Raw genomic sequence first — 247,317 nt, 5'->3', positions numbered from 1 at the left:
TGTTTATTAGTTAAAATTTGTTAAAAAAAATGTCAACTCGATTATGAAATTAATGTCACCACATGAATTTGCCAAAGCGTTTGAGGTGGATATGAAGTAGAACACTTGCTTGACACACGGCAGTTTTTATCGATTCTTTAGGTTGAGCGAGCCAATTTAAAATGTACTATTTTATTAAAATTTTAATGAATTGTAGGCAGTTTTGGTTATTTTGGTAATTTACTCTTTTTTATTCAACAAGCATGTCACTCGCTGTGTGTTCCATCATAAACAGAAAACTGAGATGTTCTAAGTTCGTTTCAAGTTGTGTGTTGGTACTTTTTATGCTCTAATTAGGGTTTACTAATTTTTAGGTTGCCTAGTTATTTCCTTTTCATGCTACTCTTTCTTTATCACCTGAAGAATAAAGTGCATGCTATCACCCCGCTTCAGGTTAGTAAAAATTTCTATTTTTATTGAGAAAATGATTTTTAAAAAATTATTGCCATGATTGATACAAAATTAAGTTTTAACAAGTGTTGAATTACCTTTGAGATCAGGACCGTTATCATGGGTTTTTGAGATTGTAAAAGTCCTCCCAGCCACAGCTCTTGTTTGTCAGAAATTAGGTACATTTAAACTTTTGCGGGTTGAAATATCAATACTTTTATGATAAAATGCTGAATCAAAGATTTTTTAAGTGAAACTTTTTATGCAAGGGCTTTGAAGTTATGATCCAACCTTTTTGTGTGACGAAAAGTGGTGGGGATAAGCAATGTCGGTTAGAAGGAAAGCAGTGGCTTGCTTGCCTTCAGGTATTGGAGAAAAGTGAGACATTACACTCTTCTTGCTTCCTTTCTCATTTTGTATGGTTGCATGTACTGCGTTCAGGCAGCGCGGAGATCAATATGTACATTTGTAATTACTTACTTTAGTTATCGTAAACAGATCCAATCTCTTCTTAAGAAGGAAGAAGATGACCATTATCAATGGACACATGTACTTAATATCATTTTATGTAAAAATATGAATAAGAAACACAATCTGTTCAAAAGTGTTTGATGAATAGTTAAAATGTTTCATGTCTATCGTGTGTCATTATTACGCAACCTGTTTCTTGGAATCAAACTTTAGAAGAATTCTACTCTTCTAGATCAGCAGAAAAATAAAGTACATGAAGCTCTCACCTATACCTCAAAACTCAAATTTTGAATTGGTAGCCAATGGCTACCAGATCCTCACAAAATGGTAGCCAAATCTCAAAAAATGATAGCCAAACTTTATTTTAATTTAAATTATTTAATTTATTTTATTCCGTTTATTTATTTAGTATGAGTGTATATGTCATTGTCGTAGCAAAGAACGTTTCTTATAAAATAATAATTAAAAATAAATAAGTAAATAAAAAATATTAAAAAAAATAAATAAAATAAAAAGCGAGCTAAAAATAAAAAAGAAAAAGAGGGTTGAGGAAAAGTTTTGGAGGAAGGGGGGAATTGAACTTGGGGAGAACGGGCACCCCTACCCAGATATTATTTAACACATCTTTTACAAACTATAATCTGCATTAATTTATCTTTAAGCAAAACACATCACGATAAAAAAATAAATAAATAAAAAAGATTATTATTATTATTAATTTTTTTCAGCTTTCAAAACTTCTAGAAACATCACAGCTTTCAACCAAAACACGAGTTAGTTCCTTGATAAAGAAAACAACAAAATACCAAAAACTTGAACAGAATGTAAAACCTAAGCCATTTGCGATTCTACAAAAATATTTTTTTTTTTTTGTTTTTGCAAATGCATGCAGAATTTTATAAAAATGGAAGCCTGGGTGTCAAAAAAATGAATAAATAAAAGGTAAACAATATAAAACAAAACGAAAAAAACAAAACAAAAAATGAAATAAAAGATCCAGCAGAAGAAAAAAAGGGTTTCAGCCGTCTTCTTTCCACCTTCTCTAGACGCAAGGGTGCCATTTTTTTATTATTATTTATGTGTTTAATAAATACGATTGTACTTCTCTTTATTTATTTTTGAACACACATTTTCCTCTTCTAACTGGTGAAAATGGACAATCTACAACGCCGCGCCATTTTGAAAACGCGGGACGCGCCATTTTGAAAACGCGGGACGCCATTTTGAAAATTTACCGCGAAACTTAAAAATAACAACTTTTTTAAGGAGAAATAAAGTAAATAAACGGATATATCCTCTCCTCCAGTAGGTTTTATATTTTAAAAAGAAAAAAAAAAGGAAAAACAAACAATATGATTAAAACAAAAAATCAAAAATCTTCGAAAAGAAAATTTTTTTTAGCGATATCGTTTTTACCTTGTCTCGGTGCATTTTGACTCAAAGGTGCCATTTTTGTTTAATCATATGTAAACCAAATGTACAAGATTAATTCTTTTCAATTCTTTTTATTTCGGAAAGGACATTTTCGTCTTAACTGGTAAAAATGAACAATAACAACGCGACGCCATTTTGAAAACGCGTAGTTTAAAAATACTTCAAAACGAAGAAATAGCCATTTCTTAAGGAGAAATAAAGTTGAAAAATGAATTTAAGATCAAAAAAGCATAATTTACTAAATTGGTGTATGAAATTTGTCTATTTTTACGATCGCGTGTAAAGAAAGCCGAGTTTTCGAAATAGAAGTTTTGTAACGAATTTGTCGTGATTGCGATTTTTGTTTTCTATTCAGAACAAGAACACATAGCACAATTAGCCACACTTGGACAATACTCCCACCCCCCCCTTCCCTCCTTCACCCCGGCGATACGATAGCCGAACTTTTAGTGGACAAAAGAATTTGGGAAAGGTCATATGTCAAGACTATAGGTCAGGGAAGGTTGCATTGGCGAATGGTAGCCACATTGGCGACTGAAGTGAAAATAATGGTCGCCAAAATTTGAAAATTGGTCGCATTTGGCGACTGGCGACCGCGAGTTTTGAGCTTTACTCTCACCCCACATCAAGTTTGTAAAAATTTCGATATTTGGTGGGAAAATGATTTTTAAATAATCCTATCTCGATTAATGTGGAGTTAAATTTTAACTAGTGTGGAATTGCATTTTAAAATAAAGGCTGTCATCGTGGGGTTTTGAGATTATCTGTAAAGATCAGGGTTTGAAAATATCCGATATTTTGATATACAGTCGAGTCCCGACTTACGCAAGGGATGCGTTCTAAGACCCTTCGCGTAAGTCGAAATTTCGTCTTGTGGAAAAAGGTATGTGTAAAAACTTTTATAAACATAACCAATCATTTTAGACATGTGTAAACACAACCTTAAACAGTTAAAAATCTTTTCTTAACCATACCTTACTGTTTCTTACATAAAGAACTGAATTTTCATTTGTATTTAAAAAAAAGGCATTTTATTCAGCATAAAATACTGCTATGATGCACAAAAACAATGATCAATGGGAAAGAAAGACATAAACCAGTACTGTACGTACGGCATGTAGTAAGGAGAACAAATGCCCTATAGTTGTACTATACAGTTGATTCAGTAATGATATTTGTAACTTAAAAAAAGTGAAAATAATGATTTATGCTGCAGTTATTCTAATATATTTTTAAATACAGTTGCTTCATTGGTTCTTTTATAAAGTTTCCATCTATGGCATTATCCCTCTTCCTGGTTTCTTTAATTTACAATAAAAAACAGCTTCCATTTTCATAATTTTTGCATTTTGCGTGGATACTATTACTGGGTGAACTTTTATGGGTTTCCGTTTCTTGACTTTTAATTGTACGTATGGAAGATTCACTCATACCGTCATACCTAATTGTTGTGCTACCCTTCGAAGCATTTTTTGGTTCAGCTTAAGCTTTTAAAGAAGCTTTACCTTTTCTTTAATTGTCAGAAACGTTCTCTTTTTCTTTCTATCTTCACCAACTTTAGATAAAGCAGCGCTCATAGGTGTCGTTATATTTTGTTAACGTTCGCATTTAGAATGAAAAAAAATAATGGAAAATGAGAAGTAGTTATTTATATAAGCGATAAAAGACTAGTACAGTGTGGGTACTTCTGCTCTCAGTGATTCTAAAGGGATGATGGTCCGTTCATGAAAACAACTTGCTCGCCGTGGTTCCTTTCTGAAAATTTTCATGTTGCGGGCGAGGAATTCTTGCTAGCTCAAAATTTCTTTACTGTTGAAAAAATCGCGTTATAGCCATTGCTCGTAAGTCGGATCGCTTTGTAGCGGGAGTCGACTGTATATTGGATATTTTGATATTTATCCGATGTTTTCAACCAATGCAAAATAAAGTGTTTAGTAACTGCTTCCTTAAATCAGAGTTATTTATTTTCTTATATTATTATTATTATAATGCATCAACTTTAAAAGTAATTTTTCTTTCATTATTTATATTCATTTATTACATGTTCGTGATTTTGCCTCACCCACTCAAAAAGTAATTCAATTGCATCCGAGTTCATTTCAACCACTCATAAAAATAAATACATAAATAAATAAATATTCAATTTATCAGAGCTTATCTTAATTTGTTGAAGTCTTTAGAAAATCAATACTTTTGTCAAGAAATAGAACATTGAAATAAAGGGGAATTCAAATGCTCTAAAACAGTGGTGCCCAACATACGGCTTTCAAAACTGATTCATGTGGCCAGCTGAAATGTCAGGTATAGATAAATGAATTTACTAAAAAATGTGGCTTTATTTTAAAGAATTTAAATTCAAGCATCAGTATATTGCATTCTCTATATTTTTACTTCACTTAAATTTATATATTAAAAACAAACAAAAACAGTTTATAATTAATTTCTTTAGTATGCACTCACATTTTTTCAATCACAATCACAAGTAAGCGCTTTGATGAGGTAGTGGCATTCACGTAAAAGTTTAAGACAGGAGTTAAATTTTTTCCCCACAATCTTGACTAAAACCATTAAAAAAATTAATTCATAGTTTTCTGAAAAGTACTCAGGACTGCTGAAATAACACTTTCTGGAATAAAATTTGTTCAATATAACTGTACCATGTGATTTCATTATAGGATTTGTAGGACCATAGGAGCTATTTGTTGATCAAAAAATAAAATAAAAAATATTAATATTATTCAAATAATTGGAACCCGTACAACATCCCCCACTGTACAACGTGCTCCACCTCCCCCTACAATTTTGTTGCGGATATTCCTACAGGGTGGCGACAGATCAGGGAGATCAGAGAAAAATCAGGGAACTTTATCACTCAGGGAAATATCAGGGAATTTTGAAAAAATAACAAAAATTCAGGGAAAATTGATCAAATGAAGAAAAAAAATTTTTTTTTTCTTTGCAAAATGAAGTACTATAATTCTCTGCGAGTTTTTTGCCAATTATTTGTTATAAAAAAGTAAAATTAAAGGTGCAATTATACAGTGCCGCATATTTGTGCATCTTATTTCCTCAAGGTCAAAGTATTCAATCTTAGGATGAGCTTCCGAAGATTGCTTCTGTGTCTGTAAAGTTGTTTATTTTAGCTAGTTTGCATTTTCCTTCCATGCATTCCATGCTACATAAAATAAGCAACCCTGCAAACAAAGAGGAAGTCGTCATTAATCTCATTTACTTTGCACTCATTGTCTTGAAGTAATTGGCATACTGTTATCACTATTTCAAGAAAAAATCTTGTTTTTTAAATTAATGCTGATAAAATCTTAAAATTTATCACTTGGCATTTTTAATTTAATTGCTAAAATTGAATTTTGACTGAAAATCAAATTTGGTTTTTGTCCTGGTATTATTCGCTGTCAGTTCAGATTACACGAAAGGTTTTTTTTTTTCTTTTTTTCAGACTTTAAAACTTTTATTTTAAAACCATATACATATATATTTTGAAATTAATAATTGTTTTTGCAATTCAATGTTGTTTGTTACTAAAGTAATCTAAGATATCTTTCGACAACTAATGAAATTATTTGAAATTGAGTTGTGTACATAAGTAAATATTTTTATTATTTATTAATAGTTAAAATGCTGTATTTATTCATTAAAACCTAAGTTCTTGATTAGAGAATAGCTCAATATGACTGGTTGTTGAAAGATTTCAAATTGTTTTACATAAATATGTCTATTCTGCTGTGTGCAAGTAAAGGGCAGTAACTGCAAGATTTTTTTTTTTTTTTTTTTTTTTTTGCATTTTTGTCAGTTGTTGTACGTTATCTTTATTGTACATACTCGCTTATTTGGTTCCCGCTGAAAAAGAGGTGCAACAAAGACGTCAAATTCCAACATTTTCCTATTGTTAATACTGAGTCCACCACACATTTCTTCAAATATATCGAAAACTAATTTCTGCAGATACTGCCGTTTACCTACATACAGTAGCATTATTTACGTAAGTAAAACTACATTACTTCTTTACTTTAACTATCACTTGTTATTCTTACAGCAACAATTATACTGCTTAAAAATTCAGTTCAAAATTATTTCCATTTAAATTTTTTAATTTTATCATGATTAGATATGTCTTTAAGAATGGTTTTAATAATTTCTTAGAATTCTTATGTTAACTGGTTCCTGAAAGTAAAGTATTTGTTTCAAATTTCTTATAATATTTCTGTCAATAATTTAATATACAATTTTTTCCAAAAAAAAAAAAAAGGATCATCTTTTCAAATTATATTTTTAATTAACAGCTGATACCGTTATAAACGCTGCATTTTTTTTAATACGCAATGCTTTTCAGGTAGGGCAAATAAAGAAAACCATTGGTAACATAAATCAGGGAAATTTGGTGAATTAATCAGGGAAAAATCAGGGAACTTTTTTTTCCAGTTCCTGTCGCCACTCTGTCCTAAGTGAGGTGCAGAAATAACAAGCAAGTTTTCTCACGGTTCCTAAAACATTTAGAATCACGAACGTTCATTACTTATTTTAGTCATCATAAACTGATGATTTCTCTTCTTAAGAGCAAAGATGATGCACAGTAACAAATATGTACATAATTAAATAAAAAACAATCTATGCTAGTCAAAAGAGATTGATAAATTAGGTAAAATATTCCCCTGTAATATGTGTTTTACTTTTTCAAGTGTTTTTAAAACACACCCTGTTATTTGAAATTAAATTTTACAACACACTTAATGCAAAGTAGTTGAAATACAGCTCTATTTCGATTAAAGTGTGTTTATATATTTTCCATTTATAATTTTATGAACTAGTTTAAAAAAACATTCCTGCCAATTGTGTTCAGCCGTATTGATGATTTAGCACATTTGAAGAGTTTTACTTCTGCTTTTAAATTTATTTGCCCTTAATGTTTTTTAAGTTTCTTCCAGATATTCTGCAACTTGAAGAGAGCTCAACTACTAGCTGAATTTATAGCCCTGATGCAGATGTTCTAGAAAACTCATGATAATATTGTACTGTTCGCTTAAAGAATTGTATAATAGAATGATCTCCAATATTTAGTTTACAAGGATGTCCAGAAATCATTTTCCAAGTTTTCTTAGCTTGACAGCTTTATCAAAACTAATGAAGTTGTTTAAAAAAATAATAAACTTCCATACATAAAATGCCATTCATGTTTCTTATGCTTCTTATTATGCTGATGACTTCAGGAAATTTGTTGCCGAAATGGTCTTTGGACTTTCAACAATGACATACAAACCAACAAAAATTCTGTGTTTAAATGCTAAATAGTGTAATTAAATGAAATTTTGATCTTCTTCATACAAACAGTGCTGTATTTCTGATTTGTCACGCTTAGTATCATATTTATTATCATTCATTTGTATAATAATATTGAAATGTAAAGAGGTAAAACAAAATAATTTTGCAACAGAAATTGAGAAATAGCTGGAATTCTGTTTTGATTCTCTAAATTTAGAGTTTTGAATTTGTTTTGTAAATCAAATGCTTGTAAGGTTTATGCTTGTTTGTCATGTAAAAATATTGTTTTCAATTTAGATTTTTAATAAATATTTCGGTATTCAATGCAAGGCTAAAAAATTTAGGTATACATAAAATTATGAAAGATATATTTAGGTTTGTTTATTTCAGCATTAAATGAACAGTTCATTGATGCTTATTCTCTTTATGTAGTTATCCAGAAATCCCCCCCCCTTTCAAGAAGAGATTTTTCTCCCCACTTAAACTACAGGACAGGATTTGAATAACTGCAAATAACTCCAATTTTGGAAGGAATAGGTAGCAACTGTTATCTTAGTATACTTCCGACTGTCAATGCACCTTCTCTGTTTCTGACTAAATTCTGGAAGCATTTTTCAGGATGTTGGAATATAGGTCATGTTCATCCATCCATGGTACAGGGTAATGAATGGAATTGCAATCTATATGAAAAAATCTGAACAAAAAATTCAATTTATTTCAATCAAGGGTTTTTTTTGTTTTTTTTTCACAAACATTCACTTTACAAATAGTGTAAAAGAAAATAAATTACAAGCATCAGTATATTTTGCCCTGTCTAATCGAAACTCCCTAATTGAGTAGATGGGAGTAAAGCCTATAACAAAATTTATTTTCTTTATGCTTATAAGTGACTGAAATTTTTGATTAAACTTGTGTTTTGTCCATAGTTATTATTTTTAGGAAATGATACTTTGGAGTAAAGAATTTTTAAAAATTTGATAGTAATAACCACATTTTGAACATGTGAATATTTTAAAGTTACGTTGCATTTCAGAAAACACAAAGATTAATCTTTGCTTATTTTGTTACTTAAGCAGTTATTGACAATAATAGTTTACCCCAAAATCTATAAAAACTACAAATTCTGTTTTGGTACCCTGAATTTGATTTTAATTGTCTCATTGAGAAAAATGTCTTTGTTTTCTCTCTCTCTCTCTTTTTTTTTTTTGTGTGTGTGTAAAAATGTTAGAAATTCCATGTTTGAAATAAAGTTTACAGATGTAACAACACCAAAAAATAAATTGAACATTAGAGACTTTTGTTGTAATCTTTATGTGGTAATGACCTGAACTGTTAGTATGGAATGAATGAGTTTTCTTCATGCTAAGTTGTATTTAAAATCTCTGTCAAAATTAAATGTAAACATTGTTTTTCCACGAACATTGAAAATAAGTAACAAGTCCACTACTGGTGCTGGGAATGATTTTTTTCTTTGTTTCATTAAGAAAGTGTCTACTTTCTTTTCTTTATAATATTGTTTTGATTTGAAAATATTGTTCAAAATGTAAGTAATAGATGCATGATGTGATGCAGAGAAATAAATAAATAACAATAGATACATTTGTTTCTTATTCATATGAGTTAAGTAATGTTTCAAATTACACCCCCTCAACTCCTCAATTTATTCCTGTGTATTTCTATCTACATCAAATTAAGGTATAATATTCAACTTTATTCAAATTAATATTTTAACCAAGACTGCCTACTGAACCACTAAGATGTTTAGAGGGTCTTGGTATTCTTTCTTTTTTTTTTGGGGGGGGGGGGGGTTACTTCGTTTTGACCATCTACCTATTTCTAGTATTTAACTTTCAAATTTTCCTTTGCATATTTATCTTTCAAATTTTTAATTTAATCTTTAACTTAATCACATTTGAATCAGAAAATTGTACAGGGTAAACTTAAACATGCAATTTTAATTAGCATTTTTTTTTAAATAGAAAACCATTTTAATTAGTGATATTGCTTTTTAGATGGTTACAGGAAATATTTTTAGATTTAAAACTCTTTACAATGTTTGTCTTTCCGTTCATTTATTTATTTTCTTACCTTTTTTTTATCTCTTTCTTTATTTTGAATCAATTAAATTCTAACACATGGAGATGAGAATTCACATGCTGCGAACCAAAAAAAAAAAAGAGAGAAATTTATTACAAAAAAAAAAAAAAAAAACTGTCGGCAGATTTAAATGGATATCTTTTTGCTGAAATTAAAAAATAATAAATTATTCCTTAGTTTTAACTGTAAAAGGCATGTGACAGCAAAGTTGCACTTTTTGAAGATTAGCCCATTAGTGACTGAAGTTTTTAATTAAACTGATGTTTTCTTTTTCGTATAAAAATGCTTAAAATTTTGTGTTTTAAATAAAGTTTATAGATACAATAACACCAAAACGTAAATTGAACAACAGAGATATATGTTGTTTACAACAACAACAAGATTACAACAATAAGATCATGCTATTGATCTGAAAACTTAGCATGAAATAAATGAGTTTTCCTCATGCTAAATTGTTTTCAATTTTTAGTTTTTGCTTTGTCATAAAAATTCAAAATAAGTACAAGTCCTTTTTTGGTGCTCTGAATTGTTTTAATTTCGTTTCATTAAAAAAATGTCTACCATCTAACTACCTTTCATTGCATTGTTTTGGTATAAAAATGTTGAAAATTTTAAATAATAGATAGTGTACTTTCAAGAAATAAATATAAAATAATAGAGACATCTGTTTCTTATGCATATAAGAATGTTGAAAAAATATAATGTGTCAAAATACACCCCCCCCCCCTCCTTAACTTCCCAATTTATTTCTGAATATTTCTATCTGCATCTAGTTTCAAATAAAAATGACCTCTGATTAATATAATTTCAGTTTTCAACTTTATACAAATTAATCTATTAACTAGGTGTACCCGCTAAACCATTAAAATATTCAGAGGTTCTTAATCTCTTTTTTTTTTTGGAGTGGGTTGGGGCGAGATAGGATACCCGCAGTGCAGGGTGCCCCACGTCTTAAGGGGTTCAACGGCCTCTGAAATTAAAAAAAAAAAATGAAAAAACCTAGCACTAAGACTTATTTAACGTTACAAATATACACTGATGGCCTCTGGGGAGGAGCTATACAGATTTTGTTGCTGGAGGCCTAAAATGTATAGATCCTGGCCTGGATAGGATACCTTGTTTTAAGCTTTTACATTTCTAGTATTACTCTTTCAAACTTTCCTTTGCATATACGTGGGTGCCACACCCCTAACAGCACCCCCCCCCCCGTATTTTAAGCTTCTACATATTTCTAGTATTACGCTTTCAAACGTTCCTTTGCATATACATGGGTGCCACACCCCTAACAGCACCCCCCCCCCTTCGTATGTGGGCATCCCAGGCATATATTTCCTTTGGGAATTTTTAAGCTAATGCTAAACTTTGTTCCATTTAAATCAGAAAATTGTATATTTTTCCTTTTATAGAAAAAAAATAAGTAATGCTTTTGATATCAATCTAAGAAATATTTCTATGTTCAAAAATCTTTATAAAGCTTAATTTAATGTAGCAAAAACAAGCAATTTTTTATGTTCGTTATTTGTTGCTTATTTATTTATTTTAATTTTCTTAATCAGTTTTTATTCTTTCATTCATTTTGAATCAATTAAAATTATTATATAATTTTCGTTGTCTCGGAATCTTTTGATTACTTTAAAATTGATCGTATTAAAGGGAATAAGATTTAAGAAAAAAAAAATCTGCTCTTAATTCTGCTAACACAGGGCCATTTTGTCTTTTTTTAATGTTTGAATCAAAATCGAGCGTTTCACTTATTGAACAGCATGCATTTTCGAATCCGCGTGTTTACATCCTTCAGAACCCGTTTCAGCCACTCTTTCCGCTCCCGTTTGCGACTATTTTTTTAAATTAAACTCGAAAGCGAACAAGGAGCCAATCTTGCAGCTCGGCGGCAACCCTATTTTCCCCCTGTAACCGGTAGCGCTTTCCGAGCGTAGCTGTTGTCGCAACTCTGAAAACTACGTTTTCATATAGGGACTCTAGAGCGCTTATCACACGATGCAACTTTTCACCCGATTCCCTCCAATACCGGACTAGTCCAATATACCTCAGATGCTTCGGCCAAGAGCGACATCATCATTTCTATTGTCCGCCTTTAGTCCAAGATTATAGCTTCCGAGCAATAAAGTTTTGGGTAGAGTTGGTCTTTCGACCAATAGGAAAGCATCTGAGTGCACATGGCAAATCCAACATGGCTGACTGCTTGAATCCGAAGTAGAAGACTAAAGAAATTTATTAAATAATGGACTTTATTAGCGAGAAAAAATGTCTATGGGATGTTAAAAGTCCCTTGTACTGCATGAAGATTTATAGGATATGGTTAATGAGGGAGTATTTTCAAGGAATTGATTAATCAGCGATTGCCGAAAGCATGCATACTCCTTACATACGGTAAAGATATCCTTTTCGATGTTTATTTATTTGCTTGATATAGTGCGTGAAAGAAAAATCTTAAATGCTGTGATACCTTTAGTTTTATTGTTGTTCGTGCTGAAATTTCGCCTGTAAATTTGGCTAATTCTTACATTAATTCGTAGTTTTGGTTAAAGGTACATTGGCGACAGTACCGGTACATATCGACGCCAAATGATTGTTTACATTTTACTGAATCCTTGTCAAATTACTGGAAAAAATAACAATCTTAATTTGATTATTTGCCGTATTATTTCTCATAGTGCGTATGTGCGAAATGTAAAACTGTTTACATAAAACAGTATCATATAAAAAGTAGGCTGATGCTTGATACATAATTTTTATATTAAATGTTTGTAAAATAGTTTTTGAGATGTTCTAGAATAGTGAGAAATTCTTAATTTCATAAGATTCAAAAACAACTTTTCATTTTGCAGTGCTAATAAATCAGTATTAATCCTGCTTGCAAATAATTATCATTTTGTCTTGCTTTTAGTGTTAAAAAAAATTTAAATTAATCTATGTTATTGCTTTATCATGATTTAAAAGTGAGTTTCTGAATCATTTTGTAAGAGAGCTGTACATAATTTTTGCTTCTCATTTACAAGTATCCCTTTCAGCCATTCATCTGTGCAAATGAATGAAGAAGGATATGAGAAAGACCTTTTAGTGAAATCTTACCATTGAACGCTAGCTGGTTTGTCGATATTGACAGGTTAAATAAATTAAATTATCTGTCATATTGGTTAACTTGCTGGTTAATCTTTTCATCCTTTGAGTTCCGGTGCCAAAGTAATTGAAGAAAACCACAAGTTACTGAGGCATTTACAATTGTAATAGTTCAGTTGGTGATGGCTATGTTTTAATTCAAGAAAAAAAAACCAAGTTTTTCCCATTTGAAGAGAATTCATTGCATTTAGCCAAGAAGAAATGAAGATTTGAACCCAAGCATCATTACTTTGAAAAACCGAGAAATGTATTCCCTCTACCAATTTTTATTACGATTTCATAGTATTTTTTTTATTCTGTTCTTTTATTATAGTTTATGCTATTTTTTAACGAATAGTTCTTTGCCTGAGTAAAGCATGATTGAAACATTTGCTATAGTTTTTATATTTAAAATAAACATTGTTATTCAATTTGGTGTACTTGCTGTTCATGTCATTACTTTGCGAATATGTTAACAATGTTGCACCAATTATTTGAGAACTATTCGGTTTCCGGCTATTTCTTTTTAACAATCCGGTATCTGATCCAGCCAGCCCACACTGTACGGGATATCTGACAGATTTTTGCAGGATATCCAGTAGTTAATCTGATATTGATATGGGGGTTATCGTTATCCGGTATATATGTGGGGATTATCCGGTATGAAGTGGGGTTTGATGGAAAGTTTTTCAATTAAATGGGATGATATAATAACTTTTCATGTTTCCTTCATCAAGTTTTGCCTTTAGTAGTTAAGATAATAATTTGCATTTTTTAAGACTCTACCTGAATTTTTTGAACACAGTAAGATTTCTTAAAGTTGATTTTTTAGTTATGAGTTTATTAATTTCTTTTTTAAAAAATAAACATTTTTAGCACAACTCTTTATGATGTATTTTAGATATTAATTTGCATTTTTTATGACTATGTAGGGGAAAAAGGGGCACATTTGAACATGGGTCACATGTGTACATGGCATGTTTTACTAAGATAACCTCAAGCAAAAAATATTTAAAATTCTCAAAATATGACAGTACCAGTCCTACCTCTTGGTGACATAATCTTTGTTTTAGTGGGTGTTGTATATAATTTTACCAATATGTCCTTTCCTTGTAAAAACATATTTTAAACTTATTATGGAGCTAAACTTAGCTGTTGCAAACCATAATATGAACATGCAAGTGAATTTATGACATAACTTTTTAAATTGAATCAACTTCCAGGGCCTGATTAACGCACGGTCCGGCGGGTCCGCGGACCTGGGCACCACAAATTTAGGGGCACCAAAATAGCCTAGCCTAAATTCACTTACTTCCTTTTTTTTTTTTTAAGCTCATTTTACTTTTTTTCAACTTTAAGGGAGAAGAAGCTCAAATTTTTTTAAAAATCAGCTTAAAACCTCATAAAGTTAAAAACATTTTGCACAAAGAAGTCGTTGTCCCTTAGCTCTGGAATTTCAAAATAATTACTCGGATGACATAGATGAACATTTTCCAGAAGAATTAACACACTTTAAAATTTTTGCAAAAAGTAATCTTTCTCCTGGAGAATGTTTAAAAAGGATAAGATCTCTAAACATTACACATACATTTCCGAATGTGGATTCAGCCCTGCAGCTTCTTCTTACATGCCTATCAACAGCTGTTCCAGTGAACGTTCCTTTTCATTTTTGAAAAGAATAAAAAATCATTTGAAAAGCTGCGTTTCTCAGGATAATTTACAGGCGTTTTCCTTATTGACCATTGAAAATTCTGTGACATCAAACATAGATTACAATTATTTGATCGACACATTTGCCTCTGTTAAAGCCAGAAAGAAGCTTTTTTAAAGCTTGATGTCAGAATTAGTAAGATTTTTTTTTGCAGTTTTAAATTGTTTTTTGACTCTTTTTCGCCTTCAGAAGCAATTTTAACTGCGATTAGTTAGGTGACTATCAAGTGTTTGGTATTCAAATCCCAGATTTCCTTTCAAATGTAGTAATGTTCCTTTAAAATGTAGTTTCTAGTAATTAGGTTTCTAGTATGAAACATTGACTTGAAAATTGCGCGGATTTTCTCATGTGGGGGGGGGGGGGGCACCAACATCTACTCAGGACCTGGGCACCAGTTTGGCTTGATCGGGCCCTGTCAACTTCTTTTGAAAGTCAGCTGTAAGGTAGATAAGATGGGGTACTTGTGAATATAACATCTTCCTGCATATGTGAACACTTTCCATACCTCTTCCATAATACCTGTACCTCAGAGCCAGACTGATGTAAGTCCAAAAATTGTGATTTTCAATTCGTTCATTATTATATTGTACGTAGAATCCTATTCATTCCGCATCGAGCCATGTGAATGCAATTCTAAAAAAAAAATTATATTAATTTGAATTTTTGGCATCTTGAATTCAAATTATGTTTTTCGCAATCACGAGCGTGTGTGTGTACGAATGCGCGTGTGTGTTTGTGTAGGCGCATGTATATGGGTGCGTGTATATGTGTATGTATGCTTGTGTGTGCGTGTTGTGTATGCAGTGCTGTGTGTGTAGGAGTTCGTGTGTGTGTGTGTATGCAGGCATTTGTGTCTGTGTTGAGCGCATGTTCAATCTTTTGCATGCGGCAGACAAAAGTTTTTCCTCTCGCCTCTAAAGTTACAATTATATGACTTACGTTGTTCTGACCTGAGGTACAGATATTAATATTAGGGTAGTATTAGGGTTGAAAACACTAAGTACTGGTGTCGGAGTACAATTAGTTTTGGGATACAGGAGACAGAGGACCTAAAATGTTTTTCAAAAAATTCTGTGTACAAGCATGGAGAAAGAAAATCATTGAATTAGTAATTTAAACTTTTTCATTTTGTAAAATTTTTGACCTGAATAGGGAAAAAAAAAATCTTTTACTAATAATAAAGATGAAAGTCTGTGTCTGTCTCTGGATCTCTGTACGTCTGTTACGCGCATAGCGCCTAGACCGCTCGGGTGATTTTTATGAAAATTTGGCGCAGAATTAGTTTGTAGCATAGGGGTGAGCACCTCGAAGAAATTTTTCGAAAATTCCATTTTGTTCTTTTACTATTCCAATGTTAAGAATATTTTACCAAGGAAATTATCATAACCTGGACAAATGTATTTCCAATTTATCATAACATGGAACCGTAACATTTGAGAGCAAATGAACACAGCAAATTGGCGAGAAATTCATCATCCATTATTTGTAAATATACAGGCAAACCAAACCACCTTTTATTTTTCTACTACTGGCAAAGCCGTGCCAGTACTGGTACTCAATAAAGTAAGACAAAAGGGATGAAAATAAGGAATTTCTGCCGAAGCTGCAGAGTGGGAGTACGACTAATTTTGGGGGTGCAGGAGTCGGAGTTGGAGGCCCTAAAATTTTCTCTAGCATTTCTTTGTACATGCATAGAGAAAGAAAATCATAGAACTAAATTATTCAAACAATTTTTCATAATGTACATTTTTAATCTGAATAGGGAAAATATAATAAATTAACTTATGAAGTAAAACAACAAAAAAAAAAAAAAAAAAAAAGATGAAAGTAATGAATTTCTGCCACAGCTGGGGAGTCGGAATACGACTAATTGTATGGTACAGGAGTCAGAATTGGTAGCTAGGCATTTCCCTTCAATTCCGCAGCATTAGTAAAACCGTTTGCATTTCATATTCCTTTCATATTGGTTCAGTCATGTTTATCTCTTGTGTCAATATTCAGGTCTACGAGATATGGCATTTCAATTTTAGTGATAGCTTTTTTATCTATTCCTTGATACCAAAAATTGAGAATGTATTCAAAATCTGCACATATCACCCCCCCCCTTAATTTTTTTTAGGTGATAAAAAATAATGTTTTCTGTCATTCTGAATGTTAAAAAATTTTCAGTTGTTCAAAAAATACTTTTAAAATAGTTAAATTGACAAATACCTTTTCTATATACATGTTCATCACCAAGAACTTTTTCCAACTGTTTGTTTGAAGCAAATTCACCTTTAAGTTAGGGATTTATCTTTGCCTTAAATTTTCCCTTAGAGGCTAATGTTACATTCCTTTGATGCGTAAAAAATGGAACAAAATATATTTCAAATCAAAAAGTAAAATCTGGAAATGAGGTGTGCTCGCTGAAATTTTTCAAACAGAAAGTTTGTTCAAATCTGACTATTCACTCAAAAGTTATGTGTGTGTGGGGGGGGGAGGGGGGCAGCAGATTTCTAAATGTATTCTGTGGGAAAAAAAGCCTTTTTGTTATTATAAAATTGATATAAAATTAATTTACTTCAGCTGTTAGTCTTTAGTTAATTAAACCTACATTAATAGCACATTTTTAGGAAAATTTTAAATTCAATAAATTTCTTCTGCATTTCTGCGCACAAACGAGGTGAAAAAAAAATCATGGAACTAAATTATAAAAGCCATTTTTCATAAGGCATTATTTTGAATCTGCATAGGAAAAATATTAATAACCAAACAAATGAAGACAAAAAGGACAATTTTTATGCAGTTAAAATTTAGCACCTTTTTTTACTTGAAAGTGAACAATGACAAGATTTTTATTGAAAAAAAGGAAGGAAGTAAAAAAATAGCATACGGAACAAAAAAAAAATGTATCAAAATAAAGTCTTTTTTTTCAAACATTATTTACTAAACCTATCGGCGATGAAACAAGTAAAAAAAAAGCCCGCATGAAGAGATAAAAACTTATTTTAGCAAACCTAGTATTTGTTTTGAGAGCAGACGATCCGAACTTTTACGGCAACCCACAATAGTAACGATGACGTCATGGTTTAGAAACAAGTCTGAGCTCTGCCAGTGTTGGCTGGTATAGAGGATAGCTCGAACTTCAGCGTTGCTTGGACTTGTCTCATGTTGGATCGTGTGATAAGCGCTTAGGAGAAACGGACTCAGAAACCGAAATGGGAAGATTGGGCGCCCGGAACATTGGGCGCCGAGCACTTTGGGCGCCGAGCACTTTGGGCGCCGAGCGTTTTGGGCGCCGAGCATTTTGGGCGCCGGGAACTTTGGGCGCCGAGCACTTTGGGCGCCGGGAACATGATCATAGAACGCTTGGGTTAGTAACCGGTCGACCGGTGAACGCAAGGAATGCTTGCGTTCGCCGAGCTCAACTGGTAGCTACCGGTTAATGGGTAGCAGCGATTAGCAATCGGTTACTCAGTGGTCGACCGGTTAGGATCGCCGAACAAAACCAATTACAGAACATTGGCGAAATGAGAAATAAAGACGAGCGCGTTCTATTAAACAGCATGGTAACCTGGATACATTAAAGCAACCCCGAGTAAAATGTAAACAGAGCCACCCGTTTCAATTGTGAGGTAGAAATTGCAAAGCGAAATATTGCTGTTTAAAGTTTTAGTTCGTTTAAATTTCACGATTTACTGTTTTTTGTGTTGTGAAATATTTCCGTTTTTGTAGGGTTTCTTCTGAATCTTAATTTACGTCTGTATTGTTGTTATGTTTGGAAAATTCTGCTTGCTGTAAACATTCGCAATAAATTCACATTGAAAGAGACGCAGAACAGATTTTAACATGGTAGATAATACATGCTGTTTCAAAATGAGTTTCTTTGACTGTTGATTTTTTTTTTTTTTTTGTATTCTTGAGAATAGTAACTGAAATGCAATCTGAGTGCGCTTCTCTTATGTTGTTGATGTTTTAAATTATTCGTTTTCTCTGAACAATATGTTGAAGATTTTGGTTATTTCATAAAGTTTTTTAACAATAAAAATGTCGTGAGAAAATCTGTAAAAAATACTACCATTTAATGATCTAAGAAATACATTTTATCTCAGGAAAGAATATAATCCTTTTCATTTAATTTAATTTCACCTTCATCTGTCTCAGTTTTTAGTTTTATAAAAAATAAAAAATAAAAAGGGGAAAGGATGGGTGGGAAGATGTTGAGTCATTGCTCCTATGCTCTGTGGGGCTCGTGAGTATTTGAGCGACCAGTGTCAGCCCCTTTGCACACTCCCCCCCCCCCATTTCCTAGAAAAAGTTAAAATGACACGTTTTGCTACCACCAACTACTCGCAATCAGTAGTCATTGACCCCAGGAACTGTAAGCTTTTCCATTTCGATTGTTTTATGCTCCGATAGCTTGTGTCACTCCTTAACTGTACTAAATCATTATAGTCTAATAGGTGTGAGTTCATTTGTATGCTAGTGATAATAATATATTCAGAGCTCTAAAAAAATTTTTTTTTTTTGGTCTTATTAATTTTGAATGAATGAACTGATAACTGATAACAATTTGCAGATTGCACCAAAATCTTAATTATATTAAAATGTTCCCTATCAAAGAAGTTTACAGCAAATATTGTATAATTGACTTTTGAATTCGTAGCATCTGTGATAGTTAAGTTAGAAGGAGGAGGGGAGCCAAAGTGAGTGCCCTTGGCTAGTGCGTTCTTGCACCCTTTGAACTTGTTCGTTTCCGTTTTTTTCCCTCACATTCATGGCATGCGAAAAATCCGGAAAACTTGCAGAAGGGGTTGCTATCCATATTATATTGTAATTAACTCTGAATTTGGAGCACTTCAGAAGTGATTGGTAGTTGGGGGAAAGGGTTCCAAACATAACAACAATACAGACGTAAATTAAGATTCAGAAGAAACCCTACGAAAACGGAAATAATTCACAACACAAAAAACAGTAAATCGTGAAATTAAAACGAACTAAAACTTTAAACAGCAATATTTCGCATTGCAATTTCTACCTCACAATTTAAAGGGGCGGCTCTGTTTACATTTTACTCGGGGTTGCTTTAATGTATCCAGGTCATCATGCTATTTAATAGAACGCGCTCGTTTTTATTTCTCATTTCGCCAATGTACTGTAATTGGTTTTGTTCGGCGATCCTAACCGGTCGACCACTGAGTAACCGGTTGCAAATCGCTGCCTGATCATTAGGTGTCACGTGATCGATTAACCGTAGCTACCAGTTGAGCTCGGCGAACGCATGCATTCCTTGCGTTCGACGAACCTCACCGGTCCACCGGTTACTAACCGCAGCGTTCTATGATCAACCGGTTACCGTTCTAAGCAGTTGATCGTAAGCATTGAGAGCGTTTCAAAATTCGCTGCCGGGAATATTGGGCGCCGAGCATTTTAAGCCCCAGGAATACTGGGCACAATATGCTCGGCGCCCAAAATTCCCAGCGCTCAAAGTTCCCGGCGCCCAAAATGCTCGGCGCCCAAAGTTCCCGGCGCCCAAAATGCTCGGCGCCCAAAGTTCCCGGCGCTCAAGATGCTCGCGGCGCCCAAAGTTCCCGGCGCCCAATATGCGGCGCCCAATTGTCGGCGCCCAATCTTCGGCGTTCAATCTTCCCATTTCGTCCAGAGGCGGTATGAAACAGGGGGCAAGAGGGGCAACTGCTCCCCTGTCGGAGACCTCTTGCCCCCCTCCCCCCCATCAGGAAAATTTCTCGCCCCGTCGGGGAATTTCAAAAAATTTCAATGTAAAAAATTGATTTGCTAAAGATTTTCTCTTTCAATCACATGTTCGCTCAATATATTGCTAAAATTCGTTACTTGTTACTTGTTACTTCCAAAAAAAAAAAAGGTTTCTGCAGCAATTTTCCGGGCAATTGTCTTCTAATAACATCCTTTTGTCTGAAGCCCTGGGGTGTATTGCTGCGTCGTGAAGAAATGGAGAGATAGAGAGACACTGGACCTATCTATGCAGTAAAAGAGATGGGATACAAAAACAGATAAAGGAGGGTGTAAAAAAGTCATAGGCGGCAGGCTATCGGAAATTTTCAAAATAGAACGAGGGATGCATAATCCATTCGAAATGGGAAGATTGGGCGCCGGGAACTTTGGGTGCTGGAAAGCGAATTTTGAAATCCTCAGTTACAGTGCCTTGGCGAAATTCGAAAGCTACCAAAATGGTTGGCGAGAATTTCGAAGTGCTACTCTTTGCGGAGCGCAATGCTGCTTATGCTCTGCGCAAGCGCACGCTGCTTGCAACCTGTGTTTGAAAACAAAGTTCATCATAATACAGTGAAACCTTTGTAAGTTGACCACTGGCGGTGCAGTACTTTGGCGGTCAACTTAGACAGGTGGTCAACTTATAAAGGGCGGTAATATTTTCTTTTTTTTACATTTTTTGTCATTTCTTGCACCATGTATTCCTTTTTTGAGGAATTCACCCTTACTTTTTCTGTTCAACTTACTTTCATTGTTTAACATTATTGAAAGTGAAACAATAATTAAAAATACTATTCAAATAATTTTGTTACTTTTTCCTTGTTTTTAACTATATTAGACACTTTAGTTTTAGAAATTCCATATATGCCAGTTAATATTCTCTGACTTTTTCCCATTTTCAGTTAATTTTAATATTTTATACTTTTTATTAATCTCAAGTTCAGCTAACTTTCTTTTTGAAGCTTTTTTATGTAAAACTTATAGCACAAAGAGCAACAAGCTCCACTCTCCTAGTTCATAAAAGCAAAATCAAAATGTCCTATCTCTTAATCCCTTGCACCAGAAACATGTAACTTTACTCATTAGCAAGCCCAGATCTGCGTACCCGCAATGCGAGAGGCCCGCGTCCTTAAAGGGGCTAACGGCCCTAGAAATTGAAGGAAAAAAAAACTAGCACTAAGACTTATTCACTTTACTAATAGACACTGCTGGCCACTAGGGAGGGGCCCTACATATTTTGTTGCAGGGGAATCAAAATGTATAGATCCGGGCTTGCTCTTTTTAGCACAATTCCTGTGTTGTCACAACATATTGCAACTGAAAAGAAAGACTTTGAACTTTTTTACTGACACCTATTTTCATTGAACAGAGTACAAAAAGCTATCTTAAATAGAACAACAAATGAAAAACAAGTTTGGAGAATAAAGAGCAGCATTAAGCTTTATGCTGCTGGTTTAGTTAGTAAAATGCTGTTCTGTCATCAAAGCATTAAAAACATTCTTGGAAAGCTATGAAAATAATAATAATAATTAATAAATAAATAATAAAATAAAATAAGTTGCTGGAGAAAGTTTTAAAAAAACAACCAAGTGGTCAACTTACAAAGGGTTTTTTACAATACTCCGAACCAAATTGGCGAACATTAGTGGTCAAGATAGACGCAGGTGGTCAAGATAGAGAGGTGGTCAAGTTACAGAGGTTTTCCTTCATTATATGAGATAGGACTAATTCCGTTCCTGACAAAAGCGGTCAACATAGACAGGTGGTCAACTTACAAGGGTGGTCAACTTTACAGGTTTTACTGTAGTCGCTAGTGTCATTGTCATAAAGTTCTGTATTTTTTAATCTCTGAACGCTATTCTTGGTCTAATTAAACAATTATTTGAACACAAGAGGAATGAAATGTTTAAATGTTGCAAGTCGTGGTTACGCTAGTTAAATTTTGTATTGAGACTTATAAATTTTGTTTACAAATGCTCCGTGTGCAGTCGTGAAAACTTGGTTTCATCTTCATACGTTATGGCTTTCGTATTTTAAAGCGTATTATATTTAGTATTTTGCATAATTAATTTGAGAAAAATCCTTGAAACTTATGTTTTGTCACATACAATCTTATTTTGTGAAACAACCACGAATTTTGTTAGCATTACTAAAAAGTTGTTATATTGTTGACTAATATAATGTAAAAAATATATGGAATATTTGGGATAGGTTTGACATTTCTTTTAATTCAGTATTGATTCAATGTATTTTAATTCGTAAATATACTTCAGTTTGATTCTTCTGTGTGTTGAAGTTATGCACAATTCAAATTGCAGACGATATTCCTTTTATATTTTCCGAAAAATATGAAAATGCATTTTACTTATGAGTTAAAAACTAGTTAAGTTGTGGAATAGTCAAAAAATGTTAAGAATTTTTCCTACCTTTCCATCAATCCTACTGGTTATTAGAAAGTTAAAGTTGAAAATAAAGAATGATAACGGAATATCCTATCAATTTATTTTAAATACTAATAAAATCTCGGTTGTGTTTCTTTAAAAAAAAAACCCTATATTGTCCCCTCAAAGCAACAGTAAAATATCTTAGTGTTATATCTGGGATTAGATATCTTACTGTTGTTCTGAAGCTAAGATGTATTTCGGTTTTGCATTTAAAAAAGCCGAATGTAGACCAGAATATCTAGGACAGCATCAAGACGAATAAAAAAAAAAAATTTGAAAGATGCAGTAGCAGATCTACCATGTTTCAAAATTGTAAGGGGCTCCCAGGACCATAAGGCTATAAAGATGATTCAAAATTGCAGCCTTTTTTTTTTTAATTTTACTTTTTAACTTAGTTCTATGATAGACAAAGACTTAATAAACTTTTTAGAGATATCAATATTTGAAATTTACCAAACTAAAGAATGAGATGGGCTGGTCATCTCTTGAGAATGGAAAATGATAGGGCTTCGTTGACGGTCTTCAATGCAGTCCCTTTTGGACAGCGACCAAGGGGTAGACCACAAGCGAGATGGGTCGACTGTGTGGACACTGATTTTGATTTTATTAAAATCAAAAACTGGAGGTCAACGACAAAGAGGAGAGCAGCCTGGCGGGATCTCCTGAAGAAGGCCAAGGTTCACAATGGGCTATCCAGCCAATTATGATGATAATTACAGACAAAGTGGTCCCCAAAAATATATTTCAACTGTCCCCTTAAGCCCATAAATCAGCCACTGAAAACTGATCTTCTGGTAACTCTAAAGTAATTTGAAGTGAATATTTACCAAGTACTTGAACTACCTATAATGTGAAAAGGTAATTGTTTAGTATTCACAGTAATTATTACAATTGGCTAAAATCACATTGGTTCGTTCAAGACATGAAGAAGTACAGAAATTCTTAATTTCTTAGAATTCCTGAACTGCTAACACTTCGTATAAGCAAGCTTGTCATTTCGAATTTTTCCAGGCTTTGAGGGGTGGGGGAGGGTGTCTACTCAATGCAAATTTTATTGTAAAAACTACAACCCCTTATATGTAACATTACTTTCTCAAAGATAGGGGTGAGGCAATTGACCCTCCTGAATGACAGGCCTGCTTAAAGGAAGTTTAAATTTCGACAGGGTCAACAAGAGGTCATGTCTGCCTGGGGTAAACCTAAGCTGGCAGCTCTGTAATACTGTGATTAGGATTTGCGTAGCCTTCACAATATTCCCAGGTTAGGTTTGCCCTAACTATAGTGGGCCAAGCTTGCAATCTAAGTGATATGTTTATGGAGGGCTGGCAATCTCTAGCTGACAAAGGGTTTACAGTGACTCCCAAAGGTCCCTGAATTTAAATAGTAAAAATTAATGCCATTTAAATTAAAATATGTTTCTTATTTCAAAATTTAAAAAATTTTATATCATTGGCAACCTAATTATAATTAAATCAAAGTTGTTAATTTTGAAAAGGGGCATAATGAGTTGTCAAAATTTTCAACTTAAAATGTACATTTTTTGTATAAGAGATAGAAAAAAAAGACTATTTTTGTACAAAAAAGATTCTTGGGCTCACAAAAAGGCCTGTTGAGTCAATGAAATTTCAATGCCATCAGAATATAAATACGCAAGACCTATATAAATTTAACAAATAAAATAGGATTGGTTTTCTACAAACTAAAGCTTTTGTAATCAAGGATTGTAGTGAGGTGATAGTGTTTCTAATGTTATCCTTATGCATAAAATTTAGGCCTCTTTTCAGAATTTTGCTACATAATACTAAATATCGTGCATAAAGACTTGGACACATCCAAATGGTATCGAGAATATTAGATGTATCCCCTTTCAAAAATAAACATAAAAAAACAAGGTATTTCTAAAAATTAATTGATTGATGGTTGTTTCAATTTCAAGTTTTTACTGATGAGTTTAGCACTAGTAAAATTCAGTGCACCTTCAAACTTTTATACTGCAGTGGGCAGGTAAATGGCAGTATCTGCAGAAAGTAGTTTTCGAGATATTTGAAGCAACTTGTTTTGTATTCAATACTAAAAATCGGGAAATGTTGGAATAAGACTTTTTGTGCCCTTTTTCTCAGTATAAAACAAATAAGCAAGCTTGTAAATTAAAGCTAACCTACAATAGGTGACAAAAATACAAAAACATTAAAAATCTTCAGATGCTACCCGTAACTTGCCCACGGCAGTATACTTCTCCTTTGGGAGTTCATTGAAAAGGGAAAGTTAATGGTCTTTTGTTAAGTTGAAACCGCCATGGAAGTAACACAGGGTAATACAGCATCAAGAACACTTCCCTTTTGCAAACTCTCCATAAAAAAGTCATTTCTTTTGCAAAAGTGTGTTGTAACGAGACTTTTGTTTTGGGAAAAGTTTTACCAAACGTATATCTAGTGAAATCTAAATAATGAATAAAATTCTATATCATTCATATATTCTAATGATAGTTAGTTTAATTGAGAAAGTTGCGCTTTAAGCGCTCCTCCTCATGAGCAAATGTAAAAAATGACATTTATTAAATAAAAAAAAAACAATTGGTACTATACCCCAGCAAAATCAAAAGAATAGATGCGTGTACTCATGCATGCACATTCAAATATACGCACCTATTAAATTAATATTTTTTGACACCTTTAAAATGTTTTACAAAAGTCTGGTACTTTCAAATTCAAAATTTTTGTATGTGATAGGTATTTAACATCTGTAGGGAACTCTGTATTGTTTTGAAACAAATGATGTTTGCAATAACTACAATAAAAATAAATACTGCAGTTAAAGCACTGATGTGGTACAATTCTTCAAAAATAATACAGCATTTACATATAAATACAGTAAACTTCTGATTGTCAGCGGGTCGGTTGTCACAAGAGTCGCTGATAATAAAAATCGCGGATAAACCCCAAGAAGGCTAAAATGAGGGACAATAAGGTAAAAATTATCCTCCCACAAAAATATAGTTTCATTGATCCGTCAATACTTTCTTCCGATTCCGAGTCACAACTGACTACAACTGTATTTATGTCGAGGGCTGCATACTAAGTGCCTTGCCTCCATTATTTTTACACCGATAGATGGCTGCACCATCACCGGATAATACTTTCTTCAAACTGAAAATTTATACAGTAAAGTAAAAAAGTTTAGTATTTTTGCACAACGGAACTTGCATAAATAAAGAACAAGTGTCTGTCTTTCACGAGAAAAGCTCCCACCGTCAAGTCTGAGCCCGTCTACTGCCATAGAATCAGACTTGGTTCATTTTCTGTAAGGGTTAGCAGGAAGGCTTTCTGGGGCCATTTCGCCCCTCGTCTGCTCACCTTTATGCAGTCATACGGGTTTTCCCTACATTAAGCTTATCTTGGGAAAATGAGACGTGCCTCGTTACTAGGACAGTAGACAGGCGCAGACTGTTCGGCAGAGGCTTTTTTCGTGATGGTCGGAGAGTACAATAAATAAATGAAACAAAAATAAATGAGTTTATTTGCAATTTTTAGACAAAAAACAGTCGTTGTTTCTGCTTCTTACTGCAAAAACACTTTCCTGCTTGTTGAATGACTCGAGGATGATAGAGAGTTTATTGCAGTTTAATTTTTCTGCAAAAAAATAGAAAAAATGTAATAAAGCAAGTTTTGGAATAGTATTAGAAAACTTTCTGAGTGGGTTTAAAACACTAAAAACTCACTCATTAGATATGACCCTGAACTAAACCCACAGTGAGAATTTAGAAAGGAAAGGTTCCTCCTGAAGGGATGGTACATACCATTGCATTTTATAGAGAAAAATTCAAAATCGGTATTTCCCAAAGCTGGAGGGGAGCAATGACAAGCCCCCTGATTACACCCTTAAATAAACAAAATTAGTTAATCATAATGCAGGGTCTTCCAAAAAGAATGATCCGTGAAAAATATTGAACATCAACACTTCATATTAATTTTAAACTATGTAGATAATGAACCACTTTTTTAAAACCAAATTAAAGTGGTTAAAGTGTCCACGTTTTCGTTTTAAAAAACTAATGAAGCAAATAAGATAATTTGATTTTTGCCATACTTTTTAATAAGTTTTTGAAAAGTTTTTAATGCACAGATATGTATTCAAAAAGTACTTTATTTCAGTGACTTTAATTACAGCACAACTTTTAAAGACAATTACATTATTGTAGAAAAACATGTATGGAACAATTCAGCAGTAAGTTATCCAGGGCTAAGGTAGATATGCAATGTACCGACAGCATGGTTATGACATCCAGAGACTACAGTTTCGTCATTGTTATGGACTCATCAGTCTGGAACAATCAATAACTAAGCTGGAGGCAGATGTCATCTCATTGATGCTTAGAGTGCCAACAGACTGGTAGCTAAATTAAAATTAACACACCAGCGAGAGTCCCCAGCAATGGTGCAGCTCAACTCGCCAATTGAAAGGAAAGCATGGGTATAAAGCAGTTTATCATCTTTTAGCCAGCGCTAAGGTAGAACTACAGGCAACATACGGAAATTATCTCATTCAAGCTGAATGAGTCCCGTATCTGCCTCTCAAGCTCGGTTCTTGAATATTTCAGACTGATGAGCCCATAACAAGGATGAAACTGCAGTCTCTGGATATCATGACTGGGATGTCAGTATATTGCATGTAGTTCTGCCCTAGCCCAGTCTTAAGGGCGGGTACTTTCTGCTTTATACCCATGCATTGCCTTCGATTGTTTAGTTGAAGCACACCACTGCTGTGAACCCTTGTGATTTGCTCAATTAAATTCAGTTACCGGTTTGTTGGCACTCTTAGCTTCAATGAGATGACATCTGCCTTCTGCTTGGTGATTGACCATTCCAGACTGATGAGTCCATAACAAGGATGAAATTGCAGTCTGTGGATGTCATACATGCAGAATTGACAAATGTGTAAAAAAAATGTTTTTCTTCAAATCTTACTCATAATCATCATTAACTTTCAAATTGGAAGCAGAAATCAAACAAAATGTTAAGTTCCTGTCTTGAATCTTGAAAGATATGCGGGCCTTTCTTGTAGTTTTCTCTTTTTTTTTTTTTTTTTTTTTTTTTTTTTTTGATGCCATATCACTTTGATCTGTTTGATTCTTACTTCACTGTTAATTAGCAATTGCAAAAAGTTTTATTTCGCAGTAACTATCATTAAATGAAATACACTTACTAGCTGCAAGTTTAGCAATAAGACAGGTAATTTAATTGATTTAATCAGCCATTACTAATAAGCCAGCTAGTGTCGAGAAAGCAGGTGGTAACCAAGGCTGAGGAATTGGAGGAAAAATGACTCCGACTGTTTGACTTTGAAAAGAATAAGGTTTTGTCAAAATGTCTTCTGTTGAAAGGTTCTTCATTCATAAGGGCGTAAGGATTGGTAGGCGCACCGTGGGCTCTCACAGCCCTTTGCACTGAATCTTATTCAGCTCCCTATTCTGCACAAAGTATGAAGTTGAGAAGACGATTGAATGTCATGGAGAAGCGTGCCATATCTTGCGCTTCAGATCTGGCCCTTCCCCCAATTTTCCTTCCACTTCCACAGTGCCATGAATTTAAAATTAATTATAATGCAAGAATAATTAACTGCAAGCTCCTTCTGCAAACTTATATGGATTGCTTTGAACCTAAAAAAGAAAACATGGGTGGCTCACATGTTGTAGGGTGCTTACTTTGACTCAAGAGCCTCCCCCCCCTTTCCCCCGACTACCAATCACTTCTGAAGTGTTCCAAATTCAGAGTTAATTACAATACAACAGGTTTGGCAAGGTTTTGGACACTACGGTAAAAACCATGGTATAAACCCTGGTTTTTACCGTCCTGTCCAAAACCCTAGTGTCCAAAACTGTCCGAAAGTGTCCAAAACTATATTTTTAGAAAAATAGTATTGGGTGAGAAAACATTAAAAAACAGAATAAAATGTATCAAAGTAATGTTTTATATTAATCATTTATTCAATGAGAACATTCAACTTACTTATGCAGCTGATTTTAATCTAGTTGCATAGAAGTTGAATTCTTGATAAAAATTTCAATTTGCATGCATAAGTTTATTTATTTTTGATTAGTAACAAAATTTCTCTATGTTTATGCATGTGTGCAAATGAAAGCAGGGTTGGCAATGTTTTTACCATCCTGTTCAAAATCCTTGTGTCTGTCCAAAACTATTTTTTGAGAAACTATATTTTGTGAGAAAATATCAAAAACAGAACAAAAAGTGTCAAAATTATTTCGTTCACTATTTAATATATTTACTCAATGTGAACATTCAGGTATAAATATATATGCAACTTATTTATGCAGCTGATTTTAATCTAGTTAAGTAGAAATTAAATTCTTCATTAAAAATTTCAATTTGTATGCAGGAGTTTTTTTTTTTTTAGCATAAACCAAATTTTTCGACATTTATGCATGTGTGCAAAAGAAAGTGTTCAAAATATAGTGCAATAATTGATTTAAATGCAATAAATTACAATTTTTTGTAGTTACAGACTGTATTATATTAAAAATATGAACTAAAAAAAGAATAGCACAAGTTTTATCCTATAAGTGTTTAATCATCAATTTCTTGTTCTTTAATCTAAGATTTAAAAAATGATTTTTGTTAAAATATCATGTAAAACTTATTTGCAAAAACCATTTAAAAAATTTCTTTTTTTTCGCACCTAAATATTGTACATTTAATAACATTCCTTTGCGTTATGAATGGAACTGAAATTAGTTGTCTTGGTAGTGTTGTGAATTTCCTTTCATAACTCTACCAACTGGTAAATAAAGAAGTTTTTATGTAATAGTTATTGGCATTTTTTTAAAGTAAAATGTTTTTAAATGAACGATTTGAAGAAAAATATTATTAAATACTCATTAATTAAACCTCATTAATATCATTATGCATCAAGAATATTGCAGTGCATACCAATTGATTAGATTACCCCCCTTTAAACTTTAACATAATTTTGGACAGTTTAAGACAGTTTTGGACACTTTTGGACAGTTTTAGACAGTTTTGGACGGTAAAAACCACCTGTCCTGTACTAAATCAGTTTTGGACAGTCCAAAACCCAACCCTGCAATACAATATGAATAGCAACCCCTTCTACAAGTTTTCAGGATTGCTTCAAACGCCATGAATGTAAGGGGAAAAAACGGAAACGAACAAGTTCAAAGGGTACAAGAATGCACTAGCCGAAGGCACTCACTTTGGCTCCCCTCCCCCCTCTAAATTAACTATCACAGGTGCTATGAATTCAAAGTCAATTATACAATATTTGCTGTAAACTCCTTTGATAGGGAACATTTTAATATAATTAAGATTTTGGTGCAATCTGCAAATTGTTATCAATTATCAGTTCATTCAGGCAAAATTAACAAGGCCAAAAAAAAAAAATTTTTTTTTTAGAGCTCTGAATATATTATTATCATTAGCATACAAATGAACTCACACCTATTGGACTAGAACAGTTAAGGAGTGACACAAGCTTGGAGCATAAAACAATCGAAATGGAACAGCTTACAGTTCCCAGGGCCAATGACTATACTGATTGCGAGTAGTTGGTGGTAGCCAAACGTGTCATTTCAATTTTTTCTACGAAATGGGGGGGGGGGGTGCAAAGGAAGACACTGGTCGCTCAAATTCTCACGAGCCCCCCAGAGCATAGGAGCAGTGACTCAACATCTTCCCACACATCCTTTCCCCTTTTTATTTTTTTTTTTTATAAAACTAAAAACTGAGACAGATGAAGGTGAAATTACAAATTAAATGAAAAGGATTATATTCTTTCATGAGATAAAATGTATTTCTTAGATCATTAAATGGTAGTATTTTTTACAGATTTTGTCACGACATTTTTATTGTTAAAAAACTTTATGAACTAACCAAAATCTTCACTCATTTTGAAACAGCATGTATTATCTACCATGTTAAAATCTGTTCTGCGTCTCTTTCAATGTGAGTTTATTGCGAATGTTTACAGCAAGCAGAATTTTCCAAACATAACAACAATACAGACGTAAATTAAAATTCAGAAGAAACCTTATGAAAACGGAAATATTTCACAACACAAAAAACAGTAAATCGTGAAATTAAAACGAACTAATACTTCGATTCAGAGTCACAACTGACTTCAACTGTATTTATGTCGGGGACTGCATACTAAGTGCCTTGCCTCCATTATTTTATATACCGATAGATGGCAGCACCATCACCGGATAACTAATACTTTAAACAGCAATATTTCGCATTGCAATTTCTACCTCACAATTTAAAGGGGCGGTTCTGTTTACATTTTACTCGGGGTTGCTTTAATGTATCCAGGTTAAAATGCTGTTTAATAGAACGCGCTCGTTTTTATTTCTCATTTCGCCAATGTACTGTAATTGGTTTTGTTCGACGATCCTAACCGGTCGACCACTGAGTAACCGGTGGCTAACCGCTGCGTTCTATCATCAACCGGAACCGTATTAATCTGTTGATTAGTTGATTGAAGCACGTGATCATTAGATGTCGCGTGATCGATTAACCGATAGCTAACAGTTGAGCTCGTTGAACGCAAGCATTCCTTTCGTTCGACGAACCTCACCGGTCGGCCGGTTACTAGCCGCAGCGTTCTATGGGGCCGGATTCAAGTGAAGCACTACCCAATCGCAAAAAAGACAATCGCAATCGACGACATTTGCAATCGCTGTTGGCAGTCGAATTCAAGTGAAACAATTTGGACAATCGCAAGTGAGAAGTCGGGATAGGAGCTACTGGTCGATGATAATCGCAAGTACTTGGAGCGACTAACTGATGTCATTCAGATGGTTAAAATCGTGATGCAATATTTGTTTTGATGTTGAATTCATGTTCGCTCGCGTAATGGATATATTCCGTGCTATTTTTTTTTTTTTTTCAACTTTCAGTTCTACAGTTGGAAAAGAAAGCAAACTGGATAAAAAATGTTGCCGTTTAAGAAATGCTCTATATGTTCCACATGCACATTGTATTTGTTTTGAATAACACGCATGATGTTTAAAGGAAAATTACGATTTGATAATCATCCGAAGAGAATGAATCTAATGAGGATCAAAGATTTTCAAATAATTTTCTCACAACGACAAATGAATAATACTTAGAGAATTTTGAATTTAAACTGCCTATTGTAATATCTGTTTGATTTGAACATGTTTTTTTTCCCTACGTTGAATACATTTGCACAAGTAATAAGTAAAAATATGTTTACTTATGAAGAAAAATGAGAGTTTTTGTTAATAGTTTGGGTTATGTACAAGTTTAAATTCAAAAGTTGGAGCCAATTTCTAGAATAGTTACAAATAATCACATTGATAAGATACATCTAGTTTTGAAATGCTGATACACATTGTGCAGAGATAAGTTCTTTTTACTTCAACTAAACACATTTTTACTGTATTTTACTTATTTTAGTTCATCTAGGTCATAATAGGTCTCTTTGATTTCGTTTAAACAGGTGTGATTGCAGTATATCTTCTTTGTTATTAAGGGAAGTCAGTTGTTTTTTCATCAGTAAAATGTAAACTAATTTCTTGTTACCCTGAAATAAGTGTAGCTTCAAAAAAGAAATTTTATTCAAATACAAAATTATAAAACTAATTACACCTACATTTACTGTAATACGAACAATGAAAGAACACAGTATGACCAGGGCCGGGCCCGAATCTATCAATTTTGAGGCCCCCTGTCAAAAATCAGCACGGCGGCTAACTGCCTACTAAATTTCTATGTAACTAAGGGCCGGGGGGCACTTTCAGTGGCATGCCCCCTCCCCACACACACAGCAGGGTCTGCGAGTATGTAAATCCGGGCCTGACCAAGGCCGCACAGAGGGTAGGAAAGCAGGGGCAGGGCCGTCCAAAGAGACTGACCATGTTATCTTTCCTTTTATTAAAAAAGACAGGAATGTGTTAGTATTTTAAATTAAATCTGTACTAATAATAAAGCTGAAAGTCTCTCTGTCTGGATCTCTGTGACTCGCATAGCACCTAGACCATTTGGCCAATTTTCATGAAATTTAGCAAAGTTTGTAGCATGAGGGTGTGCACCTCGAAGCGATTTTTAAAAAATTCAATTTTGTTCTTTTTCTATTCCAATTTTCAGAAAATTTCTCCGAACAAATTATCACAACGTGGAATAGTAAATTACGAAATCATCATAACGCGGAACTGTAACATGGGCAAGCGAATTGGCGAGAAATTCACCATACATTATTTAAATATAAAGGCGAACCAAATGACCTTTTAATTTTCTACTATGGGCAAAGCCGTGTGGGTACCACTAGTACTGAATAAAAGTAAAAAGAATATATTTTAATGCAGCTAAAGCTCAGTTTAGAGCTCGCTGTCATGTCTTCACTCTCGCCCGGCGGGGGATGCCCTGCTCATCCTTCTCTTTGGACAGCCATGTGCCAGGCAAAAACTTTGAAGCTGGCTCACAAGGGGCCTGCTAGCCCTGGAAATGGACACAAAGGGGTGTTTTTGGGCATTGTAGCATAACGAAAATTTTTTTACATGGAGGTGAAGGTTTACTTATAACCGGGGTTGCAGTGTCAGGCCAATTTTAGGTTAGGAGATACAAGTTAGAAGCTTTGAAATTCTAGGAATTTGGAATCTTTTTCCCTCTAGACTATAGCTGTTTCAGGGATACGGAATAATAGTGGAAATTGGTTTGCTTTTGGGGTAAAAGCAGGGCAGTTGAGAGCCAAGGCGAACCTGTTGTTAGTTTGGTCCCCAGCCCCCACTCTCCTCATAAAACTCTGCGCTGTGACCCCTAGTTTTCGACTAGGCTGCAATGGTCTCTCGTTGACCCTGCGTAAAGAAGTCTGAGATTTAAAAATTCAAATGCATTGCTGTAATACAATTTTCCCATCACTGCCGCACGTAAAGGCATACATTGGCCTTAAACCAGCCATGTACTTCATGTAGTATTACAGAGCTACATGCTGTATAACCCGCCACAAGTCGAACCGCACCATGCTGCGGACTCTCACTGGTGAGATAAATTTACTTTGTCTACCAGTTTGTTGGCATTCTCAGCTCCAATGAGTTGATATCTGCCTCCAGCTCGGTTGTTCACACTATTCCAGACTGATGAGTTCTAATAAGAACCAAACTGCAGTTTTTGGATGTGATAAACAGACTGTCTGGTACAATTGCAGGTTATTCTCTCGTACATCAAGTGCCGGATCCAGGGCGAAGGAAGCATGTTGTAATATAACTAGATGCAAAACTCAGCTGCAGCCACCGACTGTGCAAATTTTGAAGTAAATGGGCAAAAACATAGCCATCGAGGATACAATGCTGTTTCCATCCTATCAGAGGCTACGGCAGAAGTTGTTTCTGCACATCTTGTCAGGGGCGGATCCAGACTATGGATTTGGGAGGGGAACTTTTCTAGCAAGTATGTTTATGGGGGTGGGGGAGTTATATGAAATTACTCATTAAAAAATAACCATAAATATTGAGTTTTACAACGAATCTACTGCTTCTTAATGCCTCTTATGAAAAAAATGTATTCATTACAAATTCTAAAAGTACAATTCTTAAATAATTAGTTTAAAAAGTTTGTTCATTTTTCTATTTGTATGTGCTTGAAGGAAATAATATTTGCACCAGTGGTTCAACCACAAAAGTTTTATAGAGGGAGCACTTTTAAAACTTTCACCATCTGATAGGGCGTTTGTTGAAAAAAAATGTTGAAATTTTAGTCTTAAGGACGCAGTTTTAGACGGCCTCTGGTGATGTTACGAAAAAGAAAGGTTTGGGGGCCGCCTGCGGAAATTAAAGTTTTAAAAACGCAATTATAGGCGATATTTATTGACGGTAAGGTCAGAGATGGGATTTTTTTGGGGGGCTGCCTCCGTTTTTTTGTAAAATAGATTTAAATCGAAAATCCCTCCGCTAAATTTTCTGAAATTGAATTTCCAAAAACGCAGTTACAGACTAACTTTGACAATACTTCGAGCAATACGGTTCTGAGGCTTTTCCCAAAAATTTTTTCGAAATTGAAGTCCTAGAAAACGAAGTTTTTGAGCGATATTCGGTGATAAAGGATTTAAACGCTTTCCCCATTAAATTTTTCAAAACCTTAATTTTTTAATGTTTAGATTTTCTACAGGAGCATTCAGACCCTTGTCCGGAAATTTTTCGTTATCGACATCTTAAAAAAATGACTGTAGACCGTATTTGGTAACGTCAGGGGTTTGGCAATTTTTCAAAATTGAAGCTCCAAAAAAGCAATTTTAAACGATTCCCGATGTTATTAGAATGTGAGGTGTTAGGTAGTTCTCCCCTTTAAAATTTTCAAAATTGAAGTCCTGAAAACAAGATTTGAGACGCGCTTTAAAGGTATTGGCAGAGGAAGCGGACTTCCGACATTATGAAGACTTTCTTATTTTTAGACCGACTAAAAAAGGCGACTGTTTCCAAGGTACGTTCTATTGTTCTCTTTAATTATAGGAAATGTTTTACAAAAACATTCTACTCGGCCTTCTGGGGGATCATGGATCCTGTCGCCCTGTGTCCCCCCCCCTCCAGCCTCCACCTCTAATAGCGCCACTGAATTGCAGTAGCTTTAAATATAATGATCAATCCTTCACCAAATAAATGCAAAAAACAGTTTAAACAGGTTTGTCTTTATTTATTTATTTATTTTTATGCAGGGAAGAGGGGAACATTCCCCAGTTCTCCTCTTTAGATCCGCTTTTGCAATTCTCTCCTATCTTTTTCTTGCACCTTTCTGCAAGCTAAAGTTCTATATAACTGGAGAACTTCGCTGTAATACGTTGTGAAAATTTTTAAGTACACATGAGAATTTAGAGGAAGGGGAACGTTCCCCCAGTTCCCTTCCAGGGATTCGCCTCTGATTCGAATTCCTGAATTCGCCTCTGATTCGCCAGGGATTCGTTTGATCGAATTTTCTGGAGCTTTTCCTCGAGTTTAAGTTCTATAAAACAGAAGATTTTTTCTACACTCTATTGTGAAAATTTTTAGGTATATATGGGAGTTTTGAGGGGAGGAGAAGGTTCCCCCAGTTCCCTCCATGGATCCGTTTCTGTTGTTGCCTAATTGCTTTTCCTGGGGCCTTAGTTCAGGTTCTAAAGTGTGTGTGGGGGGGGGAGACATTCCAGCAGTTCCTCTTTTTAGATCCGCTTTTGAAATTCTCTCCTTACTTTTTCTGGCGCCTTTCTTATACTTCAAGTTTTGAAAAACGGAATTATTTTCCCGTACTCTCTTTTGAAAATTTTTAGGTACACTTGGGATTTTGGAGTTGGAACGTTCCCCCAGTTCCCCTCCCTTGGATCCGCGCCTGCATCTTGTTCGAGCACTTGTCTATTTACTAAAAGGTCTAAATTACCTACAGAACCATTTCTTGTAGTGTATCTGGTTAATACAGTCGAATTTGCTTATAACGAGTCCTGTTTTAACGAGAACTTGGATTTAGCGAGGGAATCAAAAAGCTTTGGCTGGTACAATGTTAAGCCTATAAGAGCGTAACTCAACTTATCGAGCAAACCCCGCTTCAAGCGAGCAATATTTTTGTCAGTCATAAAATTTCTGTCAATTTCCACTGCAGAAAACATTATTCTATTTCTCGAAAAATTTCATTCACATTTTAAATTAAAAAAAAAAGACATAAATCCTGAGAAAAAGTGACACAGCCTTTTAAAAAAAAAATTTGTGGAGTTTAGGAGGATTTAGAAATTTGTTGAAGCGAATGTTAAATCATTTCCGAGATATACTTCCAAGGATATTGTAGCTCTAAGCCTTAAGCCTTGGACATACTGTCAGACTGGCTTAATCGAATATCTTCGGTTCCAAGAAATATTATTTGATTAAGCGGGGAAATTTTATTTATCTTTTTAAATTTACAACTTGTCTTAAAACATAATAATAAAAAACAAGTTTTTAAGGGAAATAATTAGTGTTATTTCTTAAGTTTTAGAAATAAGCTAAATAAACAACAAAATAATTTCTTATATAAACAAGTATATTACAAGCACGTATGAAAATTATGAAAAGTAGCTTACAACTTCAGTAATGAAATCTTTATTTTTGGCACTTTTTTTTTCAGATCAACACTGTTTTTTGAAAAATTCCATAATAGGCGATTTCTCGCTCAAGATCTTTTGGGAACACTTTCTGACACCCTTTTCCCCCTCCTTGTCTACCGTATCTTACATTAAATATTTGTCAATTTATCATCGTCTAAATTGTGTACAATATTTATTTGTGTTATTTAATCAGGTTATCGACTGCGCTATTTTTCTTAATGTAAAGATAGTTGGCAAGAAATATTACTTTATAGTTTAACTCGATGCTTGCTTGCAACCGGCTCAACCAGTTAACCGATCACGTGCTTTAATCAACCAATCAACAGCTTAAAATGGTAACCGAAAGATGATAGAACGTTACGGTTAGTAACCCGTTACTCACCGGTCGACCGGTGAGGTTCGTCGAATGCAAACAATAAGTGTTCTTACTTAATTTTTTTCTAATGAATTCAAAATGTTTCTCATCAAAATTGTTTGTGAAAGCTGATTAATATTTTTCGATTATCCGGGGAAATTATTTGATTAAGCGGGGATCTTTAGTATTGCATCTATGGGGAAATATTCGGTTCCAGGAGGTTTTATTCGTATAAACGGGTTATTCGTTTATCCGTTACCCGATTAAGCGGGGCTTACAGTATTCAATAGTTTCTAAAGTGCAGAAAAAATTCAAACTATTTTAAGCCGCAGATGCCATTGCCGATGTTCTTCATATCACGAAATCCTTGAAAAAATAACAAGAAAGAGAGAAATAAGACAGTTCAAAGAAAATAGCTAACTTTGGTGTTATATTGAAATATAAAAATAACTCAGTATGTATAAATTTTCATGATTTTTTCCACAAACCCTTTTTTTTACGAGCACTCGGGTATATATAACAAGCAAATGCTGCAGTCTCTTTGCGCTTGTTTTTAGTGAGTTGGACTGTACTTCATATATGGGAGCAAGCCCTTGCTACAGGCGGCAACTTCTGAAAGGCGGCAAAATTCACCATAATTATTTTCTTCAAATTTGTTCAAACTTGATATAAAACCTTGAAGGTAGACGGGTAAGGACTAGTGATGGGCATAATCGAATCACTCGAGAACTCTTATTGTCACGAATTCTTGGTTATTGATTGACTCAGCTGGAGTTCTCGATTTCAAAAGATCTGGATTATCAATCGCTCAAGTTCTCGATTTGGAAAGATATTGATTATTAAAAGGTCTCGATAATGCCCATCACTAGTGAGGGCATCAGTTTCAACATTTGCCACAGACATATAAAAATAACAGAAAAATTAAACATCTGGCACTGCTCGCTTTTCACTATCACCCCCTCCCAAACCAGTATTAAACAACTGAATTCGAAATTTGCCCCCCTTGTCTGACTACGTTTTGCATATGCACCTTTGTGAAGTACTGCCATTATTTTTTTCCTCATTGGAAAAAAAACAACGGGATTTGGATCGTAATTTATTTTTTCATTTATTTACAGCGAAATGTTTCTGCCAATTACTTTTTTTTAAATCATGGATATGCAGTACATATATGTTACTGCAAAACACCAAAATTAAAGAATGTCGACTTTTACTGACGATTCACCAGAAATATTAAGTATATCACCGATGCCTTTGGTATGTGTACGTTGATATGCACTGACTAGTGCCGACATTTACCAGATTTCAGACTTTCACAATTTACCTTTTAATGGGAGTACAATGCATATCATAGTAGGAACTTATGCCGGGGCCATGTAGCTAATTTTGTTGTTATTGTACCATAATGCGCAAGTAAATGCAATTTTAGCAAATAATTGAAAAATACTAGCCTAGAATTGAGATTTTATATTAGTAAGATAGTGAACGTTAAACAAATTTACTCACTTTCAACAATCCCTTTTCTTTTTCTTTATCAACTAGTATAGTACTAACTAGTAAAATTACAACAATGAAGAGAATTTAATTATAATTTCTCATCACAGTCGTAATTCAACTTGTATTGTTGTTCAGTCGGAAAAAAATTCAGTTGATTTCTTCAAAACGACGAAGTAGTATAATGACTATGCAGAATATTATGCCATCAAGTATTAAGTCATAATTAAAATAAGTACTGCATTTGTGGATGAAAACAATGTTAAATTGAAGAAGTATCGCATATTTTAAGTAAATAAAACCAATTTTACTTCCTATGTAAAATGAAGGCTACTGCAAAAATGCTACGGTAAACAAAAAACGAGTCTTGCATTGAGTTGCCAATTTAGAATTGAAAATTTTCAACAATAACATTCCATTAATTCTAAAATCAACTTTGCATTCAAAACAGACGCCATTGATGTTTTTCTGCACTTGCGAGAGATTTTCCAGACTTACAAGAGCTCGAGAGCAATTGCAAATTTTGCGAGGGAATCGGGACTGAAGACAATCGCAATGTTACACTTGACTTCAAATTGGGGAAATAGCGATCGCATCGGTGCATTGCGATCGGCCGTGTTTCACTTGAATCCCTGTCATGATCAACCGGTTCGAAATGGGATGATTGGGCGCCGACTATTGGGCGCCGGGAACTTTGGGCGCCGAGCATTTTGGGCGCCGGGAACTTTGGGCGTCGGGAACTTTGGGCGCCGAGCATTTTGGGCGCCGGGAAATTTGGACGCCGAGCACTTTGGGCGCCGAGCATATTGTGCCCAGTATTCCCGGGGCCTAAATTGCTCGGCGCCCAATGTTTCCGGCGTCCAAAATGCTCGGCGCCCAATGTTTCCGGCGGCGAATTTTGAAACGCTCTCAATGCTTACGTTACGGTAGCTACCTCACAATTTAAAGGGGCGGATCTGTTTACATTTTACTCGGGGTTGCTTTAATGTATCCAGGTTACCATGCTGTTTAATAGAACGCGCTCGTTTTTATTTCTCATTTCGCCAATGTACTGTAATTGGTTTTGTTCGGCGATCCTAACCGGTCGACCACTGAGTAACCGGTTGCTAACCGCTGCGTTCTATCATCAACCGGTTACCGTATTAATATGAAGCACGTGATCATTAGATGTCACGTGATCGATTAACCGGTAGCTACCAGTTGAGCTCGGCGAACGCAAGCATTCCTTGCGTTCGACGAACCTCACCGGTCGACCGGTTACTAACCCCAGCGTTCTATGATCAACCGGTTACCATTCTAAGCAGTTGATTAGAGCACGTGATCATTAGCTGTCAGGTGGTTAACTTACCGGTAGCTACCGTAACGTAAGCATTGAGAGCGTTTCAAAATTCGCCGCCGGGAACATTCGGCGCCGAGCATTTTAGGCCCCGGGAATACTGGGCACAATATGCTCGGCGCCCAAAGTGCTCTGCGCCCAAAGATCCCGGCGCCCAAAATGCTCGGCGCCCAAAGTTCCCAGAGCCCAAAATGCTCGGCGCCCAAAGTTCCCGGCGCCCAAAATGCTCGGCGCCTAAAGTTCCCGGCTCCCAAAATGCTCGGCGCCCAAAGTTCCCGGAGCCCAAAATGCTCGGCGCCCAAAGTTCCCGGCGCCCAAAATGCTCGGCGCCTAAAGTTCCCGGCTCCCAAAATGCTCGGCGCCCAAAGTTCCCGGAGCCCAAAATGCTCGGCGCCCAAAGTTCCCGGCTCCCAAAATGCTCGGCGCCCAAAGTTCCCAGAGCCCAAAATGCTCGGCGCCCAAAGTTCCCGGCGCCCAAAATGCTCGGCGCCTAAAGTTCCCGGCTCCCAAAATGCTCGGCGCCCAAAGTTCCCGGAGCCCAAAATGCTCGGCGCCCAAAGTTCCCGGAGCCCAAAATGCTCGGCGCCCAAAGTTCCCGGCGCCCAAAATGCTCAGCGCCCAAAGTTCCTGGCGCCCAAAATGCTCGGCGCCCAAAATTCCCGGCTCCCAAAATGCTCGGCGCCCAAAGTTCCCGGAGCCCAAAATGCTCGGCGCCCAAAGTTCCCGGAGCCCAAAATGCTCGGCGCCTAAAGTTCCCGGCTCCCAAAATGCTCGGCGCCCAAAGTTCCCAGAGCCCAAAATGCTCGGCGCCCAAAGTTCCCGGCGCCCAAAATGCTCGGCGCCTAAAGTTCCCGGCTCCCAAAATGCTCGGCGCCCAAAGTTCCCGGAGCCCAAAATGCTCGGCGCCCAAAGTTCCCGGAGCCCAAAATGCTCGGCGCCCAAAGTTCCCGGCGCCCAAAATGCTCAGCGCCCAAAGTTCCTGGCGCCCAAAATGCTCGGCGCCCAAAATTCCCGGCGCCCAATATGCGGCACCCAACTTACGGCGCCCAATCTTCCTAGACCGGCTAAGTTTGATGCATTTTGTCATGTACCATAATACGCAAGTAAATGCAATTTTAGGAAATAATTAAAAAATACTAGCCCAGAATTGAGATTTTATATTAGTAAGATAGTGAACATTAAATAAATTTACTCACTTTCAACAGTCCCTTTTCTTTTTCTTTCTCAACTAGTATAGTACTAACTAGTAAAATTACAACAATGAAAAGAATTTAATTATAATTTCTCATCACAGTCGTAATTCTACTTGTACTGTTGTTCAGCCGGAAGAAAATTTCCGTTGATTTCTTCAAAACGACGAAGTAATATAATGACTATGCAGAATATTATTCGGAACTCTAGCGCTCGAATACGCTACCTTGCGGTGATTTACAAAACTGCAAATGAAACTAAAACATAGCCACGTTGCGTTCCACGTGTGTCTGTTGACGTAAACACAGGCAGTTTGTTCTGAGTATTTATTAACGCAATCGATGTGTTTTAGTTTGCTTTCAGCTACAGAAATTAATTCGTCCCTTAGTAGTATTCTCGAGTTTCTTAAAATAATGTTAGTTTTGATTATTTCCTTAATAATTGGTGAAAGCGAAAATTCTGGATTAACAAACTTGGATAACGTTATACAAGCTAAAAATTTTTATTGTTTTGTATGAATTTGTAAGAATATGGGTTTTTTTTAATCTTAAATTAATTAAACTTACCATATTTTACAGCAGCATTTAGTTGGAATGGACAGTATGCAAAATATTTTCTTGAATATATTATCGTAGAACAAAATGAATAACCGAGAAAGAATTTACTTTATTCCTTTTATTCTCAGCTGAAAGGTTTCGCCAAATTTGTTTAGGGTTATAGTTTTAGTATAGTGCGAGCAAAGTAGCCTTGGCGAGATTTCGCGTTTTTAGTTAAACCATTTTTAATTTTTATCATGAGTGGAATAAAATGGTAGTAAGATTACAGAATTCGATAAGTGAAAAGAAATAATGGTCAATCAACTGAAAAGAAAACTACCACCATATATCCGTGAGAATTTTGTTGATGATTTGCATAACATGACACAATTAAATCGTAACTCAGAAATTAAAAAAATCGAAACAGAGAATTTTTAAATTAACCGATTCGGGAATTCGAGAGAAATAACTCAGCTACAATGGAAAACAATAAGCCTAGCCAAGCAAGGCAAAAAATTATCATCTTCTTTCGATAATAATTTGTAATGTCATATTGAATTTTCAAGCATTAATTGTTGTTCTTGTCAGGTCACAATTATTATTTAGTTTTATCAAGAAGTGATAAATATCGAATTCAACATCGTGGAAATAGCTGCTTAGAACTACGAACTACGTAGTTTGCATTAATCTTTGACGTTTAGTAATGCTTCTTGAATTCACATTTCTTTCTACGTCGTCCAGAATGTCCACAAGACTTTGAAAATTAATTTAAAAATAATAAAGCGAAAAATATCATACATGCGATCAAAAATCTCAACACTTTTAGCATTTTCTTCGTTACCACATGCGTTTGCTTTAGTTTTTTTTTAAGTCGGCCATTAGACAGTGACTGCAGTGCCCCCTATAGTTCGTTGGAGTTGCGAATGCCATCAAGTATTAAGTCATAATTAAAATAAGTACTGCATTAGTGGATGAAAACAATGTTATAAATTGAAGAAGTATCGCATATTTTAAGTAAATTAACCCAGTTATACTTTCAATTTAAAATGAAGGCTACTGCAAAAATGCTACGGTAAACAAAAAACGAGAATTGCATTGAATTGCCGCTTTTGAATTGAAAATTTTCAACAATAACATTCCATTAATTCTAAAATCGACTTTGCATTCAAAACAGACGCCATTGATGTTTTTCTGCACTTGCGAGGTATTTTCCAGACTTATGACAGCTCGAGAGCAATTGCAAATTTTGCGAGGGAAACGGGACTGAAGACAATCGCAATGTTACACTTGAATTCAAATTGGGGAAATAGCGATCGCAGCGGTGCATTACGATCGGCCGTGCTTCACTTGAATCCCTGTGACGGTTTCAGTTTTATCCTAATTATAGCGCCACCTGTAGTTACTTTCCTTCCCAATTACTGAAGCCACCGATGAGAAGCATAGGTTGCGTTCGACAAACCTCACCGGTCGACCAGTAAGTAACCGGTTATAACCGCAGCGTTCTATCATCTATTGGTTACCTCACCGGCTACCATTTCAAGCTGTTGATTGGTGGATTGGAGCACGTGATCATTAGCTGTGACGCGATTAACTGACCGAACGCTACCGGTCGAGCTCGTCGATGTTAAGCATAGCGTGCTCCGTGAGCGCAGCGCCATCTGGCTTTTCCTCACATTACACCTCACCTTTTATCCTTCGATCGGCACATTACGCTTAGACACTATAATGCCTGCTATATACGTTTTTTTTGTTCTGCTTGCGCAGCGCATGAGATTCCACTTTTTTTTTTGTATTTACTTTCAGTTCGATCAGTTGTCATTCTGTAATTAGTAAAGTGAGGTGATGTAATACATTCTTTGAAAGAATGCAACACCAATTCAAGTTAGTAGATAAATGATTTTTGATCTTATAAGCGGCATAAGAATGAAATGTGAGTCACTATTCAAATTTTTATTCCGGGGACAAATTAAGAAATAGCTCACCATTGTTTATATAAATACTTTTATTGTGTTTCGCAAAGCCTCAGGTACATTAATCATCAGATTTAATTTTTTTGTTTTCGCGAAATTGTCGGTTATTTCATTTAAATCCAAGTTGCGAGCAGAACTTACGATAAGCATTGATAAATTATTCAAGATTTCTTATTTCATGAAATCTTGGCTTTTTTTCTTGTTAACTTCATAAGAAAAATTTACACCGGATATTTAGATTTCAAAGCCATGCACGAGAGAATAAGGGTTAAATCCCTCCTATTAGCCGAAAACACTTTCTTTCAAGGCCCGGATCTGTGTGCCTGCAAACCCCCGCTATTTTAATTAAAGAATTCAGAAACTTCCTTTGAGAATTTCAAAGCAGATACTGATTTGTTCTAACGCCATGAATGTAGCTGAGGTGACATTTTGATACTACATGCCGTTTTCATTAATAGCAAAGAAACTAATGTGATTTCTTTCATTTAGTATTTTTTTATAAGCTGCAAAGCAAAACTATTTTTTCTCAAATAGCTTCCTAAATTAAATTGACTCATTTACAGTGGCGCAGCAACGGGAGGGTTTTTGGGGTTAAAACCACTCCCAGAACACGAGCACATTCATTTTCTGTGTTAAAATCAAGGGAAAAAAGCAGAGCATTTGAGCTTTTCCAAGCGGAATAGGTTTCAACAAAATATCTTACTGCTTTTGATGATCGGGAAGCAGTCAAAAATTACTTCTCAATTCTTAAATATAAAAGTTGTATTTCATGATGAATACCCCACGTCCCCACTGGTATAAGATAGCTAAAATTGGGTCAATAAAACTCTACAGGGTATCATGGTCCCTCAGCACTTCTATCACTGCACAAATCCTTTTTAGGGACATCTAGGGAGAGGAAGCCTACCACACTGGATTTTCTGAGGCACTTAACCAATTCTCATCGGAAGATCGAAACCGTTATTAGCTAGCATTTGACATTCATAAAGACATGAATGTATTTGAGAAGGAGGTTTTAAATGATGTCGAGAAAAACACACAAAAAGTAATATAAGATTAAATTAAAACTAATAATAAATATTTTGTGCTTTTTCCCACTTTTTTGTTTCATAGTGATATTAATACGAATTATTAACTGTTTTTAAGCAGTTACTTTGAATGAATAAATTACTGTAGAAATTCTTTGATATTGAATAATTACGCATTGTAAATGAATGGGAAAGAAACTAACAATTTTCGATTTTGAAAACCCCTCCCAGAAAAATTTTCTGGCTGTGCCACTGCTCATTTAGACACGTCTACACTTTATTTTAAACTTAATTATTCATTCCATCAAAGAAGAATATGGAAGAATTGCGATATATATATATATATATATATCTGCGAGTTAAATGTACTCTGACCTTAGTATTACTTCTTAAAAAAAGTTTTAGCAAAGGCAATTAAAAAAAATAAATGAAATAATTAAATTATTTATCCTTTCCACCCTCCCCCCTTTAAATCCTTTACTGGTGGTGTCGATGAGATCATGGCCTCCTTTTGGCTTTTGGAAATATGCTTTGGAACCACACTAGAATTTACTACCTGTTTACTTTCCATGCTCCCCCGATATGAAACCGCGCCGTTAAAGAAATTTGCAAAAAAGGATAAATATATATATATATATATATATATATATATATATATATATATATATATTAAAATTGTTATTCATATGTACTTGACCCTTAGGAAAGGGGTAATCGTCCATTAATTTCTAATATTCGTTAGGATAGCAGGGATTGGGGACCCAAAATTTTTCCAAAATTAATGGTCTAAAAAGGCTATTTTAGACTCTCTTTGGTCTTGTCTAGGCAGGGGCGGATCTAGAGGGGGGCCATGGCCCCACCCAAAGCCTTGTGTTTGTAGGAATGTTTTTAAGGCAAAAAAATATAATGAGAAGATAACAAAATTTAACACATGTATTTTACTGAAAAAGAAGTATAGGCCTTAATTGGGAGATAAATTATATCCCTATCCTCAAAAGAAAACTTTTATTACCAACATTTTTCTCCAGCTTTTACATTATTTCTTGATTCCAACTGCAGAAACTTGGACGATCTCTAAATGCTGCGGTTCTCAGAGTATACCTATTGTTCACAAGAACAAAGAAAGCCTAAATTTTCGTTTTATGGCTTAGTTTCGAAAATAGAAGGAGAACCCCCCTTTCCCATGCCCTTTCACAAATGCCTTGATGCGTAGCAAAAAATCGCATCTTAAATCTTTTATTTGGAAAAAATGTCAACGGAGACTAGCTTATCCAGCCCTTATCACTTAACTTGTTTAAAAGCAACTTCGATGAATTTTTTTGGAACTTCAATTACAAACGAGTTTTGATAGGACCCCCTCCCTCCCTATTTTATATCGTGATGAAAACTTTAAAAGGAGGTTTTTTAGAGGAGCTCACGAATCTTCCATCCCTTTCTAAAATATGTATAAATATAGTTAAAAATCGAATTTTTTAGAGCCTCAAAGGAAAAATATTTCCAGGAAGGAAGGATTCTAAGCACCTTCTCATTTCCTTTAATGTAAGCAAACATTACCTAAAGGTGCATTTTTAGACTGGACAGCTGAAGAGCTAGAAGAGCACCCCTCCTCTTCTAACTTCTCAATGTATAATGACAGAATATTTTGGTTTCTAAGCTTTATTTTCAAAAAGTATTTTGCGGCCAGCGTCCAAAAACGTACATCATCAAAAATAGACAAAATGCGTTTTAAGTTTCCTAATTTTCAAAAATTACTCGGAAATTTAAATTTTGAAACATTTTCGAGGGAGATTCCTAAATCCACCCTCTCACCTAATGTCTCGATACCCTGCAAATTGAGTTTTTAAAACTTCATTTTAATAAAATATCTGGGGAGGTATCAGGACCCAATTTCCCAATAGGCAGAGTAGGCAGCTGCCTAGGGCGGCAAACTTTTCAGGGGTGGCAAATTTTCTATTATAAAACACATTTTTTGAATTAAATTGTTATTCTTGAAAGTAAAATGTTAGCATTCTTTCATTTTCCACAGAGGCAATTTTTCTTGTAATTTAATAATGATTACTTTCACACATCTTATGAAAGTTAAATGTTTTTCAATCATGGTATTTGCCGAATCATCAGCAAAATTTGCCGAATAAAATATTTTTGGGGAGATCACTGTGATCATTTCGTCGGGGCGCCTCAGAATGTGAAACGCCATCATTTCTTCATAAGTTTGACAGTTTGAATCTGGGGAACAGTTTTTTACGTTTTTTTTAAGTCAAGGATATTTTGCTTCTTTTATGGGGGGGGGGGGGGAGGGGGCGGAAGATTTCAAATTTTGCCTAGGGGCATCATGGAGCTAAATTTGGCCCTGGGGAGTTTGTTCAAAAATTTCGGATGGCCCCTCCCAAAACAATCGGCTGGATCCGCCACTGTGTCTAGGGGCTAAAACCGTCCTTTGGATCAGCAGTTAGTGCAACAAGTAAACTTGACTGCGCTTAGTTGGAAGTTGCTGCCCGTAGCATGATCTGTTTCTCAAGACCATTGCGAGCTCAAAAAAAGTAGAGATGTATGAAATTGGCAGCCTCCTTTTTTATATCACACATGACTTAAATACAGGGACTTTGCCTTCATTACGAATTAAGGATTTGTAGTCTTAAAATTGCATTTTTGATAACTATTATACTATCCAGAAAGGAGGAGTTGGGGGCTCTTCCCCCAATATTTTTGAAATTGTAGTTGCAAAAGCGCAGTAGTGAAAGGTTGTAGGTGATGTTAGAGGAAGGAGAGATTCAGGGACCAATCTGTGGAAATTTTTCAAATAGAAATCTTAATAACATGGTTATAGGTCATCTTAGGGGCTTCAAGAGGGGCAATTGCCCCTCCATATATTTGTGCCCGATTGTCTGCTCTGTCCCAAATTTTGCAAGAGTAGACATTAATGGACACTAGATCAATGCACTGTGCACTAACATTCTATTTCTCTTAAACTATACTTTGCTATTGGAAGATCTGGATTTATTTTGATTTTTTAACTTTTTAATAAAGATTTAAACTTCTCAATGTTTTTATCCGGCTTAATATGAGTTTTACTGTGAGAAATTCTCGAGAAACTTTACTTGATTAATAAATATGCGGCCCTCCCTTCTCTGGCTGGCCGGCCCGCGTGCCGTGCATGCACTATAATCCTGCTAAGATCAGCCCTGGTAAGGAGACTATAAGATTTAGATTATGATACCAGACTTAAAAGGCTTCATAGGTATAGCCTGGAGCAAAGGAGTCAGAGGAGACATGATTCAGTTGTTTAAATTTATCAAAATGAAAGATTTTAATAGGATAAATTTTTACACGGAAAGAAGGACAAGGGGTCATTGTTTTAAGCTATTCAAATCTTAGGCTAACCTGGAAATTAAGAAAAAATACTACTTTAGTAGTGTTGTGGGCCCTTAAAACAGCTTTCCTGAATAGATTGTAATGAGCAAGGGACTAGATAGTTTTAAGAGGTCTATTGATCTTCATTGAGGGCTAATAAATTGACTAGGACCAGCCTAGCTGTGCCCAGAGTCTATTGCTGATTGTCACATTTGTAATTAATAAAATCTAAACTGATATTTTCTAATTTAATTGAACTTATTAAAATAACATTAACGGCTTGAGAGAGATTTAAAAATAGCTTTTTTTTTTTAATGCTCTAAATAAATTTTTTTTAAAAGAAACATATGTGTGTGTATGCATTTTCTAAATTCATGAAGCATTTAGTCCAATAAACTTTGAACAATTTTCATAATTCTTTTATAGTGCTTCTTACTACTGGTGAAAGAAAGTTGGGATGAATTAGTTACATTCAAAGCAGTGTGCCAGCAAGCATCTCTTCATTCAAGCTATTGCTTTGTAAATTTCCTTATATGAGCCTTTCCTGAGTAGCAGAGCTGAATATCAATGGGTTTTAATGCTTGGTTTAAAATTGCTGTTCTTCTAAAATTCACTAAAAAAGAAACGTTCAAGATAGAACGGTTAGTGGTAACATAGCTTTTTCCTGTGTTTTTCAATATTGAGCAATCACGATTGCTTATTGTTCTCATTTGACTGTTTTTGACGTTCCTATCATTTTATTTTCCCCACCGCCACCCTCCGCACCATCACCGTCGACCGGCTCCTCACGATGCTGCTCCTATAGCGAAAGCCGTCTCCAGGTTGCATCCATGTCCTACACACACACGCGCATACAGACACACATACAAACACATACACACACGAATACATACAGACACCCACACATACAAACACATACACACATGAATACATACAGACACCCACACATACACACACGTACACACAATTACCCACACATTCATGCCTGCACACAGACAAACACATATGCCTACACACACATACACATAACCCGTACATGCAAACACATACCCCCACACACAAACACACACGCCTACATACACACATTCGTGATTGCGAAAAACATAATTTGAATTCAAGATGTTAAAATTCAATTTATTTTTACAGTAATTAAATTTCATGCTTTATTATTAGTGTTTTATAAATTAATTTTTTTTATTTTATTCCAGCAGATCCTTGTTTTATCTAATGGGCAGTTGATTTGGACCATCTTCTCTAAGAAATAATGTTGTTTTTCACTTTTTCTCTGCTAAAAAACAGGTAGTAATGTTTTAAATTTTGATAAAAGTATTAAGAACTTAAAACAAAATAAAGATTTTTTCAAATTAAAAACAAAATTGCAAATAGGCTTTTGAGATGGAAAAAAACTTTGGGAAAATGTTGTCCTTCTCCCCCCCCCCCCTCCCCAATAACCTTCTGAGATTATTGGTAAAGGACCTTTCTTCTTTTAAATAATGACAGACTTTTATGTAAGGACCAGATATTAAGCAAAACCAACATATTTTATGCAGCTACCGTCACTCTTTTAAGAATAATGGGAAATGATTACAATGTTTTATCCCGCCTGTTTTATCCATTTGACTATCCATCTGTTGACTATCTATTTTGTGTGTTGGTCTGCTCTTTAAGTCAAACATTCCCAGACAACCACCTATCTTCAAAAGTCATCTATAAGACATCCACTAGCTATAGAACCAGAGATGAGCCAAATACAAAAGACGACTATAACATGTCCGAATGTCTAAATGAATATCTATCAGTGGTCGAAAGGTTGCAACTTTTTAACTTCCAGCAATGTCCGAATGTCTAGACATTCCGCGGCGATGTCAGAGATATCCAGTGGATATTCTGGATAGCTCATAGACATCCAGAAGATATTTCTTGCATACTCATAAGATGTAATGTCCAGATAGTTATGGATGTCTTATAACTGGTTATAGATATGGATTTTTGATCCTGTAGATGTATAGGAGATATAAGAAATGATGTTTTATGGATTTAATGTTTTTAAATATAATTTAAATCTGTAAACAAATAATTTATTAATATGAATATTATTAAACAACTTATTTATTAATATACAACTTATTGTATATTAATAAATAAGTTATTTGTAAATATCTTAATTTTACATTCTCAATGCAATCCTTTTTATTGATAATTATGAATAAAAGTGTTGATATTTGTAAATAATTTATGTATTGATATATGTACAAAAAGTTGTGATTTTTGAAACCTGTAAATTTGTTTACACCTTTGAAATATATTCCAAAAAAAAAAAATACGTTTTAAAGTCGGCATTCATTAAAGTTATTTATACTTTTCTTCTTTTTTCAAAAATCTTCAACAGATGGGTTTCATTCTATGTGTACCTATGAAGTGGTTTTTTTTTTTTTTTTTGCATACTGTTCCAGATTTTCCCCAATTAACTCCCCCCTCCTCCTTTCTAAAAAACAAAGAAGCAAGATGCTTTTTTTTCCCTTTGTTTTAAATTAACGTGTTCGCACCCAGCGTCACGCGGACGCTACGCAACAATTCCTCTCTTATTAGCCCAGCGGCACGTAACCGCTACACGCTCTGATCGACGCTGACGTCCCAGCGTCACATATACGCTTTCTCGAAATGGAACGAATTAAATGAATATTTAAACGATAATAGATGGCGCTAAATGGCTATAACTTTGATCTTATTCGAGTCACATGGTATTTGACCTTCATGTATAGGCTTTAGTTTTTTATTTGGGCCTCTCAATGGGATAGATTTTTTTTTATGTAAACATCAGTGAATCACTGCTCTGCGCGAATGATTTATGAGGTCTCAATTGCTCTTGTTTATATCTTTGCTTCTCTTTTTTTGTTACGAGTAATTGAAAGAGATATACATTCAGCTGAATAAATTATGGGGGAGGGGAGGATGGTTAAAATATTTTTGCGTATGTGTTCCAGACTTTTGGGATTCCCCGTTCGATGAGAGTACAGGAATGATTTCAAGCGGCACTGAAGTTTATGATTATTTTTGAATCCTTTCTGATATTGTTCTTCTTTATTTATTCTTTTTCTTTCGGAGACTGGAATATTGCAATAAAAATGGTTAGCGAAGTGAGTGAAAGGGAATGTTTTCGAGAGAATTATGAAGCAATTTTGATACTTGTTGCGTGGGAATTGAACTAGTTTAAATTCGTTGACCTAAGTTGTTTTAATTAAATTTACATATTTTTTGCTACATTTCATTTTCTTTGATTGCACACTCACGATGTCTAACTCTAACTTTGTTTTTGTGCACATATTATTTAACATTGTGCACATAGTTACAGTTTTAGTATTCTACTTATTTCACTCCCTTCTAATAATGTAATTGTCTTCATATTAATAATTAGTAATCAGTAGTACATTGTTACAGCAAATTTAAAATTTCAAGTCATTATTTTGATATGCTGATTTTATATGAATATTTTTGTTCAGTTAGGCTTAACTGCTGTAAATGCTCGGGCCGATGGCAGCGTTCCATTTCGGAACGTTCGGTCCCGTAGCTGCGCTTCGTTTTCCATGTGCTGGTCCTCAAGGGGTTAATAATAATTTTTTTTTATGATTTATGTTTTAAACAAATTTACAACTTAAAAAGTAGTAACTCTTTGGTGTCAATGAATAAATCATCTAAAAACAACATGTTTGCAAATAATAATTTGAATAAATGTTAATAACTGCAATTAAGTGCAAAAACTTTAAGTGAGTTTTTTTACTTAAAAGCTTTAAGTAGCTTATTTGACACCATGAGTACCATTTTTTAAACCCATAAAGTTGCTTATATTTTTAAAAGAATACATTTTAGTACAATTTAGTTTATTAGCAGTTTTAAATATTAAACTTCCTTTGTCAAACCTCTGTAAGATATTTTTTTCTATATTCCTTTACTGCAAACAAATATTATACACACAAGAAACCAAGTTTTATTTTTTGTAAACTAACAGATTTTGATTTTTTGCATATCGAAGAACTCTGGTGAAATTATGTAGCTCAAGCTAATCCAAGTAATTATTGTTTGAAATAGTTAGCTTTCCTTCAACTTTTTAAAATATCAGTTCTGATTAGTATGCATCTAACTAAATTACTTTAATGAAGTAATTTATGGCTTTTTATTTCTGAATCTTATAATCTAGAAATGATATATCAAGCAAATGTGAAAAAATGTATTCATTTTTATCTCGAATGAAATACAATATAATTTCAAATTAATAATTGTCAAGGGACTGGAAAAAGTTATCGTTAAATCGAGGAGCATAGACATTCAATGCAGTCTGATCCGGATCAGTGAAATGTAGGTATAATTAAAATTAGGAAATCTTTAAATCGAAGTCATACTGTATAGTTTCAATGTTGAATTTCGTGTGTGGAAACTAAACTTGAATTAAATGACATTCCGATGCAGACCTACCTTTATATGTTCCTTCACATAGTACACAGCAGCTTTTACATTTAAAATAACATTCTTGTAATGAAAAAAGATGTAATGTCAACAAAATTACACTATAAAATATTTTTATTGACAAATATTTTTAAAATATGCACCATAAACAAAATATCAAAATTCTTCTGAAAGTGATGAGGACAAAACATCTCCATTCCTTTTTTTTTCTTATTTCAAGCTTCGATATGCCGTAACTAATTTTCAACTGCAACTTCCATAGCAGAATCTGTTGCGAGGAGCCTAGTACTTGATTATTCCTATTTTGAGCAAAAACTAAGAAAAATATAAGTAATTAAAAAAAAATACACATTAAAAATAAATACAACACTTGGAACTTACCTATTTTCACATCTATTTTCTCTGAGCACACCCATTTTCTCTGATTATTATTATTAAGAACAGTCAAGTAAACTTTTCAATTCAGAAAATGAGATTAAATTGCATAATGATGGATGATGAGGTACAAAGCATGTGTTTTGCTATTTATAATGATTAAATTATGAGATTTACGTACCTTACCAGGGGTCTGGCCAGAGGATATTTGGGTCCGTTAACGGACCCTTCACAAAAATCCGATCAACCAAAACGGACCTTTCACAAAATCCCGATCAAACAAAACGGACCTTTCACAAAATCCCGATCAAACAAAACGGACCCTTCACAAAATTCTGATAAACAAGATCGGATCTTTCACAAATTGTTAATTGAAAGAGCAAATCTGAAAGCAAAATGCATATTTCTGTGTATAAACCGATAATTTTTCGAACCTTTTTTGAAGTCAAATTAGAGGGATCAGCTTATACAAAATCGGCTAATTTTGAAAGAAAAAAATCGGCACTCTTCCGATGCTCCTGCAAGCGATAAATAATTGCTACTGCCAAATAAATATAATGGTTGTTTGTTTGTTTTATCACAGCTAATTAGCAGCGGTGTTGTTGTAAACTTTTCTGAAAAGGCATTGGTAAGCACTTTTCTCCCCGCTCATGATTTAATAAACAATAATAATATATATCTGCGAAATGAACTTAGAACTGTAAAAGGATAGTAAGGGTGGGGAAAAAATATGATCGCTTCAGATCGTTCAGATAGGGTTACCAACTTCAAAATTATCACCACTTAGCATTTGGCGTCGAACCTTTATAATGACTTGATTAGAAAATATTCTCATTTTACTAGCTTGTCAATATTTGCGTTTTTACAGTGCGGTACGATGTTTAATTGTTATTTTGGGAGAAAATTATATGGGTTTTGATTTTTCGATGCTAACAAGGATGATTAACTTTAAATAAACTCTTTTAATTACCGTTTTTTTTCTTTAGATGTCTACATTTTGAAAAATGCAATCCTTTAAATCTGATATGAGAGTCATATTTTGTTCTTTTTTCAAGCTAACTTCGCTTTATTAGGATGCAAATAAATGAAAAGTCTCTTTATTTCTGTTAGAACTCTCATTTCAAGTTTTTAAAGCAAAATTCCATTTTCTGTTATGAGTCAAAAATTAAAATGCTGAATAGATGGTTTATTTTATTTCATTTATTTATTTTATTTATTTATTATTATTTTTCTTTTTTTTGCTTCAACTGTGTCCAGAGATGTTAATGAAATGTTTATCATAGGACTCTAAAATGCAATTTTAAAATAATTTTATTAAAAATATTTCTTTTACAAGTCATTTTTATACTTTTGATGCCTTCACTTTGAGAATTGCGATCTCTTTGCATCCGCTATCGGAATCCGATTTTTCGAATTTTTGATGTTTATTACGCTTTATTAAGAGGTAAACAATTAAAATAACTTTTTATTTTTGTTAAAATCATGGAATTTATATGTTTTAAACAAAATTCTGTGCTTTTTAAGAGTGTCTTGGGTCACAAAGTTAAATGCTGAACCCTATTCTGAATTTTATTTATTTATTTATTTTTTGTTACAATTATTTTAAATACTGGACAGAAATATTTGTAGTATAATTTAACAAAATGGAGAATGGTAGATAAATATTGATACTTGAGAGAGCGATGCCCCCCCCCCCCCCCGCCAAATATCAGAAAAACACCCCAGAATGATATTCTCGACATAGAAGAGGAAAACACTCAACTTTAAGTTTAATTGATGCAGTTTGTGCCATCTCTAAATTATAAAATTTCGTTTTAACAATTTTTTTTTTTTTTGCGAAATTTTTTTTCACAAAATTTATTCATTTTTCACAAAATTATTTAATTTTTCACAAAAAACGGACCCTGTGAAAAATCCTGGACACACCCCTGCTTACATGCTTGGAGCCGGATACAGCATGGAAAATTTAGACTTCAGAGAGATGAAACATAAGAGATACTACATCGATTAAATAAGTGCCTCTTACACATACGACACATCTTCTCTGGTGTTTTGCCATGGCCATCCTTTCTTTCCTAAACTAAAACAGACAAATATTTTCATATGAATCAATTGCATATCATAAGTAATAGCTTCAAAAATAGGGGACTTTCCTCTTTGCTCTATAGTGCATGGTTAATATGAAGCACTTTTCTGACATCTGTTAGAAAAGGCAAGTTTGATACTGAGATTTCCTCACCTTCTGAAATTCTTTCACTTCTTGGTGCTTCTTTATCGAAATTTTACGTATGATGTCTAAAAGTTTGATTTTATAAAACGGCGATAGTGATTTTATTAAAGATGGTTTTAGCATGTTTTGATATTGCAATGATTCTGTTCTTCCAGTTTTGATTTTAAAAAGTGGCTGATTTTATAATCCAGTGATTTTATTAGTGGCGGGTGCTGTATATTATAATGTTTTGATAATGATGGTGATTTTGTTTTATATTTTGCTTAAGGATAAGGTTTCCATCATCATTGTATGTCTTTAGTGTAAAACAATATGTCAAACTATTACTTTTCTGAACTGTATTAGTCATGGTGTATAATAAAAGTACTGATTTTTGTTTTACTTTGAACTAATTTTGGAGTAAAAGCAATATTGCAAAAATCGGGAAAATCTGTTACACACACTCAAAAGGGGATCTATATAGTTTCGCCAGTTGAAGTGAAGATTGTATAATGCAGTATAGTTAAATTTACAGCAGCACATTTTAAAAATGCAAAATTAATATATAAAAATAAAATTGGCTGATTTTAATCAATGATTTTTTTAAAAAAAATCGCTTGATTCTAATCAATTGATTTAAATCAATGATTTTTTTAATCACTTGATTTAATTGAGGATTTTAATCATGATATAAATCAAGCTGATTTAAATCAACAAACCCAGATTTATAGTCCGTTTTTCTGTTCATTTTCATGTTGTTAAAAATTTTTTTTGCATTGCATTTTAGCATGTAGTAAGGCACTATTTTACACTTAATTCATTGCATTCAGTGCTTTTTTCCATGATTGTAAATTAATAAACCTTCTCTATCACTTCAGTTAGCTAGTAATGGAAATTTCCTAGCCCTAACTAGAAAATATCCTAAATCTTTTTTGTATGCTTTCAAGCGACTTTTTATTCTCTGTGCAATAAAAAAGAAGTGATATGTTAGTTAAACACAGCTGAAATAAATTTTACTGAATTGCTCATCTAGCATTTTAAAATTTTGATGCGTTTTGCGTTCTTACGTGCAATTCATGAGTGTTAACCCAGGGAAGTTAAAGTTTTTATGTCCTAAATATTTCTTTTTTGTACTTAGCAAAATTATTATGGAAGCTTTATTCTTTATTCATTCTTTCATTTCTTTATTCTTTATGTGTTGCATATTGGAATGTAAAATTCAATGTGAAGAGTATTTTAATCATTTCTCATGAGTGTTATCTATTTATTTTGAGGTATTTTTTTAAGTATAGAAACATATAATTAGGCAGTAATGTACTTTTGTTAAGGTGCTGCTGGAGAGAGCCTCGGAAGTTAATGTTAAGTCTATGGGGAAGTTTCCTCCTGATTGCTAATTCGCATTTAAATTTTTTGAGATAATTTTTTCTGCTTAAGATTCTTCACAGCAGTACAAACCACATGGCTTTTTAAGTTTTTAATTTTCCGTTAAAATTTAATATTAAATGGTGGTAAAATTAATGAGTTGACAAAGTGAGAGGTGCTTTCTGTTTAAATACTTCATAAATGCTCAAGATTAAACATTTGCCCAAATTGAAAAACAATGCATTGTTCTTGAAAGTTTGGGCTTTCCAGGGATACCTTTTTTAAAATTAGGATAAAAGTAATTGGGAGGGAAAAACTGGGAAATTTTGAAAAAAATGACAAATTCCCGTGTAAACCACGCCTCCCGCCGGTGACAATGAGAGAAGAGGGGACAGCTTCTCTATCCCCTGCTCTGGGGTGGGGCATGAAGATCGTCTTCAGGCAGTATTCAGGGTAATAAAAAACATGTGTTTAGGGGGAAGGGATGACAGCAATTAAGGGTTGAATGAGCAAGAGCATTTATCCTTCGGGTCTAAACTTGTAGTAGACTTATTTTTTGAGCTTTTCAACGTAAATTTTTCCTTGCTTGGCTTATACATACAGATTTGGAGATACATGACCTAGCAGGGGCAACCCCCCAAGTAATTCAAATAAATCTGAAACTTTTTTTTAACGAAAATATTGCACTATGTAACAGGTTTGCATTTTAACTTTGTGTAATTGCCATATTATTAACTATATTTTAATACAAAACAAAAACTTTTTTTCAGAAAAAATATATCAGAAGTGTAATATGGAAATAAAATAAAACATATATCATAATTATGTGCCCATTCAAAGTGATTACAATGAACTTTGAAGAAAAGTATAAACAATCTTTTGTGCAAATAAACATTTGCACTAACTAGGATGAAATACTGTGAAAGCACTTATTCTTACAAGCCCAAATTTTCCTGAAATAGAAAAAATCTACAAATTTGTGAGCTGAAAATTATGGGAATTTCATACGAATAGAATTATTCCATATAAAATTATTTCGTGAGGTTTAAATTTTTGTGATTACGACAAGCTCTGGAAAATCGTGAAAATAAGTGCTTTTAGAGTACTCAAAGTGATCACATAAATACATTATTCTGAATCACTATTGATCTAATGAACTAATTTTCTCATGCTGAAAATCTTACTTTATGGTTTGAAAAATGTCTTATATGCTTGCTATTTGAAAAGTTCTATTCGGGAATTAATTTACCACTAAGTGTTTATCGTCATACTTTTTTCCCCCTAGTTTGGGTCTCTCACTACCGAAATATGGTTGGGGGGGGGAGGAGGGGCAGACTGCAATTAGGAAACTGAGGTGCCCCGTGTGGGAGCATAGAGTGATTAGGAAGGGGTACTATGAGACACTGAGAAAGGCTCATAATCAGTTATATTATGACTTTATATTATAAATATTGAATGTAGGTTAATATATATTACATGTTACATAAAACATTACAAGAACTTATCGATAAATTATTTATAGAATAACATTTGCTGCATCAAAAATTGAAAAAACAAAACAAAAAACAAACATCCTATAAAACATTGGAGGATAAGAAAATGGGAATAATAGAATGTAAGAGTCGGTCAAATCTTAATTGTCCAGATATTATTCCTTTGTTGGCCATCACAATTGGCCATACCTTTTCAGTGTTGTTACCAGCAACCAGCTTGAACACGAAATAAGACTTATTGAAAGTGAGCCAAAAAAATGTTTGTGCATGAGAAACTTATTTATTTATTTATTTATTTATTTTGTTTAAATTAATTGTAAATAATTTGCTTTTAAAGTATTTTTTTACTTTTTACATAAATGATTGGATTTAAAAACATAATAGAGTTGTTTCCTTCAGTCAAAAGTATTACTTTTAGTCACTGAAATTGATAGAATAAGCAAAAATAATAATAATAATAATAATGACTTGGAGTGAGAAAACTTTCATTTTCCCAATGCTTAATTTTTTGAATTTTCGAAATCGAAATCTAAAATACGGATTTGTAAAACAACTTTAGTTAAGTTGAGAGAACCGGCAATTTTTTGTAATCACTTTCAATGATGGGAGCGGGAGGAGTTTTTGAGAGATTTCCATTGGAAATTTTTCGAAATTGAAGCCCATAAAACGAAAATTTAAGACGATCTTTTACGATGTTGGCAAGCAGGGTGGCGACGCTTGAGCGGAAAATTCTCGATTGTAGATGATCGATTAAATTGTATTTTCACTAATGTAATCTCTGCCCAGATTTTTTTTGGAATTGAAGTCCAAGAAAAAAGTTTCAGACCATCTTTTGGATTATTGGGGAAAGGGAGGTTCGGGCACCCCTAGATTTTTTTTGAATGGAAACCTTAAAAATGGAAATTTAGATGACTTTTAATGATGAGATAGGGGCGTTTTTTCCAGTATTTAGGAGGGGGCACTCTCCTGGAAGTTTTTAATATTGAAGTCTAAAATACGAATAGGCCGTTTCTGATGACGGTAGTCGATGAGGAACGGGATTCTGCTTTGGAAGCTAACTCTTCTTCGGAAAGCTTTCAAAATATAAGTTTTAAAACAGCTTCTAGGCTACATTAATGGTGTAAAATAAAAGGAAATTTTCAAGGACTTTTCTCCCTGGCTAAATCCCGATGTTTTATTTGATTGAATTATTAATAAAAATGTTTGGAGAAATCCTGCTCTAGTTTTCTTTTCCAAGACCATTTGAGTTGTTTGGCTTTTCCGGAGTAAAACTTTCAATTTCCAGCCTGATGTTTACATTTGCTTGAAGTTAAAGCATTTGGGATTCATTAAAAAATCTTTCAACATTTTGGACTGATGTGGTACTTTTCAATGACATCGTACACTTTACCCCCCCTCCTTTCATTTTAAATATCTTGCCTCCAGAATCCCTTGATAAAGTTTTGATTTATTTTCGTCTCCTCTTTGTTACATTCAAACACTTAGAAGTACTGCCATGACTATTCATTACTGTACAGTAGAGCACTCAGGTCTTAAGGCGGTCACAAAGGCGGTCTCCTCTTTGTTACATTCAAACACTTAGAAGTACTGGCATGACTATTCATTACTGTACAGTAGAGCACCGTTTATACGTTTTTGAAGGGACTGTATGAAAAAAGCGTACAAACGAAAAAACTTATAATAGGTATAAGTTAATGTGTATGAGACTTTGCAGGGACCAATTTTTAAAACGTATAATTGATAAAAACATATAAAAGAGAAACGTATAAACGGTGCTTCAATATATTTTACATCTCCCTTTTTGCATTTAACTTTTTTCTACGTAAAACATGCTTCGGTGGCCTATATTTTTTCTCCCCTCAGCTAACCCCTGTATTTTTCTCCTTTTCACTGTAATTTTCATGCTGATACATATTTGAAAATAAACTAAAAGTGTAAGTATGTGGCGGCGCCTATGAAGCTCTTATGTTTATCTATTTCATTTTTTTAAATACTGAGAACGTTTCCTTTCTATTTTTCATCACTAAATTGAAATTGGCTGCATCAGTCTTGAGAAACTCGGGGAGAGGTTTGACTCTCGAGAGCCCCCCCCCCCCCCCCCCCACGGTGATGGCCCTGTCTTGACGTGCTCATTGGTCCCTGTGAACTAGGGGCTCTATTACAAACTAGTGGTAGTTACACAACGGCGGATGGATTTACCAACACTCAGAAAATATCTTATTACTCACAGAATGAGTTAGTAAAGTTCTTTTGTTTTTTTAATTTTTTAACAATTATTTTTCCTGCAGTGAGTTTTGCAAGTCATTTAGGACTTTACTCGAGCATTACAAATTTGCCATAGATACTTAAATAATATTAAAAGAAAAGAAATCATGGATATATTTTTATACTATTCAATTGTAAAATTCATTGCGGCCCACTAAACAAATGACGGGCTCCTCGCCGGCCTCATCTGCCCCTGGCAGCGACTCATCAGGTGGAAGTTAACTTTGTGACACATGCTTCAGTAGTGTGATACTAACATAAAATCGAAAAGTATTCAAAAGCTTTCGAACAATAACACTTCAAAACTAATATTCTGATGCAAAAGCTAGAATAGATGTGTTTACTTTTAGAATCACAAAATTTTACTATGAATTATCCGTGTATTACTATTATAATGTTTTTTTTTTTTTTTTTGCTACAATTATTTGGTATGTTTCTTATGCGATACTAAAAAATATTTCCTGTAAATACCTTAAAGTTTTAGGTATTTACAGGAAACTTAAAGTTTAATGAAAAGGAGTGTATTTCTCCAAAAATAACATTTCTAATGTCGATGATAGATTTATGCTCTTTATGTTTGATGTACATATTCTACATTTTTTTTCTAATGTAATATATGTCTAATGTAATATATTTAAATTTTTAATACAGTTGAAGACCATTATAACACACACCTTGGGACCAGAGCTTTTGCGTTATACAGGTTTTTGCGTTATATAAAGATCATTTCACAAATTTTGAAACTAATATTCAAAATATATCTATATATTAGCACTTCTGAATGAGAATTAAAGCACAATATTACAATTAAAGCAAATAAATATGTATCACAATCAAAAGAAAGTGCATTATCCTGCACTTCTGCTAGCTTCATGGTTTGCATAACAGCTGCATTTTCAAGAGCCATCTGGTATTTTCTATTTACTGTAAGTACTAATTTTCCTTTAGAAGCTTTGAATTAAGATGGAAAGATGAAAAACTGTTTCAAAATTTAATTTGCCTTACAATTTTTATGCTTGCAAAGCAAAACAGAGGGAGATTTTTTAAACTTCAAAACATATTGTTTACTTCTGGAAAGTTGTGCGTTTTATAGAGAATTACGTTATATAGGTCGGCGTTATAACGGTCTTCTACGGTAACTGTTTTGTTTTATGTTGGTTTTGTCTGATTTATTCCTGTTTCTAGTTTTTTTTCCACTGTCCCAGAAGAATTCCAACTGTTTGTCATTTATTATTTTTCTGTAAAAGATTTAAATTAAGATAGCAGTGTATTATTTCGTTTCTTAATTGTTTACATTCTTACTCTGATTTTAAAAATATTGTTGAATTTCTTAGAAAAATTCTCTGAATTATAAACAAGTTCTCTGTAAATCTGCAAAGCATTTGGTTCCAAGCACTGCCGATTAAAGGGCATTATTTTCAGTGTTGAGGTCCTACATTCCCACTCTTGACTTTTAGCCCCTGTTTAGTCCTTTGTTTTGATGTATAAAGATCAGAGCAGTATTTTTATGCTATGTTTACAATTTCTGTTTTAGGGAAAGTAAACATTTCTTGTGATAGCTCAAGAATATAAAATGACTGCTCCCACTGCTTTTCATGAATATCATGGAAGAAATATTGGTCTGTTTGAAAACAATACTGTAGCATATAGGAAATTGGGATATGCAGATGGAATAGTGTTTTCAAGAGATCCTCTTCTCCCTGGAGAGATTTTTCTTCTTGAAATATCTCATTTTGAACATGGATGGATGGGAAATTTAAAGATAGGTTTGACACAAGAAGACCCATGCTCAAAATTTGCTCTTCCTCAGTTTGCTTTGCCTGGATTAGTTAATGGAGGCAAAAGTTGGATAGTACCTGTTAGTGCAGCTGAAGTTAGCATCTATGAACATGCTAGCATAGACCAACTAGCACCTGCAATATATGGCAAGTTTTTAATCATGCTTTTATTGAAAATAATAAGATTTCTGACGTAGTGTTTTTTTAATATTTTTATTTACATTAGTTGAATGTTTCTATAATTCTTACTGTTTACTTTCTTGGTGTAATATTTGTTGAAAATTTTTATGACACATTTTGTTAAAATGATTATTTCTTTTTTTTTTACAAAAGTTCAATGTGAAGTACAATGAAATGATACTCCTCATTTTTTTTTTTTACAAAATAGTTCGCCATTATGAACTGTGACTTTTAAGAGCAATAAAATGCATAGACTGATATGAACTTACTGTGCAGTACTAACTAGAGAGAAATAGAAAAACTAGTCTAACTGTATTGAAGTTAAGAAGGTTGTTAATATGTGTGTGTGTGACACATACAAAAAAAAAAAAATATTCAAGACCTATTAAATAACGCTGAAATTTGTACTGTAAGTCTTTATTGGGTATTTATGAATACTTATGTAAAATGCATCATAAAATCAAAATTAGAATTATTTAATTTTAAGTTATTAGTATAACCGAAAAAAATAATCTGAATATGAAGTCAGAGGGTTGCAAAACTACTTATAACACTGCTGGAAATTTTCCATGAGCAACCAGCTAAGTTAACAACAAATATTTCAACACACTGGAATTTTCCCTATCTGCTTAATGCTAAAAGGTTTCTAGTAAATAGTGTTCACTTTAGAGGAAAAAAGGGCAGGGTGCTGGTCTTTGAAAGGGGCATTGTTATCATAAAAAGGCACTATTTCAATGGGGTGCATAGTGCCCCCCCCCCCCAAAGAGCAATGATGCACCCACTTAAAATGTACTTAGCCCCTCTCCCAAAGAAAAAGAGGAGAAATAACAATTTAAAACACCTTGCAAAAATTCAAACATTGTACTAGTCTGCCCCATAACCGCCCCCCCCCCTCCTCTCTACGATGGCCGCCACTGACTTTAGAATAGGGAAGTTGCAACCTATTAAATGTTCATATTTTGGCTATTGGATATTGTTAACTGACCCTCAAAACTAAAAAATTCACCATCGTCAAATTTTAAAACACCGTGCTTGATTTTTAAAATTTTTAAAAATTCACGCGCAAAAGTGCGCTCTTCTGAAACAGGAGCTTACGTCACAGGGCACTAATGGGCAGCCTTCCGCCGAAGATCCCTTGTTTTCACTAGGGACATTTTGAGTGCACTAAAATTTTTATTTTTTAGAAATCCAATAATCTTTTTGAACACACTATGGAGGACGGATTCGTTAAAGCACAATCTAAATAATCTTCCTCAAGTAACATCAATGATGATATTCGAATATTTCTGATGAGAGGTTTAATGTTCCAGAAACGCAAGGAGTTAAATGCGAGGAGATGAGCTTTTTACGTTTCGTCTTTGAAGTTGAATGCACGTCCTTCGGCTTCTCCCCTATCGGAAGAGCGCATGACGTCACTTCCTATACCATTTGACATCACAAGCGCTTGAACTTTAAAAATTAATTTGAAAAAAACTACTTATCGTATCGCAAAATTTTTTTCACCTATGATGTTCATACATGTTACTCCATCATATAAAAATAAAATTGAAAAATCGAAAACTTCCCTATTAAACATCGTGATTTTATCCTGAGTCATTTGTCTTTAGAAATGGGTTTGCTTGCCCCAAATGCCATCTAAGCATATTTTCCCTACTCATAAGTAGCATTTAGCTAATGCTGAAATTTGGCTTTTGGGTTTTTTCAACATATTTTGGGTTATAAATTTTACTACTTATTTCGTAAGAGTAAAAACTCTAGGCCTTTCAAAATCCTCTGAATTGTAATGAAAGAACAGTATTTAATTACTGATCCCTCTTCCTAGATTAAAAAAAAAAACTTCGTAGTAATCTGCATTATGTCATGAAATAGTCTAGACATCAAGTTCATGATGAATGTAAATTAAACTTTTTTAACAATATTGTATTTATACAAATACAAATACAAATACAAAAGTGACGACCAGCAACAGGCTCTGGGCCCAGCTAGACTGGTCCTAGTCAATTTACAATCCCCAGTGAAGATCAATGGCCCTCTTAAAACTGTCTACTCCTTTTCTCATTACCACCTCTTCCAGTAAGCTGTTCCAAGGTTCCACCACCCTGCTAAAATAATAATTTTTCCTAATATCCATGTTAGCCTGAGATTTAAATAGCTTAAAACAATGACCCCTTGTCCTGTTTTCAGTGCTAAATTTTAGCCCCGTAACATCTTTCGTTTTAATAAATTTAAACAGCTGAATCATGTCCCCTCGGTCTCTTCTTTGCTCAAGACTACATTTTTAGCCTTCTAAGCCTGGAATCATAATCTAAGTGGGAAAGTCCACTTATTAGCCTTGTAGCCCGCCTTTGAACCCTTTCCAATACATTGATGTATTATATATTTCAAGCCAAACATTAAATATTAAAATACTTTTAGCTCTTTTGTTTGAATTTGATATTTTTTCAAAAAATCGGTGATAACCAATGAGGAAATGAGTCATTTTCAAAATATGCATACATATACTGTCCCACAATAATAATTAAAAAATATATATTCATACTATGTTTACAACTAAACATAAATATTGTATTTCATTATTACACTACAAACTATATTTCTAATATGAAAAACATGATCACTTTGTATTTTTGACTTAAAGATGCAGATTTTTGCATCTAGTAAAAGATAAAAAATAGCCGTCCCTCTTCTGAATGTTATAATTTCATAACAATTTTTCAGTCTATTTTTCACTACAAAAAGAAAATAGTTGGGAGATTTCATGAGGAAAATAATCATTATTTTAAATTTCTGTCATTATTTCATAAAAAAATTTTTTTTTAAAGAAAATCTTCAAAACATTTGGTCCTTCATGTTATGTCAAGTCTGTTACCAAGCTTTAATCTCATGAAAAATAAGTTGACAAATTCACCAAGAGATAGCAGCACATATGGAATAAAAACACTAAAGATAGTTAAATATTTGCCTGTAGCCATTTTCTTTTGCAGTTGAAAAGCAACAGTGTAGAGGTGGAAACAACAGATTATAAAGGTGAGTATTTTTATTTTATGTCAAGTCTGTTACCTATTTTTTTTGTTAAAAATATAAGTTTAGTATTTTCTTTTGCTTGAATATTATTTGCTAGTTAATGTATTAAAGAGTTTGCTTTGTTTTTTAGTGTTATTAATTAGCATGTAGGTTCTGGAATAAATTTTGCTGCTAATGTCAAATCTGTTACCAGTCAAGTCTGTTACCGTGTTACTGGTAACGGATTTTACTCTATGGTAACAGACTTGACTTTGTTAAAATTCCTTCGTATTTCATGCTTGGTTATACTGATTGTAAATATTTATTTTATATTCTAGAATGCCTATAACACCTGCTGAAAAGCAAAGACGTTATAGAGAAAAGTTAAAAAAGGAACCAGGAAAGTATGAGCAGGTTAAAATCAAAGATAAAGAAAGGTAAGTTGTTCAAACAAATACAAACAATTCATGTTCATACATTAGTTGCCATGTTCTTATATTAACACATTCCTAAAGAATATCTCGAATTATAGTTTAATTTATAATGTAATTTTTTTTATTATTAACAGTTAACTTTTACAAAAAGAAACTGGTAAAAATCTCAATAATTTAAACTAATTTCATTTTATTTATAATGGACTTTTTCTTAAATGATAATAATAATAGTATTTTTTAATTACCGTTTTCGTTTTACAGAAAGAATTTGATAAATTATGCTCTCCAGTTTATACTTTTTATTTATAATTTATTTATTTATTTATTTTTTTGTAATTGCAGAAAGAAACTTACTAGAAAAAAAATTTCAGATCTGTCCGAAAGGGGGGAAAAGGAGTATTAGGAAATACTGGCGTGAGAAACAAGCTCAATCACGCATGAGGAAAGTCAATTTGCTAGCTAGTACTCCACCATCTACACCAGAACCAGTATTAGTTGAACAAGCAGTACCAGTTCCCTCCTATGATCATATATTTTCAGTAAATAGAAAGAATGGACGTAAGAAAGTCCTCAGAGATAGAAGTAAACTTGTAAGAGAAAATTTGAAATTGCATGAAAAGAATAAAAAACTCAAGAAGCAGGCAGAAAAGTATAAGAAAAGATGGCAGAGACAAGTTTCTACTGTAAAAGAAAAGGAAAGTAAAACAGAGTCAGAATTGTTAACACCAAATTCCAAAACAAAAGTAACCCTTAAAAAATATTTTAAAGATAAAATAACTAATAAGCACCCAGTTGCACGCGAGCTGTTTATACATAATGTTATGCAGAAATCCTGGCAGGATAAGTATACGACCTCAAGCAACAAGAAAAAGATAATTATGAAGGAAATAATAACCAGCAAATTAATGAAGAAATATCGTCTGGTGCGCCAGGGTCTGCACTCATACTTAAATCTATCAAATCGTGTTCGACCAATGTCTCAGGGGAAATGCTTGGCACAAAAACGAAGAGTTCTTTCCAGATTTTTTGAACGCGATGATGTGAGTACAGCAACGGCTGGGAAGAAAGAAACCATAACCAGAAACCAGGAAAAAAGACAGAAACGATATTTAACAGATACAATGAAAAATTTATATAAAAAATATTTAAAAGAATCTCCAGTCACTAAGATGTCATACACCACATTTACAAGATTACGACCATATCATGTAATAGCACCGAGGGCTGAAGATAGAAATACATGTGCGTGTATTATTCATTCTAACTTGAAGCTAAAGGTGCAAAAACTAAGGCATCTGAATTCAATTAAAACAGATGACCACAAATCTTTAGTTGCTGCTACTGTATGCGACATGAAATCAATTGATTGCATGTATGGGAAATGTAATAATTGCCTTGATATGGATGTTCCAACAAATGTGCCAAATATGTCTGATATTACAACGGGTGGATGTGGCAGAAGAAAAGAGAAAAGAAAAAAAAATAGTTAAGGGAGAAAGTAAAGAAATCTATGTGCAGACAACATCAAAGGAGAAAATTGAAGGTCCAATTTCATTGCTAATACAAGATTTTCAGAAAGATGTTAAACGCTACAAAAAGCATCTTTTCAATATCTCTCAATAATTTGCAGCTTACAATGCTTGTAAAAACAACTTGCTGCCCAATGAAGCCTTAATACACATTGATTTCTCCGAAAATTATTCTTGCAAATTAGGAGAAGAAATACAAATGTATCATTTTGGCGCATCAAGAGCCCAAGCAACATTGCACACTGGAGTAATGTATATTGGGGGCAAAGAAAAGCCAATTTCCTTCTGCAGTATTTCACCAAGTAATAATCATAGCCCGGCTGCTATTTGGACACATCTAAAACATGTCCTTGAACATCTTAAAGATGTTTCACCGAAAATTTCGGTATTGCATTTTTTTTCGGATGGCCCTACAACACAGTATCGGCAAAAAAAAAACTTCTATCTTTTCAGCTATCTGCTGTATGAATTTGGATTTGAAAGAGGCACCTGGTCTTTTTTTGAAGCCTCGCATGGGAAGGGAGTAGCCGATGGCATTGGAGCTACAATTAAACGAACTGCAGACAGATTGGTTTCACACGGAAGAGACATCAGCAATGCAACTGAACTTTATGAAAAACTTCATGGAGAAACAACTATTAAACTATTTTTTATTAACGAAACAGAAATTGCGAAAATTGAGAAGATATTGCCTAAGAATATTGCTACACTTCATGGAACATTTGAAGTACATCAAATAATTACTGTTGAAAAAGGAACATTTCTTTTCAGAAATGTCAGTTGCTTTTGCAAAAGAAGTAGTATTTGTGACTGTTTCCAACTAAAGGAATTTTCATTTTGTGAAGGAAAAATAAAACAGAAAAAGGTTCTGAAAAAAGCAAAAATTTTGGGAAGGAGAAAAATTTATAGCAGTTCTTCTAATTCTGATGATAAAATTTCTCTATATTCAGACAGTGATTTGAATGACACCATTTCATTCGAAGCTGCAAAAATGATGGATCAAGATATGATTTTAGAAGAGGTATCAACAGATAAAATTCACCCTGGTGCTTTTGTTCTTGTGGAATTTGTTGGTCGTACTCGATCGAAAACAAAATACAAATACGCAGCTATTGTCCAGAGCGAGGTTGATGAAGAAGGTGAAGTGAAGGCGATATGTTTAAAAGCCAATGACTGTAACAAAAAACTATTTCGTCTTGATGAGAATGATGTATCCTATGTAAATTTTTCACAAATAAGAGCAATTCTTCCATTACCAAAATTAAAAATGAAGGAAGATTGCATTTTCTATGAATTTGCAATGGCTCTTGATATATTTGAGAAATAATGTAAAAGCCATTTGTGTAAAAAAAGGCAGAATTCAATGCATCTATTTTAATTTATTAAATTGTCCCTTATTTTGATTATTCATGTCAAGTCTGTTACTTAATGTCAAATCCGTTACTTTATGTCCAATCTGTTACCTTCAAGTTTTTAATAGTTTTATTGCCACATTTATAATTTTTTTCAGGATTTTTAAATTTATTTTGTAGATTGGATACTTGTTCAATATTTCTATAAAATTTGGTTATTTGCAAACACTTTTTCTATCTTTGATAGAAAGTAAAGTGCATAAATTGTTAAAAGTTTTCAAAAATTCTTAAGGTAAGTTGTTTTTATTCCAATTTAAACAATCACTAAGTCTTAAAAGATTGTTTTCCTAGTTAAAGGGACACAAAACCTAAATAATTGAACTGAATTCGATAACTTTTTGGTTATTGGTGTACCTGACGTGAATTGAATATGTCTGGTAACGGACTTGACAAATTGACCTGTAATTTTGAGAAAAACAGTTTATAAAAATTCTACCAAAAGCTAAAGTGCTTAATTAATTATATTTACAGACACATCTAACATCATACTTAAAACCCATTTCACTTTTAATGTGAAATTTTAAAGTAGTTACTTTTTTTTATGCCTTTCCGAATTGTATGCATTTATTGAAAATGACCCAAATAATGATTAAAATCCTGTTATTTTGCAATAATTAATAGACAAGACTAAAAGCAAAAATATTTAATAAATGCATAAAATATCTCCATTTTTTATGTAAACAATTTTTTTAATCATTTAAAATTTTATATTACTTTAACGCTCAAAGCACTAGTACACCTGATGGAGCACCTTCGCTGACTAGCAATAATTTTAAATCAGTTAGCGGGTATGAGGCAACTTTTAACACAAAGAGATTGTTACTGAAAAGGGCATGATGAAATATTACGCCACATTATAAAGTTTTTTCTTTTTATTCTTCATCGTGAAATTAGTTCAGCAAAGCTGCATTCCCGGTTACAAGACTTTAAGTTTGACTTTTATTATAAACAATCGAAAACTATTGGAAGTAACTACCACTAAGTAATTCAACTGTCATTGAAAAAATTCTGTAAGATAAAAATGGTTACGTATTAGTTTAATAGAAGCTACTCTGTTCATAGTGGAGGAATAAGGTGAAATAATTTGTATCTCACGTATAACCACTAATCGCAATACATTATTCTTTAAACTTCAAGAAATTAAAATCTCCAGTGAAACTTAAGTTCTGTATCACGATCAATAAGTCAGAAGGGCAGGCGATTAAGTAGTTGAAATTCATGTGAAATTTACCTATTTCTCATATAGATAGCTTTATGTGCATGATTAAGGTTGGGTTCACTCAAAAATGTATTTCATTTTGCTGCTGGAAGGGGGACTAAGAATTGTATTTAGGAGCAAGATTTGTGTTAAATTTACGAATTAGAAATTTTTGAATAATTTAACTTTTTAGCATTTGGTGATGGTTTTGGCATGGGTGAATTTAACCAATGCTTGGATTGACTTATGATGCTTCTTTTTGACCAATCGGGTATTAATTTTCTGTTGGTAACCTGTTCTTGTTATATGTTTTGTGAGAGCAGTGTGATCTCACTCTTTGACTGGCAGCGCTGGGTATGGTGATTGATGTTTTAAATTTTCCAACTTGTTTTAATTGAAAAGGTTACCCAAAGTGAGAAAATGCATGTGTTGTGTTGCTAAATTATTGTATTTTCAGAATGCTGCAGGAAGAGTTAACATTTAAAATTCCTGAAAATTTGATGCATTAAGGGACTTTGAGTACAAATACAAATACAAAAGTGACGACCAGCAACAGGCTCTGGGCCCAGCTAGACTGGTCCTAGTCAATTTACAATCCCCAATGAAGATCAATGGCCCTCTTAAAACTATCTACTCCCTTGCTCATTACCATCTCTTCCGGTAAGTTGTTCCAAGGTTCCACTACCCTGCTAAAATAATAATTTTTCTTAATATCAATGTTAGCCTGAGATTTAAATAGCTTAAAACAATGACCCCTTGTCCTGTTTTCAGTGCTAAACTTCAGCCCCGTAACGTCTTTCATTTTAATAAATTTAAACAACTGAATCATGTCCCCTCGTTCTCTTCTTTGCTCAAGACTGTACATTTTTAGCCTTCTAAGCCTGGAATCATAATCTAAGTGGGAAAGTCCATTTATTAGCCTGGTAGCCTGCCTTTGAACCCTTTCCAACACATTAATGTCTTTCTTAAGATAAGGAGACCAAAACTGAACAGCATACTCCAAATGGGATCTTACCAAACTTCTATATAAGAGCAGAAGAACTTCTTTAGATTTGTTTGAAATAGATCTATTGATAAACCCAAGCATCTTATTGGCTTTGTTACCTGCAATGCTGCACTGTTGGCTAAACTGTAAATCCTGACTTTTTAAGACCCCCAGATCAGTAACTTTGTCTGCCTGACTAATGACTGAACCTTGCAAATAATAACTTGTACACTTATTTCCATGCCCTAAATGTAGCACTTGACATTTCTCAACATTAACAGCCATACCCCATTTATCAGCCCACTCTGTAATATGATCTAGATCCTCTTGCAGCTGATTTGCTTTTTCTTCATTTTCTACAGTCCCCATAACTTTGACATCATCAGCAAAACAATTCATGTTCCCAGAAATATTTTTGTGAATATCGTTCATAAAGACAATGAACAAAACAGGCCCTAACACTGATCCTTGAGGAACCCCGCTTAAGACCTCACTCCAATTAGAATAATTTCCCCTTACAACTACCCTTTGTTTCCTTCTAGTCAGCTAGTTTTTTACCCAAATGAAAGTTTTCCCTCCTATTCCTATATCAGCTAATTTGCTAAGTAGAGCAACATGCGGTACCTTATCGAAAGCTTTTTGAAAAACTATGTAAACAACATCTACAGGCTTCTTATTGTCCAAAGTCATGGTAACTTTGTCATAGAAATGTAATAAATTAGTTGCACAAGATTTACCTTTCCTGAAACCGTACTGAAAACTAGTCAATAGATTATTAGTCTCTAGAAAATTTACTATCTTAATTTTCATCAATGTTTCAAAAATTTTGCAAACCACTGAAGTTAGACTCACAGGTCTATAATTTCCCGCACTCCCTTTAGACCCTTTCTTGAAGAGCGGTGTAATGTTAGCCTGCATCCAGTCCTCTTTCACTGTCCCTGAGTTATAAGAAGCATTGAAAATATTTGATTACATAGACTAGGGCTGGGCGTATGTCGTGATCGCCATGTTGCGATGCATCACGATGTACTTTTATTTTTCTTTTTTAAGAGCTTTACTTAAAACTGCTTGTTTAAATTTTTAAAAATATATTCTCGATGAAAAAATATAAATACTACAGATTCTAGTACCAGCAAGAAATTTTCAAAAGAACAAAAAAAATTTTTTTTTCTTGAATTTGAGTTTTGATATCTTGAATTCAAATTTTGTTTTTTGCTATCACGAGTGTGTATGCATATGTAGGTGTGTGTGTTTGTGTCTGTGTGCAAGCATGAGTGTATGGGTATGTGTGTGTATGCGTATGCGATGGAGACGCAACCTGGATATGGTTTTCGCTAGAGAAGCAGCATCGGAAGGGGCAGGTCAACAGTGGTGCTACAAAGGAAGGCGGGGGGAGGGGGTAAATAAAATCATTGGATGCCAAAAACAGTCAAATGAGAACAATAAGCAGTGTGATTGTTCTAAAACATTGAAAGTGCAGGACAGCAATAAAGATTACAGACCTGGGCCTGTTTTTTCAATACAAAAAGATGTGAGGTTATGGAAGCAATCTTATCTTGTGTGTGTGTTTGTGCATTTAAAAAGGGGTAACTCGAAGCATCAAAAATTCAATATGCAATCTTTGTTGCTATTTTGCGATATAAGCATTGTTTTTTCTTTTTTTTTTATTTCGGTGTGTGATTATATGATAAACATTGTCCTACTTATATTTTCTGTTAAGAGCTTTGAAAAAAATTCCATTTCCAGCAAGTTTTGAGAAAAGTGAAGATCTTTGTTCGCTTATGATACTTCCACTCAAAGACATCTTGAACTTAAATGTTTGGGAGGGGGCAATTTTTAAATTTGCCGAATAATACTCTGAATTTTACCAAATGATAAAATACAAGCATGAACTAAAACATGTATCTAATGAGAAGAGACATTAAACATCATTATTAAAATTTAAAAGACCACACAATTTCGCAGTGCAGTCTCCGATTTTGCCAAATCATCAGACAAAATTGTCGACTAAGAACATTTTTGCTAGGTCACAGTGACCTCCCATCAGGATGTCCCTGCTTCTCCCAGCATTTTGAAACAATTAAGAGTTTAAAACGGCAATGATCATAGACTGGTGGCTGCACATCGGTGCATGGTTTTGTAGTCCTAGTGGTATTGATGCATCGGTTTATACACTGAAAGCATGAAATTTTGGGATCTTAGAGTACATTTGCTGTCGATTTGTTCTAGTATTTAAGTGAGTTTGATCCCCTAAGATTAAGTAGTATGCGTATAAACTCGTGAAAAAACGCTTTTTTATACTGAAATCATTTTTGAGACCGCTTAATTAAGTAAGGTGATTAGATCTCGTGGTTTTCAGACATGAGCCTAAAACTACATCACGTATAGCATAATTACAGCTCTTGCTCAAAGTTTTTGACTCAAGCGTTTTAGAGTAATTGACCTAACACTGTGATTCTTTTTGTTTCAAATTATCAACTTTGAGACAGTTGGTTAGTTGCCATGGATTTCTAACCTGGACCTTAAACTACACTACTTGGACTATAACTACAACTATGTCCCAAAATTGTTGACCCTTCTCGATTAAAGTTATTGACCTCTAAACTTGGGCATTTTTAAAAAATCATAGACTTTTAGACAGCTTAACTACTGAAGCTAAGAGAAACGAAAGCTATTTTATATTTTTCTTAGTACTATACTGTGATGAGTAGTTATATACTTATTTCCCGAGGGTTACTCACGGCTTTAGCAGATATGCGGGCCTAAACAAGGCAAAAAAAGTAGCAGTTTCAATTGACCTTTGCCCTCAAAGCCATGAGTGAGCCACCAAAATATTTATGCTAGCATGCACCTATTATAAAGTATTATCCTTATTTAAAAGACTTGGCTAGGTTCACTCATTGCTTCTGAAGCAAAGCAACAATCATATATTTAGCTCTTTTTTTCTCTCTACCCTAAAGTTTGACCTCCACTCGAGGGCTAGCTAGTCAAATCAGAGAGGAAAGAAGCTTCACTTTTTCTTATCACCATACTAGTAAAATATCCTGAAAAATTCTGGAAAATTGACGGTGTCAACTATCAGGCTCCCCTTCACTTTGTCCAGCGTTTAAAAAAAAATGACTCTTAAATTTTGAAGGTCATTTAAAATTAACTTTGACCTTGAATATTTACGAAAGTTATTATTTTAAAAATCTGAAAAAAAAAATATTATACACACTATTGCAAGGCCGTAGCCAGGATACTTTTTCGGGGAGGGACATGGTCGGAGGCAAAAATGGTTCCAGACATGTAATAAGAAAAAATAGCGTTTAAAAATTATGTTTATTATGTTGTTTGCAAAAATTAAACTGAAATGTAATTAAAAAATTAGTTTCTAATAATTATTTTGATTAACTACTTCAAAAATTTTGTAATATATTTAGACTCGACAAAATAAGAACTGCCTGCACTTATACGGACTATAATACATGATACAGTGTTTATTACATGTCTACACTTACAAATGCACGCAACAGAGGCTTTTAGAAAAACTTTCGAGCAAGTTAGTGAAAATAGTCACAATTAAAAAGCAATCTATAATTGCCACCTGAAAAAAAATAATAACAATGAATGTTTTTAAAATGTTATTTTGTAATAAAAGTCATTAACATTCTGGGAAAGAACTAAGGTGTAAAAAAGTTAGGACGTTTTGAATTTTTTTTTTAAATCTGTATGTATGTGTGGAGGAGGTGAGAAGGAGAAAGGGTCTGACTGGAAAGAAGATTTGTATAACAAGGTCAAGTGAAGGAGGAGTAGAGGGAAGAATTTTGATCAGATAGTTTTCGTTTCTTTATTTTTTAGAGAAAAGTTAAATTTTCGGGGGAGGATTTATCCCGACGGTCCCTACCCTGTCTACGGCCCTGCACTATTGTGTTCTTTATTTATCGGCCTCCCGTGACCTTCCATCGTGGCACACCTGGTTGTAATCCTTTTCATCTTTCATTTGCCAGAACATAGTGTGCGTGAAGACTTGAGACCAGTTTTACTCAAGTGTAGAAACTGGAAGGAAATATAAAATTGCAGAAGCAGAAAGCAACCTAGCAAAGCATTGTCAAGAAGAAGTATATAACTGTTAAGTCAAGTTTGACTGCCTGGATAACTTGTATAATTATTTTATGTAATTTACTCATTGTACATCACATTGAATGAATTTTTCATTTTTCTAATGTTGTATTATCAGCATGATTATGACACAACTGGGCACACATATTTGACTTTGAATTGATTGCAATCCATTTTTGGCCTCTCCTAGTAACATTAAAGTTTAAATTATGCATGATCCCAGTGTTGTCCCAACATGAAACTTATCACGAATGAAAAAAATAACAGTTTACGCAAAATATATTTTTTTCAGATTTTTAAAATTAAAACTTTTGGAAATACTCAATGTCAAAGGTCAATTCAAATGACCTTCAAAATGAAAAATTGTATTTTTGGATCATGTAATATGTCATTTTAAAGCTCTTAATGTAAACTTTCCAAATATATAAAGTTCAAGTTTCTAACTTTATTTGTTCCAGAGTTATGGTCAGGCAAGTATGAGCCAGTGGAGCAAAACATTTTCGACCCCTTATATCTAAAAAACTGCAACAGTTAGAGAGTCAATTTTTTTATACCACTTTATAAATGGGTATGAACTTGCAAAATATTGTTATAATCTGTGGGTACTCACTTTTTAGGTGTGTGAGTTGACATGGAATGACCCTTTGGGTCTTTCTATTCCTTCATTCACGTTCAGAACAGAAGCTGCATAAGTCCAGGACTTATGCCCTTTCTGCATGAAACAAAAAATGTTAACCTTGCGTTGTTGTACAAGATTTCACTCTCCTTCTACACTAGTTAATTTCAGTACATAAAAATATGGTAAAACCACAGCTAACTCAATTTTGCAAAAAATGCCCTTTACTGAAATAATAGGTTCATTTGGTTTTGAATAATTAAATAAATGTTTTCATTTATGTTTGTCTATTCCTTTTTTTCAGTAAATTCCACGGCTTTGTTTTCATTGACACGTGTCTTTTAATGTAATGAACTTCGGGTCTTGAACACAGTAAATATGCCAACAATATTTTCAATCTGGTGGTTTTTACAGTCTCTGGAAAATCTCTTTTCCTCATACTTTTTACCACCATCGAAAAACAAATTTCCTACGGTATTTTTTATTGTTTCTGCTGTTTATGTGAGCATGTCTTTCTCTTTAAAAAGTAGATTGAAGTCTCTTTTGTATAGAAGAACAAAGTTCAGAGAATTTTTTTGTAAATATCAGTTTTCAGCCACCATAATCATTCATCCTAATTTACAACTTTACAACAGCATCTTAATTTCCAAGATGTTAATACATCAGGGGTTCCAATCCTCATAAGAGTAATGACCTGTACTCTCCCTTCACCCCCCCCCCCAAAAAAAAGATAATCCATAAAAATTTTAAAGAAGGATAACCCCTGATTGTATTGTAATTATGCAATTTTTAAGAGGTAAGGAAATAGCTAAGTCTCTGAGCCCTCACCTCCATATCAGAAAGGTATTTTTACCGTTTTTTTCCACCTTAGACTAAAACGTGCCAACCCTAGGATGTACAAAAAGTTCCATCCTAACATATAACTTTTTTTTATTTTTTCTGCGTGTTCGATAAATGTAATGCTTGGTTTTCAAAAATTTTAATGTGTTGATGTCTCAATGTGAAAACTTACTGATAATTTATTATTGTTTTCATAAACATTGCATAAGATTTTTTTTTACACACACAATCTCAAATGATATTTATTTAATTTAAATATTTTTTCTTTAATTTAGAGGGCAATAATCAAATTCACACAACCAGAGGTAGCATTCCTTTGAATCATTTATTACCTGCGTGCCATAGACAGATTAATGAGCAATCTGGTACTGCGGTGGATTATCATCGTCCTTCCTGCAGTCATGGTCCTCTCAGTATCCACAATCTTCAGTAAGCTTTTATGTTTTCAATTTGATTATATAATTTCAAATTTTATTTATTGTTTTCTTAACTGGGTGCATGTAGTAATCATAGAAACTTGAGCAGAATAATTTCCTAAATGTTTCAAGGTGTTTTTATAGAGAATAGTTATTACTTGAAGTTATCCTATATTTCCCTATATTTGTTATAAATGCATCAAAAAGGCCTATATTTTTGCAATTGTTCTATATTTGCCATATTCCTGTACTTTTTATTACATATTTTTAAAAATAGTCATCTGATTTTGTTTGTGTACTCCAAATATTGGATTTGTTTTCTTAAATTAGAATTGAATTCATGTCAATCATTTTAAAAGTTTTCTTTTAAAATAACTTTTCAGTTTTAGAATGTATGCCGAACATTTTCGGAAACGACAACTCTTCCGAAGAAAACGAACCGAAGTTTTCTTCGGAAATTTCAGATCACAAAACCCCTGGTTGATTCAATATTTGCGTAATACTCAACACATATCCACCTTAGACTATAAATTTGCATGATATTCGACGCATCCATCTTGTATGCAGAAAAAATAATAGTAAAACATCACTTAAAATAATAGTAAAAAATGTGGCGAAAATTTAATTAAAAATTAAATATTCCATAAATATAATGCAGACTTGATAAATTACTCACCAACTAAAAAATTCCAATTGTCGAAAATTGGAGGTTGACAAAGATGTCTCAGAGTCTGATACAGGAACTCCAGATATGTTTCCATTGGTTTGAGTTCATCGTTTTTTCAACAGTCCAAAAAAAAAGATACACTGCTTTGTCAACCGAACGCTTCATTGTTTTTGTTATAGGTCATGAGTTCCCAAAGTGGGTGCCATGGCATCCTTCATTGCTGCAAGGAGGGGCGAGGGGTGCCACGAGCTGTCCATATTTTCAATAAGTGGTTGTAATTGAAATATAATAGGGTGCCGTGAAAAAATTGCAATTCCTCAAAGTGAGCCCCGAGTCGAAAAAAATGGGAACCCTTGTTATATGTAGTGCTTTTCTAACAAATGCAGCGTTTTTCAACAGGGTTTCCGTCTAATACTAGTTTACAAGAACCTTTGCATAATGTGGTTTTGCGCTAGAACGACGCTCAAATTTTACATTTCTTGCACAATACTAAATCTAAAACACTGATTTAAACTAATAAATTATTTACAGCACATTTAAAAATCAACACAGCACGACTAAAAATGAAACTATCTAAACTTACATCAGAAAGAAATTATAATCTGCAGGGACTTTACATAAAAAAAAAACATTTACACGCTCAAATGTTTTATCAATTGAAGCGATGCCTGTAGCTTTGGATAGTTTTATATCAACTATCGTCGATTAAGTTTGTTGCATAAAAAGCGATCGGGCGTCAGACAATTCTTTGTTACTCTTCATTATACTGGCTCCTGAACCCAGTGCCACAGACTAACTGTCTCAAGAAAAGCTATTTTACTGTCTACATATTTTAAATGCATATGCTATAAATAGAAAAATGACAGTTAATACCCCCCCCCCCCCCCCCGCGAAAAAAGAGTTTGAAAACTATATACTGTTTCTTATGGTTTTGGTCCGGCTTTTCTTTTTTTTTTTCAAGCAGTCATTTTCACCACTCAAATGCAATCAACCTTAAGACAGGGATGGGGTGAGGGGTCATGACCCCCTTGATCCCCCCCTCCTTGCATTCACTTCTTACGGTTTCGATCAAGTTAATTTTTTTCGAGCAAACATTCAAATACTGTTGCGGGTTTGGGGGGGGGGGATCATAACCCTCATGACTCTCCCCCTTGTATCCGCCACTGAAGGACTTTCAGTTTGATGAATTTTCACAATTCGTAACTCAACTAGTGAAAACCTATTTTTGGAAGCTTGTTGAACCGAGCAGGCATTTTGCCTCAATTTGCACTCCATGTTTGAGTTTTCAATCCTTTTGCATCTTGTAAATATTTTGATTATGTTGAAAGTTGGAAGCTATTTGTGCTACTTGTGGATTTTCTAATAACTAGCTTGAATCTGCTTTTTTTTTAGTTTCTTTTTTTACTTGATTTTTTTAATTAAATTATCATAGATACTTTTTGCTTGCAAACACACTAAACTGAAGGTTCCTTTTCCTGGTTCAAATGTGTTGGCCTAGAGCCATTATTTTTTTTCTTGGAGAAATTCCTAAAGTTTTAGAAGGATTAGAAAAGTTTCCAGAACTTACTTCCTTCTTTTTTCGAACTTTGAAAGTCATCCCGCTATTTTTCCGGCGCTCGAATCGTTCCCCAGAGCCAACATTCCCTGCATGCGTAGCATGCGTTTGTTGACCCGCCACGATGATGTGACGTCATAGGAAAGATGTTGAGTAGATGCTTGCTGTATGCATGTGGGAAACAATTTTAAAGAATTTAGTTTTAAACTGTAAACTGTGTTGAGTTGTTTCCTCAATGTAATTTATGCATGTTTTTTGATATACGTCACGCCATCGCGTAGGGAGATAGGGAATACTATTTAAGTGTGAACTCTCAATCAATCATTCTCTTATTGTTTCACCTCTTGTTTTTACTATGTTGAGACTGCAGTCCGATGTTTTTCTGAGGTGCTGAGATTGTGCCTGGGAGCTGTGTGCTCCGGAGTTCCACGTAGTATAGTGGATTCTTTTTGAAAGATGTAGGAAGTTTTGTCGTTGAGCCCAGCTAGAAATGCGGGCATGTTCCAGTTGTTGCCTTGAGATGAGTTTTTAAGTGAGGGATTTTCTCTCTAAAATTGAGAGTTTAAATCAAGTTGTTTTTTTTGCTGTGAAAAGGCCTAACAAACAGGACCATTGAAGGTCCACGCTCGAGAGCTGGATTGGATGTCCGTTAGATGGATGGATGGTTCCTGTTGTCCAGGAGGACAGGTTTATTTTCTGAATTCAGCATGGTGGCATGAATGGTCACGGACAATTTTGATAGGGGATCCAAATTGGTGGATCGCGCCCTCACATGTTGTGCCAACTTTTAAGGAAGGAATAGCTTGTTTGGTATGAACTTTTTAACTCGTTCATATGAACTATTCTGTTTATGGCATTGGACTCAAGGTTGTACTTATATTAATTAAGTCATATAAATTTTACTGGAACTTTAAACGATACTATTTTTAAGAAATGTTTCCTACTGATATTTTTGGGGGGATTTTTTATTCAATTGTTGGGGAATGTGAATTTTATTTACACTTGTTATTATTTCCATGTTTTGACATATTTATTGTTTAATAAAATGTTTATTTAATTGTTAAATATGTGTCTGTATGTCCTTTCTTCCCGAGCAGATCATTCCACAAATTTTCAGTTGGGTTTGTTAGCTTAAAACCTGCTTTTAGTTCTTTGAACTTCGGGTTTTGATTGAGCTATCAGTTCGAATTGCCCAACAAAATGTTATTGATGGCCGCTCCTATCTGTCACGATACCTGTTAAGAGACATTGCTAGTGAACCAACGCTCAGATAAGTTGGAACAAAGATTAGAGAATAACAGAGAGTTAAGTTATCCATTCTATAGTTAATATATAAATCAAAACTGTACAAGTAACAGATTAAGAGGAATTCCAGAAGAAAGACTTACCCCCTGTGGCTAGCCAGCACGAGTCGACACCTGTTAGTCTCACGGTCGCACCCCCCTGTCTAAGTTCTCCTCTCTCCCTCTCTCACCCTCCGGGGCTCGGGGTTGCTCGAAGGAGGTGAGGGGGGTTCCGAGCTCTCTCGTTATCTCTTCCTTGGCTCGTGTCTTCGCGACACTCCTCCCTACCAAGAAAAAATTGTTCGAATAAACTGGCTAGCCTACAGGGGTACATAAAGTCCTGAGTTATGTCCAGAGTCTGTGTTTGAAAACAGGTGGAACGTTTCCCTGGTTTCCCGATATCGCTTGCCTGGCCTGAAGTGGTGAGGGCTCTCATCAAGTCCGGTGATGAGCAGAGGCATGACGCAGGACGGCGTCGGTAATGTTCATGTTGCTGGAGTAAGATGAATCCGTCGGCTCCATTGACAGGGAACTCGCACCAAGTGGTCCTCCTGTGCTCTACAGGTTCTCTTGCTATGACCGGTGGGCACGCCTCCTAGGGAAAAGATACCAGAGGCAGAATCCGTGTCTCTTTTTTTTTTTTTGAAACTGTCATTCGGGTAGACCTTGGCGTTGACAAGCAGGGAAAGCCCTTCTGGAAAAACCTCTTTTTTTTTACTTGGTTAGCTTAAACTAATTTATTTGTCAAAACGGAAATTAGACTAATATTTCGGCGTAGTCTGAGCCAATGTGAAGGAAGAGAAAAAAAAATTGTTAGCGTTTTTTTTTTTTTTTAATGACGCGTTCGCAAATTGTACCTCTGATTTGGTTCTGGTGCGATAGTCTCATCGTCGTCTGTTTCTGACGGAGCCGCATTGTCAATCTGTTCAGTGTTTACTAAGTGTAAGTAGCTGAAACGTTGAGTGTAAGGACTCATTCTATTATCATGAATGTTTAATGTCTTTTTTGGGTTCTCGACATGGCGCACTCTGTAGTTCACTTTTGAAAATCGCTCAATTACTCGAAAAGGACCTTCATACTTTGCTCTTAGCTTGCAGGAAATTCCCAGGTTAAAATTCGGAGTTTTAATGTGATATAGAGAGCCAACTGAGTAGTCGAATTTATTATCCTTTTTCCCCCGTCTGCTACGTTCTATGTTTTTTGATTCTTGACGTTTAAGGTTTTCCAGAACCTTTTCGAAAACATCATTTGGTGAAGATACTAGATGTTTTGTGTACTCGAATTTTGATTGCTGGGTTTCATCAGTTTTGTTTAGACTATACGGTAATTTAATATCTCTGCCGTGCTCTAAGAAAAAGGGCGACGTCTGCGTCGCCTCATGTATCGCGGAATTTAATGCTAACATAACATTAGGCAAATGTATATCCCAATCGTGCTTTTCAATAGAGAGAGCCGCCAAAATATTTGCTATCGATTGATTTGGCTTTTCAACCGTGCCATTGACATGAGCAGAATACGCAGAAATGTGTCTCTTTTTTATACCTTGTGTTTTGCAAAAATCTGTCAACTCCGCACCCTTGAAGTACTGGGCGTTATCAGTAATCAATACTCTGGGGCAACCTTTGTGCACAATATAATGTTCGAAAAAGGCTTTGGATATAGTTTCGGACTTCAGATCCGGAAGTGGCACTACATGGATGTACTTTGAGAATGCATCAACCATAGAGAGAACGTACTTGTTACCTCTAGCCGTCATTTTTAAAGGGCCGAAAACGTCCATATGACATCTTAGACCAGGAAACTCGCATTCATCGTACAGTTGAAGCGGCGCGTTAGTCACTTTATGCGCGCTCCGTCTAGAGAGACAAATAGTACAGGAGCGCAAGTAATTCTGCATGTCACTATACATCGCAGGCCAGAAAAAATTCTCGCTAAGTCTGTTGTATGTTTTAAAAGACCTAAGATGCCCGCCAATCTCCGAATGAACTGATTCTAAGACTTTACCTTTTAAAGAATGCGGCACACAGATTTGTCTTCTAATACCTTTCCTGGGGGATCTGCTATTTCGTTTGGACAAATGAACTAAAATTCCGTCTTCATCGATTGTATAATTTTTGTAATTGGTTTGAGTTTTTTGGTTTTTTAACGAGTCAATAATAGTCTTTAATTTAGGGTCGTTGTTTTGCATTTTTATCAACTCTTCAGTACTTGGAAAGATGATCGTTATCGCGTTCACGCAACGAGAGAGATGGTCGGCCACTGGGTTCAAAACAGCCTCAATGTAGCGGATTTGTAATTGAACTCCTCGAGTGCTAACTTCCACCTTAATATTTTAGCGGCCGGATTTTTATTTGAGAGAAACCCTTCAAGTGGCTTGTGGTCTGAAAACACTTCGAAATATCTCCCTATCAGAAAAGGTCTAAAAAAATTCAAAGCGGAATAGATAGCAAAAAACTCTAAAACTGTTGCACTGTATTTGGACTGCGAGGGGTTTAACTTTTTTGAGTAAAAATACAATGGTTTGACTTCCGAGTTTGGATACTTCTGTTCTAGAACAGCTCCAATACCAAGCGCAGAAGTGTCAGTGGTGATTTGTAGCTGAGCTGCGGGATCGGGTAGTGCTAGCACAGGGGGGTTTAAAATTGCCGACTTTATGTCCTCAAATGAAGCCTGAGCTTCTTCTGTCCATTCAAAATCCACATCTTTGCGCAGCAGATTTGTCAAGGGAAGAGTTCTACGGGCAAAGTGTCTGATATAGCATCGATAAAAATTGCAACAACCTAAAAACGACTTAACTTGCTTCTGGTCAGTCGGAGGCGGAAACTTATTTATTGAAACGGTTTTATCTTCATCGATACGCATTCCGTCCGAACTTATTATAAATCCTAAAAGTTTACACGACTTCGTTAGAAATTGACATTTCTCCGGATTGAATTTGAGGTTAATTTCTTCGAACGGTTTAAGAACTTCACTTAATAGTGTTAGGTGTTCGTTGATCGTTTTCGTAAATAAAATTATATCGTCGATGTAAACGAGCGCTGCTGTGCAGAAGATCTCCTAGGACGCTTTGTGCAATCGACTGAAAAATTTTCGGACTATTTTTAAGTCCGTAACACAGTCTATTAAATTCATATTTGTCCCCATCAGGTGTAGCAAAGGCAGTTTTGTATCTATCGCTCTTGTGCAGGGGAATTTGATTAAATGCTGATTTCATATCTAAAGCAGTAAAATAATTCGAGCCCGATATTTCATGCAGAATATCGTCTAAAGTGGGAATTCCGAATTCTTCTGTCATGGTTACCTCATTCAGTTTACGAAAGTCTAAAACCAATCTCCATTTATTCTTTTGTTTCACAAAAAGTACTGGTGCATTATATTGAGATTTCGATTTTGAAATAATTTGCGCTTCCTCAAGGTCGTTGATTTGTTTCCTAAATTCGGATCTTAAATTGTAAAGTATTTTGTAAATTGGGCACCTGACTGGTCTGTTATGCTCAAAATTGATACGGTGCGGCTCGGTGAACGCGCCCGTCAGATCTTTTGTTGTCCTAGCGAAAGCATTCGAATGCTCCAGTAAAATTTTCGCGACTCTAGAATTTATTCTCACGTCTAAATGCCCGAGTTTAAAATCCTTTTCATTTAGCGGGGGTAAAACTTCACTTGAAATAGGTACCTCTGAGGTAGGAATTTCTTCAAAGCTATTGACATTACAAATCCTCATGTTTTTATTTAACAAGACGCTAGACTGAGATCTATTATTCAATTCAAGGAGCACTTCTCTATTCTCTTCGTCGATCCTACAAAACGTTGAGGGGAAGTCGACACCCTTATCTTTCAGCTTCGCCGTGCTAGACATGTACACACTCACGCTTGAATGGGGGAGAACCGGAATTGAGATTCTGACAATAGTCTTTTGTCCTGGGGCGAGTAAAGTTTTCCTTTTCAACTTAAGAGAGATTTCTTTTTCTTTTGAAATTGGCGTTTTCCTTAAAGAGTTGTTAAATATAGGAACGTTTTCATTTGAAATACACAATTCATTCTCATCTAGATTTAAGATTGCGCCCCTATACTTTAAAAAATCGTATCCAAGAATCGCCTCATACGCAGGAGAGATTTCCAATTTTGTGACAAAAAATATGTGCTCAAACAGGGCATTGCCTATTTCGATCACGATTTTGTACGAATCATTAATGGGAACTTCCTCGCCGTTGACTGTTCTTATTTGAATTGACGAGTTCAGAGGTCTTAGTGCTACAGTTTGGTTAATTTTATTAAAGATTTTAGGAGAAATCAGCGAAACCGCAGCACCGGAATCCAGCAAGGACAGAAATTCGTTCCCTTGGGATCTGATTCTAATTAGTGGTAGGAAGTAATTGGGACCAATACGTATTGTATCGGGAAGCTGCACGTCTGGTCCAGAATGAGTTAGTATCGGCGCTTCCCTCTGGTGTTTAACTGCCTTTCGTGTGTTTCATTTGTTTCGTCTCTGCAAGGGGAGAAGCTGACCCTTCTATTTCTCATTGGGGATCTATTCCCACTGTTCATCTTTTTTCTGCATTCATATTGATAGTGCCCTTCTCTCCCACAAAAGTAACATTTGACATTCGCCCTGCTGCGATATGGCGCACCGTTCATTCCTCTGGGATGAATAGTATTTACATTTACTTGTTCCTTAAGGTTTTGTACTTGCATCGATAAGTCGCGGACCTGTTCGGTTAGCACCGCAAACACGTCGGCCTGCTCGCGTTCACTTTCCCGAGGCGTCAAAGATCCCTCGAAAATCTTATTATTGGCCTCTTCGGTCAAAGCGACAGAGATAGCTTCTTCAAAGCTTGAGGGTTCTCGGCTCAAGACGTGTCGTTGGATTTCGGGGCGCGGTCCTGCCACGAAACGAGCTTGCAATAACTTGTCGCTTGCTTGCCGAATTTCTGGAGAGATTCTGTATCCCTGAACTGAACCTATATTTCTCCCTAACACTCTTAGCCGCGTTGAGTAGTCATGAACTGTTTCTTTCGTACGTTGTGCGCAAGTTGCGAGCTCATTCAGATACATTGATAAGGGTAGAGGATTATCGAACCTGTATAGCAACCTTTCAACTAATTCATCGAAACTTCGTGTGGTCGAAGCCCTCGGGTCCGCGTGCACAAAACTTTCCGCCCCATCAGTCAATTTTAGCTTTGTTATTATTAGTTTTTGTGTATCCGACCACCCGCTTATTTGAGAAATCTCGTTAATTTTTGCTATAAATGCCCTCACGGGAAGCGCAGAGGTCCCTGAAAATTTAGGAATTAATTCCAGCAAAGAAATATTGGGAATTGGTTCAACCGTGGAGTTAGCGTTTATTGTTAACGAAGCTCTCGAATTTCCCAATACGGTATTGTTGTTTTGCCTGCGTCCCCTCCGACTCTTTTTAACCTCTCAAATGGAACAAGACCAAATTAATAACCCAAGAATGTGAAAGTAACAAATTACTAGAAATTTCGCGTCAACAATACCCAACATTAGCAGCATGTGGCACAAATAAGAAATTTTGTGCTGCTAATTGCAACATCTTGAGAAATATGCAAAATAATGTACAATTGTCTACAGTAAACATTATGAATTAAGATCAATAACAAAGTTTATACCTCAATGAAATTCAGCGACTGATGCTAACAGATTATTGAAAAAACTTGCACGTGGCTCAGACTGGAATACGCACGAATACTAAGTCAAAATTGCAAAAAATAGTTGTTTTGCTTAGTTTACTCCTTCCTTCAACAATGCCTAGTGCAAAACTATAACAGAATGGTGCAAGGAGAGAGAAAAACAAATTTGCATTCATATACGCATGCTTTCTCAAATCGATGCCTCAACTATCCTGATCATGGCACCAGATGAACCAACGCTCGGACATGTTGGAACAAAGATTAGACAATAACAGAGAGTTAAGTTATCCATTCTATATTTAATATATAAATCAAAACTGGACAAGTAACAGATTAAGAGGAATTCCAGAAGAAAGACTTACCCCCTTTGGCTAGCCAGCACGAGTCGACACCTGTTAGTCTCACGGTCGCACCCCGTCTGAGTTCTCCTCTCTCTCACCCTCCGGGGCTCGGGGTTGCTCGAAGGAGGTGAAGGGGGTTCTGAGCTCTCTCGTTATCTCTTCCTTGGCTCGTGTCTTCGCGACAGTAGAACTGAGCTCAATAAGCAGTAGACGATGGCCTGCATAGCCATGACTGGCAGTATTAGGACCACGCCTACTGCTGTGATGAAATTACTTATAGGTTTATGTCCCCTTCATATGCAAATTGAAGCTGAGGCTTTTTTGTGCATGGAGAGGCTTAAGCATTCAGGTTTACGGAAACCTTGTTCTGGTTATCTTTCCTATAAGAACTTTGATGAGGATGTTCTTGGACATCCTCTTTCTAACCTGCCAAATGATTACAGTCGACTCCCGCTACAAGGCGATTCAACTTAAGCGAAATGGCTATAACGCGAATTTTCCCCAAGTAATGAATTTTAGAGCTAATGCGAATTCGTCGTCCACAACACGAAATTTTTTGGGAAGAAGTATCGGCTTTGTTATTGACTACCGAAAATTGATTTTGTGAATGTTATTACGTTTCTTTAGCATCACTGACTAAAAGTTCCCACATCATAATAATCTACGCATTGCGTTGTTAGTGCATCAAATAACCACTCAGCATCTTCCATTTATTTGTTTATTTACTTTTTTCTTTCTAATTATTAAAGTTGATGAAATAAAATGAGACCTTAGTGCGCTGTTTCATCTAAAGTTCTGCAGATGGGAAGAAAAAGAAAGTTTCTGACGAAAAAAGGGGGAGGGGGGTTAAGATTTTCGATATGCTTGAATAACTACAAAACTTCAATGGTAGCACGACAATATAGTCCAGTCAATAGGTAGAAAAAAACGGGCTTGCCTTACAAAAAAATGGGGTCAAAGATTTTATTTTTTAAATTTGTGTATACTAGTGCCAATATGAAAAAACCAAGTTATCCAACACGAAAGACCTCGGGAGAACTTTTGGGGGCCGAAAACCCCCAAAAATTTGTGACTTTTTGTGGTATTTTTAAAATATCTCAAAAATGGTTAAAATTACAAAAAAACTTCCAATGCAAATGTTAAAGAGGATTAAATTTCCTTCAACTTTTGTCATTACAACATTTTTGTAGCATGAAACGCAAGCGAGTTACAGCTTCTTGAAAGTCACACTTTTTCTGAACCCCTTCAGCAAAGTGCGTGAAAGCGCATCGGATAACGGAGGAAAAAAGGAGAAACGCCGGCAGTCTGACCTTGGAAATCATTTGTCTTTCACAGCTGAGGGTAAATGCCGCCGTTCAGTTTAATTTAAACAAAACACCCCCATTCCACCACCCCCCCTTTTTTTTCTCCGAATGAGATGAATCGACTCAATAGCTACTCATGTCGGTCACTTCAAGGTTTGAGCGAGAGTATGTTTTATCAATTTGTGTGTTCTGAATTACAATTTTTTTCCTAGAAATGATTACGCCTGACCAAGGTGTTTTTTATTATTATTATTATTATTATTATCATTATTATTTGCGAAATCAGTTTGCATGAATGCGAAATAAAGATTGTGAAGGAGAAGGGAACAGAAAATCTTCAAAGATGCAGCGCAAAACGGCAAAATGAAGAACATCAGTGTTTTTTGAAGTTCTTAAAGGAAGTGACAATTCACACTGCCTGTCACAAATGCTATATCAATGAGCAATCAATCTCTTCTCTTGAAGTAATGGTTGAACCTAACATGTTAACTAAATTCCTTAAGAAAGATTTCTGGCAAATTATAACAAAAAGAATTGTCTTATTCTACTTGTTGAGACATACTTCGAAGAGTGTGGCATTGAAGTCAGGCAGACTCAAGATGATGCCGACTCACTCACTTACTGCTCTTTCAAAGGCAAAAGAAATTGAAAAGGTTGTTATAGTGAGCGAGAGGACTGATGATAGCTTTAAGATAGCCTTTCAGCAACTTGTTCTTTTTAAAACCTGGAAGAGGGAATGCTTGTGATTTGTTTTTTTCCTCACTAAATCTTTTAAGTTTGACCCCAGCAATATTCTTTTCATCCATGCGTCTAGTGGGTGTGATACGACTTCGGCAATCTTTGGCCAAGGCAAAATTAAGTTGTACAAAATAGTCAAAAAAAAAAAAAAAAAACTCCTCAAATTAAGGAAGCTATTGAAGTATTTATGGACCCAATCTGTCATCCTGACGCCTTCCTTAGCTGCAGCTGGAGAAAACATTTTGCGAATATTATACACAGGTGACGTAAAGTATTTGAACCTATCTTTGGATACTGTGAGCATTATGTGTAGTGAAATTTAGGCTTACTACACCGCTAGTAGAAGTGAACTTGCAAATAAAAATGTCCATAGCCTGAAGTTGGAAAGAAAAACACGTGAAGCATTTTTCCTCATGGAAAATCTGTATTTATTATCCACAAAGGATTACTTAAGTTGACGAACAACATCTTCATTGATATAAAAAAACATTTAGACGAATAGACAAAGATTAGCCGCTAAAATACAACGATACATTCATTTTTTACGAACATGCTGATTCCTAGGAATATATGGCATTTACGTAACATACAAAAATAAGCCTAAAGGCGTTTTAAGACTTTAAAATAGACATCACGTTGTATTACGCCCTGCCAGGAGTAAAGGGCACTGGCAGACATCACGAAATCACGTACAACACATTTTGCGGCTATGTGAGGTGAGAGAGAGAGCGAAAAAGATCGCTCGAAGTATTTAAAGGTCTTCACATGGCTGTCAAATTAAGAATATGCAAAATACAAGATGTGTTGCCAATGCAAGAAAGTTAAAGATATGTTGCCAATCAAAAAGTAACTCAATCTACAAAAAATTCTCGCGGTTATAAGATACAATGAACTGGTGACTCGGTTCACCCAAAAGTTCATTCACTTGACTGAGTCATTGCAACCGATCGCACACATGACGTCACAACGTGATGCAATGTTTACATCGAAAAAGGATTGATACTGCATGATGCAAAAACGTTTTTTTTTTTTTTTTTTTTCAAATTAAGTGATTCTTTCACGTTTTTGTGAAAGTTTAAATTAAAAATCTAACAAGCGGCCCCATTTTTGCAACATGCACAACAATCAGAAAAATTCACAATAAATTCAAATTGACAAAGTCACCATTGAATTTCACAAAAATTTTACACACCCAAAAAGTTCAAATTTAGGTTATATATTTTTCCCCCCAAATATAATGTCACAAAAATGTCCAAGTTGAGATTTGGTATAAGGTTTTGTCAAAGCATCAGCTAAATTTAATTTAGAACTCACATACATTAATTTAAACAATTTTTCATTTACTAGATTTCTCAAAAAATGATACTTGATATCAATATGTTTACTTCTTTGATTTTGTATAGGACTTTTGGAAAAATCTATTGCAGCAATGTTGTCACAAAATATTTCACAATTTTTCAAAATTAAATTCAAATTTTCATTTTTTTAAAATTTTTATGATCCAGACAAATTCTTTAGCAGCCTCTGTCAAAGTGACATATTCGGCTTCCATAGTGGAAAGAGCAATACATTTATGCTTAAAGGTTTTCCACATGATAGGTGCATTATCTAGCAAAATGATGTAACCTCCTATTGAAACCCTATCATCTCTACTAGCTGCCCAATCTGAATCAGAATAACATTTAATATTTAAATTTGAAATATTTGATAACTTCAATTTAAGATTTTTCGTATACAAAACATAACCAAGAAGACGAAGTAAACCATGCCAATGTTTTTCACCATAATTAGATTGAAATTGGGAAAATATATTCAAAGCATATGTTATGTCGGGACGAGTTCTACTAGCCAAAAAGGATAAACAGCCAATTAAATTTCGATATGGTAAAGAATTACATTTATCTATTTCTAACTTACTAGTAGGCGAATCAATTTTTGAATAAACCACCCCAACCGAAATAGGAACATTACTAATTGGAATATTATAACTAGAATACAACTCAACAATTTTATTAATATACGTTGTCTGATGAATATACCAATTACCATCAATGTTTTGAAATTCAACACCCAGAAGTTTTCTTATTTCACCCAAAATTTTTAATTCAAAATGATTTCTTAAAAAATTTACAATTTCATTCAAATCAGATTTTAGTTTGCCAAAGAGTATGATATCATCAACATAAAAAAGAAGAATAACCTTATTTTTATATATGTAACAACAATTACACCAATCTAAACTAGAAAAGTTCATTTTCAAAAGTGTTTCATGGAGTTGATAGTACCACATTCTACCACTTTGGTGTAAACCGTACAAAGCTTTCTTTAACAAACAAACTTTACCAGGCTCTAGTACATATCCACTAGGTTGTTTCATATATACATTAGTATCCAAATTAGCATACAAATAAGCGTTATTTATGTCTACATGCAGATGACACCATTTAAAAAGACATACAAAAATACAGAAAAACAATCTGATTATAGAAAAATCAATGACTGGGCTAAAAACTTCTTGAAATGATTCTCCAGCTTCCTGAAGATAACCTTGGGCACATAATCGAGCACGGTATTTCACAATATTCCCTTGCTGATCTTCTTTTACCGTATATACCCACCGATTTCCCAAAATTTTACTATGTTCAGGTGGATCCACTAACTCCCATACACCGCGATTATATATGGTTTGTATTTCCTGATCCATCGCGTTAATCCAATGTTTAGATTCCCTAGAATTAATGGCTTCTTTAAAATTTAATGGAAGTTTAATTTCAGCAAGATTTCCCTCTAAAATTTCTATTACCTTTCCCTCTTTTAAATTTTTGCCCGAAAAGTCAAAATATGATTCATCAAATTCAATTTTGTTATCATTACAATATTTAATAACTTCATTTAAAGAACGCAAGCGAATATTTGAACCTTCAATCCTATAGTAAATATCAGTTCTATCACCTGATGGTCTAGGAACAGCTTGACGCAACCAATTAATTTCGGAACAAGGTTTTAATTCTTCACTAGGACTATCACCGGAAAGCTCATCCACTCCCTGATTTGAAGTTACAGGATATTCATAATCAAAATTGTCAGGTAAGTATTTCATAACCTTTGGACTACTTGATCCAGAACCTAGTACAACATCTGCCCCTTTAGTTCCCTCATCAAAACTGACATTACATGTTTCTATGATTCTTTGTTCGTCTTCCAGCCAGACACGATAACCTCTAGTATTTTGAGCGTAACCTAACAAAATTCCTGGTTTAGATTTATCGTCCAATTTCTTTCTTTTCTGGCTTGGAACATTTACAAAAGTTAAACAGCCAAAAGTTCTGAGATGTTTCACGTTAGGCTTTTTATTGAAAAACAGTTCAAACGGGGTATGATTGCTCCCATGACAAGACCTATTCCAAACATAAGAAAAACAAAATGCAGCTTCCCCCCAGAATTTCGAAGGTAAGTTACTCTCTTTTAAAAGTGCTCTAACTCCCCCCATTAATGTCTGGTTAAACCGTTCAATTATGCCATTCATCATCGGTGTGTAGGGATTAGTTTTCTCATGCCTAATGCCACGGTTATTCAAGAAAATTTCAAAATTTTGATTGCAAAATTCTTTCCCCCCATCTGTACGAATTGATTTAATTTTCCTCCCTAAAAGCCTTTCATTACGATTTAAAAATCTTACAAAAATATTGAAAACATCCGACTTCAATTTCATAGGGTATACAGCAACGCGTTTTGAAAAATCGTCCATAATGGATAAATAATATTTCTCTCCCCTCAAAGTTAAATTTGGGACTTCACCTACATCCATGTGTATAAGCTCTAAAGGTTTAGAAGATCTCACGGCCCCAATCGATTTAAAAGAAATACTCCTAGCTTTAGTATATTTACAAATTTCACAATAGTTAACATTTTTATTCAATTCAGGAAGACCTCTAACACTATTGTTTTTGCTAGTTCTAGAAATATATTCATAATTAATGTGACAATATCTCTTGTGCCATAAATCTTCAGGTGAAATTTTACCAATTTTTTCAGAAATGTTACAAACAGGTTCAGAATTATCACAATGTTCACTATTTTTCAAATACAAATATCTATTAGGCTTAAAAAAATATAAATTTATGTCATTTCTACGCTTTGCATAAAATAATTGATTCCAATTTTTGTCATAAACTTTAAGAATGGTATTATGACCGACAAATTTGTTACCTTCCTGTTCCAATTTAGATAATGACAATAAATTACGACGGATTTCAGGATTGTACAGAACATCTTTCAAGATAATTTTCCTATGTCTACCATTAATTTTGACCAACAATTGAATTGTACCAATCCCTAAAATATTGCTTTGTTTACCGTCAACAGCCATAGACATTTTTAAGTTATTAACTGGTCTAAAATCAGAGAAAAGATTTTTATTTTTAGTGACATGTGACGTAGCTCCAGAATCGGCAATCCACGTTATATCTGAGTCAGATGAAGTAATATTCAAAGCTTCTGACTCATTAATTTCACTCACATTATGTTGAGAATTAGAAGACCCTTGAGAAAAATTTTTAGAATTTAACTTTGCCTTAAATTTAAAACAATCAACCTTTTTATGCCCAAAAATCCCACAAAAATTACATTTCCCTTTAAATCTATTTTTACTACAATTTGACACAGGTTTACAACTACTTTTACAAGGATGGATCTTACCGGCAGGTAGCGAATTCGGAACGGTCACATACACAGCAGGTGTCTGTAGTGGAACGTTCATTTCAGAAATTCTATTTTCTTCGAGCAACAGTTCTTGTTCTATTTTCAATGGGGTAAAGTCCACGTCAGACCATCTGTAGATTTGCTGTACAATGGATGCAAACTCAGGGGGTAAACTCCGGATATACTGGAAACCTATGTAAAGGTCGGACATCGCATGGCCAACTTCTTTTAATTGTGACGCGGCTGCTTTCACTCGGCAGATGAAAAGACCAACCGTTTCTCCATCTTGAAACTTGACTTGAAAAAATTTGTCCAACAGGGATATTAATCTGGCACGGGTGTCAGGTTCAAAATACTTGCACAAGATTTCCCAAGCTATCTTTCCTTCAGTAGTGCATTCGATGAGAGGCTTGAATTCTTCTGACAGGAACTGATAAATAGTAGTATAAGCTCGAGTTCTTCTAAGATTCAATTCCGCTTTATCTCGGAACGTCAATTTTTCTTCTTCAGGTTTCTTTTCTTTTTCGTCAGCTTCGATGAATTCCCAGCTGCCCGAATGACGCAGGACAACTTGTATGTTTCTCTTCCAAGTATTCCAATTATTGGCATTTAGTAAAGGTATTGTAGGGACTTCCATACTTTCAAAATTTCACGATGTTTTAAAAATTCTTCAGAGCATAAAAATTCAAATTTTCCAAGTTCTTCAGGTTATGGCCAGGAATTGCAAAGTCCAGGTGACCTGGGCCCATAACCACTTGTGAGCATTATGTGTAGTGAAATTTAGGCTTACTACACCGCTAGTAGAAGTGAACTTGCAAATAAAAATGTCCATAGCCTGAAGTTGGAAAGAAAAACACGTGAAGCATTTTTCCTCATGGAAAATCTGTATTTATTATCCACAAAGGATTACTTAAGTTGACGAACAACATCTTCATTGATATAAAAAAACATTTAGACGAATAGACAAAGATTAGCCGCTAAAATACAACGATACATTCATTTTTTACGAACATGCTGATTCCTAGGAATATATGGCATTTACGTAACATACAAAAATAAGCCTAAAGGCGTTTTAAGACTTTAAAATAGACATCACGTTGTATTACGCCCTGCCAGGAGTAAAGGGCACTGGCAGACATCACGAAATCACGTACAACACATTTTGCGGCTATGTGAGGTGAGAGAGAGAGCGAAAAAGATCGCTCGAAGTATTTAAAGGTCTTCACATGGCTGTCAAATTAAGAATATGCAAAATACAAGATGTGTTGCCAATGCAAGAAAGTTAAAGATATGTTGCCAATCAAAAAGTAACTCAATCTACAAAAAATTCTCGCGGTTATAAGATACAATGAACTGGTGACTCGGTTCACCCAAAAGTTCATTCACTTGACTGAGTCATTGCAACCGATCGCACACATGACGTCACAACGTGATGCAATGTTTACATCGAAAAAGGATTGATACTGCATGATGCAAAAACGTTTTTTTTTTTTTTTTTTTTTTCAAATTAAGTGATTCTTTCACGTTTTTGTGAAAGTTTAAATTAAAAATCTAACAGATACTTTGCAATTTAATCTTTTTATAAAACTAGTATACAGAGCTAAGATATATCTTGCAGGGCTACCTCCAACGTGCGGGGAGGGGGGCATGCTGGATGTTATCACTCATATCGGTTCTACCACCAAATTCAGAGTTGGTTGGGCAACATAACCTGATCCAGAGAAATGGGGTTGGGAACGCAGGACGCAAGGTCTAATGCATGTTGACACAAAAAGAGATTCAGTTACTCAGAATCTTTTGAAGATTGTACCTTGTACCTGCAAGAAAAATTGTACTGGAGCCTGTTCTTGTCACAAGGCAGGTTTAAAATGCTCCAGCACGTGCAAACACTGCAGTGGCACAAATTGTGAAAATGTTGCAGAAATTTTATCTTTGGATGAGACTGCTGAAGAAGATAATTTGTTCCACGAGCTTTTGGAATTACCACAACAAGGAGATGAACAATTAAAGGACCACACCTTCTTTCTACCCCCTACAGATTCTGAACTGGGAGAACCTGGACCTTCAAAACGGCTTCAAAGAAGATAAACAGCGTATTTTGTTGTTATTTCTCTATTTGCTTTAAGGTCGAATGAATCTCTCTGTAATTTAGATGTATGTATTAATCTTCTACAGTTGGATTTTCATTTTGTAAGGTAATTCTTTTTGGTTTTTCATGCCTCAAAAAGTCAGTTTCTGCAGAATTTTTTCAAAGGGTTCATTACGTATTACTATTGTACCTTTATTTATTCATTTTTATGTCTATTGTTTGCTTATTATCACCCTAATATTTATTCATTCACATTTATATTCGAATATTGCATTTTCGCTCGTAATAGAATAGATGGTACGAATTATGTGCTTTAAATGAATGAGAAGATTTTGTAATTCAATTACAAAACGCAATATAAATCATATGTTATTAGAGTCTGACTGAAGACTACCTCTGTCAGACTAGAAATATTAATTCGTGAGCGGTGGGGGAGGGTTTATTATTATTATTGTATCAGAGCATAGGATGCATGACTGTGTTGATTGTTTGCTTATTAGCTGCCTAATATTCATTCCTTCACATTAATATTTAAAAATCACATCTTTGTTTGCAATAATTAGACTAGAATGTACGAATTATATCCCTCAAATGAATGTATATATTGTGTAATCCAGTTACAAACTACAATATATCATCTATTATTGGAGTCTGAGGAAGACCATCTCTGTCAGATCAGAAAAGTTAGTTCATGAGCAGTGGGGAAGGTTTTTTTAAAAATTATTATTGCATCATCGTATGTGCTTTAAATGAATGCGTATATATGTATATCAGTTTCATAATACATCGTTTGTTTTTGGAGTCTAGTGGGAACTAATCTGTCAGCCAGAATTGCTACTGTGTCCAGCGGGGGGGGGGGGGGGGGGGAGGTGAGCAAGAAACTCAAACTACTCTAACTGTCGATAAACTCTTTGAAACTAAAGTTTCTATGAAGTTCTAATAATTATGACGCCTTGCTTTCAGTGTGAAAGCTTTTTTTTTTTCGGAGTGGAGGAAAACTGCCTATTTTCAAAGAGCTATAGCAAGCTTGTTATTTGTGCTACAAAAAAGTTGTAAATACAAAAGTTGTAGGAAATTTTATGTTCTTTAAACTTTGCATTTAAAACTTTTTTCTAAGTTGAACCATTCCGGTTATATTTTGGAAAAAACAAAAAAAGTCATGAACTTTTGTGGTTTTTCGGCTCCCAAAAGTTCTCCCGGGGTCTTCCGTGTTGGACAACTCGGTTTTTCCATGTCGGCACCAATATGTACAAATTAAAAAAATAAAATCTTTGACCCCATTTTTTGCAAGGTAAAATGTATCTATTGACTGGACTAATAAGAATGAGTGAATCTTCCATGCTTACAATTAAAAATCAAAACAAAAAGATATACGTACAAGTTCAGAACTTAGTTTCAATACTGAAGCTTGCACAGTCTAAGCAAGGTAATATTATGAAAATGGAAGCTGCTCTTGTATTGTGGATTAAAGCATCGCCCCATTAGATAGTGCTGTCCATTAAGCGTAAGCGAAATTTAGTGGGGCCATGATGAAAGACATCCGGAATAGGGGCTTTTGCCATAAATGGAAACGTAATAAAAGAAAAAGCGAAGCAACAGTGTTTAAAAAAGAATCAGATTTGAATAACAATCTGATCGTGGGGCATAAATCATCATCATCTTCATTTTTTATCATCTCCTCCGCCTTGTCACGAACGATTACAATTTAATGAACCCCACTTTAAAGAGGGACTTCATTCATAGTCAGTTCCTTGCAAAAAGACATTTCTGTACTCGTTTTTTACGAATGCAAAGAAAAATATTTCTCGTCCTGGCATTGGTGCCAAAATGGATAAAGTTCAGCAATTTCACAATTATGGAAGTTGTTCTGAATGAAATGATGCCACAAAACTCCCTTAATATGTAAAACTTCGACAAACAATATTTTTTGTAAAAGTAGGCATGATCTTGCCGTTAAATGTAAAATTTCCAACAGTCAAATGAATGAACTCTACTGATGACAACGTATAATTTGCCCATGTGAAAGCACTGGACGTCATACTAATACGCCAATTTTATCAAAAGTTTCATCTTGAGATCTGTTTCTGGTGATAGCAAATGCAAGTATTATTGGGAGCTGGTACTGAAAGTCGCCCCTCACTCTGTAAAATAATTTATTTAAACATTAAAATCGCGAAAACGTAATCAAAATGAAAATATTTTAAATGCCCGTAGTTACCCAAAAAGCCTCAATAATAAAATCAGATGCAAGTATTTCATTTCTTTATGCTCAAGCGAGAATTGGCAACACTACAATATTATCCAGCAATTTCTTCAAGCTAAATATATTTCGCGTGAAAAAGCAAATAAGAATGAATTTTCACTAACTTCTAGCGTTGTTTTTAGCCAACTTAGCAGTTTCGATTTTCGTGCAGTAAAGCCGGGTAAAACATGTTTCAAAGCATTTTTTGCGAGCTTTCCAACCATGCCAAGCTCAAAGCATTTAAATGCATTTTTCGTGTTGAAAAAGCGGTTTAAAAAATGAATTAAAACTTAATGTTTCACGCTTCCAACAATGAATTTCAACAATAGAAAAGAGATAAAATTAAAATTTTGAGTTTCTCTTACTAAAAAACGCTTATAACTTTTTTTCTAGTGGATTTAGGTTATTGGACCTTAGGTGCCCTGACAATTTTTTCGTTAGGAGTGTTTTTTATAGACCTTACCAATCATATCAAATTCGAAAAAAATTGGACCATACCTTCTCATAGAAAGAGCCATTTAGGACGAAAATGCGTTTTTTATTAATATCTTCGTTAATTAGAGTTCGATTTCAAAAAATTTTATTTATGACACTGAAACTCGGCAATAGCTACAGAACAAAAAAAGAATGAAGGAAATCGGGTCACAAACAGAGGAGAAATCGGTACCAAAAGAAAACGGCTTGCCTATTAATATATAAAGCTATCGATACCAATTCTTCTATTTTAAAACAACAATGGCTAATAAAGTTCCAAAAAAAAACATGGCTATTGCAAGAAACTTTATCAATAAAATCTACACCAAAATCAACCAAAAACCAACATTTTTAAGGTAAATTTTCAAAAATTTTTGAAGGAGGACTCCCGGACATTTTGCTGCATTGGTGCATCCAGGGGGGAGGGGGCACAAGACTGGTGACCCTCCCCACAAAATGCTAAGTAGATGTTTATTAAAAAATATTCTTTATTATTGAAGAGAAGAAAAGATCTCATTTTGGGAAAAAATCTTTTTTTCTCTCTTTCAAAAAGAAATATTGACATTTAAATTTTTCAACAGCTTCAGATTAGTAGCGGCGAATTGTGTGCCTCTTCCTCTTTCTTTCATATCTCCCCCCCCCCCCTTTTTTTTTAAATTTTTTCTATTTCGTTTTCATTTTTTCTATTAGTCCTCAAAATTTTTCTTCTCCAAAGCCCTTTCTCCAGCCAAAGTTATTACAGAGTACCTCACATTTCGTTTCTTGGGCTTCACTTTCGCAAAATTTCCAAGAAAGATCTTCTAATCGAAAATTGTTTAAAATTGCGTTTTTGGAGCTTCAGTTTTTGAAAAACTGCAGTGTCCCTAACGTTGCCAAATATGGTCTTACGTTCATGTGTTTAAGACTTTAATTTTGGAAAATATTCAAACAAGGACATCCGACCCCCTTTCATCATAAGTCCTAATATCATCAAAGAGTGTTAATATTTTGGTTTTGAAAACTACTATTTCGAAATATTTAAGTGAGAGAATCCTTTTTTTTAATACCATGGAGTATTGCAGAAGAACTTCATTTTTAGGACTTCAATTTCGAAAATGTTCCAAGGGAGAGCTCCAGAACACCCGGTCCAGTAACAGCATCAAAAATTGTCCTCCGTAGTATTTTTGGAACTTCAATTGTGAAAAGTTAAAGAGGTAGCGTGGGGGAGGGGAGGGGGGGTACGTATTTCTATTAGTCTAAGATCCGGCTGCAAAATTTTGCACTCATCGAGTATAAAGTCAAAATCAAGTTTTTATGTTACATTATGAAAGGGGCAATGTGTTTTGGCTAGGTTGCCTTGCAAGAAGTGCCCGCAAGTATTTTTTATCAAATTAATATTGTTTGACATTTTGGGGTAAAAATGATGCGTTTGTTATTGAAATAAACTAGACTCTACTTCAAAGAAGTATACTTAAAGAATTTGAAAAGTTAATGGTTGCCGTTGCACAACTGGCCGCTACCTAGTCGCAGCCACATGTAAACGAATACTATTGGTGCACATTTATGTACTCATAAAGTATAATCATCATTTATATAAAATTTAAGCTAATTTTTTTCCTGAACGTGATAAACTAAGGTTGCCTATGCAAAAATGGCCGCAAGTATGGGTTGCCATCTGTTAAAGATTGCTTAGAATGAAAGAGTTAGCGCCTTACAATATTCGTTCGACAGGGATGGCAATAGACAGATCTACGCATGGGCGTATTCAGAGGGGGCAAGGTTGGGCAGCTCCCCCCCCCCCCCCGAACTTCAAAAATAACAAATATTTAGAATTAAAAATAATAATAATTTGCGGTTGCTGCAATTTCTAAATTTATTAAAGAGTTCAGATGTAGTAACTTGTTCCTAAGTTTGAAAGTGTATACATCTTCTTTGGGAGCTAATTGAAAAGGGGAAGTAATTGATGTTTAGTTGGGTTAATACCACACTCATTTTAGAATTTCATTCCAGTCTTCTAACTTCCCAAATGATGAGACTTTTCAGGTGCGCCCAGAACTTAAAATTTTACCAGGGTGGAAACTCTCAATGAGCTGACTGGAATTCCAAATTTCCCCAAATGATGATAATTAGCCTAATGGAACAATAAATTTTGCCAAATGATATTTTTATCATATCGTCAAGCAAAACTTTCAGAATGATGATATTTTTGACCTATCGTCAAACAAAATTTGCCCAATAAGAAAATTTTTGGAAGGTCACAGTGACCTCCCATCAGGACTCCCCTACGGCTGCCTTCCCCTCTTCTTTCACTGTTAAGCTGGATGCACTCATGGTTATACGAGTTTTTAAAGTCATCACGCATGCATCAATTGTTAGTGTTCTTAACAAATGGTGCAAACAGTAGTAGAAACAAATTTCAAATGCTCCAAAGAAATAAAATTAATAAATTTTTGTGTGGTTACATTTAAAATCCCATATACATGTATTCCTCAATAAAAGGTATAAATTATTTTCAAATAAAAAAAGAAATGACTTCAAAAAACAAAAAGAAACTGAAAAGTAAAAAATAATGGATCATACTTACATACGATTTTTTACCCAAACGTGTAAATCAAATTTATTTTACAATTCCTGTCCATGAAGTTACCAATGTCATACGTTTTTCTCATGGTCTTAGGGGCCATTCATTAGTTAGGGAAGAGTCCCAAGGAGGAGGGGGTAGGAAAATCTCTACATACCCTTACTTTTGGGGGGGGGGGGGCAAACCCATTCTTTTGTAATATTTTCCAAGTCGATATTTTATATTAGAAATCGCACAGTCAAGTGGTTTGCCAGTGATCATATTTTAGTTGCTTCTGGAAGGTTAAAACCATCTCAGGATGAGCTGTTTTTTACTTGTTTTACGAAGGCGTGCTAGATGAAGTTTCATCTACCACTACAACGGATGGATTACCAATTGCTTTTGAGTGGACAGCAAAGCTAACTAACCCCTACAGTCCAGACTATTGATGATCTGAATGATTTTGTTTATCAACTATGTTTTGTTTGAAATTAATTCAAAACTGGTCAATCATTTCTTTTTAAACTGTTATTGGTTTGTAGATTGTTTAACTGATGTTTAAAATTATTTAAAAACTTACTTCAAACTACTGATAAATGGTATTTCAAAGACTTAGATAATTTATCTAATAATATAATGGTAATTTTAAGTTAACAGCAATAACATAATATAACTTACTGTTGAAAAATAAAAGATCTTTGATTTTTGTTGAACTGGGAGTTTTAGTGTAACTGATCCTTTTCTAACAACATTTTATTATTTTGAAAAACAAAATGGAATCTTATGTAAGAATAAGGGGGAGGGTTTTGAAAAATCTTACATACCCTAACATAAGGAAGGGGGGGGTCAAAAATTGCCAAAATCATCCTTATATAATTAATGAATGGCCCCTTATGTTAATGGGTGAAATTTTTGCACAGAAAGCAGGATAAGGGGTCATTGTTTTAAGCTATTCAAATCTCAGGCTAACCTGAAAATTATGAAAAATTGCTACTTTAGTAGGGGTGTGCGTACGGGGGTCACCAGGGATACTGCGGTTTCCCCCATTAGCTCATAAAAAAAAAAAGAAATATTTTTCTGTAACGTGCTGGTGGCTGAAATGAGACTGAGGTGACTATGGCTGACTGGAGAGGAAGCTTTTCCTAACCAGCTTTTACATCGCTCTCAGCTTTTATCATTCCTTCTTGTATACGCTTTTCATTTATTTTATAGTTAAAAAAATGTTTTTATGAAATGGTGCTGCAAGAGAGGAAGTACTTATGTTTTAGGAAATCAAGTCTGGTTCTAAATTTGAATAGGAGCTCTTTTTAATACCCTTCAAATGGATTTTTGCAACCTTTTTACTTGAATTAAGTTCATAATATTTTAACACTTCGTAAAAATATTTGGGGATATCATGCTTTTCATGAAAGAAAAATAATGATGCTCATGTGAAAACTAAAGTTGCTCAGTGGCGTCCCTATGGGGTCAAACGTTCCTGATAAATCCTGGCATCCTCTACCATACCATTTCATAGAAATTAACTAATGAACATAACAGTCGGAATAATTCATTATAATACATTAGAACCTAATGGTAAGTAAAAGATTCTTGCAGAAATATGGGATCCAAGGTTTTTTCTCCCCTAGAAAAGTCTCAAAATTGTAGTTGTAAAAACACAGTTTAGATGATCTTTGACAATGTTAGATCTTAGGGGAGGAGAGGTTCGAGTTCTCTTACCCGACAAATTTTGCAATTGAATTTCTAAAAATGCAATAATAGATGACCTTCTGCTATTTTAGAGAGAGGGGACTACGGGAGGTTCTCCCCAGTAGTTTTAGAAATTATACTAGTATGAAAAATACAGTTTTAGACAATTTCGGGTGATGTTAGAGGGAGGAGAGATTTAAATCCCTCTATGGAAACTCTTCGAAATTGAAACTCGGAAAATTATATTTTAGTCGTTCTTCGATAATCTTAGGGGAAGAGTTTGTGGGGACTCTCACTCAGAGCGCATACGAAATCAAAGCCAAAATTTAAGATGATCTTAAATGTTGTAGGCAAGAGAGGAGGAGCAAAGTTTTTGAAGTTGTCGTTTTAAAAACTCAGGTTTTGTTGATCTTTTGTAATGTTTCTGGGATGAGTTGGCTCCCCTTTTAACTTGTAATATGTATTGTATCCTATTTGAATAATGTTCAAAATATTTTTCTCCCCATTGAGAATTAAAATGCCGTCCTTTTTTCAAAAAAGAGGGATTATTCAAGGTGCAAAGCCTTTCCTCACCCCTCCCAGATGTGGAACTGCAGTGTAGAAGTATTAAGCAGACCCAGAAATGCGCCATGCATGCAAAATTATTCTTTTGGGGGGGAAGGGGGGGATTAGGCATCGTCTCTTTTTTACCTTCTAGCTCTATTTAACTAATTTTCTTCGAAAAAATCATTAAAATGATCTTTAAACTCATAATATTTTTCCGAAATAATCTGACCAAATTACAGTCCTTCCTGATGCGCCAATGACAAGCTCCACCTTTGTATCACTAAAAGGTATCTCATCAGTCTAAAATGTTAATAATATTTTTGCTGAGCCCAAAAACACTCTTATTCAAATAAATAAAAATATCAAGCTAGAAATTGAAAAGTTCATACATATATACTCTTCATTTTTCATACTACATGCAAAAGTTGATGAAATATAATGGCACCTGAGTGCGCTGTTTAATCTGAAATTTGGGTAGATAGAAGGAAAAAGAGAAAGTTTCTGAGAGTTAAAGAAAAGTTTAAGAAGGTAGCACCCCAATTGATGAGTGAATCTTGTTGTACTTAGTATTTGATTTGAAGCTACAATTCAGCTCTCTATAGCCAGAACTAAGACAGAATTGCAAAAATTGCTTGCAGTATTTAATCACATCTGGGAAGAAGTAGCATGAGACTTACTTCTTAAGTACTATTTCTGTAATGTACCTGTTATTGTCCAATTTGCATTGTTTTTCTTTTCTTGAATTATCTGTATTCAATTATTAGTAAACTTTTAATTTAAAAACTAATCAAATATTATTTTTAGTGTAATTTTCTTTTTGTAACTCTTAAGGCCTTTTGTGTATCCTGCTGATGTTGGAAGTCGAATTGGTGTTACATATGTAACTCGCGATAGGCGGGCTGAAATGTATGTCATTGTTAATGGAGAAGTATATGGACCATGTACATCTGATATTCCCTATAAAAATGGACCAATATATGCTGTTGCTGACCTGTATGGTACAACAAAACAAGTACAGATTGTTCAAACATATACTGGTAAATCTTTTGTAATGTCCTTATTTTTTTAATAATGTGCAGCTGTTCATCTTTAAAAAAAAAAATTACTATGAAATATCTTCCATTCACTATTACTAAGTATCAAAGGTCTCATCAACTTTAACTGCAAAAATAAGCACTGTATCAAATTATTTTCGCATCTAAATTAGTTCATTGTGTTACATATTTCAGAGGTAGGAGTTAAAATTTCAAATTTTGTCCTAAAGTTCCTAAAATGTTCATTATTTTATTCCATACTTGAGCAGAAAAAAATCAACCCAAAAAAAAAAAGAAAAAACTTTTCATGATGCTATGCCTATATTTTAGGGCAAAATAAACTTGGTAGACCCTAAGAAATTTTCTCTGAAAAAGAAAGAGATCTATGCCACACTGCTGCCTTTTTTCTAGAGAAAGGGGGGGGATGCATTTAACCCAAACATATACTCAATATAAAGCTGTTTGTTTTTTCTATACTTTATAACTCTAGCAGTCATTCCTCTTCTGCAAAAAGGATATGAAAATTAAATAAAAGGGGGGGGGGACCCACTTAACCCTTACTATGGAGTAAGTGAGACACCCATCTGATTTTTAATTAATCATTAAGCATAATTAAAGCATTATATTGGAAAATAATGAGGAACTTTGTTTATTAATGATGTCCGAGATAAAATAAGACAATAAGTTTTTTTTTTTATTTCAAAAGTTTTGTATAACGTTTTAAAAATGAACTATGCTCAAAAGGGATCCCACTTACCCCAACCAACCCTATACTAATTTAAGGTGACAAACACTCATGTGAGAGAATGGTTCATTTTGCGATCGCGATTTTTGCGTTGGGTTCATTCGCTTGCGATTTTTTCTTCTATTTCTGTGTGATTGCCAATGATAGTTGATCATTCATGGGTTGACTGTTCCATATTTTCACCTAGAAAAAATTCCAGGGAAACAAAGGAGTGTTTTCTGCTTGATCAATCAGAGGCACTTATTTAGTATTTCATGGTAAAATCCAACTTATAAAAGTAAACACTGATATCCGTTTGTACCAAAGTCTTTATTTTTGGGTTCTAACTCAACATATTACATTGTTTTATTTCTATAAACTATGATACCTTTCACTCCACCCCTACTACAGAACTGCAATTAGAGAGAATAAGGGAATATCCCCCCCATTGGTTTACATATATATCATTTATTTTCAAGGGGAAAAATCAAAAGTATCAGATCCTATTTCCCCTCTCCTAATCCTTCTTCTGCAGCACCTGCTGCACAACTGTTCCTGAAAATTCCATAAGAAACTTCAAAAGATTCCTTATTACTAAATGTATTTATCAAAAATCTATTTTTGTCACCTGAAAGCAGGTATCTTATTACATTGTGGTTTCAAAATGAAAGTTACTTTCATAAAAAATGACAAATGGTGAAAGTTTCAAATTTTCATCAACTTCATAAAAATTTTAAGAATATGAAAATTTTGTGAAAAACGGCCATTTCGTGCAATGAGATAACCACTTTCAGATGCTGGAAACAAAATTATGAAAAATTGATTGTATGCTGGTAAACTTGAGATTTATTCACTCTGGTATTTTTCTAAAGTTCTATTTAAATAAGAACCTAAAAAATGCAAGCTGTAAAACATATATAAGGGATGTCAACAAAAAGTTGTGCTTAATATTGGAAGAAGATAGATAGATTCATTTTGTATCCCTTAGTAAAATACAAAAAGAATGGAATTACAATAAAATAATGTAGAATTAACTTTATTTTTATAGGCATTTATACATACAGGTAATATTAACAACATCAGCAACAATTTCATTCCATTGGAAAATGAATCTTTTGCAAATGAATAAAAAATAAAATCTCTTAAATTCAGTTAATTTTATTTATGTTCTTGCATCAACTGCCATCTTTATGGATATGAACAATCGACTAAAATAAAGAATTAAAATTGACATTATATGATGAAATTTAATTGATTTAATTATGTTAAACATAATTGAGACCAAATAATTTAGAAATAGGTTTACACTCCAAATAAGAATATAGTTTCTTGACTTCTTTTTTTATTTGTTCAAAGAGTATATGATATTTTGAACAAAATATACAACAGTCATTTTACATAGTTTTTCAATCATAAAAATTATACTAACTAGATAAATAATAAAGCTTAATTTAATTTTTGATATGATTAATTAAAATTTTAATTTCTGAAAGTAAGGTTTGCAACATAAATGTAAGCATCTATATATAATGTTATGAATAAAGAAACAGGAAAATAGCCACAAATTTCAAATTAAGACATCCCAAAGATTATGTAAAAATGTTACAATTTTGAAAAATAGGTAAGAGCAAAGTATAAAAATGACCAAGCAATTTTTTTTTTTTTTTTTTTTTTTTTTTTGCTTGCTTGTTTGAGCAAATTATTTCTAGTAAGGTACCTTTGATCTATGCTTTGGTTTTATATTGTTTCTAGCTTTATAGTGATATGACAACACTGCCCATATAGTTTGAACTTTTATCACCTTAGTTTTCGGTGCAGCTGAATTTCTTTTCGCGAAGCAACAAATTTGAGATAAAACATGTTTAAGAGTAATTTAGATTATTGAAAGTATTTTACATCCATTAACTTTGAAACAACAATGTAGTTTTAGTTGTAATAGCATGTAACTAAAAGAAAGCTAATCCCATAGCAAACACCGTAAAGTAATAAAGAATTATCGGCAATAATTTCCATTGTAGCAAAATTAGCATTTAGATAGTGACTTCTGACATCAATATGTTTATTCATCCATATTTACTAATTCATTAACATTTCTTCAATGAAAATTTTTAGTCTGTCTTTTAATGTTTAAATGACTAATTTTTTTTAGCCAAATCAATTTTTCTGCCAATTTTATTAGTTTCAGCAGGGAACAAAATGCTTTTCACAAATTGTTTAAGTAAGAAAAACCTATTTAAAAAAAAACCTTAGGGTCTTGACTAAAACCTCAAATTTTTTTTTTTTTTTTTTTTTGGAGTTCTGTGCCACTAAGGATATTTTTTAATGAAGTAATTAAAAAATTGATGCTTTAAATAAAAGCATAATTTGCAAGGATAATTGTATATCAAACCATTGCTGAGCGGGGTCGTTTCCTAAATTTGAAAGTATTTTTTTCTGAAAGAACATGCTTAAAAACATAGTATTTGATCATTTTTAAAATAATTTGACAAAGGTTACTATTTTTAAAAAAATATTTAAATTGATGTGCAGACTCAATTTTATTTTTCTCTTCTGCCCATGACATCACACATGATGAACTGCAATTTGCACAGAGCATAATATTTAATTCGCTTCTTTACTCACATGTATGGCAAAGATATGGTTAACAAGCATAGAGCGCAATATTAAATTTGCTTTTTGGTTATCATAACGTGGAATTGTGGTAAGCAGCAATTGTAAGCATTCAGAGTGCCAGTGAAGTAAGTGCATAAGTTGATCATTTGTGATGTCATAAAGACCATGCCTTGTTTGAAAAATCAGACATTTAAAAAAATTAATAAAAAATAACTGTTGGGAAAATGAAAGTATTTTCTGGGTCCATGTTATTATTATAATATATTTTATTTATTTTGCTCATTCTATCAACTCCAGTGACTAAAAGCAGTACTTTTGACTGAAGAAAACAACCCCATTGTTTATTCAATTAAGAACAACATTCCCAATATCAGCTGGTCTTAAAACTTTTAATTAAATTTGTGTTGATAAGTTTTTGTTCAATAATGATTAAGTTGCAAAACATTAATGAAGAAACTATTCTTAAAATGTCTCAAATACAATATACTCTTGATATCACAAAGTCTAAGGGAGGGTAAAAAAAAGTTTCAGATATCGAGTTTGAGATAACAAGGTCATAATCATAATTTTAAAATATTCTAAAAATTAGTCACAATTGTTAAAAATAAGTGGAAACATGAAATGAAAGTTGAAAGAAAGTCTTAATACAATAACAAAAATTAATTTTTAAAATGAGCCAAAGATAATTTTAAAAAAAAAGAAAACTCGAAAGAATTAGCAAAATGTAGTGATTTTCCACGACTAAACTGATCAAAGATTTGGATTACTAAGTTACAGAATGGTTTCAAACGAGTTTCAGGCGCTCTGGAACAAAAGAAGTTGGACAAAGGATTGCACCATCCCCTGCGTCTCTCTAAAAGGGTTTTCTGTTCATCTCCCCATTTTAAGGAGGTGAAAATAGGGTCAAAAGATTAACGAAATGGCGTGAGAAGGGGGCAAAAAGTTTTAGGTACGTTTCTTGGATTTAAATTTTCTGAATCCCTCAGGCTGTACAATGAAAGTGACAGTAGATAAGCTTCTCCTAATCATTCTTAACCCCTGAGCGAAATATTGTGAGATTTTTTTAAACATTCCTCGAATGGCTTCGAGACAATAAACTGCAGTTTTTCCAGAAAAATCATATTTGACCTTGAAAAATATTCGACATAACAAGGTTTTGATTAAAAATGCTTCGACATAGAATGAAAAATAACATTAGAAAAATACGCAAAATTAAGGGGGGAAATAATTTTTCGTCATATCAAGTTTTTCGAGATATACTGTACTTGAAAGACAGCACTTGAAAGTTTGATCACATAACACTTTGATCACTTTTTACAAAGAATTTTTTTTACTCTTGGTTCTTCTTTCCTGGTTTATTTCTGCAAAGACGCTGAAAGAAAAGAAATTATCACAAGACAATAAAACTAAACTGAGAAGGGTGCAGCAGTATGCCTGCTGTTTGTTTAATGAATTCTTGCCCTTTTCCATGCCTTGAGTCAATTAAAGTTGAGCATTATTTTTTAAAATAAGAAGAAAAAAATATCTGAAAAAATTGGCTTCTATTTTAAGTCACTTAAAAAACTTGATGGTGTAAAATTTTAACATATAGTTGCAACCATCAATAAATAATCAACAAAGTGATGTAATTTTGTTGCGTTTACCTATGCATTTTTAAAAAACACTTAAAGTATGTTGCAGTAATATTAACATTATGGACAGGATATGGGAACTGTTCACATGTGCCGTGCCCTTAGATGTTGTTCATAGGATCCCCACCATTCACCTTAGAACAAATTGCAAAAGTGAAAAATCTAAATTTACTCCAAAAAAAAGGGAGGGGGGGGGACATTGTCATTAATTTGTTGGAATGTTCATATGGTCAGACTGGTACTGAGATGACTCAAACAAATTTCAAGATTTTTTGCAAATCAATTTGGCACTGGCAAAAAAATTGAATTCTGAAGTCTCACATTTGAGGTTTCATATGCTAGTGATTAATCTCCTGAAGTTACATCATACCATATGCAACTTTCGACTGTAAACAAGACTAATAAAAAAGTTTGAACCAATTTAAGCAGGAAATTTTCCTTTTTTTTGAAAAAAAAGTGAGGTGAAGTTATGAAAATTGTAGGATATTTAATATAAATTTGAAGATATTAGGAATTATGATTTTTTTTTAATTAGAACAATTTTTACACCTGTAATAGTAATAAAGATGCGCTAGGAGATTGAAAAACTTCCATAAGAGACAATGACATTGAAGGGCTGGAACAAATAGATAAAATTCTATTGGATAGAAGTTTTTTTTTTTTCTATCAACCTCTTTCAACAAAAAATGATTGCAAATTTCTTTTCTAAGTGAATGTTAAATGCATACTTAGAGGATGCCTTTCTTTTACTAGAAAGGTATTTATTTTTGGATGGGTCTTGGTAAATATTTCCCAAACAAACATACCTAAATATGAACTATAACTTACTTAAGTTATTAAAATTAAGTCACACATGCATGACAATAACAACATACCGCTGAATGAACTAATGCAGAAAATATATTACTTGCATGTATTGATGCTTTCCATCCAAAAATATTAAAAACTCTACTGTATTTTAATATCGTCCCCTTTAAACAAACAAAAAATGCATTTTGTTAAAATTATGCAATTGGTGATTTCAAAAATTTTAGTCATTTTTAGGCAAACAAATATAAAGTTTTTTTAAATTTAAATGTAATTCATTAGCTTGATTTTTGTATTGGATGATAAAACGTTTCAAATTCTTGAAAACTACAACAGAATGCATTCAATCTTTTATTATTTAACACAGTGACACATTATGAAGTAAAAACATATACCAGTAGAATAAATGTCTGTCCGAGTGCTTCTTTACTTGCCTTGTTACTGTTTCATCAAAGTGAATTAAAGAATGAGAAAGAAATATCCTTAATAAGGAAGGATTTAAAGTAGGCTGCAAGTCCAAAATTTATTGTGTACTTAACTTTTATCAGATAAATCCCTGTAAATTACAGATAAATCATTTAAAGATGCTAATGAATAATTGTTTTTCTACCGCAACTAAAACTAAGAAAACCTCTGCTTTCAAAATTTTATCTTGGAGTGAATTTGGCGCAAAAGCTTTGGATTGCTTCATTACAACTAATTTGTTTTCAGTAGAGGACAAAGAACATGGAATTAAAACAACAGCTTGATTTTTCAAGCTACTTTCAACCTCTTATGCCTTGCCACCAGTGGTGTTCCCATAGGGTATACTCCACATACGCCATGTACTCTCAAACATTTTTTAAAAATATAACATATACCCTCAAGCTTCAAAAATTTTCACATTATGATATATTATATATATATGATCGCATACACATATTGTGCATAACTGATTACTTGGAGTATACCCTCAAAAAAATTAATGGGAACATCACTGCTTGCCGAATCAGCATGAGACAGTACCTGTAAAAATCCTTGATTATCAATATTGGAAAGATAGTGTACAAACAAAACAAAATGCTTTAAAGTGATCCTTTTCAGAATGGACCATGTGCTCATCTTGCATGTATTTTTGTCTGCTTTTTACTACCACAAGAAAGAGAAATTCGTTTTCCGTGGCATTTAAATAAAACAAATTACTATTTACAGTTTTAAAGCAAAAAGTTAGTGACTAAATTTAAAATTTATGTGTGAAAGAAATGATCCAACTTCACTGAAGAGAAACACAAAGCAAACTGACTCTTTGTACTGAAAGAACAATGTAATGCTCAAACCACAACACAAGATTAGCACTATAAAAATAAAATCATTCCCATTTGAGGACAACCCACTTAAACTTTGCTCTAAATATATTTTTTGATCCAAGTGTTTATAGTTTGGTTCTAACTCAACTCATTGTATTTATTTTAATAAGCTGTGATACTCTTCACTCCCCTCCCCTGGACCACAGAACTGAATTTGAGAAAAGGAGGGAATACCCCCCCCCCTCCTGGTTGACATATTTTTCATTTCTTTTGAAAGGAGATAAATCAAAAATATCATATTCTATTCCTTTCCCTTAACTTTTTTTCTGCAACATTTGCTGCACAGCTGTTTTTATTTTCTTTACTATTTTGTTTTTATATATTTTTTGCAGAAGAGAAGTGACTGCAACAGTTACAAAGTACATAGATAAAACAAACAGCTTTATATTGAGCATATGTTTTGGTTAACTGCATCTCCCCCCTCCCTCCTTCACCAGAAAAAAAAAACAGCAGCATAGGCTTTTCTCTTTTTTTTTAGAGAGAAAATTTCTTAAGGTCTACCAAGTTTATTTTATCCTACAATATAGGCATATCATCATGAAAAGTTTTATTTCTGGGTTTAATTTTTTTTTCTGCCCAAGTAGGGAATAAAACGAAAATTTTAGGATTTTTAGGAGAATTCCTACCCCTGCACTAAGTACTTCCAAAGCCAGAAAATAAGCAGAAAGTAGTATAGCTCCATTCTACATGTCAGGTGCGAGAAAAAAATTATTTCTACTTAGTGATTTATTACCTGAACCTATCTAACAATAAGAATACTTTTTTCTGAATTATAGCAAAAAGTATATATCTTTAAAAACTGAATGTCATGTAAACTGCCCAATTAAAGAGATTTTTGTTCAGCGCGCTGCATATTACACATGTTCTGTCCAGTTCATACAGGGCATATGAGAGCCCTTTTAATAAATTAAGATCCATTAGCAATTATCAGAAAAGAAAATACATTCACATATTATTTCTTTCTTAAGTCCATCTAACTTTTAACTGCTATATACATAGGATGAACTCACAACAATGTATATTTATTTCTAACCCTGAATTAAATTCTTTCTTTTTTTTTTTACCGATATTTAAAATTTTCTCCCCCTTAAATGTATTAAATGGTAAGGTCGTTGAAAATGAGAAACAGGGGAAGGAAATTTTGTACCAGCAAAAAGTATGAAGCACCGAATTCTTGGGGAAAATTTCATTGTTAAAGATTCTTAACAATTAGAAAGCTAGTAAAATTGAGCTCAGGTTCTATTGAATAAAAACACATAAAAATCACATACACCATTAAATTACTTTTTTCTCATAACAGTCAACTCTCAATAACTAGAAGTTTGTAGGGACCAGCAACAACAACTCGAACAACCTTTGAATAGGTAGTTCGAGAATAGGAAGTTCCTTTCTCAGTCTTTTAAAGAATAATTTGTATTTTCTTTTTTAAGAACAGTGCATATTGGATAAACTTCCGGGACGGTGCCGGATTTCAGACAAAATCTCGGTGTCCCGGCCGGTTTCCTTGGCATTCTGGGAAAAAATTTATTTAATTATCCTCGACCAAAAATTGTTTTAAATAATAACCAAGAAGGATTATTTAGAATAATTACTTTCTCTTTTTCCCCACACAATGTGAAAAATGAAAACTATAGAAGAGCGATATTCTGCTAATAATATATAATACTGTTATCTTATTGTTTTGTCTCACCAATCGTTATCATATGGTCGAGTTCAATAATATTAGGCACTAAAGGGTGCAGCTTTAGCACCAGAAGAAATTCCGCTGCACATTACACAAAATTTTGAGTGGAATAATATTGAAGTTGCTCGTCTTGGGCGCCAGCCTATCAACCATATCAGTGCCAGTACATGTGTGTTAAGATGCTACGAAATATTGCACTCTGCGCTAATGGCATCAGTGAATGGCATTTCATCATTTGATGTCATGAGCAGAAGTGAAAAAAATATAATTGAATCTGTGCACCGATTAAAATATTTTTTTTAAATATTAAACTTTGAAATTATGTATTTAAAAAATGGTCAGATCCTATGTTTTTAAGCATGCTCTTTTAGAAAAAAAATTTAAAATTTCAGAAGTGACCCCATTGGCACATTTGATCATGATCCATTCATGTTGTGGGCATTTGTTTTCGTACATCGTCTAGCTTTGATGCTGGGTTCCAACATCAATTAATATGAACTTACCAAAAAGTAATGAGAAAGGTGTTAACAGGACAGTAATTTTACACATCAATGTCGGCAAAATCTAAAACGTAGATTATCAATATGTAAATAATCAACTTTTTAGCACAAATAGTTTTTGACAGTTTCATTTTAATATTAAAATGTTTAAAAGATAATACTCATTTTTTCTAAGATAATTTTGAGTTTTTAATCGAGACGTACCAAGTACTTGGTCTATTAAAAATAAATCCGCATCATTGCTTAAAAGCAAACGACCGCTTAAGTCACCTAGCCAGAGAAAAAAACGCCGAAGAAGTCAATTTCCTACTCGAAACCTTTCCTTATAGCCTAAGTCAACTCATTAGCATGCGGACGCCAAATCCACCTTCTGATACACGCCAGCATAGCGACTGGCCAATGAGCATAGGACACGTGCCAATCAGTTACGATGCTTCGTCGATTACGTAAAGATCTTGACGTCATGGATCGGCGACTGCTCATGTCAGATACGTCTTCAGGCATACGCATTAGAAGGTATAAAAACATCGTTAAAAATTTCTCCCATACTAGGATTAGGCAGTTGACTGATACTATCGTGAGATAAGTGGTGAGATAAACTAGTTGAAACTTGTTAATTATAATTTAAGGCTCGCTAGGCCAACAAGTAGTGCTAAAAAAACTCGTTTTATTTATGGATTACTAGACTTCATATGCATCATGAGCATTCTTAGGGCTTACATAGACTTATGACTGCATGAAAAATGCCGAGAAAAGGAAAAAGTAAAACGAGAATTCGAGTTTTCACCAGGTATCTGATGAGGAACCAAAGAGGCTTAAACCCATGAAAATACGATAATATAGAGAGTATTTCGTATTAAATGAATCGTTCATCATTCTTTTACAACGTTTCTTAGTAAAAAATTTAAAAAACCTCTCATTTTGAAATAAAAAGAGTTTATAAGCCACATAAATGTAAGTTATTATACGCTTACCGGATTTTCGTTTGCTACAGTTCCCACGATGCACTGCAGTGCCGGTCTTGACCCGCAGTGATGTCAGATGAATACTATCCATTGGTGAGCACACGTGCCATCATTCCATCTAGAAGCTTCTATGTGACGTCATCCACTACGAAGTTCCGCTAAGGTGAACGACAGTGAAAACAAACATTCCGTCGATTCGACCAACGCGAATGAGTGCTGATAAGCGTTTTCCCCCCATTCATGCAGAATGATTGATAATACATTGTGTTGTTGTGAGGTGATGGGATAGGATTATTTTACTGTTGCTGCTAACAGGTATTTATGCCTAACAGCCCGTGACATCATGCAGTGGGCGAAACAGCTGCCTAACACAAACACACGCACGAACGATGTGTGCTCCTCATTGAACGGCGTAGAATTTACCGCTCCTCGATTCAATGTCCGTTACGGGACAATAGCTATCTCTAATTACAGATCTATTAACATAACTATAAGTAAACATGTACATTTAGATAAGAAGGATGAGAACATTAATTTAAATATACATTTAATGACTATCACGATTTCCGACAATTTCTTCAGCGATTTCATACCTCCACTCCCTCAACAAGTACAACAGTCCCTCAGAAGAACTTATCTTACTTAAATGACATATTTTGTTTTTCTTTTGTAGGAAAAAGTTTACACAAGCACATAAAAAGGCTAATTACTATATTTGGGGGGGGGGGCAACAAACCGCGATGTTGTGAAGCTGCAAAAGTCGAACCTCGAAGTAAAGAGGAATGACTGTATATATACACTGCTCGACGTTGAAAATGACACCAAGAAGGAGTGTTCAGAAATTTATGCAAATGTTAGAGTAGACGTACATCACTGAGTTATGTAAATGATGTGAAATGCGCAGACTCTTTTGAGACCCCGTACTCCGACGCACGTGAAGTAAGATATAAGGAAAGGAACTTGCAGAATGGGCAGTATTCGTGTTGTTATTTCTGACTGGAGAATTATCGAAGAAGTTTTGTTTTTGTCATGGAGGATATGTGTAACACGAGAGAATGCCAGGCCAACGTCAACAAAGGCACTTCCAGCAGAAAGACGATTTTACGAGGGGTATGGTGACTGAACTGAGAAGGGCAAGTTGGTCCATACGTCAAATCACAGCTGATACCCACATGGATGCAAGCACGGTGCATTGGCTGTGCCGGAGATGGTTGGAACAATGAAATGTGGCAAGATTGAGGGGTGCAGGGGCAGCCAGAGTGACGTCAAAACGCGTGGATCGACGCATCCACCGACAAGCTGTAGCAGACCCGCAAGTCACTTGTTCCTCGATTCTGCAGCAGGTGCCAGATACCCTGAATGTTCCCGTGTCAACCAGAACCATTCCCCGTCGTTTGGTTGCACGTGGTCTGCAATCACGGCATCCACTAAGAAGAATGCCATTGACCCCACAACATAGACAGCAACGTTTAGAATGGTGCCGGACTAGAGCGACGTAGATGACAGAATGGCGAAGCGTCGTGTTCTTGAATGAATCCCGCTTCTGTTTATCCAGTGATAGTCGCCACATACGTGTGTGGCGCCGACGTGGAGACAGATCTAATCCAGCAGTAACTGCGGAACGTCCCACCGCACGACAACATGGCATGATGGTTTGTGGTGCAATTGCGTACAATTCCATATCACCTCTAGTTCGTATTCAGGGTACTATGACGGCCCAACGATACTTAAATAATGTGCTGCGCTGGTGGCAATCCCTTACCTTCAAGGGCTACCTAATGCAATTTTTCAGCAGGATAATGTCTGACCACACAGTGCTCCCATCTGCCAACATGCTCTCCAAGGTACACAGATGCTTCCCTGGCCACCATACTCTCCTGACCTGTCACCAATCGAACATGTGTGGGATGTGATTGGATGCCGTTTGCAGACTCTGTCCCTGCCTCGTTCAGAAGACGAACTGTGGCAAATGGTTGAAAGGGAATGGAGAGCCATTCCTCTGGACACCATCCGCACCCTTATTGACTCTATGCCTAGACGTGTTTCTTCCTGTATCGCTGGTTTTACATCCTACTGAGCTGACGCTGTTCTCGCTCTGTATTCTGCCTATCATTTTGAAATTAAGATCATTTATTATTATTTGTTGTCTCTGTCTTTTTTCCAAATTTCATCACTTTCTGACCACTCCTTCTTGGTGTTGCATTTTCAATGTCGAACAGTGTATATTATTTTAATTCTGTTGAAGAACCTTTTCATTAAGTAAATTTATATTTAAGATGGTGCTCTGGTTCATAGTCTCTTATTCTAACTTAACTATTTTTTTCTTTTCTTTTAGTTCCATCTTTGAAAATAGCCTGCAGAAATAAAATACTTCAGCAAGTTTCTCATTTTCAAGTCTTCCGCTTGCCTTTGCCTAAATTACTAATTGATTTCTTATATGATAACTCATGACTAGTTATGATGTATATTATGGTTATCAGTTATTGTAAATGTATTTCACGTTATTCACAAATGTACATCATGTTAAAAATCTCCTGTTTTTCATCTGTTATATTTTTTATGAACAAAAAATTAAAAGTTTATTCTGAAATCATGGTGTTTGCTATTTCTCTTAAAGCTTTAATCTTCAAATGAAGTTTTTTTCTTTCAGAACTTCTTTATAATCTCAAATATTTTGTTTGATTGGAAATTCAATTTGATTGAATATAATTCCTACTTCTGAATTTAGTAGAATAACCCCTTCATTGGCAGGAAATGTGATGACTACAAATATCTTTATTCATGATCGTTCACTATATCCCACAGTTTAAAATAAATTACTACTTGTAGCTTCATCGGTGGTTCCAAATAACAAAACAAATGTAAAAAGTAAACTGTTATCAAAACTTAAAAAGAGAATCAAGATAGCGAGGCAGTTGCTTGTTCTTGCTAGTATTGTGAGGGCTGGCAGTGCCCTTCATCTGATGTAACTTAACAACACATAAAATTACAAGACAACTTGCTTAAATAGCATGTGAGGAATACGCCCTCTTGCGGCAATTCGTAACACTCCCCACTTAAACTCTACCTAGAGTTTACAACTTACCATATTGGACATAAATCTTTCCTTCTACATTAATGAAAACCATAGCATTTCTTGATTTACTACCTTGTCAAAATATGAACAATAATTATTATGACTGTACAGTTTCAAAATACATTTAAACAGTGAATAATTAAATATGCCTTCCAAATTTTTCAATATTTGTACACAAACTTAACTCTATTTGCTCTAAGTTGTAAATTAGTTGAAGGGCCATTCCAGCGTTACGTGTGTGACTAGCAGTTTCTATTAGATTAACAGAAGATATGTTAGAGGTTTTAGGTGGCAGTTTTATTTTCGTAGGACAATTCTAATTTTTTTTCAATAAAATGTTAAATGCAGTGTTACGTGTGTGACTCAGAAAATCTGAAAATTAGCTATACTATACCTTATACTATTTTTTAAATTCCTGTGAAGCTTTAAAAGGTAAATGAACAGTATTTTTTGTACATGTGTCTAAGTATACATAGTAAGTATTCCACAAATATTTTTTTTCTAAAGCTCGTCCAATATCAACAAAAAATATTTTATTAGCGTTACGTGTGTGACCACATGCAGCAATTGAAGGGGATTTCCTAATAAAAATCCAGTTTTCATTGGATCTAACCCAAATTGCTCACAGAGGTTTTTTGGTGTTCAGGAACTCGCATGGGGATTCCCCCCCACCCCCAGGGGTTGTTGAATATTCAAGTTCAGTTTACATCCGATCATTGCCAAATTTGGCCCAGAGATTCGTCCTTGGATGCTCAAGAATTCAGAGGGGAACTTTCGCCCCCAATGGGGGGGAGCCGACCCCCTTAGGGGGGTTTTCCAGAAAATCCGTAAAACGGGATGGTGAGGTCTATCAGTTACAATGATAGCATTGTTTTTTTTTTTTTTTTTGGATTGAAAAACAAGCCAAAGACGTCTAAAGTAAATTTTGAGGCCTAAAATTGATCTTTCCTACACATTGACGGGAAACCTAACGCTACTTGTTCTTTTATTTAAGCCTGATTGTTGAAAATGTGCCACTTAACTGTTATTTTCAAGGTAGACCGTGCCATGCAGCTAGTAAATACTCAAATTTGAAAGGATGATTTCAAAAGATAAGGAATGAAGATGAAATTAATTTTTGTTTGTATACGAATTAAATAGTAAATGTCAGCTTATAAACTATCACGAACTTATCACCAATACCTATGTTATTTAAAATATTTGGAATGTTTTAAATCGTCTATAGAATTTATTCTCTTAAAAACCAAAAATTATAAATGCAATTTAAGGTACTTAGAACATTGTACTTTTGATCTTAAAGTATGCAGATTGCGAATACTTTCAAGTCAGTTTAAATTGCTCTTTGTGTATGTATGAAAACAACAATTCTTAATTTGTTCTTTTCATTTATTCATTATTTTTTATTATTATCATTATTTTTAACACTCATTTGAGTTTTGGATTTAGTGCCAGCACACAATATTTTTAGTTGAAATACGTAAAAAAAATGTACTTTTTTTCCTTACATTCAAATGTAATGACATAACTCGTAATGAAAACCAATCAGGAGCCTTATGTGTGTGACATCTTTCAAAAAGCCTCGTTAAAAATTTTCTGACGAATGTTTGAAGATGAAAGTCAGGTTACAGGTATTATGTATCAAGTTAATTTATAATATGAGATATTTTTCTTCTAGCCCCCTAATTTGACCTTGGAGGAAATCTTTTGTTCCTTTTGCGTTACTTGTGTGACCAAAAATAAGTTACCTGCATATATATATATATATTTGTGGGGGGGGGGGGTTAAAAACTTATCAAAAGTATTTATTTTAAAAATTTGATACATAATTATAGCAAAGCAATAGTACTCATGATATTTGATAGTTTTTTCAAAAAACAAATATTGATGATTAAGTAAAAAAATGACTCTTACATTTGTTTCACTTTCTCTGCCCTTTTTTCTTACTTCATCTAAATGTTATCAAATGAGGCTAAAATCTGATATAAAAATATTTTAAACTCAAAATTGATGATGGAATTCAAAAGAACAGATATTTCTTTGCGAAAAAAAAAGTTTGTTTCTATATACAAATACAAAAGTGACGACCAGCAACAAGCTCTGGGCCCAGCTAGACTGGTCCTAGTCAATTTACAATCCCCAGTGAAGATCAATGGCCCTCTTAAAACTATCTACTCCCTTACTTATTACCACCTCTTCCGGTAAGCTGTTCCAAGGTTCCACTACCCTGCTAAAATAATTTTTCCTAATATCCATGTTAGCCTGAGATTTAAATAGCTTAAAACAATGACCCCTTGTCCTGTTTTCAGTGCTAAACTTCAGCCCCGTTACATCTTTCATTTTAATAAATTTAAACAACTGAATCATGTCCCCTCGGTCTCTTCTTTGCTCAAGACTGTACATTTTTAGCATTCTAAGCCTGGAATCATAGTCTAAGTGAGAAAGTCCATTTATTAGCCTTTGAACCCTTTCCAATACATTAATCTTTCTTAAGATAAGGAGACCAAAACTGAACAGCATACTCCAAATGAGGTCTTACCAAGCTTCTATATAAGGGCAGAAGAACTTCTTTAGATTTGTTTGAAATAGATCTATTGATAAACCGAAGCATCTTATTGGCCTTGTTACTAGCAATGCTGCACTGTTGGCTAAACTTTAAATCCTGACTTATTAAGAACCCCAGATCTGTAACTTTGTCTGCCTGACTAATAACTTGTACACTTATTTCCATTCCCTAAATGTAGCACTTGACATTTTCCAACATTAACAGCCATACCCCATCTAGATCCTCTTGCAGCTGATTTGCTTGTTCTACATTTTCTACAGTCCCCATAACTTTGACATCATCAGGAAAACAATTCATGTTCCCAGAAATATTTTTGTGAATATCGTTCATAAAAACAATGAACAAAATAGGCCCTAACACTGTTCCTTGAGGAACCCCGCTTAAAACCTCACTCCAATTAGAATAATTTCCCCTTACAACTACCCTTTGTTTCCTTCCCGTCAGCCAGTTTTTTACCCAAATGAAAGTTTTCCCTCCTATTCCTATATCAGCTAATTTGATTAGTAGAGCAACATGCGGTACCTTATCTTTCTTCTTTCTTTCTTTCTTTCACACACACAGATTGAGGTTTCTGCTATTCCACTAGGGAAGCTTATACCTCTATTAATCCACAATGTTTCAAGAATTTTGTTTTTCCAGGACAGTAAAAAGACAACACAATAGATGGTGGTGCCATCTATGGACAGTTCGAGAGACAATTTAGAACCAGGCCAGGAGCCGAATAACTTCCTAGTCTGGCACCCCCAGAGGTGTCGTTTCACTTGGAGGACATTGTGACCACGAGCATATTTAACGTCGCCCAGTCACCATTAATGACGACGGTGGGTCTTCGACCTGTGAGGATCGAACCCGAGACCCTCCGGTCCCGAGTCCAATGCCCTACCGATCAGGCTACCACGGCCCCGGTACCTTATCGAAAGCTTTTTGAAAATCAATGTAAACAACATCTACAGGCTTCTTATTGTCCAAAGCCATGGTAACTTTGCCATAGAAATGTAATAAATTAGTTGCACAAGATTTACCTTTCCTGAAACCGCACTGAAAACTAGTCAATAGATTATTAGTCTCTAGAAAATTTACTATCTTAATTTTTATCAATGTTTCAAAAATTTTGCAAACCACCGAAGTTAGACTCACAGGTCTATAATTTCCCGCACTCACTTTAGACCCTTTCTTGAAGAGCGGTGTAATGTTAGCCAGCTTCCAGTCCTCTGGTACTGTCCCCAAGTTATAAGAAGCATTGAAAATATTTACGATTACATCTGCTAATTCCTCCGCACATTCAAATAAAAGTTTTGGATAAATATTATCTGGTCCCGGAGCCTTAGTCTCTTTAATTTTCTTCAAATGAAGTAAAACGTCATCCCTGGAAAATACAAAGTCCTCAAGCTGAACTATAGCTTGTGTCTTATTGGTGTCAACTGTTGAGATACAGTTATCGTTAAAAACACTCGAAAAAAAGTTATTAAGAACATTAGCAATATCACTATCGTCCTGAATTAAAACTCCGTGCTCATCAACCAGTGGCCCAATATGACTATTTTGAACCTTCCCCGAATTAGCGTATGCAAAAAACCTTTTGGGATTCCTGTTTATGTTATCTGCCAGTCTTTGCTTCAACTCTCTTTTCTGAATCCATACCAAATACTTAAATTTACGCCTTGCCTTACAATATTGGAGCCTATCTGCACTGCGACCAGTTTCTCTAAACCTATGAAAAGCGGCTTGCTTGTAATTTAGAGCGTCTTTAGTTTCCCTGGAGAACCACATTGGCCAAATTTTAGCGTTGACACCCTTTCTCCTAAAGGAAACATGATCCCCAATCGTTTTCGCTAGATTTTCCTTAAACTCTGCTCACTGAAGATTCTCATCGCTATTGTCCAATCCAGAAGAAAAAACTGCTTTCAAACTCTTCCTAAGTGCCACAAAATCAGTATTTCTGAAATTGGGCACAAATCTAAAATTCTCTACTTTGTGCATATTAAATTTAATCCCAAACCTAATACTGTTGTAGTCACTATCTCCAATGTGTTCCCCTGCACATAACCCCTGAACAGAACCTTCCATATCACAGAAAACTAGATCCAAAATCACGTCCTGTCGAGTACCCTGAGTTACAATTTGATCTAAGAAACAGTCATCAATTACTTTCAAAAATTCCTCTTCTCTGCTATTACTATGGTAAAAATTATTCCAATCAATTCCTGGAAAATTAAAATCTCCCATTATGATGACTGACCCCTTGCTTGAAATGTCACCAATAATACTAAACATCTGTTCATCTTAACCCTGGCTTAAGTTGGGTGGCCTATAAATGTTCCCTAAACGTAGTTTTTGACCCTTATTGCTCATCAACTCCATCCAAATCATATCAATCTCATTAGGTTTATCATTAATTACCAATTCATTGCAAGTTAAAGTGTCTCTGACATAAAATAAAACCCCACCACCTCTTTTACCTACTCTATCTTGTCTAAGCAAATTATACCCAGCAATCTATACATACCTTCTATACATATAATAAAATAAGATGTGTGTGTGTGTGTGTGTCTGTGTGGCGCGCATCCCGGGAAAACGGTAAGGCCTAGAAAGATTAAATTTGGTACACAGGTGTACTTTTTGCTGAAGTTGTGCACCTCGGGCTTTGGTTTTTGATATTTTAACTAGAAAAAAAGTTATTTAATGTTTTATGTGATTTTTAGCACTTTTTAGTACTTTTAATCTCACAGACCCCGAACCAATCGCGCCAGACAAATAATTTTTGCACTGTAGTGTCCGAAATTTAATTTTAAATATGATGAACAAAAAAATTTTGAAGATAGAGCAATTTTTGTATTTTTTATGAATTTTTGAAAAAACCTTTATTTTGCATTTTTTTCTGGGTTTAATTTTTTTCTAAGCGCATCCCGTGAAAAATATAATAACCGCTTTTCTACAATTTTACTATGTAGTAGCCAAAACATTTCGTCCTCTACAGAAAAAAAAAGTTTTCAAAAATGTTCAAAAGTTTTTTTTTTTACAATTTTTTAAAGGCAGAACGAAGATATGAGCTATCGCTTCACCGAAGATCTGCTGTCCGCTGACCGCTGCGAATATGATGTAACGCGCAACCACGTGATCTAACTGAAGTGCGTAACTTGCTTTTTTCTTTTCTTCCTTTCGAAGGATTCATTCGCTTTTTTTTTTCTTTCCAGGTATTTCATTTGTTTCTCCCCCCCCCCGGATGTTTTGCTAAACATTCGATTTCGGTTAATCAGACCGACCACACCGGATCGTTTTGGTCCCAGTCACTTTTTTTTTTGAATTTCAATAAAAACAATGATTTTTATACTTTGGCAAACTCCGGGTACCACAAAGACATCAATTTTTTGTGCATTTTAATAAATAAGTTTATTAAAATGCACAAAAAATTGATGTCTTTGTGGTACCCGGAGTTTGCCAAAGTATAAAAATCATTGTTTTTATTGAAATTCAAAAAAAAAAGTGACTGGGACCAAAACGATCCGGTGTGGTCGGTCTGATTAACCGAAATCGAATGTTTAGCAAAACATCCGGGGGGGGGGGGGAGAAACAAATGAAGTACCTGGAAAGAAAAAAAAAAGCGAATGAATCCTTCGAAAGGAAGAAAAGAAAAAAGCAAGTTACGCACTTCAGTTAGATCACGTGGTTGCGCGTTACATCATATTCGCAGCGGTCAGCGGACAGCAGATCTTCGGTGAAGCGATAGCTCATATCTTCGTTCTGCCTTTAAAAAATTGTAAAAAAAAAACTTTTGAACATTTTTGAAAACTTTTTTTTTCTGTAGAGGACGAAATGTTTTGGCTACTACATAGTAAAATTGTAGAAAAGCGGTTATTATATTTTTCACGGGATGCGCTTAGAAAAAAATTAAACCCAGAAAAAAATGCAAAATAAAGGTTTTTTCAAAAATTCATAAAAAATACAAAAATTGCTCTATCTTCAAAATTTTTTTGTTCATCATATTTAAAATTAAATTTCGGACACTACAGTGCAAAAATTATTTGTCTGGCGCGATTGGTTCGGGGTCTGTGAGATTAAAAGTACTAAAAAGTGCTAAAAATCACATAAAACATTAAATAACTTTTTTTCTAGTTAAAATATCAAAAACCAAAGCCCGAGGTGCACAACTTCAGCAAAAAGTACACCTGTGTACCAAATTTAATCTTTCTAGGCCTTACCGTTTTCCCGGGATGCGCGCCACACAGACACACACACACACACATCTTATTTTATTATATGTATAGAAGGTATGTATAGATTGCTGGGTATAATTTGCTTAGACAAGATAGAGTAGGTAAAAGAGGTGGTGGGGTTTTATTTTATGTCAGAGACACTTTAACTTGCAATGAATTGGTAATTAATGATAAACCTAATGAGATTGATATGATTTGGATGGAGTTGATGAGCAATAAGGGTCAAAAACTACGTTTAGGGAACATTTATAGGCCACCCAACTTAAGCCAGGGTTAAGATGAACAGATGTTTAGTATTATTGGTGACATTTCAAGCAAGGGGTCAGTCATCATAATGGGAGATTTTAATTTTCCAGGAATTGATTGGAATAATTTTTACCATAGTAATAGCAGAGAAGAGGAATTTTTGAAAGTAATTGATGACTGTTTCTTAGATCAAATTGTAACTCAGGGTACTCGACAGGACGTGATTTTGGATCTAGTTTTCTGTGATATGGAAGGTTCTGTTCAGGGGTTATGTGCAGGGGAACACATTGGAGATAGTGACTACAACAGTATTAGGTTTGGGATTAAATTTAATATGCACAAAGTAGAGAATTTTAGATTTGTGCCCAATTTCAGAAATACTGATTTTGTGGCACTTAGGAAGAGTTTGAAAGCAGTTTTTTCTTCTGGATTGGACAATAGCGATGAGAATCTTCAGTGAGCAGAGTTTAAGGAAAATCTAGCGAAAACGATTGGGGATCATGTTTCCTTTAGGAGAAAGGGTGTCAACGCTAAAATTTGGCCAATGTGGTTCTCCAGGAAAACTAAAGACGCTCTAAATTACAAGCAAGCCGCTTTTCATAGGTTTAGAGAAACTGGTCGCAGTGCAGATAGGCTCCAATATTGTAAGGCAAGGCGTAAATTTAAGTATTTGGTATGGATTCAGAAAAGAGAGTTGAAGCAAAGACTGGCAGATAACATAAACAGGAATCCCAAAAGGTTTTTTGCATACGCTAATTCGGGGAAGGTTCAAAATAGTCATATTGGGCCACTGGTTGATGAGCACGGAGTTTTAATTCAGGACGATAGTGATATTGCTAATGTTCTTAATAACTTTTTTTCGAGTGTTTTTAACGATAACTGTATCTCAACAGTTGACACCAACAAGACACAAGCTATAGTTCAGCTTGAGGACTTTGTATTTTCCAGGGATGACGTTTTACTTCATTTGAAGAAAATTAAAGAGACTAAGGCTCCGGGACCAGATAATATTTATCCAAAACTTTTATTTGAATGTGCGGAGGAATTAGCAGATGTAATCGTAAATATTTTCAATGCTTCTTATAACTTGGGGACAGTACCAGAGGACTGGAAGCTGGCTAACATTACACCGCTCTTCAAGAAAGGGTCTAAAGTGAGTGCGGGAAATTATAGACCTGTGAGTCTAACTTCGGTGGTTTGCAAAATTTTTGAAACATTGATAAAAATTAAGATAGTAAATTTTCTAGAGACTAATAATCTATTGACTAGTTTTCAGTGCGGTTTCAGGAAAGGTAAATCTTGTGCAACTAATTTATTACATTTCTATGGCAAAGTTACCATGGCTTTGGACAATAAGAAGCCTGTAGATGTTGTTTACATTGATTTTCAAAAAGCTTACTGTCAGAGGTAGATACGCATAGATCGTATAGATAGATAGATAGGTAGATAGACAAATGCAGAGGTCGATATAGTAGATGGAGAGCAAGAAAGAGACATGCCCGTTATTTAAGGAACTTCAACGGGGTGTCAATGCCCCCCCCCCCCCCCACACACCATGACTTTGAAAAAACAATGCTTTCAAGTAAAAGTGGAAGTGTTTTTTGTTATTTTTCGACAAAATTTGCATGAAGTGCAAGCAGTTTGTGTCTCCCCTCCCAATCCTTTAAAAATATTCCAAATGACGGAACTGGAGATAGATCTAGAAAATATTTTATTTAAATTAATAATGATATAGATATAGATCGATTGATACCGCCACGAAACTTATTTAAGCAGCCGCCGAAGGCGGCAACACTGGCGTAAAAAGGCAGATGATAATATTGATATATAGAGAAAAACATTAATACCTTCGCTAAATTGTCTATGCAGCCGCCGAAGGCGGCAACCCTGGCGTAAAAAGGCGGACCAGCTGGTCGCCGAAGGCGGCTAGTAGATAATAAATCATCATCATTTTCGGTAGTCCATGTCTCGGTAACTCCAATAATATCCAACATCTCGTCTAGTATTGTGCTTTTCAATTCTTCCATCTTGTTCCTGTTACTACGAACATTTGTATAAAGAACCTTAAGTAAGCCCATCTTACTTTTATTTAATGCTGCGCGATTATTTGAATCCCAACTGTTAAAATCTTTTCCCTTATTAGCCACCCTATTTCCGTTTCTACTAAAATCCCAATAGTTAGTACCCTTTCGAATTCTGCTCCTTAAACCATGCCCCCCCCCCATTCCAACTTAATTTTTTAATTCTGAAGCCTCTAAAACCAAACCACTAACCATTTTGACCCCTGTAGAGCTCAGATGCAGGCCATCCCTAGCAATCCAATCGCGTTTACATTTACTCCACACATCAATAAACCTGATACTACGCTTAACGCAAATTTCCTTGAGTACCAGGTTCATATACCTAGCCCGTTGGTTTACCCAACTCCTATGTACTCCATATCTGGGAAGCAAACCAACCACTTGGACATTTGCCGAACAGTTGGTTGCTTTGTCCAACAGGGAATCCCATTCCTTTGTAAACTCATCGTTGTTACTATGGAATACATCGTTAGTTCCCACCCACAAAGTAACTACGTCCTCTTTATTGAATACCCCCTTCTTTTCAGCAACCCTATTTACATCTTTCACCCGAGCCCCTGACAAACAACATCTAGCCACCTTACGTCTAACTCTGCCTATTAAGTTTCCCACCTCACGCACCATTGAATATAATGTGAAAACAAAATTTTGTTGTGTCAGGACCACATTTCGTGGAATTGTCCTGGTCTTCTGATAATTCCTATCTTAGTTTTGATCGAACAAGAACGCACATTGTTATCCCTGCCACGAAAAGTTTCAATAATTCTCCCTAAAGGCCACGTATTTCTTGGGTAACGATCATCTTCGGTTAACACAACATCATTAGGTGTAAATTCATTATTTTTTTAAGTTTGCTGACACACATGAGCAAATCTTGACGTTAATCGATAATTTTTTTCGCTAGCGCATCCAAAAGTGATTCAACACATTTTGCTGATGTTTAAATTTTGTAACTGAGGATTTTCTAGATCCTAATAAATCATCCTTTGAAATTCTCGTTGGAGGGAGGGATAACAAGCGCTTACCTACTAACCAATGTGCAGGAGTGAGAGGAGAGGCTTCTGAGGGATCATCATATACGTAAGTATTGGGTCGAGAATTAATCATTGCTTCAATCTCAATAAACACCGTTTCGAGTTCATTGAGAGAGAGCGATGAGCGTCCAACTATTTTTCTTAAGGCTATAGTTTTAGTTGTTCTTACCATTCTCTTCCAGAATCCTCCCCACCATGCACCTCTTTCTACAATATATTTCCATTTTTATACTGTAATTTGAAAATAAATCTTTAACAGAAGGATGATCAATACATATAAATACTTTTTTCGACACTATCTGCTCGTTTAAATGACTTTGCATTCTCAGAATAAATTGTATTACAAAGTCCTCGTAGGAAGGTCAGTAGAAATGATTTAGTGTTCATTGAAGGTGCCAGTTCTAAGTGGATCGCACGTGTTACTGCACACATAAATAAAAGCAAATACTGTTTATTATTATTTTCTCTGCAGTAAATAGGTCCTGCTACAACCTGGGTCCCTGGACGCCCGTTGAATCTTTCACAAATCAAACACTTGTGAAGAACCGATTTAATTCTTTGTTGTGCTTTGATGATCTAGAATTTTTCACGGTGGTGTGTTAGTATTGCATCTGCTCTAAAATGAAATACTCTTTCTTGCGCATCCATTATTAAAAGGTCCACGTATCTGCTCTTGGATGGTAATATCAAAGAGTGCTTTGCTGATTCTTGACAGTTGGCGAACTGTATTCTTCTCGTTAAACGCAGAAGACCGTTATCATCAATTTCAGGATGCAACAAATATAGGCTGGAAATTTTGTCGATATTCTTCCCATCAGATAGGTTTTCAATTTCTTTTTTGAAGTGTTCCATTTATGTAGTTTTACTCCAAAATACTTCGGCAGTCATAATTTCGTCTGCTGCAATTGGTCCAGACAACTTCTCAGATTTTAATTTGCAGTTTAATGAATCTCAGGATCCACGCGGTAATGCGATACACTTTCTTCAGGGTGCCGAATTTATTCAAATCAAATAGTGAACTATCTGATTGCTTGGATTCGCTATTAGCGGATACTGGTAGGACGTTACGAGATTTGCTCCTTTCAAGGGAAATTTCTTCCTCTTTGGACTCAACTATTTTCTTTGGCTATAAATCATCGGATTCAGTAAGCCAACCAGGTCCATTTTGCCGCAGTAGACTAGAGGCCATTGTTTCAGCTTGATCTCCTCTTGTTAACATATCCGCTGGATTATTCTTTGAATCGCAGTAGAAAAACTGATTTGGGCTGCTAATTGCCTGAATTTCTGCTACGCGATTTTTAACGAAAGGTTTCCACCCGTTTGGAGATCTTTTTAGCCAGTGTAGTACTATTGTTGACTCACTTTCACAATACAGATTTTCGGTTAATTTCAGAAAGAGGCTTTTCAAATATTTTGCCAATCGAGCACCTATAAGAGCTCCCATTTACTCACTTCTTGCCAAGGATAAAGCTTTCAAAGGCGCAACCCTTGGCCATTATGAAGAAAGTTTTAATTTCCCCGTAACTATTAGTGTATCTAAAATAAGCAACGACTTCAAAAACTCTAGGAGAGGCGTCGCAAAACATGTGAATACTCAGTTCCGTGTAATCAACATCACTGATGAAATTCCTAGGGAAAGTCAGATTTTTAAAGAACTTAAGTTCTGAACACCAAGTATTCCACCTACCTTCCTTTTAAAGCACTAGTAAGACTTTCATCCCAGTTTAGACCTAGCAGCCAAATATCTTGTAACAATATCTTCATCCGCACAGTAAAAGGTTGAAGGAATCCCACTGGATCGAATATTTTGGCAACCAGTTCTTAAAAACGATCCATTTCGTGTCGTCTAGTTTGCTTTTCACAGATTCAATTACAGTAGTTAGCTCCAAATTTATAAAATCATCAATGGGATTCCAATTCATGCCTAAAAATTTTGATTTCTCACTCAAATTTTCATCCTGCTTAGTATTACCCCTCACCCAACAAGCTTTTGAATTTGATTTCAATTTTCTCAAATTCATTCCCGCGTCACGGAAAAGGTTTACTGCATCTACAGGCAATTCGTATCCATCTTCTACCGTTCTAGCGCCAAAAAATAGATTATCTGCATAAATTGATGAATTAAGCATTTCAAATACATCAGGTTTCTTATTCTTATACTTTTAATATGATATTTAATAGTCGTAGATAGTATAAATGGGTTAATACTAAAACCGAACGGCTTGCGGCACATACGCAAAATTTTAAACTGTTCCTTTGATTCCCCAAACCAGAGAAATCTCAAAAAATCCCGATTTTGCTTAGCAATCAAAATTATCAAAAACGCATTTTCTAGGTCGCCACTAAATGCTACTTCATGTTCCCGAAACTGGAGAATAACATCAAGAACAGGCGGATTCAAGTTAGGACAAATTTCTAAACACTCAGTTAAGGATTTACAATTTTCAGATTTATTCCTATTCCTATTCAGAGTCACAACTGACTACAACTGTATTTATGTCGAGGACTGCATACTAAGTGCCTTGCCTCCATTATTTTATATACCGATAGATGGCAGCACCATCACCGGATCGAACAGTTAATGAGAATTTAGAACTAGTCCAGGAGCTAATAGCTACCTAGTGCTAGCACCCCCAGTGGTATCGTTTCACTTGGAGGACATTGAGACCACGAGCATATTTAACGTCGCCCAGTCCCCTTTAATGACGACGGTGGGTCTTCGACCATCGAGGTTCGAACCCAGGACCCTCCGGCCCCGAATCCGACACTCTACCGATCGGGCTACAACGGCCCATTTTAAGATTTAGAAGACGCATCAAACACTATACAAACATTCGTAGTCTCGCTATTGCGAATCATTGCTCTGTGGGGCATATAATAATCCGTATCTTTAATTCCATCAGCGCATTTCTCAACTATATTTTCTTTTAACTGCTGCTGTATTATTTCCTTATACTTCCCTAGTATTTCTGGATTTTTATCCAGTTTTTGTTTTAAAGTTCCAAAGGGTCTTTTAGTTACCTCAAAATTATTTCCGAAACCGTCAGTTGTAGTTTTCCAAAGTAATTTACATTCGTATCTCCCGTCTACAAATGACAAACCTGTTTCAAAGCAATGAACTAAATCTTCATCTTTTTTGGAATATTTGCTATATTCTTCAATAAAACCGGTAGAATCCAATCCCCAAAGTATTCGTAAATCATTTGAGGAGTAATTTATCAAAAAGGAACATATTCACTTTTTTAGAAAAATTTATTTTATGACATTTTCTAAGTCTTTCAGGTGACCTGTATCAAGTCACTTACTCTCAAGAAGTCCAAATGTGGAAAATCCCATTTTATTTAAGGGATCAAAAGGTAACAAATCCTTCCTCTGCACGTTTTATTTTGAACAAAAGAGGACATATCCTGAAAGAATCTGTAGTAGGAAGACTTTTAGATCCAAAGGAACACATGACCAAAATCCTCGAATTTTAATCCTCTACTTTTAGGTTCATGTACTTCGATAAGAGAATATGAGAAGATAGTTCGAAATTGCATTTCTGAAACTTCAATTTCTAAAAAAAAAAATCTGGCCGAATTCGAAATGATTTGTGGGTAAAGCCACCAACCCCTTCCGGAATGTCTCAACACACAAGTATACACTGTTAAAACTACAGGATGCATTAGGCACCTTTCAGGGGAGAAACGCTTGTTCACCAGCGGCACCCAATACGGAGCCGAAATCGCGCCTCTAAATAGGGTGAAAAACAGGCACCTTTTAAAAACTAGACAGCCGGAGTGAAAAAAAGGAACCTTCGGAGAGGGAAATGGCACCCTTACTATAGATCCTCCTCCTCCCTCCCCCGTATTGTGTGCGTTTTTGAACACAGTTGTGCATTTATTTATTTATTTGTTTATTTATTTTTGAGTTTTGTTTTGATTTATGATATTCTACGTTTTGGACATTTTTCACATTGAACTCGGTATTGGAAATGATTAAAGCATGTAATTACAGCATTTGATCATATTTCAGAGTTTTAAACATAGTTAAGAAGTGCTCATAGCTTTAATTCATCTGATCGTGCTCTAACTCATTGTTTCTCAACCTCTTTTGACCCACGGGCGCGGTAAAAGCAAATGAAAAACTTTGCGGACCGGTGAAATCTTTATCGTTTTCTTAAAAATTCATAAAATAAATAATATGAATAACTCTGGGGCCGTTAAAAAACATGTGAAAAAATTCAGAGTTCTGATGTTTTTTTTAAACAAGAAGTAATGTTAAAAATTAATAAAACAATAAATATCTACCCCTTCACTTGGTATCAAAGATCTGTTACAAATACGTTATAATTTAAAAACGAGTAATTATTTAAAACATGTGAGAAATTATACATTTACTAATTAACATGACGTATTCCGAAATTGAAGCATAGCTGTACTTATGGATTATTTACATGATGAGCCAAAAATATTCAGGGATATTACAATTACGGAAAAACAAAATCGTTTCATAAACGTTAATCAAGAGTAACAAAATAAAATGCACATAAAGTTTTTCAGTTAAATAAAAAACCAAAAGAAATTTCTAACGCTATCGCTAACCGCTAACAGGAAATGATTCTAACACTTGAATGAAAAAGCAAAAAAAAAAAAAAAAGAGCTAGACTGAGAGAGATTTTTTTTTTCGCTAGCTTTCTGTTATAATCTACGAAGCACAAGAAGCATTTTAATTAAGGTTCTTTTGGTGATTAATAAAAGCTGCTTATCGAGTATTCAAGAAAATAATGACAGATATTTTTAGTAGCGTTTTGAATGATGGAAATTTCACGATAGTAACGGTAAACGGGAACTAGAAGACTGACTGTTACTGAAAAGCAATAAATGCACTTTTAAACACTTAACTATGTTTGAAAGCCCTAAAAGCTGCAAAGTTATCAAAAGCTGTACTTACTTGTAATTTCGGATAATTAATCCTAGAAAAGTTGTGTTTTAATCCAATAGTGTACTTCATTCAATGTGAAAGACACACAAACGCAATCATCATTTGTCCGCCATGAATGTATGTCTAAGGCAAAAAGCGCATGCGCAATGAGTTTTTCTGCGATTTCATGCTGTTTTGGCTCCTCTGCTCTATTTTCTGGCTTGCATTGCACCTTCAGGCACTATGCTTTCACCTTAGAGGGAATATTTTCACTCGTCTGGAACCCCTGGTTATAACAGTGTATGGCTTAAAATTGTGTTTTTGAAAATTCCATATCAAAAAAAATTTCCGGGACAGCTCCAAATTCTGACTATTCTTCTAACATCATTAAAGATGTCCAGAATTGTGCTTGGACTTGTGTGCTACCAAAGATAGTCAAAAATTGCGTTTTTAAGACTAATTTGCAAGGGGAAAAGCCTTATGCATCTCCAAAGACCTAAAACTGATTTCATTTTTGAAAATAATTGGGGGAGTGAATTGCTACCCCTCTTTCCCGAAATCGGAAGATTGGGCGCCGCAGATTGGGCACCGGGAACTTTAGGCGCCGAGCATTTAGGGCGCCGGGAACTTTGGGCGCCGAGCATTTTGGGCACCGGGAACATTGGGCGCCGAGCACTTTGGGCGCCGGGAACTTTGGGCGCCGAGCATTTTGGGCGCCGGGAACTTTGGGCGCCGAGCATTTTGGGCGTCGAGCATATTGTGCCAAATATTCCCGGGGTTAAAATGCTCGGCGCCCAATATGTTTCCGGCGTCCAAAATGCTCGGCGCCCAATGTTCCCGGCGGCGAATTTTGAAACGTTCTCAATGCTTGCGTTCGACGAGCTCAACCGGTAGCTACCGGTTAACCGATAACGTGACATCTAGTGATCACGTGCTTCAATCAACTAATCAACAGATTAATGCGGTAACTGGTAGATGATAAAACGCAGCGGTTAGCAACCGGTTACTCAGTGGTCGACCGGTTAGGATCGTCGAACAAAACCAAACGTGAAATAAAAACGAGCGCGTTCTATTAAACAGCATGGTAACCTGTATATATTAAAGCAACCCCGAGTAAAATGTAAACAGAGCCGCCCCTTTAAATTGTGAGGTAGAAATTGCAATGCGAAATATTGCTGTTTAAGTTTCAGTTCGTTTTAATTCCACGATTTACTGTTTTTTGTGTTGTGAAATATTTCCGGTTTTGTAGGGTTTCTTCTGAATCTTAATTTACGTCTGTATTGTTGTTATGTTTGGAAAATTCTGCTCGCTGTAAACATTCGCAATAAACTCGCATTGAAAGAGACGCAGAACAGATTTTAACGTGATAGATAATATATGCTGTTTCAAAATGCGTTTCTTTGACTGCTGATTGCGAGTAGTTGGTGGTAGTCAAACGTGTCATTTCAATTTTTTCCAGGAAATGGGGGGAGGGAGGGGACTGTGCAAAGGGTTGTATAATTACCGTATTACCCCGCATTATCCGGCATGCAGAAAAAAAGCAAGGTTGACCAGCATGCCAGGAAATTCGAATTTTCCGGCATGCCGGATAATTCGAAGCTTATTTTGCATTAAAACAAAAGTAAATTTCCCCATTTAATTCCAATCAGAAAGCAAACCACTGCAAGGAAAAAAATACTGAAAGTAACCTTCTTTCAAAAAAAAAAAAAAAAAAAAGTATGCATATTGTTATGAATGAACAACATGATAAGAATACTTATTAAAGCTTTAATTAACAAAATGAAACTAAGGATGATTGCAAGTCAAGAAATGAAAAAAGGTAAACAGAATGGTAGAACAGTTAAACACAGTTACAGTTAAATACGTTGATACAGTTAAACAGATATGAGGAAAAACATTAACTAAAATATAGCACATTCACCCCGTCCAAATTTGAAAAGTTCAGTCGGTTACGTAGTCAGAAAGGTAAGTGGGTCGTTTTCGGATTCTGGAAATCGACAGTGGCAAGGGGGGTGTATCTAGCTGAGGTCTTGGTGGAGAGGGCAATTTAGCGTCAGAAGGCATTTCTTCGACAGGCTCAGGACTTTTGATTTCTTGGAGAGGAGGCTCTGATTTCTGGTTTTTGATTTCGGGCGAGGGAGGCTCTAGAAGACTGTCATTCATTGGAGGCAGTTCGGGGAGAAGAGAACCCATAGGGGCCAGGTGTCGAACATTGACTGTTGCCTCTTTTCCATCAGGCATCCGGACATGAGCATACTCTGGGTTGGCTTCAACCAATTCTACCTCCTGCACCAGTGGTTGGTACTTGTTGGCACGGTTGTGATTCCTCATTAAAATCGGCCCGGGTGTAGTGAGCCAAGAAGGTAGGGAGCATCCAGAGTGAGATCTCCTAGGGTGACCGAACATCCTTTCATGTGGTGTTGCATTGGTAGCAGTGCAGAGTAAGGAGCGGATCGAGTGAAGTGCAGGTTGAAGAACACTTTGCCATTGCTCGATAGGGAGGCTCTCAGCTCTCAAGGCTAGCTCAATGGATTTCCAAATGATGCCGTTGTACCTCTCGCATTGGCCATTTCCGGCAGGGTTGTATGCTGTAGTACGGCTCGTAGCTATACCCTGAGCAGTCAAGTAGGATTTAAGTTCACTTGACATAAAAGAGGTACCCCTGTCAGAATGGATGAAGGCTGGCATTCCAAACAGGTAGAAGAGAGACTGAAGGCAGGAGATCACTGTGGCTGACGAAATATCAGAGCAGGGGAAAGCAAACGGAAATCTTGAGAATTCATCGATAACAGTCAAGATAAACCGATATTTATTCTTTGAGGGTAGGGGACCTTTAAAATCTAAGTTGAGCCTCTCGAAAGGTGATGTTGCTTTAATCAGAGTTCCCGTATTTTTGGCAAATCTAGGTTTCAATTCTTTGCAAACTTGGCAAGCGTTGATGGTTGTTTTGACGTCATCAAGAGAGTAGGGGAGGTTTTTTGAACGCACCCAGTGGTACATCCTAGTGATTCCTGGGTGACACAAAGCCGAGTGAAGGTCATTTAAGTTGTGTATGTTTGTAGAAGTAGAAGCTGTGATTCTAGAAAGAGCATCTGCAGTAGAGTTCTGGGATCCAGGGCGATAAACGATGTCAAATTTGAAGCAGGCAAGCTCCAGCCGCCAGCGCAAGATCTTTTCATTCTTTATTTTGCTGCTGTGCTGCTGGTCAAACATGAAAGATACAGAGCGTTGGTCAGAAAAAACTTCAAAGTGCCTGCCTAACAGGTAATGCCTCCAATATCTCAACGACTCTACAATGGCGTACGCCTCCTTTTCAATAGATGAATGTCTCTGCTCGGAGCGATTGAGTGTTCGGGAAAAGAAGGCGATGGGGCGGCCAGATTGGCTCAGTGTAGCACCAATAGCGAAATCGGAGGCATCGGTCTCAACACGGAAAGGAACGCCGTCCTCGATAGCAGCAAGTGAGGCGCTGGCAACATCCTCTTTTAAGGACTCAAAAGCCTTTACAGCTTCAGGTGGCAATGGGAAGGACTTGTAGGTCAGCAGAGGGCGAATTTTCTTTGAAAACGCAGGAATCCACCGTCCATGATGTGCAAACATTCCCAAAGCTCTTTGAAGAGAAGCAGTATCTTTCGGAATCGGTAGGCCTAAGAGAGGTTGTAGGCGCTCTGGATCAGGTTTGATAGATCTGTTCTCAATGATGTATCCTAGAAGCGATATGGAGTAAGTGGAGAAAATGCATTTCTCTTCATTTAAGGTGAGATTAAACTTCTTAGCAGCAGTAATGAATTTGGACAGATTCCTGTCATGTTCTTCTTGGTTTACACCGCAGACAGTGACATCATCCAGATACGGAAAAGTGTCTAAGAGATGTTCTTCTTGTACAATATTATCAATTATTCGTTGAAAGCATGCGACTCCATTGGTAACGCCAAAAGGAATGCGTCGGAATTGAAACAGTTTACCATCTGCTTCGAAGGCAGTCAGATGTTTTTCTGAATCCAAAATTGACACTTGGTGGTAGGCACTTTTTAAATCAATCTTACTGAATACTTGATATTTGGCTACTTTAGATATGAGTTCTTCTATTTTCGGAAGTGGATAGGCATCTAGCATGGTGAACTTGTTTATTGTTTGAGAATAGTCAACAACCATTCTGGACTTTCTGTTTTCACTCTTAACAACAAAGGCCTGCGCACGCCAAGGAGAGTTGCTTGGTTCAACAATTCCTTCTTCCAAAAGTTTGTTTATTTCTGAAGTGATAAATCTTTGGTCTTCCACCGGGAGGCGCCTTGACTTAGTCTGAATTGGTCGACAGTCAGGTGTTAGATTGGCGAAAATAGATACAGGCGGGACTTCGGCCATAGCTAATGAGCAAATTTCAAGGGGCGGTTTATTACCTTTAAAATTAATGATTACAGAAGAATGTAGATTCAAAATGTCATGCCCTATGAGGAAATCAGCACACAAGTCTTTCATTATCAAGATGTCAACTTGTTGATATTTATGATCTAACAGTTCAATAGTTACAGAAGCCCTTCCGACAACACTTGATGTAATAGCTGAGTTGGCCATTGTAATGGTGCCCGAGTAAGGTGTTACAGTCAAATTGCACTTAGTAATATGTTTAGAATTCAGGAAGCTTAGAGAGCTTCCTGTGTCGACAAGGGCAATCAATTTAACACCATTTACAGAAATGCTAGACAGGGAATTCTGGAGACAGCCTGGAGGTCGGCATACAGATGCGATTATGTGAGCAGAAGCTGCAGTATTAGTAGAAATGTTGAATGGCTTTGACTTGCATACTCTCTGAAAGTGCCCTTTCTTGCCACATTTTTTGCAGGACACATCTCTAGCAGGGCAGATGCTTCTGGGATGGCGATTAGCTCCACAAAAGTAACAGACACTGGAACGAGCAGAAACAGCAGCTACCGAGTCATATTGTTCAGAATTAGAGTTTTCCTGTTGTTCAGAATTCGAACTATTATGTTGTTCAATAGCAGCAACAGGGCTAGATACATTGGATGAATATTGGGAAGAATGATGCTCAGCTAATTCTAAAGCTCTAGCTTGATCATAGGCGTTGTCCAATGTTATTGTAGTGTTTTCCAGTAGGCGTTCTCTAATACGCGAGCTTTTGAGTCCTCTGATAAAAGCGTCTCTAATGTATTCACTTTTATAAAGGGCAGCGGATGCTGCAGTAAAGTTACAATCTTTGCTGAGTTGTTTGAGGGCTTGCAGGTATTCATGAATCGATTCTCCATGTTGTTGCAGTCTTGAAGCAAGGCAATGACGTGCGAAGATCTCGTTACGTTTAGTCACGTACAGATTCTCTAGTATCGTGATTGCATCAGAATATGTTGTGGTATCATTTATATACCTGAAAACATTTGCCGAAACGAAATTACACAACAAGTTGAATTTGTTTTCATCCGTTACGTCCTTCACTTGATCGATAAAGTTTTCGAAGGTTTTTTTCCAATGCTTCCATCGAGATTCTCCATCGGAGCACGTGGGATCGACATCGAATCGTTCTGGCTTTAAGAGTTGATCCATTGTTATAGGTTTATGATCTCAATGTAGTAGAACTGATAATTTTGTTAATTAAATTGTTATGGATGAACAACATGATAAGAATACTTATTAAAGCTTTAATTAACAAAATGAAACTAAGGATGATTGCAAGTCAAGAAATGAAAAAAGGTAAACAGAATGGTAGAACAGTTAAACACAGTTACAGTTAAATACGTTGATACAGTTAAACAGATATGAGGAAAAACATTAACTAAAATATAGCACACATATAATATGTGCTTGTTATTTATGGTAGGTTATTATTAATCCATTTAATTATTTGTCAATAAAGTAATCAATTCAGAAGCAATCATTGTTACTGCGATATGTTCATAATTTTTTTAAATACTTTTTTTAGGTTCCTTTTAGAAAATTAAGTTTTTAATTTTTGTTTATTGAATAGATATGGTAAATTCTTTTGCACTGGTTTAGGGGCGTCACTTACTGCTTAAATGTTTGCTTACTTAGTTTACATTTTATTTTAATAAAATTATTTGTTATTAAACACTATTTTTCTTTTTAAATAACATGGCATTTTTCGTAAATATTTTTACTTCATCATTCATTGGCAGGGCCGACGACAAGGGGGGCAGAGGAGGCAAATGCATAGGGGCCCGGACTCACAGAAGCAGACGGTATTAAAAACATCCCTGTGCTTGAAATGTACGCTCGTTGTTAAAAATTTAAATGACAAATAAGGTCAAATGCTTTAGAGCTGCTCTTTTTATTATCGTGACATGTGCTTAATGGGCAGGGAATGATTAGTTTAGCTTCATTCTAAAAACTGAGCATGGTGGTGTGGCTGTGAGAAATTTCCAAGTGCCGTGGTACCGGCCTTTACCCTTGTCCCTCAAATTCTCACGAGCCCCACAGAGCACAGGAGCAGTGACTGAATATCTTCCCACCCATCCCTTCCCCCCTTTTGTTTTTTATAAAACTAAAAACTGAGACAGATATAAAGGTGAAATTACAAATTAAATGAAAAGGATTATATTCTTTCCTGAGATAAAATGTATTTCTTAGATCATTAAATGGTAGTATTTTTTACAGATTTTCTCACGACATTTTTACCTTTATTGATGAACTAACCAAAATCTTCAACATTGTTCAACCATTGTTCATTGAGAAAACCAATAAATGAAAATATCAACAACATAAGAGAAGCACACACAGATCGTATTTCAGTTACTATTCCCAAGAATATAAAAAAAATCAACAGTCAAAGAAACGCATGTTAAAATCTGTTCTGCGTCTCTTTCAATGGGAGTTTATTGCGAATGTTTACAGCGAGCAGAATTTTCCAAACATAACAACAATACAGACGTATAAATTAAGATTCAAAAGAAACCCTACAAAACCGGATATATTTCACAACACAGAAAACAGTAAATCGTGAAATTAAAACAAACTAAAACTTTTTAACCGCAATATTTCGCATTGCAATTTCTACCTCACAATTTAAAGGGGCGGCTCTGTTTCCATTTTACTCGGGGTTGCTTTAATGTATCCAGGTTACCATGCTGTTTAATAGAACGCGCAAGTTTTTATTTCTCGTTTCGCCAATGTACTGTAATTGGTTTTGTTCGACGATCCTAACCGGTCGACCACTGAGTAATCGGTTACTAACCGCTGCGTTCTATCATCTACCGGTTACCGCAATAATCTGTTGATTAGTTGATTGAAGCACTGATCACTAGATGTCACGTTATCAGTTAACCGGTAGCTACCGGTTGAGCTCGTCGAACGCAAGCATTGAGAACGTTTCAAAATTCGCTGCCGGGAACATTGGGCGCCGAGCATTTTTGGCCCCGGGAATATTTGGCACAATATGCTCGGCGCCCAAAGTTCCCGGCGCCCAAAATGCTCGGCACCCATAGTTCCTGGCGCCCAAAGTTCCCGTCGCCCAATATGCGGCGCCCAATCTTCCCATTTCGTCCTCGCCGACCGGTTGGTCGCCTCGTCTTTGGTTTTTCCTCCGGGATCCTGATACTCGAAAAAATTCTTGAGGGACTGTACAATCCGGCACGAATCAATTATTATGAATCATATTATAAAATGAAATGCAATCGGAATGCAACGAGTAACAGATTCATTGAAAATCTAATTTTCTTTACATCACAAAGGTAAAGAACCATCAGACAATCTTCGCATGAAGGTTTGCAACCAGAAATTCGATAAGTACAAACATTGACATGTGTACCGTGAAGTGATTTGTTTACATAGTAGCATTGAAACCGGAAACGCCGCCATTCATGCCGGAAACCCCGTTCACCACTCATGCGACTACAGCGCTCATGGTGAGAAAGTGAAAATTTTAGCCGTTTTCAAGTGTTGCCATTCGTAGGAGATTTGTGTTTGCAGAAGAAATTTCTCTCCTCCTTTTCTACTCTTCCGGGTGCGTTTGTGTCTTGCGTATCATCATCATCCGAGAAACGTGCTTGAGTGCAAAATAGTTTGTGAGTAAAATGTGAATGAAGATCAGTATTTAATTTCATTCGTCCACCGACAAGATTTAGTTTAATAAAAAAATGATTGGTGATGTCTGGCTGTTTGTTTTGTCGTTATTTGGTGATGGAATTCTATTGTTTCTCACTGTTTATGTTGTATCCTTTTTCTCAATGAAGATATTGTTTATAAAATCTTTTCCGCAGTAAAATGCATATAAATATTCATGATATAATGTTTATTTTACTGCAGGATCGTGTTTAATGGGAGTTTTCTAATACCGTGTAATTATGTTTCATATTCTTAACATAGTTGAATAAACACTTCTTATCAGAATTATCTGTCAAGTATCCTAAACATTACTGATTAACAGATGACTCTTGTGTTAAGATAAGTACATGAAATAAAGTAATTATTTCCTGGGATACCAAGTTTAATTATTTGCAATACATAACTACTGATCAAGATTTGAATTTTCATTGCAGAATTTGTTGATTTAGCAATACCATAGTAACTCTCAGACTTTGTTTATGATCAGTAAAAATAAGAAGTATTTCCCAGTTCATAGTATATTTTGATTGATTAATTAATTTTTCTTGTGTAAAATCACATTAAAATTGTTCTTATTTTGTTAACTATCCAACTTCGGTGGATGAAAATGGCTGTATGTGGGTGTGCATGTTCCTTATAGAAATCCATGTTTTACATCAGATCTTTACCAAATTTGGCTCAGAAGCCCTTTGATGCAGAGGAAGTTTATGCACAAAATCTGTGAAACGGAATGTTTACACCTTACACTGACTGAATTTTTGAAATAAAAAAAAAAAAAAAATCCAGAGAGGTATATATTTAAATTTTGAATCCTAAAATTGTTCTTTTCTAGACATTGATGGGATATTTTACTCTATTATTGTTTTATTGTTGAACAAAAATGTCAAAATTTTCAGAACATAATTATTTGTTTTACTTTGTATATTTGTTTACGAAACATTATTTTGCACAAGCAATAACTTTTAGTTTATGTATTCATTGTTAATATGTTATTAAATCAATTGTTTTACATAAACGAACAACATTGTTTAATAAAAATATTGCCAAGTGTTTGTGACACCTAAAAAGACTTTACGGTAAATAATGTAAGTTGAATTCAAATCTAAGTGTTTCTTCGGGAAAAGATATTGTGCACAGAATTCATCCAAATCTTAAGAAAAATGTGAGTTAAGTTGTTTGACTTACTGTATTTTCCTGTATATTATCCTCGGTGGTGTATAATCTGCAAGTTCTTAAATTGGCCTGAAGAAAAAAAATCTTCGTATAATCTGCGCCAGCATATAATCCAGGATAATATGATGCAAAAAAAATTTTGGTTTAACGTATAATTTTAGCAGCTGAATTAAAAACATGAAGGTATGATCTGCAGCAGAGTACAATCTGCAGATAATACGATGCAAAAAAAAAAATTAAATGAACTTACAACTTAAGCAATTAAATTAAAAACGTAAAGAAGTAATAACGTTTGAGATATAATCAAAATTAATGTAAAAAATCATAAAAAGATAAAATGATGAAGGAGCAAACTGTCTAATCTTGTATAAATGAAGGCTTTTTCCTTTGCTGTCTGTTGTTTATTTTACATAGCCTGAATCGCGTAAGAAGAACATTCAAGTTGTGTAAAATGAACAACATATAGGAAGGGTAATGATCTCTATTGGCGAATTCTGCTGTGAAATTCTTTGAATATGTTGAAAAGATAAACCTAATGTAAATAGTGAACCTTAATTCTTTTTATGTGATAACTTTATCTGACTTGGAATGTGACTATTTGAATGCTCAGGAATGCTGCAGAAAACTAAATGGGGTGAGTTAACCTATTAGTAAAATACTTAAAAAAATATAAGCATGTAGTGATGTGGAACGGGTAAATACCCAGCGGGTAGGTAAATATTTTTTGGGTATTTACCCAATGCCTGAGTAAATACCCAAAAACTGGGTATTTTACAAAAAATGCAAAAAATTGAATGGGATTTTTTTAAAAAAATCTAATATGAAATATTTGGTAAAAATGATATGTACATATGTATTACACAGTTTATAATATTTTTTATTGAAAGACTTGATGAAATCATGAAAGAAACATATCGTAAACCAAAGAATCTTCCTTTTCAATGTCATAATTGGGGAAATATAAGCAATTCATTATGAACTTCAGGATTTCAAAATCACAATCTAGGTTAGTCATATCCAAAATGAAAAAAAAAGGAAGCTTGAGGGATGTTTGGAAGAATAAACTGAGAAGTTATTAAGACTATGGTGTTATTTATTTTATTGATATTTAAGTGATAACATGGAAAATATAGAAACAGTTTTCACATTAATAAGCAAAAAAAAGCAAAATATTCTATTCTGTTACCTTGCTCATTTGCATTTGTTCCCCTGTAGGGTGGGAAGGTAAATATTATTTTGGGTATTTATCCAAAGGCAGGGTAAATCCCCTAGTAATTTCGCATTTTGAAAAATTTTTTTAGGTAGTTTTAAAAGGTGACTATTTTCTTGTTTAAACATAAACCCTAAAATAAAAGATTAAAAATTTTAAATGTTTATGTATATTATGTGTGTGTGTGTGTGTGTGATACAGAATACACCTGAACAATTGAACTAAGTGTGGAGGAAATTTTTGCATATGATATAGGTAAATAAATAGTAATAATAAATTGAGCGACATTTCGTTACATTTTGATGTTATGCAGGGACATATTACTGGGTTATAAAAGACTAGGACCTTAAAAAATTGATGTTTGCTTTTTTTTTTGTAACTAGTTAACTTTTTTCTTTTTGTAGAATGGCTTTTTATATCTGAAATTTGGCTATCAACATTGATTAGGCATATCCAACACATTTAATATGAATATCATATTAGATTGCTAAGCTGTTTTACACAATAATTCTTTAAATATGTGATCAAAATACAATTTTTGGGCAAAAATTTATTGTTTTGTATATGATTGGTTGTATATATACATAATGGAATACATACAGTAAAGTATTTTAGTTGAATATAAATTTTTGAAATAAATACTCCGGTATTTACCCATTTTGGGTATTTACCCCTAAAAATATATACCCAGGTATTTTACATCACTATAAGCATGGCAAATAAAGTACTCCTGTATAATGTTGATTATAATAATTGATTAGAACAATTACTTTTCTTGACTATAACATATTTGTCATGATGTATGAGAAGAACTGCAAGTTTTTATTTTGTTCTGAACAACTAATTTTGGAGTAAAAGATATATTGAAAGAGTTTGAAAACCTGTGTGTTACACCCACAGAAAGAGGGATCTATGTTGTTTTGACAGTTGGAGTAAAATAATGCATAGTTGGAGTAAAATAATGCATATATTGTTAAATTTAGAGGCACGCATTCTACAAATGCAAAATTAATTTATGAAAATAAAATCAACTGATTTTAATCAATTGATTTAAATCAATGATTTTTTAAAAAAATCATTAAATCATGTTTTTAATCGCAATTTAAATCAAGCTGATTTAAATCAACGAACCCTACAGCTTTTTTTACATGATCTGATTTAGATATACGTCTCGATTCTCAAAAATTCAACTGAAAATTTTTAAAACTACTTTTCACATCATCATCAGCAACCTGTTATTCAACACTTACGTTGTAACATCATACCTGTTCCGCCTGTAAACACCTGAATCACTTTGTTCTTTAGACACAGAGAGGGGGTAAACATTTGCATGTACCGGTTCAGGAGAGTGGAATAATTTACCAAGATAAATACAAAAAACAAGTTCTATCATTTAAAAACTTTTTAGCTTTTAAAAATTTCTCCAAGAACTAAAATGGAGGCATTTTTCTAACATATAATATTGATTTTAATAATTTTTATTGTAATATTTATAAAATACAGTAATTTCTGAAAGTGGCAAAAAATAAATGAGTCTAGCAGTTTTGGGAGAGTAAAGAGAATTTCTAGTTCATGTGAGTTCAAGACTTCTCTTCACCATTTTAATTTACCGTATAGACTCGCGCATAAGTCAATCTTGCAAAAAGTCAACCCCTCCCCCCCTACTTTTAGAAGAGAAATCGGGAAAAAAAAATCGAACTCGCGCATATAAGTTGAGTCGCCACTTTTTGAAAAGAAAAAAAAATTAGCGTTTTGCTGCTAATTTTTAATTTAAACAATATAAAAAGGAGGAAAATGAAATGTAATAAACATTTTGATGTTGAAAAATGTTCGATATTTATTCTTTTGTACCAAAAGGGTTTACTTTTGCGATTGCGATTTTTGCAAAGGGTTTGATTTCGCTGTTACGATTTTTTTACGTGTTGCTTTTATTTTGATTTTATATCAATAAAATTTATGCTGTAGCCATATTACATTATTTAAAAATAAAAAGTATTAGTTCGCGACAATCGGGAAAATTTGCGAATGCGCCCCGCACTTCTTGCATAGTCGGCTGTTTACTGTAATTATTTATTCTTTATTCCACACTCCACGGTCAGACCATGTAAAATCATAGCAGAATGTTTACGTATTTACTTCTTTAGCATCTGTTTAAAAGAGATGAACTGAAATACGGAAAATGTTCACGTTTTCTAGTGTTTTTTCTAAGAAAAAATCAGGTAAAACTTTTGGAAATTCTGCCCTGCCTATAAGTTGGCCCACTAACTTTAAACCTCATTTTTTGTAATAAATTTCTCGACTTAAACGCTAGTATACAGTATTAATATTGTTTTATTTATGGTGCCCTAAGTGCACAAATAATAAATGTGCCCCATGTGAGACAATTTTTTACTATTTTATTTATTTATTTTAATTTATCATATTTCCTAATATTTGAGCATGTACATTTGAAGAGATTAAGTGTAAGATTATACTCAGTAAAAAAAAAAAAAGAAAAAATAAAGTATAGTGCTCAAAAGTAGACATTATGTTTTGTCGACAAGAGTAAATAGAATTTATGGAACTTTTGATTCAAATGAAATATAAAATTATGTTGTGGCTTTAATATGCTTTCTACAACCCATATTTACCAGGTAATATGTCTTATTATATGACTAGTTATAGTTTTAAACTGAAACTTTTTGCAGTACCATAAATTGCTTCTCAGTTCGCCAGTGGTCAAATTATACGCCTGGCAGAATTATCGAAAAAAAATTCCTACACAATTTTTGGGGAAAAAGCTCAAAAATGTGAACATTTTCCTGATTTTAGTCCAACCCTTAAATAAATGCTAAAGAGATAAATACTCGCACATTCTGATGAAATTTTACGTGGTCTGGCTGTGAAATAGAGAATAATTTCGATAAAAGAATAACAATACTTTAAAAAAGTGGGGGAAATTCAGAATTGGCTATTTTTCTTGATAGTTGGTCGAATGGAAATTAATTCTCATTATAAAATAGAATGTAATATGGCTACAACACAATATTTTATTGATATCAACTTAAAATAAAAGCAACTACAGTCAACTCTCAATAACTCTTAAGTCTCAAGGAAGTTTCTTTACCAGCTATCTCAATAACTTCTTTTTTTTTCAAGAATAGGGCATAATAGACACAGGGTGTCACGCACCCTTAAAGTTAAGGAAAGTCATGAAAAGTCATGGATTTTGACTATAATTGAAAATGGTCATGACTTTTCAGGCAATCTTGCTACACTGTGCGCATTGAGGAGCAGTATTATAAATAAGTTATCCCCTTCATACAGACTGATAAGCAAAGCAATGTGCTAAAGGAAAATAACTTTTTTTTTCTTATTTTGACAGCATTTTTATGCATAAAATGAAACTGAAACTTTTGTAAAAACTTTGACTCAAAAGCAGTACATTCGAGTATCTTTGTATTGAAAATACTTACTTATTTAGGAACTGAATGAAAACTTTGAGATAAAGGAATATTTGAGTTATAAGGCTTCAAGTTATTGAGAGGCGACTGTATCAATAAAAATCGTAACGCAAAAATACCTATTACGAAAATTGAGATCTCAGAAATGTAACCGTTTTTGCTGTCAAGTATGAAAGTTACATATTTTCAATCACAATCATGTTTATTACATTTAATTTTCCTTCTTTTTCAAATGTTTATTTTCAGAAATTGCTGCAAAAATCTCCCCGATTTTTCCCTTAAGAATAGGAGGTCGACTTCTATGAAAATTTGTTTGGTATTTCCAATACCGTGAAGTGGAACATCTTTTATCTCACTTGATTAATAACGGAAAAATTTCCTTTGATTCCCTAAATAACAAATTTTTACTACATAAGCATCCTTCTAATGTCAATAGCAACTTATTAGTTTAAGGGGGGGGGGAATGATAAAATATACTGTTTAAAATAATAATGATGCTGTTATTTATTTTTTAGAATTTGTGTTGAATTCATTATAAAGTGTTTTTGACTTACTTTTACTTTTAAAGTTATCTAAAACAATAATTAACTATGATTTTAAACTGTCGTTACAGTGCCTGCTCACACCCTGTTGATGGGTCATTCTACAAGAAAAGCACTTTTTAGGTCCAGGGTGGTTACTTTCAAAAATATTTATTTTTAAGCACTTTTTTATTAGATTTAGAAAAGTATAACAAATTTTGAAAATGATCAATACAAATTAATGATATAAATTTTTTTAAATGTTTTCTTCACTGAACGGAGGGATACTTGTATGCCTCCGTTACATGTCCCAACGCGTTTCTTCCCATATACTTTTTCATTTATTTACTCAATACAAAAAATATAACAGATTTAATAGTGAAATTTAAATCATTTGATGTTTTTTTAATAGGTTAAAAGAATTATGTTGTAAAATAAAAGTATATATATATATATATATATATATATATATATATATATATATATATATATATATATATATATATATATATATATATATAGCACTCATAATCTTTTGAAACACTGTAACAGTATTTCTTGTCTTCTCCATTCAGGATTTAATGAAGTAATAGAATTTCTTATTGACGGCAGTACTGGCAGCTCATTACAGATGTTTAAAAACACAAGTTAGCCCTTTTCAACTCTGGGTCTTCATAGTGAAGCTAAAGAACTTAGTGTGAAAGAATTTCAGCATTATTCTCTTTGAAGTCAAATAGTTCCTTAACTTTGTGTATCCTCCATTTTTGAGTTAAAAAGAAAAGAATTGTTTGTGTACAAAAAAATTTTTTTATAGTTAAAATTGAATCACTTTTTTTAAAGTAAATTCTGAATAACATGTTGCGCTAAGCCTAAATCAACAGAATGATCATAGCAAAACATAAGTATTTGTATCCTCCGTTTCTGTATCCTCCATTACAGTATAGATGTAATGGAGGATATACAATCAGAAATGAAGCATACAACTTTCTTTAAAAAACCATTTTAAGAAAGATGTTTACATTTTAATTAGTTCAAATCGTGTTCCTGTTAGCAAAAATATGAAATTTTAGTTCTTGAAGACAATTCCCAAAGGTTTAAGAAAGTTCTAGTAACTTAATTCATTGTATTACAAACATTGAAAATTATCCCACTACCTAACCGGCGGACGAATTGTTCCCCAAAGTAGAAACTCCAACAGAATGATGCGTTTGTTTACACAACGCGATGTGACGTCATTGTCAGGGGCGTAGCTAAGGGGGGGGGTTGGGGACAAACCCCCCCCCCCCCCCCCCCCCCCCCCCCCCGAAAAGTTAGTCTCAAAAAAAAAAGAGAAAAAGAGAGAAGAAAAAGAAAGAAAAAAAAGAAGAAAAGGAAAAAATTCCAAGCGATTATATATATATATATATATATATATATATATATATATATATATATATATATATATATATATATATATAAGAAGTAACCCCCCCCCCCCCCCCCGAAAGTCGGGTCTAGCTACGCCACTGGTCATTGTTACCGAGTTGAGTAACGTTTTGCTGAGTGCAGGTGAACAACTATTTTAAAAGGTTTCACAGTTAAAATATAAACTGTTATGTTGTTTCACAGCGATAATTTATGCATGTGATTCAATAAACGTCACATCATCACGTGGTGGAATTGGGAAATGTATTTAAGAGAGTGCACCCAATCAATCAATCCTCTTGTTATTCTTATCTTATCAGTTTTGATACATGTCGCCGTAACTGCAGTTCGGTGGTTACTGGGAGCGGTGTGCTCCAGTTTCTCTTCAGTTCCACGTTGTTGAGTGGACTTCATTTTTAGAAAAATGTAGGAAATAAGTTTGTTGTGCCCGGCTAAAAGAGCGGGCAGGTTCCATTGGTCATCTTGAGGCATTTTGGTGGTGAAGGATGAAAAGGTGAAATATTGTGGAGTTTCTTTCACGGAAGTTGATGTTGTTGGACGTAGGCTTCACAAAACCGTCGAAGGTTCACGCTGGATTGGATTAAAAGATGTCCTGGAGTCTGGCTGGACTGGATGTCTGCATGTAAGGGTTCTTCACCGGATGTGGCGGTTCTTGGTGTCCGAGAGGTCAAGTCTATGGAAGGTCCAGCATGGCGGCTGGCCACGAGTGGTACGGGCTGCAATCAATTTTCACGTAGGATCCTATGGAAGGATCAGGCCTTCACGTTTTGATATGCCAAGTATTAAAGAGTGAATATCCTGAATGGTATGAACTTTCATCTTGAATATTATCAGGACTACTCTATTTTTAGGCAATGGACTCAAGGTGGACTAGCGTTGACTAGTCCGTTAAATTTTGGAATCGAACGATACAGTATTATATAATGTATTCCTATAAATGTTCTTGTGGGGGGGGGGGATATTTTCAGTCAAAATGTTTGGGTTTTAAAAGTAGTTTATTTACCCTTGTTGATGTTACAAATTTTAAGATATATTTATCGTTATTTATAAAATTGTTTTTGACTGTTAAATGTGTTTTTCAATTCCATTTTTTCCCCCGAGCAGATCACACCACAATTTCTGTTGGGCTTGCAACAACCCGTTTTAGTTCCTCGAACTTCGAGTATTTCATCCTCGGTAGCACGCGAGTCCCAACAGTTCCTCATACAAGATGCAATGTTTATTTAAATGAAAAGTTTAAAAATAACATTTAAAATATATGTTTTTTTTATCTGTTATCCTCCATTCACACTCAAAATTTTAACTACAAAAGAAAGTTACTAAATTAACAATAAAGAATGTGACTATGTGAGAGTAAAAAGGTGCTTAAAAGGAACAATATAAAGTAACTTTTAAAAAAATTGAAGATTTTTTTTTTTCACGAATTCCAACTTCAAAAACCTACGTTTTTTGTATAATGACCCTGATATGCTTTTTAGAAATTGTATATTTAGGCTGCGATGAAGTATTTTATGAAGTAATTACACTGATGTGTTTAAATTTATTTGATACTAAGCTATTTTCTTCCCTTTTTAGTGGATTGAGCCAGAAATGATTTTTCATGGCATAATAACTTTGTTTCTGCTCATTGAATGGCATTGGCTTTTATTCTTCATAAATTTACCAATGGCATGTTGGCAAGCATATAAGTAAGTATTATTTATTTTAATATTCAGAAAAGGATACTTTCAATATTTATTTTTGTTATCTTTGATTTGGTAATAGATTTGCATTAAAAGTATGCCTAGTCATATGGGGAAAGTATTTATTCAGGGTTGCCACAACACAGGGAAACCTGAAAGAAAAGAAAAAAAAATTAATTTGAATTTTGACATTTTGAATTCAATTTATGTTTTTCGCAATCACGAGTGTGTGTATGTAGGCGTGTGTGTTTGTGTGTGGTGGTATGTATTTGTGTGTAGGCATGTGTGTTTGCGTCTGAGGGGGGGGATATGTGTATGTGTGTGTAGGCATATGTGTTTGTGTCTGTGTGCAGGCATGAATGTGTGGGTAGTTGTGTGTATGTGTATGTTTTTGTGTGTGTATGTGTGGGTGTTTGTATGTATGCATGTGTGTAGTTGTGTATGTATGCGTGTGTGTATAGGACATGGATGCAACCTGGAGACAGCTTTCGCTAGAGGTGCAACATCGTGAGGAGTCCGTCGACAGTGATGGTGCGGAGGGTGGCGGTGGGAAATATCAAAGGAACATCAAAAATAGTCAAGTGAGAACAATAAGCAATCGTGATTGCTCAAAAAACAAGAAAAGAAAATGAACAAGTAAAGTACAGGGAACTCAAAAATTAAGGGGAAAAAAAAACTAGTGGTAAAATCCATCAAATTTGAAAATTTCCTTAAAAACCTAGAAACTGCAGTGAATTTTACTTTTTATATTGAAGTTGCCAAAATCAGTGCTCAAATATGCAAACTAAATAATAATGAAACAATAATATGAATGAATAAATAAAATGAAAAATGGTATTTTTTTTTAAAGTAAATGTTAAAATGATTATTATTAAAACCAAAAATTACTTAATGTTTTTTATTTGACATGCATTTTGATTTTTATGCTAATTTAATTTAGACAGTGTGAGATTAGTCATGAATATTTATTGTTCTGCTTAACTTTTGTATTTTTTTTTCTTTTAAGGCCCAAGCAATGAATGGTTAATTTTTTTTATTTATTTATTTTTTTTTTACTTTTAATAAAAAGCCAAATATAAATTTCAGTCATCCTGATATTATTTCAGTTTTAATGAATTCTTTACTTCTCTTTATTTTTATTTAATTGTTTTTTCCTGTAATAAAACAATCAAGATATTAATGTTTTTGTACATTTATCAGTGTTAACTCGTTTGTTATGCTGCATATTCAAAATGGGGAAACAGGGAGTTTCCCACCCAGAATTTAGTAGCAACCCTGTTATTGAACTGAAATTATTTCTCCTATTTGGACATATTCATGATAATATGCAGGTATAATTATTTTTATAATGCAAATAAATGAAAATACTTTGCCTGTATTTGTCAGCTGGAATTATTGTGTGCTGGTGAAAATCCAATTTTTTTGACATTTTGGATGATTTGGTTCAGTGGCGGATGGGGCAACATGAACCGGCCCTGGCATTTACAGACCAGCCGGTCCCCTTTAAGACTTGCTCCTTGAAGAGGAGACGCTCCCACCGTCCTTAAGTTTTTTTTTTTTTTTTTTTCAGATATAAAAGATGGAGCAGATACATCTTCTAGTTTTAGTAAGGAGTCACCATTAGAATTTGAGTATTCAAATTAGGAGAACTGCGTTTACGAATGTGGAGAAAAAGAATCAATAATACGAACACCTGAATAGTAAAAATTAATATTCTAGCTAATGATGGGGGGAGGGGGGTTCGGGGGCACTCCCCCGGAAAATTTTCAAAATTATAGCTTCAAAAACGCATTGTTAGACTTTTTAAATGATCTTGGGTGATGTTTGCGAGAGGGGGTATTTGGAGAATTTCCCCAAAACTTTTTCAAAATCAGAGTTCTAAAAAGTATACGTAAGCATTGTTTTGTAACACTAGGGGGAAGAAGGGCGTTCAGGAATTCTTTCTGGGAAAAATTTCTCAATTGAAGTTCCCAAAGCGCCAATTTAGGTGACAATTGACGATCTTTGGGGGGAGGGCTATGTTTTTTGAAATTGAAGTTCTTCAAAAAGTTTGTTACCTATAAATTGCCCCCCCCCTTCCTAAAGTCAGTATCTGAAGTTCTTATGTGCAATAAAGATTGATGAGGAACTTTTCACGCGATATCGCGTGAAAAGAGAACGTATAATTTTGATGAACGTCTTTAAATTATCTTTGACAATGTTAATGAGAGCAAAGATCCGGTGTCCCCCCTCCCCTCCGGGAATTTTTTTCAATTAGTTGTCTTAAAAATGCATTCTAGGTGATCTTAGGTAATGTTTGGGAGAGAAGAGGCTCGAAGGTGCTCTCTAGGAATTTTTTGGTAATTGAAATCTAAAGAAGGGGATTGTAGGTTTTCTTTGATAACGTAAAGGGGACTGACAATTCTGGGAAACTGAAGCTTAAAAAACGTTATTTCATTGACTTTCAATGACGTGAGGGGGAGGAATTTTCGGGACATATTTTGGAATTGAATTCCATAAAACGAAATTTGAGAGGACCTTTAGTGATGCTGGCGAGCGTGTTGGGAACAAAAAATTTTCTAAGTTAGCTTTTAAAACGTAGTTTTTGTCGATCTTCTGTAATGTTAGTGGGTGAAGCTGTTCAGGGACTTTCATTCCGTAATTTTTCGAAATTTGAATTCTAAAACGCAGTCGTAGATGATATTCGCTGATGTTACCAAGGGTTCAGGGGCTCTTCTCAGAAATCTTTTCGGGATTGAAGCCCTAAAAAAGAAATTTCACACCACCTTTGGTGATACAAGAGGGAGGAGAGATTCAATGACCCCTGAAAAATTTCTTAATTTAGTCCTAAAAACGAAATTTTAAATCATCCTTAAAGATGGGGTGGAGGCACTTCTGCAGGGGGGGGGGGGATTTAGGTGATCACTCTCCTGGAAGCTTTTCGAATTTGAAGTCCTAAATACGAATTGTAGGCCATCTTTGATAACGATAGGCGATATGAGATGGGACTGGGTTCCGATTTAGAAACTTCCCCTGCACTCTTTCAAAATAAAAGTTTTAAACACGTTTCTAATCTACCTTGGAGGTGTAAAATGAAGGGTGAGGCTAGAGGATGTCTCTCCCTTCCGTATTTTTTGCTAAGTCCCTATCTTTTTATTAAATTATTCATACAAATGTTATGGGAAAACCTCCCCCCAGTGTATCTTTTCCGAGATCATTTTAGTTCTTTGGTTTTATTTCATAGTGAACTTTTCAATTTCCAACCTGGTGTTTGAATTTGTTTGAAAATAAAGAGATTGAGATTCGTCAAAATATTTTTTAACATTTTGGACTGATGTGGTACTTTTCAGGGACACCAGATCTTCTTCCAACTTTATTTTACTTTAAATATCCTCCAGTTAGAATATCTTAATAAAGTTTTATTTTACTTTCGTTTTATACATTCAAACACTTAGTATTCATTACGTTACAATGTTTTAAATCTCCCTTACTGCATTTTAACTCTTTTTCTATTTAAAACATGCTTCAGCGACCCCTATGAAACCTCTATTATTATCTAGCTATTCATTCATTGTATTAAATTAAAATGTGTCATAGGTTTTTACAATGTACTGAATACTTTTTTGCTTGATTTTTTTTTTTTAATTTGTCAGAATGTCTCGAAAAATTTGAGCTGCCTTTAGTTAGGTAAATTATAATAAAGAACCGTGGATGTTCCTAAAATAATATTTAAAGATTTAATATTCAAGGGTTGCATTTTCTTTCAAAATTTTGTTGAGAAAATATTTTTTGTCACGGGAATTCCACTTGGTATTTTGTTACTTCTATTTAAATTTTTTAAATACTGAGAAGGTTTTCTTTTTTTTTACTTTGTTCATCCCTAAATTAAACTTGGCAGTCACGGTTCTACGCCACCCCTGGAGGTGGCCCTGCCTTTACGAGTTCATTGTCCCCCTACAGACTATTATTACAGGCAGCTGTTAGCGCCTTAGAAGGTCCTGGACAGTTATGTAATCAAGTTATTTTATCGGTCAACCGATGAATTTACAGACACATAGTAAAGCATCTTATTGCTCACAGCAGAACATTTTTTAAGGAATTTTTACTAGGCGACATAAGTTTATCATAAGAGTAAAAATTATTGAGAAGGTTACAGCCTTTTTTTTCTCAACAAATGTATGCAAAATCGTCGCCTCAAAGTGGTATTTCTGTAAGTACTGTTTGTTCTGTGGCGGCTGTATAGGATTTCTGATTTAAAAGGAAGCCGATATGAACAAACCTTAAGCATAGTATTAACTCCGAAGTAAAGGGGGTCCGGGGGTTTCTCCCCCGTAAATTTTTCGAAATTTTTAGTTTTGAAAACGCATTTTAGACGATCTTTGGTAATGTTAGGATTGAAAAGGTTCGGTGTCGCTCACCTGTCTATTTTTCGAACTTGTAGCTCTAAGACGATCTTTTTGATGATGTTAGAGTGAGGAGAAATTTGAGGGTCCATATCCCAGGAAATTTTCCTTTATTTTTAATCTTAGAAATAGACTAGCATATAAAGCCAGTTTTGTTACTATTTCTAAAACATTTATGATCAGGGCCGGATTTAGACTTAACGGGGCCTTAAGTTATTTCAGGTATGGGGCCCTTTTTGTAATCCAGACCACTTTGTCGGAGGCAAAAGAGGAAATGCTAAAGTGTTTTTTTTATTAATGACTATTATTACTTTTTTTGTGCTATATTTGTCTTTTCCCCTGAGACACATAAAGTTATGCATTATTTTCTTTCTTCCTTCCTTTCTTTTTTTTTGTGTGTGTTTTTTTAATGTGTGTTTGCCTGCCTTTTTGGATTTCCCTTAAGAAGGGGAATAGCATCGAGAGAATGATGCAGGGCTCCCAATTTAGGGGTTCTGGGGGTTCCCCCAGAGGGAATTTTGGAAAAAAAATATATAGTAAAATTCTGCAGTTTGAAGCCATATAAAGGAAGATTGGAATCAAAAATATTCGGGGGAAAAGTAGGCAAACAAAACTTTTTCAAATTATGTACTCTTGCAAGTTGAGATAATACACAGTAAAAATTTTTTTAGGGGTCGACACATCGATGAGGCACTTGACAGAGAGAAAGAGCGAGGGAGGATAAAGGATAATGAATTGTTACCTGCGCTCATGGACTTTCGATACAGCTAGTTTTTAATCACCCCTGCAACCCATCTACAAATTGCTTTAAATGAAATAGGGTACACACTTAGAAAATAGGTAGCAAGAGAGTAACATACTGCCCATTTGAACAATTCATAATTTATACTCTTAGTAAGAAATAAAATTGAAGCATACTTTGACGAACATACATTGAAGCACACACTGAATTTAACATATTTTGGCACTCCTCCCTCTTATCAACTCCAATTTGTTAGAAATTTCAAAATTCAAGGCTTGTAGCCACATTTTTGCAACATTTCAAGCATTTGAAAATGAAATTGATTTTTTTTCAAGTATTTCCATTTTTTTTAGGAACAACAACTCACACAACTTTTCGTTATAAGCAATAGCTTTCAACTAAAATGTAAATCCGGCCCTGGAAATGATAGTATAAATAACAAAAGTCTCCAAAACATTTTTACAAATTAAAAGCGGTAATGGATAACTAAAGTAAAAGTTTTAGAAATAAGTAAATTTTTTTACGAACCAAACTTTCTCTTCAAAATCCTTTGTTTGAATCATCAAAATGAATTTCAATTTCATTATAACTTTAAAAGGATTTTTAATTACAGCTAAAACGTGTTACAAATGACTCCATCATTCTTCAGTCCTGTTGCATCGAAGCTGGAGAAAGAATAAATAGATTGCCAGTGCCTACAAGTTTCAACGCGCGAATCCCTTTTATACATTAAGCCACAAAAAAGGAAGTGGTAGGTGTGGTATAATCCTCAGTTACCCTAAAGCAAAAATTACTAAAAAGAATTCCAGGAAAAAATCCCGACCCTTCAGCCTTCGGCTTCACTCTCGGAAAGATTCCTCTCTCTTAGCATCTTCGAATGGAAAACAGCTGTTTCCGTTCCGCAAACTGCTTTTGCCGTCCCGTCCCAAGTAGTGTTCCTGTAATGGTCCCTGTCCCCTGTACACAGATGGCCGTGAAATGGTTATCGACTATCATCAATGAAAGGGCTAATGAGGTGGGGTGCTAATCGATTGCCGAGTGCGTGGTGGGCCGGTCCACAAGGGAAGAAAAAGAAGGCTTTCGTCATGTACGAGTCGACGTTTTTTTTTTTTTTTTTAAAGAAGGCAAGGGTCTTCCTAAGATTTTTACAAAGATTTGAAATCCGTTTACAAAAATGAGTGAACCTATTTTAGATTTTCCAATGTCGCAAAGTGGTTAGATTTCGCATTTTCTAGGCGACAGATTTTTTTCACGAGTTTTTTTAAGGAAGAAAAAATGGAAAAAAAAAGCTTTTTTTTTTTTGTACTATTCAATTGAAAGATTTAATGCGGCCCAAACCGAGGCGGCCCACCGGGCATTTGCCCGACTGCCCGCCGGCCCCATCCGCCACTGATTTGGTTTGAACCGTTGATAACATGTCAGTCAACCAGTTTTGCAGGGGGAAAACTCTTCTTTGGCTGTCCTGGATATCATGCTTTTATTTAATTCTCCAACTCTGAAACTCCAGTGGAAAACTTGAGAAGAATGTCCATAATCCAAATCAGCAATTAAATAATTGCTGATTTGGAATGAAAGGGGTTGAAATTGCTTCTCTCCCCCAGCCAATAGGCAAAGATCTGATTTTGCATTTCTGTTTTTTTCTTTGCATCTCCTAAGAAGAAAGAGAATCATCTACAATTTTGTGCATCTTTTAGTTTTAGCATTTGTACAGTAATTTGTGCAAGAAATGCTGCAGTGTTTATGTGTTTAAAAGTTAAATTTTCAAAAGTGCAGCGCTTACGATCAACTTTTTTTCATAGCGTAAATTTTAACCAACTGTTAACTAAACAAGAAAAAAAATAGATACTGAAAGGCTCTTATATATTTAGGGGAAAAGGGGGCGTATGTGAACATGGTATGTTTTACTAAGATCTTCAAGCAAAAAATCTTCATGTGAAAACATTTTTAAGACTAATTCCTAATCTTAATTTAAGTATTATGAACCATTGTATGAACATTGAAGTAAATTTATGGCTGATATTTAAATTTTTTTTATTAAATTAAAAGTTCTTTATTTTTGCGAGTTGGCTCTAAAGTAGTAGATAGTGAACACAACATCTAGGGCCATAAGTGAAGTTCTCATAGCCTCTTTCCATAATATTATTATTAGTGTAGGAAATTGTAAGTGTTAAAAAGTGCCCAAGTATTTATAATTATTATTTTCCTATAATCAGTTAGTAAATTTATTGTTAGTTGTAATAAATGCTATTAAATATTTATTTATTTATGTTTATTATTTTTATTTTTAAAATTTTTTTTTGTTATTAAATAGTTTGTCAATAATTTAAATAGAAAGACACAGAATATTTTCATTTAGTTAAAAACGGAAGTTCAAAATCGTTTAAAAATACATTATCAAACAATGTATGAAGCTTAAAAGCAAAATATACATAGAATAACCCTTACACAATAAAAAATTATTTTTATTATGTAGTCATATAAGTTTTTTTTAGTCTATTCAGTGATCAGAACATGCTACAAAACTTTAAAATTTGACAGTGAGCAGTTATATATTCAGGAAAAAATATTTTCTTTACGCAGTATAGGTTACAAACCCTTCAGTGTATTTGTTATTTAGGCATATATTTCACATTGAAGAATTTTCCTTTTAAATGTGATGCTTCTCCAGCATTGATACCCATGTTCATATGTGTCCCAGGCCTGTTCGCATGTGCCCCCCTCTTGGGGCCCATGAGAACAACTTAAGAGGTTTTTTAAAAATACCATAAAGTAAAAAAAAAATTAATAAAAATCCGAAAAAAATTCCATGACACAAAGAAAGGTTTATTCAATCATGGAGACACTTTTGCACTGAGAAATTGATAATATTTTTTGAAAAAGAAAGAAATGAAAAAAAATGTTCACATGTGCCCTCTTTTCCCCTATATTTTCCCCATCTAGCCATGAATTAAAAGCTTTAATTTGGGTAGAAATTTTAACTTAAGCATTAATGTAGCTTTAATTAAACTTAATTTCAGTGAGATAAAACCGAACCTTGCCCTGTTCCCTATATAGACTGTAGGAGAAGTAGCCTGCAACTTTCCAAGGCAGACCCATTCAACCAGCCTAAAAAGTGTGATTTTCTAAAGAATCTCTTCCCAAGTTTCTTAAGTTCTCCCTAAAAATAATGTTACTATTTGTTTAAGTATCTGTGTGAATGCTTTTCTCCTCTTAATCCAATTAAGTCATAAATTTGCAGTTGCATTGAAAGTACTTCTTAAGATTCGAGTTTGAGACTTTACCATACTGAACTTACCTTGGGTGTTACTTATATAATATGTAATTTATACTACTAAAACCTGCACACGTGTCTGTAACCCTATCTCCTCCAGACTGGCAATGTTTGACAGGTCAATACTGATATCATTGGATACAAGATATCCGGGGAAAAGGATTCCATCCCTGTCTCACCCCTCTAAACCTTTAAGGATCCGACATCCAATCTTCAGGAGATCCTGACAAACTGAAAAGCATTAAAATCATCTATTGCTACCCACTGCAAAGAGCGGAGTACCTTATCGTAAGTAATAAGTTGCATTGAAAGTGCTTCACTAGAATCAAGTTTGAGACTTTGCCCTTCTAAACTTAAAATAGGGATTGATAAACTTGCATCAGAAAGCTTGTCTGGTTGTTGGGTAGCTAAAGATTGTACAACAGTGACCCAATGCATTTTTGATGCCACTGATGTTTTTATAAAATTTAATTATGTGAACATTTTTTATGAAGCAAGGTTCAAAAACAAATTGACACTGTGTTATTGCAAGTGTATATCTTTTGGGTAACAAATGAAATCCAACTAAGTTACCGTATTTTCCTGCATATTATCAGCTGTGGCATATAATCCACAGGTAGGTTCAATGTGTTACCACTGAGAAGAGAAAACCGAAGATCATCCCCGGCGGCATATAATCCGCTCCTCATTAATTTCACACTTTTTAAACAGATAATCCACAGGAAAATACGGTACTTAAATTTTGTAACTTTTTTGAGAAGATTTTACTAAAATGTTTGCTGCAAACATTTAAGATAGCTTATTAAATTTATAGAATTGAAACAAGTAATAATATTAATTAAAATATTGTATAAAATTATTTTTAAAAAAAAACTTTTTTTATATTTAGGAAATTTACCGTGCCATCTGGAAACTTTGGAATTTATGATCCTACAGAAATTCACAATCGTTTTAATTTGAAACAGCACATGAGAGATTCTCTAATCCGATTAGCATTTTACTTAATTTTCTTTTTTGTCTACTTGTATTGGTAAGATATTTTTTTGTCATATTACATTTTGTATATTAACTTTGATTTCAAAATGTATGTCTTTCATCATAGATCAAAAGCATTTTTTATTTTCTGTTTAATAATACTGCTCAGCTTTTAATCATAGTGTTCAATAGTCTGGAAAAATGGGAAACGACTTGAAACTTCTAAAAGAATGGTAACTTCATTAGGACCTGTAGTTTAACTACAGGTTCCAATGAAGTTACATGAAGTTACAATGAATTTTAGTTAGGAATAGTTAGCAGAGATCAAAAATGCAAAAGGATTCCAGACCTAATTGATAAACATTTTTTGATGCATGCTTATACATATATATATATATATATATATATATATATATATATATATATATATATATATATATAATATATTATATATATATATATAAATCTTGTGTCACGATGTATGTTCGGGGTAAACTCCGAAACTACTGAACCGATTTTTATCAAATTTCATACCCATCTGTAATTTGGTCCAACTTAAGAGATAGAATAGTTTTTATAATTTTTTTATTGTAAATAACATGCTAATTATACATAAATTGTATATTGATTGTTTGGTTCTATAAATTCTTAATAGATGGCGCTGTAAGTAAATCATCCTCAAAAACTTTTATTCTTAAATTAATTAAAATTTACAAATGATACTATGTTACGGATTTCGATGATTTTTAATAGTATCGCCCTAGAAACGGTGAGAATAGAGAGCCACATCTTTCAAGGTAAATGTCAACTTCTACCAATCAAGTTGAAAATTATAAGCGACGGGTAGTTCCACTCACCACGTCTTTTTAAAATGTAAGAGGCTCTATTAGTGTCGAAATTTGCAATTCCTTGAAATCCACTAAGCACTTTTTCAAATACGTTATTAAAGTTCCTCATTAGCTCGCGTTTGCAGTATGAAAAATAGACAAAAATGACGAAATAAAATAAGAAATGATAAGATGTATAAGCAGCAACGAAGCTATCTGGCATAATTTAGTTCCCCATCCACGAAACAGACCCATCTGTCCAGCATCTTGTAGTACATCTCGAAAACGGTCAACGATTATATTTTACCAAATAAATCTTCTACACAGAGCACTTGAGCCACCAAAAACGACACTGATCTTTTTACATAGTGTCAAAAATCTAATGTGGTCAGCCGATTCGCAAAAATAAAGTTATTTACCAATGGTTCCATGCTATTTTACATGCACTGTAAAAAAATACGAAGTGTCCCTGATTACTTCCGTGGAACATGTCGGGTTTCATGAGTTCTCAACAATTTCCTGTGAAAATCAAACATCTGTGTTAAGACGTTTACTGAATTGCTACAAGTGTCATGAATGCAGACTTCTCACTGTTGTGAAAAATATTTTAACGCCCAGTTTGAAGATTAACTGAGCGTATTTATTAAGTGTATCACCTTTAGTTCGATTACGTTCCGTCTACATAGAATAAGCTCTCAGTGCAAGTAATGAGCCTCGGAATTTCATAGCTTTGCAGGCGAGTCAAATTCATGATATTTGCTTGAAATTATGTCATAGCTTTGGCCATGCTTGCAGAAATACTTTCAAATCTTTCTTGGAAAAGTCAGGAGATGCTAAGGTATTACATTAAACATACCCAAGTTTTCTCTGAAGGTCCAGAGACATCACTGGCTTTAACTAGAGAGATTACTGAAATCTTGAAAAAGATTCCAGGATAATTTCAGGAAGGTTAATTAATTTTAGTCATGAATTAAGATGAGGTCCATCCAGACTGACTTAACTCCCAATGTGGTAGCAAGTGAATCTCTTTATTCCGTAACTTTCCAAGAGTAAAAAGCAAGTAAAATTCTTTGTGCATGCTTGAAATCCCTTCTTAGCAGTGGCTATGATTGCGATAAAGTTTTTGGTACTTTCTTAGTGAGTCAAAAAATACCAAGCTATTTCTTTTGAACTTACTTAAGTTCTCTCTGAAGGTTTCAGTGAAATGATTGTCTCTAATCGAAGATATTTCTGAATTCTTCAGAAAAACTTCAGGATAATTTTAGGAAGATTACTGACTTAGTGGAAAACATTCCTATTTTTTACAAGACATGTTACTGGCAGACATTGGGCATATTACCTGCCTGTTATTTTTCAGGATGTTTCTAAATTTTTACAGTGTTGAATAAAATCAGGAATTCAAGGAAGCCATGTAAACAAAGAACAAAACATTCATCAAAACCAGGCATAATTAGAGCCAAGATCATATCCAAAACAAAGTGAATATATATATATATATATATATATATATATATATATATATTTTTGCATTTGTTTTCGGTAAACATTCCCAGACAGTCAGGAATATTTGTGGATCTTTAATTATTGAATGTTGAATACATAACAAGATGTGTGTGAATGTGGCGAACTGTAATTACCATAGCTTCGGATAGATAAGCCGCGGCTTATACAGTGGCTCCCAAAAGTGTTCGTACACTTTGAAATTTTTTAGTAAAATCAAAATAACGCGAAACTGAATTCGAATATGAAGTCCAATATTTTTTCACATCATTCCTATATCATTCTAAATACAACCTATTGGTTTTTTCAAAATATTGACGCATCTTCTTTTTGAAATGAGTCAGAAAACGAAGATACAGAGAAATAACATGCCACAAAAGTCATCGTACACTCAAATATTTTTGAATAAATTCATGATTAAAATTATCATATATGCCGTTTTATTAATATTTTTGCATTGTGTTGATCCTTTTAAGTCATTTGGCTTTAATTTTTTGTTTATTTATTCCTTAATATTGTGCTTATTAGTGTAAAATGGCTGGTATTCGTAAAAAACCGCAAACACCATTCAAAATTTGAATTTTTTCCCCACAGTAGTGGTAAATTGGTTTGAAATGTCTCTAAATTAGTTAATTTATTTGTTTGTATAGTAAAGTGCTTGATAAAATGCTTTAAAGAAAGGAATCGGACCGAAAACAAGGTAAGAAAAGGTCAACCGGCAAAGTTAACAAAACGTGATTGGAGATTTAAAGTTAAAAAAATTATGAAAAATACACATTTGAGTGCTGTAAACGTTTCTGCAGAGTTAAATGAAACATATTACACTTAATTTTCACCTAAAATTGTTCGCCAAGTTCTCTGATTAGCTGGATTAAATGGGACCTCTTCTCGCAGAAATTTTCTTGATCGTACGAAAAACAGAAAGCTTACGCTTTTCATCGCAAAATCAATTATAAATAAGCTAAAAACGTTTTAGAATCACGTCTTACTTACAGATAAAAATTAATTTAACATTTTTGGTTAAATTGTTGTATAACTGTAAGTAGAAGAAAAAATTAGGCACTTAATCTTAAGAACTTATTTGGATCAATTAATCAGGACGGTGGAGGTGTTCTAGTGTGAGGGTGCATATCAGCATCAGGACTTGGTAGTTTGTAATTTTTTGATGAAATAATGAATCATGCTGTTCCTTTAAATATTTTAAAAACCAATTTTAAACTCTTAGCCGAAAATTTGGTTATTGGAAACAACTTTGTTTTTTATCAAGACAACGATAAGAAGCACACGGTTTTCAACATTTGCATCTAGTGCCACGAAAATTGTCCTAAAGTTTAGGAAATACCCCCTAAATCTCCAGATTTTAACTTAATGTAGCGTATTTAGAGATATCTGGAGGCTAGATTACGAAAATAGGGCTTTAAAACGAAAATAGAGCTAGAAACAGTAAGACTCAAAGTGTGGTAGAACACTTACTCAGAAATTACGCAAAAAAAAGAAAGAAAAAGAATGAAATCTATTCGCAGACGTTTAAAAGGTGTTATGAATACTGTATGATATTCTACTAATTAATAACTTAATCAAAAGTTATATTATTCAATAATATACAGACATTTTATAAAGTGTACGAAGACTTTTGCGAGATAAAATTTCCGGCACTTTTCGATTTTTGATTTTTAAAAAATTAAGTTTCAATATTTTTTAAAAACTTTTCATGTAGTTTTGTTAAAAATTGATCATAGATCTTATAATTAAATACCTATTCCGAAATATTAATTTTAACCAATTGATTGGGGCCTATTTCGTTGAAAGTCGTAGGTGTACAAAGACTTTTGGGAGCCACTGTAGGTGTTTTAAAGTTGAAATTTAACATCTGCCGAGTATCTGCCAGGGCGGCGTATCAGAAGAAATTTTCCCCTCACCCTTTCTTAGTGCTTTTCATGTTCACCCAATCGAGCAGCAATGTTAAAATTAATTACAAAACGCTAGTAGAGCTCTCAAATTGCACCATGAAACAGGTTTTTCATTAAATTTAATTTCTCACACCCTTAAACCTGCGTTCTTTTGCTCCGATTTTACCGCTGTTCGCTTTTGTTGTTCTTTCCAAATTCGTGATGGTAACATAAGTTTCAATAGAGGAAAAGCTAGCTTGTCTGAGTTAGAGTCTCTATAGTCTGAGTAATGTTTTAAAATCTCTCAATGATGATAAATTTAAAAAAAAAAAGAATCAATTGATAAAGGGTAAACAATTTTTTGATGAACTGCTAAGTATAACACAGTGATTTGAAAACTTCTCATCCAACCAAATGTAGATGTCATCTGGCAACACTAGTTTCTTGTGTAACCGTAGCATTTTCTGACCTTTTTTACATGAAGTTTATTCCATTTCTATCTGTTAACAAGTGCAGTTGCTTGTTACAGTTTTGTTCTAACTATAATAAATGATCGCATCCGTACATATGTATATATATATACAGAGAGAGATATAGAGGGGGTGGGGGGCCATGTTTCAATATGCTCTTCTGCGGCGTATATGATGGGGCGCCTTATCCGATGAACTTTTGTTTTTAGTTAGTAAATTATTGCATGTGCGGCGTATACGATAGGGTGGCTTATCTACCCGAAATTACGGTATTGGTGGCACACATTCAATGGGAGTTGACACTTTCTAATGCAGTTTTTACATAACGACAAACAGTATTCGTCAACTATTTCCAATAATTTTGATGAGCTGAATAAAGAATATTCATAATCAGATTATGTTGATACTGAACAAAGCAATACAGTTGTTGATAAAAACAAAGTGGTAAACATTCCAACTGAATTTTTAAGTTCTCTGGATATACCTTTCCCTTAAACAAGCAGAACATCTGACATAAGTCACAAGAAATCCACTTGTCCCCTTTATCACTCTTAACCTCCTTCAAAATGCATATAACCCCCATTCTAGCTCAAAATGATACACTTAAAAGTCAATACAAAAATGCAAAATTGAAGAATTAATGCCAATTATTAGAATTAGAAAGCATTGGAAGTAAAAGGTACAAATATTACTAAAACCTAAGACAAGCAGTAAATTAAAATAAACAAGTTTCACACTTAGCAGAGCACTCAGACTTGACAACAAAGAAATCAGCTCAATTTAGGCTTAGCTTCAAAGAATAGGGAAAACACCTTAAGAAAGCAAGTAAATCAAAAATAAGACACAAAATTAAAAGCACAAAAATATACTTACTTATATTATAAAATACATAAAAAAAAAGAAAATACTGAAACTAAAGCAGTAAAAATAAACAATTCTCAGAAAAATCTTGACTTGTATTTTTTTTTCAAACTGTTTATATGTAAAAACAGCCTCTTCATTTACATTTGAAGTTATAACTTAATAGTTTGAAATAATTCAAACTAAATAGAACATTTTAAATAAGAAAAACAACAAACTAGAAGAAAGAATCTAGTTGATAGCGGTGAACTCAAAGGACAAACCAGAGCTGAGACAGCATATGCGATGTGTGCTCCTGATGCACATTTGAAGGCCATTTCACATTACCCAAGTCATTCGACTAACTATACATTAGCTATTTAATTCTCCAGAGTTTAGGTTTAACCATTCATCGATTCAAATGGACAAAATATGTAATTATATTTTGTCGGCTCAATTTCGGGAGTTATGTGAAAAATGAGGCTAAATACTTAAAAGTGAACCTCCAATGGGCAACTAAATATATTGTTTGATTTAGCTGAAATTTTGTATGATAAATAGGCTTGGCAAGAGGCAACTTTTCCACATACAGGTAAAACATATTTCTCAATTTCGTTTTTTTCACTCCACCCTAACGAGCAGTGCTGTTCCGAGCCGATGAATTTTAGATGAAAATACGATGAGATTTGGAGCAATATATGAGCAGTGCTGTTCCGAGGCGATGAATTTAGGATGAAAATACAATGAGAAGTAGTGACAGCCGCGATATAGGGACAAGCAGGAGGAAAACAATTCAACAGTGGAAAGGGGCTCCGCCATCTTGGATGATCACGTGACCCTTCCACCATCCCGTAAAAGCTGGAGTTTTTAGATCTTTAAATGTAAACAAATAAAATGTAAGGAAAGTGACAAAAAGGGTAACGAAAGTAGCAGCAAATAACGAAAAGAAAGAAAACTCTGACTTTTTCAAATTTAAATTCACAGCAAAGTTAGAGTTGTCTTATTTGAAGGGGGTTGTGATCAACAATAACCCTGTGCTTTCGAGAAGGCGGGGCAAAGTGCCTTTTTGTGGCAAACGCACAATGTCAATCAAATTATTCTCAAACCTTTAGAATATAATAATATTGTATTTTAGTTTTTTTTCCCCTTAACTCTTTATTTTGTGAAAGAAAATAGTTTTTCAATATCAAAACTTGTGATTATCCTCCTGATTTATTGCATGACTTCGCTCGCCTGTGTAAAAAACATACTTGGGAGTGAATCTTGGTTCTCCTGGGGCAGGTAAGGTGTTAATAGGCGCTGGAAAAGCTGATCAGAGAGAGAATCACTTATTTTTTGTAATTTTTCAAATACAAATTAAAATCAAGTCCCCCCCCCCCAAAAAAAAGTTTTTTTCTTTTTCTTTGTGACAGATTTGAATTCACTTTATTTTGAGGATTGGGCACTTTCATCCCTGCTGTCTCTGAAATCTCTTCTCAATTTTTCTTAACCTCTTAAACTTGAATGATTGCATAAATAATGAAACTTGTTAAAATGTGGATCATGTAATGTAAAATTATTTATACTGTTTTCTTTTTCCTAGCATGATAATATCTCTACTTATGAAGTCTCCTGAGAATGCACCTTCTGAGGAATTTTGATATTTTGTGCACATGTAATATTGGACTGATTTAAAAATCTCTGTTAAAGGGGTAAACTATGCAAAGTATTTATGCTTACTAAGTTCTACAAACATTAATGGAAAGACATTTTATTTCTTTTTACAATGATACTTTGTGATAAATGCAACTCTTCATTAATTTTTTTTATGTTTTTCCCGTGATCAGTGTAATTATCCATTTAACATCTGTTGTGGAAGTTCTTAAATCCTTTTTTATTTTGAATGGTATCATAGTTTCTGCTTCTCATTGTACAGCATTTTTAAAAATAAATTATTTAGTTAATTCATTGTCTTTTTCTTACTTCCGCTGCAAAAGTACTCATCAATATATCCTTATAAATGTTAATTCATATTACTGGAAATTGGTGTATTCTTTGGGGGGTGGATGAAAAAAATTTACTTGAGTAGCATAATTGTTGTAAAGGTTTAAATGATTTTGGAAGTTTGTGAGTAATGTAACACACACGCTACCTTAAGTCGGTTTATGTTATTCATTATTTAATTCTTAACTTGATTTTAGCTACTGGGCCAAATCAACTAAGAAAATGTGATTTAACACCCATCTTGGATTTAGATGAAACTTAGCATGAGTAAAAATGACAGCAACGTGCATAAAGTACAAATAAAGTATTAAAATAGAGTTAAAAACTCAGCAAACAGCTGTTTCAGGGCTGTCATATGCAAGCCCCTTCATCAGTGCAAAAAAGAACGAAAAGTCCACACAATGTAGACCGAACGATAAAATAACAAAAAATGGAGGGAAGTAAAGTTTCATTTATCGTTCATTTATCAGTTTTGTTATTTTATCGTTCGGTCTACATGGTGTGGACTTTTCGTTCTTCTGCTTTGCACTGATGAAGGGGCTTGCACATGACAACCCCGAAACAGCTGTTTGCTGAGTTTTTAACTCGATTTAACTACTTTATTTGTACTTTATGTACATTGCTGTCATTTTTACTCATTCCATAGTACAAAGTTTTAGACTGCTTTTTTACAAAGAATCTTAGCATGTTTGTTCCTCTTATGTATTTCAGAAAGCATGCAAAAGATTTTTTGCTGAATCTCAAACGGTTTTAAGTTTTTTAACTTATTAAAGTTTTTTTTGATGTCAAGGTTTTGCATGAGCAGATGTGAAAACTACAATTTGTTCTATCATATGAAACATATTATAGAAGGTTCATCGTTTACAAACTAGTGTTGATATAATTTTTACGAGCATAATTTAAACCTTAAATAACTTAACTGAAAAAGTTTCATAAAATAGTGAAAAATTTTTTAAACTAAATTTAGAGCCCCACGCCAAGTGGAATATCACTGAGTATAAAAAAAGATAACCAATTTCTTACTATAATTACCATTATTGCAATGAAATGTAGTTCTACAACATAGAATAAAATTGCTTGATTTTTCACTCCTTTGTAGCATTTTACTTCAAGAATAAAAATATGAAACATGTTTTCATTCTTAACACAATAAGTTTAAATCGCTAGTAATTAAAATAGATATTTTGCTCTTTAAGACATGAAAAATGAACATTAAGTTGGACAGCCAAGATTACCCACTAGCTTCTTATTTGGGAGTTATAGCAATGTGCTTTAATTCAACAAAAATATTGACACCATCATGCATTCTTATGAAAGCATTATGCTTGAGCATTATCCCATTCAACAATGTAGATGGCAAACAGGGATTGGCAAGCAGGGTGCGGAGCCCCCTTGTAAAATAAAATTTGTCCCAAGAAAATCCAAAATGCTGTAAAAACAATGCCAAGCATTTAAATTATTTATGAACCCTTGACTTCAAATGTCATCTATAGTGATGCCATTGCCTTTGATAGTTTAATGATGATTAAAATTTTGAGGGAGCATTTTAGAACTGAAGTACAGTACAATCTTGATATCTTGAATTTCAGAAAAGAAAAATAGAGTTTGAGTTTTCAAGGTTTTGAAAAAATTATGCTAGTAACTCTCACAATAGCACACACATACAATATCCTCATATATATATATATATATATATATATATATATATAATAGCCAATTCACTGATCAAGTAATGCTACTGACGTCACGAACAACGAAACTCGCGCCATGGCATGATAATTTGATAATATTTTTTGGTAATGTTTGATATACATGAAATGCTTTATTTTGACCAGGCTGAAGTGGATCCGGTAACTTAACTGTTCTACTTGTAAGACTCGTTTTAGAAGAATGAAGAAACAAAAAAGTGGTCAACAATGAACAAGTTTAGGGTGAATCCACTAGAGTTACAGTTAAAATTTCAATTATCAAAATGTCATCAAACAGGCAATTGCTTTGTTCAAATGTAGAAGCAATTTTCTCCCATCATACCTTGACGGGGGGGGGGGGGAGATTCAGTGCCGGAGTTATCCTCAAAAAGAAGAGCTGATGAGCAAATCATCAAGGCTTGCAAGTAAAAAGACAGTTATTAATCACATACACGCACGTCCGGACGCCGTTCAAACTTTGCGGAGATAGTGGAATAATCGAACATAAATGCAGTTGCAGTTACACATATCCAAAAAATTATAATTAAACACATATGAAATACATGAAATTAAGCATAAGGATATTTTTAGCAGCCATGAGAGATTATTATAGTCATTTAACTTTGTTCATACTTCCTTTAACTGCTAATTACCATAATATCTTGTATGAAGTGAATCTTTTTATTTTCAACCACAATGGAACACTTATTCTTGCTTTAAGAAAGGTGAGAATGCTGTTCCTATATTTATCTATTTGCAGGTGTAACATTGAATAAATTTTTCTGTATACAATGAGACATTTTGATGCAATTTATTCCACACGAATTTATGTGCCCACTATTTTCAATGTGATCAGCATTTTCTTCAGAAGATAATATTTTGTTGCTTTATAAGAGTATATAAAATTATCTGCTTTGTATTCACATTCAATGTTCTTGTTGCAGCTCATTTTGATATTCTTTGCTTGACCTACATTAATATCCTTAAAATAATATATATAGTAATGATCTCAACTACTGAAAACCAGTTAAATAAGGGTCAAACATTTTTCCAAAAATATAAAATTTATTTTTTTATTAGAAATATTTTATCACAGAATTATAAATAGCTTAAAGAAATTAAATTTGGGAATTTTCTGAAAGCTTTGACAATGAGTAGATATTACATTTATTAAGTTTATCACTGTATAGTAAAACATTTTAAAAACATTGTGTAATGCAAACTTTTAACTAAATAGTATAGTATGTAAAATTAACAACTGAATCGTGGGGAAAAAAGCGCTGGTCGGCACACTACTCTTTCTAGGCACTATACCTGAACTCACCTTATGTATATATTTTTTCATATTGAGCTGACGAACATGAAAAGTACAAAAAACTTCAACTTTGAAAAAAGGAATGAAGCAACAGTTTCTCAAGACTGTTTTGACTGTGCACCTGTTCTCTCAATTCTATGTGGATGCAACTCTTTCCAGGGTTTTGGGTTTTGTGAGTCAGTTTCACCCATCTTGAATGAACATGCCTGAACATGTAAGGTATAACTTTAATGAATATAAGCAATTATGGGTTTAATAGCAACTTAGTAAAACAGCACTTTTAATGACTATTGCATAGTGACAATCAGTCACAATAATTAACATGTTAACTGCTGATCTTGTCTCTGAGAGGTGATGCTAATCCGCTCCTACTCTTCAATTGGTTCAGTATATTTGGTGTGCCAACTGGTATTTGCTTGGAGCCAATTCCGCATCAGCAAATGTGTTAGAACAACTAATGCTGCACTCCAACCATTTTGGCTTTTTTCTTTCTATTTTGAAAGGCACTTATACCTAAGAATGCAGTTTTCTTTTTAATAATTAGGAAATATATAGTTATATAGAATAAACATAGTATATAAATATGAATTGTACACTCATTATAACTAGAATATTATTATTAACATTTCATTGCAATTAATATCTCAGAATGAACAATATTTAAGAAAGGTCATTTTCTTAAATTTTTTTCTCTGAAGGACAAATTGAAAATCTGTTTGTTGTCTTGTTACCGCTACATCACCCAGCCTTCATATAGTTCATTGTGAAAACAAACTACTTTGAATAAAGTAGGAATTTTTAAAATGACCAAATTATTCAGAGAAAAAAGGTTATACTTCGTATACTTAAATGTAACCTAATCAGAATTCAACAGGTTTGTAACATTTTCAAAGGGTATCTTCATTGTAACACCAAAATAATTACATCAACAGTGGTAAATTGAAATGATGATACTTTGAAAAAAATTGGAAGAGCAAAAAAGTGCAAACTTCCTGAAAATAAAACATGTAACTTATGAATAAAATTTCATAAAATGCACTTCAGATGACTTCCTTCTGAAATGTGTAGATATCTTTTTAAAACTTTTTTCTCTGGCAACCCTCATAATTGTAACTATATCCTTTCATTGTCAGAATCTAAACACTAAAATAGTCAGAAATTCAGTGCATTCATTAGTTTTAAATCAAGAACATAAAAGTTCAAGAATTGTGCAAATTATTCAGAAATAAAATTAGAGTGATTGATTACTTTCCATAAGGTTTGCCCGTAGCTGTTTTTTGTTTACTTTACCCATTATATTCCTTGGTATCTCTTTCATATATTTGGTAATAGTTGGCACAGCATATGCTGGTAAATGCTTTTTACAAAATTCTTTTAAATCATCACTAGGTATTTCTTTTCCATCTTTGGAAGCAATAACTGCTGTAACTCTTTCACCCCACACATCATCTGGTACTCCAAGCACAGTGCATTCCGCAACATTAGGGTGCATTAGAAGACAAGATTCTACTTGCAAACCACTTATTTTATAGCCTCCACTTTTGATTATATCAACTGATGTTCTACCTAGAATTTTGAAATATCCATTCTCATAACATGCAGTATCCCCTGAAATGAAAGGAAAAGAAAATCACATGTATTATATCTTATATAATTGCACAAAGCACATTAATAAGAAAAGATAACCATAAGATTGTTAACATTTAAACAATTTATGCACATTTTACATATTATACAGTCTGAGTAAAAACTAAAGCCAGTAAACTTTTTTGAGAAATTGGAAACATCTTAAACTTTGGATCAATAAATCATTTGAGTGAATTATTTACCTCAAATACAAGTAAAAAACACAAAATAATTCATTTGCAAGAATTTCATTATCAGAAAATACTACGGATCAATATTTGAACCTGTGTAAAGTCTTAAAGGCCAACATAGAAAAAAGCATATAAAGACAAAAATACAAACATTTATGAGCTTGTACAAGAACCATTTCTTTGAATTACTTCAAATCTTCTTATTTTTATGGATAAAATAATTTTTGAGAAAGTTTGGGTTCTGTTTTATACCTTTCATCTTCGATAGTAGATTTCAGCTCTACTGAGGAAGTAAAATATCTCCCATTTGCATCAACTCTTCTTGCTAATTCATCCCATAAGCTTTCGATTGAGTTGAGATCTGGAGATTTAACTGGCCATCTCATAGCTTCGATATAGTTGATTTGGAACCAATTTTTTGAATTGTTACTTGAAGGACAGGTGCATTGTCTTGATGATATTTCCAATTATCTCTGGCAATAAATTCGGCATTTGGTAAAAAATGACTGTAAACAATGCAACTGAGCCCACACCTTTGTAAACAAAGCACCCCCAAGTCATGAAAAAAAGTCTCCATCTAATTGGCGCTTGGAGAATATTTCTTTTAATTTTCGTAAATCATACCAATAGTACTTCCATCCATCTGGCCTATCCTCTTAACATTTAAACAATTTATGCACATTTTACATATTATACAGTCTGAGTAAAAACTAAAGCCAGTAAACTTTTTTGAGAAATTGGAAACATCTTAAACTTTGGATCAATAAATCATTTGAGTGAATTATTTTTGTCAGAAAAATTATTTGTATCCATTTTTTATCCCAGGCCATGATTTCCTGGCTAAAGCCCAAATGCTCTATCTTCTGCTGCGTTCTTTTGTTGCGTAAATTGTGTTATATATTGTTTTTGACAAATAATACCTGGTTGATTACTTTTCCGGGATGTAAGTTTACAAGCTCTTCTTCTATCGAGCGAGGACATTTTTTTACCATAATTGTGTTTCAATTTTGAAAAATGTTGACTTCAGTCTTTGATGTTCCAATTTTTTTCGCAATAGCATGCCTACTCATCCTCATTGCAGAAAGAGCTTCAATATGGCCTCTTTCATGAACAGTTCACTTTTTACATTGTAATAACTTTAAAAAAGAGAGCCAAAACATAGAAGAAATTAATGAGAAAGCTACAAGTTGAAGGGTTTCCACAGTATTGTTAACTACCGCAATTTTTATTCCAGTATATGTAGGGGAAAAGGGGCACATGTGAACATGGTATGTTTTACTAGGATAACGTCAAGCAAAAAATCTTTGAAAATTCTCAAGGAATGGCAGTACCAGTCCTACTTCTTGACCAAACTTTTAGAGCAAGGAGCCAGTTTATGTTCCTGTGGACACAGTCGTAACCTTAAACTAGACCACTTGGACTATAACTGTCCCAAGGCTGTTGACCCACCGCACACAAAGTTGTTGACCTCTAAACTTGGCCATTTTGAAAAAAATCATCGACTTTGAGACCATTTAACTACTAAAGCAAAGAGAAACCAATGCCATTTTATGTTTTTCTTAATACTATACTGTGATGAATCATATACTTATTTCCGAGGGTTACTCACGGCTTTAGCAGATATTTGGGCCCAAACAAGGCAAAAAATGTTGAAAAAGTACCATTTTCAATTGACCTTTGCCTTCAAAGCCATAAGTGAGCCACCAAAATATTTATGCTAGCATGTACCTAGTATCAAGTAGTATCCACATTTAAAAGAATTGGCTTGGTTCACTCATTACTTTTGAAGCAAAGCAATTATATATTTAGCTCTTTTTTTTCACAACCTTAAATTTTGACCTATACTCGAGGGCAAACAAGTCAAATTTGAGAGGAAAGAAGCTTCACTTTTTTCTTATCACAATACTTGTAAAATATCCTGACAGTTTCAGGAAAATTGAAGGCGTCAACTATCAGGCCCCATTCACTTTGTTCAGCTTTCAAAAAAAAAAAAAGACTTGAACAAGAATATGAATCTAAAACAGGAGTTCTGTCCTAAAATTACGATTGTATCAAATAATATTATAAGTCACTGATACTATACTTAATTTGTAAAGCCTGATATAAATGAATAATTCAGATATATTGGCTTCCAACCTGTTAATATTTTTAAAATAAATTTTGATATACTTCAAAATATCTAGTTCATAAAACTCATATCAGAATTTCAATAGATTTTAAAGTATTCTTTGATATTTTCAAATTAAAAAGAGCATTACTTGCCCCAAAGATTGCAACCATTCTCTATTGACTTCATGGGGGACTTTTAAAGAAACTTAGAATATGAAGTGCAACATACAACTATGTTTCACATTAAAGTGACCCAAAGCCCAAAAATAAAAATAAAAAAAATTCCCTTAAAGAGGAAAAGAGTCCACTAACGCAAATGTTATCAAACTCTGAGCCTTAATGTTACATTCTTAAAATATACTTATCTTAATAATCATAAGAAAACACATAAAATATCTGATAATAACCTGTTTTAAACCATCTGTCTTCGGTAAATGATTCAGAAGTAGCCTTTTCTTTATTCCAATATTTTTTAAAAACATTTGGTCCTCTAATCATCAGTTCACCAGGTTTCCCTTCAGAATTTGGATGTAAATTAACATTTTCATAATTTCCTTGCACTAAAACACATTCTTTTCCTAATTTTTCATCAAGACACTGTATTTTTACTTCTACATTGGGCAGTATCTTACCGACTGTTCCTATAAATAAAAAAATACATTAAGAGAAAAGAAAAACTTCATATAAGTGAAGAAAAATACTACTTAAATATTTGAACACAATTTACAACTTTTTTTGAAGAATTATTTCATGCAAGACAGAAATAATAACGTAAGGAAATTATTTTGTATCATTAACTATGCTAAAAGAAAATTTGAATAAAGCATCAATTTAAATGTTAAAAATCCTGAGAAAATGGCAGTAAGTCTTCAATCTCAGCTTTTTTGGAAATTATTTGTTTTATAAGAATCTAGTGAAACTCAAAACATCCATCTAAACAAAACATTCATTACGAAAGGTATCTTGTACCAATCCTAAAAATAAAATGTTTTCTCTGTGTCTCAATAGTATTCAGTAAATTTAGGGACAAGAGGAATGTTTTAATTAGAAATTTTGAGTGGCAGACTTCACGGTAACTGACTGATTATAACAAGTTCTTTACTATGCGGTGTGGGGCCTCAAAAAATGGTATCTTTAGCAGCCAAAACCTGCCATTAAAATGGCAGAAAATAAAAATGTTACTGATCTGAATTGCTGCCACTCAATAATGTCCCCATTCTAAAATGTTGTTCCAAAGCGATGTGAAGTTTTAGCCATTTCAAAATAATGCCATACAAATGTATCAATAATTGAGAAAATGAAGATAACTTAACTATGAAGCTTGATCTCGGTCAAGTATCTTATCAGGCTAAGGTAAACACAGTTCTTTATGTTGAACTGTAGCTTATCAAATTTGTTCAAAAAATATGAATGTTATATAAACATATATACTATTGATAATAGTTTTTACCTTCAAAAATGATCGAGATAGTTAATACAGTTATAAACCCCACTATATTTAGCAGACCATCAGAGTAGATCGCTATAACCAAGGGTTTGCTAGCTCATACTTGTTAATATACTTCTATAATGAATGTCTTTCTAACACAATATTACAATAAATAGGTAAAATATTAGTATTATCTATTGTAATAAAAATACTACAGAAATATGTTATTTTTGGTTGCAAGCTTTTGCATTTTATGTTCATTTTGTTGATATTTCTGTCAACTATTGCAAACAAATTAACAACTTGTAGCCCCAACCAAGGGGCAAGAATGTTCATGCATGTTGTAGAAGGCGATTAAAATGGGCATTACGGGGCTAAGTCAGGTTTCAACCAATGGTACTTCGAATCCTCGGATCGACTGAAGTTACTCATTTCCCACTACCATGAAACCCAGTCTGAACTTAAGGTTGAATACTGCATCGCCCGTTGCGCAGGATAAACAGGGGTGAGGATGGAGTGTAGACAGAAGGCTCCATTTCATAAGTGGATTACAGTCTCCTTTTCTTGACTGCAATAATAATCATCTTGATACTATACAGTGCAACATGAATGGCTTTTTTACTTCAGCTATGAAAGTTAAACTGGAATACATATTAAACCTAGTGGATAAGAACAATGTAGATCATAGCCTTGCAGGAAACTAAGCTTAGAGAACCATCAATTTTTAAAGTAACAGGCTATGTGGTATACTGTATGGATAGACCCAACAGAGGGGGTGGTGGATTGGTGCTCCTTATCAAAAACTTAAATTTCAAAATGATTACAATTCCGGCGGAAGGCAGTGACATTTCCATTGTTTGGAGGAAAAATCATCAACATGTACCAACCACCTAGCCAGGCAAATCTTCCGGTGAACTTCTTGGAATTAATAGACAAAAGCAGTTTTTCTGGGAGATCTTAATGCTAAACACTTGTTGTAGGGATACATCAAAACCAATAAAAGGGATAGTGACTTGCTCTAAGAAGCTAATGACAAAGCTTTAATTTTTCACAATAGTGGCTCATCTATGCATATATCTATTAGTTATGGAACATCTGAGGCCATGGATTAGCCCAGATTTATATCTGTTTTGCAAATGGACTGTCCTTAATACCCTTGGTAGTGACCATCTCATCCATTGTGCCCCATTATGATTAAAACAAGGAATGGCAAGAATTATTCAGACTCCCATAGAAACTGCGGGAACTTTAAAGAAGCCAATTGGGACCATTTTGAACATCTTACTGAGATGGAGTTCGACAACCACCCTTTAGCAGAAGATTTGTAACAGGAATGGAAAAATTTTAAATTCTTTATTGATCTTTAGGTCTGAACTAATAGTTACATACAGAGGAATACACTTTACAGACACAACTACAGGTTTTGACTTGGAGGACATTTGGATTTTAACGGACAGACGTGCCTCTATACAGCATCTTTCCCATTGGGCGACTATTGGCAATTTGACAAGCTTGAATATTCTAGATCTCTGGTTTGGCTTTCCAACAGACACTCTATTTACTTTCAATTGTTTATACACTCCTAGGCTGGTTTATTCGGAAGCGAAAGAGCCAATTAGCTGGCCAAGGTTGCCTCTAATGAAACCTTGCATAATAACGGTAGTTCAACTTTCTCAGAAATCTTCTCAAACAAAAGAATGGAGCCAAATGCAATGTGGCAGACTCTTCCTGATAATACTTGGTATTTCGGTCAAAGACCTTGATGGTCTTTCCAGCTTAACATTCCATAGGAGACGACAGACCGGTCTCTCATGCTTTCTAAATGGACACATCAAATCCCTTGCTTTCCAACAGGAGGAAGAAAGTTTACAGTGCCCCATCGGGACAGGGCCAATCAGGCCTCTCCTAGTCATATACTCAAGTGCTTCAATTTCACAGTGCTTGAGATTTTAAGAGACTCAATTTTTTTTTTTTTTTTGACTTTTTGGAGGTTTTTGGTTTTATGGAGATGGTTTAGCTAAGCTATACCATCTGGGATTAGTAACAACAATATGGAAGAACTGTTTACATTATATTTAAAATGCAAAATGTGTTCAAAGTTTGAAGATTGATATTTGTAGCCAGAGAGAGAGACCTGAAATACATTCTAGTAACAATACAGTATATATTTAAATCTGATTTTTTTTATAAATCAACGAATAACTGAGAACAGGGTACTATAACTAGGACTGTAACAACAATGTTGATCTTTTTAAAACATCGACGTTTTTCTTCGATGAATCAATACCCCACAAATGTTTTAATTTTGATTTAATTTACATTGATGTTGCATGCATCTCTATCTATAATATAGGTTTATACATATCTGATTAGAAAACTATAATATAAACTTATATTTATATTGAAAGGAAACACTCTGCCTATGGGTGTTTTCGGTTCAATGTTCAATGGTAAAATATTAACATAAAAAAACATCAAACACAAAACATCAATATTAGAAAAAACTTCGACGTTAAAACATCTAAAGTAAAAACATTGATGTTTTAACAGAAACAGCAATTCTTTGAAAACATCAACAATGTTGCACAGTTTAGATCATATTATACTAGTCTACAAAAAAAAAAAATAATAATAATTTTTTTTTGTTACATGGAGAAAAATACCTGATCTTTGTGCAAAATGATGCCCTGAATTCAAATGTGCAAACAGTTTTTCTACATCACCCACAGATTTTTTGCAACACTAGACTGAAATTTGAAAGAATTGCACATATTTACAGGCATGATTAATACTAAAATGATGATAAAAAAACTTAGCTATTGTTCATTTCTTTCTGTATTTGGCATCAGGAACATCCCTATTAATTGTCTGACATCAATCAGCAAGAATTTATTCACTTCAATAATGGGGGACAGTTGAAAGATACGTTTATTTAGCTTTACACTAGGACTGGGCAATATCAGAATTTTAATACTGCGATATATTGCTCCCCAAATATTGATATTTTCGATATATTGATATATTCAAGGTAAATTTTGTGCAACTAATTTATTACATTTCTATGACAAAGTTACCATGGCTTTGGACAATAAGAAGTCTGTCAATGTTGTTTACAACGATTTTCAAAAAGCTTTCGACAAGGTACCGCATGTTGCTCTACTCAGGAAATTAGCTGATATAGGAATAGGAGGGAAAACTTTCATTTGAGTAAAAAACTGGCTGACCGGAACGAATCAAAGGGTAGTTGTAAGGGGAAATTATTCTAATTGGAGTGAGGTTTTAAGCGGGGTCCCACAAGGATCAGTGTTAGGGCCTGTTTTGTTCATTGTTTATATGAACGATATTCATAAAAATATTTCTGGGAACATGAATTGTTTTGCTGATGATGTCAAAGTTATGGAGAGTGTAGAAAATGAAGAACAAGCAAATCAGCTGCGAGAGGATCTAAATCATATTACGGAGTGGGCTGATAAATGGGGTATGGCTGTTAATGTTGGGAAATGTCAAGTGTTACATTTAGGGTATGGAAATAAGTGTACAAGTTATTATTTATAAGGTTCAGTCATTAGTCAGGCAGAAAAAGTTACTGATCTGGGCGTCTTAATAAGTCAGGATTTAAAGTTTAGTGAACAGTGTAGCATAGCTAGTAACAAAGCCAATAAGATGCTTGGGTTTATCAATAGATCTATTTCAAACAAATGCAAAGAAGTTCTTCTGCCCTTATATAGAAGTTTGGTAAGACCTCATTTGGAGTATGCTGTTCAGTTTTGGTCTCCTTATCTTAAGAAAGATATTAATGTATTGGAAAGGGTTCAAAGGCGGGCTACTAGGCTAATAAATGGACTTTCTCATTTAGACTATGATTCCAGGCTTAGAAGGCTAAAAATGTAGTCTTGAGCAAAAAACAGACCGAGGGGACATGATTCAGTTGTTTAAATTTATTAAAATGAAAGATGTTCGGGGGCTGAAGTTTAGCACTGAAAACAGGACAAGGGGTCATTGTTTTAAGCTATTTAAATCTCAGGCTAACATGGATATTAGGAACAATTATTATTTTTGCAGGGTAGCAGAACCTTGGAACAGCTCACTGGAAGAGGTGATAATGAGCAAGGGAGAGCCATTGAGATTTAAGAGAGCCATTGATCTTTACTGAGGATTGTAATTTGACTAGGACCAGTCTAGATGGGCCCAGAGCCTGTTGCTGGCCGTCCCTTTTGTATTTGTATATATGGTGATATTAGTAGGCTTCATGTATATGGTTTAGGTTATAAATATTGAAGTCTTAAAATAGTTTAACTATATATAAATAGTATCAAAATATTCTGGTGTTTGTAAATATTTTAAACATAAATCTTCATGAAAAATCTCAAATATTGCAATTAATATGCACTTTATGAATGGGTGATGTAAACCAAATAAGTTTAAAGCAAGCTACGTAAAAAGAAATAGAGATGAGCAATAAATTTCATCTTGCTAATTATATTTTAAATACCTGGCAGTCTTGAACCATGCAAGGGATTGGCCAAGGCCATCCCTATTTCAGACATGCCAAATCGTTCTAATAAGCGATGACCTGTAATGTTTTCCCAGCCATAAAACACAGTTTCTGGAAGGGCAGCAGAACCACTAGACATTAACCTGTGTCAGAACAAAGAATATCTATTGAAAACATATTGAAAATCTCTTACAGAAGATTTACAAATAAAAGTATGGTATTGCAAACAAAGAAAATTTGACTATATTCTTCAAGGTCATCATAGATCCACAGCTACTCTATTTTTCACTGCCACACTTAACTTTTATTGTGCTATTGCATCTCATCATAAGATGTCTATAATTGCACAAAACATTGCAGTATAGAATGAGAGGTTTCAACAGCATCAGATCTGCTTTCAAAAGTACTTTCCAAACAATAACATCAGAATTATTAAATTATACAACTACTTGTGTACAGTATTGCTAATCTCTTTTGTAAGCTAAAAAGTAGAAAACTGAATTATAACCTTGCCAACAGAGTGCAGATTTGAGGTTCCTACAGTTTCCTTTAAAGTCGACTCTAAATAGCTCAAAGCCTCACAACTCAAATATTCTACTATCTCGGAAGTTTTCATTGGGTCCTAAACACTTGAGAAGGCAGTGGGAACCGGGGCCCTCAAGGGGGGCGGGGGGGGGGGGGGGGCAAGCCTATGCATTGTATAAGGGCCCATGAGAGATTGAGAGGCATGTGGAGCGGGACCTAAGAAAAAATATAAAATCAAATAAATTTCTTCCTTTTTTAAAAATTTTAACTTGAAAGGACTTAGCCGTTTTCAATAGAATCAAAATGATGAGTTTTTGATTTTTCAAGTTCCAAGTGAGAAATTCAACTCGTCCTTATCTTCAGAGATCACTGCCCACTTCATTAATCAAACACGGCGATAAAAAGCTCTTTTGTTTATGAATTAAGGGTAAAAATAGTTTGCTTCCTTTTGCAAAGACAAGTTGGATTTTACTGAAATGTGCAATGAAACATAAAAATTTAATCAATTTATAAAAAGTATATATTATGTGTTAAAAACAAAATATCCAATTCTACTCAAATGCTTTATGTTATAAATCTTATAAAAACAAAAGAAAGTGTTTAATGTTAGGAAAACATTTTAGAAAGTTACTATTTTTATATTTCAAAAAAAAGAAATTAAGATTCCGATGGAGGGCACACAGAAATGACAAGCATAAGAGAAAAATAGGATTACATACACTTATTTACACTAGAATGCCAAAACATTCTCTTATGCAGTTAATATTTTAGGGCTCGGAAAATTTGAAGGCCATGATGTCTTATAAAAACAGCTTTTTACACACATGGTCTGGGTTTGATTTCACCAAAAGAGTTCCATTTAATAGACATTATAATTAGTCCAGTCAACAGATACATTTTACCTTACAAAAAAAATGGGGTAAAAGATTTTTTTTAATTTGTCCATATTGATCCCAACCTGGAAAAATCAAGTTATCCAATACGAAAGAACCTGGGAGAACTTTCGGGGGCCAAAAAACCAGAAAAATTCATAACTTTTTTATGTTTTTTCAAAATATCTCAGAAATGGTTAAACTTAGCAAAAATTTTTAAATACAAAGTTTAAAGAACATTAAATTTCCTACAACTTTTATAGCTACAACTTTTTTGTAGCATGAATAGCAAGCTCTCTACAGCTCTTTGAAAATAAACAATTTTCCTCTACTCTGGAAAAAAAAAAAAGCATTTCTCCTTAAATGAGGCCCATTAATCATTAAAACTTAACTAAAACCCTTAGCTTGAGAAGTTTAGCAACATTATTAGTTTCTTGATTTTTTTTTCTTTCAATGATGCTGTCCCTCCCCCTCACCACCGGTAACACAGACACTAGCAATTCCGGTCTGATAGAAGAAGTTCTCACATGATACCAATAATATATTATGTGTGATTGAGATAATAACTTTTACAACTCGTACATGTGTCGTGTAGTTGCAAAACCGGCCAACTCCTCAATTTTGGGAAATATGTTTTTTCAGTGTTTTGGGTGCTAAGGTACATGTTCCACCTATTGGATACCTAAAATCATGGCAAAACCGACAAAATCCTCAATTAATATGCATTTGAAAATCATGATGTGCTGAAAACCCGGCCAAATCCTCTCGTCTGTGAGTTTCAAAACCGGCCATGTCCATATCCGCTAGATGGCACTGCCGATCCAGAGCTGGAATGTACCTTTTCAGCTTCTCTTTCTGTTTACCTTTCCCTGTGCTCCATAGTCGTCGTGATTAATATTGGTCAGTGGTGCACGTTGCTTTGTCGATCATGGAAAAGTTTGTGGGTTACAGAATACCGATTTCAGCGGAGTCACTATCCTCAGATGCGTAGCTGATGGCTGTGGTGGCCAAAATAAAAACATAACATTGATGTTCATGTTTATATACTGGATGACTCCTAGCGCCCCAACCCATCTGAAAAAAAAGTGGAAGTCATTTTCCCCATTCCCCGTCATTCATTCATTCCTCTAGATCGTGTTTTCGCCCAAATTGAGAAGTTGAAAAAAATTGAGGCCCTTGTTCGGCCTTCAGAATTTGATAACATTCTCTTGGAAAGTGGAACAGTGTACAATCCAGGAAGAGACTACTACACTGATCTTGATTGGATGAGAACCATCAGTACCATCCTCAAACCCACAGCACAATGGCATTTCAAATTTGCACCAACGAAGAGATTTTTCATAACCAAGAAGAATAATAAGGTGCTGGTTCAAGGAGAGATTTTTTATAGATCTGAGGTTGGAGCAAAAAAGTCTGTTGTGAAGACTAAGAGGAGCATTGCAACCAGTAAGGTTACGAGTGTATTTCCAGGTTTAGTGGTGAAGCCTCAGAAAGTGTGCGATGTCCAAAACTTACTGACCAAACATTTTGGGTCAAACTGGGAGAGTGATGTGCGCTTGATTTTTTACAAAAACACCTTGATGGCATCATCTGCTCAAGGTGATGGAATCATAGGCCAAGAGGAAGAAAACAGTAGTTATGAAGAACATCAGGAAGAAATGTGTGAGCCTATTGAAGACGATAATGAAACTCTAGTTCTTGAATGTTGATATTATTTTATTTTTTTATAATATTTTATTATGCTTAGAAATAATTCTGGTCAGCTGTTCTGGTCTGTTTGATTTTTCAAATTATGTTGTCTTATTCTTGAGAGTTATGTTTATTGTACCCCAAAATCCCAATATCTAAATTTGGTATAGCAATTTTTAAGTTCAAATTAGTAGCAAAACCGGCCAACTCCAAAATGAGTTGCAAGAGCAGCCAAATCCAAAATGAAAATATGAGTAAATTCCCCCCTCCACATACCACCACCATTTACAGAAACGTTTTCCAACACCCTTCCCTAATATCACTAAAAACCGATGAGAATTAGTTTTGACCTTGATTATGCTTGATGTAACAGTAAAATGGCTTTCCCCATAAATTTAGTTTTTTTTGGAGATGGCCAGTTTTGTAACTGCACGACACACATTATAGTTTTAAAATTATAATTTTGAACAAAAAAAATAAAGGTTTTGCTGGATGGAATGGATGGGGGGGGGGGGTCTTCCTATCCAGTCCAGTGAACAATAGAAACCATTTAAAGGCAGGTTTGTTGTGTACATTTTTGCATTCCAAGAAATTAGATTTGCTATTGTAATCCAGTGCTGATAAACTTGAAAGAGGCATCGAGACATACATGCGGAGCATCTTCCTAAAAATATTTTGGAAACACAATAAATATGCAGACACAGGAGAGGAAAAGGGTGGGTGAGGAAAGTTAAATATGCATGTAAAGCATTAGAAATTTTAATAAGTGTAAGAGGAGGATTTAGGAGAATGAAATTTAACGGAAAAATTTGACCTCCAATTTAATTCTGTGTATTATTTTTTCTGGGTAATGCACCCTCAAACGGCGTGCACTCACTGTCCCTATGGGAGTGCTATATACGCCACTGAAGGGGGGGGGGGGGCAATCTGCAGCCCCATATCCCTTCCCCCAGATTCGTCACTGGATAAACATTTATTTACGTGCGACAAACACATTAGGGTCAAAAGAAGTCTAAATATAGGAGTTTGTTTTGTAAATCGATTACATATTGTTCAAATTATTTAATCTGTTAAAATGTAGAAATTTGAATAGCATCTTTCTTTATGGAGGTAATATTTTTATGTTTTGCGGCTTCTCTAGTCATGCTTTTGACAACAGTGTTTTTTTTCCCCTTTTGATTCATCTCTATAACTATTTCAGACTCCACTTAGTACCTAATAAAAAAGGCTGTAGAGCTTTTGGGGCCCTCTCTTATATACAGTGGCTCCTAAAAGTGTTTGTACACCTACGACTTTCAATGAAATAGGCCCCTATCCATTGGTTAGAATTTATGTTTCAGAATAGGTATTTAATTATAAGATCTATGATCAATTTTCAACAAAACTACAGGAAATTTTTTTTAAAAATATTAAAACTTAGTTTTTTTTTAAATGAAAAACCAAAAAGTGCTGTAAATTTTATCTCACAAAAGTCTTGGTACACTTTGAAAAATGTCTATAAATTATTGAATAATCTAACTTTTTATTAAGTTTTTATTTAGTAGAATATCATGCAGTATCAACAACACCTTTTAAACATCTGGGAATAGATTTCCTTCTCTTTTCTTTCTTTTTTTGCGTAATTTCTGAGTAAGTGTTCAACCACACTTCAAGTCTTATTGTTTCTAGCTCTATTTTCGTTTCAAAGCCATATTTTCGTAATATAGCCTACAGATACCTCTAAATATGTTACATTAAGTTCAAATCAGGAAGTTGAAGAGGTATTTTCTAAACTGAGGACAATTTTTGAGGCACAGACGCAAACATTGAAAACCGTATGCTTCTTATCGTTACCTTGACAAAAAACAAAGTTGTTTCCGATAACCAAATTTTTAGCTAAGAGTTTAAAATTGGTTCTTAAAATATTTAAATGAACAGCATGATTCATTATTTCATCAAAAAATTCCAAACTACCAAGCCCTGATGCTGATATGCACATTTACACAAGAACACTTTCACCATACTGATAAACTGGTCCAACTAAGTTCTTAAGATTAAGTTCCTAATTTTTTCTTCTATTTACAATTATACAACAATTTAACCAAAAATGCTGAATTCATTTTTATCTGTAAGTAATACGTAATTCCAAAACGTTTTGAGCTTATTTATCATTGATTTTGCGATGAAAAGCATAAGCTTCCTGTTTTTCGCACGGCCAAGAAAATTTCTGCGGGAAGAGGACCCATTTAATCCGCTAATCAGAGAATTTGGCCAACAATTTTAGGTGAAAATTAAATGTAAAAATTTTCATTTAACTCTGCAGAAACTTTTACAGCACTCAAAGGTGTATTTTTCATAAATTTTTTAACTGTAAATCTCCGATCACACTTTGTCAACGTTGTCGGTTGACGTTTTCTTACCTTGTTTTCGGTCCGATTCTTTTCTCAAAACCATTTTCTCAAGCACTTTACTATAGAATGGAGTAAATTAACTAATTTAGAGACATTTCAAATCAATTTACTGCTACTGTGAGGGAAATTCAAATTTCGAATGGTATTTGTGGTTTTTTACGAATACCAGTCATTTTAAAATAATAAGCACAATATTAAGGAATAAATAAACAAAAAATTAAAGCAGGGTTCGAAAATATCATGATATTTTCAAAAATATCCAATATTTTGATATATATCGGATATTTTGATATCTATCCGATATTTTCAATCAGCACAAACTAGCCTTCAAAATATTAAATGTATCCTCAGATCATTCTTCATTTTCGTATATTACAATATATGGGCTTAAAATGAAGGTTTCTTTCATTATTTACATCTAATATTTCATTTTACATTTTAATCAATTTTAATGGAGCTAAGTTAGCATTAGCTGTTTTACTTATTTTTCTTCTGTTAGCTACTTTTAGTTACATGATTCAAAAATAAAACATATTAATCGGTGCAAAGTCATAAGACATTTCCTTTAGATCTGAACAATGTTTAATATTTAATTCGCCACTTTTAATGTGAATTAAAATTGCTACATTACTCATAATTTTATGAATATAAAATACAAGTAAAAAAGGAATATTATATTACTTTGTTACATTAATGATGTATTAATGCATCATAAAAATATAGTACATAACCTTTTGGCTATTTTTAATAATAAATAAACAATATTGCTAAGATTAATATAATTTTTATGTTGAAAATACGGTAGTTGAAAAAATTAATATCGAAAATATCATGATATTTTCTAAATAAATATTGGATGTGTATCCTGATATATATCATAATATATATTGACTGATATATATCAGCGAACCCTGCTTAAGGGTCAACACAATGCAAATATCATAATTAAAAAAAAAAAAAAAGATATATGATAATTTTAATCATGAATTTATTTGAAAATATTTGAGTGTACGATAACTTTTGTGGCGTATTATTTCTCTGTCTCTTCGTGTTTCGACCCATTTCAAAAAGAAGATCTGTCAATATTTTCAAAAAACTACAGGGTTTTATTTAGAATGACATAGGAATGATGTGAAAAAATATTGGACTTCATATTGGAATTCAGTTTTGCGTTATTTTGGTTTTACTAAAAAATTTCAAAGTGTATGAACACTTTTGGGAGCCACTGTATATTACGCATTGAACTCCATGGTCCCCCGTACCTACCCCAACCACTATATGGGACTTAACCAGTTGAATGGCGCCCTGAAGAAAGCAGCTCTGTTTTATTGTTCAACACCAGGAGTTGAGCATCCCCAGATCCAGCTCCCCCAGAGGTGTTGACTTTGACTTTGTGACCATGAACGTTCTACATTTCAGTTTACATTTTTATATTTTTTGTTCACTCTCAGATTAAATGCTGCTAATAATATACGCCTTTAAAGCACATATCCAAAAGCGATCACAAAAGTAGTTTTGTCTAATTGAAAAGGTCTTGCACATCTTTTATCACATTGTTGTAGCCAAGATTTTTTAAAGCAAGATTTTGCCATCTCAGAACAAATCATTTGTGTCCGGCAGTGTGAATTGTCATTTCTTTTTAGTTCTTCAAAAAACGCTGATCTTCATTTTGGCATTTTGCACTGCATCTTTGAAGATTTTCTATACCCTTCTCCTTCTCAATTTTATTTCTCCTTCATTCAAATAAATTTCACAAATGAAACAAAACAGCTTGGTCAGGTGCTGTCATCTCTTGAAACAAAATCGTAACACAGAACACACTGATTGAAATAAAATATGCTTGCTCAAACTAAAATGACTGATATGGGTTCCTATTGAGTCAATACAATGCATTTGGAAATAGGAAAAAGGGGGATATAATTTTTTTTGTTTTTGTTTTTGTTTAAATTGACCAGGGGTGTGCACAGAAATTTGGGATCCATCAGGAATGACTTTTACGGGCCCCTTTCATATTGCTTACCCTACATCCCTACTTATATTTCACCCCTCATTTAAAAGATCTCAAGCCGAACCAACAGGTGTCCCTTTTCGCCCCCCTGTGCAAGCCCCTGATATTGCCCCCTCCATTTAGGTTCCACATATAAGGGCTCAAGATTATGATAAAGGAAAAGTTTGGGCGGTACAGATGTGATATACCCCCCCCCCCCCCTCTCCCCCATTTGGCGACATCCGATTTTTTGCACAAAATTGAAATATTTTTCTCGCCAATGAGACGATAATTTTTTAAGCATGGCAAAACTAACCTGTGTTAGGCAACCCGAAAGCAATCTTAGATCTGTTCAAACTTGTTTACTTTTTAGCAGTTCCACGTTAGATATTTTTTTCGTGGAATATACCTCATAAGAAAGCTTATTTTGTGTTGCTTTAAACTCAGTAGTTGTGTTTTGATGAATAAATATTAGAAAATGCCAGTTTCTTCAAACTTGAGCGTCAATTTAGAGTAAAATCCAACTTGGGGTGTGTCTCGATAAGAAGCCATTGTTTTATATGTTTTGTTTCAGCTTGAGTGTGAGGATTTATACAATAAAAATGCAAGTTTTCCTTTTTTTAGAATTCAAAAGAAAAAAAAACTCACTTCCGAAATTCTTTATGTTTTCACAAAATCTTGAGGGTTTTTTGTAGTTTTTAATTTTATGTTTACTGCGTGTAATTTTTTTTACAAAAATAGCACGGTTATTTTATTGTAAAAGTTAATTCTTATCGATGCCAAGAACTATTCAGGCATATTCTGTAAACGTGCCTTCTTTAGGTACTGAATATCTGAAAATAAGTTGACTCTAGCATTTTATAAAAATATGAAGGTGTTATTTTATGTAAAATATAGTAGATATTTTCGGTGTGCATTTTGAAAGCATTTCTGGATTGCAAATTTGGTACAGAAATGGTATTTTTGTATTGTTTATGTTTGCGATGTTCTGTCGAGACATTTTTCCTTTTCATACATTGAAATTGGAATAACTAAGCGTGTTTTTGACTGAAATAGTTATATTTTGGAGATTTTTGCGCTTTAAACTTGCATTAGTGAATCGCTTTGCTCTTTTTTTAGTAGAGTATAAGAAAAGTTTTCGTTCGATGAAATGCATGTTGGAAAATTGCTTTTATTTCTATTGGAACATATTTCTTTGGTGAACTGTGATAGCAATTTGATAATTTAAGCATTTTAAATACTAGTAACTGGTCACAGTGCAGATAGGCTCCAATATTGTAAGGCAAGGCGTAAATTTAAGTATTTGGTACAGATTCAGAATAGAGAGTTGGAGCAAAGACTGGCAGATAACATAAACAGGAATCCCAAGAGGTTTTTTGCATGCGCTAATTCGGGGAAAGTTCGAAATAGTCATATTGGGCCACTGGTTGATGAGCACGGAATTTTAATTCAGGATGATAGTGATATTACTAAGGTTCTTAGTAACTTTTTTTCGAGTGTTTTTAACGATAACTGTATCTCAACAGTTGACATCAACGAGACACAAGCTATAGTACAGCTTGAGGACTTTGTATTTTCCAGGGATGACGTTTTACTTCATTTGAAAAAAATTAAAGAGACTAAGGCTCCGGGACCAGATAATATTTATCCAAAAATTTTAGTTGAATGTGCAGAGGAATTAGCAGATGTAATTGCAAATATTTTCAATGCTTCTTATAACTCGGGGACAGTGCCAGAGGACTGGAAGCTGGCTAACATTACACCGCTCTTCAAGAAAGGGTCTAAAGGGAGTGAGGGAAATTATAGGCCAGTGAGTCTAATTTCGGTGGTTTGCAAAATTTTTGAAACATTGATAAAAATTAAGATAGTAAATTTTCTAGAGACTAATAATCTATTGACTAGTTTTCAGTACAGTTTCAGGAAAGGTAAATCTTGAGCAACTAATTTATTACATTTCTATGACAAAGTTACCATGGCTTTGGACAATAAGAAGCCTGTAGATGTTGTTTACATTGATTTTCAAAAAGCTTTCGATAAGGTACCGCATGTTGCTCCACTTAGCAAATTAGCTGATATAGGAATAGGAGGGAAAACTTTCATTTGGGTAAAAAACTGGCTGACCGGAAGGAAACAAAGGGTAGTTGTAAGGGGAAATTACTCTAATTGGAGTGAGGTTTTAAGCGGGGTTCCTCAAGACTCAGTGTTAGTGCCTGTTTTGTTCATTGTTTTTATGAACGATATTCACAAAAATATTTCTGGGAACATGAATTGTGTTCAAAAAAGACTTGTCTTCAGTTGCCTGCTAGAGGGCGCTCGGAGCGAGTTTCAGGACAGAACTTCATATACGAACTGAGAAGGAGTGTACTAGCAAGTAGCGCAACTGTGTGTACGCGTCTAGTCTGTTTGTGTATAAGAGTACTATTAGAATTTAGAATGTAGTATGTAGTTTACAATATACATATTTAAAATCACTAAATTTGTTGAGTGAGTTTTTTCACCAGAGATAAGGCGTGAATTGCAGCCACTTAGAATGTCTCGACGAAGCAAGCTCTCCCCGGGAAGAAACACGACAGAATGAGGTAGGAGTTTCAATTTTAGTATTGTTTATGACTACTTAATTCTGGAAACAGTAAAATAAATTTTTACATGGCATCCCTGCCGGGATCCGAGAGCTTGCTATATTAATGATATGATATATATGCATTACTAAAATATCATAACTTTAAATTTTGAGACATATGATTATATATGATATAATTGCATTACTGGAATATCATATTTTAAATGTTGAGACGAATGATTATATATGATATATTTTGCATAATAATTTGAATATTGTATTAAAATTGCAATTGATAAGCGGCTGCAATATGACTCAGAACGCGACCCCAAAATCAATTGAGAACGCTCAACACATTGAATTACTGAAAAGAAAAATAACTACATTACGATCTTCAGTTACTAAACTATTAAACAAGATTGAAATAGAAATTAAGAAAACCGAAGTAACGGAAGATAGCGAACTTGATCTTTTCTTAGAACAATTGAATGATAAATTTGAATCGCTTAAATTGGTGGATTCAGATCTAGAACAATCATGGTCTTCTACGGAAGTAGATAAGGAACTAGAATCAACAGAAGAATATCGAGAAAAAATAATAACCTGGAGATTCAAAGCAAAGAAATATATGAATTTAAATCAATCGACTGTTCAGTCTAAACACTTGAATACAGAATTTAACGAGAATTCAACTGCTAGCGTTAACATCCCAAAACCAGATTTAACTATTTCGCTGACATATGTAAAACTTCCGCCGCTCACTATTGAAACCTTTGATGGTGATATTTGTAAGTGGCCAGAATTTTGGTCAAGGTTTAAAACTGCCGTTCATGAAAATTACAACCTATCGAATGTCGAGAAATTTTCCTATTTAAAGTCATATTTATGTAAAGATGCGGAATTGGCCATTTCTGGTTTATCAATAATGGAAGAAAACTATTCTAAATCTATTTCAATATTGGAATCACGTTTCAGAAAGAAAGAATTGATTATCGACAGGCACATGGCGAATTTACTTAGTTTAGAAAGTTATAGAAACTCTAGAAATGTTCTTGCTTTAAGAAGATTGTATGATAAATGTCAAGTTGAAATTAACGCATTAAAAAGTCTAGGAATTGAGCCAGATAGCTACGGAACATTATTATTTCCCATTTTAATTCGAAGTATTCCAGGCGATTTGGCCTTGGACTTTAACAAAAACCATGAGGCCCAAGAGAATAAAATTACCGACCTAATTAATTTTCTAAAGAGAGAAGTGGAATCTCGCGAATGCATGATACTCATAACTCAGCCAAATGAAACCAAAACTTTTCCTGAATCTTCACGACCATGTGGTAATTCTTTCCCCCCACGCGGAAATGAAGTCGTAAACAACAAGAGATCTTCGGAGAGTGGGGCAAGAAATAAAGCTCAAATCGAAAGAATAAAAAATCCTACTGCTAGTGAATTATGTGCATACGATAACAACTCAAAATCTAAATTATGCCTTTTTTGCCGGGAAGCATCGCATTCTAGCATTAATTGTGGTTTTGCAAAAAGCTTGCCACTTGAAAAAAGGAAATCAATGCTGATTAAAAAGGGCTCTTGTTTTCGGTGTTTGGGCATCGGGCATTTGAGTGCTTCATGTAAGGCGAAAGTTAAATGTAATATTTGTGGGAAAAGACATCTTGACATTATGTGTTGGGATGTAAATAAACGCTCTGACATTAATGAAGATAAACCAAACAAACGTTCTGAAATAAATGAGAACACAACACTTAAGAATAATGAATGCTCTAGGGAAGTTTATCTTCAAACTTTAGTTGTGTACATTAAAGAAAATAATTTGAAACATTTTTTAAGACTAATTATCGATTTAGGATCCCAAAGGTCTTACATTTCAAAATTTGCAGCAAGAAAAATGAAATTAACTGGATTAGGAGAGGAATACGTGAGTCATGGGTTATTTGGGGGAATTACACATGCGGAAACGCATCAATGATACCTCATTAATCTGTCAAGTATTGATGAAAACTACGACTTTGAATTAGAAGTTTTAGATCAAAAGAAAATTTGTGCTTCTCTGCCTAAAATGACTGATCCTCATTATTTAAAACGATTGAAGGATATGAATATTCAACTTAGTGATGCAGCGATAAATGAAGATTCCTGCTTGCATGAAAAGAATCCTAACGAAATTAATTTGCTTATTGGTGCTGATTACGCTGGTAAATTGTTAACAGGAAATATAAAACATATTTCAGGAAGCTTGGTTGCGGTAGAAACTCGACTAGGGTGGACTATCATGGGTAAATCTTATATAGAAACCACAGAAACAAATAGTTCAATGTTAGTATTGTCACTACATGTAAACAATGCGAAGATTACAGATCTCTGGAATTTAGACACCTTGGGAATTAAGGATGATTGTACGAAACGTACTCAAATAGAAACCCAAGAGCTTGCCTTAGAACATTTCAGAAAAACAGTTAGTAGGGACAGTACAGGAAGATACAAGGTTAATTTACCCTGGTTAGATCAACACCCTCCTTTACTTGACAACAAAGAGTTAGCTCGGAAAAGACTCAAGCATACAGTAAGGTCCCTAAAATCGAAGAATCGATTAACAGAGTATTAAGAGGTTTTTTACCAGTGGGAAAAAGAAGGCATCATTGAGGAAGTTGACCAAAAGAAAGCTGGTCCTGTGGGTCTGGGTACACATTATCTGCCTCATAGAGCAGTGTTTAAAGATAATTCCACCACTAAAGTACGTCCTGTATTCAATGGATCCGCTAAGACAAGAAATTCCGTATCAATAAACGAATGCGTTGAGAAAGGTCCCAACCTTATTGAGCTGATCCCCGCTATTTTAAACCGATTTAGGTGGGGAAAAATCGGAGTTATTTCGGATATCAAGCAGGCTTTTTTACAAATAGCCTTAAATGATTCAGACAGAGACGTTCTACGATTTATATGGTGGAAGGAAGGAGATCCCCAAAAAGAAGTCACCTATAGGCATTGCCGGGTCGTGTTCGGCATTTCAAGCTCCTCATTTTTACTCTTAGCAGTTTTGAATCACGTTTTAGATCAAGTAGAAGAGCCATTTAAGACTGTTGCAATGAAACTGAAAAATTCATTGTACGTTGATAATTGTGTTGCAAGCGTGGACTCTGTTGCTGAATTGGAACATTTTAGAACAAAAACTCAGAAAATTCTTAAACCAGCTAAATTTGATTTACGTGGATGGAAAAATACTCTTCTACCTGAAATAGAAGAACCGGTCAGTGATAGTTTTATAGCCGACGAAGAAAAGGAAGTACCAGTGTTAGGTTTAGCATGGGATAGAGAAAACGATAACTTATCCTGCCAACTGATCCAAACAGGGAACGAAGATGAACAAATTACAAAGAGGAAAAGTCTGTCTGTAGCTCACCAAATATTCGATCCAATAGGATTCACTTGCCCAGTAACATTAATGCCAAAATTGCTCCTTCAAGAGTGCTGGAAATTAGGAATCTCTTGGGATTCAAAATTACCAGAAGAAATAATTCAAAAATGTGAAGAATGGAAAAAGGGATTATCCGAACTGAAATATTTGAAAATTCCACGTAGACTATCTCATTTAGATCTAAGTGAATCGAAGCTGACTCTCCACACTTTCTGTGATGCGTCAAAATTGGCATATGCTGCGTGTGTATTTTTAAGAGTAGAAAACGATTGTGAAGTCACTTGCGAATTAATTCAAGCTTGATCTAGAGTTGCTCCATTGAAAAGGATATCCATTCCATGGATGGAACTACTAGCATGCAATATTGGAGCTAGATTGGCCAATTCAGTGAAGACAGATTTGAGTTTGGAAGGAATTGAATCATTTTTCTGGAGTGATTCCATGGACGCTCTGTATTGGATTACGAAAGAAGGCCCTTGGATGATTTTTGTATCCAACAGAGTCAGCGAGATTAGAAGACTCTCAAAAACATCTGAATGGAATTTTGTTCCTGGAGCACAAAATATTGCTGATCTACCGTCAAGAGGATGCTCGGTAAAAAACTTACTGAAGGAACAATGGCACGAAGGACCCGCATGGCTAAGAGACTCGAGAGATAAAGGGCCAAATTTCGCACTTTCACCTCATGAAAATAACATAAGTGCTGAAAAGAAGAAGATTATAGTATCGTCTTTGAATCAGAAGAGTGACGAATTCTATAACAATATCTCTTCCTACAAGAAAATAATAAGAGTTACAGGTTGGATATATCGATTTTATGAAAATTCTAGAGGATTAAGAAAAAATCTTTTGTCTAGCGAAGAAATTAAAAGAGCTGAGCTACAAATCTTGAGAAAAGTTCAACATGATGAATTGAGTGAGAAGACTCATCATCTGAAACCTTTGGCAACATTTACGGACGATGATGGAATTTTAAGAGTTAAAACGAAGCTTACGATGAGTAAAGAAGATGACAATTTCAAAATTCCAATAGTTCTACCATCCGATCATCATGTTGTGAAGAGTCTTATTTTAGGCAAACATCAAGAGCTTGGACATCTTGGAGTACAATCTTAAATGGTGGCTCTTAGAGAAAATTATTGGATTCTTAAAAGCCGAAGAACTATCAAGAAGATAATCAGAACCTGTGTCGTTTGCCAAAGATTTAGTGTCAAACAACCCGACATTCCAGAAGGTACACTGCCAGAGGATCGAGTACGAGAGGCCTCGGTATTCGAAGTTATTGGGGTGAACGTCGCTGGTCCTTTGATTATAAAAGAAAATAAGAAAGTTTGGATCCTTATTTTTACTTGTGCTGTCAATCACGCTGTTCATTTGGAACTACTAGCAGCTTTGTCAACAGACAATTTCATTTTAGCTCTGAGAAGATTTATAGCGAGAAGAGGTCGCCCGACCATTATATACTCGGATAATGGCACGAATTTCATCGGCGCGGACAACTCCTTAAAAAAGGTCAACATTGAAAAATTGAAAATAGCATTTGCTCCCATAATCTGGAAATTCATTCCTCCAAGCGCGCCCTGGTGGGGTGGGTTCTGGGAGCGTTTGATAGGCATGCTAAAAAGAATCCTAAGAAAAGTCTTAGGTTGCTCTTCTTTGAACTACCAGGAAATGGAGACAGTACTCTGCGACTGCGAAAGTCAATTAAATTCTCGTCCTCTGACTTACATCCGTGACGATCCCGATGATCTGCATCCTTTAACGCCTGAACTGTTCATAAAAGACACTCGCAGTAGTCTCACAGTAGACTTAGACAAACTAAAATCAGACAAGAAAGAATTAAACAAACGACTCATCTATAGGAGAAAATTGATGTCAGATTTGCGCTTCAGATTTCGTAGTGAATACTTGAGTCAGTTGCGGCAGAGGCCATTTATGAAAGGAAAAATCTATCATCCTAAGATAGGTGATATCATCTTAATATGGGATAAAAACCTGAAAAGAATATATTGGCCTCTAGGTAGAATCTTGTCAATTTATCTCAGCAAAGATTCCATTGCGAGAATAGCTAAGATAAAAACGAAATCAGGAATACTGATTAGGCCTATTCGGAAGCTATGTCCCTTGGAACTCGATGAAGAAAAACTCCCCATCAACGACGAACCTAAAAGAAATGATACTAAAAGTCAAGAAATTCCTGAAGCTATTCCGGATGCACCTGAGACTCCTGGGCTTCCTCCAGTCACCACGAGATTTGGACGGTTAGTTCGATTGCCGGACAAATACAGACCATGATGTGCTATGTTGAGTTCCGTTTGAGCAAAACCCCGAAACTCAAGTGGGGAGTGTTCAAAAAAGACTTGTCTTCAGTTGCCTGCTAGAGGGCGCTCGGAGCGAGTTTCAGGACAGAACTTCATATACGAACTGAGAAGGAGTGTACTAGCAAGTAGCGCAACTGTGTGTACGCGTCTAGTCTGTTTGTGTATAAGAGTACTATTAGAATTTAGAATGTAGTATGTAGTTTACAATATACATATTTAAAATCACTAAATTTGTTGAGTGAGTTTTTTCACCAGAGATAAGGCATGAATTGCAGCCACTTAGAATGTCTCGACGAAGCAAGCTCTCCCCGGGAAGAAACACGACAGAATGAGGTAGGAGTTTCAATTTCAGTATTGTTTATAACTACTTAATTCTGAAAATAGTAAAATAAATTTTACAAATTGTTTTGCTGATGATGTCAAAGTTATGGGGAGTGTAGAAAATGAAGAACAAGCAAATCAGCTGCAAGAGGATCTAGATCATATTATGGAGTGGGCTGATAAATGGGGTATGGCTGTTAATGTTGGGTAATGTCAAGTGCTACATTTAGGGCATAGAAATAAGTGTACAAGTTGTTATTTGCAAGGTTCAGTCATTAATCAGGCAGAAAAAGTTACTGATCTGGGCGTCTTAATAAGTCAGGATTTTAATTTCAGCCAGCAGTGTAGCATAGCTAGTAACAAAGCCAATAAGATGCTTGGGTTTATCAATAGATCTATTTCAAACAAATCTAAAGAAGTTCTTCTGCCCTTGTATAGAAGTTTGGTAAGACCTCATTTGGAGTATGCTGTTCAGTTTTGGTCTCCTTATCTTAAGAAAGATATTAATGTATTGGAAAGGGTTCAAAGGCGGGCTACAAGGCTAATAAATGGACTTTCTCATTTATACAAATACAAAAGTGATGACCAGCAACAGGCTTCGGGCCCCCTCGGTGTCTTCTTTGCTCAAGACTGTACATTTTTAGCCTTCTAAGCCTGGAATTTTACTTTTCATAGTCTAAGTGAAAAAGCCCATTTATTAGCCTTGTAGCTCGCCTTTGAACTAACGCCAATACATTAATGTCTTTCTTAAGATAAGGAGACCAAAATTGAACAGCATACTCCAAATGAGGTCTTACCAAACTTCTATATAAGGGCAGAAAAACTTCTTTAGATTTGTTTGAAATAGATCTATTGTTAAACCCAAGCATCTTATTGGCTTTGTTACTAGCTATGCTACACTGTTGGAGTAGATTGTTTTAAGAGGGCCATTGATCTTCACTGGGGATTGTAAATTGACTAGGACCAGTCTAGCTGGGCCCAGAGCCTGTTGCTGGTCGTCACTTTTTTATTTGTATTTGTAATTTTTCCTTGTGTACAAAAGCTTTCTAGTTTCTGGAATTTTTGAAGCAAATATTGGCGATGTTTTTTTGCTGTGGTTTTATGTTGTTTTTATATATATTGTTTTATAAAATGCTTTGATCATGTTTATTTTTATCTAATTTTTCCTGTTGCCGCTAAAAAAGCATCGCTAAAAACGATGTATGACATATGTCGTCACACATTGTTTTCTTGGCAACGCTTTCTTGGCGCCAACAGGAAAAAGTCTCCAAGGGTGGGGTACATGACATTAGTTTCGTTTGGGCTTAGTATCTCTTCCTCAGCTGCGAAAGATGCATATTTTCCAAGGTCACACAGCAGGCTTCGTTTCTCTTTTCGTTTTCGACACTCCTTCTCGCACGCTTTTGTTCAGAAAAATGATTACTTTCAAGAAGTTGTAGCGCGCTTGCTATCTATACTACAAAAAAGTTATACTTATGAAAGTTGTAGGAAATTTAATGTTCTTTGAACTTTTTTGCTAAGTTCAACTATTTCTGAGACATTTTAAAAAAACCCAAAAAAGTTATGAATTTTTCCGGTTTTTCGGCCTTTAAAACTTTTTCTGGGGTCTCTTGTGTTTGATAACTTGGTTTTCCCATGTTGGGACCAATATGTACAAATTTAAAAAAAAATCTTCTACCCCATTTTTTGTTTTGGCAATCCTGTTTTCGCCTACGTATTGACTGGACAAAATCCATAAATAGTGTTATAGAACATGGAAATTCTAAATGAATTATTAAACAATACTTAAATATAGTATTCTATATATATATATATAGAGAGAGAGAGAGATTTTTCTTTATTATTCCCTATATTTTATAGTAAGTTTTAATTTTGAACGTACTGCACAAGGTTTCTGATAAACAAAAATACACACTGAAAAAAGTAATCACATTTACCAAATTTTTAATGTGACTATTGCATTTTCCAGTTTAATTGAAAAAATTAATTTCTATAGTATATGACTAAAATATTTGAAAAAATAATTACCTCATTCTTCCCATCAACTTTTTCCTTTTTTCACATTCACTGGCTGGCATTTCTTCTGACTCTTGAAGTAATTTGGAATACATAGTGGGTACAGCACAAAAAAAATTCACTTTAGGTAACTTATCATCTGTGCTCAGAAAATATTTCCAAACCTGGAAAAATTATAATTAAATTTGAATTTCATATGCCATACAAATAATACTTTTTTCATATAAAAGGTGGTAAAGCATACAAAAAGAGCTGTTAATTTAAACAGAAAAAATTAGATATCAATAAAAACAAGCTCTTTTAAATCAATATTTCAGCCAAATTTATCACTTCAGTTTAACGTTTCTCAATAATTGTACAACTCTTAGCAAAGCTTAAATTAATATTCTCTAAAACTTTTTTTATTACAATTATTTGCAAAGTAGCAGCTCAACCATATAAAATTAAAATTGGAATATTAGATTAAATTTTGATGACATGAAATCAGTAACAATAAAAGGAATCAAATTTTAAAGTTGATGTTTCTTTTAATATTGAGATGACCCCTTCAAAAAATTTTACAGTAGGTACTTTTATCAAACATTATTCTTGATAAACTGACCAATTTTACGTGCCTCTATGTAAATAATATTCAAATACTGAGTGTTTCTCCCCCCCCCCCTCCAGAATTCAATAATGTAAAAAAATCTGATATCTTTGAATGTCCTATCAGATTTAATACTGCCATTCTCTTGTACAATAAAGTAGCCTTTTTACTTTAAAAAAAAACGACGAAAAGGGAAGGATATTTAAGGAAGGATTTTTAAAAGATTGATTTTTAAATCAAATAGTATAACTCTAAATAAAAGGATATTTTCAACATAAAAAATTGAAAAATAAAACAGTTTTTTATGTTTATGATGGAAAGTAATTTGTATTGTAGTTTAAAAAACATATAAGTGCAACTAGAAGACAACTGGAGAAAAGAAAAACGTAAAAATTATCTCCTTTCTCAAAATTGTGCTAAGAGGGCAGTTTCCGGTCCTGCCCAGAGTGCCAAAATGTTTCCACCGGCACTGGGCATTGATATAAGGTACTTGGGTACTTTAGGGATGCTTGGTTTGGGGACATATTGGACATTGGTACTTCTTTTTTAATGTTCACCCTTTATCTCATCAAAAAAATTAAATGAGAAGGTTGATATTCCACCATGAGTTTCAATAAATATTTCTCATCATCTCTTTTTTTTTTTTTTAATGTTCTATTGATTAAATTCTTTTACATTAATTTTTAATGGAACTCTCTGAAGAAGACCAACAAGCATTGGGCCCATGGTGCGTTAATTCACAATACGAAAACAACTTCTGTTAAAATTTTAGTGATAAATATTATCCAATATTTGTAACTAACTCATCATGTTCTTTTGTGTTTAGTGCGGAAAAAATAATATAGCATATTAAAATATTAAATTCACCAATTTCTACTTTTTGCACTTTTTATGCCAGAACCATTTACAATTTCTCAAGAAACAGCAGAACTTGGGTTCTCATCAATTTCACTGTTATCACTAGAATTTTGCTTTTCCAATAGGGAAGTTTTTGATTTTTCAATTTTATTTTTATATGATAGAGAACATGTATGAACATCATAGGTGAGAAAATTTTTGCAATACAACCCCAAAGCAGAATACTTTACGATGTTCTGCAACGGAAAATCATTTGACTAAAATTGTTCTGCAAGTACTTTAAGCATTGTACGCGAAAAAACGTGACATTTTAAACAAGTTGGGTGGCAAAAATCAAAATCATTTCACATATTTTTTTTTTAACTGGACTGTTACTATTTACTTTTGTGGAAATGAGATATTTCCGGAAACATTACAGCTTTCAACCAAATGACTAATTAAAGAGCACTGAATTTGGAAAATTAGTTGATCATGAAAACTATAAAATCAAAAAAACTTTAACAAGGTGTCAAACCTAAACCGATTGCGATTCTCCAAAAATAGTTTATATGCTTTCCAAAATGCATAGAAAGAGCAAAGATACAAAATTTTATAAAAATCCGAACCTAGGTGTCAAACCACATTTTTTGGTTAATTTTACATGGCATGAAGGAGCAATTAAAATAATGTTACTAAACAAAGAAATTACTGAAATAATAAATAGAATGAGTTGAGTTTGGGTTGCATCTAATAAAACACTTCAAAACAATTAAAATATTTTCTGGATGCAAAAGGATTGAAATCTTAAACAAGACACGCAATTTTCAGCGATGGACATGTTGACATGTTTCCTAAACATGCATGGCGGAAATTGTAGTGGATGAAGATCGATTGGGAAAAACCTACAAAGGACTAATCGAATTCAACATCGCGAGCTTTCCCCCAAATTATCGTAATTTGAGACAATTTTAGATTTTCTACTAATTTTAAGAAATTTGCAAACTTTACAGATTTTCTGCACCGCAGTTTCTGCAGATTTTCTGCACCGCAGTTTCTGCAAATTTTCGGCATCGCGGTTTCTGCAAATTCTCGGCACCGCGGTTTCTGTAAATGTTCGGCATCGCGGTTTCTGCAAATTTTCGGCACCATGGTTTCTGCAGAAATTTCAATGAAATTTGCAGAATTTCTGCAGAAAATTTGTCAGCTTCCCTCTCACATTTGAACAGAATTGTTCTGCAGCTCAGGCATCTGTTCTGCGACGTACGTCGCAAATTTAGTAGTATTCTGCTTTGGGGCAATACAATAAGTAGTTTTCTTTAAATTAATTTTTAAAGTTCCAGCACTTGTGACGTCAAATGGCACAGGAAGTGACGTCATGCGCTCTTCTGCCGCAGGAGAAGCCGAAGAATGTGCAGTTGGCTTCGAAGACGAACCATAAGGCTTACGTCCTCGCATTTAACTCCTCTCGTTTCTGGAACATTAAACCTCTCATCCTCTCGGAAATATTTGAATACCATCATTGATGTTACTGGAGGAAGATTATTAGATTGTGCTTTAATGAATCTGGCCTCCATAGTGTGTTCAAAAGGATTATTGAATTTCTAAAAAGTAAAAATATCAGCGCGCTCAAAATGTCCGTAGTGAAAACAAGGGATCTTCGGCGGAAGGCTGCTCATTAGTTCCCTGTGACGTAGGCTCGTGACGTTTCAGAAGAGAGCACTTTTGCGCATGAATTTTTAAAAATTCATTAAAAATCAATCACGGTGTTTTAAAATTCGGCGATGGTGAATTTTTTAGTTTTGAGGGTCAATTAACAATATCCAATAGTCAAAATATGAACATTTAATAGGTTGCAACTTCCCTATTGTTCTAAAAGTTTTTTTTTTTTTTTTTTTTTTTTTTTTTTTTTGTGGATTTTCTTAAAGTGAATAAAAGTACTACAGATTCTTTGTCTGAAGTTCATAGTTTTTCTCTTAATGACAAAAAACAAAGAAACTCCAAATAATTATGAACAAAAAGAACTTACTTTAGGAGAGGAGTTTAATTCCTTACTCCATTCTTCATTAAAAAAATAAAAGTTGCAGAATTATGAAAATTACTTAACACTGAAAAAATAGCAATAAAATTTGTTCCTGAAAAAAAAAAATTACAATATAACTGTATCATGTGACTTTGTTATATAGGTTTGTAGGATTATGTGTGTTATTTGTTGGTCATAAATTAAAATGAAAAATATTTAGGACTGGTCCAATGTACTCTCCGCAAGTGGAGCAATGATTTTTAAGAAAAATCAAGCATCGATGGAAAAAACCATACATATATAGGCTAGCCAAACGTCCCGGTTTGACCGGGACAGTCCCAGATTTCAGGCAAAATCCCGGTGTCAAATCTAGATTACTTTAGGTCCCGGAAAAAGATAAATTTGATTAGATGACAAAAAAAAGTCTAAAAATAGTTAACTGTGAAGGATTATTTTGGATAATTATACTTTGTCATTTCAAACATAGACTTGTAAAATAATATCGAATCAGCTTGTGAGTACTTTTATAACAACATTAAAAGAAAAAAAAAGAGGTTCTAAAAAATGTCCTAGCGAATGAAAAATACATGTAAATACTGCTCAAGTTTTTATTCTTCATTCAAAGTATTTCTTCTTACTAAAGTAACTAACAAATATTAACATGTAAGAAATAGAATGTTTAAATTTATCTGCTTATGTCATTCATTACTAACCCTGCTTTAGGCTCAAAATAAGTATTTATTCATAGCACTGAGAATGAACTACCCTCTAAAACACTAAAAACTCAGCCAGGGGTGTTTCTAATCCGAAGTTTCCAAAATTTTTGAGCTGACAACACCTTATAAAGATGAAAAATTAAAAAAAAAAATAACTTAAAATATTTATTTTCAATGTTTTTTATTAGCATATTTCAAAAGTTTTTACAGAGGGGGGGGGGGGCGGTGTCCCGGTTGAACATTTCAGAAATCTGGCAAGCCTATACATATACAATGCATACTATACAAAACATCATGTATACATACCTCCTTTGCATTAAATTTGGGAAGCATAACAAGAGTACCTCCAGCATTTAAAGGACAGAGAAGTGCATTCATTATTCCATGAATATGATGAAGAGGTAGTGCATGAAGTATTGAATCCCTTGATGTAATTTCCCAGGCTTTTACAACAGAAAATATCTGCAAAAGTTAAAAAGGAATCTTCAAACAGAACTGAAATCAACAACTTTTAAATAAAACTTAAATTTCAGAATTCTTACTTGAGCAAATAAATTGCCATGAGTTAAAACAACTCCTTTGGGAGGACCTGTTGATCCACTCGTGTATACAATAAGTGCATCTCGTTCTTGGTAACTAGTGTCCCAAGAAAAGAAATTTGAATTACTTAATTCATTTTTTTGCTGCTCTTGTGAGGTTTCATTAACAGCATTTGCCAATAGGTAATGGGAATTTGAATTAGCTATTAAAGTTTTCACCGAATCGGCGAAGTACTCATCTGAAATGACAAGTTTGCTTTGACAGTCCTTCAGATAATACTCCAATAAAGCAGGTGGATGGTTGCTGCAAAGAGGAACTGCAATATTTCCACTTATCCAACAAGCAAGAAGAACCGATACGTAAGATGAATCGCTCCGGCATAAGAAGGGAATTCTTTCACATGTCTCTTTGCAATTTGGAAGCAAAGCTTCAATTTGTTTGGCTAACAAATGACTTGAACACAAAATGTCGCCATACTTAAAAGAGCCTTTATCATCTATAACAGCAACATTGTTGGAATACTGAAAAAATCTTTCATAAAATGGAACAAATGCGTTAGCACTACAGTTTCTATAATTAATGAAAGATGTCTGTTTTAGATATCTACTAAACAGAGGGAAATATTTCTTCAAACCTTGCATTTTTATTTTTCTACTTTAGAGAAAATTCCTAATGTTATGACCACAAAAAGAAAGAAACACTTTTTTTTATCTTTAACTTGAAACGTATGCCGAGAGATAACAGATTAATTCAAGGTAAATCCTTCTCTAGGAAGTGTATTATGACGTGAACTTAACAATCTCACGAATCAAGTACTCTTTTCATTATTTGTAAAAACATCGCGGAAATTAATAACGACATACATGACGCATTTAACTCACACACTTGCAGTCGAACCCTTATAAAAAATGTCTCATAAATTTTGTTTTTGTGATTTGAAATTTGAGGGGGAAAAAACTCCGCAGCAGACGACAGTTTTTTTTTTACATTACAGTACATTAAAAATCATAAGCAATTAAAATTAATAAACCATGCATTGGCAACGTTGGAGCTCGCAAATCAAATCACGTGATACATGAAAGTTAAAGCAGAATGAAGTGACGGCTTCGTTAAATTGTTTTAGTTCAATAATCTAATGCGGCTAAAATTGTAATGTTTGACTACAGGGGCCCCTGAAAGACTGTATGGCTTAGGGTCTCCCATTATCTTAGTCGGGCCCTGTATTCGCCGCGTTTTAATTGAAGTAACATTTCAACTACACAAGATGTGAATCATGGACTGCAATTGTTTTCATTTTGATACATCTGTGTATTTTCTTCTCCTTGGGTATGGGGGGGACTGCCTACTAGTATTGTGTGAAATCATTGTAGGCGACGTTTGTGTCTCATCCTCTCAAGATAGCTGTATGGTTGTTCCGCGTTTTGTCACTCTCTTATGAACGCACTCCATGAAAGATGAATTTCGAAGTCGCTGGGAATGTTCGAATAGAGTAACCGATTTATCGCAGGAAATTTTTTTAACCAACAGTAAGTTTTTTTTTTTACCTGCGCATTATTCGTCTGCGCAAGCAACCGCGTGAGTAACTAAAAGCGTTTGATGGATTATCGGTTGGTGAAAAACTGGTTAATTGGGAACGGAAAGTAACCAAAATCGGACAATAAGGAAACCCGGTCAAGGAAGATAGGGCGCCGGGAACTTTGGGCGTCGAGCATTTTGGGCGCCGGGAACTTTGGGCGCCGAGCATTTTGGGCGCCGGGAACTTTGGGCGATGAGCATATTGTGCCCAATATTCCCGGGGCCCTAAATGCTCGGCGCCCAATATGTTCCCGGCCGCAAATTTTGAAACGCTGTCAATGCTTGCGTTCGACGGTCTAGGAAGATTGGGCGCCGCATATTGGGGCGCCGAGTATTTGGGCACCGGGAACTTTAGGCGCCGAGCACTTTGGGCGCCGGGAACTTTTGGCGCCGAGCATTTTGGGCGCTGGGAACTTTGGGCGCCGAGCGTTTTGGGCGCCGAGATCTTTGGGCACTGAGCACTTTGGGCGCCGAGCACTTTGGGCGTCGAGCACTTTGGGCACCAGGAAGCGAATTTTGAAACCCTCAGTTACAGTGCATTGGCGAAATTCGAAAACTACCAAAAATGGTTGGCGAGAATTTCGCAGTGTTGTTCTTTGCGGAGCGCAATGCTGCTTATGCTCTGCGCAAGGCCGCTGCTTGCAACCTGTGTTTTAAAACAAAGTTCATTATAATAGTCACGATTGTCATTATCATAAAGTTTTGTATTTTTTAATCTCTGAACGATATTCTTGGTCCAATTAAACAATTATTTGAACACAAGATGAATCAAATTTTTAAGTGTTGCAAGTCGTGGAGTTAGTTAAATTTTGTACTGACACTTATAAATTTTGTTTACAAATGCTCCGTGTGCAGTCGTGAAAGCTTGGCTTCATCTTCATACGTTATGGCTTTCATTTTAACTCGTATTATATTTATATTTTGCACAATTAATTTGAAAAATCCTTGAAACTTATGTTTTGTCACATACAATCTTATTTTGTGAAACAACCACGAATTTTGTTAGCCGTACTAAAAAGTTGTTATATTGTTGACTAATATAATGTAAAAAATATATGGATTTTTTGGGATATGTTTGACATTTCTTTTAGTTCAGTATTGATTCAATGTATTTTAATTCGTAAATATACTTCAGTTTGATTCTCCTGTGTGTTGAAGTTGTGCATAATTCAAATTGCAGACGATATTCCTTTTATGTTTTCCGAAAAATATGAAAATGTATTTTACTTATGAGTTAAAAACTAGTTGGGTTGTGGAACAGTCAAAAAATTTTAAGAATTTTTCCTACCTTTCCATCAATCCTACTGGTTATTAGAAAGTTAAAGTTGAAAATAAAGCATGATAACGGAATATCCTATCAATTTATTTTAAATACTAATAAAATCTCGGTTGTGTTTCTTTAAAAAAAAAACCCCCCTATATTGTCCCCTCAAAGCAACAGTAAAATATCTTAGTGTTATATCTGGGATTAGATATCTTACTGTTGTTCTGAAGCTAAGATGTATTTCGGTTTTGCATTTAAAAAAGCCGAATGTAGACCAGAATATCTAGGACAGCATCAAGACGAATAAGAAAAAATTTTTTTGAAAGATGCAGTAGCAGATCTACCATGTTTCAAAATTGTAAGGGGCTCCCAGGACCATAAGGCTATAAAGATGATTCAAAATTGCAGCCTTTTTTTTTAAATTTTACTTTTTAACTTAGTTCTATGATAGACAAAGACTTAATAAACTTTTTAGAGATATCAATATTTTGAAATTTTCCAAACTAAACAATGAGATTAGCTGGTCATCTCTTGAGAATGGAAAATGATAGAGCTTCGTTGACGATCTTCAATGCAGTCCCTTTTGGACAGCGACCAAGGGGTAGACAAAAACAAGATGGGTCAACTGTGTGGACACTGATTTTGATTTCATTAAAATCAAAAACTGGAGGTCAACGACAAAGAGAAGAGCTTCCTGGCGGGATCTCTTGAAGAAGGCCAAGGCTCACAATGGGCTATCCAACCAATTATGATGATAATTATAAACAAAGGGGTCCCCGAAAATGTATTTCAACTGGCCCCTTAAGCCCATAAATCAGCCACTGAAAACTGATCTTCTGTTAACTCTGAAGTAGTTTGAAGTGAATATTTACCAAATACTTGAACTACCTATAATGTGAAAAGGTAATTTTTCTTATTCACAGTAATTATTACAACTGGCTAAAATCACATTGGTTTGTTCAAGACGTGAATAAGTACAGAAATTCTTAATTTCTTAGATTTCCTAAACTTCTAACACTTCGTATAAGCAGGCTTGCCATTTCGAATTTTTCCAGGGTTTGAGGGGTGGGGGAGGGTGTTTACTCAATGCAAATTTTATTGCAAAAATTATAACCCCTTATATGTAACATTATTTTCTCAAAGCTAAGTGTGAGGCAATTGACCCTCCTAAATGACAGGACTGCTTATAGGAAGTTTAAATTTCGACAGGGTCAACAAGAGGCCATGTCTGCATGGGGTAAACCTAACCTAGGAGCTTTGTAATGCTGTGATTAGGATTTGCGTAGCCTTCACAATATTCCCACGTTAGGTTTGCCCCAACTATAGTGGGCCAAGCTTGGAATCTAAGTGATATGTTTATGGAGGGCTGGCAACCCCTAGCTGACAAGGGTTCTACAGTGACTCCCAAAGGTCCCTGAATTTAAATAGTAAAAATTAATGCCATTCAAATCGAAATCTGTTTCTTATTTCATAATTTTAAAAATTTTATATCATTGGCAACCTAATTATAATTGAATCAAATTTATTAATTTTGAAAAAAGGCATAATGAGTTGTCAAAATTTTCAACTTCAGTTCATTACTTCATAAAAAAGGGTAAAAAACAATGTGCACTATTTTTTTATTTAAGCTTACAAGAGGTTTAAAAAGTTCAATTGAATTCTAAGAAAATACTCAGCAGACAATGAAAAAAGATTTAAAATATACACTTTTTCCACACGACATACGAAACCAAGAATATTTTTGTACAAAAAAGATTTTTTGGCTCACAAAGGCCTGTCATGTCAATGAAGTTTCAATGCCATCATAATATAAATATGCAAGATCTATATAAATTTAATAAATAAAATTGGACTGGTTTTCGACAAACTTAAGCTTTTGTAATCAAGGATAGTAGTGAAGTGATAGTGTTTCTAATGTTATCCTTATATGCATAAAATTTAGGCCTCTTTTCAGAATTTTGCTACATAATACTAAATATCGTGCATAAAGACTTGGACACATCCAGATGGTATCGAGAAAGAGCAGATGTGTCCCCTTTCAAAAATAAAAAAACATTTAAAAAAAAACAAGATATTTCTAAAAATTTATTGATTGATTGTTGTTTCAATTTCAAGTTTTTACTGACGAGTTTGGCACTAGTAAAATTCAGTGCGCCTTCAAACATTTATACTGCAGTGGGCAGGTAAATGGCAGTTTCTGCAGAAAGTATTTTCTAGATATTTGAAGCAACTTGTTTTATATTCAATATTAACAATAGGGAAATGTTGGAATAAGACGTTTTTTTGCACTTTTTTTCAGCTTGAAACAAATAAGCGAGCTTGTAAATTAAAGCTAATCTATAACAGGCGACAAAATTGCACAAAAACATTAAAAATTTTCAGATACTTCTCCTTCGGGAGTTCATTGAAAAGGGAAAGTTAATGGTCTTTTGTTAAGTTGAAACCGCCATGGATGTAACCCAGGGTAATACAGCATCAAGAACACTTCCCTTTTGCAAACTCTCCATAAAAAAGTCATTTCTTTTGCAAAAGTGTGTTCTCAAAGTCGGATTTAAGGGAGGGGAGTCGGGGCTACTGCCCCGGTTCGTCCACAACAAAGGGGTCCCCACAATAAAATTTTTACAAAGAATCCTAACTTTCACGGGTCACAAATTTTACGTTTTTTCTCCCAGACATGTTTTTTTTTTTTTTTTTTTTTGTATTTTTACAAAGAATGCTTGCACAAAAATTATATTATTATCGATATATCAGAAAGCCCCGATTACAAGTATCCATTTACTATCAATTTTTTATTTGATCGAGCATTTCAGTGGCAATATATTTTTTTTATTCATTAAATTTGTAATTTGTACCTATGAGTTTAAAGAGAAATAAAGTAAGTTAAAAAAAAAAAAAACGAAAATGGTTAACTTTGCGGATCATCCTTACAACTTTTAGCTTCTTGAGCTCAAAAATTAAAAAAATATTTGACGAAATGACTTGAATAGAAATTTTTTAAATCGAAAATATCGGATATATACATATATATCAAAATATCGGATATTTTCGAAAATATGATCTTTTTGAACCCTGATTAGGGGCCTCCACTCTTTCGTTGCCCCGAGGCCTCCACACTTCCAAATCCGGCCCTGTGTGTTCTAATGAGACCTTTGTTTTGGGAAAAGTTTTGTCAAATGTATATCTAGTGAAATCTAAATAATGAATAAAATTCTATATCATTCATATATTTTAATGATAGTTAATTTAATTGAGAAAGTTGCGCTTTAAGCGCTCCTCCTCATGAGCAAATGTAAAAAATGACATTAATTAAATTTAAAAAAAATCCAATTGGTACTAAACCCCAGGATCAAAATAAAGATCAAAAGAATTTATCAAAAGAATAGATGAATGTAACTCATGCATGCACATTCAAATATACGCACCTATTAAATTAATATTTTTTGACACCTTTAAAATGTTTTACAAAAGTTTGGTACTTTCAAATTAAAAAAAAAAAAAAAGATGTTTTGTATGTGATAGGTATTTAACCTTTGTAGGGAACTCTGTATTGTTTTGAAACAAATGATGTTCGCAATAACTACAATAAAAATAAATACTGCAGTTAAAGCACAGAGGTGGTACGATTCTTCAAAAATAATACAGCGTTTAACATATGATACAGTAAACTTCCGATTATCAGCGGGTTGGAAGTCACAAGTACCGCAGATAATAAAAATTGCGGATAAACCCCAAGAAGGCTAAAATGAGGGACAATAAGGTAAAAATTGTCCTCCCACAAAAATATAGTTGCATTGATGCGTTAATACTTTCTTCAAACTGAAAATTTATACAGTAAATTAAAAAAGTTTTGTATTTTTGTACAACGGAACTTACATAAATAAAGAACAAGTGTATGTACTATAAAGGAAGTACTGTCTGTCTTTCATGAGAAAAGCTCCCACTGTCAAGTCTGAGCTCATCTACTGCCGTAGAAACGGACTTACTTCATTTTCTGTAAGGGTTAGCAGGAAGGCTTTCCATTTCGCCTCTCGTCTGCTCGCATTTATGCAGTCATACGGGTTTTCCCCAACATTAAGCTTCCCTTGGGTTAAGCTTCCCTTAACATAAGCTCCCCTCGTTGCTATAGCAGTAGACAGGCGCAGACATTTCGGCAGTGGCGTTTCTCGTGATGGTTCAGACAGTACAATAAATAAATGAAACAAAAATAAATGAGTTTATTTACAATTTTTAGACAAAAAACAGTCATTGTTGTTTCTGCTTCTTACTGCAAAAAGCACATGTTCCTGTTTGTTAAATGACTCGCGGATAATAGAGAGTTTACTGTAGTTTAATTTTTCCGCAAAAAAAAAAAAAAAAAAAAAAAGAAAAGAAAAAATGTAATAAAGCAAGTTTTGGAATAGTCTTCGAAAAATTTCTGAGTGGGTTTAAACACTAAAAACCCACCCCTTAGATATGACCCTTAACAGAACCCTCAGTGAGAATTTAGAAAGGAAAGGTTCCTCCAGGAGGGATGGCACATACCATTGCATTTCATAGAGAAAAAAAATTCAAAATACGTTGCTTCTAAAAGCTGGAGGGGAACAATGACAAGCCCCCTGAATACACCCTTAAATAAACAAAATTAATTAACCATAATGCAGGGTGTTCCAAAAAGAATGATCCGTGAAAAATATTGAACATCAGCACTTCATATTAATTTTAAACTATGTAGATAATGAAACACTTTTTTAAAACCAAATTAAAGTGGTTAAAGTGTCCAAATTTTCATTTCAAAAAACTAATGAAGCAAAGTAAGGATCCTAAGATGATTTGATTTTTGCCATACTTTTTGATTAGTTTTTGAAAAGTTTTTAATGTACAGATGTATTCAAAAAGTACTTGATTTCAGTGACTTTAATTACAGCACAACTTTTAAAGACAATTACATTGTTGTAGAAAAACATGCATGGAACAATCATATTCAGCAGCAAGTTATCCAAGACCAAGGTAGACATGCAATATACCGACAGCCTGGTTATGACATCCAGAGACTGCAGATTCGTCATTGTTATGGACTCATCAGTCTGGAACAGCCTATAACTAAGCTGGAGGCAGATATCCTCTCGTTGATTTTTAGAGTGCCAACAGAATGGTAGCAAAATTTAATTTAACACACCAGCGAGAGTCCCCAGCAATGGTGCAGTTTTCAACTCGTCAATTGAAAGCAGAACATGGGTATAAAGCAGTTTACCACCTTTTAGTCAGGGCTAAGGTAGAACTACAGGCAACATACGGAAATCATCTCATTGAAGCTGAATGCGTCTCGTATCTGCCTCGAGCTCGGTTCTTGACTATTTAAGACTGATGAGCCCATAACAAGGATGAAACTGCAGTCTCTGGATATCATGACTGGGATGTCAGTATATTGCATGTAGTTCTGCCCTAGCCCAGTCTTAAGGGCGATAACTTTATGCTTTATACCCATGCATTGCCTTCGATTGATTAGTTGAAGCACATCACTGCTGTGAACCCTTGTGATTTGTTCAATTAAATTTAGTTACGGGTTTGTTGGCACTCTTAGCTTCAATGACATGACGTCTGCCTTCAGCTTGGTGATTGACCATTCCAGACTGATGAGTCCATAACAAGGATGAAATTGCAGTCTCCGGATGTCATACAGTGCATAATTGGCAAATGTGTAAAAAAATGTTTTTCTTCAAATCTTGCTCATAATCATCATTAACTTTCAAATTGGAAGCAGAAATCAAACAAAATGTTAAGTTCCTGTATTGAATCTTGAAAAGTATGCGTGCCAGTCCTGTAGTTTTCCCAATTTTTCTTGATGCCATATCATTTTCATCTGTTTGATTCTCATTTCACTGTTAATTAGCAATTGCAAAAAGTTTTTATTTCGAAGCAATAAATGAAATACACTTACGAGCAGCAAGTTTACCAATGAGACAGATAATTTAATTGATTTAACCTGCCATTACTAATAAGCCGGCTAGTGTCGAGAAAGCAGGTGGTAACCAGGGCTGAGGAATTGGAGGGAAAATGACTCCGACTCTTTGACTTTGAAAAGAATAAGTTTTTGACAAAATGTCTTCTGTTTGAAAGGTTCTTCATTCATAAGGGCGTAAGGATTGGTATAGGCGCACCATGGGCTCTCACAACCCTTTGCTCTGAATCTTATTCAGCTCCCTATTCTGCACAAAGTATGAAGTTGAAAAGACGATTGAATGTCATGGAGAAGCGTGCCATATCTTGCTCTCACTTAGGCTTCAGATCTGGCCCTTCCCCCAACTTTCCTTCCACTTCCACAGTGCCATGAATTTAAAATTAATTATAATGCAAGAAAAATTAACTGCAAGCTCCTTCTGCAAACTTATATGGATTGCTTTGAACCTAAGAAAGAAAACATGGGTGGCTCACAAGTCGTAGGGTGCTTACTTTGGCTCAAGAGCCTCCCCCCCCTTTCCTCCCAAGTACCAATCACTTCTGAAGTGTTCCAAATTCAGAGTTGATTACAATACAATATGAATAGCAACCCCTTCTTCAAGTTTTCCGAATTGCTTCACACGCCATGAATGTAAGGGAAAAAAACGGAAGCGGAGAAGTTCAAAGGGTGCAAGAATGACTAGCCAAGGGCACTCACTTTGGCTCCCCTCACTCCTCTAACTTAACTATCAGGGGCGCCGACTTGCAAAAATTATTGGGGGGGCTAAATGTCACCGGTGATCCAGGGGTTATGTAATCCCACGGACCCCCCCCCCCCCCCCCCCCCCCGCCCCTTTTCCAAAAAAAGTAGAAGTTCAGATTTTTGAACCTTGAAAATGCCAATTTACATATTTTCTGATGTATACAAACAAACAATACGTGGCAGGACGTTTTCAAAGTCAATCTAAATTGGTACACAAATTTTCTGGTTCAATTAGATCATGTCACTTGTCTTCAGTGAGAGACATTTTTACAGTTCTATTTTCGGGAAGTCCTCGTGCAGTGCCGTGGCTAGACATTGATATGAAGTTGGGCATTTGACTTGCATCCCAGTGGTGGCTACCCACAAAAAATATTGGTTGGGTGGGGGACATACCGCAGGTCTAACCCCGGGAAATTTTCTAAATTGGAGATGGAAAAAGTAAGTTTTACAGTTTTTTAAGCGTTTTAGAGCAATATATTATCAACATTAGAATCCCGAAAACTCTACTCTCGCTAACTCGACACATGTTTTGGGATTGAAAAACGCAAAAGAAAAAAAACCCCACTTGTATGGTATTTTCGTAAAAAGTTAATTTAATATATAGTATAATAATTTTGTTTTTAGACTATTACAGAACAGTGAATATATATCTGTAAAAAGATTGAAATTATATTTAAATATATCTTAAACTATCATTAAAAACTAATTCATAAAATATTGCTGTCGCACTTTGATCAATAAGTGAAATAGCTAATTTAAACTTGCTTTGAATAAGACTCAGAGTTCATTAAGTAAAAATAATATCCCAAAGTTAATTTGTTTAATATTAGTTAATAAACTTAATATAGTATATAAATAACCGGTTTTTATAGGATCTTATACCCTAAAAATATTTCAGTATTTGAAAATAACTAATGCAGTACTATAGTAATACAGTAATAAAATAGTACTAATATTTCGAAATTTTAAATCTAACATTATGTTTGTAGTTAATTCTCTATTTTACCAAGATTTTTAAAATTGCTATAAACACCAATGTTAGGGCTGTCTTTAGAAAGGTGCAAATGTCGACCGCCTGACTAGATTACTGAATTTGAAGTCGACGACTGGTCGAATATGCAATTCATCCAAAGTATCTCGGTGGTTATGAAGAACCGTCAAGTTGTTCAATAGCTTCTGCCGCATTGTTGATCGGACATACTTTATCCCCAGGTTTGCACACTGGGACAAATTCTAAGTGCTCGCAGCACCATAACACTATTATTATCCACACCACTCGTTTTCAGTTAACCTGCTTTTTACCGTAAAAATTATTTGTTTTAACTCATTACGGAATGTATTTTACAAGGTAACTATCTTCAAACAAGAAAAATACAAAAATACTAAGGCAAATTTGAGTTTAGAGAGCATTAAATAGCAAATAATTTTCTTTAATTATTGGGGGGCCTCTGCCCCCTCAAAATTTTTTTTGAGGGGGCTCGGGCCCCCTCAGGCCCCATGGAGTCGGCGCCACTGTTAACTATCACAGGTGCTATGAATTCAAAGTCAATTATACAATATTTGCTGTAAACTCCTTTGAGTAGGGCTGCACTTTGAACGCATATTTGTTTTTAAAATCAAGGTGCACAGACCCATGGGCCAATAGGTCCATTAGCCCCTAGTAGGGAACATTTTAATATAATTAAGATTTTGGCGCAATCTGCAAATTGTTATCAATTATCAGTTCATTCAGGCAAGATTAACAAGGCCAAAAAAAATTTTCTTTTAGAGCTCTGAATATATTATTATCATTAGCATACAAATGAACTCACACCTATTAGACTATAATGATTTAGTACAGTTAAGGAGCGACACAAGCTCGGAGCATGAAACAATCGAAATGGAACAGCTTACAGTTCCCGGGGCCAATGACTACTGATTGCGAGTAGTTGGTGGTAGCCAAACGTGTCATTTAAATTTTTTAAAGGAAATGAGGGGGGGGGGAGTATGCAATGGTTGTATAATTACCGTATTACCCCGCATTATCTGGCATGCAGGAAAAAAGCAAGGTTGATCAGCATGCCAGAAAATTCGAATTTTCCGGCATGCCGGATAATTCGAAGTTTATTTTGCAACAAAACAAAAGTAAATTTCCCCATTCAATTCCAATCAGAAAGCAAACCACTGCACGGGAAAAAAAATACGGAAAGTAACCTTCTTTCAAAAAAAAAGTGTTATGCATATATTATGTGCTTGTTATTCATGGTAGGTTATTATTAATCCATTTAATTATTTGTCAATAAAGTAATAAATTCAGAAGCAATCATTGTTGCTGCGATTTGTTCATAATTTTTTTAAATACATTTTTTAGGTTCCTTTTAGAAAAGTAAGTTTAATTTTTATTTATTGAATAGCTATGGTAAATTCTTTTGCACCTGTTTAGGTGCGTCTCTTACTGCTTAAATGTTTGCTTTCTTTAGTTTACATTTCATTTTAATAAAAATATTTGTTATTAAACACTATTTTTCTTGTTAAATAACATGACATTTTTCGTAAATATTTTTATTTCATCATTCATTGGCAGAGTCGACGACAAGGGGGGCAGAGGAGGCAAATGCATAGGGGCCCGGACTCACAGAGGCTGACGATATTATATCCCTGTGTTTAAAATGTACGCTCGTTGTTAAAAATTTAAATGACAAATAAGATCAAATGCTTTTTAGAGTTGCTCTTTTTGTTATCGTGACATGTGCTTAATGGGCAGGGAATGATTAGTTTAGCTTCATTCTAAAAACTGAGCATGCTGGTGTGACTGTGAGAAATTTCCAAGTACCGTGGTACCTGCCTGACACTGGTCGCTCAAATTTTTACGAGCCCCACAAAGCACAGGAGCAGTGACTCAATATCTTCCCACCCATCCCTTCCCCTTTTTATTATTTTTTTTTATATAAAAAAAAACTGAGACAGATGAAGGTGAAATTACAAATTAAATGAAAAGGATTATATTCTTTCCTGAGATAAAATGTATTTCTTAGATCATTAAATGGTAGTATTTTTTAGATTTTTCTCACGACATTTTTATCATTATCGTTAAAAAAATTGATGAACTAACCAAAATCTTGAACATTGTTCAGAGAAAACCAATAAATTAAAACATCAACAACATAAGAGTCATACTCAGATCGTACATATACTCAGATCGTATTTCAGTTACTATTCTCAAGAATATAAAAAAAAATCAAAGAAACTCATTTTGAAGCAGCATGTATCATGTTAAAATCTGTTCTGCGTCTCTTTCAACGTGAGTTTATTGCGAATGTTTACAGTGAGCAGAATTTTCCAAACATAACAACAATACAGACGTAAATTAAGATTCAGAAGAAAAACCCTACGAAAACGGAAATATTTCACAACACAAAAAACAGTAAATCGTGAAATTAAAACGAACTAACACTTAAACAGCAATATTTCGCCTTGCACTTTCTACCTCACAATTTAAAGGGGCGGCTCTGTTTACATTTTACTCGGGGTTCCTTTAATGTATCCAGGATACCATGCTGTTTAATAGAACGCGCTCGTTTTTATTTCTCGTTTCGCCAATGTACTGTAATTGGTTTTGTTGGACGATCCTAACCGGTCGACCACTGACTAACCGGTTACTAATCGCTGCGTTCTATCATCAACCGGTTACCGTATTAATCTGTTGATTAGTTGATTGAAGCACAGATGTCTAGTTATCGGTTAACCGGTAACTACCGGTTGAGCTCGTCGAACGCAAGCATTGAAAGCGTTTCAAAATTCGCCGCCGGGAACATTGGGCACCGAACATTTTGGGCCCCGGGAATACTTGGCACAATATGCTCGGCGCCCAAAGTTCCTGGCGCCTAAAGTGCTCGGCGCCCAAAGTTCCCGGCGCCCAAAGTTTCCGGTGCCCAAAGTGCTCGGCGCCCAAAGTCCCGCCGCCCAAAGTGCTCGGCGCCCAAAGTTCCCGGCGCCCAAAGTTTCCGGTGCCCAAAGTGCTCGGCGCCCAAAGTTCCCGCCGCCCAAAGTGCTCGGCGCCCAAAGTTCCCGGCGCCCAAAATGGTCGGCGCCCAAAGTTCCCGGTGCCCAAAGTTCCCGCCGCCCAAAACGCTCGGCGCCCAAAGTGCTCGGTGCCCAATGTTCCGGGCGCCCAATCTTCCCGTTTCGGACGACACAGGTCCTTCGTTGATGCATTAAAAAAAGCATTTCTCTCTACATATATACGCTTTGAACTACTTTCTGAGGCATTATATTTCAAATAAATCTAAAGAAGTTCTTCTGCCCTTATATAGAAGTTTGGTAAGACCCCATTTGGAGTATGCTGTTCAGTTTTGGTCTCCTTATCTTAAGAAAGACATTAATGTATTGGAAAGGGTTCAAAGGCGGGCTACAAGGCTAATAAGTGGACTTTCCCACTTAGATTATGATTCCAGGCTTAGAAGGCTAAAAATGTACAGTCTTGAGCAAAGAAGAGACCGATGAGACATGATTCAGCTGTTTAAATTTATTAAAACGAAAGATGTTACGGGGCTGAAGTTTAGCACTGAAAACAGGACAAGGGGTCATTGTTTTAAGCTATTTAAATCTCAGGCTAACTTGGATATTAGGAAAAATTATTATTTTAGCTGGGTAATGGAACCTTGGAACAGCTTACCGGAAGAGGTGGTAATGAGCAAAGGAGTAGACAGTTTTAAGAGGGCCATTGATCTTCACTGGGGATTGTAAATTGACTAGGACCAGTCTAGCTGGGCCCAGAGCCTATTGCTGGTCGTCACTTTTGTATTTGTAATCTGCAGCATGTATAGCGTGTGCAAAAGCATAGATTTTATTTTCAGTTTTCTATTTTCCTGACGAAAATAAAATTTTCAAATTTACACTGAAATCACCTACGTTCTCGTCAAATTAAACTACAATGCACGAGCAGCGTCCTCTAGCAAGCGAAATTTTGTTGCCACATTTCGGAAGCGAAGATTTCCTTTTAGCTCCTTGGTCATCACTGACACGACCAGTCTCCCGTTGGTCGGGATTTAACCATACCATACGTTTGTTTTGTTTAGGAAATGTAACATACTCAGACTTAGATTGCTCAATTTGTTTGTTACATCCTAAAATTTTAATTGATTTTTTCATCGTGTTTGTTATTGTCTTTGTTTGAACTTATATGACTGCAGATTACAGTCTAAAGGAAATGATTGTAAGCTTAATTTTCATGCATTATTTAATTTAATTAATGTTAACATTTTGTTTGTAAACATCAAAATGTTTATGTAACATCACGTTTCCCTGCATTTCATTGAAATACAGAATTCCCTTTTTCTAGTAGCAGATGCATACAAGATGATCATAAAATATTTGCTACATCACAAATCTTAAAAGTTAAATTTATTGTTGAATACTCAATTAATAAGCAGTTTGCAATCCTTATTTTTGGGATAGTTTTGATTTGCAGCTCATCTCAATTCTTGTATTAATGCAGAAGTTTATGTTTTTGAATATCTCATTGTCTTGTGGATGTTTTAACTCATAGTTGTGTTTAAATTGATCTTACACCACAGATTTGGAAGCTGTAAATAGACTGGGAGTTGTTCCCGTTGATTTCCTTTTGTTTACACAGGGTGGTAACGCAATCTGGAAATCAGGGAATATTCAAAAAATTTTAATTTCTGGAAAAAATCTGGGAATACTCAGGATGTTTTAATTTCTCGAAGCGTCAGAGAAAGTTATAATTTGCAATGAACAAGCTGCCAAACCTCTGCAGTTTTCCTCTCCATGACATTTCTTTTCATACAAACACACACACTACAAAAACTTTGCATATATATATATATATATACATATATATATATATATATATATATATATATATATATATATATATATATAATAATTATAATAAAAGTGAAAAATATTGGAAAGACTACACCAAAAGCCATTAGATGCGAAACCCCCTGCTATTATTTTTAGGTTTAAGCTCTTGTTTATTGTTTATAGTTTAACATGTTGTGCGTTTTGCCCAATGTTACTCTATATTGCAAATACTGGAGCTTAGACACTCTCTTTTAGTTAAATTTTTTGGTCTTTTGACCATATTTATTGAATCCTCCACGGCTGATGAGCTCTGGATTCATACTTTGTCTATTCCTATTAAATAGCTGCTTGCAATTTTCCTTTTTCTCATCATTATTTCTTATATAAATTATTTAATATTTTGGTATTTGGCTTGCATAATATATATATATATATATATATATATATATATATAGATATATATATATATATTTATTTATTTATTTCTATATATACATATTTAACATGAGATACATTTTAAGAACATATTTTAAATATAAATTCAAAGACATTGAAAAAAATGAAAGAATAAATACTAAAGTGTACTGTAATGCCAGCGCAAAGCTGCTAGAAACAAAAACAGTACAAACATACTCATGAATAAACAATCTAAATAAAATTGAAGATGCGAAAAGCAAGAACACCAAAATGAAAAAAGGTGAACCAGGGACCGACACTTTCTCAAGAAGAGGACCGGTCCCTAAGTTCACAAGACCCTTTCAGTATAGCAAGAGGAAAGGTCCCAATAACTTACTACCCTCTCCGAGAGCCCTTGGAGGAAAATTGAACAAGAAAACATACCTGAAAAATAATGAACGAAAGCATTATTTTTTAGGTATGTTTTCTTGTTCAATTTTCCTCCAAGGCTCTCGGAGAGGGTAGTAAGTTATTGGGACCTTTCCTCTTGCTATACTGAAAGGGTCTTGTGAACTTAGGGACCGGTCCTCCTCTTGAGAAAGTGTCGGTCCCTGGTTCACCTTTTTTCATTTTGGTGTTCTTGCTTTTTGCATCTTCAATTTTATTTAGATTGTTTATGTATGAATATATATATATATATATATATATATATATATATATATATCTTAATATATAAAAATCTTCTGTGCGTATGTTTGTCACCATAAGGCTTTTTAACGGCTGGACCGATTTTGATCAAATTTATTGTATGTAATTAAGTTGTAGTAAGCATGGTTTCGAAGCGCGATGGATTGAATCGGAAACGCTTTTGTTAATGAATTAATTTAAACATTGGATGGCTATATCTCCCAAATGATTAATATTTATTTTAACCTATTGTTTGAGCAAGAACTGAAATAAATATTTAACCCGTTGCTAAAAGACAATAAGAAAGCCAGCTCTGCTTTTTATAATGAAATTTCCTACTGTGATATATCAATTGCGATTAGATAAAACGTAGAGAGAGAGAGTGAATCCTTCATTTCTTGAAAGCAACAATTTTACGTTATACAAAAATCTTCTGTGCCTACGTTTGTCACCATAAATCTTTTAAACGGCTGGACCGATTTTGATCAAATTTTTTGTATGCAATTAAGTTGTGGCAAGCATGGTTTCGAAGCGCGATGGATCGAATCGGAAACACTTTTGTCAATGAATTAATTTAAACATTGGATGGCTATATCTCCCAAATGATTAATATTTATTTTAACCTATTGTTGAGCGAGAACTGAAATAAATATTTAACCCGTTGCCTAAAGACAATAAGAAAGCCAGCTCTGCTTTTTATAATGAAATTTCCTACTATGATATGTCAATTGCGAATAGATAAAACGTAGAGAGAAAGAGTAAAGCCTTCATTTCTTGAAAGCAATGATTTTACGTCCCTTGATATATTTTAAAGTAAAGTACTGCAAGGTTCACGCAAAAAGTGTGTTCTGTCCTCGTAGTTTAACCATGTGACCGGATCGGTGCTTCAGGTTTTCCTAAGCAAATGATCAGAAAGTACCGTACCTAGCAACATTTGTTTCTCGGCTGAAATCCATCTGAGTTTTGGTACCAATATAAAGAATTCTTTAAGGATTATCTAACTAATCAGTACATTATTAAATGGAAAGATGATGGAATTTAAAGACGAAACAAATTTTATTTTCGTCCAGATAAATTTCAACAGGGTGATTCTGTACACAAAAGATCAGTGCAGTGGAAGCTCTTTATCTTTGGTGGAAAGAACAAATTAGGCAATATATGAAGTTTTGAAAGTTTTCGTTCAAAAGATCAGATTGGTAATCGGTCGGAGTTGGCTTCGCTCACTGATCGGCTGCATTACAGTAACGTGGTGGCTTGGCGACTTTGGCTATAATCAATAGAGTTGCATGATCATTAGTTTACATTTTATAGCTACTGTTAATGTAATTTATTGTATTTTTTGTTTATTTGGCGAAATCTTTCAAATTGCACTGAAAACAGAACAAGGGGTCATTGTTTTAAGCTATTTAAATCTCAGGCTAACTTGGATATTAGGAAAAATTATTATTGTAGCAGGGTAGCGGAACATTGGAACAGCTGACCGAAAGAGGTGGTAATGAGCATGGGAGTAGATAGTTTTGAGAGGGCCATTGATCTTCACTGGGGATTGTAAATTGACTAGGAATCAGTCTAGCTGTGCCCAGAGCCTGTTGCTGGTCGTCACTTTTGTATTTGTATTTATGACCAATTCATTGGGAATAAAAGTGTCTTCACCATAAAATAAAACCATGCAACCTCTTTTGCCTACTCTATCTTGTTTAAACAAACTATACCTTGCAATATATGTATAATAAATCTGCATCATATTCGGTAGCCCATGTCTCCGTAATTCCTTTAACATCCAACTTCTTATCTATAATTATGCTTTTCAATACTGCCACTTTGTTCCTAATATTGCAAGAATTGTATAGAAAACTTTAAGTGTACCGAAATTGCTTTTATTTAACACGATGAAATTTCTAAAATCACAATTGTTAAAATTACTATTCTCATTTGACACTCTATATCCATTTCTAGCAATACCTAAACACAAGCCCAGATCTATAAATTTTTGGCTTGCCTGCAACAAAATCTGTAGGGCCACCTGTATCCCCAAAGGCTAGCAGTGTATATTTGCATAGTTTACAAGTCTTAGTGCTGTTTTTTTTTCCAATTTCTTGAGCTGTAGGACCCTTTAAAGTTGTGGACCCTCCCTTGCTGCAAGGTCTGTGTAACATATTGTATACTAATGAGCATCGACTTGTAGCGCATGCGCGGTTGCCAATGCTTTGGCTGGGAAAGTCAGTCCATGGAGTGTGAATAAAACAGTTAGACCTTCATATTACTTTGTCCTCCTTATTTTGGTATCATCATTCCACACACGTTGAAGAACCCAACCCTGGATGATTTATAACTATATAACATGGTTGCAGCTCACGGAACAACAAAGTGGAAATTGATAACAACCTGTTAAGTGCGTTCAACAAATCTTGATTTGGACCTTGCAAAACTGTAAGTAGAATTTTTTTATTTCGAGATGAAAGCCAAATCGCCTACAGCATTATGCTTGGAAGGTAACGTTCCAGAAAATTGGAAAAAGTTCAAACAGAGATTTAATTTTTATCTAGAGGCAACAGAGAAAACAAATAAGGCGGATAAATTAAAAGTAGCATTGTTGCTAACATGTATGGGCGAAGACTGTTTAAAAGTTTTGGCTAAAGATTGCGATTTCGAAACGCAGGAAGAAAATTTAATTCGAGACCTTTTAATTATTGGCATAAATGATGTGGCAGTTAAGGAAAAACTTTTGATAGAATCGGATCTAAATTTAGAGCAGGCCATGAAATATTGCCGTGCTAAAGAATCGAGCACTAAGCAAATTCAACTAATGAGTCATGCGTCTTCGGAAACCGATAGTAAAGAAATTAGTGTAGCATCGGTTGTTGACGGAATCAATTCCGAGTGGAAAGAAAAAATACATATTAACACCACTAAGGTATCTTTTAAAATTGACACGGGTGCGGAGGTCAATATTCTTCCACTATCATACTTTAAAGTAAGTAAAAGAACTGAAAATATTAAGAAGACTAGTAAAATTTTGAGGTCGTATACAGGACATTCTTTAAATGTCATAGGAACTTGTGAATTTTTGTGTAAATATGGCGATAAAGCTGAAGTCTTGGAATTTTATGTTGTTAAGCAAAATTCGAGTATTTTAATTGGCTTGAGTTCTTCTGAAAAGTTAGGATTTATTAAAAGAAATCAAATAATTTCAGTTGTTGAAAATGTTGATTTGTTCAAAATGTACAAGGATGTTTTCACTGGCAGTTTGGGTAAACTTTTGTATACATATGACATAAAATTAGACAAAAATGCAGTTCCAAAAATTTCTGCACCTAGAGTTATGCCAGCGTCTTTAAAGGGAAAAGTTAAGGCAGAGATTGATAACATGGTGTCAAAAGGGGTACTTGAAAAAGTTACTGAACCAACAGACTGGGTTAACCCTATTGTTGTAGTACAGAAACCAAACAAAGAAATAAGAATTTGTATGGATCCCAGAGGCTTAAATAAGTATATTAAAAGAGAGCATTACCCAATACCAACCCAGCAAAGTCTTTTTTCGGAATTGGAGGGAGCTAAATTTTTCAGTGTCTTGGATGCCTCAAGTGCATTTTTACAAATTCCTCTAACAGAAAAAAGTTGTAAATTGTGTACCATTGCCACGCCTTTTGGACGCTATAAGTTTTGTAGATTACCGTATGGATTAAGCAGTTCACCTGAGGTGTACCAGAAAACTATAGAAAATATATTTATTGATATAAATGGTATTTTAATATACATTGATGATATACTTGTGTTTGGGAAAACTCAAAAAGAACATGATGCCAAGTTAAAAGCTGTTCTAGATAGAGCTCAAGAGCATGGTTTGAAATTATCTAAAGAGAAGAGTAAAATTGGAATGGATTCTGTTAAATATTTGGGTTTTGATTTATCGAAGAATGGACAGTCTATAAATGAAAACAAAATTAAAGCTATAGTAGAATACGGCACGCTAAAGAATAAAGCAGAACTTCAAAGATTTTTAGGTATCATTACATTTCTAGGAAAATTTATACCAAATTTATCTGACAGAACAGGTATATTAAGGAAGTTACTTGGAAAGAATGTAGAATTTGTATGGAGTTCAAATGAACAAAGGGCGTTTGAAGACTTAAAAAAATGTGTTACAAACTCTCCTGTTTTGTCTTTCTACAACAAAGATAAACTCTCCATAGTGTCTGTAGATGCAAGTCAATTTGGACTGGGTGCTGTTTTGATACAAGAGGGTCACCCAATTGCATACGCGTCATCCTCATTGACAGAGACACAACAACGTTATAGTCAAATAGAGAAAGAACTGTTGGCAATTTTAATTGGTTGTAAAAAGTTTCATTATTTTATCTTTGGAACTAAATTTTTGGTTGAAACTGATCATAAGCCTCTAATAGGTCTATTGAAAAAGCCTATAGATAAGTTGTCCCCAAGACTACAGCGTATGGTTTTAGAATTATTTAAATATGATTTCAAACTAAAACATGTACCAGGTAAAAAATTATATATCGCAGATGCATTGTCTAGGACACCGTTAAAAGGTAGTGAAGATACTAGTTTTTTAGAGGCCGGAGCAGCAGTTGTTCATACAGTCCTATCAGCTACTGATGAGAAGACCGAAGTTCTAAAGATACTTCTAAAGATGCTACTAGAGATGATCCGGAGCTAATTTTAATAAAAAAATACATTGAAGAAGGTTGGCCGCAAAGTTTTAAACAGATGCCTGAGAAAACTAGAAGCTATTGGGACAAGAAAGCAGAACTTCACTGTTACAACGATTTAATATTTCTGGGAAATAGATTAGTAATTCCCACAAAGATGAAAGCTGAAATTTTGCAGAACCTACATTCAGCCCATCAAGGGATAACATCTTGCATAAACAAAGCTTCAAAAAACGTATATTGGCCAAATTTTTGTGAAGATATAAAAAAATTCATTAATGCATGCACAATTTGTCAACAACATCAACGTGCTAATGTAAAAGAAACTTGACTACCATACAGTATACCAACACTGCCATGGGAGGAGGTAGCTATTGATTTCATGTATCTACAAAAACAGACTATCTTTTATGTGTTGATTACCATTCCAAATTCATAGAAATTAAGAAATTGACAAAGAAAACAGCAGAGCCAGTTATCAATGCACTGAAACAAATTTTTAGGACACATGGTATACCACGCAGGTTGCATTCTGATAATGGTCCACCGTTCGATAGTAAACTTTTCCAAAATTTTACTAAGTCGTATGACATAGAGCCTGTAACATCGACACCTAAGTATCCAAAATCAAATGGAATGGTAGAGAAAGCTATTGGAACGATGAAATCAATTTTACTAAAAGTTATTAGAAGCAAAGGAGATCCCAACCTAGCAGTACTGGAATACAACAGCACTCCAAAATCCAGTTTGTTATCACCGTCAGAAATGCTTATGGGACGAAGACTTAGAACTGTAATGCCACAGAAAACATCTCTTCTCACACCAAAGTTCCCAACAGATGAAACAATAAAGATTTTAAAAAAGCAGCAAAATAAACAGAAAGAATATTATGACAGATCAGCTGTAAAACTGTCAACTCTAAAGAAAAATCAACCAGTTTTCGTACAGCTAGGGCACCGAGATTGGGCCCCAGGGACAGTTATAGAAAAGTTAAATACACCCAGATCTTACTTAGTGAAAACAGCGGCAGGAAGTGAACTTAAAAGAAATAGAATTCACCTTAGACCAGATGAGAGTAAAGAAAACATGGAGTTGGATGTAGATAAGGAAAAATTAAAATCACCATCCACCCAAATAGTAAGGGAGGATTCATCTGAAAATCCAACTGAGACTCTGCCTGATAATGTCTCAACCCCCAAACGAGAAAAACGCATAATAAGAAGACCCCTCAGGTTCCAGGACTATGTTTAAAAAAAAAAAAACTTTTGACATTTATTTCTCTTGAATATTTTAGTATATGTTGAAATTGTGATTGTTTTAGTAATTTTTGCACTTATTTGTCTTTATCATTTTAATCTTTAGTGCATGCTTAAATTGTGTTTGGTTTAAATCTTTTTTTTTTTGTTTTAAAAAAAAGGACGTGTAACATATTGTATACTAATGAGCATCGACTTGTAGCACATGCGCGGTTGCCAATGCTTTGGCTGGGAAAGTCAGTCCATGGAGTGTGAATAAAACAGTTAGACCTTCATATTACTTTGTCCTCCTTATTTTGGTATTATCATTCCACACACGTTGAAGAACCCAACCCTGGATGATTTATAACTATATAACAGTCTGGGTACACGGATTCAAGCCTGTCGAAATAATTATCATCCTTTTGATGCCTGATCCCTGAACAGTGCCCCCCATTCAAACTTAGTTTTTTGACTCTGAAGCCCCAAACCACTAATTATTTTGACTCCTTTATAGAGCTCAGGTTCAGGCCATCCCTAGCAATCCAATTGCGCTTACAAAAACTCCATACATCCACAAACCTGATACTGAGTAATACTTAGACTCATAAATTTTAATGGTTATTTTCTTTTAACAGAAATGCTTAGGAATGACCCCCCCCCCCCCCCAAAAAAAAAAAAAGACATTCAATATTCGCATTTCAATTTTGACGTCTTGAACTCAAATTATATTTTTTGAAATCATGAATTGCGATAAGTACCTTCTCATTGGGTTTCTTGTATCTACAAATGAAAGAGATTGGAAATAGTCAAGAAATTTACACCCACCATATTTTGACTGGGGATTTTCTAGAATTGGTAATACGCAGCGGCGTGCACAGGTGGGGGGGGGGGGACACCTATCTGGCCCGGACCTAAACCTGGAGGGAGCCCAAAACAGGCGAGATATACGTAGGGTCGTAGGGGTAAATAATAAATGGAGGGGAGTAGGTAAAAGTTATTTGTGACGGGCCCCAAAAATTTCTGTGCATGCCCCTGGTAATACGAGGCATATCCACGATAAAGAAATGGTGATTAGGATGCGGTAATACAAATAAAGAATTTATAGCCCATATCCACCAGTAAGTAGACTTATCATAAAGATTATTTGCAGCTTATAACGTTATGTATTCTTATTTCTTACCAATCTTAAATGATGGGAATTAGTGATCTGAATTTTTTTTTAAATTAAATTTTGCTGTTTAAGTTCATCTAATAAGTGTTTTTTTCCCCTGAAAAAATTTAATTTGACTCAAAAAAAAAGCCTTTTTTAAATGCTAAATCTGCTTGAGCTAAGCCTCAGGCGATTTGTAACTATAACGATGAAAATTTTGCTCTCTAAATAAATATTAAAAAAAAGCCGTTGCAATGGTAATCTGAAAAATTAGAACAACGTCAACTTTGGTCAAGTGAGGGAAATAAGCAATTCCTGATTGCTCAAAAAAAAAAAAAAAAAAAAAAAAAAAAAAAACCCTCAAATGAATGAAATTACTCTGGAAATATTTAAAAGAGCGTATTTCGGAGAAGATAGCCATACTTTATTTACATTAACTAAATCTAATTTACTTTTAGCATCTCACTCGAATAAAATATTTTGTGAGAATCTTCTTTCAAACAACCCTTAAAAACTTCATTTCACTTCTTATTACGTCATCGTAACAGTTTATTCATTTGTGTATCAACGTGACCCACGTTGGGTATAGTTGATAAATTTCGAGAGCAAATTTAAGATTTTATTATTGCGAATACATTATGTCAACAAAGGTTTGAAATCATTATTTTATAGGAAAATAGTACTTGCATCTGATGAAATTTTGTTTTGGTACGTAATATCAGTAGCAAAAAATATAAACTAACAAATGAAATAAGAATCAAAATGTAAAATATGCATAAACTATAACCAGTCTAACCTATTACAGTACAACCTCGATATCTCGAATCTCTCGGGACGGGAAAAAATTTTGAGATATCGAGTTTTCGAGTTATCAAGGTTTTTAAAAAATTACACTACTAACTCTCACATTTACACACACATACGCTATATGCATTTATATATGTACTACTGGACCACATCGAATTACGATCAATAAAGTAGTCTTCAATATTTCACTAGATTTGAAATTTTCCAATTGTCGAAAGTGCACAGGATGAGATTTTGAAATGAACAAAAATTTCAACTTGGTTTTTTTCACCTAAAAATTTAAAAATTCTAATTTTATCTTTAACCAGTAACCTCACATTCAAAAAGTTCTCAGCAGCCATTTTGTAGGAGCTAAAAAAGCTGAATGAAGAAAACGAGGAACGCATTTTCCATTTTCGCTTGAAAACTGACGGACGAAAAATCGAACTCCTTTCCTCAAAATGGACAACATGTTCGAGAGAAATGCACAAAGATTCTAAATTCTGGAGAAAACACTGCACCCCCTTCATGCCAACACTCCCCTATTATCTTGCCCCAATCCCCTATTCACAAATTTCCAAGAAAAGGGATGAAAAACGTTAAGCAATTGTCCCTGGAACTGGTTTTACTACAAAAATTGCCGAAGCAAAACGACAATTGAAACTTGCTTCTGTGCAAAAAAATTCCGACATATCAAGGGTTTCGAAAAATAAATTTCGAGATAACTATGGAAAATACATAGGGGTTTTAATAGAAAATGTTGGGGAAAATTTTTGTTTCGAGACATCAAGGGTTTCGAGATGAGGTTCGAGATATCAAGGTTTGACTGTATTAGTATCCTTTAAGTATGTTTTCATTATACTGTACAATTTTCAAGCCAGAAACAAAAGCAAATGTCTCACAAAGTTTTTAATCAGATTTTAAATATCCCATAAAGTTTGTCTATAGTTGCCTTTTTGAAATTACTGTTTCGAAAATTGGGAAGGGGAGAGGAGGAATTGTGTGATTTTTTGATCTATCATTTTTAAATAAATCGATTAGAGACTTTCCTTGAGCTCCATCCCTTACCCTAACATCAATAAATATGACCTATGATCGATCGCGTTTTTAAGACTTCAATTTCAACAACTTTCCGCTGAGACTCCTGCTCCCAGGACTGGATATATAAATTTTGGGACATTCCCGCAAAAAAATCTGTAGGGCCCCAGAGGCTAGCAGTGTACATTTGCAATGTTAATAAGTCTTTTTGCTAGTTTTTTTCAGTTTTTCTTCATTTTCTTGGACCATAGTTGGGCCCCCAAAGGGCTGGTGCACCCAGCACTACGGGATCTGCGTGTGCACAGATCCAGGCCTGCCTGCAGCTGCACCTTTTTGCCCGATAACATCAGCAAAGAAAGTTTAAAATAGCCATTTTAAAACTAAAAGTTTAAAATTTTTCCCGGGGGCGAACCCCTGGACCTCTTCTCCCCTTATTTTCCTCATCCCCGATCAGAGGTTCCCTCCCTCTCTCTCTCTCATTTTTTTCTTGCCAAGTGTAAACCCCCTCCCCTAATTTTTTTTCTCTGATTGCGTCACTGAATTATGCGCATTGGAAAGCAGGGTAAAGCTGGGATTTTGCTAAAGGGTGTTTTTTTTAGAGGTAGAGAACTTTAGGTTCAAATAAAACACAGTTAAATGTTGTTAATGGCCATGAATGTTGCTTTATTCGAAAGATGATTGATTCTTTGCCATTTTTATTTAAATGTGATTTCTGGCATATGGCCACCTCAGGCTGGCTCTGAGAAAGTCCAATTTTCTCACTTTTTGCAGCAATAGCGGCCGTATGTCAGTAATAAGGTGGTGAATGTTCTCTTCTAAGGCGTCAATCGCCTGTGGCTTATCGGTGCAGACCAGAAACTCCACATAGCCCCACAAAAAGTAGTCCAGCGGTGTTAAATCGCATGATCTTGCAGGCTAATTCACGAGCCCATTACGCGAAATGATTCGTTCACCGAATGTTTCTTTCAATAAATCAATTGTGACACGCGCTGTGTGGCATGATGAAATGGCAAACCGAACTGAACACAAAGCAAGTGACAGCTATCAAAATGGCACACATCAAACAGTGCTGCCAACTTAAAGTTCTATACCTCTAAAAAAAAACACCCTTTAGATGCCTGAAATCAGGACTTGGATCTAACCCCCTGCACTACCTAAATTACGAAAAAACAGAGGACAACATTTTTCACAGTAAAGTTTTTTTTTGTCAGAAATGTCGTGGTACAGTGGCTCCCAAAAGTCTTCGTACACCTTTGACTTTCAAAGAAATAGTCCCCAATCCATTGGTTAAAATTAATATTTCGGAATAGGTATTTAAGTATAAGATCTATGATCAATTTTTAACAAAACTACAAGAATAGTTTTTAAAAAATATTAAAACTTAATTTTTAAAAAATCGAAAACCAAAAAGTGCCCGAAATTTTATGTCACAAAAGTCTTCGTACACTTTATAAAATGTCTATATATTATTGAATAATCTAACTTTTCATTAAGTTATTAATTAGTAGAATATCATACAGTATTCATAACACCTTTTAAACGTCTGGGAATAGATTTCATTCTTTTTTTTTGCGTAATTTCTGAGTAAGTGTTCAACCACACTTCGAGTCTTACTGTTTCTAGCTCTATTTTCGTTTTAAAGCCGTATTTTCGTAATCTAGCCTATAGATATCTCTAAATACGTTACAATAAGTTCAAATCTGGAGAATGAGGGGGTATTTTCTAAATTTTAGGACAATTTTTGAGGCACTAGACGCAAACGTTGAAAACCGTGTGCTTCATATCATTATCTTGATAAAAAAAACTAAGTTGTTTCCAATAACCAAATTTTTGGCTAAGAGTTCAAAATTGGTTTTTAAAATATTTAAAGGAACAGTGTGATTCATTATTTCATCAAAAAATTCCAAACTACCAAATCCTGATGCTGATATGCACCCTCACACTAGGACACCTCCACCGTCGTGATTAACTGATCCAACTAAGTTCTTAAGATTAAGTTCCTAATTTTTTCTTCTACTTACAATTATGCAACAATTTAACCAAAAATGTTGAATTCATTTTTATCTGTAAGTAAGATGTAATTCTAAAACGTTTTGAGCTTATTTATCCTTGATTTTGCGACGAAAAACGTAAGCTTTCTGTTTTTCGCGCGACCAAGAAAATTTCTGCGGGAAGAGGCCCCATTTAATCCAGCTAATCAGAGAACTTGGCGAAAAATTTTAGGTGAAAATTAAACGTAAAATTTTTCTTTTAACTCTGTAGAAACTTTTACAGCACTCAAATGTGTATTTTTCATATTTTTTTCAACTTTAAATCTCCGATCACGTTTTGTCAACTTTGCCGGTTGACCTTTTCTTACCTTGTTTTCGGTCCGATTCCTTTGTTTAAAGCATTTTATCAAGCACTCTACTATACAAACAAATAAATTAACTAATTTAGAGTCATTTCAAATCAATTTACCGCTACTGTGGGAAACATTCGAATTTTGAATGGTATTTGCGGTTTTTTACGAATACCAGCGATTTTATAGCAATAAGCACAATATTAAGGAATAAATAAACAAAAAATTAAAGCCAAATGACTTATAAGGGTCCACACAATGCAAAAATATTAATAAAACAGCATATGATAATTTTAATCATGAATTTAATCGAAAATATTTGAGTGTACGTTGACTTTTGTGGTGTGTTATCCGTCAATATTTTGAAAAAACCAATGGGTTGTATTTAGAATGACATAGGAATGATGTGAAAAAATATTGGACTCCATATTCGAATTCAGTTTCGAGTTATTTTGGTTTTACTAAAAAATTTCAAAGTGTACGAACACTTTTGGGAGCCACTGTATGTAACTCCCCCTCCCCGCCCCCAAAGCGTGATGATTCAAAAAACAAACAAAAAAAAAAGTAATGATTTTCTGCATTGTAAATATTAGGAAACTTTCTCATTTTTGTTGTCAATTAAAGGGCCTCCGGATGAGGTTGCGCCTGGGACCTCAAAATTGCATGATCCGCCACTGGAAGAAACCGAGGGAACATGATTCAGTTGTTTAAATTTATTAAAATGAAAGATGTTACGGGGCTAAAGTTTAGCACTGAAAACAGGACAAGGGGTCATTGTTTTAAGTTATTTAAGTCTCAGGTTAACATGGATATTAGGAAAAATTATTATTTTAGCAGGGTAGTGGAACCTTGGAACAGCTTATCGGAAGAGGTGGTAATGAGCAAGGGAGCAGATAGTTTTAAGAGGGCCATTAATTTCCACTGGGGATTGTCGATTGACTGGGACCAGCCTAGCCTGACCCAGAGCCTGTTGCTGGTCGTCACTTTTGTATTTGTATTTAAATGTGTGACAAAAATTTTAAATTAAAAAAAGAGGGAAAAAAAGAAAGAAAACCCTTAAACTAGCCAAAAATTTAAATAATTTTTATATTACATTTTCTTCATCAAGAGCTCGCTGCAACAATTTTTGTTCAAAAAAAAAAAAAAAAAAATCTGCTGGTTAGTTCAAGATTTATATATTTCTCTAGCCCAGTGGTTGGAAAAACTACTTTTTTTTTGTAGCAAACTTACAACTACTTTAATACAAATGTAGTTAACTACAACTACGACTACTTTTTCCAAAATGTAGCTGCTGCAAACTACTTTTGAAATGTAGTCGCTACTTCGTTACTTTAAAAAAAAATAAATGAATAAAAGCATATACGTACACATCGTTTGAGGATTGAATGAAAATATTCAAAAAATGGTTTAAATTAATAAATTGGCTCATTTTAACATGGAATAAAACAAAGAATTATTTATTCTTTCTGTCCTTTAGTCATACCAAAGTAGTCATACCAAACATTTTTTTTTACGATTTTTACAAATATTCTCTGCAAGAAAGTAGTTAAAAGTTGAAAGAATTTAGCCTTCAAATTTTTAATGCTTTCCTGACAGTGAATATTTAATTCAAGATGTGCAACTCAGTTACTTGAAAATGTAGAGTCGTTGGCACTTGGAACAGCTTACTGGAAGAGGTGGTAATGAGCAAGGGGGTGGATGGCTTTAAGAAGGCTATTGATCTTCATTAGGGACTTATAAACTGACTACGACCCCGCCTAGCTGGGCTCAGAGCCTGTTGCTGGTCATCACATTTGTATTTGTGTAAAACCTCCTTCCTGGAAAACACAAAATCTTCAAGCTGTATAGTAGCTTGTGTCAACTGTTGAGACACAGTTATTATTAAAATCTTTGGAAAAAAAAATTATTCAGAACATTTGCAACATCCCTATCATTTTGAATTAAATTTCCATGCTCATCAACGTTTGACCCAATTTGACCTACAATCTAGTCCCGACTTACGGGAGGGATGCGTTCCAAGAGCCCTCGCGTAAGTCGAAATTTCGCGTTGTAGAAAAAGGGTACGTGTAAAAACTTTTATAAATGTACCCCAATTATTTTAGACACTTGTAAACACCACCTCAAACTGTTAAAAACTGTTCCTTAACTGTACATTACTATTTCTTACATAAAAAACTGAGCTTTAATTATATTTTAAATTAAAAAAAAACCGTTTTATTCAACATAAAATACTGCTACAGTGTACAAAATCAATGATCAATGGGAAAGAAAGACATAAAATAAACCAGTACGGTACGTAAAGTATGTAGTAAGTAAAACAAATGCACTATAGTTTTACTGTACAGTAGATCCAGTAATGGTATTTGTGACTTAAAAAAGTGAAGATGATAATGATTTATGCCGCGTGATCAAACCGTTGTTCTTATATATTTTTAAATACACAATACAGTTGCTTCACTAGTTCTTTTGTAACGTTTACACCTATGGCAACACCCCTTTTCCAGGTTTCTTAAATTCATAATACAAGAGCAGCTTCTATTTTCATATTTTTAGCATTTTGCTTAGATATTACTCGGTGAACTTTTACGGATTTCCTTTTCTTGATTTTTAGTTGCACATATGGGAGATTCAATCACACCTAATAGTCGTGCTACCTTCCATGCATTTTACAGTTGTTCAAACACAGAATCTGTAGCTTTTTTTTAATTGTCAGAAATTTCTCTTTTTCTTTATATCTTCACAAAATGAAACAGCGCTCTTGAGTGTCACTATATTTTAATAACTTTCACATTTAGAATGAAGGAAAAATGGATGAGGAATAGTTATTTGTATAAGAGATGTATCAGACGTACAGTGTGGGAACTTCCGCTCTCAGTGATGCCAAAGGGATGAAGGTCCATTTACGAAAAAAAAAAAAAGTAGCCAATAACAAAGCCCATACTTACACACCGCGATTCCCTTCCGAAAATTTTCATCTTGCACGCGAGGAATTCGCGTTATGTCTAAAATTCTTTACTGGTGAAAAAATCGCGTTATAGCCATTTCGCGTACGTCGGATCGCGTTGTAGCGGGAGTCGACTGTATTTTGAAATTTCTCCGAATTAGTGTAAGTGGAAAACCTCTTAGGCAGTGTTGGGCATCAACTAAAAAAATCAACTAAATTTGTAATTGATTGATTAGTTGACTAAAGTAATCTGACTCCCATTTAGTTCAGACTAATATTTTAAAAATTTAATTCAATTGCAGACGAAGATTAACGTTAGTTTAAACTAACTCGTTAGTTGACTAAAAAAACTAATTTAGTTCAGATTGATTTAGTTCAGATTAAATTAATCAGATTGAATTTAGTCAGACTAAAAGTAATCAGATTAAAAGTAATCAAATTGATTTGATTACTTTTTTAATTTAGATTACATTCGTAAAATATAAATATCACATGAACAGAGGCACATTTGTATTTCTACGTGTATATATATATTTATGCAAGCATACACGAGTTAATGCGTGTACATACGACTACGTGCGGGTATATACGTATATAAACGTGTTATCCCGCGTATGTTCGTGTACGGAGGTATATTTGAAATTTTAAGTAAATGTACATATTTATGTGTGCATACACCAGTAAATACGTGTATATACGAGTATGTATGTGTATATAAGAGTATGTACGTGTACACAAGAATATGCGTCTAGATGCGTGTTACCCCGAGTATACTCGTGTAAAATGGTACATTTGTATTTCTACGTCATATTCCAGCGTGAGTATACGAGAAAGTACGTGTATATACAAGTATGTTCGAGTACACACGAGAATATGCATATAGATACGTGTTAACCCGAGTATACTCGTTGTACATAGGTAAATTTCTATTTAAACGTGTATATACATATTTATGCAGGCATATACGAGAAAATACGTGTATATACGAGTAAGTACGTGCACACAATGATAATAGGCTTATAGATACGTGTTTAACCCGAGTATACTCGAGCAACATAGCTCATTTGTATTTCTACGTGTATGTGCATATTTATGCGTTTATAAACGAGTAAATACGTGTATATACGAGTATGTACGTGTACACACGATTATGCGTAGAGATACGTGTTACCCCCGAGTATACTCGTTTACAGAGGTAAATTTGCTTTTAATTGTGTATATACATATTTATGCGTGCACACAAGCGAAGATACGTGTATATACGTGTACACATGAGAATATGCGTATAGATATGTGTTACCCCCGAGTATACTCGTGTAACATGGCACATTTGTATTTCTACGTGTATGTGCATATTTATACGTTTATAAACGAGTAAATACGTGTATATACGAGTATGTACGTGTACACACGATTATGCGTATAGATACGTGTTACCCCCGAGTATACTCGTGTACAGAGGTAAATTTGCTTTTAATTGTGTATATACATATTTATGCGTGCACACAAGCGAAGATACGTGTATATACGTGTACACATGAGAATATGCGTATAGATATGTGTTACCCCCCGAGTATACTCGTGTAAAGAGGTACATTTGTATTTCTACGTTTATATACATATTTAAGCGTGCATATACGAGAAAGTACGTGTATATACAAGTATGTTCGAGTACACACGAGAATATGCATATAGATTCGTGTTAACCCGAGTATACTCGTGTACAGAGGTAAATTTCTATTTAAACGTGTATATACATATTTATGCAGGCATATACTTGAAAATACGTGTATATACGAGTAAGTACGTGCACACATGATAATAGGCTTATAGATACGTGTTTAACCCGAGTATACTCGTGTAACATTTCACATTTGTATTTCTACGTGTATGTGCATATTTATGCGTTTATATACGAGTAAATACGTGTATATACGTGTATGTACGTGTACACACGATTATGCGTAGAGATACGTGTTACCCCGAGTATACTCGTTTACAGAGGTAAATTTGCTTTTAATTGTGTATATACATATTTATGCGTGCACACAAGCGAAGATACGTGTATATACGTGTACACATGAGAATATGCGTATAGATATGTGTTACTCCGAGTATACTCGTGTAACATGGCACATTTGTATTTCTACGTGTATGTGCATATTTATGCGTTTATAAACGAGTAAATACGTGTATATACGAGTATGTACGTGTACACACGATTATGCGTATAGATACGTGTTACCCCAGAGTATACTCGTGTACAGAGGTAAATTTGCTTTTAATTGTGTATATATATATTTATGCGTGCACACAAGCGAAGATACGTGTATATACGTGTACACATGAGAATATGCGTATAGATATATGTTACCCCGAGTATACTCGTGTAAAGAGGTACATTTGTATTTCTATGTTTATATACATATTTATGCGTGCATATACGAGAAAGTATGTGTATATACAAGTATGTTCGAGTACACACGAGAATATGCATATTGATACGTGTTAACCCGAGTATACTCGTGTACAGAGATAAATTTCTTTTTAAACGTGTATATACATATTTATGCAGGCATATACGAGAAAATACGTGTATATACGAGTAAGTACGTGCACACATGATAATAGGCTTATAGATACGTGTTTAACCCGAGTATACTCGTGTAACAAGCTCATTTGTATTTCTAAGTGTATGTGCATATTTATGCGTTTATAAACGAGTAAATACGTGTATATACGAGTATGTACGTGTACACACGATTATGCGTATAGATACGTGGTACCCCGAGTATACTCGTGTACAGAGGTAAATTTGCTTTTAATTGTGTATATACATATTTATGCGTGCACACAAGCGAAGATACGTGTATATATGTGTACACATGAGAATATGCGTATAGATATGTGTTACCCCGAGTATACTCGTGTAAAGAGGTACATTTGTATTTCTACGTTTATACACATATTTAAGCGTGCATATACGAGAAAGTACGTGTATATACAAGTATGTTCGAGTACACACGAGAATATGCATATAGATACGTGTTAACCCCGAGTATACTCGTGTACAGAGGTAAATTTCTATTTAAACTTGTATATACATATTTATGCAGCCATATACGAGAAAATACGTGTATATACAAGTAAGAACGTGCACACATGATAATAGGCTTATAGATACGTGTTTAACCCGAGTATACTCGTGTAACAAGCTCATTTGTATTTCTAAGTGTATGTGCATATTTATGCGTTTATAAACGAGTAAATACGTGTATATACGAGTATGTACGTGTACACACGATTATGCGTATAGATACGTGGTACCCCCGAGTATACTCGTGTACAGAGGTAAATTTGCTTTTTAATTGTGTATATACATATTTATGCGTGCACACAAGCGAAGATACGTGTATATATGTGTACACATGAGAATATGCGTATAGATATGTGTTACCCCCGAGTATACTCGTGTAAAGAGGTACATTTGTATTTCTACGTTTATACACATATTTAAGCGTGCATATACGAGAAAGTACGTGTATATACAAGTATGTTCGAGTACACACGAGAATATGCATATAGATACGCGTTAACCCGAGTATACTCGTGCACAGAGGTGAATTCGTATTTAATCTAGTACATGCACTTTTATGCGTGCATATACGAGAAAAGACAAGTATATACGAGTAAGTTCATGTACGCACGAGAATATGCGTATAGATACGTGTTTAAACCCGAGTATACTCGTGTACAGAGGTAAATTTGTACTTTTTCGTTAAAATACATATTTATGCGTGCATACACGAGTTATACGTGTATATACGAGTAAGTACGTGTATATACGAGTATTTTTGTGCATATACGTGTATATACGTGTTGACTCGACGATATTCGTGTATACAGGAATTTTGTACTTCTACTTGTATATACCTACAAGTACGTGTGAACACAAGTAAAATATGTGTATATACGATACATATTTGTAAACACGAGTTTATACGTATAAATACGTGTTATCCCGAGTATATTCGTGCACGGAAATATGTTTAATTTCTAAGTGTATGTACAAATTTATTTGTGCATACACGAGTAAATACATGTATACACAAGTATATACGTGTACACAAAGGAATATACGTATGGATACGTGTTAATCCGAGTATACTCGTGAACAGAGGTAAATTTGTATTTAAACGTATATATACATATTTATGCATGCATATACGAGAAAATACGTGTATATTCGAGTATGTTCGTGTACAAGCAAGAATATATGTCTAGGTTTTTTTTTTTAGCCCGAGTATACTCGTGTACAATGGTACATTTGTATTTCTATGTGTATATGCATATTTGTGCGTTTATACATAAATAAATGCGTGCATAAACGAGTATGTACGTGAACACACGAGAGAATATGTGTATAGATACTTGTTACCCCCGAATATACTCGTGTACGGAGAAATTTGCTTTGTATATACATATTTATGCGTGCATATAAGAGAATACGAGTATGTAAGTATTTCACACGAGTATATGCATATAGATAAATGTTACAACCGAGTATACTCGAGTGTAGAGGTCGTTGTATTTACACGAGAATATGCGTAGAGATAAATGTTACACCGAGTATACTCGTGTGTAGAGGTACATTTGTAATTAAGATTGCATATACATTTTTATGCGTGCATACATGAGAAAATACAAGTATATACGAGTATGTACGTGCACACACAAGAATATGCGTATAGATACGTGTTTAACACGAGTATACTCGAGTAGAGAGGTACATTTGTATTTTTGATTAAAATACATATTTATGCGTGCATACACGAGTTAGTACGTGTATATACGAGTAAGTACGTGTATATACGAGTAAGTACGTGGATATACGAGTGTGTACGTGTATATACGGAGCTGTACATGTTAACCTGAGTATATTCGTGACTACAGGAATTTTGTATCTTTACGTGCAAACAGAAGTAAATACGTGTATATACGAGTTCGTAAGTGTAAACACGAAATTTTACGTATAAATACGTATTTCCCGAGTCTATTAGTGCACGGATTTATATTCAAACTTCTAAGTGTACACAATGTTTATCAGTACAGCGTTTACAGACTTTCAGGGCAGATAGTCTGTAAACGCTGTCTATAGATACACCTAGACGAGGGGAAACACATAGCAATGCATGGTCGGAAACACTTTCCTGGCGCGGTAGTGACAACACCAATCACCAAAAAGACAAAACACGAATAAGAGAAGAGAACATGTTCAGAATCTTTAGTACAGCAAAAAACTAAGGAAAAAGAAAATTAAGGGGCCAACGATCATCATCAAAGAAGGTGTTCGAAATTACGACCCCGCCCGTAATATCGAAATTTAGCAAAAATACCGGGCGGGTCCCGGACTTCCTGGTGGAACAAAAAACCACGTGTGCGCATGCACCGTCATCTGATGCTTCGGTTTACGTAGCAACATCTGTTCGTATGCACCAGACAAATCTTACCAGTATTTTTGCTGTATTAAAAATAATAAACATGTTTTCCTCCTCTTAATCGTGCCCTGTCTTACGCTTTGTGTCGTCACTATCGCGTCTAGGTGCACTGTATCTGCCCTGAAAGTATGTAAACGCTGTACTGATACATCCTGTATACTTATTTATGTGTGCAAACACGAGTAAATACTTGTATATACGAGTATGTTCGTGTACATACTAGAATTTGTGTATGGATACGTGTTAACCCGATTAAACTCGCGTACAAAGGTAAATTTGTATTTAAACGTTTATATACATATTTATGCATGCATATACGAGAAAATACGTGTACAAACGAGTAAGTGCGATTCACACACGAGAAAAGACTTATAGATACGTGTTTAATCTGAGTATACTCGTGTACAATGGTACATTTGTATTTTTACGCGTATATGCATATTTATGCATTTTTGCACGAGTAAATACGTGTATATACGAGTGTGTACTTGTACACACGAGAATATGTGTATAGATACGTGTTACCCACCAAGTGTACTCGTGTACAGAGGTGAATTAGCTTTTAAACGTGTATATATATATTCATGCGTGCATATAAGAAAAAATACTTGTATTTTCGAGTATGTACGTGTACAGACGAGAATATGCGTGTAGATACATGTTTAACCCGAGTATACTCGTATAGAGACGTACATTTGTATTTGTAAGTTAAAATACATATTTATGATGCATACACGAGTTAATGCGTGTATCTACGAGTAAGTACGTGTATATACGAGTATGTGCGTAAACGTGTTAATCGGAGTATATACGTTTACACACTAATTTTGTATTAGCCACGTGTATGTACATCAAAGTACGTGCAAACACAAGTAAATACGTTTATATACGAGTATATAAGTGTAACTTGTTATCCCGAGTATATTGGTGTACAGATGTATATTTTTATGTCCAAGTGTATGTCAATTGCAGATACAAAGAGGGGTCATGAAGGTCAGGACCCGCTTCCCCCCCCCCCACACCGCGGGGAATATTTTGAACGTTTGCTTGAAAAATACAAAAAAAGTATCGAAACCATGAGAAAATGTAATAATCTTTTCGAATTTTTTTTTTTTTGGGGGGGGGGGCATTACAGTAGAACCTCCACAATTCGAATTAATTGGAATCCGACCCATTCCGGAATATCAAAAATCCGGAGAATGAAAAAAACAAAACAAAATAAAACATACTCACTGAAAATCACCTTAAAAGGAAACACATAGAATTACAAATAAACAGTAAACATGTCTACAAAGTCTGTAATCTTCTCCTGTGACAGTTCAATTTTTTCCCTATCGAGTAAAACAAATTGATTCAAAGTTGCATTGCGAAGAAAAGGGAACTCAATCAACGACATAACACGGTCTTGCCCGTGAGAGGGTTAAATAAATAATAATTATGGAATTTTGACGATCGCTCTTTAAATGTAAAGGGAAATCGGTCAAATCGATCGAGCCGGATTATCCGGTGATCCAGACTAATGGGGTCCGTGGCGCCACTTCAAATTTGAAAGGTTTGTTTTTGAAAAATTTTCGTGTTTTTTGAAGGTTTTTGAAGGTGGGGGAGCTCCCCAGAATATGAGGGACTTTCTTATTTAAGGAGGGGTATCCCCTTACGTAAGTTACTCAGAAACAGACCATGCATCAGCCATCTGGATTTAAAAAATTCAAGCATTTTATTCCAATAAAACCAGAAGCAGTGTGGTCTCCCGGGGGGGGGGGGCGTGGTCACTATAGCGGGTGGCGTAAAATTTTTAGGGCTTGTTTTTGAAAAAATTTAGCCTTTACAATGTTTTGGGGGGGGAGAATCCCCCACCCCCATAACTTGAGGGCAGTTTCTATTTAAGGGAGATATCTCCTTACTTAAGTTACTCTGAAACAGAACAGGCATTGGCCATCTGGATAAAAAAAATTCAAACATTTTATTCTAATAAGATCAGAAGCAGTGTGACCTCCGGGGGGGGGGGGGGGTAGTGGGGCGGGGTGCGCAAACTTCGAATTTTTAAGGTTTGTTTTTTAAAAATTTTCGCATTTTAATGAGTTTTTTGGGGGTGGGGGGAACCCCCGTAATTTGCGGGGGTTTCTATTTAAAAGGGTGTATCCCCTTACGCAAAAGTTACTCTGAAAGAGAACATGCATAAGCCGTCTGGATAAAAAAAATTCAAGCACTTTATTCCAATAAGATCAGAAGCGGTGTGGCCTACGGGGGGGGGGGGGTGTTAGTGGGGCGGGGTGGCGCAGACTTCAAAATTTTAAGGTTTGTTTTTGGAAAATTTTCGCGTTTTTAATCACCCCCCATAATTTGAGTGGAGTGAATTTCTTTTTGAGAGGGGGCATCCCCTCATATAAGTAACTGCAATAGGGAATAGGCATCGGCTATCTGGATATGAAAAAAATCAAGCCTTTATTCCAGTACTAGTGGTACCCGCACGGCTTTGCCCGTAATCGAAAATTAAAAGGTCTTTTGGTCCGCCTGTATATTTACAAATAATGTATGATAAATTTTATCGCCAATTGACTTATGCCCATGTTATGGTTCCACGTTATGGTAATCTCGTCCATCTTATGATAATTTTGTTCCTAAAATCGGAATAGAAAAAGAACCACATCGAATTTTCGAAAAATCGCTTCGAGGTGCACACCCCCATGATACAAACTAACTTTGCCAAATTTCATGAAAATCGGCCGAACAGTCTAAGCGCTATGCGCGTCACAGAGATTCAGACATCCAGACATCCTCCAGACAAAGAGACTTTCAGCTTTATTATTAGTAAAGATTATGTGAAAAAGGGCTTAAAATTTTAATAGAAAATTAATAAAATCGAATTTTCGAAAAATCGCTTCGAGGTGCACACCCCCATGCTTCAAACTAATTGTGTGTCAAATTTCATGAAAATCGGCTGAACGGTCTAGGCGCTATGCGCATCACAGAGATCCAAACATCCATACAGAGAGACTTTCAGGTTTGTTGTTTAAAAAGAAAGGAAAAGGAGAAAGATAAAGAAGTAAAGAAAAGAAAGATAAAGAAAGATAATTTTCAGAACAAATTCTTTCCCATTTTATTAAATTTCTGTGAAAAATGGGCTTAAAATTGGAATAGAAAAAGAACAAAATCGAATTTTCGAAAAATCGCTTCGAGGTGCACACCACTATGCAACAAACTAACTTTGCGCCAAATTTCATGAAAATCGGCCGAACGGTCTAGGCGCTATGCGCGTCACAGAGATCCAGACATCCAGACATCCTACAGACATCCAGACATCCTCCGGACAGAGAGAATTTCAGCTTTATTATTAGTAAAGATTATGTGTAAAGGGCTTAAAATTTTAATAGAAAATTAATAAAATCGAATTTTCGAAAAATCGCTTCGAGGTGCACACCCCCATGCTACAAACTAACTCTGTGCCAAATTTCATGAAAATCGGCCGAACGGTCTAGGCGCTATGCGCGTCACAGAGATCCAGACATCCATACAGAGAGACTTTTAGGTTTGTTGTTTAAAAAGAAAGGAAAAGGAGAAAGATAAAGAAGTAAAGAAAAGAAAGATAAAGAAAGATAATTTTCAGAACAAATTCTTTCCCATTTTATTAAATTTCTGTGAAAAATGGGCTTAAAATTGGAATAGAAAAAGAACAAAATCGAATTTTCGAAAAATCGCTTCGAGGTGCACACCACTATGCAACAAACTAACTTTGCGCCAAATTTCATGAAAATCGGCCGAACGGTCTAGGCGCTATGCGCGTCACAGAGATCCAGACATCCAGACATCCTACAGACATCCAGACATCCTCCGGACAGAGAGAATTTCATCTTTATTATCAGTAAAGATTATGTGTAAAGGGCTTAACATTTTAATAGAAAATTTATAAAATCGAATTTTCGAAAAATCGCTTCGAGGTGCACACCTCCATGCTACAAACTAATTTTGTGCCAAATTTCATGAAAATCGGCCGAACGGTCTAGGCGCTATGCGCGTCACAGAGATCCAGACATCCTACAGACATCCTCCCGACAGAGAGACTTTCAGCTTTATTATTAGTAAAGATAAAGAAGATAAAGATAAGGAAGACCAAAAGCAGTATTGTGTACCAAAGGGGGGGGGGTAGTGTGGGTATTGTCGCAAACTGCGTCAGTCCAAAGGGGGTGTTTTTAAAAATTATTGATTTTTTAAGGTCTTAAATCGGTAAGGGGGGCAGCCCCCCAACCCCCAATGTCCCCTCCCGTAACACATTAGGAACTTCTTAATATTTATTGGGGGGGGGAGAAGAGAAAGGAACCCCTTAAAGAATCCAAACGCAATCTGTAGTTTTAACAGTGTAGATTTATTTCAATCTGATTAGATTTAGTATAAATTTTAATCTGACGAAATTTAATCTGATTACTTTAGTTGACTAAATCAATCTGATTAAATTAGTTTGACTAAATTCAATCTGATTACTTTAATCTGAACTAAATCAATCTGAACTAAATTAGTTTTTTTAGTCAACTAACGAGTTAGTTTAAACTAACGTTAATCTTCGTCTGCAATTGAATTAAATTTTTAAAATATTAGTCTGAACTAAATGGGAGTCAGATTACTTTAGTCGATAGAGGATTTAGTTGATTAATGCCCAACACTGCTCTTAGGATTCCTGTCAATGTTATCTGCAAGTCTTTACTCCAATTATCTTTTCTGAATGCGTACCAAAGGCTTAAAACTAACACCTTGCTGTACAGTGCTGGATCCTATCTGAACACTTACCAGCTTGTTTAAATCTATGAAAAACAGCTTTCTTGTAATTTAGAATTTCTTTTATCTCTCTGGAGAACTACACGAACCAAATTTTAGTATTAACACCTTTTCTCCTAAAAGGAATTTAATCTCTAATCATTTTCGCTAGTTTTTCCTTAAACTGGATCCACTGTATATCCACATTGTTATTGTCCAATACTCACGAAAAAAAAAAAAAAAAAAACCGCTTTCAAACTTTGCCTTGTGCAACAAAATCAGTATTTCTGAAAAAGGTGTCCTTTTGGGTGTCCTTCTGACACCCCTGAACAGAACTTTTTACTTCACAGAAAACCGGCTCCAAAATTATATCCTGTCTAGTATGTGTTTTTGGATGTATATATATTTATATTTATTAAGTCTTTTTCTTTCACAGATTTGTGGAATAAGAGCTTGAGTATTAAGTGCTGTAGATTGAGAATTAAGAAAAGATGCCAATTGCAAGCACTAATAGTGGACATGGTAACTTTTTTTTTTATGTTACATATCCCATGCTTAGATGAACTTTTCTTTTGTCCTTGCTTGTATGCTGGGAAATTGGTGGTTGAAAATCTTAAGATGTATTAAATGATTGAAAGCATTTTGCCACATTAAGCAACCCCAAATGATTTTTTTTAAATCAGAGATGGTATTGAGCTATTTCTCATGAGTAAATATGAACTTAGTCTGTTTTTTTAATAACATAATATTGCAATTGCATGTCTTTTGTATTGGCTTTAGCTCAGTAATTAGGGGAAAAGTGGGTGCAGTGAGACTTAAAAGTTCAATTACATTTTTCATTATTAAAAAACATGTAAATCAATTTTTTTATGTGGTACAATATTTATCATTGTAGACTGTAGAAGGTATTATAAAAGTAGATGTAAAAAAACTAAATTCACACAAACGAGAAAATAAATAAAAACAAAATGCAATTTTATTTGTGAAAGAACAAAAGTGAAACAAAATTACATTTTGTATTTATTTCTTTCACATATTTTTTGAATTATAAAACTTTGAAAGAATCCAGCTTTGCCTAGAAAAATATAAATAATTGTTGCCCCTTGGTCTTGTCGAGCTTGTCGTCTTGACATGAAATTTACCTTGCCACAGTGCACACAGTAGTGACATCTACCACGTGATAATGGGTCAAAACTTCGCGGCTCGCGGCCGAAACTTCGCGTGGACAAAACTTTGCGCGGTCAAAACTTAGCGTGGTCAAAACTTTGCGCGGTCAAAACTTAGCGTGGTCAAAACTTCGCGTGGACAGAACTTCGCGCGGTCAAAACTTCGTGCGTACAAAACTTTGCACAAACAAAACTATGTACGTGCATTACTTTTCACTTCTAAATAAAACTTCTTGAAATAAATTATTTTAGTTTTAATTGAAAAAAAATCTTTAAATTACATATACAGTCGACGCTCGTTATAACGATCACATATTTTAAAAATCATTCCATTATAATGACTGGTGGTAAAAATTCCAACTTTATTCCTATATACTCTATGTTAATTTGCTTCCGGTATAACGACTGTTCTGTATTGCTCAATCAAAAAAAAAAAAAAAAAAAAAAAAAAAAAAAAAAAAAAAAAAAAAAAATTAAAATTTTGACATCTTGAATTCAAATTATGTTTTTCGCAATCACGAGTGTTTGTATGTAGGCGTGTGTGTTTGTATGTGGGGGAGGGGGGGTATGTGTGTTGTGTGTAGGGGTATGTGTATGTGTGTGTAGGCATATGTGTTTGTGTCTGTGTGCAGGCATGAATGTGTGGGAAGTTGTTTGTATGTGTTTGTGTGTGTGTGTGCATGTGTAGATGTCTGTATGTATTTGTGTGTATGTGTTTGTGTATGTGTGTAGGTGTATGTGTGTGTATGTGTTTGTGTGTATATGTGTGCGTGCGTGTGTGTGTATGTGTTTGTGTGTATATGTGTGTGTATGTGTTTGTGTGTATATGTGTGTGCCTGTGTGTGTGTGTGTGTGTGTAGTTGTGTATGTATGCGCGTGTGTGTAGGATATGGATGCAACCTGGACCTGGAGACAGCTTTCGCTATAGGAGCAGCATCGAAATTATTTCCGCAATTTTTTTTGCAACCTAAATGACCTTGATCATTGTTTAGAGACAAGTTGCATGGAGTCTTGAGTGTCCTGGAAATCATTAAACATAACGCCCCCCCCCCCTCCAAAAATATATATCTTTACTTTTTAGCTAAGTTTATATGATATGTTCATTGAAGTTCATTGTTATGAAAGCGCGAAGTTCTACCCACGCAAAGTTCTGGATAGGCGAAGTCACTAAGTTATGAATCAACGAAGTTAACCGCGCGAAGTTTTGTCCAGGCAAAGTTTTGACCGCGCGAAGTTTTTACCACGCAAAGTTTTGACTGCGCGAAGTTTTGTCCACGCGAATTTTTGTCCACGCGAAGTTAAGACCACGCGAAGTTTTGTCCGGCGAAGTATTGGCCGCTAAGTTTTGACCCCAAACCTGCAAATATACACTGCTGGTCTCTGGGACTCTACAGATTTTGTTGCAGGGGAGCCCAAAATTTATAGATCCTGGCCTGGATTCTTTTTAAAAAGGTAATTCTAGGCTCTCTTGTGAAAATTTTTCGAAATTGAAGTCCTTAAAACGAAGTTTTTAGACGTTCTCCAGTGATGTCATACTTAAAATTTCTGAGGTTCTCCTTTTTAAATTAAGCGGATTTAAGGTCTTAAAACGCAACTTTCGTCTTTTTTTTTTTTTTTGCAGATATTAGAGGGAAGAGATTCGAGGGTCCCTCCCAGAAAAGTTTTGGACATTGAAGTCTTAAAAGGCAGTTTTATGCCATATAGAAGCCTCGTAATTTTTCAAAGTTCAAACCCCAAAATCCAAATTTAGATTATCTTCAATGTTGTTAGATAGCGGAGCTCAGGGCCCTTCTTCAGGAAAATAACTTCAAAATTGGGGCCCTGAAAACAAAATTTAAGACAATCTGTAATGATTTTGGTAAGGGAGGGGCGGAGCCTCCCTTCCGCTGGAAGGAACACTCTGATGCGGGGACGGAGCTGAAGTTTTTAATTCAACGATTTCTTTCTCAAAGAATTATGGTTTTTACCTAAAAATTCCGTAGGCTCCCTTCTGGTTGCACCACAGGAGTGAGGTGATTAAAATTCTGTGCCTCTTTGACATTGCCAAAGGTTCATTGATGTGAACGAAGATGTGTTTAAAAAACTATATTATCCTTTATGTAGGGGTGTTAATGTCTGATCAAGTTTTCTGAGTCGCACTTGAAACTGTCTGAAATTTGTTATTCAGTGGTAAAATTTTAAAATTTAATTGTAAGTTTGAAAAAAAAAATGTATGCATTGTAGACACCATTGCTAAGCGATTTAAAGGCAAATTTTCAATTCTTGTTTAGGGTACAAAAAGATTCCGCATGGTTGGCATGGATATTGGTGGTGTAAACAAAAAAGAAGCTGAAAAATCGTAAAATAATAGTTAAAAACAACGAGAACGGAAGCAAAATTTCAAGAATCGATACTAAACGCGACAATTAAAGAGAGAGAAGAGAGAGAGTTAAAAAAAAGCAAAAAACTATGAAGTCTGCCTTTTTTTCCCTCTTTCCTTCTTTTAAAGAGTAACTACTTTTTCGGAAACTTCATTTAAGTAAATTTTAGCAAATTTTGAAAAACTGAAATCCCTGCTCCTTACGCAAATTCGCATTGTTTCAACCTTAGTATAGTACATAGAACCTTAGTAAGTGCGAGAACAAATTGAATGATAACGATATAATGGATGGAGGAAATAATATCGAATTTTAACTATCACTATTTTTACATTAAGATGTTTAGACATTTTAGTTGGTAAATGCACAAGAATATTTTCGATATTTAAATGATGAGAATTTTTTTTTTTTTTATGAAAAAGAACCGATGTTTCCGAAATAAAAGAGAACTGAATTGAAATTCACAACCATTTTGTGGATACAAACGAAATACGAAATATAAAGTAAAACTTATTGAAGTAATTTGTATGCTTTGGGGCGGCGTAGTATTTTTTTCGGTAGTATTCTTTAACAACGAGGAGAGGAAGGTAAAAAGACGAATAATCAAGTCTTCAGTCAAATTATATAATAAAGTCTTGTGCTTAATATTTCAAGCAAAACTCACAAAACACAGTCTGAGACTTGAATCTCCAAAAATGGCCTTTTTTCCCCTCGAAATGTTGAATACATATTGCTGGCGATCGACGCAAAGTAGCAAGCAATTCTATTTGCATATTGGAGTCCAGATTGTTTGTATACAGCCCGTATACGCCCAGTTCTTGGCATGCAGAGCAGTACATGGCAACAGCTAAATAATATTTTTTATGAAAAGCTTAATTCTACAGAATTGAGTGGAAACCTATCTTTTCTACTCATAAAAGCCAAAGAGGTTGTCTCTGTTTCTCAGTCGT

At 34.4% G+C, this 247,317-nt stretch overlaps 4 protein-coding genes across 7 annotated transcripts in view; 3 read left to right on the top strand and 1 right to left on the bottom strand.

The window, feature by feature from the left end:
- Positions 1-43,452: 43,452 nt before the first annotated feature.
- On the top strand, positions 43,453-116,429 carry LOC129218463 (neuralized-like protein 2). Of its 4 annotated transcripts, none has more exons than XM_054852738.1 (7): positions 43,453-43,600; positions 48,495-48,709; positions 49,280-49,367; positions 61,768-62,158; positions 76,585-76,738; positions 103,373-103,578; positions 116,181-116,429. In XM_054852738.1, the coding sequence occupies exons 4-7, from the start codon at positions 61,807-61,809 to the stop codon at positions 116,294-116,296; spliced, it is 828 nt and encodes a 275-aa protein (XP_054708713.1). In that variant the 5' UTR covers positions 43,453-43,600; positions 48,495-48,709; positions 49,280-49,367; positions 61,768-61,806; the 3' UTR covers positions 116,297-116,429. The 4 variants fall into 4 exon arrangements, with proteins under 4 accessions (XP_054708713.1, XP_054708714.1, XP_054708716.1 ...); XM_054852739.1 differs by having other exon boundaries at positions 49,277-49,367; XM_054852741.1 differs by having other exon boundaries at positions 43,453-43,649.
- A 23,504-nt stretch (positions 116,430-139,933) lies between these two features.
- On the top strand, positions 139,934-166,308 carry LOC129218099 (protein cornichon homolog 4-like). The gene is made up of 5 exons (XM_054852295.1): positions 139,934-140,137; positions 141,769-141,838; positions 149,379-149,491; positions 158,770-158,910; positions 165,964-166,308. Exons 1-5 carry the CDS (start codon positions 140,064-140,066, stop codon positions 166,019-166,021), a joined length of 456 nt encoding a protein of 151 aa, XP_054708270.1. The 5' UTR covers positions 139,934-140,063; the 3' UTR covers positions 166,022-166,308.
- A 2,801-nt stretch (positions 166,309-169,109) lies between these two features.
- LOC129218102 (malonate--CoA ligase ACSF3, mitochondrial-like) lies at positions 169,110-202,899 on the bottom strand. Its single transcript, XM_054852298.1, has 6 exons — positions 202,027-202,899; positions 201,791-201,946; positions 197,338-197,489; positions 179,215-179,360; positions 173,701-173,934; positions 169,110-170,975 (listed from the first exon to the last, which is right to left on the bottom strand). The coding sequence occupies exons 1-6, from the start codon at positions 202,663-202,665 to the stop codon at positions 170,599-170,601; spliced, it is 1,704 nt and encodes a 567-aa protein (XP_054708273.1). The 5' UTR covers positions 202,666-202,899; the 3' UTR covers positions 169,110-170,598.
- Positions 202,900-216,577: 13,678 nt separating this feature from the next.
- LOC129218146 (protein PALS2-like) overlaps positions 216,578-247,317 on the top strand; it is a 188,473-nt gene continuing 157,733 nt past the window's right edge. Inside the window, exons 1-2 of the mRNA XM_054852361.1 lie at positions 216,578-216,736; positions 243,281-243,366. Of these exons, the coding sequence (XP_054708336.1) occupies positions 243,336-243,366 (31 nt within the window). The 5' untranslated portion in view covers positions 216,578-216,736; positions 243,281-243,335. The remainder of the gene's footprint in view (positions 216,737-243,280; positions 243,367-247,317) is intronic.

Source organism: Uloborus diversus, chromosome 3, assembly GCF_026930045.1.
Source record: "Uloborus diversus isolate 005 chromosome 3, Udiv.v.3.1, whole genome shotgun sequence".
Lineage (NCBI taxonomy): Eukaryota > Metazoa > Arthropoda > Arachnida > Araneae > Uloboridae > Uloborus > Uloborus diversus.
The sequence above is the reverse complement of the archived record's forward strand: the minus strand, read 5'-3'. Positions and strand labels throughout refer to the sequence as shown.

Coding starts and splice junctions, on each gene's coding strand:
- LOC129218463 (XM_054852738.1), top strand. CDS start 61,807: ATGACTGCTCCCACTGCTTTTCATGAATATCATGGAAGAAATATTGGT. Junction 62,159..76,584: donor ACTAGCACCTGCAATATATG/GCAAGTTTTTAA, acceptor TCTTTAATTTAG/AGGGCAATAATCAAATTCAC. Junction 103,579..116,180: donor GATTGTTCAAACATATACTG/GTAAATCTTTTG, acceptor CTTTTCTTTTAG/TTCCATCTTTGAAAATAGCC.
- LOC129218099 (XM_054852295.1), top strand. CDS start 140,064: ATGATTGGTGATGTCTGGCTGTTTGTTTTGTCGTTATTTGGTGATGGA. Junction 140,138..141,768: donor TTGTTTCTCACTGTTTATGT/TGTATCCTTTTT, acceptor TAATTCTTTTTA/TGTGATAACTTTATCTGACT. Junction 141,839..149,378: donor GCTGCAGAAAACTAAATGGG/GTGAGTTAACCT, acceptor TTCCCTTTTTAG/TGGATTGAGCCAGAAATGAT.
- LOC129218102 (XM_054852298.1), bottom strand. CDS start 202,665: ATGCAAGGTTTGAAGAAATATTTCCCTCTGTTTAGTAGATATCTAAAA. Junction 201,947..202,026: donor ATGGCAATTTATTTGCTCAA/GTAAGAATTCTG, acceptor TAACTTTTGCAG/ATATTTTCTGTTGTAAAAGC. Junction 179,361..197,337: donor AAGTTGATGGGAAGAATGAG/GTAATTATTTTT, acceptor GTTCTGACACAG/GTTAATGTCTAGTGGTTCTG.